The sequence below is a fragment of the Ochotona princeps genome, chromosome 27 (genome assembly GCF_030435755.1).
Source record: "Ochotona princeps isolate mOchPri1 chromosome 27, mOchPri1.hap1, whole genome shotgun sequence".
Lineage (NCBI taxonomy): Eukaryota > Metazoa > Chordata > Mammalia > Lagomorpha > Ochotonidae > Ochotona > Ochotona princeps.
This window is the reverse complement of record NC_080858.1, coordinates 15,505,271-15,739,276: the sequence shown is the minus strand read 5'-3', so window position 1 is coordinate 15,739,276 and position 234,006 is coordinate 15,505,271. Positions and strand designations below refer to the sequence as shown.

Below are 234,006 nucleotides of genomic sequence, written 5' to 3'. Positions count from 1 at the left end.
AAGGCTGTCATCATGAAGACAGCTTCCACGGCGCCTGCTACCTGAAAAACCGCTGCAGCCAGGAGCTGAGGGCCTGGAGAATGGAAAAGCCGGTGTTGTGGTCGGAGAAGGAGCTGCCTGGCTGAACCTGGATTGTCTCGCTGAGTTTTCGGGAAAACTAACTCCATGCACTTCGTGATGAATAATTTATGCCCTCGTCCCACCTCCGCCCCCCCACCCCACATGGATTCAAGTCCCCTTTCAGGTCTCACAGCACCTTGTGAGCTGCCATTGGTTTGCTCTGTGTTCGCTTTTTGAACAAATTATGATTATCCCAACTGTGCATGTGTTTGTGGGGCGGAGTTCAGCAGAATAATTTGATACACGTACCCAAGGTCTGATCAAATCATGCTCGCTGGTATTTCCATCTCCTTAAACCTCTTGCAAATTGTACATCTCCTTAAACCTCTTGCAAATTGTACATATTGAAGAAGTACTGTGTGACATTTTAATAAAAGTGTGCAGTATGAACTAATCCAATGAGCATTTGCATTTCTCAGGCTTCTTTGTTAAGCCTCAAACTCCTGGAAGTCAGAAATGTTTCATATATACAAGATAGTTAAAATATTCGTGGGATGGGGTGGGCACTGAGTTGTTGCAGGTTAAGCTTCTACTTGCAGTACCAGCATCCTGTATGGCCCCTGCTAGTGTCTGCTGCTCCACTTCCTAACTCTCTCCTAATGGCCTGGGAAAGCAGCCAAAGATGGTCCAAGCCTTTAGGCCCTCTGCACCTATGTTGAAGATCCAGAAAAAGTTCTTGGCTCCCAGCTTTGGACCAGTCCAACCCTGGCCATTGGAGCCATCTGGGAAGTGAGCCAACAGATGGAAGATTTTCTCTCTCTCTCTCTCTCTGTGTTTGTGTCCTCTCTATAAATTTGCATTTCAAATAATTTTTGTGGGAAAATGGGTTTATGTTTATACTAATGCAAAAGAAAATAAATATCAGTGAATACAAGGGCTCTTAGAAAAGTTCGGCTATTGGCCAGTCCTCCTCATCCCTAATGGGGAAGCCCTAGCATCACACACACACACACGGGATGGGTCTGCTGCACACACACACACATGGGGTGGGTCTGCTGCACTCAGACACACATGGGGTGGGTCTGTTAAGGCTTGGACCCCATTGCATTCTGTCTTCCGCCTGTGCCCTGCATTCTGTGGGAGGGTTCACTTGTGCCATAAGCAGCAAAAAGGAGCCCTTCTCCTCTATGTCTAAGAAGGGCTGGAGACACTGCACCGGTGGTTCTGTGATCCATGCCTACTGGGCAGGAATGCTCCTGGGAGAGGTTGTGCTACACTCGCATCACTTAGCTCAGCTTCAAGTTTACAGGGAAACTCTTACGCAAAGGCAATAAATGAAGAGTCACTGTAACCCCAAAGCATGCTTAGAAATTGGAACTGTGTGAGTACAACCGTTAATCTTGTTCATTTACATTAATTTAAGCAGAAAAAAATAGAAATATCATACTACTCAGAAATAACCACTGTTTACGTAAGAGAACATTATCAATCTGAATACTATAGAAGCTAGGCATGGAGGTAGAGTGATATCTCAAATGGTATACAGATATGTCAGTGTTGTCCTCCTATAAATGCTATTTTAATCGTCAAATACAATTAAGCAGAAGATACAGAAATTAAAGGATGGCAGAACTTTAGATGTTTATTCATCTCATATTTCAACTTGATTATTCCTTTAAAGTTAAAATTATTACATAATACCAGAGCTGAATTCATTATGTTTAGGGATCTATTTTTGTTCTTCAGCATCAATAGGGCTCCTTGCTGTTTACAAAAAGAAAATTAGCTTTCCTATGGGAGTGCTTTAAAAGGTTTATGCATAGTGATTTTGTAATATACACTTCCACAGAGTTTTTGAAGACCTTTCCAATTCATGGATTTTGGTATTTTTATTTATGTGAAAGACACAAAGACACAAACACACACAAGGGAGGGGAGAAAGGAGAGAGATAGTTATGGAGAGAAACTTCCCTTTTCTTCCCATCTTCCAAATGCTCCCAACAGCTAAAGATGAGCCTGCCTGAAGTTGGGAGCTTGCAATCCAATGCACTTGTCCCATGTGGGCAACAAGGACTCAAGTACTGGAGCCATCACTTGGTGCCATGGAGGCTATTCATCAGCAAGGATCCAAAGTAGAGCTGGAATTCAAACCCAGATGTTCTGATGTGGGATGCAGGAATCTACTGTGCCAAAAGCCAGCTTTCAATATCCTTTTTTGCACCAAGCCTATCTTCTAATACAGTACAGTCATAATCTCTGTCATGTCCTTCTCTCCTGTATTTTCATGTGGATCCTCTTCATCGTCAAGAGCTAGAGTTACAACTCTCATTTCCAAAGTGGTCTGAATTTTGTTCTATATTTAAATGAATTAATGTAGCTAATTATGTTACTGTGACATTTTCATTGTTGGTTTTTTATTTTTGATTCATCTCCTTGATTTCTTTATTAAGTAGTGTTCCTAAGGGCTTTGCAGATACTGTACTGTGTAATTGAAATATCTGTCTCTTCCTTTCTTTTGCTGTTTTTCATTTGTATTATTAGACTACTTTTAATATAGTGATCCAGTCCTCTTTTGTCCCTGCATAGCATATTATCATATTTATTAAGAAAAAAATCATAGGTGCCAGGCGTCTATTAAGGGGATTCTAATTGATTCCATTCCTTCTATATCTAAGATCTGTTCCTTTCCTCTGTGCAGCCATGGCTTGAAAGTAAGCACTGCATTTTGCCTCCTATTCCAAGATTGGAAGATAAAGGAAAGGAGAGGTCATCTGAGTCTCATGGCAGGTGCCTCTTCTGCTTTTGTTCCGAGGTTTTACTGAAGTCTCTAACCCAGGCCTTAGGGCAGGCCGTCAGGATCAGTTACTGCTGCAAAGAAAAGCTTCTCTCACATTTGAGATCACTTCCCCTTTTCATGCCTGGAGCCCTTTCCTCTCTCTCTCCAGTAAACCATTTCCACAGCACCTACTCATGCTGTCTCCTCCCCCTGCCCCATCAGAAAAGGATAAGGATAATTGCTCAGCTCATTTTACTCCCCATCTGAAGCTTTTCTTAACTGTTGAAAAGGAACCACAACATCTGAAGTCTTGTTTGTGGAAAGCCCCAACTACCAATACCGTGAACTTTTGTTTCCTTAGTTTCCAATTTCATGCTGAGGAGCTGTACCCCTTTTTCTTGCTTTCTGCCTGCTAAATGATTATTTGTTTTTGGGAGGATGGCTATGATATTATTTGTATTATTTATTGCAGTTAGGCAAAGGTGAATCTTCAGGTAGCCAAGATTAGAATTCTCTGCTTACTGATGGTATAAAGTTAGCTAGGGGCCCGGCATGATAGCATAGTGGCTAAAATCCTTGCCGTGAATGGGCCAGGATCCCGTATGGACGCCAGTTCTAATCCCAGCAGCCCCACTTCCCATCCAGTTCCCTGCTGGCCTGGGAAAGCAGTCAAGAATTGCCCAAAGCCTTGGGACCCTGCACCCATGTGAGAAACTTGGAAGAGTCTCTGGGATCCCGGCTTTGGATGGGCTCAGCTCCAGCCATTGCGGCTGCTTGGGGGGTGAACCATCAGACAGAAGATCTTGCTCTCTGTCTCTCCTCTTCTCTGTATATCTGCCTTTGTAATAAAAATAAATAAATCTTTTTTTAAAAAGTTACCAAAATATACCAAAAAAGCTATTGGAAAGTAGGGATTATAACAAAGGGCTGGAAACCCTGAAATAGGTAATGTCTTTGAGTTCAGCGCCACATTGAGGTTTCTTCTTAGAGACATTTTATGGGTCCTTCTCTGTGACAGTGGAGCCCACACAACATTAAAGTTAGGACACTACATTTAGAACTACTAAGGCAACTGAGTCCAGAAAGTCAAAGGATTGTCAAGGCTAGCTGTAGGAGTACATGGCCCTGGGACCGTGGCTTAGTCCTAGACTGCACATTTGGTGTTGGGTCTCTTGGGAACCTGGTCAAAGAGTAGCAGCCTAGAGTTTGATCCCTGGGTGGGTATGCTAGGCCTCAGAATGCTGGGAAGACATTGGGTTTGAGCTGCACCGAGGGAGGTTGTAGCCATGTCCAGCCCAACCTGCTGCCCTCAACCCGGCTCTTGCTCTCACCCAGTGGGAACCCCAACCCAGCCAAGGCATCCCCTTTGGTCCCCAACGAGTCCTGTTCCCATCCACATTCCTTAGGCGTGTCAATGGAGATTGCAGTTCACTGGGTTGAGCCCACATATCCCCCACAAATTCTACCACCAGATCTGAGTCTCTCACATGTTAGTTATTGTCATGGCCCATCCTAACTTCATCCTTCCCCTGTTCTGACTCTTACTGGTGGGCACTGTCAAGTAGGCCCCAGCCTTAGCTTTAGTGTGTGCAGTGAGTGGTGCTTAGTGATAGTCAATGCTACCCTAGCTCAGGTCTCCCATATGTGCTGGTGCTTCAGACTAACCTTTAAAGGTCTTCCCGTTCCCCTCTCCAAACTGCTTGGTCTCAGCACCCTTGCTTACCTGCAAGTAGAATGGTCTTGTCCATGGATATTCCTCGGTAGTCAGTCCTCTCTTATACATGAACCCTGAGGTCCCCGCTGAGCTTCCCTTGTGCCATAGCCTTTACCCACATGCCCGAATCTCTGGAATGTGTCGCCACCCAGTGGCCAAATCTAGAATTACCTCTGCCAAGGCTGGATGAGTGGAGACTTGCGCCATAGCCTTTACCCACATGCCCGAGTATCTGGAATGTGTCGCCACCCAGTGGTCAAATCTAGAATTACCTCTGCCAAGGCTGGGTGAGTGGAGACTTGCGCCATAGCCTTTACCCACAGGCCCGAGTATCTGGAATGTGTCGCCACCCAGTGGCCAAATCTAGAATTACCTCTGCCAAGGCTGGATGAGTGGAGACTTGCGCCATAGCCTTTACCCACAGGCCCGAGTATCTGGAATGTGTCGCCACCCAGTGGCCAAATCTAGAATTACCTCTGCCAAGGCTGGATGAGTGGAGACTTGCGCCATAGCCTTTACCCACAGGCCCGAGTATCTCTGGAATGTGTCGCCACCCAGTGGCCAAATCTAGAATTACCTCTGCCAAGGCTGGGTGAGTGGAGACTTGCGCCATAGCCTTTACCCACATGCCCGAGTATCTGGAATGTGTCGCCACCCAGTGGCCAAATCTAGAATTACCTCTGCCAAGGCTGGGTGAGTGGAGACTTGCGCCATAGCCTTTACCCACAGGCCCAAGTATCTGGAATGTGTCGCCACCCAGTGGCCAAATCTAGAATTACCTCTGCCAAGGCTGGGTGAGTGGAGACTTGCGCCATAGCCTTTACCCACATGCCCGAATCTCTGGAATGTGTCGCCACCCAGTGGCCAAATCTAGAATTACCTCTGCCAAGGCTGGATGAGTGGAGACTTGCGCCATAGCCTTTACCCACATGCCCGAGTATCTGGAATGTGTCGCCACCCAGTGGCCAAATCTAGAATTACCTCTGCCAAGGCTGGATGAGTGGAGACTTGCGCCATAGCCTTTACCCACATGCCCGAGTATCTGGAATGTGTCGCCACCCAGTGGCCAAATCTAGAATTACCTCTGCCAAGGCTGGATGAGTGGAGACTTGCGCCATAGCCTTTACCCACATGCCCGAGTATCTGGAATGTGTCGCCACCCAGTGGCCAAATCTAGAATTACCTCTGCCACGGCTGGATGAGTGGAGGCAGCAGGACCCCATGCGTGCATGCTCCCTGAAATTTCCCACTGAGAGAGAGAACATCTTTATCATTTATTGGACAGGTCTGGAAGAGGTGAATTCTTTGAACTTTATTTTCTGTGGAATAATTTTATTTAATTTCCAATTACAAAAGAAAAAGTTGCTGTGTACGTTACTCTGGGCTGACAATTTTTTCTTTTTTAGAAAATATATCATTCTGTTCTCTTCTGGCCTGTAGAGTTTTCTCTGAGAGGTCATCTGTGAGTGATTGCCATTCCTCTGTATGTCAATAGATTTTTTTCACGTGCACATTTAAGGATCTTTATCTTATTTCAACTGAAGAGAGCTTGATTATCATGTGTTGTGGTAAAAGATTGCTTTTGGTCCAATCTTCTGGGAATTCTGTGTCCCTCCTGTGTGTTGTTTCCCAATTCTTTCTCTCTTTTAGGAAAGTTTTCATTTATTATTTCATTGAATGCTGCTTTAAACCCAGCTTCTCTTTCTGTGCCTTTTGGAACTCCCGTAACTCTTCTATTTGGCCTCTTAATAGTGTCTCTTAACTCTTAAATACTTTTTATCTTTAGCTTGACCTAGCTCCATTTTCAGTTTCTTGATTGTCTCCCTCTTTTGACAAGAAATATCTGCCAATTCTGAGGTTCCTTTTTTCTGCTTCATTCTTCGATTTTTGAGACTTTCCACTGAATTTTTAATTTGCTCCATTGTGTCCTTCATTTCTAATCATTCTGCTTGATTTTGTTTCAGTATTGTTATTTCCTGTGTGATATATTCCTTAAATTCCTTGAGCTCCTGTAGGTGCTTCTCATTGTTGATAAGAAACTTTATAACAAGTTTTTTGAATGCTTCCCTCCCCCCCCATTTCCTCAATGTCTTCCTCAATTAACTCTGGGGTTGGCAGAGGCTTTTGCTCCTTTGCAGGGGAGTCTTCAGTGATATTCATCGCGCCTCTGTCTCTTCTTTTGCTCTTAGTCATTGCACTTCTGGTTAGCAGATTCTTCTCCTTAGGGCAGGTTTCTAAGCTGTGTCACCCACAGGTCTACAGGCCAATTTTATTGATCGAGTCTGGTACCCGGTTCTTTGTAATCACTTGTGTCACTTCTTCTAGTGAGTTTCAGGCCTGGGCTCTTATGCTAGGCTTCCACCATCTACTGCTCCTATTTTCCCAGCTCCTGGGTCATCACTTTCTATCCTGTGATTCTGTGCTGTGGTGACACCATTGCCTCTACAGCCTTTCTCCCATTTCTGGTTTGAGCAGTTCCCATCTCACTCCTTGTTTAGCACATGCACAGTTTACTGTTGTCCCTCCAGTCCAACAGCCTTTGCCATGCTACACAAAACAGTGCCTGACATGGCACTGATGAGGCTCTGATCTGATGGCTGCCGGGTCTGTTGGTCACGCAGACCCACCTTGGGTGGAACCTGCAGGATGCAAAGTTGGCACTGCTCTCCCTTGGGATCAGTGCAATGTACTGAGTCTGAAATGAACCTGCTACCAGTCCAGTGCATGAGGGGCTCACCACCATCCTTCCAGTCCTACAACCTTTGCCCCACTACACAGAATGGCTCCTGATGTGGCACTGGTGGGGGTCCTGATGTGGCACTGGTGGGGGTCCTGATGTGGCACTGGTGGGGGTCTGTTCCTGTGCCGCCCACTGGAGTCTGCTACTCTATGTCTGCTTGTGGTTAGATCAAAGAAATCAACAGGACAAGCAGTTCTTTGCCTGTGTTCACCGCCTGAGTTCCTGGTGAACTCCCTTGCCCACCTGGCTGCCGGTGGAGCTCAGACACTGCTTGCTAACTGCTGCTGGATTATCTGGCCACTGCAACACTGCTGCATCCTCATGTCCGACAGTCCTCAGGTGCACCTCTGCTGTCAGCCTGTCCTCTATTATTTCCTGGAAACTGACCTCTGTGCTTCACCCTGACTAATGATTCTCTCTCAGTTTAAATCAGTCCATGTTCTATACTTTCATCTTGCCTTCCCTAGATTGGATTTTATTTCTATCTTTTAAAAATGTTTATTTATTAATTTTATTGGAAAGGCAGATATATATAGAGGAGGAGAGACAGAGAAGAAGATCTTCCGTCTGATGGTTCACTCCCCAAGTGGTCACAAAGGCTAGAGCTGCGCCAATCTAAAACCAGGATCCCAGAGACTCTTCTGGGTCTCCCACGTGGGTGCAAGGTCCCAAGGCTTTGGGCTATCCTCTACTGCTTTTCCAGGTCATAAGTAGGAAGCTGGATAGGAAGTGCAGCAGCTGGGACACAAACTAGTGCCCATATGGGATCCCAGCATTTGCAAGGGAAGGATTTAACCATTGAGCCATTGTACCAGGCTCACTTTTACTGATTCTTTAAAGTGAGCGGTAGAGCTACTTTGAGATTACATGCATGTGTGTGTGTGAAGAGAGAAACAGAGAGGCTATCTGTTGGCAAATTTTCATCACCATTATAGTTGTATAAGCACCATAGTTATGTAAGCTGGAATCTTGAAACAGTCAATTCAAATGGAATAGAAGATTTTATTTGAAGGTCAATATGATTTAGATAATATCAGAGGGCATTTACCTAATAAGCTGTCAGGAAATTGGAAACATATTTTCAAAGTTCTAAGAATTTGTGGGACCTGAAATAACCTCTTAGAAATCAAACTCAGCCTTCCACAGGGTTAATGTAAAAAGCTACACTTGCTTACATAGGAAAAGCCATGTGATTTTCTAGTTCCTTCATTACTTTCATGATACATAAAAAAATATTCTAAGCTGGAAAAATTGTTTAAGCCTCAGAAAATCTAACTTACAATTCATGGTTTTAAAAGGTTAAGAAATCATAAGGACTAGGGGGAAATTTCCATGTGTTTTGTCTCCTCTCTAAGGTTGAAAGAAACTATTGCTACATGAAATGGTAATTCAATAAACTCAGTGGTATTTTAGCTGTGGAATGGAATGGGAGTGCAGGAAACTAGGCAAAGAGTGGGTGGGCTGGCATGGATCACTTAAAATGTTAAAATCCTGATGTATACTAATAGTCCCCAACTGATGCTAGTAATAAGGTAACAGGGAAAGTTACAGAATCTAGAAATATTATAGATTCACTCATCCTTCATTCACATTTTCATCATAGTGCCTCACACAAAAAGGGAAGCTCAGTTTACTTTCACTGATTTTGAATAAAATTAAATTAAATTAAATTAAAATACACATTATATGTGGATCACCAGCATAAAATTAATGTAATAGAGTTAAGCTGGCCACATCAATCATCAGAATGAAGGCAGCAGAAGTCATTAAAAGGAATAAATAAGCTCCATTTATACTGATAAGGAATGAACTCAAAGATACAATTTTAAATAGAAAAGGAGTAATCCAGTATGATTCAAATTTTGTATTCAAAAATTAAAGAAGCAAGTATTCAACTTGGCCATTAAAATGCCCATGTCTGACATTGGCATGCCAGGTTCAGTGTTTGCCTTTCACTACCAACTACTGCTTTCTGTCATTGCAGACCTTGGGATACAGCAGGTGATGGCTGAGTCATTGAGGCTGAGTTACTGGGAGCTGGTTTCAGTCCAGTCCTAGGCCAACTGTAATAAGCATTTGGGAGCGAACCATAAGATGGGAGATGTCGATTTCTTTATCTCTCAAATAAATAAAAAATTCTTGAAAGAGTGCTTTGGTGCATATATGCGTGCTCTCACAAGCATAAACTATCTCCACAGCTGCTCCTACAGTGGTTTCTTCTAAGAAAGAGAACTGGGGGCTTGGAAAAGGACTTCCCATTCATTACACATGTGTGCATACCTTTTGAATGCTTTATTGTGTGTATGCATTCAACCACAAGTTTAGAAATGTAAGAAAAACAATAAAGAATGACTAAGACCATTGCTCTTCCTCTGAGTCAAAGATAATGCTTTTTTATAAGGCTTTATTTATTTGAAAGGGAGAGAGAAGAGAGAGAAAGAGAGACCTTCTATCTATCCACTAATTGATTCCCAAGATGCCTGGCACAATCAGAGTTTTACCCAGGTTTTAGTGCCAGGGAACATGTAGGTCTCACTCCTGGGTGACAGGAACACAAGTATTTGAGCCATCACCTTTTGACTTCTAGGATATGTATTAGCAGGGAGCCAACAGTGAGGACTTTAATACAAGTTAAATATGGGATATGGGCAAACCAAGTCATTTCTTTACCACTGGCTCAAGCACTTGCCCCCGAAGAGAACTCTTCTGTGCTGTCCTTCACTTCCACAAACTTTTGACTGCCGTGTAGCCAACGAGAAAGTAATTCCTAACTCTTGTGAACTGGAAACATGCACTTGGAAAATTCTGGGAACGTTGCTCTGGTACTATTGTCAATAAGCTACTATTTGACCAGTTTGTACCTCCCATTTCTTGGCAATTGAGACATTCAGGTTGATTAAGCACTAATAACACCCCCCTGCACACTGGCCACCTGTGCATGGATCTGCTCTGTGAGACTGAAAGTCTAGCCAGACTTTCTGGGTGACTGGTTGCAATGCAGCACACATGTAGAAAATCTGTAGAACTAAAATAAACCAAGATGTATGGTATTGGCAAATGACTGGTTTGAAAACAAAAGAAAATGAAGTTTCATATGTGAATTCCTACAATTAAGGAATTGAAAGAAAACAAGAATCTCTTTCGTCTGTTCTTATTTACTGAAGCAAATCATTTGTGATTTGTATGCCAACTCTTTAGTAAGGTCAAACTTCAGAGTGGCCAGAACTGATTCTTCACAAACATGAAGATAGGTGAAAACAACTTAAAAATAGCCTTGAATGGAAATAATTTCTACTTTATATGATCAAGAAAACATATCTTTGTGGCAGAAAGTTCTTTCCAACTTGGCAAAGTCCTAAATACCATTGCTAACAAAAACAGAGTTGATATAGTTGAAGTTTTTAGAGTGTAATGTTTAAGGTTGTTTACTAGAGTTTTGAAGATGCAGAAAATAATACTTTATTACAAAATAGCCTCACAGATGGTAATTGTTTTTCCAGTGATGCACAGAATATTGCTCAAGTCCTTTTGTTTGACTTTTGAGTCTTATTTAAGGAACAGAACACACTAAACAAATAAAGAAGTTATTGCTTGATCCTAACAGCTGAATCTCCCTTGAAGATTATGTACACCAGAGCTGCCTCTACTTGGAGTTAAATAATCTTAACAACTAGAGAGCCAAAATAGAATTTATAATTAAGGAGTTTTTTGGACATAGGATATATTAGACTGTGTTACACGGCATTTATCAACTAAAATAGAATGCCTCATTAGAATGAAAAAGGAAAAAAAGGCTGTTCATATGTTTTCAAATTTTTCATGTTGTTTGGGATATAGACATAATCGCATTCATTTATTAATTCATTGATACGTATACTAATGCCAGACAAACACTTCTGAAATTATTCATTTTAAACTTATTTGGACAGTGAGAAATGTCAGTATAGAATATGCTTATTGTACTTCTGTCTAGATGTTTCAGCTCAGATGTCAACTTGTTAAATCAAATAAAGGCATCAGCAATGTTCCAGCATTTATATAAGAGAACGAAAATAAACACTCTCCCAATAGTTCTCTGTTTTTGTTTTCATCTTAATTCTTCTTGTTCTGCAAAACTTCAAGACTTCAATGTGGTGATTTTCAAATATAAGGCTTATAGGTCCATTGAAAAACAAATAAATATATTTATCTTTGAAAGAATGGTACATGATATTTTGTTATTGAATATTTCCAATTCTATTATAAAATCACAGTATTTCTCAAAGTTAATGTATGGATTCCTATCTGTCACAGAGCTTTGGTGAGAGACGTAAACTCTCTGATCTGCAGGGATTCAACATGGGATAGCTTTACCTTTTGCTTTCATCTCTGTGGCCATCCTCTTAAATTCCTTTGTGACATTCCTCTTTGTTTCTTACCTCTGAATACTGAAGCTCTGAAGTTAAATTCTACATGTGGGATTCCTTCTTTCATCTCTTTCTAAATCTTACGCACTCCTGTCATTTAAGCGCTAGCTTCATGCAAATGAAACTTACATTCATACAACACTGTGATACTTACAAACCTACCTAGGTCTGGGGCACAGGCACATAAGACTGAAAGCATACACCTCAAAGACTCTTCAAAAACTTCATGGGAAATGCATATGATAAAAATGGGTATAATGAAAAAAGAATGTGTAGATTCCACATTTTTTGCAATCTGATGTGCAATAGGGAGAGGGCTTGTTGTTAGATGGCTGTTAATTGATTTAAAATTTGCATCAACATAAATTCATGTGTTAATTTTTTCCACAACTTTTTTTTCAGTTTTTCCACAACATTTGAAGTGCGATTGTACTTTCATTTCCTAGAGAAGATGCTAAAACACATGTGGTGGTCTCATTAAGGGATTGTGAAATATGACCAGAATTAACCTGACACCTGCCCTTTGCGTTCTTAAAGGAAGACAAATAACCCTTTGCAGGTTGAAGCAACCACTAGGTTAGGAATTTCTTAGGAGAGAGGCTGGTGCAATGGCTCACATGGCTAATCTTCCACCTCCAAGTATGGCTTCCTGTATGGGTGCTGGTTTGTGCCCTGGATGCTGCACTTCTAATTCAGCTTCCTGCTTACGGCCTGGGAAAGCAGTGGAAGATGGTCCAAGTCCTTAGGAACCTGTACCCACATGGGAGATACAGAAGAAACTCCTGGCTCTTGGCTCCTGGCTTTGGATTGGCTCAGCTCTGACTGTTGCGATTATCTGGGGAGTGAACCAGCAGATGGAAGATCTTTCTCTCTGTCTCTGCTTTTTGTAAATCTGCCTTTCTAATGAAAATAAACAAATATTTATAAAGAATTTCTTTGGGGAACATTGTCAGTGGGCTATACAAGTGCATTTCTCTTGTGGTTTTCACCTAGCTGTGAAGGAGGGCAAGGAGGGTACTCCTCTCTCACCTTGAACCATACAAGTCAGGATGTGTGAGAACTATTTAGATCTTAGCATGCAAGTTTTGAAGCATACAAGTACTAGTATCAGATTCACCTTGAGGAAGATTGGAGTGCAGTGCTAGAGGAGTAGAGACAATAAGAGATGACTGTCTTGGGTCAATTGCCAAGTTCACAGACTTGACAGCGAAAGTATGATTGCCAGGTGCCAAGTGCAGACCTGAGTTAGAGTGTTTTTTTCTCAGGAAGATTTCTTGCCAGGGAACTAACTAGGGAGTTACCAATTGCTTCTGTTTTCGCATCCCAGGGGTGCTGGCCCTGAATTTCAATTCTAGCAGTTGTTTTTCTCTCCAACTGTCTGCTGAGAATCAACAATTACAGCTACTGGAACACTTAGGACCTGCCGCACTATGGGGTCCAGAGTCCAAGCACAGGACAACATAGAGCCATGAGGCTTTGAACTGGATTAAATCTATAGCTCTAATATGTGGGAATAATAATGTATTTTTATGTTGCTTGATACTGATCTGAATAACTGAAAAGAAGAGAAGATTCAAAAGAAAGGAATTAAAAAAACAGATTGGAGAGGGCACAAACCTGCTTTTCGTTTGCTAAGTGTTGGATGCAGGTCCTTCCAAACAACGTGTGCAGTTTCATACTACGTTATGTCAGACTTAAACTCTGGGCTCTGAAATTGAATGTGCATCGCAGTACTTGACATTTGTGTTTAAGTGACTTTTAGGCTCCTCTAGCCTATGAGATTCAGAACTTGGTCCCAGTCCCTTGACTCTGATATGAGATGTGGGCATCCCAAGCTGCACCTCAATTTCTGCAACAAACACCTGACCTGACAATGAGCTGATTCTCCCTCCAGTTTTTCCCACTTCTTCATAAGACCTTGCCACCCACCTGCTCTCTAAAACCGTGCAACCAGAGTGATTGCTTCTTCCACCTGCCAAATGTGTATTATTTGAACAAATCTTATTGAATCTATCTATCTGCAAAAAACACATAATAAGGCGATTTCATCCAGCCACAGCTGTTATTGTAACTCTTATTTAGGATATAGGCATCTTTTACCCAAATCACGAAACAGTATTCCCTTCATTGGTCTCTCAACATACATAGTTGCTCCCTTTCGATCACTTTACACAGCATTAAGCATGTAGCTGCTGTCGTAAGATGTCTCATTTCATGTGGCATAACATAAAGTGGGTCTTTCTATTTGCGGTGTTTCATGCCGGGTGGTCTCTCCCACAGCAGTGTCTCAGCCTGACTTCTTACTTGTGATCAACTGGTGTCATTCAGTTCCCAAGACTCATTGCTGATATTTTGAATTCTTGAATCTCATGTCCACTACAGTTTCCTTCCCCATTCCCTCGGCTCGGGTGACTCCTGAAGATCATATGGTCTTTGCCCCACTGGGCCCTTGTGTTTGTACATCTGGGGTAGGAGACAGAGGTTGGAGTGGCATAGTGATCTCATTTGTGATCTCCTCTCAAGGTCACGGCCATCTTCTTGTTTCCTTAATAATCACTGTTCTTATGCCTGAGCTGCAGTGAGCTAGTGGTGTAGCATCTTCCTGGACATGGGCAGTCCCATAGTCACATCTTATAGTGGTGCCCCCCCAGTTCCCCTGTCTCATGTTCCTATGGCACATATACCTTTTGTTCTATATCACACTGTTTACATGTTCCAACTCATCCTGCAAAACCTTTCTCCCTTCTGGGAAAAACAAGATAACATGTTGCTCACATCTTAAAAATGGGAGGTTTTTGAGTCTTTGAGTAGGCAGTCAAACCCTCAACCTGCATATATCTCTCATTCTTCATTCCTTTCTGATTTAGCCAGATAAAATGTTGACAAAGCTCCCAAGTTCTACATGAGAGTTTTACCTCTTGCACTTTTTCTCCCTCTTCAAATAGGTCCTAGAGTTTGCTTAGGAAAATTGAGAAAAGAAAATGCAGATAATGTAATGATGACAAATTCCCAGATTCCAGGAATCTCTAAAATCTGCTTTAACTTTTTCTGCAAAGGATTTGTACAAACTAGTGCATCTATAACTTAGATGAATACAGTTAAGTTTCTATCACTCACAAGTCAGAAAATAGTGGCTACTATGACAAGAAAAAGCATGTACGTTTATATAAGTGCGCGCAGAGCCAAGACCCAGTCAAGAGCAAGGTCAGTAGGTGAACTTTCTGTTTTAACTTGTGGTTTTCCAGATTCTGTGGACCATATTTTGTCGACTTGCTGTGTTTCTTTCTTATAATTCATGTTTCAGGAGCACAAGGATACCATAAGCATGGACCATGCATGACAGAATAAGTGCAGAAGGCATAGAGATTTGAGAGCAATTTGATATTGCCATGACATCCATTTATATGACAGTGAGCTCATCTCACTGAAAGCAGGGATATATTGGTTGGAGTGTTCCTTTTGTTGAAATTTTTTTAATACATTCTTATTATTTTTCTAAAACTAGCAGTCTGTGATAGAGTAGTAAATAAGAGAGAGATGTAACTCAAGAAAAAGGAGGGAAGAAAAATTTTAGTGTTTGGTGTAGCAGTTACGATGCCACTGGGCGATGGGCTGGTACTGTGACACAGTAGCTTAAGTTCCCACTTTCAGTGCCAACATCCCAAATGGGCACCAGCTCAAGATCTGGCTGCTCCGCTTACAATCCATTTCTCTGTTAATGTGCTTGGGAAAATAGCAGAAGATGATCTTGGGGCTTGGGCCTCGTCACTCACGTGGAAGATCTAAATAAAGTTCCTGGATTCTGATTCAGCCAAAGTTGTCACAGCCATTTGGGGCATGAGTTAGTGGATGGAAGATTCGTTCTCTCTTTCTTTCCTCTCTGAACTCCCACCTGCTGGTTCAATTCCTGAATGACCACAATGGCTGGGGCTGGGAGCCAGGAACTCAATCCAATTCTCCCGCTTGAGAGGTAGGGATGCACCAACATGTGGGATCCCATGCTGCCTCCTAGGGTATGCATGAGAAGGAAGCAATAGCAGGGAAACATAGCCAGGACATGATTCAGGCACTCTAGTGAGAGAAAGAGGGAGAGAGGGAGAAAGAGAGAAAGAGAGGCAAGAGAGCAGTTTTTAAGATTTTCTGCAGTAATACACATTCTCTGCAAACTCCCTAAAATTTTCTGTGTAATTACACATTCTCTGCAAACTCTCTAAAACTCCCTACAAAATGTGGCAAAGGATACATTCAGTGCCTAAACACTCAGCTCCATAATTTGGGTTCCCCCAGCTAATAATTTACCTTCCCTCCCACTGATGTTCTTTTTCCCACTCCACCCAACTATATTCACCTACTCTGTTTTCCCTCCTACCTGGCCAATTTCCTCATCACCAGACTGCCAACCACCACAGCTTTCTTCAATTATGTTGCTTGAAAGCCTGTTCAAATTACAATGAGTGTATATTATAGTGCCTCCTGAGTACACTCTTGTGGCCCACAAGGGAGTGTGATTCTATGCAACTTTTTCATGCCCTATTGACTTGTCCCTAAATGTCTTTTGAGCATATAATATAAGTGCACTCCGTCATTTTCATGTCAAAGTTTCACAGTTTACCTAAGATCTTTTCCTTTTAAAACGTTCCAAAAGTTTCATAAATGTGCATAAGAAAAGCAAGCATTAAGAGCAGAAATAAAATGTGTTTTTTTTGTGATGTTATTAGACATTCTTTTGCATGCAATCTGTTGGGCACTCTCCTACTAATTTAAAAATAAAGATAAAAGCAGTCAGATTTATCTCAGCTTGATTATTCTGGTTCAGTATATACCGATGAGAAAATGTTTAGTTAAGGATCAGTGGAAAATTTTTATTTTCCTTAATTTCACTTGGATTTTTATCAATGTTAGTTTAAGGCAATTTTTCTCTCCCAGTGGAGTAACCATGCCAATTTATCTGTTTATGAGATAGTAAAACAAAATTAAGAAATTCTGCATCTATATATCCATTCTACTTGGCTGAAGATTTTGTTAAAACAAAAGCCAAGAAAATAGGAATGTATTTGGATTACTACAGGTTATGAAAACATATCTTGCATTTACTGGTTTAATGTTTAAAATACATTATAATACAACTGCACACATTTGGGGTGTGTGTGTGTGTGTGTGTGTGTGTGTGTGCCGAGGGTGGTGTTGGCACAGTGGTTAAAACACTGCTTGAGATGACCACATTCCCTACCAAGTTCCTGGTTTCTGTCCTGGAACTTCCTCAAATGTCATTTCCTCCAATGCACAACCTGAGAGGCAATGGTCATAGCTAAAGCACTTGGATGGAGTTCTGCTTATATGTGATTTTATGGGGTTGGGGAGACAAGACAGTTCCCTTGAGCACACAGCATGTCCGTCTACATCCAGTCTTTACGTCTGGCTTGTCCCTCATGTTGCACGACACTTCAGATTGCCCCAGACTTGTTCTGCACAGGTGCTGTTCGCTGCTGTTGTTTAAATAGCGTGTCAATGTTACACACTACCGCCTTGTCAGGTAGGTCACTTATAGACTACATTGGGATTTTCTGGGCAAGTGCACAGGTTGAGAAAGTCTGGAACAAGATAGTAACAGGTATTTCTTGGTTAGGGTTGGAGGCTTCTTGCTTCTCATTTGAAGATGGAAATGGGCACTGGTGTGGTTGGGAGGGACTTAAATTGGCAAGTCTTACTTCTGTCCTGAGAATTACAAATATTTAGTGCAGTTGAAAGATTCTAGAAATAGAAACATGGAGGAAATATGAGAAGATAGTAACAACTAACAGAACAGTGAGAAGGGAAAGATGTGTGTGTGTGTTGGAGAAGGAGGAGAAACAGGGAGTTTTATTTTATTTCATAGCCTTTATTATTATTATTATTATCATTTTATGATACAGTTTCATAGGCCCTGGGATTTCCCATACCCCCTCCACATTTCTCTTCCCCCTCACCAAGTTCCCATATATTATTACTATAGTATAGTTCTTCATAAACAGTCATATGTCCATCATTGCAGGCATGGACAATGGAAGAGTTCAGCTTCCTACTGTCAAAATAAACAGTTTCCCTGGGAGTCCATCTTTGGTGTGGAAGTAGAGATGCATACTGCATTGTATCTTCACATCTGGATATGACAATCTCCATTACATAGTTACTGTACATCTGAAACAGGGAGATTTAAAAAAAGGAGGAGGAAGAGAACTGGGAGCAACAAGAGGAAGGCTACAGAGATAGCACAAACATGTGTTTTCCCCCCAAAAGATTTAGAGGTTAAATTACTTTTATTTCATAGTCCTGTAATTGTTTTTCAGTTTTCCCCACGTCCACTTTGCTCTTTACACTTAACTCCAGAAAAGTTAATGTTAAAAAAAATAATAGCAGGCTTTCTTTCTAATCTCACTACTATACCTGAGAAGTAGCCTGAGATTTCCAAGGCAGGCCACTGGACAGCAAAACTCCTTACACTCCTTGTAATCTTTTCATGCCTTCTCCATTACTCACAATCTCTTTGGAATTCTTATTTCTGTTTGCCCAAAACCTAAATTAAAAGCTGCTTAAAAGGAAGATACAGTGAAGGTTATTGTGCCATTGTAGATAATGGTATAGGATTCAGGCAAGAGGGGCCCAAGGGCAGAGAAGGAGTTCATTACTTGCCCTTTGAGTTTGTTTTCCAGAGGCTGTTCCAGGCATGGGCTTGTGACTTTGTATTTCAAGGAAATCGCAGTGTCAGTCACTGAAAACAGCTACATTCTTAAATTCATTGGAGTCAGCAGTTGACTGCCCGTAACTGTTATGTCTGAGCTGCATGGATTGCATGAGGAAATAAAGATCCTTGTGGTCAATGACCTTCCTTTTCTTTAAGTGTCACGAACATTACTTCTGGTCAGGAGCTCTTCCCCAACTGAGCTTCTCCACTCAATTCCTCTCTCTCATGTCTGCAGACATGCAGTACCCGGGACCCAGGTTCTCTAACGAATTAAAAACTAGAGAGGTCTTTGGTTCCAGCCTGAACAGTTCAGTTCCATCTAAACAGCATCATCTTTCGTTCAGGAAAGCAGACGGCAAGCTCATCCAACATCTAGAGATGCAGTTCCTCACATCTCAGCAACTGGAAGCCATGGAATACGATGGCAGGCCCTCAACATGTATTTCCCCATAATGTTTTTACTCCTTTCATTTGTTAGTGATCAGTGTGTGCTTGTATGTGTGTGCACCAGAGTAGAAGATAATTCTGTTATTTTTTTCTATAGCATTTTCATTTACCATTTTTGAAACATCCATTCCTATTAACGGCCCTTCCAGAAATACATTGCTGCCTCTGTCTGTAGTGGAGCATAACAACACAAGCACTTAGCCAGCAATTCCACTTGGCTGTCCAATGAACTCCCATAAAAGTCTTTTTACAGTATAAGAACATACTTTCCATAAAAGTACATTGCAGAGGGCCAAGGAAGAGTATTATTTGTTTGAAAAATGTGCTCTGTCTGTTCTGAATGTTAAATTAAATTTATATTCTAATTGTGAACAATAATGGGCCTTTGGATGATTATACATTACAGGCTTCAAGTAAAATGAGGTCCCCAGTTGTCACTGACAACATCAAAATGATCTCAGATTGTGGAGTAAACATGTGATTCTAGTGATTATGTGTGAATTGTGATTATATTCTGCAATAAAGAAAAGATGCTGGGATTTACAACTTTCCTCTGAGGATTAATCAATGAATTAACACATATTGAACACCCACAGGGTTTCTGGAGCTGAACAAACAGATTACTTCATCAACCTGTAAAGCATCACTTGGTGGATTGAGTCGCAAACCCAGCTGAGCAATGCTCCAAACAGAACTGCTAGGCAGGTGGACTTGTTCACTGTGGATAGCACCTCCACGGTACGTTTTACTGCAGTTAGGACTGGAAATCAGAACTGGGTTCTATTTCTAGGTTTTGCACTGTTACCTACAAAGCAGTCTCAAAGATATTTCACCTTCTTGTGTTGTGATTTCTGAATTTAAAATGGAAAAACCCTTGTTTGGTCTTTTGGAGACTTTCAAGGAAAACAAATGGTTTAAAAATTACTTTAAAATTTATTAAATATTCTGTAACCATAGTTCTCCTTATTACTGTATGAACATTATTTCTTTGCATCATTTTTTTTCCTTCCAGAATCCCTCAGAGCTTGTGCTTTTCTTCTAATGCCCTTCAAATGGGTGGGTCAAAGCAATGACCCAGGGAGTCGGTTTTTATCCTAGTGGTTAAGATAATCCCTGTCTCACACTGAAGTACCTGGATTTAATTCCTCGCTCCAGTTCCTGACTGCTTTCTTGTAAAAACAGGTCTCTGAGACAGCAAGAATGACCCAGGCGCTCGGGTGCCTGCCCCCTTATGGGCGATCTGGATTGACTGCCAAGATTCTCTCTCCTCTCTCTCTCTCTCTCTTTCTCTCTCTCTTCTTTCCTTTTTCTTTCTATCTCAACTAAACATTAAAATTGTAGCCAACTCTCAGTGTTTTCCAACTAAGTCTATTTTAGCATTCAGCACAATGCGCAGATTAATTTCTCTTTTGAGTTAAGTTCTAATGATTTCTGCTTTTTTCTCTGTGCATTCATCCAGTGGTAGAAAAATAAATGTTCTTAAAGGGTGGTTCTTTTTTGGTGTAATTTGTAGGTTTTGGTTTTGATTCCATTTATTCTTGCTGAGAATATTTATCATTTCTAGCTTCCTGTTCATTTTTTTTCTTTTTTAACAAGTCCTTGAGATTCATTATTAGCTCATTTACTTGAGACATTTTGATTGTAAGCACCTGATGTTATAAATGCCCCTTTTAATGCTGGTTTTTTTTGCTACATCTCATGGGTTTTGATAGTTTTGTTTTTATTGTCATTTCTTCAAACAAGAATTTTTTCTTGTATTAATTTCTTCGGTGGCACATAGGTCATGCAAAAGCATTGCTTTCTGCAAGATGTTTTTGTTTTAATTTTCATTTCTTCAGTGATACATGTATCATTATGTAGCATGTTATTTAACTTTCTGTTATTGTAGGTTTTCTAACTTTCATCCTGTTGTCAGTTTTGTCTTATAGCTTTTTATTTAAAGGGGTGTATGGTAACTGTGTAGTGGAGACTGTCATGTTCAGATGTGAGGATACAATGCAGTATGCATCTCTACTTCCAAATCAATGATGGACTCCCAATGAAACCATTAAATATATCTTGACAATAGGATGCTGGATTCTCTGCCATTGTCCATACCTACAACATCAGGATACACTTAAATGGTGGAATGATGGACTTACTGTTCATTAATGACTATGCATTATAATAATAAAGGGAAAATCAGTGGGCAAAAGGCAATTGGGGGAAGGGAAAATCCTGGGGGCTATGGAACTGTGTCATAAAATAATAATAATAACAGTAAAGAAAATAAACAAATCTAAGAGAATTTTAAAAAGAGGTATAAATATTATATCTGTTCTGATTATTCCTGCCACAATCCAGACCTCCCCTATAAACTCTTGTCTTTGTCTTATTACAGCTCCAACTGAGATAGCTCATACAATTTTTATTGCAATGTGTTTGACGCTTAACTATCCATGTTCTTCCCTGTATCTACTGTTTCCTCTGCCTTTCCTACGTTCATGGCAACTCTTTCTCTCAACTTGCATTAGCCAGAATTCTAGTCATGCTTGATTACTCTGTTTCTCTTATATTCTGTAACAAATGACTCTGTCTCACACCCCAGGGCAAGTCCTAGTGACGCTGCCTCTTCAAACCATAACCCTGGTGTGAGTCACCATAAGTTTCCTAGATCATTAATCTCCCAATCATTCTTTCCATCTCTTTACAGCTTGTTGTCGATAAAGCAGCTAATTATCCTTAAAACGTACACTCATTCATCACAGATCTCTGATACCTGGTTTGCTGCTGGACCTGAGATTCTGGGATGCAATTTGTATCTCTCACATGGTGGCACACACTAACCAGTTGAGCTATGGCTTTCTACCTTCCACGGTGCTCATTAGCAGGAACCGTGACTTGAAGCTAATACAGGGCGTGAGTGTCCCATGCGGCAGCTTAACAGCTATACCAAGTCCTCAAACTTTGAAAAATCTATAAATAAGTGAAAATTGTTACCACTGAACTTGTCCATAAAATTAATTCTAATAATTTACCACTGCAGTATAAAAGCATTTTGGGAGAAATTAATTGTCTCCTTCAAGAGACATTTGCAAGAATAAGAAAGTGGGTTTTGATTATTTGTGTCTAGACCTTACGAAGCTTCTGGATTCAGGGAGTCTATCGGCTTGGAATCACTGAGGCAGCCAGACGAAAGGGGGCGGAGTCACAAGTTCTGCGTGATTATCTCATGGGTACCCAAAAGGAAGAACATGAAGAGGATGCTTGTCTTGGTGGCCCACTCCTGAGGCCGAGCCCAACATCATCCATCTACTGCCGTGGACGCTTTTCTCCTAGGAAGCACTAGACCTTAGCCTTTGATGTGGTAGCAACTGCTTTCGCCCCAGGAAAAGGGCTTTATGTTCCTACATAATCGCTTTAATATTTTTATGTTTGGATAAGGCAAACACTGTGCTACTAAAAATCCTTTATGCCTATTTCCTTTTCATGAAAGTTGCTTTGTTGTCAGGAATTCTACAGGTAATTTTGCTTTTCATTTGAATTTTTTTAACTCCCTCTCAGATATTAAATTCCACGAACATCGCAGAGGCGTCCTACCTCGATCAGAATAAATAAGGATGACAATTTTGTTAAGTTTAAGAAACTCCAGGGATAGGTGCCACACGCCATCAGTTTTGATGCTCAGCAGAGATGGAAGTTATAAGAAATCAAATACAGTGCGTACTTTTTTTTTAATCATGATATCAGAGTTGCCAAAAGCATTAAATAAACCCAAGTCTTAGGAATAAAGGATGTGAACATCTCTATGGAGAATACTTTGGTTGTACTGAGAGATTTAAAACTAAAAGGAAGACATGTAATGTTTATGGATGAAATAATGTGTTGAGGTCAACTTTATCAAAATTGAAATTTCAAAATTTCAGTTTGGAATAACAACTTGATATCATCTAGTGAAGTGCCACAAGCAGGGAGTTGGATAGAAGGCAGGGCTGCTAGGATTAGAACTGGTGCCCATATGGGATCCTGGCACGTGCAAGGTGAGGACTTTAGCCACTAGGCTACCACGCTGGGCCCCCAACAAATATTTTAAAGTATGGCTTACAAGAGTTTGCTTCTTGATTATTCATTAGAGTAAATGCACATATTGTATGTTTTGATGTACTTAATTATTTTTCACAATGAAAAATAATTTTTTTCTTTTAGGGGAATTTCCACATAATGCTTCTAATTGTAAGGTGGAAGTGTATCACTTGAATATCCCTATTTGCACACAAGCTGGAAGGTTTAAACCAACAGCAATAATAATAAATAAATGATAAATAAATGAAATAGAAATATTTGGTAAGAAACTAGTTGTATATGTGCAACATTCAGTTTTTGAGATATTTGAGCAAAATTATACTCTATGAGATACATATTAATTTATATAATTTGAATAATGAAAGCCAACAATTTTCCACTGGTGTTCAAAAAGCAAATCTCCAAAAATGTGAAGTAGAAATTTACAGCACTGAACTTAATAAGAATAAATGTCAGTATTTCACTTATGGCATTTCTAAAGGACTTTCAAGAACCAGTATGTATACTTGAGACCTAATCACCAGATGAGACAAATGTAGACCATTTCCCTTCTGTGGATTTGGCTGCTTTTGCACTTGGCATCGTGTTCTAGGCAATGACAAGCTTCAAACTACTTGCTGGTTCTGTTGAAATCATGAGGCTGGAAGTGGGATTAAGCTTCTCAGCATTTATCACTGACTGTTTATTCCTGGGGTACTGGTTTTCAGATGCTTGAGATCATTCATAGTCTGTGAATTTCCTGGACCAATCCTGCTCACACTCCTGTGTCCTCCCACGATCACTCTAAGGAACCCATGCTGAAGTGGAGAGACATCTGTGGGAGTCTGCAGAGTGTGGCTGGTTGGAGAATGTTGGTGTTCTTGATGTCAAGGTATCTCCCCCTTGTATGAGGATGCTACAGAAATGCTGCAGTGGGCATGCCTTTCAACACCAAGGTAGTGAGCATGAGGACTAAGGGGAACCGACTGCAAGCTGCGATGCAGAAATGTGAGCCAAACATGGACTCAAATCAGCCCTGTTTTGTGGATACCTTCACCCAGAACACCATGTCCTTGAACTTCTTATATCCTACCCCAATAAGTCCAGAGGCTACATCTTGAAATAAGTGAAATAGGACTCTTAGAAGTTTGTGAAAATGGAATTAAAAGTTTTTTTAAGCAAAATATTTAAAATGCTAGCTCATGAAAAATGCATATTATGCATCTTCATAATAATGCATGTGTTTTAGAAAATGCACCCAAACAAGCTCATTTTAAAAATTCCGTTTTCCCAAAAACTCTTTGAATTTTCATGTTTTCAGAAATATTAGAACATAACAGTTATTTCTTACTGTACCCACATGGAAATAATGTTAATAATGAACGGTCTACCAAGTTGAGAGGGAAGAGCACTGCTTTGGTAGAAAGTGTTTCTGAGATTCACTCCTGATCTTTGTTTTTACCCTGAAGATGTTCTTCTTAGATCCAGTTACCTCATCTGTTAAAATTAGTTAATGTTACTTTCCTTATAAGAGTAATATTATATTGCTAGTACATGAAATTTATTCAATGAAGTAGCAGCTATCGGTAAATCTCCTCAACTCCAGGTCACTGGGTTTGTGACCTTGAACTCATTGATTGTTTTTGTACATAGTAAATGGATTAGAAAATGTGATTCAAACATCCTATCGTTACATGAGACAAATTCTGTGGTAAAGCTGCCATCTTCTATAAAAATGTCAAGTGACAGGAAAGGACTGTGGCTTCTGGGGTCTAGTCCTGACTCTGCCACGGTGGCTGAAAGACAATACTTTCTGAATTACATTGTAAAGTTACATGAATTAGATGTCTGATAGTGCCTGATACTCTTAACACCAGATAGAAATCTCTGGTACTTTTGTATGATGGACAGATAATGGGATGAACAGAAAACAATCAATTGCTGAAATTTGGGTATGTGCAACATCCAGTGTGTCTTAACTCCTGTATCTAGCATCAGGAAGCCTACGGGTGACAGGGATGCTTTCCTCATTCTAGAATAAATGGCAAGTTTTAAGATGATCTTAATGAAGTGACCATAAAACTGGAGTGGACGAGGCACATACAGCATGAAGGTAAGAAGACACCTAAGACTTGAGTTTCAAATCCTATTAGCACACACAGGGCCTCAATGAGGTGGTGTCAGAGCACAGAAAAGGGATTATAAGCATTGGGGCTCGGAGATCCGCTTGGCATTTCAGTGGCTGGTTATCTAGTTTTAAGACATCCCTGTTCACTTGGCAGTCAAAATCATGACTGCACAAAAGAGCCTACCCCAACATCTCCATCAGTTCATTGCAGTTAGTGGGAAACCACAAGGCTGTTGTGTGTGTGTGTGGTCCAGCTTTCAAGCCATTTGAAGTTCTTGGAAGATCTTCTGTGTTTACAAGTTGAATTTATCTGATTTACAAGTTCAGTGCTTAGCGAGATATTGTTAGATTAGTATTAGAGCACTTAAAATCTGTGTGTCTTAAGCAATCAAACATTTGAGATAATGCAGATGTTTTAGAAACACATGAGTTTAATACTTCCAAGATAACTTGATTAAACATAGAATGATGCTACTCTGAAAAATAACTTGATCTGATATGTCCAATTTAAGAGGATAATATTTTCTCAAATTATCCAATGTAAAGTAAGATCTATAAGTCTGAGTGATTTAATAATTTTATATTCAACTTGAAAATTTAACAAAAGAAACATGAAGACCCAGTTTTAGACAGAATTCCTCTTCCTGCACAAAATCCCCACCCGTGTTTAATTTATTTACTACTTGTCTTCCTGTGGCTCTGGGTCATCATGGTACTGTGTGGGAGTTTATTTAGGAGGGAGATTGACTTGTTTTTAACTAGGTTTATGCCAATCCCTGCATCTGCAGTGCCACCTAGTGTAAGTGAAGGACAATAACACCATCACTATATTTGTAATCTTTTCTGAAGGGCTTGAGGGCTGGAATCCTGCTGTTGAAAAGCCTTTTCTCTCTCCGCTATTTCATGGAAGTTTGTGTTTACTCTGTTACATTTCTATATACAATCTGTTCATATAATAACGTTTCTTCGGATGCTTCTTGGCTTTGGAGTTAGAAAATTTCTACTTTCATAGAACTTTTGTTCCTGTGTAAACTTTTTTTTTGTTGTGGTGTCCTGCTTAGTTGGTTTTGGTGAATCCTCCCTAGTCTGTGTTGACCATTGATAATCCCTACATGGAAGTTGTTTAGTGCAAAGTAGTACTTCATTACTACAGAGGGTTTTGTATAGAGTTGGTGTTAAGAAATGCCTATGAAATTAAATAGAAATGCAAAGAAATGTGGAGCATAATTTATAAATCAATTATTTTCACAGAGTTAATGTTACTTTCTTCTTCAATTGTTTTGCCAACAATTATCCTCTGTGTATTCTATTTGGAATTCACCTGCTGTTAATTTTATTTTCTGACTAGGATACTAGGTATGATTAAGTGCTTCTAAAAGGGAATTTTCAAACCTATAGGGATTTAAAAATATTTATTTACTTATTTGAAATGCAAAGTTACAGAGAAGGACGAAGGCATTCATGCCCATAGATGACTGTGTAGACCAGGGGAGAGTTAGGCAAAAGCTAAGACTCCCACACAGATGCAGGGGCTCAGGCTCTTGGGCCATCTTCTAGTGGCATCAGAAGGGAAGCAACCGGGACTCAAACTGGTGCTTATATGGGGTGCCAGTATTACAAATTGAAGGTTAAGCTGCTGTGCTAAAATGCCAGTTGCTGCTACACCATTATCTTGCATCAGGACTTTTATCACAATTTGTTGAGTCTATGTGAATTATTTTTAATTACTTCAAGACTGTGAAAACTCTGGAAAAGACTAACGTTTAGCTTCAGGTGTATTTCAGCACGACTGTGGTTAGTTTCCTCAAAGCTATAGCTCTGCCCCAAGTTCTGTTATCTCTACCAGCATCCTGTGTCTCTGTGCAGCCTTTGAAGGCATTGGAAGAGTTACCGAAAGTGCTTCCGGGTGGTGTCAGTTAAGATGCCCGAACTTCAGATTCTTGGTTTTCCTCTTGACTCTGCTATTCACTATCCATGTGAGCTAAAACAAGCTTAGGTGGCCAGCTCTGTTTTCTCCTTGAAGAAATACGTTTGGAGCAAAATACCCAAGTGTCTCATTTCCTCTAAATCTCATGATCCTTATACTTGGTTTCATATAGCTGCTTCTCAAAATGTCTTACATGAATTAGCTTAACAAGAAGCATTGCAGTGTTTATTTAAAATGACACATGCCTGGATTGTGATTGTCAAGTGTGCAATAAGATGCATGGAAATCTTCATTTTCTTAAAAAAGATTTATTTATTTATTTATTTATTTATTTATTTATTTATTTATTTATATTGTAAATGCAGATTTACGGAGTCATAGACAAAGGTCTTCCATACCCTGGTTCACTCCCTATATGATTGCAATGGCTGGAGCTGAGTCAAATTGAAGCCAGTAACCAAGAATCTCTTCTGGGATTCCCCTGTTGGTTCAGGGTCCCCAGATGCAGGGTCTCAAGGCTTTAAGCCACCTTCTGTTACTGCTTTGTCATGCCACAAGCAGGGAGCTGAATGGGAGGTGGAGCAACCAGGACCCAAAACAGTGACCATATGGGATCTTGGTGCTTGCATGGGGAGGATTAGACATTTTTGCGATTGCATAGGTCCCAGAAATCTTCATTTTTAAGAACACACCAAGTGACTCTCATGCACTTCATATTTTGAGAATCATAGGAATGTGGGTCTTCCCTTCCTCACAAGGGAGCAGATTCTAACGTCTGGTCCAGAAGAGATTCGTGATGTACATGAAATACTCCGATTAGTGACAGGTGTATAGTGAATATGGAACAAATACTGATGTTCCATTTCATTGTTGTTGACACAGACTCTCAATTATTTATTCCAACTCTGAAAAATCAGCAGTGTTTTCTAAGAACAGTGAGTCAGATGTCAGCTTGTTTTTCATCGTTGTGACAAAAATCAAAAGACCGTGCTGATGGATGAGTCAGATCTTAGCTTATGCTATACTGCTGCAGCGAAAGTTAAAAGATAGAGTTGGCATTGTGGCACGGCAGTATCATCATCTCATACTGAGGTTCAAGTCCCGGTTACTCCACTTAAAATGGAGGTTCCTTTGGCTTATGTGGTGGCATAGCTGTTATTTTATATATTTCCAAGTCTGAGGCAATTTAAAGATGCACGTTGCCCACTTACTTGATTGATATTGTGCCCTGTCAAAAATAATCACCTTCTGATAACTCTGTCGAGAGAGGATTAATCATTTAGCAATGGTATTAAGGATACATGAGCTGCTATCAATTTTACCATAAACCCAAGTGTGCATTTAAATACATTTACATGTCAGGTGTAGAAAGAGCTTATAAATTCTCTCCACCATCAATAATTAATAAAGTAGAGTCTTGCTAGTGAGTTAAAATGGAAATAAAGTAAGAAGAGAAAATATTGGTAGGATTTATTAACCGATGCCATTATTTAGATATATGATTCTTACTTGAGAGAGTAGAAATTATCAGAACATCTAACATTTTTGCTTCTCCTTTCAGCTACTTAGCAATTATTAAAAGGAAGATTATTGGAAAGCAACTATTTGTAGCTGTGTTTTGCTTTTCTGATGAATGGATCTAATCAGAAAAAGTCATGAACAGGGAAGCAAAAAAACCAAGTGATTACAATATTGCTGATCCCAGCCTCAGCAGATGGTCAAACCTCAGTTCACCGTTTGTCAAGGCAGGGAGGTAAATTTCTCCAGTGGATTGTTGGGATGCTTTGAAAGATAAACAGGCCCCTGCTCCACAGGCCTTTCCACTGGGATGGAGGAGGAGAGCACAGCTGAGGGTGAACTGTGGGAGCATGGGGCTGTTATCCCAGGAGAAGCAGCCAGGGTACCTGGTCTCCATCTGAATCCCCAGGGACCAGTTCAGCTGGATTCATGCATGAGGCAGGGTATCCCAAAAGTTCATCCCAACATCATACCCAAAGGCAGCATTTAGGCTTACGAAACACAAGGCACAGCCAGCCGAGTTAGTTTAGCTGAGTTTTTCCAGACATTTATCATCCACTTTCCCTTCTAACTTAAGAGTAGTCAGAAGCCAAAGGAAAGTTGGGGAAGGAACATGGAAGAGCCAAGATAAATAATGAAAGATGATTCAGCTGCATACATTTGGTACAAGATGTCTGGTTGGAGTCCCAGACAGCAGCTACCATTCAGCCGGCTGTCCCTCCTGACACACCTGCCACGGGATCTAAGACATTGAGACGTCTTCTGTGCTAGCTGTGACCTCAATCACGCCAGTGCTTTCCCACTGTGCATTCCCAAGCCATGAGTCAGGGCTAGGAGGGAAGAGACAAACTACACTGAAGGATTGATGGGGCACTATTTTATGTAGATTTGGCTTGGAATTCCAGCTTCCTGCCAATGTGTACTCTGAGGGGCAGCAGGTGATGGCTTAGGTAGATATCTCCCTGTTACCCACCTGAGAGACCTAAACTGAATTTCCTGCTCCTGACTTAAACCTGGCTCAGTCCCAGCCATTGTCATTTAGGGAATGAATCAGCAGAGGGGAGCATTCTGTGTCCTTATAACAAATAGAATTCTAAGTTTTATACACATAATTATGGTTTTGTATATATATTATACTCATCACTGGGCATAAACCAGGGGGAAAAGTCTCTTGTTTAAAAAATTAAGCAGGGATTCGTAGGCAGGAGGCTGACCCTTTTTGATGTGTGTGTGTGAACTAGGGGGGGGAGGTCACTCGGTCTTCAACCCCCTTAAAGCTCCCAGCTGTCAATCGGCTTACCCTTGCCTAGTAGCTGAGGAAACTGTGCTTCAGGGATGGTGAGAGATTTGGGCCAAGTCAAAGTCATAGTAAAGGGCAGGGAGGGAATATAAATTTAGTTCTATTTTGACAAAATGGTCCTTTCATGTCTAATACCACTTCCTTTTGAAAATTATTATTTATTTAATTTCATTGGAAAGGCAGAATACAGAGAAAAGGAGAGACAGAGAGGAAAATCTTCCATCCACTGGTTCATTCTCCAAGTGGTCACAATGGTTGAAGCTGCTCTGTTCCGAAGCTAGGAGCTGGGAGCTTCTTCTGGGTTTCCCAAGGCCTTCGGCCATGCTCTGCTGCTTTCCCAGGCCACAAGCACGGAGCTTGGTGCGAAGTGGAAGCTTGGTTAGTTGACCCATTGCGCTGGCTCCTAGTATCCTGTTTTGTGAAAGTTATTGCATTTGTAAAGACTGACCCATCTAAATCTGCATGGTCATTCAGTACAAATGTAGAGTCTTCAAACCTTACTCTGCCTGGAATCATGAATAGCCTTGACCCAGGTCAAAGGAAACAAGAAGTGGGAAGGGCGTCATACAGATGGTTTCCAATCCACACAGCTGCAAGGTAGGGAGTGTGCTTGCTTACCGAACCATAAATCACTGAATTTCATAACCATCTCCTTTTAATGTGGAAGCAAAACACTTCTTTCACAGTTGTAGAGAAAAATATTTTTCAGTTGAGTTAATGCATTCACATTCCATCCTCACTTTCTGGGAAATGCTGTTATTCACTTGTGTGTGCCTTCTGCTTTTATCTTTGATCCTTTGCAACAGCTCTCTTTGGCTATTTAAAAATAAATAACTCTCCAACACCATCTTTTTATTTCCCTCCTGCCAGTTAGGTGATATTTTTTCAGAAGACAGGAGCTATATTTCTTCAGAAAATGTTTTTATCTTCTCTTCCAGGCGTTTTACCAAGTTCCCTTAATAATTGGGTCCCAGAATATTTTTCACAGCTCCTAAAATGAAAGTTACTTTCTGGTACTATTTTTACTTGATTTAATAGTTTACTCATTCATTTCTGTTCTTTGTGTCGTATTTGCTCAGAATTAAAGAATAGTAGAAAAAGAATTTTGTATGTCATCTACATTATATGAGTTACTGGATGAAGAAACAAAAAAGTTAGCTACCGTAGTGCATATTAAAATTATTTTATTGAGAGGAAGACAAACAAACTGAAAGAATGAACTCTTCTGTGTTCTTCCCCAGATGTCTGCCACAGTCAGTGCTAGGGTTAAAGCTAGGAGCTGGTCTGTATCCAAGTCCCTTGTTTAAGTGGCAGAAATCATTCCCCCTCCCAGGGTCTGCACTGACGGGAAGCTACAGTCAGGACAGTGAGCAGGAAATTCAACCCAACTCCTCCAATATTGGATACAAGCATACTAACCACTAGATTAAATATTTGTAATGCCATGTCCCAGGTTACATAGTTCCTAAGTGGTTCTACCTGAAGTGTTGTGCCAAGAATGATTCTGATTGTAGACAATGACATAGAGGTGCGAAACTTTACTAGAACATCTGCTGTAAAGGATGGGGAAGTGTGTGCTGCTGTGCTCCCTAAACACTGCATTGGGCTCAAAACAGAGCTTCCCCAACTTCAGTGTATACATACTACAAAACACATAGTTGCTTCACTGAGCCTGGCATGGATCTAAAGATTATGTCTTATATGCACAATCGCTGGTCTGAAAATTCCAGAACGCAAGTCAAATCCAGTACCCTACCTGTTATTGTAACCAAAATACAGGTCACATCTATTTGTTTACATATGACCTCTGGTTGTTTCAGGATGCAGTTACAGAACAGAGACTGTATGGTTTACAATGCCTAAAATGTTTACTGTTTAGACCTTTGTAGGGAAAAAAAAGTGCCGATCCATGTACAGAGTGGACTTGGTGGCATTCCACATTTGCCTGGATGGTCTTAACATTCTAGGTGGGCAAGCCGCATTCCTCATGGTGAACAATTAATCCGGGATCTCTGAGAGGGGTGGGGCTAGGTGTGCTTTTAGCATGGTATCTTAAATGATGGGTATTACCATTCCAGAGCACTGCTTCTCAAGTATTGGTGAGCAGAAGAAGCACTTGAGGTAGCTGTTCCAACATGTGGTCCAGGACTGCATGCCTGGGGTATAACCTGGCAGCAGAAGAAGCCCAGGGCCCAGTCCAAAACAACACAGCCAGGCCCCTGCCATCAAAGGCCAGGACCTCAGCTTTACAGAAAGTTGTTTTTTTAGACATCTGCATCAGCTCAGGTGCTTGCAGAAGGATGATTCACCGGAATGAGTCATGACAAAGAAGTACAACCAATACCAGCAATCAGCTCCTTACCAATAAACATGATCTTACCACCAAATGCTCCCCTCACATCCTGATTCACCTAACCTCCAAGCAGCATGAATGCCATCAATCACGGAGGAATAAAGACAAGCTTCCCCAGAAAAATGCACCATTGCTAAGAATTTTCCTCTTAAAAGCATAGAAAAGTTACACAAACAACTATTACTAAACCATTTGAGGCAAACTGGAAGGTTGTTTTTATTTTCTGACTGTGGTTAGCATTGTCTGAAAGACTGTCAAGATAGATAACTTGATTTCATTCAAATGAAAATTTTAAAATCATCAGGTGGGCTGGGCATTTGATGCCCAGTGGGATATTTGTATCCCATATCTGCGTTTGGATTACAGCTCTATTGTCGTTTCCAGTTTTTTGCTAATGCAGAGGTTGAGCAGTGAGAGACCTGAATTGAACAAAGCTTCTGGCTTTGTTCTAGCCCCACCTGGTGCCACTGCAAACATTTTGATAGTGAATAAGCAGATGGAACACTCTCTCTCTCTCTCTCTCTCTCTCTCTCTCTCTCTGAAAACCAGGTGAACATCAGAGGGAAGAGCTGGAAGGATATGGACAAATTTGCCTCCAGGGTGGTGAAGAAGCCGGATGTTAAACTAGGGGAATCTCATATCAGAGATTCCAAGTGCAATTCCAAGTTTCAGCTTTGGCTCTAGCTCCCCACAATTCGAATTTCCTGCTAATGCATACCCTGTAAGATCTGAATTGCTCAGGTTTCCCAGCCCTCATCTCATGGGAAGGGAACCAACTGTGACACCTGTATTTCCTTTTCTCTTCATTCATTCCATTCTTCTCTGTCTCTCTTTCTCTTCTCTCCCCACTTCGTTTCTCTCTCAGTGACATCATCATCTTCAATTGTCATCATCAAGGAAGCTAGGTAAATTGCTCAGTGTCAAAATTCAGAAAATTTGAATGTTGGCGTCATATCTCTGTTGGCCACAAGATGGCAGGGCTTCAACATATTTCTGCAAAGACCGTACTGGCATCCTCATCCTGTGAGTTAATGGGTGGTAGTAACTTAAGCTTGACTCTTATGAGATTTCAGACTTTCCTAAATGAAATGCATCTGTGCTTCAAGGATTCATATTTTATAGTTTCTAAATATCAAGAGTTAGCCACTCATGTAGTATCGTTGGGAAGACAAAGAGGGAGCCCAGGACACACAGCAGGTCAGACTAACTCTATCCTGCAGCTCTTGGCTAGCACATGCAAGGATGGAAAACCCTTCTAACAAATACTCGTCAACAATGACAAGATCTAGGTTTCAGTACAGACAAGCTAAGAACAGCTCTCCATGCTGCCTTCCCAATAACTAATGTACAACCTCCTTCTTGGTTCCTTGGAGATAACATGGTAATGATGTACAAATACCCTCAGACTGCAAGACCTCAGCAGCTTGGTCTCTAATCCTACTGGCCCCCCTCTTTCATATCCTTTGGCGTTTCCCTTTCTCTCACTTAGATAAAACATTCTTTCTATTCTCACCTTTGAGCACAATCTCATAACCATCAATATCTGGGCAGAAACCCAGACTCATCTGGCCCAGGTTCCACAGTTGTAGGCATCTGTGGGCGGGGGCACAGATAGGAGCTTTCTCTCTCTCTGTTCTTCTGCTTCTTGAGTAAATAAATCAAAATTTAAATAATAGAAATGAAGAAAAACAAGCAATCTCAATGTCAAAGTATATGTAAAACATTGTGGAAAGAAGGTAAGTATTTTCCTCCACATTTTAATGTTTATATGGAGATATATATATATATATAATTAGGCATATAAATATTTTTAGCATAAAATGGGATCATACAATTATACATAGTGTTGTGTGGTCTTCAGTTGTTCTTCAATAATGTCATATTTATCTTTCAAATTGTTACAAGCAATTTACTCTTTTATTTGTTGCATAAAAGTATGGGTGATAAGATAAATTCCTTTATATTCTAATTCTGTTATTGGTAAGATAAAACTTGGGTTAATTTTTCAAAAACAGGTATTAATTTATTTGAAAGACAGAGCAAGAGAGAGAGAATCTTCCATTCAGTGATTCACCTTCCAATTGACTTTGTTAGCCAGGTCTGTGCTAGACCAAGCTAGAAGCCAGGAATTCTATCTAGGTCTTCCATGTAGATGGCATTGAGCCAAGCACTTGGGCCATTATCCATGTCATGTCAACCCCATTACTGGGAAGCTGGATTAGAAGTGGAGCAGACAAGACTTGAGCTGGCATTCCAACATGAGATGTGATTGTCCCACGTGGTGGTTTAACTTATCGTACCGCAACTCTTGTCCCCACATTCAGGGTTAGGATGGGAACTCTATGATACTAGAAGCTGTCATTGACTTAGAGCAGAAGAGCTACATAGACAGTGAGCACTATATCAGTCAAGTAAATGATACTAATAATGAAAATTGCTAATACTTTGTCAACATTTTTCTTGGTGCTGGAAAGTGTTTCCAGTTGTTTATATGTATTCACCCGTATGATCCTTGTCTCAACCTTGTGAAATAGGTACTATTGTAACCACACTCATCTTTCAGATTTTTACTCTGAGCCATGAAAAACCAAGCACATTGCCCAAGGTAAGTGACATTGCCAAAATGTAATGAGCTGACTCCAGAGACTGTGTGTGCTAATCACTGCACTACCTGTCATTATTTCCTGCGGGAGATACTTTGTTTGGACCTGGTTGCCAAGGACCAGGACTGGTTGTCATCGACCTAATTTAATAGAAGTTCCCATTGTATGGCAAACTCCAGCTGATCCTAGCTTCAGCTCTCTGTGCAGCTCTAAATTAAGCAGTCAGGCCAACAGAAGATACAGAGCACTTCTGAGGAACAAAGTGAGGAAAGGTCCACTGGATTGAAAAGAAAAGCAGGGGGAAAAAAAGAAGCTAAAAGGGGGAGAATGAAATAATGAAGAGGAATACTGCCAGGCACCTGGCCCAGCAGAGAGCCCCTGAGGTGAGCGTGCCAAATCCTAGCAGCTCCAAACCCAGCTCCCAGAATAGCTGGAAGGAGGCAAGCTGCCAGGCAGCCACTTATTACAGCCAGAGTTCAGAGCACTTAATGAGAGGCGTCCGGTTTGTATTCGCAAGATAGCAGGTGGAAATATGTGGTCAATTGCAATGAATTGGCATGCCCTAAAGTGGGCCAACCCTTGCCGGAAGTCAGGTCTCTTACAGGTGGAAATCTAATCTTTCTCTCCTCTGAGTGCCTGCTATCTTTCCAATTGATTTTTGTGTATGACATCCCTATGTAATAGATTCTCAAATGAAATGAGAATATTTCTTCTTTGTAATGATTGAGTGGAAATGCAAAAGGGATCAAGCCAGCAGGCTTACATACTGAGTATATGGAACACTCAGGACAGCCACCCATCCACCAAAGGGAGTTCCCCCAGCTATCCTGATGGCATCTGAATAGGGAGCATGCCCATGGAGGCTGGCAGAGGCAACCTGACACTTGTGAGGAGAGGAGCAAGATGACCCTGGGAATTGATGAGCTGTTTTTTTTTTCTTCTGCCAGGAATCTCTATTTTTTGCTGCTAGGTCTCTTCAAGACCTTCCAGGATCATGGGCTGCAAATTGGCTATCTCAATGTGTGGGGGTATTTACCACTGCTTTTTAAAAAGCTAAGTAATGTCACAGGTACTCTCGCTGTCCCCCCAGAATCTCTCAACCTTGCTAGTGCGCCTGACCTCCAGTTGCTGTACCGCAGCTCCTGCCCCGTATTCCCTGGCAAGTCATCTTTATAAAAATCCTGACCTTAGGGTTGGCATTGTGGCATAGTGGGTTAAACTGCTACCTACGATGACATTGGTATCCCTTACAGACATCAGTTTGAGACCCAGGTGCTCCACTTCCAATCCAGCTCCGTGCTAATGCATCTAGGCAGGCAGAGATGACCTGAGTGGTGGGGCCCCTGCATTCAATCAGAAACCCAGAATTTCCTGGCTCCTACCTTCAGCTTGGCACAGGTGCAGCTGTTGCAGCTGTTTGTGGAGTGAACCAGTGGATGGAATATTTTTCTGGCTCTACCTTTCTGTAACTACCTTTCAAATAAGCAAGACAAAATCATTAAAAAAAATCTCTGCCTCCAATTTGGCTTATCAGGATTCTAGCCTAAAACATGTAAGAGAGAAATTATGAAGTGCTTTATCTAAACCTATATGAAAACACAGTTTACTGAGCATGATGATATGCATCTAAATCAAGTTTTTATTTGTATTGGGGTAATTTTAGCTCCTTCCTCTCAGGAGACATCTAGAAAAGTTATCACAATGGTCAGGAGAGAAGATGCCATTGGCTATTAGTGGGCATAAAGCATGAATTAGGGTTTGAATGTGTTCCCCTAAAAGCATGTGTTACAAACTTAATCTTCAATGAAGCCACTTTTTAAGTGGGTCATGAGGTTTCTGTCCACAGGAATGGATTAATACCATTCTTGTAAGTGGAAGTTCATTACTTTAGAGTAGGCTTGTTACTAAAGGAACACTTTTTTTTTTTTAGAAATTCTGATCTCAATCAGTTATTAAGGACAATGCATGTAATGCTAACATCTTTAAAACTACTCAAACAAATTTGTCTTATGATTTAAGAAACTAGAAAAATTTAGGTCTGGGCATTGTGACACAGTGGATCAAAATGCCACTTGGCCTCAAGTCCACATGCCTGCTAAGGCAGATCCATGTAGACAGCAGGTGATGGCTTAAGTAGCTGGGTCATTGCCACTCATCTGAGAGACCTAGATTGAGTTGTAGTCTGATGGCTTCAGCTTGGCCCAGTCCTGGCTATTGTAGGCATTTGGGGAGTGAACCAGCTGATGCAAGCTCTCTTCAGGCAGGTGAATCTGAACTGAGTCCATGACTCAGCTCTGTCTGTCATCAAATCCCTCCTGTAGGGACACAGCCTGTCTCACCAGGTCTCAGTGTTGCCTCATGGGTCAGAGCCCGATGCTGACTCTGCCACTTCTTGGTTGGGCAGACTCACTTGAGTTCCATAATTTTTCTATGTCTCAGTTTTCCTGTCTTGCAAATTGTGTAGAGTAACAAGGTGGGGTAAATTAGAAAATCTTAAAATGTGCATGGGATGGAGGTATGTTGCCATGGAGACGTAGGTCCTGGGATGCTGATACTGGTCCCAAAGGGAAAGATGGATCAAGATCACTCCAGCTGGCTCCTGGCCTAATGCAGGAAACTCTGCACACTGTAAAAGGACAGAAGAAACATGCTGTGCAAGCTCTCTACTATGAACCAAAGATTGTAGTGGGAGGTACAGCAAGTTCCAGCAAGAGAAATGAGTTCTATTATCTCAATAGAAAAAAAAATTGATTCTTGGAATAGTAGAAATGGATGAGTGTAACTATTCAGGGTGAATGCAGTTAGCATGAAAAACTACAAGGTCCAAGGGGTAAATAGCCTATTTGGACACTGAGCAAAACATAGCAATAACTAATTCATCATTGATGTCTGTAGAAACCCAATGAATGGATAACTGCTGCTGCTGCTGCTGCTGCTGCTGGTGTGTGTGTGTGTGTGTGTGTGTGTGTGTAGAGAGAGGAGAGAGAGAGAACAATTTTAGGTATACTAGATTTTAAATTCAGAAACCAATTATGAATTACAGCAAAAGAGCTTTATGTAATCTTGTTAAATTTTGAAACTTTAGTGAGTTCTGTTTCAATTTTTCCAACAAACCTGAGACTAAGCTTTATGAGGAAGAATCCTGAAATGAGTCCCCAGGTATGTTCCATTCATCTCATCCGAAGTCTTTTATACAGAGACATATGGCCACTAATTAGGGCAGCCATGTCATGAGGATGAAAACATACAAGATTTCCAGGAATGACTGGCTAGGGACTCTAAATAGACAGTAATGCTCAGAGACCGATAACGCCACATTAGGCCAACTGTCAGAACTGGGGTTTATAAATGGCAAGATCAAAAGACATAGACTGGCCTAAAGCATGAGCAGGTGTGGAATCTGCAAAACTTCCAATCATCAGATATATGAAATTTCAAGATTTTGTCTTCAATACCTTGTTAAAGTGGATGTTCTCCCATTAGAAATAGTATTGATATGTGGTATACACAATTATAAAGGACCTTAATTTTTTCTCCTTTTAAATGGGAATTAAGCAAAGTAGAATCAGAATTTCAAAATGTGTAGGGCTCAGATAAAAGTATATATGTAAAGCAAACTTGTATAGAAAGTGACTATTTTATATATGTCAAATATTAATAATAAAACACAAATTGTGATCAACCAGGCAGAGAGGAAACTAAGTTATATCTGCACTTCAATTGAAAAATGACATGGCAAGGTAATTTGACTGTTGTGAAACAAAGAGGAAACTGGAATATTCATTAAAAAAACTTCAGAAAAAACTGTAATCAAGATATGGGAAACCAAAATTTTGTGACCACTTGGGGACCAAACCAGTGGATGAAGGACTTCTTTCTGTCTCTGCCTTTCTCTCTCTGTGACTCCAACTTTAAAATAAATGAGTAAATAAAAAAATAAATCTTCTAAGAAGAGAAGCATTTTTATAAAATATGGAAATGGCAAAGTATTTTAAATTATTTCTGCCATTACTTGAGTATGGTTAGAAATGAATAACATTCCTCATAAACTAATAACTCCACTTGTAATGGAATAAATGATCATGTTCTCAGATTTGGAATATCAGAAAGATCAGTGAACAATAACAAAACAGCCCTGAAATAAATTGTGCTGGTTTGAATCAGAAAGAGAAAAGACATTTTATTTCCATATGTTATAGAGTCAAGGTATGTATAGATGTGTGTGTGTGTGTATGTGTGTGTTTGGAGGAAAAAAAATAATACATTTCTTATTTCCCTATGGTAGGTTAATGGAGATATCTTCCTAGCTTCATTATTCCAATATAGATATCACTTACTTCTCTCAGAGATATTTTAATTGGTGTTAGTTTCTAATGAAATTCATAATCCTGAGGGAAAGTTAAACTCATTGAAGGATCCTTCTAGCTCACCACAGAATACTAAGCAACTCAAATGCTTACAATATTACACAGAAGGAAATTCATTTGAAAGGACAGACGAAAAAATAAATGTACTGTGTATTATATGGAACATATTTCCTGCGTCCGGCACAATAGCTTAATCGCTAAATTCTCACCTTGTGAGTGCTGGGATCCCATATGGGTGCCAGTTTGTATTCCAGCTGATCCACTTCCCATCCAGCTCTCTGCTATGGTCTGGGAAAGCAGCAGAGCATGGTCCAAGGCCTTGGGACCCAGCACCCACATGGGAGACCTAGTAGAAACTCCTGGTTCCTGGCTTCAAATTGAAACCTGACATTCAGAAAGAGCACAGTAAATATTTCTCAAATAAATTAACAAGTTACTGAAAACTCATGCCAAGTTAACTTGCTTTATTTTCCAGTAGTCCAGAAAGTATTCAAAGAACAATCAAATGCTACAAATAGGACCCAGAAACACAACTGAAGGGGCTCATATAATCAAAATTGTAACAATTGGAGCATCAAAATAATAGTTCCACTAATGGGTAATGATATGTTGAAGGAAACATGTCAAGGAGATCGTTTAGTAATGGCATTTAAAATAGAATGCCAAAAGCACAATGCGCGAAAAATGACAATATATTAAAACTTTTTCCTGTGGAAAAGCAAATTACAGATTAGGAGGTATTATTGTAAATCACAAATCCAGCAAAGGACTCATTTCTAAAATAAGTTTAAAAATTCTTAAAGCCCAGTAATTAGAAGGCAAATAACTCATTTCAAAATTATGCTTCGACGCTATAAACTGCTAAGTACTAAAATTAAAATAGACATGAGACAGCTGAATAATAATCTATAGCCATTTTAAGGTGTATAGAACCTGGTTGTATATAAACTAATAATTGAAATGTCAGTGAAAAAGTCACAGGATGTGGTTCAGAACTTACATTCTTTTTTTTTTTTTTTTGACATATTGGTTACTCAATACCATGTCAATTAATTCCATAACGTTATAAATTGTTATTGATGTTATGTTGGGGCTTTTAATTGATCGGGATGATACTTTGCTGGCTCTACCTTCACACCAGAGATGGTCTCCCCAAGAAACCGTTGAACTTATCTGGACAATAAGATGCTGGACTTTATGCTTGGTAAATGCTTGCAATGAAAGAATCTCAACTGAATTTGAACTGTGGTTATGCAACAAGGTGGAGGAATCCACCATGGGGGGGAGGGTTTGGGGAGGGGTGGGAAGGAATCCCAGTGCCTATAAAACTGTGTCACATAATGCAATGTAATCAATTTCAAAAAAACCCTCAATTGCCTCCATTTTCTACTTAAAGCAGCAGATGAAGATAAAACTCCAAAGACGTCTGAGGAAAGGGGCTCAGATACATCAATGTTAAGATGAATATACAAGGATTAGTCATCACTGTGGCATGAGACACAGAGAATGGCCACAGACTTGGCATATATTGATCCCTGATTGGATTTCACTCAATGCATCCTGTAAGCATATGGCAAATGTTTACCTTTACATTTTTCCACATTATCAAACAAAACTAGTGGAACTTCCACATTTGATTGGTTTTCTCAAATTGCACCTTTCACAGATATTGCCTGATTCCATTGTCTAGCCTTCTCTTGTCTTTTTATGAGAAGAATGCTTCAGGCTTCCTTTGGTCATTTGAATATTCTAATAAACAGTCGTGGTTTTCTCATTTTTTTCTTGTAGATCTTTCTACAAAGACATTTTTAAACCTTTCCTTATTTTTTTTGAAGAAAAAAAAAAACAATTTAGCATCAGTGGTACTGCCTACATGTCTTCAGACAATGGTTGTTTAGATCCCTTCCTCACAGACTTGGGGATAATATTAGCTTTTAAAACTTAGCATGAAAATTGGTGTGATTGATTTGAAGTATAAATATCAATGCAATACTCTCATACCTCTCAACAGAATGCTTAACAATTGAAGGAGTGCATTTTTGAAGCACGTAATTAATGTTTTAGCACTTTTTACATAACATCTGAAATCATCAGCATCACTAAGTTGTCCGTAATGAAGTATTCATAGCCCCTTTTTAAGTGACACGTATGTGGATGCTATTTGTGACCTGGACACTATTAATGTTGCATTGCTTTTTTTAATGCAAGGGGAAGTATAGGAGGAAGGATAGGAATGATCAGCAGACATCATATCCATTAGTAAACAATATGTCATACTAGCCATAAATTGTGTCAGATTTTGTTCTTTTTTTTTTTTTTTTTGCTAAGCTAAGTGACTCCTCATGAAGGATTAACTACTAATTATAATTGGTTGAGAAACTAGCTCTAAGGAAAAGGTAAGTAAGTAGATAATAACAATACTAGAGATGGTTACAAACAAAAACATTTTAGCAGTTCAATGGCTAAGGCATCACGTATAAACGATTTCATAAATCTCATAATTTAAGGGTTTTATGCCTTTCATTAAAGTTTTAGAAGAATTAAAGAAAACATCTACAGCAAAAAAAACTAGTACACAATATCAAAAAATATCAGAAAGTGATCATGGCCTTTATAATTTAGAATTGTTTATCCTACAGCCTGTATGATAAATACAGAATCATATTTTCTATACATGGTTTCTTATTCCTGAAAGCAGATGACTTTGTTATAAAATGTATATGCTGTAATATAATATTCTTCTTTGATTTACTTAAAATCATGTAAAAAAGTAAAAACAATAGGTATTTTAATAGAAAATTTTTAGGGATACAGGAGGAGTAATGGGGTAAAAGTCTCCAAGCAAAAGCCACACTGACCTTCTGTAAAATATTTCATTGCTTTTCATGTGTGACAAGAATAATAAATCTTGGCAGGTCCCATGCTATTCCCTTGAGGACTATCAGTCATCCTCATTTTTAAAGACACAGAATTTATGAATTTGTCAACATGTCTTTTAGATGAGAAACTAGTATTTATGAAGAGGAAAAAAGGTGAAACAAAACCCCAAGTATCCTGAAAATGAAAATGCTGCCTGCTGTTACCTTAAGAACATATCATATATAATCTGCTGTTCTTACGAGAAGGGAGTATGTGATATACAGGTGACAAGCTGTTTGGTTGTCACTGTGCTTTTTAAATGGAATACAGTCTGGAAATCAATGACTTGAGGTTCCCTTCTGCCTTCTGTATAAAATAAGCTATTTGTTGCTGAGCAGCCCCCACACATTCCACTGTCTTAACAGTGAAATTGCTGACAACCTTGCAGGCTGTGTCAGTGGTAGAAGCCAGGACTAACCCCCTTTGAATTACATTAGAGTTGGTCCCTGCGGGACAGAATTGAGCTTCATTGGTAACAGCGCTATAAGAGTTCCATCTGACTCCTCATTAAACCTCTCACAGGGATTCCAGCTATTTCTCTGTGACTGCTCTTGGTCCCTTTCCCATATAGGAGATAGATGTGAACCACAAAGTGTGGATACATTTTTACATATTTAGGAAATGATGACTTTTCCTGGAAAAAAAAGGCCACTTTCAAATGTCTTAAAAAAATTTCATTTTATGACCACTGATCACTATATTACTGTTTTCAAAGGAAGCAGAGAGCTTCATTTTTATTTATAGGTATTCATTTTTAAATGCTTGTCTTGTGGCATGAAAGAGATTCAGTTTCCTAGGTGTTTAGCTTTTCTGGGGAAAGTAGTTGTCGAAAATGACCTCAGCTTTTGTTCTCTAATAGAATGTTGTGGGAAAAAAAAATCAAAACAGACATGTGGACACAATTTAATCAAGCATAAATTGTTACACGTACTCTGTGTTGCCTGTGCCATTCTTCTTGATTTGGATTCCTTAAAATATCAGAAGAAATACTTTAGGAGTATTGGAAAACCAATCAATAGGTCAAAGAAACATGCAACACAGATTGAGAACTCCCTCTACTAATGAAAAAGCATTTATGATCTTCGTGGGAGTCTCCACTAAGGAAATTCATCAGACTGTAAATGTCTTTAAGTGAAAAAAAAAATCCATTTTATCCAGCACTAGCTATACAAAATTCTCCTCTCCAGCAAAATTCTTCTCTCTAGAGAGGAAATTTTGTGTGATTATGGGATAGAATCTTCAGTCTTGAGGCTGTGAAATCACAATGTTACTAATCAAATATTAGTTATGCTGATTATTAATGCTTTATTGGGTAATGCCTTACTAGTTCGTCTTTAATGGTACCATTCTCCCAAAGTGATCCTTCTGTAGATCTGTATGAGGGCAGAGAGAGCTAGGCAACTCATGATGGAAGTGCTAAAGAAAACCTAAAAGGATATAATGAAATATGATGACTAGATTCATCATTGTGGAAGTTTGTCTTGCATTTACAAGAAGAATCTATGGCCTGAATTACTTTTGAATTTCACACATACAATAGGCAAGCCTATACCCATACATATTCATACACATATGCACGCATACACATGAACATCTTCAGATGAAGGACCTTCAAAAAGTTTATGAAAAATGTATACTATCAAAAACCTGCATGGATTTCAAGCTTTTGGCACCAAAGTAAACATCTTTCTGTTGCATATTTCCCCAAATGCCTGCCACAGTTGGGCTGTGCTTGGCTGCAGCCAGGAGATAGGAATTCTGTCTGTGTCTCCCCCATGAGATGATGAACCCCAACTGCTTGAGCCAATACCTGCTCCCTCCCAGAGTGTACGTTATCAAGAACCTGGTGTCGTGAGCTGAGCTGGGACTCCAGCCCAGAGACTTTGAGATGGGATGAAGATGGCCCACGTGACATCTTAATGCCACACCAAACTAATCTTTTTATTTTCCATGAACTTTCAAATCTATAATTCACAACACAGGCATATCCTCTTTAAAATTTAATGCCATTCAAAAGAAGAATTACTGGCTTCCTATGAGGGTGACTTTGCCATTATCCTCTACTCATTTTTGGAAGTGAGTGGGAATAGAATATTATTTTCAGGAACTTCTAAACTAAAGGCAAATATACCATATCAAAGTATCTACACATGTACTCCTAAGGATATAGTTACCAGGTATTCCATGATCCTGACCCAGAGAAAGGGAAAATGAGCTATTTTCTTTTCCTTTCTTTCATTTTTAAAAAGAGATTTATTTAATCTTTATCTGAAAGGCAGAGACTGAGAGAGACTTCCCATTCACTGGTTCAGTCTGCAAATGGCTTCAATGACCATGGCTGAGAGGATCTGAGGCCAGGAACCAGGAGCTTCCTTCACGTCTCCTCCATAAGTGCAAGGGTCCATGGACTTGTGCTATCCTCTGCTGCTTTCCCAAGCCATAAACACGAGCTGGATCAAAAGTGGAGCAGCCAGGACATGAACCTGTGCTCTTATGAGATACAGGCACCACAGGCAAAGGCTTAGCCCAGTATGCATGGCATCAGCTATTTGCCAAAACATAGGGAAGAAGAAACAGACCAACACAGGAGGACCAACAGCACTGAAGTTTGTGTGTTAGGGAAAAAAAGTGAAAAAAAGAAAAAAAAAAGCTGCTGAGAGATAACACCAAAGGTAAAACTCATAAAAATTCAGGCTACTGTTCTCTACATTATGAATATGAATATTTAGCACACATGCCCAGTCCAAGGCTTTCACAGATGATTAATGTTTGGTCACTGCTTCTCTAGCAAAAGGCTGAGTAAATGTAGCTACGGTTTCATTTTTTTTTTTTTTAAAGATTTGTTTATTTGAAAGGCAATGAGGGAACGTGAGACAGCACATTCCCCTTCATTGGCATCTACTGATTCACTCCTTAAATGCCCCTCACCGGCTGGCAGAAACTCAATCCAGGTCTCCCACTCGGGTGACAGCAGTCCAATCACTTGAGCCATCACTGTTTTTCCACCCCGAGGATCTGAATTAACAAGAGCTTGAGCCAGGAGACTGAGGTGGGAATTGAGCCCAGATGCCTTGCTTTGAGATGCCGGTTTCATCCATGCTAGGCTCAGCATTCACTCCAGCCCTGGGTCTATGAGACAGCAACATACCTGTACCTGGACTCCTACATCCATGACCAAGGTGACCTTTCCTGTCTCCTGGTGCCCACACATGCCTCAGTGGTCAATCAGAAGTTCCATTACTGGCAGGACACAGCAATGGCAACTTACATGATAATAAGAAGTGATTTATACCTGAACAGTGCACCCATAGTTTATTTTGACAGACTTATCTTTGAAAAAAAATGCCCATACCAACAAAAGGAACAGATTTAAGTAGATTTTGGATGCATAGCTTCAAAGTCCTTGCTTAGGGTTCTAAAAAGTCTCAGGTTAATTATCCCCAGACAATTCCAAATTGTTAAAATGTCTATTTTACACATGCATGTCAAATCAGATTTTCTGGTTCTATATTCAGTTTTAGGCTATCTGACAAATATGTATCAGACGGTGTATGAAACATGAAAGCTACTAATCTCAAATAGAAAATGTACAGAATTCTGTTACTTCATTCTAGATAACAGTGGGGTGAGTGTTGGGGTGGAGAGAATGGTCACGGATGTAAGAGGGGCGGGTGGTGGGAAAACCTATCACACACACACAGTGGTATTCACACAGACTCTTACATACATATTCAGTCTCACACCCACCTAAGCTCATACTTTCACACACTCATGCTCCCACATGCTCACAATGTACTCACACACATACGTGTGCGCTCACGCTGACATGCCTGCACACACTCTCATTGCTGTCACACTCACTCACACACATACACTCCAATCAGCATCACCCCAATGTCACTGGTCCTTTATAATAACTTCAGCTGAGGGTAGACTTAGGGAAATCGATGAGGGAATGAAATCTGGCCTCCGGGATACTCTAGAGTTGTTCAGGAAACCCTGCTCAACTCCTGAGCCCCAAGACAGAGGAAGGGGTTGAGGCAGAGCCTGGAGAGGGCTGTCCAGCCAGCCAAGGCTGCGGGCAGACCCTGGCGGGCGGCTCTTAAAGCTGCCGTCACTCTTACGGTCCGCAGACCCACCAAGACTGCATCCCTACTGCCAGGGGGCCGCTGCCTCTTCCTCTGCGCTTGGACCCCGCACCTCCTCCGGCAGGCGTGGTGGCAGTGGCGGCGCTAGAGCCTCGCCCACTCCAATCTCCACCCTCTCCATGCTTAGCCATTAAAGCGCCGCGGAGCCTGGCACGTTCCTGGAGGACTCCCGAGCGTGGAGGAGGACAGGGAGACAGCGCAGGGGAACTGAAAAAGCAGTATGCATCCGCCGGGAGTAGCTTGGTCGCCCACCATCTGAGGCTGCAGCCCCAGTTCGCCTTTGTGAGCAGCCGCCTGGGAAGTCCGCCAGCTCCCGCGGAGCTCCTGGGTCCCAGCTCGCGCTGCGATGGGGCACCTGCCCAAGAGGGCGCACGGCGGTCGTCGCCTTCTGCCTCTGCTCTGGCTCTTTGTGCTACTCAAGGTAGGGGAACGTCTCCACCCCCAGCCTCGAGTCGGGTCTCAGCCGCGCTCTGGTGTCCGGGCTCTGCCTTGCTGAAGCGACGCGCCCCGGGCGCGATGGCCGCGCAGTTGGATGCGCGCTTTGTTGTCCCTGTGTGCGAGGGTTCTGGGGGTCTGGAGGAATGGGAGTGGGAGAATAAGAGAAGTTTGTTGACTCTGGCTTTCGTCCTTTTGTGCTCTTTCACCGAAGCTCAAATCCTCATCAAAGGTGGGCTTGGAGGGTAGCGCTTTTCGGGCAAAATGAGGTCACGTTCCCTTCTGGTCCCTACTGCGCCCCACCGCTACTGCTTCACCTCTCGCCCCCCTCCCCCCGGAGCGTGCTGCTGCTTTGTCTTAATTTACCCTCGGCTGCATTCACACGCTGGGGGCCGAGCCCCCGAGCGGGATTTTTGGTCCTCGGGAGTGGGTGGAGGGCAGGTTTTCATGTAATAGAGTCAGGTGGAGCACGGAGTGGACTTCTCTCCCTGAGTCTTACTTCCATCCCGAGAATCCCTTTTAAAAAGTCTCTGGACTTTCTTCACCATATTTACAGAACATGCTCCCGTTACTGTAGAGATGGGAAAACACAGATATAGAATTCCCTTTTTCTCCTTGGGGTTTTAGTTGAAGACAAATGACAGTTGACTTTGCAAATCCGAGTTCGATGGCCATATCGTCCATACGTTGTTTGAAGACTTTTCAGTTAGATCTTTTCTTGGATCGTGGCGTGGAGTTGTGAAGTGATGGTTTATCCTTCGGATTCTTAGTGGATCCACTTCAAGTCTGTCGTTAATTTGTCCTTCCTCTTCTCTGGAAAGCTTACTCGGGGCTGTCTACAGGTGACTAGGAGCTATCCTTTCAGCACCACGCTGGTATACCTAAACCAGGAGAAAGGTGAAATGGGAAGGATGCAAATGTTTCTTTAGCCAAGAAACACTTCTCGGTTACAAGCCACATTCGTGATGAATGTCTGACAGACTACAGAAGAGCCGCACCAATGGATTAAGGACAGCATGAATTTTAAGTACTCCACATTTGATGGGAAATGGGAGAAACAAGAATAGAGTGCATAAATGAAATTCTATATTTTATTTAGTATCACATCCATCTGAAAATTTAATAGTTGTAGCTTAAATCTGTTAAGTAATGAACTCAGTCGTGTAATTTCATTGCAGGGGTTGTTTGTCCTGCACACCCCAATATGTTAGACTTCCCAGGTTCTCCACTACTCTGTTTTTCGAATTCTGCGATGACTATGCAACACTTCTTACGGACCTGAAATGAGAAATGAAACCTGCATATACTCTACTGATTAACAAAGACTTCTATAGATGTCATCTGCTTTAAAAATAACCATTGTTTGGGCCTGGTGTGATGGGCTAGTGGCTGGATCCTCGCCTTGCTCACGCCAGGATCTCGTGTGGGTGCAGGTTCGTATCCCAGCTGCTCCACTTCCCATCCAGCTCCCTGCTTGTGGTCTGGAAGGGCAATAGATGATTGCTCAGGGCCTTCGGACCCTGCACCCACGTGGAAGACCCTGAGGAGGGGCATAGCTCCTGGCTTCAGATTGACTCTGCTCCGGTGGTTACTGCCACTTGGGGAGTGAGATGGTAGGCATCCTTCTGTTTGCGAATCTGCCTTTCCCATAAAAATAAGTAAATCTTAAAAAAAGAAAAAATACCCTAATCATTGACACAAATTCGGGGTTTTACTTGAGTTCTTCACAATGAATGAAATGAAAGGATGGTTGGTTCTCTTACGGGTGTAAAATGCTGCAGGTAAAATACGTTAAATAAAATGTTTTAAAAAAAGACAATAAAAAGTCACAATGTCCACCCAAAATTCAGTATGAGGTTGAGAAATTGTGGTCAGTGATAGAGTAATGGCAACAATAACGACTATAACCAGAGCTTCATCTTGTTTCACATACTAAGTATATCCTTGAACTCCTGTAGCTAACTGTCAATTATGGTAACTGTATTTAAAGAAGCACTATGGCAACAGGAAGGACAGTTTTATAAAAGACATCATTGCTTTTCATTTTATGTACATGTTGTATCTGTATCACCTGAATATATATGTATATATATGAATGTATGCAAATATGTATAAATATGTACATATATTCAGAAATATATATATACATATATTTATATATATATGTATATATATATTTGTATATATATGTATATGTATATATGTATATGTGTATATGTATATGTATATATATGTATATATGTATATGTATATGTATTTATATATATACTTGTATATATATGTATATATATATGTATATGTATATGTATATATATGTGTGTGTGTGTATATATATATATATATACATTTTCCACTGTGGACCAGGATTCTAATGATTTCACATATGCTATTTTGTGTAATCCTATTTTGTTACAGTTGACAAGAAATGTTCAAAGTGGTATATTAGGTATATTTAAGTGATCCGATATTACATGGTGCTGGGCACATGGTAAACTTCGTTTTACTTTGAAGATGCCTTTGAATGTAAGGTTCTGAATAAGTGCCAGTAAAATAGATATGACTATGCAGGTGATCACAGTACTATAAAAATGAAATTTCACAGTTAAATATCAATTAAATTTCAAGTTTGCAACAGGATCTCAATGATAAAACCTGAAGTGCTGAATCAGAATTAAATCATCCCTCTCTCTCTCTCTTCCCTCCAAATAAACATGCAGTTTTCCTTATGGCCAATGCACTTTTCATGGCCCCATATGAGTATCCTCCGTATCAAAGTGAAATTTTCTAAAGACTAGAAGTCAAATAAACTCAACTTTGTGGATTAATCTGACCCCTGGCTTAGAGATGACCATGTTTGATCAAGCATCTCAGGATATCTAAATTGTCCACTGCACATTATGTTGATAGTATCTGCCCCAGTCCCATGCTGCACAAAAAATGTCTATGTTGTTTATGCTTCATACGTTATTAGTTATGAAAATTTAAATCTAACACCAACATTGATGTATATATAAAATAGGAACAAAATATAACTCTTTTATTGAATGGGAGCCTACAAATCCCAAACTTCTATTAATTGAAGTCAGGTGTTTGCCTGATGTGTCTTTCTCTTGGGCATCATCCAATAATTTCCAGTGAAAGCAGTGCACCTTTAGCTTGTCTGTACTAAACATCTCCTTGAAAGTGGCCTTCTGTATTAGTTCATTGGATATCAAAGCTTTTGATGACTAAGAAGCAAATTGCAGAATATGACAACATAGGAATTTTGAAGTCTTCCTTCCCTGAAATATTATTTATTAAACAATAAACTAAACATCAGTTTGGTGTGTGTCCTTCTTTCCTGTCTTCTCCTTTTTTACTTTCTATTTAAATTTGAAAGGGACATTTTAAAAGATTTATTTATTTTATTTGAAAGTCAGAATTACAGAAAGAAAGAAGACAAACACACAGAGATTCTCTTTGCTGGTCCACTCCCTAAATGGCTGCCATGACCAGAGCTGGCTGGTCTGAAGCTGGGCGCTTGTTACAGGTCTCTTACATGGTTTCAGAGGGCAAGCATTTGGACCATCCTCTGGCACTTTCCCAGGTCTTTAACAGGGAGCTGAATTAGAAGTGGAGCAGCCTGGAAACAAACTGGCCCATGTGGGATGCTGGTGCTGTAGGTGGAAGACTAGCCTCATGTGCCACCATGCTGGTCTTGAAAGGGACTTCACATTTTTTCAAAAGAGGCTTGCATTCAGTCATAAAAAGCATGAATGTTGTGATATGGCTATATTACTGTTATTCATGGGAAATATCCACTTTCCACAGACTGTCGTACTTCCTTGTGGTCCCAGATTTCTGTCTGCACTTGTGTCTCCTAAGAAGGTCTAGTTTCTGGTCGAGGGTTCATCCATATATTATGCAGTTTTGAGAGACAAACTACAATCCTTTTATATTTCTGGAGGAGCCTGGAGTCTCCCACACAGTGACATTTTCTTCCCCTGACTCCTCTGTCAGTTAATTTCCATGATAAGTGATATTGTCAGCGTTTTAGGGAGCCCTTTTTACATGTTGGAGTGGCTCGAGGGGCTGTGTTTCCACAGGTGATTGGGTGATAATGTTCCCACCATGAACATATTTTTGCTTTTCCTCTTTGCTTTATGCAAAAGCACTGTTGTATGAAAGAAGACAAAGTCCACATTATTCCTCCTTGTGACTTTGGCAAGTAGAGAAGGCACATCTGCAGCCTGAGGTGATCAAAAGTAATATGAGTTCCACTGCATTTTAAAATGCAGCCCTGTTTGTAATGTGTAAACAAGCAAACGGAAATTAAACTTGTAATCACATTCGCCCCCAAGTTTTATAAATTTAACTCGAATTTGATTCTTGAGAATTTTTGACATGCTGTTTGATTTGATGCAGTCGGGGCACCTGTAAAAAGCACTCTAATTGGTAGCAGTCAGTACAAGAGAAGACTTAACAGCAATGAACATTGGTGTGCGTTTCTCATTTTCTTCTTAATTTAATACCTTCAGACACAAAGTGGCTGTGCTAATTTTCAGAAGCATAGCCCAGTGCAATGAGGAGCTTCACCATAAAGCACTTAATGCTTCCAATTAATTACCCTGGATATGTTACAATTGTTTTTTAAATAGAAAAGGTCTGCTGTATTTTTATTGTCCGTAACACTAACTATGGATTTAGTGTTAGGCATTTTACAGAAACTTGATAATAAATATCAATTAGATATCAAATATCCAGCACCATATAGTTTCTGAGAATTACGAAATATTGCAAAATTAACTTGTGAGCATTCTTTAAGTAAAACACGAGAAAATTATCATGTGATTAAACAATTATAATTATAGTACACTCACAAAATGTAGTAAAAATTCCACCAATCATGCTTGTTTTAAGATATTACTGGAAGAGAGAAGTTGGCAGGTTCCAAATGCAATAAATAAGCAGAAAAAATTTCCTGACCTATTTATGCTGAAAAATGTACTTTGCCCCATAAAATGAATAAGTATAATATGTTAATAAAATTCTTAGAGAAAAACTGAAATGGTTTTAAAAATCCGTAAGTCAAAATATATGTTATTTTGATCAAAGATGTAATATTCTCAGTTGCTAATTTTTTCATCAGTGTTTAATGACATCAGCTTAAAAAACAGCAGTTGACATAGCATGAGAAATAATATATATATACACACACACACCAATAACCATGCAGACAAATGGTGTTTCTGCTTTCTGGTCCACATCACCTCACTCACATGACTGCTACTATCCAGAGTTAATCAGCATTCTTTGTAATAGAAATGCTACTAATTATTTGACAAACATCCTTAACAGCTGTAAAGTTTTCTAAGCGTTAGTGTTGAATATATCTGTGGCATTTACTTCAGGGTCGGAACTCAGTGAGTTAAAGAATTGTTTTTCGGTGGTCTTAAATATGAGCTCATCTGCTGAAATACATATGGGAGAAGCTTCTTTGTGCCCTAGTGTCATGGAATAAAATGAAAACGAAGTTAATGTGGAGTAAGTGCAGACAGCAGGAACATGGATGGAGTGGGGTGGGGCTGGATATAGCACCGAGTCCTGTCCTCGTCTCTCTGCTGCTTCGGACTCACACAGCTTCCATATGGTTTCTGTCAGCCATTTAGAGGACTGTATGAATAACCTGCTTACACATTTCTCCTAGAATCTGCTACCACTTGTTTTCTCACCAAACTTGTACTACATCTCCAGAGCATCATCCTTAGATTTATTTCCCCTCTGCACATAGTTCTTTCAAATGTATTTCTATGGGTAGAAATATTTCTTATCCTTATATCAGAAAAATCATCTTTAAGTCTCTCAGAATTGAATTCTGCTGCGAAAGATTTCTTCTGTCCTTAGGTATTCGAGTTATTTTAAAACCAGTGCCTTTTTCTTCCATATTGTAAAGCCACCAAACAAGCAGGAAAATATTTCAAACAAGGTTGGAGAGTTTTTGTGATGAAAGGTTTTCCCATGCCTTTTGGTCATAAAATTGAGTTGAGAGAAAAATGATATATATTTAGATTTTTTTCTTCCAGAGAGAACCAGATCTGGATATGGAACTTTAGGCTTGAGAGTTATATTAATATTTAAAATATACCTGGTAATTTCTGTAAGAATATTGGGAAAATAAATATTCCATTGATAAATAGTGAGTGTGTATCTTTACCAAATACTCTCCATTTACCTTTTTTTAAGTCTTCTTATCTTGGAAAGGCAGATACACAGAGAGGAGGAGGGACAGAGAGGAAGGTCTTCCATCCGTTGATTCACTCTTCTAGTGGTCGCAACAACTGGAGCTGAGCCAACCCAAAGCCAGGAGCCAGGAGCGTCTTCCGGGTCTCCCACGCGGGTGCAGAGACCCAAGGCTCTGTGCCATCCTCAACTGCTCTCCCAGGCCACAAGCAGGGATCTGGATGGGAAGCAGGGTTGCTGGGATTAGAACCGGTACCCATATGAGATCCTGGCGTGTTCAAGGCAAGGATTTTAGCCACTAGGCTATCGCACTGGACCCTGTCTCGTATTTAAATTGATAGCATTTCTACATTTACTGGCAAATTAAAGAAGCAAGAATTAAATATCTGTCCATTGTAAAGGTTTAAAAACTGGAGTTACATCTGTTACTGATAAGGCATCAGTCAATGCAATGTGTTTGTGTTACCCCGTTTAACTGTTTTCTAGATTACTGAGACTTCTGTTTGGACTTTGTCTGTATGCCTACTCACTTTTTAAAATGACTAATTTTCATCTAGGTGAGAAAGCATCATGAATTTATTATGTGCTTCATACTGTTTCTTTATTAATCTTCCCTATTGTCCCTGTTAAACACACAGGAATTTCTGTTCTTTGTTCTCTTTAAACTTAATGTGTACAAGTGCTAACACTGGGCCTGTGAACGGACCTACGTGATGAGTTCTTAATTCTGCCCATAGGAGCGTTTAACTGGCCAGAGTGAGTCACACACCAGAGATCCAAAGGATTTGCTGTGCCCTAGGCATCTTTGGCACTCTCTGACGTCTGATTCCTACTTCTTCTGTTTTCTGAATCAAGTTTTTAATTTTATTAGCTCTGACATTAACTCCTGCTTTTGGATCTTGGCTTTAATTTCTGACAAATTTCTCCTTGTTTTTTTAGTTTCCTTGAAAGGCTATACATTTTTGGCTTATTAATCTTTCCTCAATGCTAAAATGACACCATTGAGAAACTACTTTTCTTATCCAATGCTAAGAATGCCTGTTGGATTCCAGGATGTCTTACTGCCCCATTCCAATCAGTGCATCAAACACTTATTGATTCAATGGTATGTTCCAGGAACTGTAGTAAATATTGTAGATACCAGCAATGAATGCCACTTTGTTGAATTCCAGAAAATGACATAGTGGTAACATAAGCTCAGGAAAAACAAAACATCATCTAAATGTGATCAGGGTTTTCAATAAAACCAAACAGGTGATGAGGTTATTTGGGGAACTATCTGGTGGTCTAGGAGATGATTTTTTGCAAGATGAAATTTGTTACATTTAATAGCAGGTACATGGATAAAGAAAACTACATAGGCAAAATTCCAATCCTGTGATAATCGTGGCAGTGTTTAGGAAGATGCAAATGTACAGGATATGAAGCAACAGGACCCAAATCAGGGAGCCTTGAATGTGCTGTGGTTGAAAGTAGGATCTTTATTCTCTAGGTAAAGTGGAATTAGTGAGGGGTTGGATCCAAGGCACATGTGGTATTGAATTTGCATTTTAGGCAGAACTCTTTATGTGTAAGACAGGCTATCCCAAAGGTGAAGCAGGCCTGGAAGCAGTTGCACTATGAGGTTATTACATGACCCAATTAAGACATGATAGTTGAAGGAACTAGAGGAAGAGAGCCAATGTTGGGAAATAATGAAATTGACAAAACTGATTAGATATGGGAAATTGGGAAGAGAGGGGAGTCTAGGGTAATTTCCAGATATCTGACCTTTTTGCATGCAAGAAAAGCATTCTTAGGGTAGCATCTGTACTGGAAACTCACCATTTCCCTCAAGATGAGCTGATTTCATCCTCTTAAGAAGCTTCCCTCTCTGGACAGGCCATTTTGCCCTTCACCAGAAGATAACTGGTAGAGGGAGAAAGCCATGCATTTTCTCAGCTATCCTCCATCCAGGGCAGGTTTTGACAGGCAGTGTCTTCATACTTTCTTTCAGTTCTATACTCAATTCCTCTTAAAAGAGAGACAGTATGATTCCCATTCCCCAAACAGTCCTTTTCTTTTGTCCCTCAGTGTCAGTTGCATCTTAACTGTCTCCCCAAGTGAATACTTTCTTATTCCTGCTTTGTATTGTTATTCCTGCTCCACAGTTTTGCCAAAAATTCCTTCATGACATTCTGTGCTATTTCCCTTCTGAGTGTCCTGTTGAGGCCACAGTGGATAAAGAGCATGGCAGGTTTGGTGTGAGAGTTTTGGTTAGAGGAGATGGCAGGCATGTAGTGTGAAGGAAGTGCTAGAGGAGAAGAGCAGTGAGCCAGGATGGGGTCTTGAGGAGCACCCGCAATTAATGGCTGGTAGAAAACAAACCTGAAAGCAAATCAAGAAAATCCAAAGTCTGGTAAAACATCAAGCAGAAAGGTCCAGTTAGCTTAAGTTTGGGAAACATTTGAATTGTAAAACAGACAAGCTACTGGAGCAGAGGAGCTCTAGGGGCTGAAGAGTAAAAAGGTGGCTGCTTGCTTATTAAGAGTATAGATATCAGGTCAGAGACTTGATTCCAATCTCAGTGCTCTCAGCTGCGACACTTATCAACAGGAGAATATCAAGAAAATGGTTTCACCACACTGGGTATCCTTTTGGTAATCTACTGTCCTTATCTCACAGGATTATTGTCAGGAACAAATGAGATGATGAACATGAAGTACTTGGAACACTGCATAGATTGCACTAAACACCTAACATGTTAGGTACAAAAATCAAGAAAAGGAAAATAGTAGTGCAGCAAAAATAGACTAAAAAAAAAAACATGTGGGAAGCAGAACAGTAAATATATGTTTAGAGCTGCATTTCCCAAAACGTGCCCCACAGAACATTTTAGAGTGAATTGTTATGTCCACAGATGTTATTAACAATAAGTAATTCTATAGTGAGATGAATTAGGGATGTTATCCATTTAACTTTGTTTTCATTGGTGTGTTTATTATTTGTGTGTTTGCTTGCAGCATGGTTTCTGGGAACCTTTAACATGTTACATGGACTGTGTCCTCCAGAGGGGAAACAATGTGTAGCATTTCCTGAATATAATCGATTGAAGTATCCTTTTTCTATAAATGATTTATGGCAACAGTGAATTACTACGAGAAACAACATTCATGCATATACTCCAGATGCCTGTTTTCTTTCTTTTAAAAAATAATAAATGTACTCTTAGCAATAAGGAAAATATAGTAAGAAGATCAACTCTAAATATCAATCAGGAAGAGTTACTTGGAAATCAACCATTCCAACCCTGTTATTAAAGACTGGTGTTCGGGCAAAATCTTAATAGGAAGAAAAATTTGTCCAAATTCTATTTTATACATTATACTAACCCTGGGTTTGGCAATCGTACCTATAAGCTTCTTGGACTTTTAATTTATGGGAGAAACATTCATTTCTTAAAATTAAAGACTTTAGTGGATACATAAAATTGAACACATTTATGAAGTACCCTGTGTATTTCAGTACATGAATAGACTGTGCCATGTTTTCAGACATTCAAACACATCTTTAGGGTGAAAACATTCAAAATCCTATCTTCTAATTTTGTGTTGTTTTTACAGAAAAATATACAGTACATCAGCATTGAGTTATTCCACTGTGTAGTAGAACTCCAAAACTGCTTACTGTTATCTAACTGTAATGTAGTACCCATTAATCAACCTTCCCAATGACCCCTTCCCTTTCCTGCCTCTGCTAATCATTATTATACTTTTATCTTGTATGAGATCATCTTTTAGATTCTGCTTTCAAAAGTGAGATCATGCAGTACTTGCCTGTCTGTGCTTAAATTATTTCACTTAGCATAGTGATCTCCTGTTCCACTTACGTTATTGCAAATGACAATATTCCATCCTTTTTTTTGGTGGCTGAGTATTATCCCATTGTGTATTTTAAACATCTTTTTTCAATGAATGAATGAACACTAAGACTGTTTTCTCTTCTTGGCTATTGTGAATAATTCTACAATAAGAGACAGGACAGACACCTCTTTGACAGATTGATTTCATATTCCTTGGATTTGTGTATACCCAATGGCAGCATTGCTAGATCATATGGTAGTTCTATTCTTGTTTTTTTGAGAACTTTGTTTGCAGCATGACTATGAAATTTACACTACCACTAACTATGTGCAAGGGAAGATATTCTTTAACTCCACAGTGATTAACGTATTGTACAACAGAACAGCATATTTTATTAAAATGTTTCACTGTATCAAAACTTTTCAATAATTGTCTAGTTTGAAATTTAAGGTGATGCTTGCATAGTATGTTTAATATCACTGCTAATTAGCTGGGAATAGTGAACTTACTTACAACTAGGCTGCAGTTTTGTTGATTTTGTTGTTGTTAGCGTTGACTTGCCTTGAGATGCAGTGTTTTAAGTTGTAGCCTTCACACATTCCCTTATTTCCACTTGATTTCGTGAGAGCGCCATGTGGTGACTGTGTTGCTTTCATGAGTGTTACAGATAACTGCTTTTGCTGACAGACCTGACAGCCGATAAAGATAAGAAAGTGAGAAGCGTAGTTCACTGGCTGGTCTTCAGTCACCATCACACCACTTTAAATTGCTTAAACAGTCTCGGTTTTCTGCCTATTACTCTTGTCTTCTCTTCATGGCCACAAAAACCAACTGGGTGGAGGAAGTGGAAGAAGCTTCCATTCTTCCTAAGGAGATCCTATGATGTATGAATCATGGAAATGAGGTGGGAATGCAAGTGGGAGTGATATTAAAATGCAGGCTTGTTTCACTCTAATCTACTCAGTGGTCATTTCCTCAGCATAACTTTCCTGAACAACCAGTCTACAATCACTCCACTACTCTAAAATGTTACCATTGTTACTCAACTTTTTCTTCAAAGAATATATCACTCACTATCTGACATATTTGTATTATTTATTAGGAGAGTTATTAGTGTCATGAGAGCCAGGGTTTTGGACATTTTGTTTTGTTTGTTCTGTCCATTGATCTGTTCAGCCTCCAGAAACATACCTGGGCCATAGGAAATGCCCAATAAACATTCATTAAATGAATGAGTGTTGAAACAATGAACAGATTGTGGTAGATCAAACAAAAGTTGTGGAAAGGACTCAAGACAAGGAGGTATAGGATGCAAGCACACAAGAATAGGGACTGGATAAGATGCAGACAGGGATGAACTGGGAGGGGAGTTAATCAGATAGTGCTGAGCCAAGGACTGGGGAGATAGCAGTCAAGAGGGTCGAAGTTGCAAGGGTCAGAATTTGGTGTGCTGGTGAAGACAATATTTAGAGTAGCTACCACCGTGTTGGAGTGACAGGGTTCAAATCCTGGTTCCACTTCCAATTCCAGCCTTCTGTTGATGTGCACACTGGGAGGTGGTGGTGAGTGCTCAAGTACTTGTTGACCTGGATTGAGCTTCAGATGCTTAACTTCAGTCTGGCTTAGCCCCAGGTATTACAGCCATCTAAGGTGTGAAGCAACAGTTGGTATGTTTCTCTCTCTCTCTCTCTCTTTCTCTCTCCTCCCTCCCCTCTTCCCTCCTTCTTCCCCCTTTTCCCTTCTGTTTCTCAAAAGAATAGCAATTTCAAAAATTAAGTCTGCATGATCAAATCAAACTCATAAAAGAAAAAGAATAGCAATTATGTGGAGATGCTATATTCGTCTTGTGAAAGTAAGAGGTTTATCAGAAATGAAAATAAACTCTAATAAGCATCAATATAATGTTCCTCATACTTTTCTTCTGACATAGTCTTGAGTGAAATTATCAGAAAAAGTTATTTATTGTTGCACAAGTAGTAAACATGTTCCCATGTTTAACGAGTTCTCGTCTGTAATAATAGAGTAAAAGCCTAGCTTTTCTGATAATTTATTCACTATCTTATTCATTGTGTATATCATTCCATTTCTGAACAAATTTTTCTGAGTTTTTGACCTCTAAAAATACGTCTTTTTTTTTTTTTTTTTTTTTTTTGGCCCTACAAGCTCTTGGACTCAGATAAAGGAGAAAGCACTTATATTAAAAAAAAAAAAAAAAAAAAAAAAACTGGCTTTGTGAAGGAAGAGAAAGTCTTGCCTGGAAAAGTTTGCATAGCTAGAGTAGGTTAAGGATGGTATTCATGGGAGAAAATGCTTAGTAGGAGTTTTGAGAAAAGCATAGTAGATGGATTCAGGTCCTGAGGAGACCAATAGTGGGGCATCTCACCTAAGTCAGAATGGCTGGCATCCAAAAGACAAAACATAACCAAAGTAAGGAGGTGGAGAAGAAAGATGAACTTTCTTACACTGTTGGGAAATGTGCATTACTCATTATGGAAAATAGTATGGAGATTTGTTTAAACAACAACAACAACAAAAAGGAAAAAAAACCTAAAAATAAAACAACTGTGTGATCCGTCAATCCTGCTGGTGGGGGTATTGAATTCTTTACCTAGTGGAGCATTACGCTTGAGAATATAAAATAAACTGAAATGTCATTGTGAAACTTAAAAAAAAGAAAGGAAGAAGGAGGGTAGGAGTGTGAATGGGAGGGAGGGCAAAGCAGGAAGTACCACTATGCTCCTAAATCCATAGTATGAGATGCATTAGATCTGCTCACCTTACATAAACAGTTTAAATAGAAAAGAAGTGAAAGCATATGTATGTAAGAGATATCCACACTCCCATTCATAGTAGCTAAGATATGGAATCAATACATGAGAGGGTAAAGCTATCCATTAACACATGCATGGGTGAATATAATGTGGAAAAAGAAAATGATGGGATATTATTTAGCTGTTTTAAAAGGGGATGAAATCCTGTCATATGAAGCAAAATGGTTAGAACTGCAAGACATTTTGTTGAGTGAAATAAGTCAAAGACAGACATGTTATTCCTGATACGCAGCTTATAAAAAAGACAGTATGAACATCAAATAGAGGATGTTAAAGGCTGGAAAGTGTGGGAAGGAAAGAATTTGGAGGCAGGTTGGATGATGGGTACCAAAACATAGCAGGATGTAGGAAATAATTGTTAATGCTCCACAGTGCAGTGTAGAGAGTATAGTTTACAATAATATTTTATGAAGGATGAAAGAAGGGGAATTCAGAGACTTGTAAAGTAGTGATAAGAAATTAGAAATACCAGTTGTCCCGTTTTGATCAGTACACATTGCATGTGGGTGTTGAAATATTGTAGACCACAGGTATGTACATTTTTTACATGTTAAAATAATTAAATAAAAATGATATAAAAAAGTAACAATAATGGTTTTCCCTAACCATGTAGGTCTCTACACCACTTCCTGTTCAAATAGTGCTACACAAACACTGATGGTATGCAGGAAAAAAAATTATCATACCTCATTTTAGCTTTAATTGCTTTTATAATTCTGAATTTGCTGCTAAATGCAAATGCTTAATTCTAAATACGTGTGCTCTGTCTTAATTAGATAAAATAATCCTCTGCTGCTTGGATAGTTCAGTAAATTAGTCCCTAGACTTAAACTCCTTTGGATCATGTTGTTTATGCATTAATCTGTATGTGCTTTTAGAGATAAATGGAAAATAAATGGATTTTCTCAGAGACATGTTGTTACTGTCAGCATGCTTTCAATTTTGTATTCTTTGTAATTGGAGAACTGTTATTATTTACTATAATAATTTTTATTCGTGTTTATATGATGATAGAATTTTTCTATAGGCTTTTATCTTATTTTATACAAGATAAAATTACATTTTTCTAGTCAAAGCTAGAGAATCTAGAGCTTGTTGTTATGTACATTAACATACTGCTAACTCAACAATCAAGATCTTCCAAATATTGCCATATTTGTGAGTAAGGTGTGTGCCGAAAGAACTAATCAGTGCAGAAAGAGGCAGAAATTAGATGACACGTTTTTCCATACATCTGTGCTTCATTTACCTAAGAGAGATAATACTGGTGGTCACTACCATTTACTGAGTGCCTGATAACTGGAAACCTTCCCAGGGACCTCATATACCATCTTTATATGATTCTATACAACCTTATCACCATTCCAATGATGAGAAAATTTGAGTTAAAGAGAGGTGCTGGAGGAGTTAGTAATAAAATGCTTGTCTGTTTCACCATGGAACATGTGTATACTGGTACGTGTGCTTATTGCTTCACTCACTAGCTTAACAACTCTTCCCTTCTAGTTACTATAGAAGTATCTTTAGATATAGGTGAGTGAATAAGTTACCAATTCCTTGGAGTCAGTTGGTTCCTCTCTATTCAAAATCGTTCCTGCAGCTGCTCCTGTCAGTCAGTCAATCCATCGATCATTTTCTCTGACCAAAGCCTACTGTTTGATTCCTATGAATCCACAAGGTTGGGTCTATTCCTTCACTTACCATCTGTAGTTTAATGTATCTGATGCTTTTGTTCTTTGTTAGATAAGTACACAGAACTGAGTGTAAAACAAGCTTACGTGCAGAACACATGCTTTCGATATCTGTAGAGCCAGAATTGTTAAGGTCTGTGATACAAGACTCCAGACAGATACATGCTTTGGTCCTGGAAGTCTATGTGAGATGTTTCCTTCTTACTGGATGTGAGAAGCTTTTACACATCAGATAGGTCTTTTCCTTCAAGGGAGAAGCCACCTGGACAAAACAATTTTAACACTAATTTCTTCCTTTTGATTGCATTAGATTTGCAAATTAAACAGATTAATGGTAGTGTTCTGTGTTCCTCTCAGCTCTTCTGTTTAATAGTCTTATCTGACTAAGTGTAAACAGAAGACATAATTAATTACTCCTGACTTGTAAGTCAAGTTGCATAAAAAATTACATCCCCAGGAGGCCCATTATTACGAATGTGATTGTTCTGCGAAATTGGTTTTTGCAAAGAAAAAATGTACCTGAAGATAAGGGTCTTGATTGTTTTCTCTCTCTCTTTCTCTCTTTCTTTCTTTCTTTCTTTTTCTTAAATGTATTAGGCTACAAGCAATAACATGTGAAAGAAAACAACCTAATTGTTCATATATTTTAAGGAGCTTATTTCATTGGTCTAAGGCGATTTTAATTTTTCATATATGTGTGTATTTATAACATACAAAACTCCAAACTGATAATGGTTTGGCAGAAGACATTCTCAGAATCTGATGATTGCTTCATTACAAGATATTCTAACAGGAGAGTACTGGCCAAGTATGCTCTATTATGCCATTCCCTCTCCAAATGGCCTCCAGCTTAAGATGGGGTGATTGGGGGAAAAATACTTTCCCAGTTGCTCTCTCTGTTTTATCTGTGTGGAGCTGATCTGAGGGAAATGCGGTCTCTGCTGTAACAGCAAAGCACAATGTCTCAGATTTAGGTCTCAGTCTGTTTCATGATAATTTTTGAAGGAACAGACGGCTTATGACAAAGCGGGCTGTGCTATGATAAAAGGCAAACTGCCTGTGTGGATTTCTATCCCTCTGAAGACAGGGAAGGATTTCTGAATGAGCGTATCTTCTGAGTTGTTAACAGCTATTTAATAAAATGTAGTATGTGCCTCAGGTCAGAGAAAATCAAGTACCCAATGGTAAAAGACATTGGAGTCATCAACGAAGCATGACCTCATAAAGGAAAGATTGCTCACCCAAATCACTTAATCACCTCAATCCTCTGTATTTAAAAAAAAAAGAGTTAAATCACTTCTGTCTCACAGTTTTACTGTGAGGTCTAAATGAGATAATTTGTGAAAGAACTTTGTAAAGCAGGATTTTGAGTATCTGATATCACCTCATTTACTCTGGGATGAGCTGTTTTCTCCTTCTGGGTGTGTGTGTGTGTGTGTGTGTGTGTGTGTGTATACTATGTGTATCAGAGAAGGCTATAATCAATACTATAGTGCATTCTGTTTCCTTTTCCAAAAAGTATGATTTTCCACATCCAAATGAAATCTGAGTTCCCTGTAACCACAGCTTAAATGTATGATTGGAATAACAATATGTAGAATTGATGAAACATCTTTGTCTACTGGCAGATATCTTCCTATCTGCTCTGTCACGTAGCTACTGATGAGATCACTCTTGATTTAAAATATCATCCAGTCTTCTGTTTAAACAGAATTCATATGTATGATCACCAATCAGATGCTGAATCAACCATCACTCATTCTTTCTGGGAATACTTATTGACTACTAATTATATGCAAAATCTGTACTGTCTTATCATTTCATTTATTTGTCAGTATTAATGGGTACATGCATACAATAGTTCTAATCTTAGAGCAGTTGGCTACACCAGTACACATCATCTTTTCTCCTATAAAGATTCTGCTTGAGCATTGATAAATACCCAGTGAAGATACGTATCCAGTGAACACTGCTAAGTGTCCACACGGGGACCCTGTCTCTTCTGGGTATAACTTGTGCGCTTCCAAGCTCTGCATTTTCCTATTTAACATCTCTCCACTGCTGCTGGAGCCACCCCCCCCACCTTCCCTGATGCACTCTAAGGAATGCCTTCCATTGGAAATCAGTGTTCTTACTATGTCAAGTTTATATCTTATTTCCCCTCCTTCAAGCCTTTCTGCTGTCAGTCAATGGGTTTCTGGAATTCCCATTCCATCAATTATTCAGATGTGCTTTAATTCCATTTAGACACCAGCTAGGTCCTCCATCCCGCCTCCATCCCATCACAATTGCTGTGATAAAACTCACTTGAGTATGTTATTTGCTTCTCATTCACTTTGTCTGCTTTCTAGTGGTGATAAATAAAACTAGTAGACAGTGAAGTAATCAGATGCCCGATAGTGTACAGGAATTAAAATGCATGAAGAGAAACTGATTTAGACAAAAGCCCATACTAAATACAATTTCTTTTGTGAACTATCCAAAAGTTTCATATCTTGGTTGAATATGAAAGTGAGCATAAGAATATGCTTGTCTGATACTCTGCCTCACATATTTATTTCTAAATTTCACAGTAGTTATGATATTATAAATTATTGAAAGCACTATTGTGCTTCAAATTTATTTGAGTTTTACATGAAAATTTACATGAAATGTTCCAAATTAAGGGACCATTTAATATAAATTCAAAATGAAAACTTAGACAGCAAAGTCCATAATTCATATGCTAAGATGCTGGATAATTTTTATTTGAGTCTTTATAGCTATCATGTTCCAAACAAAATAGCAGATGCATAGAGAAAGTAGGCTTTTTAAAAGCAAAAACAGGAGCTAATAATAAGAAATATACACCAACCTAAAATTCTTATATTAGAACATTGTTATTGAAATTCCAGAATGATAGGAATGTAAGAAGTGTGTCATCCTGCGAGCATCATGCTGGCTAATTATGTCACTTTCAATAAAGAGCAGCATTCAATAATTTTATTATTGAAAAATAAAACTCAAGCACCAGATCATGGTCATATCATGTAATGTATTCCACAAACATGCTAATGATTTTTCAGAGTGCTGTTCTCCAAAGGAATAATTCAGGCTAACTGAATTCCACTAGATCTCCCTGTAAAACCATCCTATGGAACTTAGTCATAGGAAAAGGAATCCCTGAAACGAATGTCACTTTCTTGTTCAACAATTTAAGATTAATGGGGATTTTTTGAAAAGAAGTGATAGGGAACATGGCATATTATATTGAAATTGTTCCACAGAGAAAATTAACACATTCTCAGATGTGATCTTACAGATAACATAGAATTCATGTAAGAGTTGCTTAATGCAGTTTTCAAAATAGTTTATGCAGAAAGGGGGATTTAAGTTTCTGATTTCATAGCTCTTTCTATATGCTGATCTCAGTTCAATATCAAGTCTCTCTCTTTTCACAAACCATCTGGGAGATTGACAAGTTGCCTCTCACCAGATGGCCTCCACATACCAACCTCTTGCTTTCATGGCATGCTTCCTCCAGGATAAATCTTGGAACGTTTTAATGCAATGTTCTGTTTAGGAAGAACTCCATAACCCTTGTAGTATTAAGAACTCATTCATCATTACCTTCCTCATTCTCCAACATTGAAATAGTATAAAGTATCCACTGGTGTTAGATTGTTGGAGGACTAAAAGGAATTGAGTAATTCTAGGTGAAGGTATTCACCAGCCTCCTAACATTTGTCTTTATATAATTCCTCTTCTCATTTTATCTTTTCCTCACCCCTCCTTGGTCTCTACTTCAGTGGAGAGAGAAAGAGTGAGAGAGAGAGAAACCAACTTTTCCTCTCTGTCCTTCCATCAACAATTATTTATAAATAATTGTATTGTATACTTTAAAATACCAAAAAACAACAAAAAATACAAATGGTTTATGACAGACAATACAAATTTTAATTGCCTGTGTCAACTATCTTCTAATCAACTACTTATTTAAAAGTTATTATGGCAGCTTGATATGGCAGATACAAGCGCATCCCATCTGAGTGGCCAGGTTCAAGTTCTGGCTCTGTTCCAGAGCCAGCTTATTGCTAATGTGCACCTGGGACACATAAGTGATGAATCATGTGGTTGGGTCTCTGACACACTCTTGGGAGATCCAGATTGAATTCCTTTAGTCCCCTAGTGTGGAATGGCCAGCATTAGCTGTTTCAGTCATTTGAGAAGTGACTAAACAGATAGGAGTGCTCTCTCTCTCGCTCTCTCTCTCATTCTCTCTCCCGTGTAATTATATGTTGCACCTCTCTCATCTCCCGCTTTTTCAAATAACAGTAACGTAAGTGACTTGCTCTTAAGAGTGTCTTAAGTTACTTCCTTCTCCCTTTGGTCTTTATTGACACTCAGACAGGCATAAAAGAGAAGGACATGAAAAATAGTCTTTTTTGCTCTCTAAATCTAGAGATCCAATCTAGAGATCCTTACTGCCAGTTTCCATTTGTTTCTTACTTCTCTCCTTCGAGCCCCTTCATAGGTTTTATGGTGCTTCCAGCCATTTATTGTTCTTGTGCTATATCTCATGCTTCTAGAGCTTTGAGACTCTTTCTTTTTGTTCTGCAGAATTTGAATTTCAAAGTTTTTGCTGTAATTTATTTTTCCCGAGTTCTAGGTTTTACTACCTCTGTATTCTCTGACAAACATACACACTCCCTGTATTCTCAAACTCCAATTTTAAATACAAATCTAAGTACCTGCCAAGATTTTCTCCCCCCTCAGCTACTAATTGTCTATAGTTAATGTCTATAATTAATAAGAACAAACTTATCACAATGAAATTTGACTATAGGACCTTAAGTTCAAATCTTATTATGTTTTCAAAATGTTACCTTATGTATTATTTTGCTTCTACAATTGCATCCCCAAGTTGAGGATAATAAAAGAAAATATGCATCACTTTCCTGTGTGTGTAGTTCTGTATGCCCTTCCTACTCTACCACATGCAGAGCCACAGGAAACTGTACAACATTTTTTAGGCACAGTAAAAGCTTGAAGGCATGGCATTGGGTCAGTCCAACCTGCCATTGATCTGAGGACAATTAAGGCCTCCCCCATTTTCTTTCTATAAATCCTGCATTGTATGTTTGCTGTGGACTGAAACAGATCAAAGAGGAGCTTTTTGGTACAGGAAAAAATAGATAAATTATCTCATGGAGGTAAGAGGGCCAATTGCTAAAAAGATAGCAGAGGTGTACAAGACGAAAATCTGTTGTCTCTTTTCCTTTCTCAAACGCATACATGCCTTTGAAAGGATATTCAGATAATGTCTATGCTCCTTCAAGACCTTAAAGATCTTGTATGATCTGATCTGGTTTATGAGACAGCTTCTCTGGTGTCACAGCTTCCCCATTTCTCATCGTTTTGCTGTCATCTGGCTGAATTTATTCTCAGGTCCTCAGACTTCATGCTCATACTCATTGTCCCAATCCTTCACCTATAATGTTCTTTGTCCCTGGAGAATTCTTCTCTCCTATACTCTCTCCTTAACCCAACCCACTCCTACTCATCCACTAGTTCAGAGCTAAGATGATAACACTTGCCCCACAGTGAGTTTTTTTTTTTTTTCAGGCTTGGAGAGGTAACTAAATGTTTCCTTCCTCTCCAAATCACTCACCCTTCATCCTTATACAAGGGGACTTCTGAATATTTGTGGAAAATGTAATGAAATGACAGTTTTTTTTTGGTGCAAGATGTGTTTGGAGCCCATGCATATTTTTTTTCACGATGCATTTTTTTGTGTTTTTTTTTTTTGAAGATTCCTCCTATGCTTACCTGGAAAACTCCTATTTATTCTTCTAGTAACAAAATTATTTTCTTCTTTGAAGTAATATCAGTGTCACTTAAAGTGTGATAGAAATTTACTCCTTTATATAGCACTGCAACTTGAGGATATGTCTGTTATTAGTTTGATTATGGCTTAATGGCTATATTTGCACGCAATATTTGTATTTCCAACAGGGCTATAAAATTTAACTCCTTGAATAAAGACAATATCCAAGAGTATAGTATGTCTTTTGTATTTATGAATTCCAAAACATACTTTTTTCCACCTGTTCATCTTACCAAGTTACTTTTGATTACTTATCTCCCTGCTATTCTGTAAACATTGTAAGGGAGATTCCAGTTTATTTACCATTCTACCAACCATCTTCCACAAACTTAACCTGTATTGTTACCCAAATATCTTAAGAATGAAAGTATGAGTTCATACTAACATCAGACAAAAGATACACTTCATACCGCTCCCCTCCTCAAAAAAAAAGAGAGCAAGAGATGTTAAAGATTTGATGCAGTCTTTTGCAGGTTTTATAACTCACGGTAATTCAGAGATTATGAAAAGAATCCACTTGATCTAGTTAGTTTCAATTCACATGCACATCTCTATCAAGTCAAAACTGTAAGGAAAAAAACCCACAATATCTAGGAGTATTGTAAAAAGTGACAACAAATAAAGCAGTTAACAATGTCAAATCAATCTCTTTATTACCCTGAAAAATGATCACATATACTCGAAAGATTGAAATACTTAATTTCAACTGAATACATTTATGCTGTTGTTCAACAACCATTATTTATTAATCACCCATAGTATACTAGGCTTTTTTGGAAGATTATGGTCCCTCAAAGATGTCTAGACTGTGTTCTAAATGTGAGAACACAGAGAATATGTTACCTTAACTGCTAAAAGAAACTTTATTGAGGTGATTCAGATTAGGGACTTTATAATGGCAAGATCATCTTTGATTTTCCAGTTGGGATAAATTGATCACATGAATTCTTAAAACTGGAAGAGAAAAGTGAAAGAGTAAGTCAGGAAAGTGCACTTCCCAAATTGCCACAGTGGCCTGAGCTGAGCCAATCTAAAGCCAGGAGTCAGGAGCATCCTTTGAATCTCACACATGGGCGCAAGGACTCAATGATCTGAACCAGCCTCCACTGCTTTCCCAGGCTATAAGTAGGGAACTAGATGGAAGTGGAGCAGTCAGCATTCTAACCAGTGCTCATATGGAATGTTTAGCCTATTTTGCCATGGTGTCAGTTTCTAATGAAGGGATCTTAAGAACTGCAGCTTCTTATCCATCTTCCACTGCCCTGTGAAGCACATCAGCAGAAAACTGGATCAGAAGCAGAGCATCTGGGAGTCGAACCAGTGTGTCAATGTGGAATGCTAGTGTCATAAGCAGTGAGTTAACCTGATGCTCTGCAATGAAGGATCTAAAGTATATAAAATTTATACTTCACTCAGTAGTTATGGAAATAAGGAAAGCATCAATTCTATTTGGAGTGGGGTCAGAAAAAAATTTCAGAGACGTAACAACATTAATAAGGATCTTTAATTGATAAATGCTAGTTTTCCAATTGGATGTGTGGGAGATACCATTTGAAATGGTAGGCTGTGAGGGAATCCAATTTAACACAGAATTAATAGATGGATAACAGATGTAGGTATTTATTTGCTATATAAAATAATGTTGGATGTATAAAATGGTAGAATTTTGCATCTAGAAAGCTTACTCTAATTTTAGTATGGAGAATAGAGAGGGAGCACATTCATAAAGAGTCTGCTACTATAGCATATGCAAGAAATGGGAGTCTGTTACTATTCACTGACTCCTTCGGATGCCAACAGCTATACAAATATTTGTACGTATTATCTCATTTAATCACTGTAATTCAGGCTTGGGAAGTAGATGAAATTTCTTCACAATTTTCACAGATGAAAAAACAGGTGCTTGGGTAGATACCCTTAAAAATAGGTACTCCCCAGAACTAACACCGAGATTCAAGCCAAAACATTATAGCCTACATTTTCATTTGTTTTGCCAGGGCAGGAGATGGGAGTCAAATTATTAGACGTAATATGCAAGTAAAATCAGCTGGGCTTGTTAGCAGTGGTATACGATAAACAAACAAAAAAAAGAGGAATTGTGGCTTTTTTGGTTGTTTTTTCATTCAGGTTAAAAAATGTGGAGGATTGTTACAAGAAAAAAAAAGGTGGAGGAATTCACTTAGCAGTCATAGTAGAGGAAAACTCCTGGGTTGAGGGTGGAGTGAAGCTTTTTATGTTTACAGTGTGTGGGGGGATACTCAGGTAGTTGTGTCCAGCAGGCAGTTAAACGTGTCTGGAGTTTAGACCTGGGTCATGGACAGAAGCAAAGATGTAAAACCCATTTCCCTACCTCTAACTTTGAGAGCCTAAAACATTTCTTGTTCAAACCTTGGCGACATCTCTTACTTCAAAGAGATTGTCAGAGTCTGTTAACTGTGCTATGAGAGAAACTCATCCGAGGCTGCATGAGAAGATGGCTCAGCAACACCAGTGTGCTGGATGCCAGATGGGGGGCTGCTAGCAGATTGTCAGAGAACTGTGATGGCAAGATTGTTCCCAGTGTGCTGCCTGAAGGGGTCAGAGCCCTGTTCCCATGAAAGGACCACTAACTAGTTCATGCAATACAACTACATCAACAGCTAGCAAGCATGGAAGAACTTTATTTCAGCTGCCTTTTTTTTTTAAAACTGTTAATGGGAGTTTTGATTTCACTGCACCTCCCATTTGGTTGCAAAGCACTCAGACAACTAACAGACTGACAACTTAGCCAAAAAAAGCAGGCAAGGCTAATGCTGCAACAAATTGTTCAATCTAGTTTGAATTTGTTACTGAACACTGAGTGAGATGTAAGGAAAATAGTGTCTGCCCCTCCCCGCCCCCGTCCCTTACTGAAGGAGAAAATAATGGTCATCAGATGTTTTGATTGGCCATTTCTTGAAACTGGTTGCCTTTACTAGAGGGAGAGGCAGTCACTAGCTGCAAAAGACTACCTCTGTTGTACCAGACGCACAAGAAGAGATTTTCACCATTGCAGACCTATTTATACACAGCCAACTTCTGTCCTCAATTCACATGCACACACAACTCCCATTGATGGTAATGGAGGCTGCGGACATGTGGCTGAGAACAGAACTTGGCCCAGGGAGCCGTGAGCCTTGGCATTCTTTTGCTCACTATGACAACTTCAGAGTTGGATCCCTTAGCACAGAAGCTTCTAGAAAAAGAGTTCTTGATTTATTTTCTTTCCAACCACCCCTCCTTTATCTCGGCCATGAAATACAAAATGGAAACTGCAGAAATTACTGGCAACAGTGGGTTTCTTACACAGAATTAGCAGTGCGAGGGACTTGGAGAGGCAGAAAACTCACAAGTTCCTGGATTCAGAAACTCAACAAAATGCTTTCATGTCGGTGTGCTGCAGTTCCCAGGAAATGGATGAACAGCTTGACTTCACAGACATTTTGAAAACAGAAGCAAGAGATGCCTTTAAAATGGATTTTGAATGCATAAAATTCTTAAATCCAGTTTATAATTTAAAAATGTAATGTTCCAGGGAGTAATTGAGAAATAAGCATATTTAATCCTCTGGATGCAATAGACCCAGTAGTGGGGAAATGAACCAAGGAGAGACAATTGACTGGCACGTGCATTTCAAACATTATTGGGGACTTTTTAAATTTCCTTTTCTGAGATCTCATAAAAGCATGCACAATCTTTTTTTAAGTCCATTTGGGTTCGTTTTTCTACCACATGGGGAGAATTGACAAATAATAAAGCCAATAGGCACTAAAAAAAAAGGAGGAAAAAGAGGAAAGATGTTTTTTACAACAATATATAAGTGCCTGGATCCAGCCATGTCTCACTCGACTTCCCCATTATGAAAGACATTTTTGTTTTCATTTTAAAATTGTCTTGAATTGAATCTCCATTAACCCAGGTCCTAGTGATTTAACGAAAAACTTCACTCCTTCAAGCAATCTGTAGTTTTGCTCCTCAAAAGTTTTTCTTTCTCATGCAAACATTCATATTCCATCAGTCTTATATACACAGACTTTCCTAAATAAACAACCTTGGGAAAAATATATCATTTGCAGTTATTTAGATTCTCTGTACACTGAAAAAAGTAGCTGAAAGGACTGCAATGTGTGTGTGATGTCTCCACATCTCTACCCTGGGGAGGAGGAAGGGCCTGTGGAAGACCTTGTTTGTGCATGTTTTGTTGGGGGAAATTCCACTTATTTTAGTAATTGACTATTGCCTAGAAAGGAATCCCGATGAGGATCCAAGCACAGCACATGGCCCAAGACATGGATCTGGTGTCAGGTAGAGTCTATTACAGCTGTCATTCCACAAGATCAGCCACCAATACCACCTCAGTTTTCATACCATTTCAGGGACAGTTTAAGAAAAAGTTCAAAATTGTTCAAGGCTGGTAGCTCCAGAAGTCAACATTTTCAGAGAAGTAAGCACTAGGAGTGAGATAGGTGGGATGGACTGTTCAGAACTGGCAAAGCACAGAGAGATTCTTCTGCAATTATGGTGTTATATTGCTCGGGCCAAAGTAAAGATAGAAGAACATGGGGCTGGCACAATGGCGTAGCAAACTAATCCTCTTACAGAAACAGATTTAATTACATTTATTTAGTTTAGTGACAGATTGTATGGAGCTTTGATATTTTCGCTGTGTAATAGATTTCCATCAGTTGTCTAAAAATAGGTGGGTTAGGAATAAGTATCCATTACCCACTTCCTGGAGCAGTTGATTGTCAAAGAAGTTGTTTGCTCTTGAGATCTTGTGCATGCTGTGTGGAAGTCGCGGGTGGCCTCAGCAGCCCTGCTAAGGGGTCCTTTTGCACCACCATCACCCCCACCCAGATGGCACCAGCAGGGTGCCAATAGCACTGGCACTCGGGCCTGCCCGTGGCACACTGTAGGAACTTGGGCTTCAGGAATGCAGGGAGATTGGGGGATTGCACAGGTGAGGGAGACCGATGACCTGTGGATTCATGCCCACGTGAGGAATTACTACTGAGGGATGTCCCTGGAAAAAGCCACCATAAATGTGGGCGAGAAATGACTCCAGAAGCACTCCTAACAACAAATTCTTGTACTTGCAGGTAAAGTGAAAGCACTGAGGCCTGGTGGTTTGAAGGGGAGACACCACTTTATGGGTCAGATTGATGCTCCAGCCCACATGGGAGTTTTGAGTTGGGCTTGTAGGCACAGGACATCATTGACCACCATACGCCAGCCCACATGAAAGCTAAGGCTGGGATCCTGTCTGGCAGGGCTGGATCCCAGTACATGACAGTGAGTGTCGGAACAGTGCTGGTTTGCAAGAACCAGGTTTGCAAACCTGATGGTTTGCAAGAACCAGGGATGGGAGCAGACTGAGCAGGTCCAGCTTTCAGCACCCATCAGAGAGAGCTGGGATTGGGAGCTGGCTGGAGAAGGCCAGGCTACAGCATCCAAAGGCAAAAGCCAAAACAGGTGGGGGGCTATGCGAAGTTGGGTCAGAGCAACCACTGGCACGCATGAGATCTGAGGCTGGGAACAGGCCTGGTTGGGGAGCTAAAGGTATGCCCTGACTGGATTGAAGCTCTCACTGATGAGTGCGAGGGCGAGTGAGGGCTGCAGTCTGGTCTAGACATGACTGCAGTCTCTCTTGGCTTGGGTGTGGACTGAGTCTGGGGTATGCAAGATTGGGCTAGACTCCAGCACCCACTGGAGTTCATGAGAACCAGGATGGGTGTAGGATGGGCTGAGCTAGATGTCTGTCCCTACTGAGGTGTGTGTGAGCTATGTCTGAGTGTGGACTAGGCTTGGCTGGGTTGTAGTACCCAATAGTAAGAACCAGAAAGGGAAAGGGCCAGTCAGGAAAGACCACTGTTCCTGCTAGGATGAAAGGTAGACTAAGTAGGGCTGGCTGATGGACCCACTAATGGGCGTGAGATCTGGTACTGGGAGAGAGGTTCTGATAGAGGAGTTTGGCAACCCCTCTATTGGAACACAGTCCCTGCAGGTGAGTGCAAGAACCAAGACAGGGAGCAGCCTAGACCAGACCAGGTAATGGTACCCACTGGCATTCATTTGGCTGAGATCTGGGGCGAGCCAGGCTAGGCCAGTTCATATCACCCGCTGGCAAATCCGAGAACCAGAATGGTGTGTGGGTCAGGCTGGGTCAGGCCACAGTAGCAGCCAGTTTACATTAGGGCTGGAATGGGGGTGCTGCCTGGGCTGGGCTGGGTTAGGCTGAAGCCTCCACCAGCATGAGCTGGAACTGGGGGCGGTGCCAGGCTGGGCCAGGCTACAGTACCCACTGGCAAATGCTGAGGTGAGGCGGACCATGCCAGAATGGGCTGCAGTGCTCGACCAGCACACATGAGACCTGGGAGGTAGGGAATGAACACAGTAAGGAGGCTGCATGGGGCTCCCCTGCTGGACCACTACTGCTACTGGTGAGCATGAGAGCTGGGATTGGGGGCATGAGAGCTGGGCAGGGCTACAGCACCTGTTGGCCTTATGTGAACTGGATCAAGGGAAAGCCAGGCTGGGTTTACTGTTTCTAGTAATGCATGCATAAGCCAAACTGGGGTGGATTGGTTGGGCTTTGCTGCAACATTAGCTGCCAGATGCTGGCACCGGGGGCAGATTCTGTCAAATTAAACTGCAGAGCCACCTGGAGAGTACAAGATCTGGGAGTGAGAGTGGGTCCAGTAGGGAAACAGTAGACACCTCCTTCTTGGGTTACCACTCCAACTGGTGAGCATGAGAACCGGGATTGAGGCAGGCGAGATCTTCCATTGGTTGCTACAATCCCTAGATGTCTGCCTGCAGTGGCAAAGGCTAGGCCAGGCTGAAGCCAGGAGCCAGGAGCCTCATCAGGCTCTCCTGCATGGGGCTGGGAACACAACTACTTGGATCATCTGTGGCCTTCTCAAGTTCATTGACAGGAAGTCAGAATGCAAGTGGAGCAGCTGGAAGGAAGATGAACCAGCATCTATATGGGATGGTAGCACTGCAGGCAGCAGCTTATCCCTCTGTGCTACAGTACTGACTCTGCATTTATTTCTTCCCGTGTATCTAAGAGAAATTATTTCTTGAGGTCTTGCTTTATGTTGTAATAAGTGCTTTACCTACATTGTCTTACTCAATGGTCACAAGAGCCCTGTGAGATAAAATAATCTCCAGTTCACAGCAAAGAAAATAAGAGAACTGAAAAACCAACCAGTAACCCAAGGTCATAGCCACTAAGTAAATTTTAGTACATTGTTATACATTCTAGTTGCATTTTATGAAAGGGTCTGTAAACACCCAACTCTTCTCTGTGCTTAGTGACAGGCATTGCCATTCCACCATCTTGCATTAGTCTCTGCTTCTTAATTCTGCTGTTTTAAAAATTCTAAGTAGTAAGAGAATGTGAGGAAGGGCATGGAAGGAGACATAGGGAGAGAGAAGCCCATCAGTGAAAGTGAATTTAGAAGTCAAGGCACTTATGATTCGTATTAATGACATCTCTCTATACTTATTTCCAATGCTCTCATCTAAAATAGACATTTTCAGGTTGGGTTGAATATCTGTGCTGCAGCCTCACTCTCTTTCACAAGGGACTGAAGATGGTGAGTGAAACTCCTCTTTCCCATCACGGGTCACCAGTTACTTCACAACTGATACAATAAATTGTGCTGTGTCTGATCTTCTTCTCCAACTAATTTGCATGTTCATGTGGCTGTGGCCAGATGATTCAGCTGCCAAACTTCTCTCTCTGCCTACAAGCAGCCAAAATAATGTGAAAATAATGCCCAGGAAGACCCTTGTTAAGCATCAGGATTGCCTTGACACACAAAACACAGGACATAGGAACCGACTTGTCATCTCTCATGAATTGCCAGGGTGATCCTAAATCCTATTTCCAATTACATCCCATTTCGAAACATTAAAAAAAAAGCTTGAAATGTTTCACCTGCAAATACAGCATTGTCCCTTCTTTGATCTCTGTGTATCTTCATTAATGTACCAGAGAGTTCATTGCATTGAAGTGTTGGGATTAAGACTCATTGACTGTATAAATAGAAAATTTTCATGGCTAGTGATATTAGAATATAAGAGGAAAATGACCCCAACGTGCTTTTATTCACTTGAGGAGGTAGCTGGTATTTGCTTGCACAGGAGAACTGCCGTATAATTAACTGTGTTAAAATGTTTTCTTTGTTCACAGTTAATCTAACTGCAGCTGCTCTGAGGCAGAATGCATAAATATGACTGTGTACTTTTAATTACAGAAAATGACAGGCGTAAGTTGTGACTGGAGCCTTGCCTGAGATTGTTACAGGCGAGAATGTTGCTCACAGAATCGCTGAATTAATAAATGGCCTTTTATCTTTTCTATGATGTCAAAATTTTGTCCATGTTAATAGCAACCGAAGTAAAATTCAGAATCAGAATTTTACCCAAGAAAAGGCAATGTGAATGAAACTGCGTAATCTATGTAGGAAAGCAATGGCACATAATAACCATTTTATATCTAGCATTATCCAAAAGTAATACTTTGTACTCATGATTGTTAGAGAAAGATATATTCCAGATAAGTTAATTTTCTAGAGCTACCTTTAAACATTCAATTTCTTCTCCCAAAGAAGTTATTCTTAATTTTAATTAGATGTTCTATTAATGACAAAGAGAAAGCAGTTCATATCTGCCTATTTTTCTATTTTTGATTATACCTCGTGGTTGGAGAGCTGGATGTTCCTGGGCCCTGGAGTTCACTTTCCTGCATGTGTTTATGCCTGTGAGATAGAATTAGTGAGAAACAAATGGCCACTTCAATATGTGTCCTCTTCCTTTTCCTGAATGATGGAGCAGAATGCTCCTGAGATTTTAAATGCCGTGTTTTATACTCCTGTGTCACTCAGTGGCGTTTAACCTTTCTCAACAAGAGGGCCAAATTTCCTCTAAGGATGAATTAGAATAATTAATAGTTAAATCTTAAAAATAGTGGGTCTTCAAGCATGTGCACCATTTTTAAAATTCCTTTTTTTTTTTCCAATCATCTATTTTGTAATCACCTACCTTTTCTCTTTCCGTCCATTGTCAGACAGGTAGGCAGTGTGGTTTGGGTTACGAGGGTGGAAGGGGTCATGGTCAACAGAAGAGAGCTGTCCTCAGCTGCCTGTTAGCCTTTATTCTACTGTGATTCCCTCTCCACAGTCACTGTGGGAGTGGTTGTCACCTTGGTGACAGCAGTTTTGTGCAGCGTGTGTAGTGTGAACACCAGCCCAGGGCAGGGCATTTGCAACTCTTTCTGCCTCAAGTCACTGCTGCAAGCAGACAGGCAACTGCTTTTGTTCTCTTCACGGCTCTGTTGTTGCTGAAATTTGCGAGTCATTGAACATGATCGTTGAACTTGTGCCTCTCCATCTCTAATGACTACACACCAACGTGCCTACTACCACTCCTTCCCTACAGCTGATGGCTTTGAGGGATTATTCCAGTGTGTGCCCAAGAGGTTTCTTTCATGCATGCTGCCTTCACCTCCCTGCGGAATGTTTGTGCGTAGCTTGATAGATTCATTTCAATTTGCTGAATGGTTAAAACAAAATAAATATTAATGTCAAGAAAATCTTTTTGGGGGAGGTGCCAGTGAGTTGGTTCAATTAACTAACCCTTCACCTTCAAGCGCAAGCATCCCATCTGGGAACCAGTTCAGGCTGCTCTGCTTCCCATCCAACTCCCTGCTTGTGGCCTGGGAAAGCAGTGGAGGATGACCCAAAGCATAAGGATCCTAAATCCATGTGAGAGACCTGGAAGAGGCTCCTGGCTCCTGGCTTTGAATTAGTTCTGGCTGTTTCAGTCATTTGGGAAGTGTTTCAGCAGATGGAAGATTTTTTTGGTCTCTCCTTCTCTGTAAATCTGTCTTTCTAATAAAAATAAATAAAACTGTAAAAAATATTTTTGGCAACAAGAATTCTGTTTAGTGCTTATGCTGCCTGTTTGGGCATCAGCAGTCCATATGGGAGTTCTTGGGTTTTCTTACTGGCTTCAGCTGCTCATTCCAGCTTCCTGCTAATGTGCACCCTGGAAAGAAGCAATCTGGCTCAAGTAATTGGGTTCCTGCCACCCATGAGGGAGATTTGGACTGAGTTCCTGGCTTCTGACTTCCTATCTGTGGCAGGTATGTGTGGAGTGACTTAGCCATTGAGGTGATTTGTTTTCTCTCCCCTCTAAACAAATAGTTTTTAAAAGATAATATTTTCCAAAGGGAAGTGGAGAAGTCATATATATCATGTAGTGAAAACAATCCATCTGTTCCTGGGTTCAGCTTTACTGATCTTACTGAAGACAAATATGACATTCCACACCTATGCTTACTTCTCTCAAGTCTGCATACATTTTAGATACTGAACTGTGATCCGTGAGGCCTTTTCTGCTAAATAGTCGTCAGCCCTGCTTCATCTGGTTCAGGGTCTTAGGGACTCTCTAATCTACTTCCTAAACTCTACAAATGAGACAACAAAACTTATTGCTAAATGAAATGTCTAAGCTACCACAGTAGTTAAACCAAAGACAGAATGAAAGTTGAGCTTTTTCATTTGTTGATTGTGTTTCCTTTTTGCTTTGCTTTATGGCCTGTATCGTTTGCCCACGAGTTCATGTAACAAACATGGCTGTAAAAATGTGAACAAAAGTTGTCAGTGGCAATTACATACTCCAAGCCAACATGGAAAGTTTGCCACTGCCAGAACTCCTGTTCAGCTTTAGCTGCATCTGTCAGAAATTGCAAGCTCAGTGTCTTCCAAAAGACACTGGATACTTTGATATAACTTTTGTTTCCTCCTGCCTAGTAGATTGTAAGGAATGGGATCAAAATGATCAAGGCATGTACAGTTTATATATCTGTGTTTTCCAAGTTGAATTTCAGGTGCATCCAGAATTTGTACTAATTCTGCGATATAAAATCTCAGTTTGATACAAGTGCAAGACGACTGTGTCTTTTCCAGGTGATGCAAATCTCTGTATTTGAATAGGTGCATTCGTTCCTAGACCTCTAACAGCAAATGCCAATTTAATGCATCAACTTGGAGAAAGAACAGTAATTAACATTTATAATACCAAACCATGCATTAATAAGGGTGCATTTTTCCATTCAGGAATGCTTTCAGGTTTTCCTTGATTTTTAATGATTTTTAATGACTGTTCAATTTATTCTCAGAAACTATAAAACTTGTTTTTGTTGACATACTGCCAAACTGGGCAGAGGTTTTGTTGTTGTTGTTTATTTGTTTTGTTTTGTTTGTTTTTTAATGCTGATTCTTTATCCAACATCACTGCAGAATTTTTTAGTTCCTAGTTTCTCCCGCTACCTTTTGAATCTCATCTTTTTTGTGAAATTTATTTTATTTTTGTTGGTAACTCAGGTTTACAGAGAGGAGGAGAGACAGGAAGATCTTCTGCCTGCTGATTCACTCTCCAAAAGCAGCCATAATGGCTGGAGCTATGCCGACCCGAAGCCAAAAGCCAGGATCCTCCTCTGGGTCTCCCACATGGGTGCAGGGTCCTAAGGCTTTGGGCTGTCCTTGACTACCTTCCTAGGCCACAGGCAGGGAGCTGGATGGGAAGCAGGGTTGCCGGGATTAGAACCGGTGCCCATATGGGATCCCGGCATGTTCAGGGCGAGGACTTTAGCCACTGCGTTAGGCTACTGTGCCGGACCCTCAATCTCTGATAAAATAACGCCTCCACTATCACTGCTTCAACCACATATCACTTCAAAGAGTTTCTAGAATTTCCCCAAGCAGGTTCATTATTCAGATCCTTTGCTTCTGCCTGCCTGTCAAGTTTAAATGATCAACTCTTTAGGTATTTTGTTCTTTTTTCCTTGCATCAAAAATAAAAGAAGGTATTCTCAATCATACTCTCAAACATTGGCTTTCCATCCAACTCACTTTATCAAGTTTATCAAAATGCTTTTAAAATATATTTCTATAAGCTATTAGAGAGAGTGACAGAGAGGAAAAATTCACCTATATAAGGGTTCTCTTACCAGATATCTTCAACAGAGGCTGGGCCAGGCCAAAACCAGTGAGTGAGATGACTCAATGAGCCAGTTGGGGCGTGGGCAACTCAACTGGTGTCAATCATTTGGCTAAACATCTGTCCACTGACCTATTTATTCAATATCTTTCACCTCTTCTCTTATACTGGTATACACTTTCAACATCTGAGTATATAACACTCTCTTAAAATATTTTGAGTTAGGAGATACTGGAGGAGAAAAAGGATTGTGAAGAAATTGACCAACAGGTGACAGGTTGATAGGAGAAATAAATTCTGGTAGTGTATTCTACATCCTCTAAGGTCTACAGCCCTCTAAAGTCATTAAGGACTGTAATTCAACAACTACAGAGAAAGCAATGTAAACGAATCATAATCCAGGTTGGACGGTAAGCATTGAACTGGGTTTTCAATCTGTTTTTCTGATTCTCGGTTGTAGTCATCAACATTGGATGTTGGCTCTTCTCTAATCGTGTGGAGCTTACTCTTGCTTTCACAAGTGGAATATCCCAGTATTACCAGTTTATCTGTTCTTGAATGATTCTAAATATATTTACATAAATAATTTTTAATATGAAGTTTACTCTGCCACACCAGACAATAAGATAATAGTAAGAAATCAGTAAATAGAGACTTACTAATAATTACAGGATGTTATATTTTAAAAATTATTAAAGGGTTAGCAGACCCAAAATTGTACATATTTATGGAGTACTATGTAATGTTTCATTATGTATAAACACTGCATGATGTTAGTCCAAGGTGAATATATTTATCTTTTCAAACACTTAGCATTTCTTTATAATGAAAACACCCAAAGATCTCATCTTCTAGCTTTTTTAGTAAGGTAAACATTAACTTAACATTATCTACTGTGTGTGCCATAGAGACACAGACTTCTTACTCTTTTCCAGCTATATAACCTCAGACCTGTCAATTAACCTTTTACTCCCCACTTTGCTTGTCAGCATTTGGAAAACATTATTATATTTTTAACTTCTTTGAGATCACATTTTATTTTTCAGACTGTACATATGAAAGAGATTGCATGATATCAGTCTTTCTGTGTTTGAGATGTAACTGGAAGACCTTATTATATTAAAATCATTTCAAGTTATAGTATCTTAGTCTTCAATGGCCTTTGTTATATAATATAGTTTTCCAGATATAAAACTCCATTTGAAAATTAGCTGAGAAGTATCAATTAATTCTAGTAACTATATGAACAAATATGCCAAAAGAAATGATCTAATTTGTAGCGAACTTAAGTTATAATAAAAATTAGTTCTGCAAAGAAAAGGAAATGTGACATGCAGGTTTAATTGTATTAAGACAAAGTACATAAACTCTTGTTTTTTAATTGCAGACCTGAGTTAAATGTTCTCACCATTATAGCTTAATACATATTTACTAATTTCAAATAGAAAAAGCTAAATCTATATAGTAAAATGTTTTTGGTTGAAACATTTAAAATGGTATGTTCCATTATAAGTTGAAGCCTTTGAAGTTAGTAACTCAAACAAATTTTAAAATGCTTGCAAAATGTGATTAGAATGAAACTTGGGAGAAATAGCTATAAATTCAAGATGACAGAAATTTAATTTCTTTGTCAACCTTGATTATGTCTGGGGAGGAAAATTGACACCCTCTTAACAAAATAAACCAGAGCTTAGTTTCTGCATGGAATGAAGTTTAAAATGACTATGGAATGAAAGTAAATATTTAGAAGATTAATTCCTTGAACTTCCCCAAGATCTTAGTTTTGCAAGACTTTGAAACCATCTTCTCCAGGGACAAAAGAGTATAATTACCTCTCCTCCACATGGTGCTTAATCATCCCCTATTTTTCAAAGAACAGCTGTGCAACACTGGCTGGGCTACAAATTAAACACACCTCCTTCAACTTGCCTAGATTTAAAAGATAATGAATATGTTGGTTGACAGAATCTGAATTGGAAAGATTTTAATAGGGCAGAGCTACAGGCTGAAAGCAAGATGAAAGTAATCAAGAACAAATGAGTGTTCTTATAGTTGGGATTCAGAAACCAAAGGAGCAAAGACAGGGTGGGGGAAGATGTGTCTTAAGAGCAACAGAGGAAATCAAATACCACACAATTTAGAAGCCTTATTAATAACAAGCTAATATGAGGTGATGAGGTGCTCATGCTACCTAGTGGAAGCATTCCATTTAACACCTGACCTATGGCCACACACTGTTAAGTAATTTTGAAGGACTGAAGACTATCGGAAAAAAAAAATGTTACCACCAAACAAATACTATTTGTTTTATAGTTTGTTTAGGCAGAACTCTAAGAATCCACACAAACTTAATGTTCATTTTCTTTTTTATTTTGTTTTTTATATAATTAGTTTATTTTATTTTTGATGATGTGTACATAGTTGAGAAGGATGTATGCCTATGTGGACCACTGATCTGGGTGGGAAGGGTCGAGGAATGGGGAAAAGTGGATAAGACAATTGCTTCCATTTATTTTTCTTCCTGTATCTGGGGGAAAGAGGGTTGGAAGAAAAGGTAAGGACTGCTCCTAGCAACCTAACCACATTAGTACATTTGTTGTGCAATACAAAGGAAAATATTACAAAAATCTGGGGATCTGGGAATGATATTTAAGACACTGAAGGCTTCTATCTAGAGCATAAACTGTGCAGCATTATTCATTAACCAGGAAATAAAATAAACCTCTAAACATATGTAAAAGAGAAAAGTCACAATTATTTCTGTGAATGTTTGTCATTATGTCACTCAGTACATTTCCTGGGAAGAAACACTGCTTTGTTGGTTTTCTTTCTATAAGAAATCACTGTTTTAAAGCCAGGTAAGTTTTCTGGAAATAGTTACTGTGGTTTATTTTGGTGAGTTTCTAAATGCTTTAGTCCAAGACTTCATTTATCCATATTCTGTCTGGTTCATTATAATGACATCCTATGCCAAGAGCAGAGCAGGTCCAAGTGATGCTGTGTCAGAAGAGAAGCATGTATCACACCAGCTCAGCATTCCAGGTTCCTGACTGTAATTAAATTCCCAAGGGAGTTACTCTTGTTTGATAAGGAACGAGGTGGAGAGCGTAGGATTTTGTAAGTAGAACAACAGTGCTAGATACCTGCCTCTGAATTTTTTGCAAGATCTGTACACATCTGTTAAATTAGGGAAGACTGCATAATCTGTACTCCAAGAGAGTAGAATAGATACTCATAAAACTCAGCCACACTCCGGGTCCTAGAATCACTGGTCCCATTCATTGCACACACAAATATGCTTCTTGAAAAACTGATACACCAAGTGTTGGTATTCCACTATCAGTGGGTTGCAGTCAGTGATTTTTGGCTGAGAATCTACTAACAATGCAATTTTAATGGATTGTCTGCTGTATTCCCAACTTTCTTCATTTTGATCCATGATTTGTCATTTCTCCTACTGAACTTAATTCCTTTTTCTTTCCATGAGTTAACTATATCTCTGCTCTGTATCACTTTTCCAGCTTTGGGCATTTTTTCTCCTATTGTTGGTGAATACTCAAAATTTCACTTTCTTTTTTTTTTTTTTTTTAAAGATTTATTCATTTTATTACAGCCAGATATACACAGAGGAGGAGAGACAGAGAGGAAGATCACTCCCCAAGTGAGCCGCAACGGGCCGATGCGCGCCAGTCCGAAGCCGGGAACCTGGAACCTCTTCCGGGTCTCCCAAGTGGGTGCAGTGTCCCAAGGCATTGGGCCGTCCTCAACTGCTTTCCCAGGCCACAAGCAGGGAGCTGGATGGGAAGTGGAGCTGCCGGGATTAGAACCGGCGCCCATATGGGATCCCGGGGCTTTCAAGGCGAGGACTTTAGCCGCTAGACCACGCCGCCGGGCCCAAATTTCACTTTCAATACACTGGTTTGGCTGTGTTGTGTGTATTGCCTAACCATTCAGTTAGGAGGAAGTTAGGATGGTCTGTTCTTTTTCTTCTTCTTCCCAGTCTCTGCTTCGTCCACCTTTCTCCTGTTGAGCCAATCCATGGAGTCATCCAATTATAGTAAGTGAAATTCAAACAAAAGCATACAAAACTTGGCTTTCAGAAAGGAAAAGTCAAGTCTGAGTTAATTAAAAAGAAAGGTCCTTGGTGTTACACAGTATAATTTTGTTAGTTAATATAAAAAGGAGAATAATTCAATGGAAAAATAGGCAAATGAATTAATAAGTGACTCCAAAAGAGCAAATACAAATGGTTAAAACCTGTGAAAATTTATTACTATTTTTGAAATGCATAGATTTTTGAAGATGTATGAATTTAAGATGTATGCAGGAGTTTTGCCTTTAAGAACCACAAATGGAAATAAATTGTAATTCTCTTTGTTGGCAATGATGCAATAAAACTTCTATACTGCTTCTCAAGAACAAATGGCATTAAAAATCATCTTGAAAATATTCATATGTTTAATCCAATATTTCCACTTAAGAGACTATCATAGAAAATTCAGCAAAGATGGTACAAAGCTCTTATTAAAGGTGTACACACCACTGTATGTGAAGAATGCTAATCTAAACACTGCTTAGAAATTTTTAAAATTGAAGCAACCTAAATTTCCAACAACCAGAAGTTGTACATTGTAGTGTATTCTTATTTCACAAGCCTAAACTATAATATTTCACAAGACACACACCATAAAAATGCTCAATATATGTTGCTGAATTAAAAAAAATTGGCTATAATATACTATAGTACAGGTTATAATTTGGATTGCCACCAGACTATTCATGTTAGCTTTTTTGTTTTAATTGATAACAAGATTTTCAAGCTTTCTGCAATGATAAAGTATCATGTTTACGATTAGAAAAAGTTGGTATCTCATGAAATTTATAGTATGTCACAACCAGAAACAAACTCCTTAATGTTAAAGAAGTAGGCAACATTCAAATTCACTTCTTGATTTTATTCATTAAAGTCTAATCATCCTTAGGCATTCACTAAACCTGACATACTTTGTGTATGTGTGATTTTATCACACATAATGTGTAATCTTTTTAATTGGTGTATTTTTGTATGTTAAAATGGTCTTTTAAAATGAGCTCACTTTGCAAAATTCTTTAAAAGGATGGGCTTCCCTAAAAGACAATTCTGTTTTCAAAACATTGCTCAATAATTCTTAACATGTGCCATTTGTGGTATACTAATGGTCTTACATATTCCTAATGAATTACTTGTTCATATCTGCCAAGAATATCTTCTCACCTCTTAGTCTGTTGCAATGCAATTTAAAGCTTGAGATATTTGCTTAAGATGAATCTTGGCGGTTAAAGAGAATAAAGTAGGAAACGCTTTTATCTGGCAGGAACCATCTGTGCGACCCTTGCCACTGTCTAGTTCTGTAATACCTTTCATCATAAAGACCATGAAGCACATTACAAGACTGATTTTAAAAACATTTGCCTATTTTTAAAAGCCAAATCCCTCTGATTTGACCACAGTTACTACATGGTAGTAGAAATGAAATTAAATAGCTCCTGTTTGCTCTAAGTGAGGAAGTAAGGAATAACTTCGCTAATTAAAACCAGAATGCAGTGATGGACTTTTTTTTTTTTTTTTTAAAGAGGGAGGATAGTGTAATTACATAGATTGGAATGCAGCCAAAACTGTAGGGGGAAAAAAAAGGAAAGAACAAAATAAATCCAACTGCTTGAAAGTGAAAGGCCAGGCAAGGACTTGTTACTCTATTGACAGTGGGGTATACAAGGTTACACTCTCTCTTGGCTTCTGAATTGACCCTGCCGCTAAAGATAAACTATGGCATTGAAATATAATTCTCTGCATTTCTGTATAATTTAGCCTGAGCAACATTGCTCTTATTTAGGGACCAGAATTTTCATTCAAGCTACAGAGGCTATTATTTTGGGCTGAATTCAGACTGCAAGTGCTGCAAGCAGGTAGACCATCTGTGTTCGTCCATTGATTAATGGGAAGTTGGTTTTGAAAAAAAAATGATGTGACTGTCACACGAGCAAGCTGGAGAGTGAGTTTATAGGACAGACAGTTACTGGTGTCTCCTGATGTTTTACCTGCAATGTACTAAAAGCACATGGAAAGAATAGAAGTAATTGCAATATGCACAGGATGCTCTTGCCTTATTCAGAATTATATCTAGAATGCTAAGTAAAGTGGTTTTGGGGGCTTGATAGAAATCAAGACAATTATGGAATCATGAAGTTGAATGTAGGCTTTGCTGCCTTGGGTTGTTAATGCTAACATGGTGAAGGCAAATTGTGCTCTGAGAGGCTCACAATAGGCTAAGAAAGCAGAGTGGATGTTGAGTTTAGGCTTTGAGAACATATGTCAGACTATTTCAATTGTTTATGAAGGGATAATGTTTATTGTCAAAAGCTGAGGAACAGGAAGGTAGAAATATTATACATAAAATAGCATTTATTCAAAATGTCAACGTGAAATTATTTAAATGTTAGTGCAAATTATTTTTATGTCATATGGGTTTGAAATTCAAGCAGCCTTCAATAAAAACCATTTCCCTCTTTGTGCTTACTAGCAAGGATGCCTTTTCTCAGGTAGGGAGAAAACCTAGCCACAAATGGGAACCCAGTGTGATAGCCTAGTGGCTAAATCCTTGCCTTGCATTCACTGGGATCCCATATCCCACTAGTTCATATCCCAGCTCTCCACTTTTCATCCAGTTTCCTTCTTGTGACCCAGGAAATTAGTAGAGAGCAGCCCAAAGCCATAGGACCCTGCACATGCAAGCTCCTGGTCCCTGCCTTTGGATCATCTCAGCTCCAGTGTTTGTGCCCATTTGGGAGTGAACCAGTGGATGGAAGATATGTTTCTCTGTCTCTTTGTAGATCTGCCTTTCCAATAAATCTTTTTTTTAAAGATTAGAATATTTAGCAAGACTATTTAGAGAACATGCTGATTGGCATAGACATTGCTAATAACTGCATCTTCAAAATATTTGAACATAATATACTGTTTACCCAGTTTGGCTATGACACAAAGGCAGGAGGGATATCCTTGGGAGAAGCTTTTTTTTCCCATATGGGAACTGGATCACTGAAATATGTGCATGGGAGGAACGGAAAAAGAACAGTCCATAAGGGTCTTGTAATCTCTGGAATTTCAGTGAGATGAACTCCATAAAACACTGGGAAAATTATCTAAGTCACCTTTTCTGAAACAAACCAGAGTCTTATAACATCTGTGGAATACTTGCTCAAGAAACTCCACTGAACCTAAATAAGATCCACAAAGTTTGTGCTTTGTTACTTTAGCTTAGTCTCATCCCTTATTCTTCAGGTCAGAAACCATGAAAACCAACAGTCTTGCAGCAGCAGAAGGGCACAGATTAAATTGTGTTTTCAAATAGCTCCATCCACAGAGTGTCCTCACGATTTATTTTGTCTTGAAACTCTCTGGAAAAGTTCTGGGGACAAACTACTGCCACAATGTGGGCCTGATTCAGAGCACAAAGGCCCAGACTCTAGGGAATGTATTGGAGATAATCAACATCAATTGGGAAAGGTGCTTTGGTGTAGTGGGTTAAGTCATCGCTTTGAAAGCCCACATCTCATAAGGGATTGTTGCTAGTTTGAGTCCCAGCTTTTCTGCTTCTGATCCAGCTTCTTGCTAATGCATCCCGGGAAGCAGTATATGATAGGTCAAGTCCTTGGGTCTGTCCTACTGGCACATGGAGTTCCCAGCTCCTGACTTCATTCTGGCCCAGACCAGCTATTGTATATATTAGGGGAGTGAATTGCTAGATGGAAAATCTTTTTCTCCCTGTCTCTCTCTGTGTCTCCCTTTCGTGTAAATGAGACATAAATAAATAATTTTTTTACATATAGCAATGAAAAATTCTGGAGAAGCGATACACATTCCAAATTTTCCAATTTTCAACAAAAAATTTATGACTAACACATGGAAATAAAAGTTGCCGGTATAAAAACTGGTTCTTAAGAGGACTCAGATTTTAGACCTACTAGATAATAATGTCAAACAAGCTATAACAAGGTAGAAATTGAGACACTGTTTTGCAAACCAAAACTGAGAATGTCATTAGCAAACCTGCTCTACAAGATTTACCAGAGTCTTTCAAGTTGAAATGAAAATACCCTGCAGAGCAACTCAAATCCACCTGATGAAACAGAATAAAGACAACTAGAACATTGGCTTAATCCAAACAGGATGTTGTAAGATAATTATCATGCTATTTTGAAAGATGCTCTTTTGCTGGTAGTAAGTAATCCTGTTTCTGTAATTGATTTATGCTGTATCTTTCCGGCTCACACAAACTAAACACTTCTGGAATGTATTTTTTCAAGGTTACTGTTTTATCTACATCACAAACTTGACCATTTACATTATGCAATTCCACTTACATCATTTCTGCTTAAAACCATTTACTTATTTCAAAAGTCAGAGTTACAGAAAGAGGAAAGACAGAGGCAGAAGCAAGGAGAGATCTCTTCACTCCACAGATGGCCACAAAGGGCAATACCGTGCCAGGATCAAGCCAAGGAACAGGGGCTTTGTCTGTGTTTCCAACATAGGTGGCAGGGACTCAAGCACTTGGGCCATCATCCACTATTTTCCCCAGATCAGTATCGGGGGCTGGATCAAAAGAGAAACAGCTAAAACATGATTTGATGCACTTATGGGATGCTGGCTTAGCAGGTGACAGGTTGACTCAATGTGCCACAACGCTGGCTCCTTACGTGATTTAAGTATGGGATAGATAAAATATTTTAATAATTGTTGCTGTTACCTATTTTCACTTGAAGTCTGTCCATGCCTCCCTCAGAACATTGTAGGTAGGACTACAGCTACCAGAAATCTATCTCTGTAACTGTTTCTATATTCCTGGTCATCAGGGATGATGAATATACCGTCCTCTTTTGCGCAGCAATGGGCAGGTGACATTTCTAAAGCTAAACATCAGTACTTCTTTCTCATTAATATCATTTGACTATTCTAAGTTTCACTGATGTACAGATAATGCACAAGGAAACAATGTTAACTATTTTCTTTCTGAATTCTCATGTAAAATCAGGTAACAAATACAATCTTCTTTGTGAATGACAAAAATATATTAGAATTGTTCAATACCATCTCTCTTTTCCCTAAGTAGAAAACATTCCATTTGAGGAGATAACTAGAGAAAATCCAATCAGATAGTTCCCATCTCCTTAAAAGCGTGATTCAACCTGAGCCGACCCTTCCAGATAGTGAGTGTCTGGTATTTCACATCTTTACATTTATTCTAATTCTTGTTCACTGGCTCATTGTCTTAGCCAAGGCTTTCGTACACTGAGGATGGAGGTTGGAAAGTCAACGACCAAAATAGTTATCTTCTCAGTGTGTTTTTGCAGCATCAATCGCTCTTTTTTGTTTTTCTCTCATTTTTTTCTTTAATTAGGCCACAAATCCGAGGGAATTAGCCCTGCACCTTTATACATTTATTGACTGTACTTGCCTCCTAGAAATTTTATCCCCAAATACAGTCACATTGTGGATAACAGCTTAAATATAAGAACTTTGAAGGACTACAACTAAGTTCATCATATTCACATATCATAACAAGTAAATTCACCAAAATGTTATTATGACATAGAATTTGATCAAGAAAACTTGCAATTTTAGAAAGTATTTCTGTTGTTAACAATTTTGTTTTGCCTGTACATGGCAACATTTTCTTCTGTAAAAAACAAAAAGCTGAAGAAATAGAAACTATCACTATCACAACTAGTGTGGTATGAACAGGGTTGGAGAAGGGGCAACATGCAATTTAGAAAATAAGAGACAGACACATGATAAAGGCTATGAAAGTGCTCTGCCAGAAGGAAGCCCTCTTCTCTGAGGAAGGCTTACTGCCTCAATCTTTTATTGAACTACTTGGGGAGAAAAATGGCACAAATGTTGATAATCACATCCCATATTGACATTAACCAGCCAATACTGGATGATTAGGTTGCAACAGTGTGACCCCAGTACAGAAGTCAGTGTATTACTGGTCTCAAGGATATCCTAAAGCACACAGCTGTGTGGCCATGGATTGTTGCCCAGTTGCAAATCCTTGCCCACAGGGCTTGACCTTGGTCTTGGACTTTTGTTCACTCACAGACCATTGCCTACAGAGTTTGACCTTGGTCTCCAGCAGCAGCAGTTTGTGGACTTAAGATTCTAGACACTGTATGTCCTGCTGTTCTTTATCAAGTCACACCGTTGTTGTTGTTTACAAACTGCCTGCGGCAGTTAGTGACTCTAACACCGTTGTTATGTTTATTATGGGATATGCAGGTGGCAATTTAAACTAACTCAAGGAGATAATTAGCTTTAGATATGTCATGAGATTAGTGTCCTTGGAAGAGACTAATGGATTTGCACTCTCTCTTACCATGTGAAGCTGGCTTTCTGAAAACCAAAAGAGATGCTTAGCTGGTACTAAATTGTGCAGTGCCTTGATTTTGCACCTTATGAGCAGTAGTTCTGAGACTATGGTAGTTTACTTCAGTGTCAAGTAGGGCAAAACAAGCTCTGTCAGGCCCTCATAGGTCCCCACTCCATCTCTTTTCCCAGCCACTGCTGTACCAATGGGTTTGTTCAAAGCTTCAGCCACGTTTGCCAGGGTTTAGCCTCACTTTGGGCCCAGAGCAAGCAGTTCTCAACTTCTGGCAGTGGGAGTTTCTCTAGTCTCATGGAACACCCATGAGCTTCCATTTGACTCTTATTCATGCGCAAATAAAAGTGTATTACTTAAGTGCCAAAACTTTCATGGTATAGATTGGGACTAACTGATAAACACCTTCCCCCGTGGAAGCAGTTCTCAGATAAATTTCAGAATTTCCCCCTCCAAAATGCAGTGGAGCTAAGCAGTGATTGGTTGTTTTGTGGTCAAATCCATGCCTCTACTGTGCTACAATTTTATTTGCAGGTATACTGCTTTATGTCTTGGCCTCTGGCTCTACTTTTGAGGGGAATCTAGGTAAATTTGAGAAACATTTTGAGGGAAACTTGGATTTACAAACTTCCTAGAACCATGGAGGGTGGAAACTGCTAAGTCCAATCTTACCTTCATTTTCTTTTCAACTTGGGTAACTGGCTAGTTGTGATAAAAAAAAATAGATGATATTGAAAAGGAAGATATTGGGTTGATTAAAATTCAATCTCTGATTGTAGAATTGAATACCCAAAGAGTTCATCCAGAAAGTGTTTGGTATTAAATGATTGGATTTAAAGTGACAGGGTAGAATTGGGTGACATCTATTGCCATGCAAAGGGGAGAGCTTATCATATAAAATAGGTAAGAGCAATTTGCTATATGTGACAGCAATATTTGGGGGACATGCTGTGACAAAAATCTTTTCATTAATAAGCTCAGCTCCCTGAATGTGAAACAGAAAGCTGTTGTCCTGAATGTCACTGTACTCTTTCACATTTGCTGTGCCATTTCCTCTGAGAATTCTTGTCACTTGACTGGAGTCCCTAAAGGGAAAAAAAAAATCTGTCAAAGTAGATCTTCGTTCAAGAAGACAGAAAGAATCATCCATTTTCTATTATTCAGTCACTTCGGATAAGGAAAGAGGTCAGTGGGGGTAGATGTCTTTCTAGAATGCAGAAAAGAACAAACACTTCATTTGGTTTTTGTAAAGCAAAGTACATTTACTATTTGATTAGTAAATATGAAAACCCTCCATCTAGTGATGGCAGCTGTTTCAGAGAATACATTTATTGAAAGGAGCTTTGCTGGTAATATTTACGAATAAGCTCTCTCAAAAAGAATTTTTTTAATTTCTCTAAAATTAATCAGAATATTTTACAATAATACACTCAAACTGCCACTAAATTTACATCAAAATTGAACATGCTCTTATCTAGTTACTTATGAAAAAAAAGTGTGTGCTATATGTCTCTTAATCACTACTTAATACTGAATGTTAATACATGAACTTTTCCCTATTAAAGGTCTATTGAACTCAGGTACTTGCACCTTATCATCTTAGGAGTTTCATTATTCTTTTAACATTCAGTAATGGTAAGACTCCTCTCTGACTATTCACAAAGGCCTTTCCAGTCTTACAATTTCAGACCATTTTAAAACATGGGAAGAAATAAAGTGGCAATGTGATTTAAATTCAAAAACAGATTTCTGTAATAATACTGGAGGTGATGGGAGCTTATTACTTTTATAATCTCGCAATGCCGTATATAACATTTCTATGCAATATTTATTACTAATTTCCATAATTTTTCTTGAATTTGTTGTGTAATTTAAATTTTCATGGATAATTCATGCTCTTAGATTAGTTTCTAACATGATGGAAATTAATCATTCTTTCACAAGAAAGGCCATCCTGCAGACTGCATTTAATAGTGTAAAGATAATTTGTGCTTGTACAGAAAACAATTCACTGTCTCTTCTGCTCCTCCCTGGGGCTGTCTCTATTGACCCAGCCCTGGAGGTTGTTCTGTAGAGGTCGTTGTTAACAGCTAATTGGATCTGCTCTTGCTTTCCTTATAGAGTGTCATGATTCACATTAATCAAATTGTGAGTTCAGGAGAATAATTAGCCTTGTAGATGTACAGCTGTAGTTTCCATGAGCAAGGAGAAAAATGATTTCTGGCGTGACAGAGCATAGAGTTTGTTCTTCTAAGGCTGGCATTATCAGAGAGACGCAGTTTTGAGTCTGGGAAATCATAGCTTAATGTTTTTTCTAGCTTTTTACGAAGTAAAATATTAGTGCTTCAACATTATGCTTCATGCTTAAGGCACAAGACCTGCCTTTCAGTCATTTTTTAGTTTATTCGTTTAGTCAGAAGAAATATAGCTGCTAGTTAAGAATCCTGCATCCCACATTGGAGTGCCTGGGTTTAGTATTTGGCTCTGATTCCTGCCTCTGGCTTCCTGCTGATACAAAACCTGGAAAGCAGTGGTGATGGCTTAAGTAGTTGGGTCCCTGCCAATCACATTGGAGACCTGGGTTGTATTTGTGGCTTCTGACTTCAGCTCGCCCCAGTCTTAGCAAACATGGGCATTTGGGAATTGAGCAGTTTCTCTGTATGTGTGTGTGTTTACCTTGCAAAAAAGTTTGAAGACTTTTTTTAAAAAATTTATTTGAAAGGCAGAGTCACAGAAAGAAAGGGATTTCAGAGAAGGGGGGTAGGTGGGAAGGAGAGAAAGAGAGAGAGAGAGATTGCTTCTCCATCTGTTGACTCTTTCTCAAAATGGTAGCAACAGCCAGGGCTATGGCCAGGTCAAAGTCAGGATCGGGAGCTTCATCTGAATCTCTGATATGGATATAGGGGCTCAACCACCTAAGCTGTCTTCTGCTGCTTTCCCAGGCACATAAGCAGGGAGCTATATCTGAAGTGGAGCAGCCCAGAACTTGAAACTAGCACTTATGAGGTATTCTGACATTGCACGTGACAGCTTAATCCATTGAGTCATGATGCCAACCCTCCAAAAAAGCTTTTATATACTAAGGGAAGAGAAAGGTAGGTGCATTCATTTATTTTGAGGACATCGAGGAAGTCTTTACTAAATTTGTCTGCATTTGAAGAACACAGGTAAGTATCGCTGGGGACAAGAATAGCTTCCGTTCAGGGAAGCAGCATGAGGAAAGACTAGAGGTCCTGGAAAAAGACCTAGCCTCCCTTGTCTGGGAAGCTAGTTATGCGGGAAAAGGATGCTCATATTTCACTCAGCCATACCTGCTTTTTATAAACAACATGGTAAGGAATTTGGATTTTTCTGGGGACAATAACATTTTTAACTAGAGAAAACTAAACACCTAGGTTGTTTCAGAGGTAAAGCTACGGAGAGGCAAGATTGGATGTGAGTGTTGGAGGCCAATTTCAAAAGATTCTGAAGGAACATAGTTTGTACCATGGAAGTGATGAAGATGTTGAAAGCATTTGAGCACAGAATGAGGCAGTGATGTCATTGATATATGTGCATATATGGAGTGGTTTTCTTTTCCTCATGTTATTTTAATTCTGAGACAGATTTAGTTTGTGGCAGTCTTTATGCATTTTATAGTTTGAAAATGTAAAGCCTTCTCAGCTAGTGTTTCAAGGCAGTTTCTAATATTTATTTTAGGAGAATCTGACATCAGGCATTACTAGTCAGTGGTGGTCTAGATAAAGGTAAAAGAGGGTATAAGTATTTCTGTTAGGTTGTTTTTTTTTTTTTAAGAAATAAAAGCCTTGTATCTAAATCCTCTCTAATAGGGAGGAAGATGGGAAGATAAAGACAGGTGGCTAACAGAGCCTGTAACGTACTTACCATTGTTACCATAAGCAGAGTTGAGCTAGAAAACTTTGTGAGTTTTCTCAATCATTCTGTCCAAACAACAATTACTGTTGGGCTGGAGAGATTATTTTATTTGAGAAGCTTCGTGACAGAGAGGGGCAGGAACAGAAAGAGAAAAATCTTCCAACTATTGATTCACTCTCCAAATGGCCACAACAGTTAAGAATGGGCTTGGCCAAAGCTAGGAGCCAGGGAGACAGTCTGGATCTCTCCGTTGGTTGCAGGAATCCAAACACTAGGACCTTCATCCACAGGATGTGGCTTTTGATCAGTGGTAAGGGGTAGGCATTTGACCTAGCAGTTAAGATGCTGGTGAAGATTCCCATATCCCACTTCAGAGTGCCTAGGTTCAGTACTTGCTGGCAGCTCCTGCTTCCAGTTTCCTGCTAAAGCAGAGACTCTCTTTCTGTCTCCCTGTCTGTCTCTTTCTCTCAAAAAAACAAATAAATACATATTTAAAGACAATTTTAAAATACTATTGACACATAGGCTACTGGCTATTTGATAGAACTAAAAGATTCCTTAAAGGAAAGGTGTATTTTTTGCCTTTATATGCAAAATCACACCTTCTATCCTGTATCTCTGTGTGTACATATATACAAGTTTAGCTGTGTGAAGTTGCCTTTATGGTACTTTTTGACACACAACATGGAAATTTCATAATGCATGATGCCTAGATGCATACATGTAAGTTCATTCACATATATCTATATCAAGTCACAAATACATTTCAAGTCATCATATTATAGATGAGATGTGCTTTGCTGTAACAGTTGATGCACAAAAGCATTAACATAGCATTGAGAAGTGCCTGGACCCTGGGGAAATGTTAGCAGAGCCTTCTGGCTAATTTAATACATTGGCCATTGAGAAGATCAGAAGCGAGGGGACAGGAACGACAATGACTCAAATGGGAAGAAGAAGCAGAGCAAGGCTGTGGGGGTGTTGGGTGCTGTTATGCAGCACTGAGGCAGTCTGAATAATTTTTAGTTAGATGAGAGATTAATCTGAATTAAGAAATCTTTTTAAAGAAGAATCTTTTCCCCTTCCCAAAACTTCCATTCTTCTTATTTTTATGTGAATAATTAGAAATCTTCCCATAGTCCTCAGAATAGAAGTTTTGGTCTCTTATTCTGGCTAAGATTACGATCAACATGTTCATATTTTTTCTTATTGCTAGTAGCTGATTGCAGTAAGATTTGCCAAGCTACTAAATACAAGGTCTTGAGATGAGAGATGAAATATTTCCACAGCTACTTTCTCAAAATTAAACTGTCCAAATTTGAATTACTATTGCTTTTGACAAGATAACAACCTATTTCATTTTATTGTGACTCAATATGTGACAGCACGATAGAATTAAAATCACACACACATACACTGAAGATGAAAGCTCTTGTATTGTAAATGGGATATGCTCATGTGCCTTGAAAGATTGATTAAGCAATGAACCCCAGACAAGTGTGTGATTGTTTCAAAATAATCAGACTCTTGGGAATACTTAAAGATATAAACAGAAGCAGGTGTCTAATTTCTCATGAGTGAATTGACTATGGAGAACACAAATCGCTTGTATATGTGTGTATAATGTAATGTCTTGAGAAGGACCTCTATTGTGTAGAAGTTAATTTTCTTTCTTTATTTCCAATAGTGTGCCTCTTTGGATGTGCTTTCATGAAAATATGTCTAGGAATATGTGATATGTGGTGGGCATGGGGGGTCAAAATGTTTACAGAAACCACTGAACTCAATTGGATCACACCGTGTCTCCAACATAGTAGAAAGTTTTCTTCAAAGCGTGGGAAAGCCATTCAGTTGGCCATGATCAACTTTTGGAATGCTACAGTACTCTAATACTAAAGTCCTAAATATTATTGAATTCTATTTTAAAGAAAAGTTAATTATTGGAAAGTAGTGTCATTGTATCAGCACTATTTTACAGTGTAGGTTTAATTACCAAACATTTGAAAGCAAAATGTGATTTTTTATGCAACAATAATAAGTGATTAGGGAAAAGGCAAAAGGAAATTCATTATTGAATGAAGATTACATAGAGATGCAGCAGGTCTCCACAGGCTGATGTACTCCTTGCATTTTCATCCTTCAACTTACATGTGGGTTTTCATGATTCTGTAGAGGTAGAAACAAAATGTAAATCAAGAAGGCATTTATAGTAGGCCAATTACTCCTCTTAACAGAGTGGTCCTTTTAAGAGTTTACAATTAAGTGAACTTAACTCTTTGCCTTCTTACCAAAGTTTTAACCCTGCCCTCCAAAATGAAGTTGTAGAATAATCACCATTAACACAGTATTTTTAGAATTGCATGCCCAGAAACTGAGTTAGTTCTTTGGCTGGTATGATTAAGTTATTTTCAGGAGTGTCACCATCTTTTGGCTACCCAGATTCTTGGTTTTGGCATGACTCATTGGATATTTTTTTTGCTTCAGAATATATCCCTAAATTCTGAATAGTTCAATATTTGTCCTCCTCAGAAAGATACATTGAAATAAGATAATACTGTAGCCAATTGTCTACCACAAAAATGTATAACTCGATGATTGTATTTCTTTCTAAATAGATTGTCTTTCCCTAGACACTGAGAACTAAGCAACTGATAGTATTTATATCTCTAACAACTGTGTTTTATTTGTACAAAGGAAGAACAGTATTAAGCTTTCATTAAGTAACAACTATGTGCCAGTCACTATGAAATATGTTTTCACATGTGTTGTTTACTCCCTACAGTAATCTTAAAAGATTAATATCATTAGGTCCATTTTGCATGCAGTATAGTCAAGAGGTCATTTTGAGCCAGAGCTTTCTGAATAAAAAGCCCACACCTTGCTGTGTCAGAGAATTGGCTTCCATTTATCTAGTATTCTTCAAAATAGCCACACTACAAGGATAGCTCAGTTTACCTCTGACTAAGTGAGAACATAGTCTTGCACAGTCATCAGTGCCAGAACTCGGGAAGATGAAATGGCCCATGGGGAACAGACTGTGTGGACTTCGTCCTCGTTCATTTATGTATCAATCAACTTTATTGATCACATGCAAATGATCTGTTATTTTAGGGGCTGAGAACAAATTATATATATATAAAAAGTTCTAGGGCCCGCTGGCGTGGCCTAGTGGCTAAAGTCCTCACCTTGAACGCCCCAGGATCCCATATGGGCGCCAGTTCTAATCCTGGCAGCTCCACTTCCCATCCACCTCCCTACTTGTGGCCTGGGAAGGCAGTCGAGGACGTCCCAACGCATTGGGACCCTGCACCCGCGTGGGAGACCCGGAAGAGGTTCCTGGTTCCCGGCATCGGATCGGCGCGCACCGGCCCGTTGCGGCTCACTTGGGGAGTGAATCATCGGATGGAAGATCTTCCTCTCTGTCTCTCCTCTCTGTATATCTGACTTTGTAATAAAATAAATAAATCTTTTTTAAAAAAAGTTCTAACCCTTGTGAATCTTACATTTCATTAAGGTCTGTGTGATCATGAGAGAAGGAGAATACAGAGGAATGCACAAGCTCTAAACACTGGCCAATATAAATAAATATAACCCTGTTTGAGAACCATACTTTTCCTGTTACTTTTAGCCTTTGATACTTTCGGTATAGTGTAGAAAACATAAAATGGGTTCCAATTCAAGGGCTGCTATGTATAAACTAACTAGAAATGTATTTTCTCAGAAAAATTACTCTTTGAATGTTGGTTTCTTAGCTACTTCATCTTTGTGATAAGAACGATTGAGTACTGTGAGACTCAAAATTTAAATTGCTTCAATTCATAAGTAGGCGTTTAGTGAATGTAGTTAAATTCATGGCATGCCTGTTCTGTTTCAATGCCACATGAATGTAACACTTTGTGTAAGCTTTCTCTGTTTTTTAAATGTGTTTTTGTTGTAATGGACTATAATGATTGAACATGTTTATGGGATACATGATGCTATTTCAATGCACCTATGCAATACCCATCATTTGTACCATTTATCATTTCGTTAGTCTGGGAACATTCAAAATCCTTTCTTCCAGCTATACTGAAACTGCTACTACAGTATATGAATTAGGTAGGTTTCCTGCCTAATGTTCAGGAAGCCTGTTCTGTTCTTTTGGGACGAGAGGCACGATTTGAATGACTGGCTAGCACAAGAGGTAGGAGGTATGGCTCAGTTCAACTCTATTATATGGAGGATCATTTTATTTCAAAGATTCATTTATTTTTTTTTAATTGAAGGATTTACAGAGAGAAGGGGGACTGGAGAGAAAAGGTCTTCCATCTATTGCTTCACTCCTCAAATAACTGCAACAGTTAGAACTGAGCAGATTCAAAGTCGGGAGCCAGGAGCCTTTTCCAGTTCTCCCAAATGTATTTAGGGGCCCAAAGGCTTGGGCCATTCACTCTTGCCCTGCCAGGCAATAAGCACGCAGGTGGATTGGAAGTGGAGCAGTGGGACATGAACTGGCACCCATATGGGATGTTGGTACCACAGAGTGGAACTTTAGCCTGTTAAGTCATGGAACAGGCCACAGAGGGTCAAGAGATAAAAACGTGTGTTTGCAGGATTTGGGTAGCTCGTTCTGTATCAAACCTCATATGGCATGCAAAGCATTTGACACGAGATCTAACTGATAATCGGACATTTAACTTCTGAAATGATTCTGACATTCAGGTTATAGTTATGTCCTGGTGGCCTTATTCCTTAGGGAGGAACTTTGACCAGGTTTCCCGCAGACCCATGTTCAGGAAGTAGGCTGTAAAATGCTGCCTCAGTAAAAGGGCTCGATAGCTTAGCTTCAGAATGAAAGGGTCCAGCACCTAATTTTCTAGAGTCTGAACAAATTTTGAGTTGATTCTATCTATCTATCTATCTATCTATCTATCTATCTATCTATCTATCTATGTAGTCAGATACCGAAACAGAGACACAGAGCTGTCATCATTGGCTCCCCAAAAGCCTGCAATGGCCCCTAGATGGGACTGAAGAGCTCTCCTGTTGGTGGCAGGGACCTAGTCACTTGAGCCATCACTGCTCCATTGGCAAGATAATCAGGAGTGCATTGGCAAGATAATCAGGAGCCAGAGGTTAGTAGCAAACACTGGCCCTTCAGTAAGGAATTTTTTGGCATCCTGCCTCCTCTTTAGAGTTTAATCTTTATATATAACCATCCTGCTGACCGAAATTTCTTCCCATCTTGTCACAGTTGTTGAGGCACAGCAGTGGTTTCAACTTTTGCTAGACACGTGTGTGTGTGTGTGTGAGATAGAGAGAGAGAGAGAGAACGCAAATTGCGTATATTTTTAGCAAGAAGTCAAATATTACATATGGAAGACACTTTCACGTACAAACCACTGACCCAAACTGGTGACTTCCCCATATTCAATTACAAATGACCAAAAAGAACCTCAATTATTTGAGAGGTGGCTACTGACTTTGGCAGGCAGAGGCTTATAACGATATAGGGAAAAGTGACTGAATCACAGAGAAGAGTACTTGTGACACAGATTTTAAAAATATTTCTTCCTCTATAAAGTATGTGTATTTGTATGATACACATAGTATATCTGTATTAGGCTGTTGGAAACTTTAGTATGATTTTACAAAACTGTCTATAGATGATTAAATTTAATCAGGGATGACAATTTTGATTTTCATGAAATACGAAGTAAATATCCTACAGGAAAATAACTGATAATTTACTATGTATTAAAAATTGGTTCTTCAAATGAACTATAGAATATCTCCTATGCTGGGTTTCATTAGATTTAGTCACAATTCACCTAACTGTTCACACTTAAACATATTCTACTGAGTTGACTGGAAAATAAGATATAGTGCACATTTCGTTTTCCTGGCTGACTGTAATTTTGTTTTTGCGTGAACATTCAATTTTCTGTATTTAATTAAAAATTAATTAAAATTCATTAAAGTATAAATTGCATCTCATCATTTCATTGAATCCTAACTGTGAGTCATGCTTCTTAAGCACAGAAATGGCCTGGCATTTTATTTCAATTTGAAGTGGAAAAATTGTGGGGATTATTTTGGTATCCAGATGGGGACTTGGCATTTGTTTGACTAAATTCTTTTAATTTTGAGATGAATAGAGCCTTTGGGACTTAAATTAGAAGGCTCAGCCAAAGTGATAAGAAATCCCAATAGGAATGTCTCCTTATAAGGCTTTTGTGAAATTTGTTTGCCTCTGCTTAGTGGAATTAACTATAAAATTCCAATGGTTGTGAGACCCTGTGATGGAACAGTGCTTATGCCTTAGAACAGTGTTTCCCACTTGGGATTAAGGAACATTTCTTAGGTGCCTGAGAGATCTCTGTGTAAAATGTTAAATGGTTTGTTTCTATTAACTAGCAATCCAAATCTATATCTATATATCGGTTTCTATTTTGTTATCTGTCTATATTGCCTAACCATCTTTCATCTAGCTATTGTCTATCAATTCTACACAATCATGGTGACAAATGCCAGCACCAAGAAGTGTCACTTTAGTTATTAAAACTCTTGACTCTTTAGGGTGAAAAGAAAAGAGTGGATTCAATCCTACTAACACGTATGAGTAAAATAATTTTTAAAATTTTTTAAAAAACGCAAAAAAATCCAGAGACAGACAATATTTCCAGATATACCAGAATATTATTCAGTGTTTGAATGTTCTTACTAAAGCTGTGCTTATGCTCGGGTTAGGTGATTTGCTGCTGTATGTATTATACAAAGGGACATCCTGTTGAGAAAGGCAAGTTAGGTAAGTGTTAGCATCAAATTTACCAAAATGAGATATGTGTATCTGTGTTAATATATGTAACTAAACAGAACCTTCACTGTGATAGTAAGTGCTAAATAGAACATCAACTACAATGTGGTGTGTCAGAAAACAACTACTCGTCTTGTTATATTGATGTTGCCAATTGAAATGGTTGACAGCTACAATTTTGTGATTTTTATTTGATTGGTGAATTTTATATTCTATTCTCTATACACAGTAAACATATGATATTATGTTCATTTGAGAGCTTATAGCCAATTTGACTTCAGAAAAGAAAAAAATCCAAATTCCTTACTGAGATATGTAGAACTCTGAATGAACTGGCAATTTGACACCTGGCCCACTGTCATATTGCTGCTCTACCTTTCAACCACTGTGCTCCTATCAACCTCCACGGTCATTTCTGGTGGCTCCTCTTTGTACTTGATGTGTCCTCTGGTTGCATACGTTTTCCAGCTCTTAACAAAGCTACCCAGGACTGCAGGCAGCCAGTGCGGTCTTTTTCAAGTGGCATTTTCCTACTTCCCTGTATCAAACCGAGTTACTTTCCAGCAGAGTTCCCTGTTCATTTTCTCTTGGATACTTACCTCAATTTATATTTTGGTTTATTTTGTTTACCTGGTTATTGCATCACGCACATACGCGCACACCTCAACCCCAGACACATCCAAGAACATAACATCATGGACATAGTGATCTCATCATCTTACTCTCCCTTTTATCCCCATTTTGTGAAAGTGTGCTTGGTAAACACACAACAAACAAGATTTGACTAAACAACAAAATGCAACTCTTGAGAACTGCTTCTCAAGGACTTTGCCAGTTTCATCAGCAGAAAGTGACGTATTCTTGTTTTAATTTCCTTCTGTGTATACTCACAGCACCAGGCATTTGTCTATGTTTATTGGCCACATACACATATTTTTGTAATGAATTCCATCTACCGCAATTTGTTTAATTTTCTGTTGGGAAAATCTTTTCTTTTTATTTATTTGTGTTATTTATAAAATCAGGACATTAACTTTTAAGCAATTGGTGTGTTAGAAAGGCATCACCAGTTTGCTCTTCGGCTTTCAATATTTTATGATTTTTGTATTCAATGATATCTTTTCCCTGTGGATATTGTTAGTCATTTCTCAGAAATGAATGACTTGCATCTAAGAAAAATTTTGCAAATAGCTAATGATTGATAAAATCTATCTAGCTCCCAAATCTTAATTCTTAATGACCTAATTGTGTTCATGTTTAGAATGCACTATATCTTACGTTTTGGTAGGAGATTGTTACCTTAGTTTGATTTGCTTTACTGAAATACCATAGACATGGGCTTGAATGGCTTAAACAACAGAAATTTATTTCACATTTGTGGTGGCTGGGAAGTCCGAGATTAAGATGTTGGTGAATTCAATTTGGGTTGAGAGCTCTTGTCCTTGTTTGTGAGTCGATGTCTTCCCGCTGTTTCCTCACAGGTAAGAGTGGTTTCACCTGTCTCATGTTTCATCTAAGAGCACTAATCCACTCACAGTTTAAAAAAATTCTGCATTTCTCTCTAAATTTTAAGGGTGAAAAACAGTCTTATTGGTCATTGCACATTCACATGAATCTGTTGTGAATATCATTTTTTGGGAATTCAGAGCCTCTGAATTTTGGAAAGCCTGCCTTCGTGTCTCTAATGGAATCACTTGTTGGCGGATTTATGATTGTGTGGGCCAGGGGTTAATCCTCTGCCTGCAGCATCAGCATCCCATGTGCGTGCTGGTTTGTATCTTGGCTGCTCCACTTCTGATACAGGTTTCTACTTGTGGCCTTGGGAGGTATCTGAGGATGAGTGGAGGCCTTAGGCCCTGCAAGGACATTTTTAATGATAGTAGATATGATTGCCGTCTCTTTCTCTCTCTCTTTTTTTTCCCATTGTCTCATTTTTCCATAAGAGAAAAGAGAAATGTGGTCATTTTGACTTTACCATTCCATGGAGAGCTCCGTTATCTAGACTTTCTCCCTGAAGAAGATCAGTGATACCCTATTTTGTTCAAATGCCTGTGGTGTTGGAGATTAGATCAGTCATGGGAATGCAGGCTTCTCTATTTGCGTCATCTTGACAGTTTTTTCACCGAGGTGGAAATCAGTTTCCATGCAAGTTTTTTTAACAGTATTATCTCTGAGATGCAGAATAGAAATGTAAGCATTGTGATAGAAGATAGAATAGTTAGAGGATTGAAATATCAGATAGTGTCTTATTTTCCTTTTCAGAGGTGTTGTAGAACACTGTTAGTTTCTCTTGGTCTAATATATGCCTCCTTGTGCTGTTTAACTTGCACTGTTTGGCAATATGGATTCAATAAGTGTTGTTACTATATACATATATATATATTTAAAATGTATTTATTTTTATTAGAAAGACAGATTCACAGAGAGAAGAAGAGTGAGAAAGAAAGATCTTCCATTCACTGACTTGCTCTCAAGATGACTGCAGTGGTCAGAGCTTAGCTGATCCAAAGCTAGGAGCCTGGACTTCTTCCAAGTCCTCCACATAGGTGCAGGGTCCCAAGGATGTGGGCCGTCCTCTATTGCTTTCTCAGGTCATAAGCAGGGAGCTGGAAGCTGGGTTCCTGGTGCTTGAAAGGAGAGGATTAACTATTTGGCCCAATGTGCCAGCCCCCTGATTAAGCTCTTATATCTACTTCCCTTTCAAGGTTGAATTCAAGCCCTGATATCTTGCGCAAAGAACCCTGTCTTTTGTGACTATTTACTACTCTATGCTTTTCTTTATTTATCAATTATTTTGGAGGCGTGTGTATGTATGCACGTATACACACTGCTAGGTATATAGCAAGTTCAGAAAAGTGCAGCAGGTGAACCTGATGGTAGTGATTGCTTGATTAATAAATATCAGTGAAAGAATAATGAAAATGGATAGAGATTTATATATGTAAGTAAAAGAAACATAAATTCATGTAACAATGACATATAAAGTATCAAATAAGCACAACCTATGAGATATGCATGCCATTGTTATTTTTTTTAACATTTTCATTTAATTTGTTGGAAAGGCTGTGAAAGAGAAGAGGAGAAAGAGAAGTTAGGGCAAGCACTTAGATGTGCTTACTCACTCTTCAAATGAGTGATCTTCCATCCTTTGGTTCACTGCCAAGTGGCTGCAAAGGTTAGGGCTAGTTCAAGACAAAGCCAGGACCCAGAAGTCTTTCTCTAGGTCTCCCATATTGGTGGCAGGGGTCCATTATCCCCTGCCTTTCAAGAGCAATAGCAGGGAACTGGAGCAGAAACAGAGCAGTCAAGACTCAAACAGGTACCCTTCTATGGAATGCTGGCACTGCAAGGAGGTGTGCAGCCCTGAAATTAAACTTAAACTACTTTTTTTTATTCTGCTTTTTGGAAGAGATTTTGAAATATGTAACATTTACCTCCTAACAGAAATGTAAATGTGACAGAGACTCCTCTGGTCAGGGAATTGAAATTCTGAATAGCTGATGATGAGGAAATCATAACTTCCTTAATGAAGGGTGATTTATTATTGACTTCTACCACTAATGTTGGTCCTCGTTGTTGACAACAAAATGGAAAAGATAATCGTTTAAACCAGGGCACATAGAAATTATGTGTCCCTGACAGCTAATTTACCAAGCCGACTTCAGTATGCTCTGCAATTAGTTTCCTAGAGGAATCGCAGGGACAATGATGTAGTATCTTTGGTAACGAGAAAATGTTAGCTCACAAAATTGCAATCTGAGGACATCAATTGCCATGAGAAATATGAAATTTCTTATTATCAAAAGATGCTTGAACTGTATGTCAAAAATAATGAATGTTGCTAACCTCAGCCAGTAATTGTCAAATTACTTCATTAAAAATCAAAAGAATGTTTGGTCATTTAAGATGCAGCTTTACTTCCAGTTGATTTTTTTTAAAGATTTATTTATTTTTATTACAAAGTCAGATATACAGAGAGGAGGAGAGACAGAGAGGAAGATCTTCCGTCCGATGATTCACTCCCCAAGTGACCTCAACGGCCGGTGCTGCGCCGATCCAAAGCCAGGAGCCAGGAACTTCTTTCCAGGTCTCTATGCGGGTGCAGGGTCCCAAAGCTTTGGGCCATCCTCGACTGCTTTCCTAGGCCACAAGCAGGGAGCTGGATGGGAAGTGCAGCTGCCGGAATTAGAGCTGGTGCCCATATGGGGTTCCGGCACGTTCAAGGCGAGGACTTTAGCCACTAGACCATGCCGCCGGGCCCTACCTCCATTTGATTAAAGTCAGCATACAGATGGCTCTCCCAGTGTCCCCTATGTTGTTACGACCAGACAACTGAATATTGTCCATGTTAATTATTTGCCTGACTTCTGAATGATGGGTACCCAGAAAGTTAGGCTTCTCTTTTCTGTGAAAGTGGAATAAAGAGGCATGGGTAAGTTGTTTTCCTGGTGAGGAAATCAAGCTTGCTTCACAGGAAGCAGTCTTATTTTTCACTTTGTGGATAATCTGCTTTCCTAGCTCCTCCTAGGCAAATACTTGACTCTTACAAAGGGAACAAGAAAGATAAAAGCAGAGCAGAGGGGCTGCGGGAACTCAACCTTACCAACTGAACTGAATGGTCAACAGAAGCCTGAAGTTGGAACCCTCCCCTGAGAGCTCTGAAATGAAGAGCCTGAAGGGCAACACTAAGTGCTACCTTGAAGTGAAATTAAGCAAAGTTGATGTAATCAGCAAGAAAGCAGCTATATATCACTTACTAAAAATGCTAATTAATGAATTAGTTCATTTGAAAGGCAGAGAAATTCAGCTGGGCTGCCTACCAGGGTTCACATTAGCAGGAAACTGGATTCCTGAGCAGAACCAGGGCTTGAACCCAGGGACTTGGATATGGGATGTGTGCATCCCAAACAGCATTTTAACAGCTGCACCAATTTTGAAAGTTTAATCCTCACCTTGTCTGTGATTCAACCACCAAGACACAGCATATTGTCTCCCTTGACGGAGTCTAGTCATCCTACAGATTGTAGGAGAATGAGTTGTGCTGGCCAAGCAACGTGCTCTACACAATGTAAAAATGATTCAGTTATTTTTCCTGAAGGAGAAAGAGCAGCACCTGAAGCTCCAGTGAGCGGGCTTGGTGCAAAGGCTGCCGGATGAGCCGTGGCCACGGCTTGCAGCCGCATCAGACCTGTGTGTCAGAGAATTACAACTTGTTCCTCAAGTCATTTTCATAAAGCTGAAACTTCACAATCTTTATTCTAGAAATGCCTAAATAGTTTGGAGGAAAGCACTGAAAAATGACATACAGTGTTTCTTAAGGTATTATATTTATGTTTTCTATATTTTAGGATACCAGTTTTTAAAAATTAAACGTATCCCAGTATTGTGTAGGTATTTACATCAACATACAATGTCAGCTCCAGTATCTTATATAAATCTTAAATATTTTATGTAAACCACTTTTTTCAAGTATCCTAAATGTGATTCTTAAAGTACTGACAAAGTAAGTACTTCCCTGGAAAAGACTGTCATTGAAAAAACTGTCATTGAATATACCCCTCCAAAATATTTTTTTCTGTTTGTTAAGACTTTTTTTTATGTATCTCTTTTTTGGTGTGTGTGTGTGTGTGTGTGTGAGTGTGTATGTGTTTATTCCTCAAAATATCTTTATGTGTAACATACTGAGCATGTCTGTTAAGACTTTTTAAACTTAGACTGTAGTCAACAGTCTTTTGCTAGTTTTTATTCTATTTATAATTAGTGAGTCATTACAAGATTGCTCCAATAAATATCTCAGTTATTTTTAGATAACATTTCATTTAGCATGTTCTCATAAGTGAACATTTGGCGATCTTTACATTTTCTTGAAAAATTGACAGCTTCAAATATGAGCTGTTAGTTTGTGAAAACAGTAAAGCATTTTACAAAACACCTTTATCACTGAAGGAAAAAGCATGCCAATGGATGCAGTTCTTGGTAGAAAAACACATGTTGGTTGGTTTAGAAGTTTACATTGTGAAACAGAGAGTTTAGCTGCTGCTTGTGATACTGTAATCTCAATGTATGGGTCTCTGTCACTCAGGTAAGGAGGCCAGGATGGATTTCCTGGCCCTTGCCTTTGGTCTGACCTACATCTGGCTGCTGTGTCCATTTGGGGGTTGAACCGATGGGCAGAATCTCTCCCTTTCCTTCTCTGTCACTCTGCCTTTAGGATAGATAAACAGATCCTTTAAAAATACATTTACGTATTTTAAAGTCAAGTTCATTTTGATATTTGAAATTTTAAAAAACACTGAAATATTTTAAATGAAAAAAATACATCATTTGTGCAAAGATTTTCATAGCTAAAAGATAAACTTGAGAACTCCTGACTTCAGATGAAACAGAGAAAATTAACATGAAGTTTCACTCTGCTAAACAAACATTTCTATTTACCTAAAAAGCAAAAAACAAAAATAGAAGTTACTAGGTTATTAGCAGGGAAATAACAATCTTCACAAATCTGATTTGGACAGATAGTTATAAAGTTCAGTGTTTAGCAGGTTTGTCTATTCGTAAGAATCTCCTGGGTCCCTTAAGAAAATAGTGATTTCCTTAAGCAATTTAATATGTAATGACATTTATATAGGACACATTTGTCTGTTTGCATTAGACGAGTGTTTAAAGCATACGTGAAAGATGTTCCAAACATTTGAGGAAATTGTTGAAATGAAGATTTAAATTCGTTTTGCACAAACTCCCTCGGTTACGTAGATCAAATCTTGAGTAGCAAAGGATTTTGGAAGCCTGAGTTCTCCCAGCACAGAGCCCTCATCCAGCAGATCCTCAACTGATGCTATTGCTCAGTCAGAATCCAGGGTTGTACCTTGGCTTAAAACATCTTTCTCCTTCATTCTTTTGTCCTTAGTTCTGTGCATAAAGTCGGCTTCATTTGATGTTTGTTAAATTAAGCACTTCCATATCTATCTGTTCTGTGGGGGTGTGCCCTTCCTGTTGAATGTCCTTGTATGAGTCATCACGGTTTGATTATCTTTCTGACCATATTTATTTCCAATTTTCATTTAGCTGCTTCAGTCACAATTACAAGTTGCCGTGTGCATAGCATCTCTCCTTCACACTTACTTTGGCCTGAAAACCTAGTTGTCTGAATAGCTGTTATAAAACCAAGAAAGCATCGATTAGCATCTTATTTTAAAAAGCACAAAGGCAGAAAAAAATGCATGGGATCTCTTTTTCATTGGAAAAGGAAGTATAATCACTTAATATCATTACTGAGCAATCTGCCATTCCCAGCTTTATACTTGATTTTGAAGATTAAAGTGATCTGAATTTACCTGAATTTTTTTTCAAACCCACAATGTTTCTGCAGAAAGTGGGAGACCACTACTGTCCATTAGTTTCTTTAGGAGTAAGCCTCAAATCTACCAAGCTCAAAATTCCACTGACTGGCATCTAGAAAGTGTGTCGTGCATGTTTATCCTACTGAGGGAAATGATGAGGGGCCAGTCTAATTAAGAAGGAGAGGATAAGAAAGAATCCTGAGAGATGGAATTCAGGGAGAACCTCCATGCATCCTTCAGGTGAAAACAGTGTTTTTGGAAAATATTAATAAACCGGGTTGTTTTCTTTTCTGGTCCATCCAGCTGCCCTAAGGCAAAATGCCCTAACTACATCTTTGCTCTGTTCCAGCTAATCTGCATTTCCTTCAAGAAAGTTGAAATAGCGGCAGGTGTTCAGTGCAGCAGGTAAATTGCCGCCTGGGACACCTGCATCCCATATCCAAGTGCCTGCTTTGAGTCTTGTCTACTATGAATTTGATCCATGATTTTATGATGTTACTCTGTACCCTGGAAACTGCAGATGATGGGCTAAGTACTTGAATCCCTGCCGCCCACATGGGAGATCCAGATGGAATTCCTCACTCCCAGCTTTGGTCTGACTCAGTCCTGGCTGTTCTGGGCATTAGGGCGTTAACCAGCAAATGGGAGACACCAGCCTGTCTGTTTCTGTCTCTCTGCCTTAAAACAAAATGATAATAAATGACCCCAAAAAGGTAAGCCAAATTCATAGGCAAATTGTCACTGTCAAATTTATCTCCTCTGCCTTACTCTGTATATCAAGTAGGATTTCTGTGAGGTGGGATAAATTTAGTATTCTTTCTGTTGACTATATATGTAAACAAATTTGCAAAGAATTAGCTGTTTTTTGAATGTTGTTTGGAAATGGAAGTATTACGTTTGAAGAAATATCTATGCATAATTGTGGCAAACTGTCTGAACAGTCCAGCTGCATCCACATGTACTGAGTACTAATAATAAAATTAATGGTATTTGTGGAAGCAGCAGATGTTGTGGTGCAGTGGGTTAAGCTGTTATTCGCAGTCCTCTCAGAGGACTGATTCTGGTCCTGGGATTTCTGCACTCAGCCTGGCCCAGTCCTAGCTTTTGCAGTCATTTGAGGGTTCTGAACTATGAATGAAAGGTCTCTGTCTTCTCTCTCTTTTTCTCTTTGTTGCTCTGTTTTTCAAATATGTAAATAAATTTTAAGTATATTTCACAAATACTTATGCAAATATAAGACTGTAACAGAAATAAGGATGAAATCTGCCAATGTTACCTATGAACTTCTGATATGTTGATACAGGAATGTTAAACCCAAGAATTAGAAGGACTAGAAGCTTGCTAGAAATGTAGAAACTGGGAACTACACAAGACTTACTATGTAAGAATCTGAATTTAAGAAAAAAAGAAATTTTATTTATTTTTATTGGAAAGTCAGATATACAGAGAGGAGGAGACACAGAGAAGAAAATCTTCCATCTGTTGATTCATTCCCCAAGCAGCTACAATGGCTGGAGCTGCGCCGATCCAAAGTCAGGAGCCTAGAGCCTCTTCCAGGTCTCCTGCACGGGTGCAGGGTCCCCAGGCTTTGGCGCATCCTTGACTGCTTTCTCAGGCCACAATCAGAGAGCTGGATAGGAAGTGGGGTTGGTGGGATTAGAACCGGTGCCCATATGGGATCCCAGTGAGTGCAAGGCGAGGACTTTAGCTGCTAAGCTACTGCGCCGGGCCCCAGAATCTGAATTTTTAATAATGAGTTCTGCAACGGCTCTTATGCATGTTATGTCTGAGAAGCTACGTGATGAATACACAGTACATTTGATCACACTGCAGTTCCTTGTCACAAAGAAACTATTGATAGAGTTTAACCATAGGATTGCAGGAAGATCTCAGTGTGGGTCTGTTCTAAATTCTCATGACTGCACCCGAAGTCTACTCAGAGTCTTTAACACCACCATAGCTTTCAATACTAAGATTGAGTGTTTTCTTACACCTAGGTTCAAATTACAGACTTGGTGACGCAAGACAGGATGGCCGAATCGGTGCAGTGTCTCCCCTGTGTGTTGTTTGTAATGAGTCTGCAGCAAGACAAGGACCTAGTTTAGAATATGTGTGATGAGATAAGGAGCTTGTGTCAAAATATAAATCACCTGCATCCTTACAGTCATTCTCAATTTCAGTTGCTATGTTCTAATAAAGCTTGTTCATTGAACAAAGAAGGACACTGATATTCATTAAGGCAACACTGCTTACTTTGTATACATAAAATGTAAGGAGCACACACATAGATTAAAGGTAGAGAGTATCTCTGTTTGTATGGTGTGACTGCTTTAATCACTCCAGTGGCGTGTATGTAGCACTGATTGGGATGCCTGCATTCCATGCTGGAGAGCTGAGTTTAACATCAGCTCTGCTTCTGATTCCAGCTTTCTGATACCTTTGGAGGTTCAGTTGGGGGCCCTGCCACCCACACAGGAGATCCGATTGAGCGCTTGGCTCCCGATCTCAGCCTGGCCCTTCTTTAGCTATTGCAGCCATTTGGGAAGTGAGGCAGCAAATAAAAGTTCTGTTTCTTGCCCTTCCAATAAAATAAAAAAAAATAGTCATTGCACACTCTTCATTAATCATTATTAATTACCTACTCTGTAAACTCCACGATGTCTATTGTGTTCACTGCTAGATCCCCCTTACAAGATACAGAGATGACCTTCAATGTGTGTAGAATGAATGGACTTCCTTGATCAACTCCTCTCCCTCTTATTGGTTGGCTTTCTTCTGACTTAGATTCATGAGCTTCCTGAGGAATTGATATAATTGGTTATTCCTGCAAGGGTTTTTTGCAGAAATAGTTTTGGAAAATCAGTTACACATGCATTACAAACGATGAGGAAGGTTCTAAGGAGATCAAATTGACCTGAAATTCGGAGGGGGTAGATGCAGTTTGGAAAGAACAATGGTAAGTCTTAAGGAGAAAAGGAACAGGCCCAGATTAGCTGTAGTTTTTAGCAAATATTCATGTACTTGTTGGGAGAATTCTGTTACCTTCAGTCATGCCAGCAAATTCCTGGATCCTCTTTAAGATATTCCAGTAATGGTGGGGAAGAGAAGTTAATTGATGTGAGCTAATTTTTCAAACTCAGAGGTTCTGGGGGAAGGTCAGTTTAGTGGTCAATCTACCCATTAAAACCATCATTTAAAAAGTGTCAGAAGAAAGTACATACCAGAGGATGAAGCTCTACACATTCCTCCTTTCCAGGGTACTGGAAATAAGTATTTTCTTTAAGTAACAGAAGTGTAGCTAAATACCTAGGTGATGTTAAAACCAAGTTATTTTTCCCAATAATTCAGATTCACACTCGAAGCCATTTCTACCACAAAACAGTGGTAATCTCAAAATCTGACCTGTGTAAAATATTTAATTAATAAACAGATTACAGTAAGAAATTCATCCGATGAATGACATGCAAAAAAAATGCCCTATGTGATCATAGCATTGAAGTAGACACTCTGTCCAGAAGAGAGAAAAAGTAGAAGAAAGCAAAAGCTGTTCTATTTCATAGAAAAGGTAATTCGAACACGGAGTGCAATTCATCAAAATCAATAGAGAGGCACGCAAATCTTGCATGCAACAAAGAAATTGAATCAGTGATGCAAAGGTTATTTTCTACTCTGACTTCAACTCTTCATGACCACTTTGATGTCTAATATTGTCACTTTCGTATTTATAACAAGATAATGATTGCTTCATAATGTTTGTAACAGGACCCCAGGTCCATAGCTTGTCCTCACCACCTCCTGCATGATAGAGTCTTGTTCTGCCCTCATACTTACCACTTCACAACTAATCCACTCTCATTGTAACCACCGGTGTTGGATTGCAGCACCGAACTTTGCATTATGGACGAGCCTCTTCCACTCTGCTAGAATGGGATTCCACTGGACAATACCCATTAACTTATGGAAATTCAGCTCAGACATCACCTTGTTCCCACTTGATCATGTTTCTTGACCAGTTCATGTCTGTGTTGATGGATCCTTAAGATTTAAATCCTGGGGAAAGCATTTGGCAAAGGAGTAAAAATGTCTGTTGGGATGCCATATCTTGTTAGAGTGCTTAGATTTCACACCCCGAACAGTGGCATTCTCATTTTTTTCAGGGAGCAACTTGTGGCTTAGAAATGTTATGGAACTTGTGTAAAACACAGGGTTGCAATGGAATAATATTGTAATGAGGCAAGTGCAGGTTTTCAGGCTCATCTCATTAGTGAATAATTCCAACAAGCTCTGCCTGTTTCCTGTTTATGTACATAATATAATAAATAAGAAATATTTGGGCCTGGAGCCGTGGCCTAGCAGCTAAAGTCCTCACTTTGAACACGAAGGAATCTCAAATGGGTGCCAGTTCTAATCCTGGCAGCTCCACTTCCCATCCAGCCCCCTGATTGTGGCCTGGGAAAGCAGTCAAGGACAGTCCAAAGCCTTGGGACTCTGCACCTATGTGGGAGACATGGAAGAAGTTCCTGGCTCCTGGCTTCGGATTGGTGCAGTACCGGCCATTGTGGTCAGTTGGGGAGTGAATCATTGGACGGAAGATATTCCTCTCTGTCTCTGCTCCTCTCTATATATTTGACTTTCAAATAAAAATGAAATAAATCTTAAAAAAATAGTTGCTACTATAAGTTAAGAGACTGGGCATTAATATGTTAAATATTTAAAGATGATAAATATTTAGTGATTATAATCAAAGGCAACAAAAAGTATCCACATTATTTGGGGAGATGTGCATTGCAGATGTGAATCCCACATCTCATAAGAGCAGAGAGTTTTCTTCTCCATATAACAAAGATTTATTCATCAAGTCTTAACTATTGTCCATTCCGTTGGACTTTCTGTCTCCTGACATTCCAGTAAATTGTTCATATTAGTATGCAGAGAGCATTTATTTAACTTTTTAAGAGGAAGACGAGAAAGAGAAAATACTACATGCTCCACAAGAGAATGTGTTTTAGAAGAACTGACGCAAAGAAGAGGGAAAACAGGGTCACAGTAGAAAGCGTCCCAGGCTAGGAGACAGCAGGGCTGAGCCCTTGACTCAGGTCTTGGCTGACTGCTTACTCTGTCTGGGCTTCAGATTCCTCTTGTTTAAGCAAAGTTGGCTGGACTAATGACTCTCTGAGATTACCTAGAAATTTCTTTTTAAGTACATTTATTATTGTTCTTGTGCGCTATATTTTTAAAGAATTAGTTTTGTTTATTTAAACAGGAGAGAAACCATCAATATTCTGTGCTGCACAAGATCAAATCCAGCAGTTAGAAACAATCCAGGTCGCCCAGATGGGTGGTAGGACCCAACAGCTTGAGCTGTACCTGCTGCCTCTGCAGTGTGCATTGGCAGCAAGCAGAGTAAGAACAGAAATCCAGGCATCCCCAGGAGTGACTAAGCTGCATGCCAACGCCCACTCCCAGTAATAATCCTTTAAATGTATTTTTTCATAGTCTTGATGGAAGAAATAAACTAGTAAAACATGAAATAGCTTATAATAGCAAATGTCTTCCATGTTTGATAAGACATTGTTACAGAAATAAAAACCCAAGTGGGGAAAAAGCCTCTTTTATGACAGAGTGTATAACGGACAACAAAAAGTTAGACATTATTCATGACTTACACATTTTCCAGCAATTAGCTGTTGTTTAATATTCTATATATAAATCTAATTTTACTCATTGGTCAAGCATTAAAATAAATAGGTATGTACTAATCCAATCAGATCTATATCAGAATTTGGGAAGCCTAGATTTTTGTTTCTATGTTGGTGTGATGCCATTTCAGGCTTACTCAGCTTCAGAGTTGCTTCTTCATTTTCAACATCATGCTGAGAGCATCAAGTAGGATTATCACAGGCTCATCATAGATTCACCTCCAACTATTGCTTCTGCCTGTCAATAGTCCATGACTTCCCTGATCCATTTGAATGACTCAGAATCTGTCACAAATACTGATGGTGAGAGATGATGTCATGGTTCATTCTGTCTTTTTGCTTTCACATTTCTGAAGCTGAGTATTTAAAGGGCACACTTAAAAGAAGAGTCTAGCCATCCAAAGAGAATTCATTAACCTCTTAAAATGAGCTTTTAAGCTTGCTGGACAGCATCTCCAATCACCATCATTTTTCCAGACCTTCACATTTACAATGGAATAGTCTCAAATACATGTTGCTAAAATACGAAGTGCAGCACATGAATTAGCTTTTCAGCAACATGTATTAAGTTTATTTATATGCAATACATACCAATTTAAACCTTGCATTCATAGAATACTCAAAACTCAACACGTTAGACAAGGTAGTTTTTTGAAAAGGCTTTGCACAGGAGCAGGGAAATTGAAATATTTTAAGTGATAATTTCCCGTTGGCATTAATGTTAAGAAAAGATCTGTAGGGTTAGGAGTGTGATTCCTGGCCATAATAAAAGATGATCAGAGCTCACACCTCTAAAACAAAATCCAGGTCAACAATACCAACAGGAACTCAGGTGCAGGTCAGAGAGCATTCTGTGTCTATTGCCTGTTTGGACTCCACCTTGGGCATCGTTTTCTGAGCTCTGATAGAATTGCTAATGACTGGAGTCAGTGAAAATCAACAGGTTGTATTTCAAAATATTCAGCGTTCACAAAGATTAATTGTGCCTCTACCACATGCTGGTCTTAGAGAAATAAAATGATGTCCTTGATCCTAAATGCACTTAAAGTCTTTTGAAAAAGATACTATGCACAGAGGATGATAACCCAAATCAGGAGATGGCAAGTGCCATGAAACAAAACCTAGCTGTATGATTAAAAAAAAAAGGTCTTTATCTGTTCTGAGAGGGTAAGGAAGATATCGAGGGATCAAAAGGGCATTCCTAGGTGAAGAAGAGAGGATCGTAGCAGACGTTAAGGAGTGCTCAGGGGCTGGATGTGAGAACAAGAGGACTCAGTGGTGAGCTAGGCCTTACTGTGCAGGCCTTTGAGTGAGATGTGAAGATGGCCTCCACCTGGAGACTCAACAGGTGTTATCTCCTCCCTCATGCATCAGATTCTTGCTTCTTTTATATATCTATATCTATATTTATCTATCTATCTACATATATATTTTTTAAATTTCATTTTTGATGTTGTTTACCTACTTGACAAGAATGCAGGTCCATGAAGACCAGTGAATAAGGTGGGGAGAGTGAGGGTATGGAGGAAGGTGGGCGGGTCAAATGATTCCAGTTATCGCTTTCTTTCCTTTTCTCTTGTATCTGGGGGTGATGGGTGAGGGGAAGGTAGAGGGCTGCCCCCAGCTGCCAAACTACATCAGCACCTGGGGATGGAGGATGCCACTTGATGTCATCTTAGAAACCAGAATGTGGAGAAGACTGTGCTGAGGATATTGCTTGAATGGTTTTGATAGATTGTTTTGTCTGAGAAGCTGTTGGTTTTGCTGCTCCAGGGTTGAGGAAACCCTTCCAAGGTCCGTTGGCTGACAGAGTCCACTCTAGTTTATCCACTCACCCAGACACTTGCTGCCACAGCTCAGGCTCTTCCTGCTTAAAGCTGACTTCTATTTCTGTTGTTTCTGACATATCTCACTTAACAGTATCCTCCAGTCAGTTCATGTTATCACTTCATGCTTTTTTTCTGGCTGAATTAGCTTGTGCTATGTATTTGTACCATGTTTTTTTCTACCCATCTATTACATATCAAAAAACAAAATAAATAAATGTCTTTACAACACTGGAATTAATTCATGGCTGCTTAAATTTATGTTTTCTCAATTGTTGGGCAGTGATGCTGAGCAGCTTGGATTTCTGTGTTCTATGATTTATCAACTTATACCTCCAATCCATTTTTCTTATATTTTGCTTTCTGAATTTTAGGAGTTCTTTGCAAACACAAGTAGTCATTCTTTGTTATTTTTGTATGTGTTTTTATTATGCATCTATAGTGTTTGGTTGGTTTTATTTTAAATTTTACTTATGTATGTTTTCTGAGTGCTTTATAAATATTAACACGTCAACCTTTGTAGACATCTTATGGGAAAAGTATCATTCTCTAAAATTTGAGTGAGGAAATTGAGGTTTGCTCATATGTTGGGTGTTACACAGCTTGCCCTGCTCCACCTGGTTAGTTGACGAGAACCCAGGAAATTCCACACAGCCCTGCTTTGAGTCTGCTGATTAGTTTCCTTTGGAGCTTCACTGCTGTTTCCTTACAGTGTCTGTGTCTTATACCTGTTTAAAGCCAAGTCTTGCCCAGTTCAGAGATTGCAAAAAATAGCCTCCAAGACGTTCTTTTAAAAATTTGTAGTTCTGTAACTATTTAGAACTTTAAGCAATCTACAGTTTCTTCTTCTGCATGATTTCATTTAGGAATGTATTTCCTCTCAAAGATTGTATCATTTATTATATTAAACATTGCTTCCCTCATTGATTTGAAATTATAAATTTGTTCTAAACAAGGTCTCCACATACATATGACTTCCTTTGTACTTTTGATTGTGTTTCATTATTCAGTTTGTCCTTCGTTTCACTAATACATTGATTGTTCTAACTGCTGTTGCTTTATAGCATTAATGCTGGTAAATATTAAAGTGCTTCTGTTTTTCAAATATTTATCACTGTTCTCATTTGCTTATATATTGCAAAAACGTTTGGAATATGCTTATTAAGCTATAAAACATTTTTAGGGGACGTGTGAATTCGACTTAGAATTATAAGTCAAATTAATTTGAAGAAAGCCAATGTCAACAAAATTTTTATATTTTCCATACCAGAATAGGATACTTTTCTATTTATTAAGGTCTTCGTGTATGTTACTCTGTTTTTATGAAAGCATAATGAAAAACTATGGCTGTTAATATCCCTAATTTTCTAATTCTTGCATTTAATTAAACTGCTTTCTATGTTTCATCATTTAAATTGATCTTGCACGGGAGTGTGGTTTGTATTTACACAGTAGCTGTTTCACTCTCACATTTAAATGATACTTGTCAGTGATTTCAGTTTTCAATCCTTTGTTCTCAGAACATTCAAACGTCTTTGCCACCATAGAGTGCTGTGTTTCATAAAAGGCTGGTTAAGATCCTTCCTTTCTTGTCAGGTCTTTCTTTCTTTCTTTCTTTCTTTCTTTCTTTCTTTCTTTCTTTCTTTCTTCCTTTCTTTTCGTTCTTTTCTTCTTTCTTTCTTTCTTTTCTTTCTTTCTGTATCCAGCCTCGCCCTTGTCAGCTTTTACAATACTCATTCTTTTTGAAGTTTCTACATTTCATTCACATTTGCTTTAAATGTATGTGGACTCGAAGTTACGACCGCTAACACCCTGTTTAATTGCAGATAAACAACAAAACCTGTATCCTAATTGTACATATTTTATTTGCTAACTCTGATTTTCTGAATGGAGTATTCTTATTATAATATTTTCATTGTTAGAGATTTATTTTATTTTCATTTGAAAGGCAGAATTGCAGAGACAAGGAGAGATAGTGAAAAAGAGAGGAAGAGGGGAAAAGATCTGCAATCCACTGCTTCATTCCCCAAATGGCTGCAAAGGCCAGAGCTGAGTTGATCAAAGGCTAGGAGCCTGCAGCTTCTTCCAGGTCTCCCACATGGGTGGATGGCTCCCAGGACTTAAGCTAACCATTGTTGCTTTCTCAGGCTATAAGCAGGGAGCTGGATCAGAGGTGATCATGCTCACATGATAAAACAACAACAACAACAACAAAATAAGGCCAGTGGTGGGGTGCTATGAGTTAAGCTGCTGGTATCATGTCAGCATCCCATATGTGTGCCAGTTCAACTCCTGTCTGCTCCATTTCCAATCCAGCTTCCTGCTAGTGTGCCTGGGATGATGATGCAATTCGGGTTCCAGCCACCCTCATGGGAGACCTAGATGCAGCTCCTGGCTCCTGACTTTGGCCTGGCCTAATCCTGATCACTGTGACTACCTGGGAATTACACCAGTGATTGGAAGATCTCTTTTCTTATCTTTCCCTCTATAACACTGCTTTTCAAATAAACAAATCCTTATGAAAACTAGAAAAAAAAGTTATAGTCCTTTTTCCCTTGTTTTCCTGGAAATTCAAATGTTGTACATTCTGAATCCCACATTTTATAACTTTTCCATTGAAAATGCTTCTGAATTGAAAATGCTGTCAAGGTTAAAATTATGTGGGATAGGGCCTGGCATGGTGGTCTAGCAACACACCAGGATCCCATATGGGCGCCATTTCTATTCCTGGAGGCCCCACTTCCCATCCAGCTCCCTGCTTGTGGCCTGGGAAGGCAGTCAAGGATAACCCAAAGCCTTGGAACCCTGCACCCACGTGGGAGACCTGGAAAGAAGTTCCTGGCACCTGGCTTCGGATCAGCACAGTACCAATAATTGAGGACACTTGGGGGGTGAATCATCGGATGGAAGATCTTCCTCTCTGTCTCTCCTCCTCTCTATATATCTGACTTTGCAATAAAAAATAAATAAAATAAATCTTTTAAAAATGATATGGGATGTAAGACAGGATACATGAAGATTGCAAGTCATTCATCTTCAGTGTAATAGGAATGTATCAAAGAATTTTACTCCAAAACCTTCTCATGTTTTGGTAAATATATACTTGCTCTCTGAGTGACATGAAGGCAAATTTAGATCCATGTCAAATATTTGAGGTTCAAACTAATTACTTTTCCATTTCACCTCAAATTTTAAGATACATGCCGGTACCTATTCAGTAATTTACATTTGATCGATACACAACAAAATACTAACAAAAATAAATTCAGTTTGATGATGTCTTACTCACATAAGTATAGATAAACTAAAACCAAGCAAATGTTTTATAAATTTTTTTTGAAGGTGAATGGCAAAGTAGTAAACATCGGTATTTGCTGAAAGAGACAAAAAATCTACAAGTCAAATTAATCTACAAATCAATTTGAGCATGCAACATGATTTGAAGATGATATAATGGATTTCCCCCACATTTTTGCATGTATTGCTTATATTTAGTGAAACAGCAAGCCACTTTAGAAAATTACTCATCTGCAGACTGGCATTGTGACATGGAGTATTAAGTTGTTCCTCAGACATCACCATCCCATATGGTTCAAGTCCTGGCTGTTTTACACTTTTTTTGAAAGATTTATTTATTTTTATTAGGAAGGCAGATTTACAGAGAAAAGGAGACACAAAAAGATCTTCCATTTGCTGGTTCCCTCCTCAAATACCTGGAGCCAGAAGCTTCTTCCTGATCTGCCACACAGAAAGAGGAGCCCAAGATTTTGGGCTATCCTTTGCTGCTTTCCCAGGCCTTAAGCAGAGAGCTGGATGGGAAGTGGAATAGCTAGGATGTGAACCATTGCCCATATAGAATGCTGGTGCATAAGGCAGAGAACTAGCCAATTGAGGCATTACACTGGCCACATTCCTCCACTTTGATCCTGTTCCCTGTCAATAGCCTAGGCAAAGCAGTAGAAGATGGGCCAGGTGTTCAGACCCCTGGAACCAACATGGGAGATTTGGATGAAGCTGTCTGACCCAGACTGGGACACTGTGTTCAAGTGCTCATTTAAGAAATGAGCAAGTAAATGAAAGATCTCTCTCTGTCTCTCCCCTCTCTCTCATCTTTCTCTCTGTCTCTGTAATTCTGGCTTTAAATCAGTAAACCTTTTCTCAAAACTCACTCACCTCAGAGGCAGCTTTTTGAGAAAGTTTGACCACAATTGGTGTGACTCTTTGCAGCAACTTCCAGTCAAAGTAAATGTCTGTGAAACACTTTGAAACTTAAAATAACCTGAACATGTGAAAATATTTAGCTGTGGCATGTTCAATGTATCACTGATTTTAGCAGTGAAAATATGACAATATCTATAGAAGTTTGATTTAAATTGATGGTAGTATGGCAAAGAAATTTGGCCCTTTGAGGTTGCAAGAATCATAAGGAAAGCTGCACAATTAAAATACTGGCGGTTGGTATGAGAAAACATGAGCAGCTGTACTCTAAGACACTTCTGCCAGGTGTCACTGTGGGTACTGTTGCCAAAGACAACAGTGTCTCAGTTTCTCTGTCCCTCAACTGCTGTGCATGAAGAGACCAGATCATCTTGTCGAGTCACTGTAGGTTCTGAGGCAGCTCTGTAATGATGATCTGTAGGCAGAAGATGGGAATGGGATGTCAGGCTTTCCGAACTACCACAGGGTAGGAATAGTTGCAACTATGAAAAACATGATAGAACTTGCAGTAATATGTGAAATTATTAATTTAAATAATAGTCACGACATGCTGCTATTTAAATAGTTTCATAAAACAAAATTTTCATGCATATTGAGAACTATAACTACACACAATTTTTGCATGACTAACAGACATGATGCATCATTCATGAGCTGTCTGGTTAGCATTTTGTCATTCTTCTAAATAGAAGTTATTTATTAGTGTCAACGCTGATGCTATTTTACATGCTGTATGGAATATTAATCTGTTGTCCTTTGGCATGTGGCTGAAGCTGGATGTAGTTTCTTCATAAATAAGTTGCCAGTGTATCAATCTCTGCTTAAAATGCTTCTTTAGGTGCATCCATTTTTCTTGTTTCCTAATATTTCCCAAGTCAATAGTCACATCGTTTTTGTTCTTCCCCTGATTCACAATTTCTGAGAGGAGTTGATCTGGAGTAACCAGATTCTTGTGTGTTTATAAATTAACCATTTTTTAAAAGTTCTTGTTTATTTTTATTTTCCATATATTAGAAAGGCAAGATTAAAAAGAGACAGAGAAAGCAAAGCTTCCATCCAGTGGTTCTCTCCCAAAATGCATGCAACAGCCAAGACTGGGGCAGCCCAACCACAGGAGCCAGACTTCATCTGTATGCCCCACATGGATAGCACTGGCCCAAGCACTTGAGCCATTTTCAGCTGCCTCAAAGGATGCATTATAAGGAATGTGAATTGGAAGTGAAGTAACCACAGATCAACCTGACACTCCAGTTCGAGATGCAGATATTTCAAGTGACAGCTAAAACCAAGTATGCTACAATGTGCTCTTCTATAAATTATTTCTTATCAACCTAGTACACTATGTTTTTAAATAGTGAATTCCCGAGGGCTTCAATAGTTCATTAACACAAAATCAGTCTTTCTAGAACAGTACAGAACAGCAATGTGCTTCCCAGTAATTTTTTTCTATTATTCTTCAGTCTGAAAAGGAATAAGTAATTCCAAATCCTTTACTTAAGTTGTTGGGGATTATATTTCAAGTTACGTAAGTTTGATTATATTTGTGGTCTCAGTTTTGCTAGTATAGTTGCCCATCTGGGACTAAAGACTCACATCAAGCTAAAGGATATTATTTTTATAAGAAACAGAAAAAATATATCTCTTAACATCTTCTGGCTTCTTTCCTGTCTACTAAGAAAAATAAAGAGGTATCAGTGAAGAACCCATAGCAGCCCCTGCTGCAGGATTTAAGATGATGAGAGTCAGTCATCCTTTATTTCCTCAGGAAAAGTAGGAGAAGATCCACGGATACTTCAAATACCATTGAAATAGAGCCCACAGGGCAGGAAGTGTGGGAGAAGAGGGCTACTTTCAGTAGCTCTGAAAAGCCAGCCAAGTTGCACTTCCCATCACTAAAAGAAAAAAAAATAAATAAATCAAGACGGTAACACCTGCAAAACGCCTACATTACTCATGTCTGAGATAATTACCACATGTCATTTAGCACCCCCTTAACTGCATGTTGGCACACAAGGAGCACTCCCACCTTCCAAGGCTGCTTTGTGAATCATCCTTGAGCAGAAGGGACCCTTAGGGAGACCAGGATTTTAGTTAGAGGTCCAGCCTCATGGTTAGAAAGCTCACCAGTAACTGTGGTTTGCTCTTACTGATAGATTTCAGAGCTAAGGGAGTTAACAGAAACATAATGAGCATTCATTTCCAAAATTGTACTTAAGAAAATCTACATGGGTGGTTTTGGGAGTGAGGGGTTGGGGAGACCACAGCAAGCTCTTATTGTTCAATACCAGCCCATTTGCAGGGAACAAAATGGAAAAATAATGTGGGTAAAAAGTAATATATCTAGCTCAACAAGTGCTTGCCACCTTGGTTTTAAATGTTGCTGTGTTTTGTGAATTTAACTGTTTTGTCACCTACTCTCACTCATCTCACTTGATTGAGACAGAGGCTGTTTTGATGAGCAGGATAGCAAAAATAAAGATGACTTTAATGAAAAAGGCAACACAAGCATAAAATCAATCTAGGAATAAGAAAACACACTTTATAACACAAAGAAGTGTGAGACCTAAAGACAGAAAATGAGTTCTTGGTAAGGTCTGCTAGGTCTATCTAAGATTCTCAAGTTTGCCACAAACTTTTGCACCGTACAATTTCCCTGCACCAAAATGGAAAGTGGTGATACCCAGTATCTTCAGTTTCTTGATTGTGTTGCATTTTTTTTCCTTCAAACAACAGATACAGAGTTATATCAAATGGCTTGTGCTATTGAAATGAATAGTTTCATTCTCCACTGTTTTGCGGTTCAGTATCTTACATTAGGTTCATTTTAAAAAGACTTTCCTTTCTAGGAGAAGTCATGAATCTCATGCCAGTCTTATCAGAAAATGTTATGATGCTTTGTAATGTAATTGCAGTTGAACTGCCTAGCAGAAAAAAGTTAAAATAGCTCAGTTGTTATTCAGATTAAATGATATCAGTTTCAAAAATTCAAGTTGTGCTTACTTATGGTGACTGTGACCTCACAGCAGTAAATTTGCAGCAATATTATATCAATATAGAAGTTTTATGAAACATATGCTGTATGTCTCATTTTTTAGTCTACAACATATTTAAATGCCAAGCATTGCATATGTGTGCACCTCCCCTACTTAGCACGTCCAAATGTATATCAATCACAGTGTTTAAAGCAAATTCGTTTTAATAGTAGGGGTTTGCCCTATGGAATCTTACTCAAAAGAACCCACTCAGCATTACAATTTTGACATCTTTTCTTGTCTGTCCTCCTCTGCCTAATAAAAACCTTTGAATGTCAATGGAGAGGGTGACAAGTGGAAAATGTGTTAATGCTTACACTAACAGAAAGCCCTTACACAGTAGGCACCCATCAAGCATTGGTTGACTACTTTCTGTATCACCTTGCCCTGTGCAGATGGCTACTACCAAAAAAATCAAGAAATAATAGGCTTTGCCAAAGGTGTGAAAAACAGAGTCCTTGCAAGTTGGTGTTGGCAATGTAAATTGGTATAGCCATATGGAAAACGGTATGGAGAGTTGTCAAAAAAACTCAGAAACAAAACTAGCATATGATTTAAAAATTCCTCATATGGATGTCTACCCAATGAAGATGAAATGAGTTACTCACAGAGCCATGCACTCTCATTTGTTGCAACATTGCTCACAGCAGTCAAGCTATGAAAACAACCTACACATCTGTCCATGGGTATTTGCAAAGGAATGTTGTCTAATCCTAAAGAAAAGGAGGTCCAGGTATTTATGATTCTGTGGATGAATCCAGAAGATGTTTTACCAAGTGAAATAAGACAGACATAGGAGGACAATTACTACATAAATTAACTCATATGGAAATAAAAAAAATGTTGAATACATCAAGAGTGTAATTGTGGTTACCAAGGTGTAGAGAGGGGAGCATAGGTCAAAAGATACTAACTTGCAGTTCTATGAATAGATAAATTTAGAGAGTTAATGGGCAGCAGGACTAATGAACTATGTAATGGATGTCATTAATAATGCTGAAATTTGCCATGAAAGCATGTTATTACTACAAAAAAAGTAATTAGGAGAGGTAACAGATATGTAAAGTTACTTAATCTGATAATTCTACTATACATTTGTATATCAAAGCATCATATTTTATACCTTAATTTTGCACAGTAGAAATAGCATTGTATGAAGCCAATTTCTTGGTTTTGGTAAATACGCCATGAAAAACTGACATGGTACAATAGGGGAAATTGAGTAAAGTATGAAGGAAGCCCCCATGCTGTTTGTGTCACTCTTCTTTAAACTTCTTGCTGCCTGGCAAGGATCTTGGGGCAGGTGTTGGGAGTATCACCTGAGACATTTGGGGTGCCTGCGTCACATATTAGAGGGCCTGGATTCAAATCCCTGCTTGGCTCCATATTTCAATTTCCTCCTAACATATGCATGCAGAAGCAGCAGGGGGATGAATCAAGTATTTGTTTTCCTGTTACCTGTGTGGGAGGCCTTGATTTCCTGACTCCTCAGTTCAGCCTGGTCCTTCTATTGGCAGATATTTTGGTTGTGAAACTGGAGAAAGGCACAGCCCCTCCCTCTCTATTGCTTCCCTTTTCTCTCTCTTGCTCTCAACTTCTTCCCCATTCCCTTGCCAAATAAATAAGTAGGTCCTACTTAATGTTATCTATCTGCAACAAAGTTTCTCCAGTTTCCAGCACTCCAGTCAGATTCAATTGCTTCCAAAATTGCTCTAATTTTAAATTTGATGATGTATGTTTCTAGGAGGTATCACTACTTATGTGGAACCTTCTTTCATTGACTCAGGTAAGTGCAATCTTTCTCTTTAGTTTCCCTCTCTGTATCTCTCTTATGATGTTGTGTAAATTTGCTTGTGCATCTATCTTGTTCTTTTATGTCTACAAATTCGCTGACTGTTGCTGTGGATTGGAGTCAGTGTCTCCTATGACAATGTCTTGCACTCCGAAAATCCTTTAATTGCTGGATTGCAATGAATTATGTAAGCCATATTTCTGCCAACACTTGTGTATTATACTATGGCTATTTATCAGATTTTCCTCTCCTGAGTAATGGGGACATTTTGCCAGAAGTAGCTTAAGGAAATGACTCCTTGTCTTCATCAAGATCATCATCTTCCTTTACTTATCTGTGTTCTCCCTGTGTGAGTCATAATGATTTGATTGTTTTACAGAAACCTCTTGTCTTACCAAGTGAGCAAGCTTTCTTTAAAAAAAATTATTTTTTACAATGTTTACATAGGTGATTAGGTTGGGAGGGGTCAAGAGTCAGAGGAAAATGGGTAAGATCATCATTTCCACATTTCCTTTTTCTTCTTCCTGTATCTGGGAGAATGGGAGAGATAAGTGGAGAAGCCACACCCAGCCTCCCAACCACCTCAGTACACAGGGATGGGGAACAGCCACCCAGTGTCATCCCGTGGTCACTGATGTGGAGCATGTTTTGAAGGCTCTGTTCAAGTGGTTTCAATAGTTCTGAAATGCTGTTGCTCTCACAGATCTAAGGATGACGAATTTCTTCCCAAATCCATTGGCTGACACAGTCCACCCCAGAGTCTTCATTCGCCCATAAATTTGCTGTCAAGCTTCACTGGGGGTAATTAACATATTTGTTCTGCCCTCCTTCCTCTGACTATGGTACCGGATGTCCTGCACAGGCTCCAATGGTCTACTGGCCACTGCACTGTTCTCAGCAACTGAGGAAGCCCAGTTCTGACACATGCACTCCACTCTTAGATAATAGGTCCTTCCACTCTTCCCATGGTTGGAGTTCCGAGTCCAGCAGTTTAGTTGAGGGGACGCTCAAACAAATCTCTGAGGTGATTCTAGACCTGGTTCCTGTGTACACCTGCCAGTACAGGGTCTGGCTCATTCTGTCACCCACTTCAGCCTATACACACACTGATAATTGCAATTGTTAGGTCAGATTTATCTCCAGCCTCGATTCTTGTACAAACCAGTGGATACTGTGGCCCACCCAACCCTGCCCACAACACAATCAGCCCTCATGTACAACATGTGGAGCCGTGGCCAATTGGAGCAATAATCAATAACCTCCATTGGGCTTGCCCCCAACCCTGGTTCCTGTGCCTTCCAGCATGTTCAGTGGAGTGGTCCAATCTGCCCCACATCCCATTCAGTTCTTGTACACATAATTGGGTATTAGAATCTAACTCAACCTAACTGATTCCATCCCTCCAGCCCACAGTCATGCCAGTGGGTGCCACCGCCTGTCTAGCAAGGCTTCCCTCAAGTGCTGGTCTCCATGCTCACCAGTCAGAGTTGCAACCCATCAGAGAAGTACCCACATTTTGCCTACTGGTCCCACTCCCTACCCAAGATCTTGCACTCTGTAGGTAATTCTGCAGACTTGCTTTGAGTCCTAGTGCTTGCCAACTGAAGTTATGGCAAACCCAACAAGCCTGCCCTTACTCTGGCTCATGCATGCACCAGTGAATACAATCATTTAGCCCAGCCTGGCTCTCCCTTTAACTCAGTTCACATGTAGGCCATCAGGAGTTATAGCCTTGCCTGGCCTTGTCTGACCCCTGTCCTAGTTCTCACACTCACCAGCAGGAGCAGTGGCCTAGCAGGGGAGTCACCACAACTCCCCTACTGAGCTTGCATCCCCTGCCCCAGGTTTCACATGTGCTTGTGGGTGCTGTGGCCCAGTCTAGTATGATGTCTGCCCCCAATTCCAGCTCACACTGGTAAGTGCTGCCACCCAACCCAGCCCAGTCAGCCCCCTGTCCTTGCCCTAATAAGAACTGGCTGGTGTGGTGGCCTAACTTGGACTGTTCTGCACCCCATTCTGGTTCTCAGTGCACAAATGTTAGCACTTTTTTGTCTGTACTTGTCCCATGTAATTTTCTTAAATATGTATTTACTTATTTGAAAAGTAAAGTTAGAGAAAAAAAGATCTTCCATCTGTTGATTCACCTCAGAAGTGGCAGCAATAGCCCCAACTGTAACACACTAAAGCCAGGAGCCTAGAAATCCTTTCAGGTCTATCTTGAATAGATGCTGGAGAAGCCAGGACTCAAACCAGTGTTCGTATGGGATCCTGGCATCAGAGAAAATGGCATAGCCTGATGCCTCACAATGCTAGCCTCTCGGTACAAGCCATAAAGTTCAGGCTTGCTTTCTGCATTACCTGTAGTTGAACAACTATCTCCTTCGGTTTATGTATCTGAATCTGATTCATAGTTGTTTGAACCCAGAAACCATAGCAGGGCAATACCCATCACTAAATTTTTCATGGAACATTTCCATTTCAGAAGAACCACATTTAACTGTCTGAAATGGAAGTAGCTTTGAATTTTCTAGATCTAGGGTGAGAGAAAGAATATTCCATACAAGGCTTAGATGTGTCATTCAAGCAGTTTTCTTACATGCATTTGTCTAATTTGTGTGCGTGCATGTCTAAGAGTGAAACTTTTATCTGCCAAAAAACTGTCACAAAGAGCAATTTTAGTTTTCTATGTCTGTCCCCAGCAAGAATGGATCTAAATTTAGAAAATCTGGACTATACTCTTAGACAGCTCCTAATTGGCCAGGATTTAATTAGTGGCTATACATATCAACTATGTAACAGGAAGGTTGTAGGCGGTGGTTTAATTTCCTCAATGCTAGTGATCAAATTCAATTTCCTGTGACAAATATAGGCAATAACTTCATCAGATAACATAATAGAGCAGCTTACTCCTAGTGAATAGCACATGTTCATAGCAAGCACAATCTAGCAAGTACTACTCTTTATCCATTTATTGTGGTAAGAACTCAACATGAGATCTATTATCTTAAAAACGAAGTGTACGATGCAATCATTGTAGCACAGTGCTGTACAGAAGACCCATTAAACTTAATGTCTTTCATAATTGAATCTTTATGCCAATTAAGTGGCAACTCCTCATTTTCCTTCCCCTCTTCTCCCAGTGTCTGGCAAACAGTCTTATGTTCTTTGCTATGGGTTTGGTTAATTTAGATACGTCATATTAGGGGAATCGTACAGTCCTTCTGTGGTAAACTTATGTCATTTACCATGATATTCAGAAGATTTCGCCATGAACCTTGCCTATGACCAAACTTTCTGTTTGTCTAAAGCCAAATGGTTTGTCTTTATGTTTCACCTTTGCTTTACACATTCAGCTATCTGTGAACAATTCAGTTGTTTCTACGTCTTTGCTACTGATAACAATGCTACATTAAATGTGATAGTATTTTCAACAGGGAGATGCTTGGCACAGCAGTTAAGATGATGCTTGGAGGAAGCTGCCTGTGGTATACCTGATTAAGCCTCTTCCTACAGTGCTCGAATCTGATACAGGTACAGGTTCAAGTCCCAGGACTCCACTTCCCACCCAGCTTCCTACTGCTGACCTGGAAAAACAGAAGAGGATGGTCTAAGTTCTTGTGCCCCTGCTCCCGCGTGGGGGACCTGGAAGAAGCTCCTGGCTTTGGTCTTGCTCAGATCTGTCTATTGTTCTTTTCTGTCTGTCACTCTGCCTTTCAATTAAATACAGATAAATCTCATTAAGATATGCTGTGTGGGGTGCTGGCATTTCATAACTGAGCCCCTAGGCTCAAGTCTGATTGCAGCTTCCTGCTGATGTACAAGCTGAGAAGCAACAGATGATGACTCAAATAAATGAGTCCCCATCACTTGTTTGGGACACATGGACTGAATTCTGGGCTCCTGGCTGCATTCTGGCTGAGCCCCCGCTGCTCTGGGCATTCAGAAAGTATACCAAGTGATGGACGATCTAGTTGGGTATCTCTCTTTCTCTCTGTTCTTATCAAATAAAATGAAAATAGATGAATAGAACTCAATTAAAATTCTCTGCAAGATCTTGGCTTCAGTTCATTTATACAATAAATGTATGATTGTTGGGGCCTTTGGTATTCTGTTTTTAAATGTGTAGGCACCTGTGCACTATTTTCCATTGCAACAGCATCACTTCCTATTCTCAATAGTAGAAAAATGTTCTGCTTTCTCCATAGCTTTATAAACTTCTGTTATCTTTTGTGTATTGATATAATTACTGTCCTGTACTCTGAGACAAGATCCACTCCTTCCACTAGCAGCTCCTGGAAAACTTAGAACATTGTAATCACAGCCTAGCTTTCTACCTTTCAGCTGACATCTAGGGCTTTTTCTCCCACTTTCTCTGTGTTGTGTCAGAAAAAGGAACTGCACTGAGTTTATTATACCTATTTAACCTGCCATGTTTACTCTCTCAGATATTCAGCTCTCTGGAGTATACAAGTTGCCTCAGCACTTAAAGATTCTAGAGACAAAAAGCAAGTGCCTCATGCAGTCCCCCCCAAATCAGAATGGTGAACATAGAGTCCAATTCTTTTCTCCTCTTCTCAGAAAGGAGATAGGGGCTGAGGATTTTCTCCAGATATATGACACTATATCCAGAAAGGTTAACATATTTACATAATGAAATGTTAAGACCATGAATGCAAGGTGAAATGAAAGTACACCATTATAAAAACTAGGGGGAGAAAGGGAAAAAGGAAGAAGGAGGGAACATGGGGATATGGGCAGGAGGGAAGGTAGGACTGGAGTATCGCTATTCTACTAAATTTGTATCATGACATATGTGAAATTTCTTCACTTTATATGAATAAAAAATCCATTTACTGCTTTAAAAATAGGTTGCATTATGGTGAGAAGATACATCAAATGTTCTATCTGCTTTAGTGTGGCTGATTTTGTGCTCATGCAGAATCTTGGAGTCTCTCTTGACAGATAGACTAACTATTACTCTTATTATTGATCTTTTCGTTTAAATCATAGCAGTCAGGATTAATTGTAATTACTTAATAACCAAAATTTTTTCCCTATTTTGAATGCTTCATAGAGTACACAAGAAGTAGACACATTAACCTACTGAACAGATTCACCAAGTTAATAACATTTCTCATCCAAGTGAAATAGAGAATCACATTTCTATGTACTAAATACATACAATGAATCATATTTATTATACATTATGCACCAGTACATTGGGGATTCTTGAATTATCATAAAGTATTATTAAATTCTGCCAGATAATGATCTGTGATTAATTTGCCTGAAGCGTAAGCTAATGGAAAGCTTTGGGGGAAGTTGTCATTTTGAAGAAAACATCCTGTGTACTTAACGGCATAAAAGGAAATTTGGCATGCTCCTCTTAGGTATTCTTAGATGTTACTCATAGGTTCAGCTTTTATTAATTCATAAATCTTCAAAGTTATTAATTGAAAATGATCCTAAAGTCTAACCTTCCATCCAATATTGGATTGCCAAGTGAGTGGATAGCTACTGCATGGGTAGTTGGATGATTCAATCTGTATTCATTTCCATAGCAACATATGATTTATTAATGGTTTGTCTGCAAGTTTTTAAGGATATATCTTCTGTAAGTAAAAAATAAGCTGTAACACAGTCATAGGAAAAGTGAAACAGAAGGTGGATATTGAATAGGGAAATAAATGAGACATTCATTAACATTTTGCTAGATGTTTCTCTGTCAAGTAGTAAATAGTAATAACACACGCAGGGGTCATGATCAGCTAAGACACAAAGTACTGGTTTTATTCCGTCACTGTTTTATTGTTTGCTATTACTTTTACTCCGATTTTGAAAGATTTTTGTTGTTGTCTCAACTACTGCTGATGTCTTATTGGTCTTTTCATCTGACTCCCTTTTCCTTCACACTTAGTTCTGTGTCTCTTTCCCCAGGGTATTTCTCTATTCCTCTCTCTCTCTCTCTCTCTCTCTCTGGCTGAGTACACTCACATTTTCAACAAGGATACAGTTTTGTCTAAGTAATCCATAAATTAAGATATAATTATAAAGATTCTGAAAAGCAATCACTGAGTCTAGTCAATCACTAGATGCTGATATTCCACACCACAGAATGCCTGGGTTCCATTCCCAGCTCCAACTTATGATACCACTTTCTTGCAAATGTAGTTTCTGGGAGGCAACAGTGTCAGCTTAAGTAATTGGGTTCCTGCCCACCGACGTGGGTGTCGTGCATTGAGTTATGGCTTGGGTCTTCAGCCACCATTCACTGTTGCAGATATTTTAAATAAGTAAATATTTTGATACATGAACAGAAGACAGTAGATTGGACAGCTGCTGAAAGAATTTGTGGTTAAAGTTTCAATAAATGTAGGGATACAATAAAAATAAAGTAAGTTGGATTTGATTTGACAAATACCTATGCAGTATCAGTAGAAAAACCTCATGTTAGATTCTGTGATAAACTTTCTCTATTTTCTTGAGAAGGCTAAAATCTACCAGGAAACTTGGGTGAAGAACTAGCCAAACATGGTCCAAAGCAAACGATGAGAAGCAATACAAAAGAAGAAGAAATGGAACAAAAGGATCCACTGAAGAGAGAAGGGAATATTACGCAGAGAAAATACAGATGGCATCGTTAACAAGTGGAAACTCAGCACTCATTCTAAGTATGATGTTTCAGAACTTGTAAGAAAGGAAAAAAGGCATGCTTAGAAATCAGGGATATTAACATTGGCTTTAAAATCATATGAACCCCACATGTATGATTCCTCATTATAAATTGAATGAACATTTTAAAATAGAGACACCTTGTTTCGTGTGAACAGTGATGATAATTGTAAATTGTCTGGTGAAATTCTGGCAGACCACCCAAAATAGATGTCTTTATCAACAGAGGTTTTGAAACAATGCACAAAAATTGTGAAAAAAGGAGTGAATATTTCTGTAAAGAATCCTATAGCAAAAATGTGTCATCAAATTGTGTATCATCGAAATGTTCTTCCTATAAAACCAACTTTAAAATCATTTCTATGATATAAAACATCTTCAGCTGTTAAAAATGTATCATAATGGACAGTAATAAAATATTTAATGGTGAAATCCAATGGGCACAAGGTTTAGTATATCAAGTAAAATTAGTGATACTTCCTTAATCCAAATACCACAGCATGATTTATATAAAAGCTCGGCCTTCCAAAGAATGAATTCCTTTCACTTGCCGCAATAAACTGCATACTGTTTTTCTACAGCTGCTCCCAAAGACAAAGATATTTTTGAGCTTCATTTATGAAATATAAATATCAGATTGTTGCCCCAGCCTTCTTGTAATTCATAATAGCATCAGTGCTCACTGAACATATTACTCATGCAATGGAAAGTTAAGAAACTGTGACAATTTAAAGTTAGCAATGTGGAATGAAAATGAATGTGCAAAGGGTTCTAGTTTTATTCTGCTTTATATGAAAAATCTGGACATATTTCTGGCTGCTCCATTGGTTTAAATAGATGCTGTGAAAACCCAGCTTGAAGGTAGAAGCAGTTTGATAAAGAAGAAAGACATGGATCCTCTGCTGCTTACTCTAGGAGCAATCCGAGGTTGAAGGACTGTGTGAACCTCTATACACAGTGATGTTTCTTGAGGGAAAGACTACAGGAAGAAAGAGGTTTGTTCTTCCAGGGGTGATCTTACAGCCCTCCCAAAGAGGGTGATGCGTGGGCAGCATTACAGACCGGAGTTGGATGTGGATGAAGGGTTGTTTCAGCCAGAGTGAACCACGAGAAGTGGACGATCTTGGAGTGCTGTGGAGACTGGTGAGGGTGGCTGATTGATAGAGTTTGTAACAAAAACAACAACAAAAAACCACTTTCAGATACAATCAGGTGGCAAATTGAGGTCAAATTGGGGAGGGTTTTGAAAGACAGCCTGAAGAATGTAATTTGTCTTTGGTAATGAACCCAAAGTTCAATGATGTCTTTTCTTCCCATTTTTACGCGTTGAACATTGACATGATCAGAATTGGAAAGTTACTGCACACTTTGCAGCCTGCCATATAATTTAAAAGGATTATCCATTGCAGCTGTCTTCATCTGTTTTTTTCTTGTCCTGTAACAGAATACTTGAGACTGTGTAATTTACAATAAAAGAAAAAGAAGTTCTGGCTCATGGTTGCAGAAGCTGGAGGTATAAACATCTTATGAGAGCTACATGCTGCAGCACACCAGGAAGGTATAGAGTAAGAAGGCATGGGAGGAAGAGACATAGAACAGCACTAAGTCTCAGAGAGGCTACATAATTTGCCAATGTTCAAATAGGTTTTTATAAAATGGTATGCCACATTATGTATACTTATCCTACTGTGCAATAGCACTCAAGAATGTATTTTGTATTTTTATTAACAGTAATTTTCAAAATTGTGAACTTCACAGTATACAGACAAGTACTGATCAAAACAGGATGATCAGTATGTTACCTTATTTGGCAATACTTTATGATTGGAGGGCTGACGCTTCTCTCTTTTGTTTGTGTATCCTATATATGCTAGGTTTTTGTGAACTATGTCTCCCCACTGTGCAGTGTGACATCAGGAACTTACCGTTTCTATATATTCTAATTTGATATCATAGCTAACTATAAACTAATAGCCTCCAGGTAACTTTGGTTGTATCCCTGTCCCCCTCCACTTCACTTCCCCACCTCTTGAAACCACCATATACTGTTTTCTTTAACCACCACTTTTAACTTCCATGAGATCATCTCTTTCTGGGTTGCACATATGCATATTTATGTAATGTTAATATACTGCACATTTTTCTATAAAAATAACCTTTTAATGTTTTTACCATAAAAACATCAAATGATTTGAGAACATAGATATATTTACCATGACTGAACATTATACAATGTGTACATGTATTGAAATAGCATACATACATATGTGCAATTTTATTTTTACATTAAACATGTCTAAATAAAACAATTTCATCACACTAGAAAAGTAAAGTTAACATATTTGTGATTACTATAAACCATTTGGGTGGTATAAGCTATTGATTGGGGTATTAAAGAATAACCAAATGCTTAAGCCAGAGTTGTGACATTGTGGCTCAAGCCGCTGCCTGTTTTCCTATGGCAACTCATATGGATTCCAGTTCATGTCCCTGCTATTCTATTTCTTATCCTGCTGCCTTTTGTTGTGCCTGAGAGAGGAGTGGATGATGACCCATATGCCTGGGCCCTTGATGCCACGTGCGAGACCCAGATAAAGCTTCTGGTTTCTGAATTTGGCCTGGTCCTTCCCCGGCCATTGCAGCCATTTAGGGAGTTCAAACAATAGCAGAAGGAAGATTCTCTCTCTTTCCCTCAGCCTCTCTCTCTCTCTCTCTCTTTTTTTTTTCTAGCTCTGCCTTACAAATAAAGAGATACTTTTAAAAAAGTGATCAAATGCCAAATTCCAAAAGAAAAATGTGATAACATCTAAGAGTACTCTTAAATGCATCATTTTGTTTTAATAATATTGTTTTACCAAGATCCTGTCTCATACTCATGTTATTCATCACAAACTACTATTCTGAAGAAAGAGAAATCAAAGAGTCAGGACTAGTTGAGACCATTTTACTGGGATGACAAGAAGCAGTATTTGTGACTGAATCTGTTTAGCACTTTTCCAATAACAGCAAATCAGCTGTTCCTGAAAATCGCACACAGAAAAACTATAATTGCAGTTTTAGAATTTTGTTGTGATGTCAAATGTTCTTTGGTAAGTGAAAATCTTAATTTCTCTTATTGTATATTGGGATTCTCATGTTATTCAGAGAGCTCTACAGCAACTCTAACAAGCACGTCCCTAGCAAAGCCGATTATGTGTAATTTTCATGTTTTTAAAAACATCAAACCTTAGTAAATGTAAGGCATGACATAGAGCCGACACCTTAATTACATTATTTTCATTTTCATCGCACAGCAAACTTGTAAGGAAGCTTTCTTTCCTCCACTTTAGAGGGGAAAACTGAAACTATATAACCATTCAACTCCAACTCTATTGCTTTTCAAGTCATTACTCTTTCCACTACAACTGAATGCCATGTAAATTCTCTTGTAATGAAGATGAGTGATCTTGAGTGATGTTTTTGTCTTATGATTGCAAAGGAATAAGGTCGATGACAGTGTGTGGCACCAACATGAAATATGTGTGTACATTGTCAGAGTCAATGCACAGACTTTGGAATCACAGAACCATAAGGTTAACTATATCTTTTATACTTTTTAAAATTCATTTACTTTCTTTTTCTTTTTAAAGATTTATTTATTTTATTGGAAAAGCAGATGTACAGAGAGGAGGAGAGACAGAGAGGAAGATCTTCTGTTCCATGGTTCACTCCCCAAGCGGCTGCAACGGCCGGTGCTGTGTCAATCCGAAGCCAGGAGCCAGGAGCCAGGAACTTCTTTCCAGGTCTCCCACACAGGTGCAGGGTCCCAAAGCTTTGGGCCATCCTTGACTGCTTTCCCAGGCCACAAGCAGGGAGCTGGATGGGAAGTGAGGCTGCCGGATTAGAACCGGAGCCCATATGGGATCCCGGGTGTGCAAGGCTAGGACCTTAACCATTATGCTATCATTCTGGGCCCATTTACTTTCATAGATTTGACAAGCAGGGGTGTAGAGTCAGAGAGAGCTTCCTCAAAATGCCTGCAACAGCTTGAGTTTGCCCAGGTCAAAGCCAGGAGCCCAGAACCGAATCTGGGTCTCACACATAAGTAGCGGAAGTTCAACTACTTGCGTCATCTCCTTTTGCCTCCCCACATGTGCATTGGCAGGAAGCTAGAACTGAAAGCAGAGCTGGGATTCCAACTCAGGTACTCTGACATGGAATGGAAAGCCCCAAAATTGTACTTAATAAAAGTAACCTCCAGTTGCATAACTCAGTGTGATGTCTCTGATCGCTATGGCTGTAGCTGCTGTGTCTGACCAGTCCAGATCTGTCTTCTGATTTTTAAATCCATTTGACCCATGACTATTTTAGCATTTGCATTTGGATACCAAATTGAACTAAACTAATGACATGTGTCACTTTTGCATCTTTCCTGCCAAAATCTGCCTGCCTTCAGTCAGTCTTTCTTCCATGTGGTGGTGAGGGGTGTGTGTGTGTGTGTGTATGTGTGTGCCTATGTAAAATCCACACCAAAGCCAAGCCATTCTGAGGATTATTCTTCACGCCTTTCTTCTGACACAACTGTTGATCTAGCTATCATCATTTTTCTAAGATTCCTTCAACCACATCTCCTTTCTATATATCCTCAACAACCAGTCTTCCACACAATAATTAGGAGCATCTTCCTGTCCTTGGAGACCCTAATAAAACTAGCATTAAATGCCATTCCATTTGATGGATGTTCAAACATCCTGTGAAAGTTTCACCTATTTGGTGACGATTTTTGTTCTCATGAATTCCTTTCTCTCAGGTAACAACTTCCATGAATACTACTTCTGTGCCCTAATGCAATGATACAATCATTGCCTCATCACACTTTTGCAAATGATTCCCTCCTATATATTCTTTGTGAACCTAACAGACTCTAGTAAAAGATCTGAGTTTGATGAGCCCGACATGATAGCCTATTGGCTGCAGTCCTTGCCTTATATGTGCTAGGATCCCATATGGGCACCGGTTTGAATCTCGGCTGTTCCACTTCCCTTCCAGCTTCCTGCTTGTGACCTGAGAAAGCAGTAGAGGACAGTCCAAGGTTTTGGGACCCTGAATCCTCATGGGAGACCTGTAAGAAGCTCCTGGCTCCTGGTTTCAGATTGCCTCAGCTCCGGCCATTGTGGCCTCAGAGTGAATCAGCAGTTGGAAGATCTTTCTCTCTGTCTCTCTTCTCTGTAAATCTGACTTTCTAATACAAAGAAATAAATCTTTTAAAAAATTGGGATTTGAGGACTGGAGGATTGTTTACTTTTGAAAATATTAATGGCAAATGGAACGTTTGTCAATTTCAGTTTCAAAATGCCACTTGGTTTCCAGTCTGGAGATTTCCCTTGGCTGAGGTCCGTTCACACCAGCATCCTGCTGGCTCGTTTCCTGATGTTTTCCCTGCCCCTTCACTCCTGATTCCTCCCTTATCCCCACACTTGCTGGAAGAAAGCCATTCTTTCTGAGAGCTACTTTGGCTCACTGGCTTTTGTTGTTTGTTGTTTCATTTTTCACTTGTTGCTTAGGTTTATATACACACCTTGCAAGGAATGTTCTCTTCCACTTGTCCAATCAAAATTTGCCACACTAGGAATTCGTATCATTTTCCTCCGCTCCTTAAAATATGTGGCATTCCATTGTTTTTAGCATTAATGGTGAACAGTTCCAGATTTTGTGTGGTGAGCGTTCTGCTACTAGCCACACTGCTATTATTTTGATTTCTCAGATACAGTGTACCTTTCTCCAGTCCCAGGTATTCACATACTCTGTCCTTAAAATGAGTTGGAAAAAAAATAAGATACAACTGCCAGCCTGGAGAGGGTGACAGTCCAAGCGTACAACCGCTGTTCTGAATTGTCTTCTGCTGGCCAAGAACCTCAATGGCCTTCTTTTGGACAAACCTTGGAAATGTTTATTTTTAAAAAAAACAATGATTAAGGAAAACAGAGAGAGAAAATATTGGAGATGTTCAGAATTTCAATAGGGTACATGCCATTAGGACTTTTTGCCCTAAAGGATGAACATGACTGATTTATGTGAACAAACCATTATACCACCAGACTGCAATGCCAGTTTCCTCTACTGCAAACAGTGTTCTGTGGCAAAAAAGGAAAACAATATATCCGGTTTATTGTTCCAGTTCATTATCAATCCCACTGTTTTTAGGCTTTCAGCATCAGTTAAGTAGCTCTTACCTTGGTTAGATCCTCCTACTACGAGCTCTATGGTCATGTACTCTGTGATTCTTCCATTTGTAATTATTTAGTTACTTAGTTTGTTTCCTCTTTTTCATTGTATGCTACAAAGACACTAAAGTAGTAACCAGATTTCTTAACCATTAGAACATCTGCACCAAGTATACAGTAGTTAATCAATTTCCAATGTCTATCTGAAAGGAAGCATTGAGCAAAGACTGTGCATAACATATTGTGTTTCATGCACACTTCACTTCTGCACTGTAGTTTATCCTGTATAGGAATTAGTCATTTTGGAGAGCCATGCAACCTCATGATAGCAGAGGGCATGGGAAACTATTTGCTTGGAAGGCCTGGCACTTCTGTTGTTACTGATGTTAGCAACTCTTCAAGGAGTGCTGCTGTACATCAATTCTTACCAAAGGCCACCAGTCTTGCCTAAAGCTGCTGTGAACTGGGTAAATAGGCAGTGCTCTGCTAGTTCTCTTCAAGATTTAATTAAATGGTGTCACTGTTGCAGAGACACTCCTTGCCTGTGGGAAATTTGGATGAACTCATCCTAAAATAGGTGATTGGCACCACTGTCACATTTTCTTTCAATAAGTGGGACAGCCGTGTATCACAAGCATCTTTCTGAAGTAAAACTGTCTTCATCCTATAAATACTGGTAAGGAAAGAAAAAGGAGGATGGTGAATAAAAAAAAATTCAGACAAAATCGTGTTTGTCACTACCTCATTATATGCAAATGACACTTGCACAGGCAAAATTAACCTGTCTCCAATAAATTGTGCTTTCTGGAACCTTTTGTATGAAGCACACACTAATGTGTTTTTTAAATAACCCATTAATGCAGAATGTTGCATATTTTTGGAATCTGTCTGATCATTGAACTGTTGAAAACAAGTGTGTTTTGTGGCTTGCTGGGTTGCAGGCACATCTCCGCTTTAGTCACTCATCAGCCGAGCACATCTTCTAGTTCTCTGGATTTCTCAGCAAGTGGGCTTAAAACTGTTCCCATGGTAACTGTCAGTCAAACAGGTTAGCTCATGCTGTCACACCCAGAATCAATGAAAAAGAAAAGTACTGGCTGCTGTTGCTCCTGATGCCACAGAGAAGTAATACAGATGACTACATCAGTTGGAATAGCTTTTGAAACATAGTTTTGAAAACAGTTAATTGCCTACATTTGCAAGTCCCTAATAAAATCAAGGAGAAATGTCAGAAATGTTATAATAATAATAATTACCTATTGCTTTGGGGAACTGTTCCAAGTGTTGGATGCCGAGGTAGGTAAATTTCATCTGTCTTTTTGCAGAAAATGATTTGCAATAAATGTTAGCATTCATATAATTCACCTGAGGGCCAAAAAACTAAAATGAGAGATTTTCAGTGAAGTGGAATTTTTGCTTGGGTCTTTTTCTAAAACTTCTGGTCGCCTATTAAGAATCAAATAATCTAGAGGAATAAATCATGGTTTATGCTAGGGGAATTAGCCATCGATTAAGTACAAAAATGAACAGTAGCTTTTGGTAAATCATTTCTGCCCCAGGATCTTACATCTTGAGACTGCAATATAATAGACTCACAAAATTTGTAGTTAGAATCAGGTGCTAGCTCTTGATTCCAGTAGAGTATCCCTGAGATATTCATTTGATTTCTCTGATTCTCAGTATCTTTTCCATGAATTAAGACAATAGTGAGATCTTTTCAGGATTAAAAGCAAAAATGTGCTTAAAAGGGCTTTAAAAATGTAAGAGTCATTACATCTCATTATTATTCTATCTATCACTTTAAGAGTGTAGTACATCTCTTCAGCATGATTTTTTTGCATTAAAATACTAGGCTGAAGACAGGAAAATGATCTTCCAGTTGAGACACAGGAAGCCCACATTCCAGGTTGGAATGCTTGGGTTGGGTCCCAATTTCAGTTCTCTGTTAGTGTAACCCCTTGGTTGCAATGGGTAATGATACATATTGTTGATTCTCTGCCACAGGTGTTCAAGACCTGGATTGAGTTGCCAACTCCTGACTTTATCCTGGCCTGGTCCTATCTGTTGTAGCCATGTGGGGAGAGAGCAAGCTAATGGGAACCCTACTTAATTCTTTCTTTCAAATTGTAAAATAAGCAACAAAATATCCAGAGTGAATACTTTCCTCAAATAAATTTTAATTCAATTTTAATTGTCGTGCAGAGCTTTCACTTTCAGACATACTGCAAATCAGGAAATAATTCCTGCATCACTTTATGGTATATATTACCCAAAAATGTGTGAAAAAGTAACTAAAGATAAGTTTCTTTTGATGCGGATGCTATTTTGGATTTTTAAATTTTTTATTAGAATGACAGATTTACAGAGAGAAGGAGAGACAGAGAGGAAGATCCTCTGTCCTCTAGTTCAGTTCCCCAAGTGGCCATTTTTGTAGCTGGAACTGAGCCAATCTGAAGCCAGGAGCCAGCAGCTTCGTTTGGGTCTCCCACACAAGTGTAGGGTCCCAAGGCTTTGAGCCACCCTCTGCTGCTTTCCCAGACTGCAAACAAGAGGCTGGATGGGAAATGGAGTAGCCGGGACACAAACCGTTGCCAATATGGGATCACTGTATATGCAAGGTAAAGATTTAGCCACTGAGCCATTGTGCAGGGCCTGTACATGTTATTTTGAACTCCATTCAATTGTGAAATATTCAGAAATTCATGGAAAATGCATGTTGTGAGAAAACTATGCATGAATTTTAATGTGTATTTTTCACACCAAAATAATCTTACCTTTTCATGATGTGCTTCTGCAAACCTTTTGGAGTACCCGCCTGTTATAACAAATTGCCTTTTTACATGTACATAAACACATCTGGCAAACTGACAGGAAATGCCATTTACTGCATTCTGAATGAATGTTTAGTGGGTAAATGAGGATAGTTACTATTTTTCACCTTGTTGGGCAAAGCAGATAGAGAAGGATTGGAAGTCGAAGAAGCAAAGAAGAACAATTCAGAAGGAAAGAACAGTGTAATAAATTCAAGCATAGGAACATGGCAGTGGCCTGTAAATGTGTCTTCTTAGGCCAGCAAAGCTTCATTTTGTTTAATGGTGCTTTTAAAGAGTGCATGTACTCTGTAATTTATCCCATCACTCATATCCTCTTTGAGGGCTCTTTGAAAAGCTCATGGAAAATGTTTTCTCAGGCCTGGCGTGATAGCGTAATGGTTAAAGTCCTTGCCTTGCATACGCCCGTGATCCCATATGGGCTCCGGTTCTAATCCAGCAGCCTCACTTCCCATCCAGCTCCCTGCTTGTGGCGTCGGAAAGCAGTCGAGGATGGCCCAAAGCCTTGGGACCCTACACCTGTGTGGGAGACCTGGAAGAGCTCCTGACTCCTGGCTTCGGATTGGCTCAGCTCCAGCCGTTGCAGTTGCTTGGGGAGTGAATCATCGGACGGAAGATCTTCCTCTCTGTCTCTTCTCTCTGTGTATCTGCCTTTCCAATAAAAATAAATAAATCCTAAAAAATGTTTTATGACAAAACTATATATGCCTTTAAAACTTGTACTACAGTCATTTATATTATTTTAATTTTTGAAGACCCTTGTGTTACTTTGTAACATTTTGAGTTTGGAGTTCCATTACTAGATAAAGGGCATATGAGATGAGGTCTTTGCATTCTGAAATCCCAGGGATAGAAGTGAATGCATCTGAGCATGTCAGATGATAAGACAACCGTGTGAATATGAGCTTCAGCATCAAAGTCCATTTGCAAAGAGAACTGACATACCCCTGCTGAGAATATATAATTAGGACAAAGATGATACACAAAGGGTTGTAAATACTTAGCAAACTTTTGTCAAGAACCCACAGAATGAGTTAGATTCAGAACAGTTCATTCCATAATAAGCGTTATGGAAGTTAACATTCTCTATGATGTCATCAAACTTACTATTATTATCATTGATCAGACCAAGGCTTGGAAGAAGAAAGGCCCAGAAGATTTACATTCCCTTTGCTCCCAATATAAAGTATTCCTAGTTTCCTGCTTGGTTCCAGATGCATGGTTGTTGCTCAAAATTCAGCTGAATGATTAAGTAACTAAATATAATAGGGTAGCCATCCTTTACCTTTGAGAATCACAACCAAATAGTGCCATGACATTCTCTAAGTAATTCTGGCAAAGTGTTGGGAAGAACCCTTGTAGGGTAGCCATGAGACTTGATCTTCCTGCAGACACTCAAAGAAAGGCATATCTAGCTGGGAAAGGACAGGGGATGAAGCAAATGAAATTACATAATATCTTCACATTATCAGGATATTGACGCTTTATAAGCAGTGCCAGACATCATTACAATTATCAGTTAACCTAGCAGTTAAAGTCCTCACCTTGAATATGCTGGGATCCCGTATGGGCACCGGTTCTAATCCTAGTGGTCCCGCTCCCCATCCAGCTCACTGTCTTGGCCTGGCAAAGCAGTTAAGGATGGCCCAAAGCTTTGGGACCCTGCATTCGCATGGGAGACCCGGAAGAAGCTCCTGGCTCCTGGCTTCAAATTGGCTCAGCTCCAGCCATTGTGGCCGCTTGAGGGATGAAACATCGGATGGAAGATTTTCCTCTCTGTCTCTTCTCCTTTCTGTATATCTGCCTTTCCAATATAAATAAATAAATCTTTTTTTAAAATATCCATTAAAAGAGCTGAGCATACTATTGCCTTCTTATGGGAACTTTAGCACAAAAGAATTAGTATGTTAGGTGTTCCCTTTAAAAAGCTTTCTAATAAATCATGTCATTGATGGAGTTTCCATTTGGCGCACCAATGACGTCTTGTATGCTTGCCTCACAGGCAGATTTGGCACAGCTGGCCCTTGCTGGGATTCCATTTTGGCTCACCTGAACTGCTGCCCAGCTTCCATCCTGAGCCTTGGGTCAGTACAGGTGCCAGATATTCTCCCATACTCTATACTTGCTTTACTAAATCATGTCATTTTTCTGCATTTAAAAAACTCATGGTTTCCCCAGTGCCTATAAAACTGTGTCACATAATGCAATGTAAACAATAAAAAGAAAAGAAAAGAAAAACTCCTGTTTTCCTCTGACTTGAAAAAAATCCAAACTGTGTGGCAAGGAGCATCTTGGAGTCAGGCTACAGCCCTCACCTCTGAGTATGCTCTCACCATCCATCACCCCCAGGCCAGCTCCTGTCTTTATCCTTCAACAAAAGACTTTTCTGATCTGTGTTTCCATGGTAACACATGGCATTTTTCAAACACTACTTCCTCCTTTAAATGACTCATCGGTAAAAGCTCCTGATCGTCCAAACATTAATGGAAAATGTGCTTTAGCTTCTAATTCTAAGATTCTACAAACTTTTTAAAGTCCTCTTGTATACGTCAATTGCACTGAGAAATTCTCGTGTGTTAGCCAAAATCTTGGGCTACATTTTCTGAAAGTTTAGCTTAAACAACTGAAATAATGAGGCCACTGCAATGATTCAACAGGCTAATCCTCCACCTTTAAGCGTTGGCATCCCATGTGGATGCCGATTCTAGTCCCTGCTCCACTTCTGACCCAGCTCCTTGCTTAAAGCCTGTCAAAGCAGTATAGGATGGCTCAAGTGCCTGGGATGTTGTACTCACATGGAGTATCCTAAAAAATCTTCTGGCCTCTGGCTTTGGATCAGCACAGCTCCAGCCATTGCAGTCATTTGGGAAGTGAATGAGCATATGCAAGATTCTCTCTGTCTGTGTCTCCTCCTTCCCCTCCCTCTCTCCTTCTATCTGTGATAGTGTCTTTTAAATTAAAAAAAAAATCTTTAAGTAAGCTAAACTAAAGTGGTGGACCTGTTCGTTTGCATCAAGAGTATCAAATGAGGGACTCCACGTCCAAGAACTGTATTTGCAGGGCAGAAATCACAACATGGACTTGTCCCTCTGCTTTGTATCTACACATAGTTGGAAGGAGAGTAGGGAAAAGCTCCTTCCCACTAACTCTAGGCCTAGTGCACCTGTACCCTGAGGAGAAGTGACAGGAAATTATAACCATATCGACTGAGTTTAGTTATCTTCTGAAACCTCCAAGTAGGCACAAAACTTGGCATCCCTCATGAGGACTTTATTGATACATAATGGAAAAGAAGCAAAAAGTCAAAAGAAAGGAATATGCAATCTAAGAATGGATTCTGCAGTAGCAATGGACTATTTTGCAGCACCTGTAACTAATAGCTCTTCAGACCGTGTCATGACTATGTATTTGTGTCTCTCTCATTAGAATTTGAGCTCCTGGAGTTCAAGTGCCTTGTCTTACGCTTTTATCTATTGGTAACACCTAGCATGATACCTGCTGCCAAGGTGGCACTTAGCTGATGTTTGTTTGTTATTGAATTAATCAATGGATCGCACTCCAGCACCCTGAATATCTGGCATCATGTGAACATAATTACAGTGTTTTGAAGTTGGTTGAGCAAATGTTTATAGCAGTCCTGAACTTAAAGATCGTTACATCACTCAAAACTGAACTCAGGAGCAATAACTTTTACGATATAACCAATATTTTTTAGTCTAGTTTTAGTGTTTTTACAAAAGACATGTTGTTCGCACAAAACTACATGAGTGACAGGATGATCTGTAATGTATAAATGAAGAAGATGAAGGTAAAACACCCTTGGTAATGGGCTACAGAGCAGGAATGAAAATTCAGACTCTGAGATCTTTAGGTAATTATTTAACCTCTCTAGATAAAATAAGGATAAGACTTCTAAGGATTATTGTAAAGAATAAAAAAAATATACACAAAGCATTCAGCACAAATGCTGTCCCAATTATGGGACCACTGGGAAACAGCTTCTGTGTTCGTTAGGCACGGCTGATGACCTTCTGGGGTTCATAATGAGTATACATCTCAGACCAGTCTTCCTGCTTGTCTCACAGTCTACTTTTTACCTGAACTATGAAATTGCATTGTAACCCCTGTGCTCACTTCACAGATCCACATAGACCATAAGCAACACAGAAAGGCTCACATTCTATATTTGGTTGCAGAAATGCAGTACTGAGTGTTAGAAACATACCCACACGTCTGAGAATGACAGACGCTGTGGGTAAAGGGACATTTTCAAAGTCCATTTATAGTGAACCATTCAAATTAAAGAAATCTTTCCAGCGCCAACATCAAGCAGCACCTGGCAATTGCCAGACACTGATCCTGAAGATGGAGATGCAACTAGAAATAGCATATTGTTCCTGATGGCAGAGAATTTCAGTCTGGGCTGTAGTAAATAGCATTACAAATTCTGTTTTTAAACTTGTATTTATTGTGTGATATAGTTTTATGATACAGTTTCATATGATATAATTTCTACAACCCCCATCCACAAGTTCTTTCCTCCCACTGATTTTCCTTATGTTATTACAATAGTAGTGTCCTTCAAAAAACAGTCCATCATTCTGCTAGTTAAGTGTATCCTGACATTGTAGGTGTGGACAATGGGAGAGAGTCCAGCATCCTATTGTCAAGATATACTTAAATGTCAAATATTCACAAACACTTGAAGCCATAAAAACTAAATTTCTCAAAAAGTATCATCAAAGTTTTAGACAAATTGAGCATTTTTAACATATAAATGTGTATTATGTGTTTAGCTGTATGTAAATTATCAGTCAATAAATGCACTAATTCTTAAGAAGCTAATACCTACATTTAATTAATGCAATTAGCAGTTGTTTCAATCATTTAACAGAGATATATCAGTCGGCTCTGTGTGGCAATGTTAGGAAAGTAAATCTAGAGCAGAATAAAGAACTCATCTGGGGAACTTGGAAGGAGGTGCAAATGACTTAATCATTCTAAATTCTAGTTTTAAAAAATGAGATTGAAAATAATACTACTTAATTCATGAGTAAGTGAAACAATTACTGTGGCATGCCTGCCAAGATCCTTGAGTCCTCATAGATCCTTAACTAATTTCATTGATTTACCTAATCCCATTACTGCAGATAAGAAATTTGATGCTTAGAGCAGACACAGAATATCTGCCTAGGACAGCACGTTCCTAAGAGATAAATTGAAAACAAATTAGCTCGTAGTACCAAGTGCAAAAGTTTTGTTTGACAGTAGAGTGTAGTGTTAATTCTGTCTGAGGAGTCCAGGAAAAAAAAAAAAATCAGAAAGGAAGATGTAATGCCGTTTCACAAATATTCATTTAAATGTTGTCCATAAATATTTATCTAGAGATCTGAAGCCAAGTTGTCAGCTGACTTTCCAAAAGACATGTGTAGATTCTCAATCTGATTACTTTTTTCCCCTATGATTTATTTCATTATTTGAAAGGCTGAGTTAACAGGACAGAGACAGAGATCTTCCATTCGTTGGTTCACTTCTCAAATGGCCACAATGGCCTGAGCGGGGCTGGGTCAGGTCAAAGCCAGGACGCAGGAACTCCCTTTGTGCCTCCCACGTGGATGTCAGGGGCCCAACTCCCTGAACGATCTTCTGCTACTTTCTTGGATGCGTTAGTAGGAATTTGGGCTGGAAATGGAGTAGCTCAGATCTTATGGTGCTGTTGCATGAGGGTTTCTTAATCTGCTGTGGTACAAAGCCAGCCACTTGCTACTTCTTCGCCATCTTACCTTCTTTGGTTAAAGGCGGGTTTTTTTATCCTGACTTTTTTATTTTTCAGAACTGACAATGATAAATGAGAAAGGAAGTAGCTGCTATGATATCTTCTCCCTGGGTTTTTCTGGCTTCACCAAGTATTGCTTTTGCAAATACAGAAAGAGCATGTATTCAAACCTTGTAACTCCTCCAAGACATTTGAGTTCAAGGAATTCCCTGGAACCTGAGTGTCAGTATGAATTTCTTGCATCCATTGTCCACTTACTCACATGATGTTTCCTTTATGTTTATTATTTGCGACAGTCCATGAACTGGAAGCAGCCATTCAACAAAGAAAAAAAAATCTTCAAAATAAAAGCTCTCAGATCCTTTGTCACAAGAGAGATAATCTTGTGTCTTTCTGATTTTCTTTGTGTAACCAAAATACTTAGGAAAGTCTATTATGAAGAAATGCCACTTAATGGTTAGTGTTAGAAGCAAATAACCTCATTATAATTTTCTGGCTAATGACCTGTATTTGATTTCTTTCTCCCTTTTGTCTCTTGGACAGAATGCTGCCACCTTCCAGGTAATAGTCCGAGATGACAACAGCATCGCTGTGTCTCTAGAAGCTTCTGATGTCATCAGCCCAGCCTCTCTGTATGTTGTGAAGATTACTGGCGAATCCAAAAATTACTTCTTTGAGTTTGAGGAATTCAACAACACTTTGCCTCCTCCTGTGATATTTAAGGCCAATTATCATGGCCTTTATTACATTATCACCCTGGTGGTGGTAAATGGAAATGTGGTAACCAAGCCATCCAGATCTGTCACTGTGTTAACAAGTAAGCATTGTGTGGGAATTCATACTCGGGTATTTTTTTGTTTGTTTGTTTTTTACTGATGTGGTCTTATTCAGTTGGTGCTGAAAGAGAATCAGCCTGCATTGGCAAGAATGCTGATCTGGAAGTCAAGTGATGTGGATTCAAACTTCTGCATTTTATTAAGAATACAACTTCTGGCCAAATTCTGACAACACTTGCCTGTTTGCTTTTTGTAAGCAGAAGTCTGTTTTAAGTTAAAAATAGCAAGCCTCACTTACATAGTATGCTTTTGATTTTTATTATTTAATTTGAAAAGCAGAGAGGAAGGGGGAGAGAGAGAAGCAAACTGAAGCAGAGAGGTTTTCCATCTGTTAGTTCATTCTTCAAATGCTTGCAGCAACCACAGCTGGGCCAGGTCAAAGCCAGGAACCAGGGAGCTTTCCAGGTCTCCGGTGTGGGTGAATGGGTGGTAAGGACCCAATCACTTGATCCATTACTTGCTGCCCTTTAAGCTCTGCATTAGTTGAGAGTTAGAATCAAGAGCAGGCCAGGTTTCAAACTACTATATTGGACTGTGGGCACCTTAAGCAGTTGCCTGACGACTGTGCTAAATGGCCACCCTGGAATGATAATTTTATTATTAGTAGTAGTATTTTTTTATTGCAAAGTCAGACATTCAGAGAGGAGGAGAGACAGAGAGGAAGATCTTCCATCTGATGGTTTACTACTTAAATGGCTGCAACAGCTGGAGCTGAGCCAGTCCAAAACCAGGAGCCAGGAGCTTCTTCTGGGTCACTCACACGGGTGCAGGGTCCCAAGGCTTTGAGCCATCTTTGACTGCTTTGCCAGGCCACAAGCAGGGAGCTGGAAAGGAAGTGGAGCACCGGCATTAGAACTGGTGCACATATGGAATCCCGGCACATTCAAGGCGAGGACTTTAACAGCTATGCTATCGCACTGGGCCCTGGAGTGATAATTTTTAAATCATGATTGGCCCCATGAAATGTTGCTATACTACTTAATAATATAATCACAAATTATCTGATTTTTTTCCCAGAACATATATATTCCTACAGTATGAAGTTTGATTTTTGACAACAGTGAATTAAGTCATGTTTACCCTACTCAGATGGGATGATTGCCTTTGACCTGAGAGAAAAAGATGCCGTTATCACCCTCAAAATAGCCTTGGTGTGCAGTGTGCAAGAAAACTGCCTGGGAAACATATCATTGGCATTTTAACCTTCAGTAGTCTGTGTAATAAAGAATCAACACCAAAGGCTAGCATTGTAAAATGTCCCATATGGGTTCAGATCCTGAGTCCAGGCTGCTCTACTTCAAATCTAGCTCCCTGTTAATGTTCCTGGGAAAGCAGCAAAAGCTGGACCACGTGCTCTGATCCTTTCACCTGTGTGAGAATCTTGGGAGAAGCTCCAGATTCTTGTCCTTGGTCTGTTCCAGCCTGGTCATTGTAGCCATTTGAGGAGCACACAAAGACATGGAAGATCTTTCTCACTCTTGCTCACTCTGCTTCTTTTTCTCTGTAACTCTGACTTTCACATTAAGAAAAAGGTACTAATAGTAGTTAAGACTGGTCTTATCAAGTTTTGAAAAGTGATTTTTGCATTATTCTCACATTTGTATCTGATCTCAAGAAAGAGATAACACAGTGCATATGTTAAGGTTTGGGAGAAAAAAATTCTATTTTGAAGACAGTAGAATTTATAATTAGAGTCATCTAATGACTCTGGAGTTCTGGTTTTTCGCCATGCTCTTCAGTGCAAGCTCTCCCATGGCTGCTATTTTTAAGATGTGGGCCAAGAAGGATCCTTATGATCACAGTTAAGGAAAAGTTTGTAGTGATGCAGTCTGCTATGATGAGCGAGAAGCAGGAACTCAGAACAAAGCTGGAGGATGTTATTTTAACTCTGTCTCTCAAACTTCATTAAAATCTCCATGGCAGAGTCCTAGAATCGGGATGGAGTCCTAAAATTTAGAAGTGGCACAGATCCAGGGCCTTCAAGGTTTATAAACATAATGAGCAAATCTAGCAATTAGAGGCATGCAAAAAAAAAAAAAAATCTTACCTGGAAGACCACAGTCATAAACAAGTTCCAGAAAAAAAAAAATGAAGAAGAGATGCAGTAAATTGTAGGCATTCCAATGACTACCAAACTCCAATGAAAATGCAGATAATGAAAAAAAAACTGAATTTGAAATTATTTGCAATGGAATCATCTTTTAATTTAGTTTTTTTCTAAAACCTTTTTGAGGTATTCGCTGACAGTGTTTACAATATAAAATCAGAAATGCTGCCTTGCTCATTCTCATGGATTCTTTAACATATAGCCTAAACCGTAATGCTTGCTGGGAAATCAATAAATATTAGCTCTAGTTGGTTGAGCAAATAGCAGGAGGAAGCTAGGGAAAAATTTTAAGGCAAAAAGCAAGACAGGATATAGGACTGCCACGACTGTTGCCAACTTAACATTTATTAGCATGCACTTGACCATCGTTAACTAGACAAAAGCTGGAGGTTTCAGCTGTTTAATATTGTTTTATGAAGAAATATAACAAGCAAATCCAAAAAGCCTTGTGGAATACTTCATTACTATTTCAGCACTGGCAGTGAATTCTATTAAAAATACATTCTGCTTGCGCTGGGAGTTCATCTTTGACCTGTGTGCAAATGTCCAACAGCTTGAACATTTTAGAGAATCCATTCTTGGCATTAATTTCTAGGTAGTGGTGTGATCAAAGAATCTATTTTGCAGGTTTTCAACTACTTGAAAGTGTGGAGATTCGCATGGGGTCTACTTTTCTGTGTATTATGTGAATATTTGTTGGATGACGTTTCAGTGAATGTTACGTTGATTTAATAATTCTTCCATACCTTTGATGACATCTGGTTGCTTGTTGTAATGACTGACGGAAAGTATGAAAGTCGCCACCTATGGCAATGGACTCATCAAGCGTCACTTCATTTAGGTTGTGCAAATGTTTTAGCGTTTTGCATTTATGTTGTTGGATGAAAATATTTTTAGGATTGCTGTGCTTTCTTGATGAGCTGATCCTTTTATAATGCCCCTCTTGACTCCATGTTTTTTGCATATTCTTGAAATCTGTTCTGTAACCATTAATATAGCTATTTTAAGGGTTTTATTTGGTAAATATTTCCATGGCATATTTTCACTTTTAACTTATTTGTGTCCTTATGGTGTAAATGGTTTTTCTGTGGTCAGCACTGCATTGGTCTGACTTTATCTCCAGTCAAAAAAGCCTTCTGCCTTTCCAGGGGCTTGTCTAGACCATTACTATTCAGTAACAGTGGAAATGTTAGCTATATATGTAATGTAAAGTTTTCCAGTAGACACACAAAAAAGATTGAAATTCGTGTTAATAATATTTACTAATTTATAGCGCTCAATCCCCTATTATTTCTACATATGAACAATATAAATATTTGCAGACATACTTACCCTTGAACATAAATTAATGAAGGTTAAATCAGGTTTAGAATTCAGTTCCTCGGCTGCATTAGCCTCATGATTATTTCTCAAGAGCCTTATGGGCCAGTGCCTGCTTGTCTGATAGTACAGCTCTTAACCATCATTGTGTAATGTCATTACAGTCGTACACAGCATTGACAACATGTGCTCCACAGTAGTGTTCTCACAAAATTCTAGCAGAGCTAAGAATGTGTACATCCCAGTAATGTCACAGTCATTGTAACACCCTAATATTTGTGGTGATTCTAATACAGACTGTAGATTTTTTTAAAATTACACAAACATTATTGTGTTACAAGAGACAACTATATTCAGTACACTCCCATGCTGTGCAGGTTTGTGGCCTGGGATCATAAAAATATGGCATATAGCATGGGTGTGCAATATTTGTGTAGTTGTACTCTGTGATGTTCCCAACTATCTAATCAGCCGGCGATGCATTAAATAACACGTGACTGTATTCATCAGGCTAATTTTAAACTTACTATATTTTTAGGCTATTAATGGGTAGTGGATGGTGAGGATAAGTCAATCTAGTGAGTATTTCAAAGGCTGAAAGTGTTAGACATGTTTGGTTCACCACAGATTTGAAATCCTTCCGATGGTAGAATGTCAGCAGTAGTGGAGAGTATTTCTGTGTCCTGGTTCTGCCTGGAGCTTTCAGCACATCTGGAACACCTGTTCTGCAGGAGGGCTTCCCAGCAATGGTTTGCTGTTTCTTTTCACTTAGTGGTGCCAAAATATTTTTGGGTCTCTCAATTCAGCTTTAAGAGTTTTTTTGTGCAGCCTTCTCAACAGTCCTAACTTCACTTATAAAAACAGCCAAATTCTACCCAAAATCTAAGCATCAGGATAGTGCCTGCCTCTTTTTCAGTAGCAGCAGAACTCCATTTAGTATCAGCTCAGGATCCTGAGCTTAGCAAAGCTTCTGCCTCTCTTTTGAGAGTGGGAAAATTTTTTCTACCAACCCCACAAAAGGGTAGGGTCTTTCCCAAGGCCCTTTGAGGGAAAGAGTTTTATTTCTTTTCGCAGTACCTTACAGCTTCTGCTTTGTGCTCAAGAAAGAAAAGTATCTTCCAACTGATCTGTTTTGAACTACAGTTATCATTTGCTTGTCTGGTTCCAAAAGGAAGGAACTCCCCAGTCCAGAGCCTTACTCCTGGTAGTTGTTTTTTTTTACAATTTATTTTATTTTATTTTATTTTGGAAAGCCAGATATACAGAGAGGAGGAGAGACAGAGAGAAAGATCTTCCATCCACTGATTCACTCCCAACGTGGCCACAATGGCCAGAACTGAGCTGATCTGAAACCAGGAACCTTGAGCCTTTTTAGGGTCTCCCACATGGGTGCAGGATCCCAATGCTTTGGTCCATCCTCAACTGCTTTCCTAGGTCACAAGCAGGGAGCTGGATGGAAAGTGGGGCTGCCAGGATTAGAACCAACACCCATATGGGATCCCAGCGCCTGAAAGGCAAGGACTTTAGCCACTAGGCTACCGCACCAGGCCCCATCCCAGTAGTTCTTAGGAACACTAGAAGGAGATTCAGGAAGGAAACTGAAGAGAGAGCATGGACCCCACTAGTGTGTGGGCCATCCCCGTATTCTAAACTACAATCTAAAACTTTTAGATTACGGTAATGCCCTGTAGCTCTCTCTTGCTCAACACAGTAGTCAACTCATTTTTATTTCATTTCATTTTAATTCATTTTATCATAAATAGCTGAATGTGGACAAAGCTGTCCTTTCCTATCATTTAAACCACATTCATTTGACCTTACAAATTTATTCAAAATCTTTATTATTTTCTTCTTATGTGCCTCCTCCTTTCCTATTGTTCTTTTTTATTATTAATTAATTTATTTTATGATACAGCTCTAAGGCTCTGAGATATTCCCTCCCTGTTCTCCCCACTGGTTTCCCCTTTTTTATTACAATAGTATAGTCCTTCAGAAGACAGTCATAAGCCCATTGTTCTGCCATGTAGGTGTATCCTGACATTGAAGATAAAAGAGTATTAGGGTCCAACATCTTATTGTCAAGATATATTTACCGGTTTATTGGGAGTCCATCTTTGATTTGGAAGTAGAGATGCATACTGCATTGTATCTTCACATCTCAATATGATAGTCTCTATAATACAGACCTTTAGGTTACTATATGTGCATGCATCTTTACCTATTTATCTATTATTTTTGTATTTTGTGTGAAGGTTACCTCATATCAAAGAAAACACATGATATGTATCCTTTGGGGATTGACTTGTTTCACTGAGCATAATAGTATCCACTCCGGGCCATCTAGTTGCAAAAGGTATAATTTCACTCTTTTTTTTTTAAGATTTATTATTCATTTCTATTGGAAAGTCAGATATACACAGAAGAGGAGAGACAGAGAGGAAGATCTTCCGTCTGATGATTCACTCCCCAAGTGACCGCAACAGCCAGGGCTGCGTTTCACTGCCTCAAAATCAGCGAATTAGCACTACTTAATGAAGGAATGGTAGTACATATTTAATGCAGTGGATATAGCTCTGGGGTGCCCAGATCACATATCAGAGAGCCCATGTTCAAATCCCTGCTCTGCTTCTGATTTAGCTTCCTGCAGATGTTCGCCCTCAGAGGCAGCTGACGATGGCTCCAGTACTTGGATTCCTGGTCTGTCACAAAGAGACCAACATTCAATGTCAGCCTGGCACAGCTCCAGGCATTGCAGGCACTTAGAGAATAAATCAATAGATAGAAGATCCCTCCCTTTTCAAATAAGCAGAGAAAAGTTTTCAAAAGAAATGGCAGAATAATAAGGAATGAAGTGAGCCTATAGCACACTTTTAAACATGCCAGAAGAAACCTTTTTTAAAAAACAGTATGTTTCAAAACAACTGCAGCATTTCAAATGATAGCTCACGTGGAAATTTCACACACAAAAAATTATAGTATGATTTTGAAGTTCAAAGGCATATGTGTAAGAATCACATCTATTTTGAAAGGTCAGGGAATAAGGAAAGAGAAGCTGGCAGAAATAAAATAAAAATGTACACAACTAAACTTTCAGAATTGAAAAACAACATTCTTAAGTTCATTAGATTTTAAATCAATGAAGATAGTTAAAACTTATTTAGCTGGCTGAATTTAAAATTAATTGCAAACAGCAATAGATGTAACAGATTCTATGTGAGTAACAATTAAAGAAAGCTAGTAAGTGAGACGGTGATAGTGTACAGTCACCCCACAGTTTACCAAGTGAGACAATTCATAGGTGTGGGAGTGGGAAAGACAACAGATCGGGAAATGTGAGAGTCCAAGGAAAGGGGAACTGAGGAATTGAGCATAGCATTAGAAGACACGGCTATAAGAATATCTGAGACTCCAAACATTGGCAGAGAAAGCCAAGTACCTGGCATAGGGTAATTGAAAGTAACATCAGATTATCAAGACTAAATAAAAGCAAGTAAACAAACTGAAAAGGAAAGGAGAAAGATACTATCTACAAGGGAATGTCTACTAGTCTTTTCTTCTGCATGATTTGGGGCAAGATAACAGCAACAACAACAAAAGCAGTATTTTCAAAATACTAAAGGAGAATCTGTATACCTGCTCTGTCAGGAATGAACAAGTTACACCAAGGATACAGGTGAAAACAAAGCCTACACTTTGAAGATCCAAGTCCAACTTAAAGCACCGTTAACAGGTGCATTTCAGTGGTAGGAGAAAGGTGGGGTATAGTAGGTTTAAACTCTTATCATGCTTTTCTTTTCTGAAAGTCTAAGACCAGCAGACAAGAAAATGACTAATAAACAATGATGATAAATTATTCATATTGTCTTACAACGCCCTTTTTCTATTCAGTACAGCCTGGTTGCTAAAGCAAAGAAAAAAAAGTGAAAGTACAGTGGAATGACTGGCAGGGAAAGTATTAAGTTAGTCTAGTTTTTAACCTTGTCATCACCGAAATTTGTGTGAGTAATTACAGCTCTGGTTCACACAACACCACTTAATTTCAAAAAGGAAAAGTAATGAGACAAGAAGCTGGAGACAGAGGGAAATATTTTTAGACTGTGTTTTTTAGTTCCACTGAAATGGTAATCCTTGATTGAATATGCGTGGATAATGTCTGGATAAGGACTTTGGAACTGACAGCTGACCTTAGTGTTGAAGCTGAAGGAAATAAATAAAGCAAACATGTGAAGAGTTATTAAGGAAATGCTTTTAGTTTGACGTTTAAGTAGCTTGCAGCAGTGCTCCCTCCAAAAGAAGAAGAAGAAGAAGAAGAAGAAGAAGAAGAAGAAGAAGAGGAAGAAGAAGAAGAAGAAGAAGAGGAAGAAGAGGAAGAAGCAGCAGCAATAAATAAATCCTCAGGAACGTCTTGAGTTTCAAAGACCGACTGTGGCTTTGATGTGCAGATGTCATGCTGGAGGGCATGAAAGATTGTGTGGTCCTCTAACTCCTTCCAACACATAGAACTTTGGTGAGGACCAGAAGTGGGATGAGGCATGGAAGAGCAGAGCTCAGTGACTGCTTATTGCTTGATGTTAAATTTTATTCCGGTTCTCCCAGAATCTGAGTCAATAACTTGGGTCAGTAGAATCCTTGAATCGTTATTAGGTTGAGTTGAAAGAAAAACTTTGAGATGGTTCAAAATTGCTTTGAAGGAGGTGGGTGTTTCATCTGGTGGTTGTAATGCTCACAAACTGTTGGAGTCTCTAGGTTTGCTACCTGCCCCAGCTCCTAGTTCCAGCCTCCTGCTGAGAGGCAGCAGTAAGGGCTCAAGTAATTGGGTTGTGACTTCAGTCTGTCTTTGGGGGCCTGGATTGACTCCCTGGCTCCAGACCTGGTCTTTGTGAGCTACTAATGGGATCTCCTCTCTCAGTTGAATTTCTCTCTCCTTCTCTCTCTCTCTCTCTCTCTGTCTCTCTCTCTCTGTCTCTCTCTCTCTGTCTCACTTTCTCTGCCCCTCAAATAAACATGGCCCCATAAGTGAGTGTTATGTTGGGGTAGGAATGGCAAGAGTCATAAAAAATAAAATACAAAGTTTTCAAGAAAACAATTTAATGATACTTCAAAATATTCATGAAAAAAATAGAATTGGAAGATGTTTGATGCAAAATGAAAATTAAAATCTGTTTTTTCCCCGCAATTCTTTAACATATCTCATAGAGAACATTATCTAAAGAGACCAAATAAAAAATATACTGCTATGTGAAGGCCTTCTCAACTTTTACATAGATGTTGGCTTGAATTTCCAGGCAAACATCATGCTTTAACATGTGTCTTTAATTCTCTTTGGATCTCTGCAATCCAAAACAAACAAAAAAACTGTTTAACAGCATGAGTAACAGAATTTATTTCACTGCAGATTTAGAAAAAAAAAAATACTAGATTCTCAAGAAATATTTGTTAAATGACCAAAGTAAAATTTCTGTTGCTTATGAAACTGAGATTTTATCTGTTTCTATTTTTATTTTTGAAGCGGAAGAAACAGAGCTCCTGTCTGCTGATTCACTACCCAAAAGTTTGCAATGGCCAGAACTGGGCCAGAAGTAACAGCCAGGACTTAATCCAGGTCGCCAAGTGAAGGACAGGTGCATAATCACTTGGGTATCTCTGTTGCCTCCTAGGGCGTAGGCCAATGTAGATTGGCAGGAAGCTGGGATTAGCAGCCCAAACCCAGTATTAACACAGGCACTCCAATGCAGGGTGTGGGCATCATAACCAGAGGGCTCATTGCTGGGCTTCACAACCACTTCAAATTTGATTCTTTATTAGAAAGTTATGTATGCATGTATGGATTAGAAAGACAGATGGGGTGGGGAGAAAAGGACTCTTCCATCTACTTGTTCACTTCAGAAATGTTTGTTACTGCTGGGGCTAGACCAGGCTGAAGCCAAAGGCCAGAGGGATTTTGTTGTGGTCAGCAATGTGTGTGGCAGGGTCATCTTTCTGGCTTGCTCCATCGTCCACTGCTTTCTTAGGCACATTGTGATGCTAGGATCGCTGACTGGTAGGGACATAACCTACAGTGTTGTCTCATTCTTTCTGAAACTGAAATTTTAGAAGTGTGAAACTTCAGCCAAGGATATCGGTTTGGTTTAGGATTTGGAGGATTTTAAGTATCCTCTTAAATCTAAAACTTGGATTGAACATCATTTTTAGATAATATAATAGCTGACTCTAAATTATTAAAAATGTTTTCTGAATAAAATGACTGTAGCTTAAAACTTACTCAACAGTTTCTTCAAACCTATTATTTTATAAGAGTGTTGAGCCAGACTGAGATGTGAAAGAGATGTAAACATTTATCAATCATAATCTTGAAGTATTTTTAAAGCTTTGTGATGAATTAACAACTCAATCAAGATAGAATTTCTGTAAAAAGAGTGGCTTGATACATAGCATAAACTATAATTTTCAAATCACCGGAAGCTTTTCAATTTTATACTTAATGTAGAAAATATGATCTAGGTTCATATGAAAAAAAAGTGATCACAATAATATTTATCATGTTCAAAGTCAAAATGTGTTTTGTGTTACTGGTCTGTCATTAGCACCACATTTTCCTGGCATGGGTAGAAATGGGTGAGAAGTGTGGAGACATAGTTTTTATCAGATATTTGTTGAATTCCCTGTGACAGGCAATTTACAGTGCCTAACTTATCATTGTATTTATCCGTCGAATAGAGATAATCTTTTTTTTTTCTTTTTAAAGCCCATGGTTGTTGCAAAAGGTAAATGAACAAATGGATATGAATGCTTTTGAAAAAGCAGAAAATTCCATATAAAATTTACTGTATCAATTACTGCTAGGAAAAACACTCATCCCACATGAAGTAAGAGAGTAAAATGACATGAGCAGTTCTAGTGTGAACCTTGACCCTTCCAAGTGTTAATGATGCCCTTTCTGTTTCTCTTCTGCCCTTTCCCCATTGCCCTTCCTGCCCTTGTAGAACCTCTACCAGTAACCAGTGTTTCAATATATGATTATAAGCCTTCTCCTGAAACAGGAGTCTTGTTTGAAATTCATTATCCAGAAAAATATAATGTTTTCACAAGAGTGAACATAAGCTACTGGGAAGGGAAAGCCTTCCGGACAATGCTGTATAAAGGTAAATACCAAAGAGAGTGCAGAATGAGTGATAACTGTTACTACCTACGTGACTTTTCCCTAATGATTTCTTATTCTAAGGGGTTTTAAAACTCACCATGTAATCTGTAAGTAAATCATAAAAATAGTATTCTTTCACAAAATATTGTATTGAGGAATTATAAAATGTTTTGTTTATGAATAATCATCAGTCACATGTACACCACGAGGAATACTCCAATTACAATCACTTACATGTTCTTGCCAAAGGTAATGAGCCTGGTGCAGGAAACAAATTACAAGCAGTCTTACCTGTTTCCTTCTTACTTAGATAGAAAAATACTTCTAACACTGGCAGTTACAGAGCTGCTTTCCCCAAAGTTGGAGCTACTACAAGAATAGTCTCAAATGCGAAGACAATACATTTTTTAACCACTTCATATATATTTATACACATACCATGTTAAATTATTACATTAATATGCAAAAACTAATTCTGCATTTTGCTGTCTTCGTGGGATCCTATGAGAAATGAGAAGAGAGACCAGGGAATTAACAATAAAAACCAAATCTGGATGTCTGAGTAGACTTGCAGGGTTAGGGGTGAGGAAGAGCTAGAGAGAGCAGTGCTTCAGCCTCAGTGGGAGTGAATCCAAGTGGAAGGACTTGGATATCCTCCAAACCAGCACCATGACACTTTTTTGTACCGCTGGTACAGAGTGATATCAAAACTTGGCCAGCTGTAACTGGGGACCGTAGCAAGTTGCTGGAGAATGGGTCCAAGTCACATAAGGCATGACATCCAGGAGAATGCCATTCTCTTTACTGCTTTTACAAATTCCTGCCCAATGTGATTTTCTTTTCAAGAGACATTGATTACAATCTGTACAATGGTTACAGAATTTAAAAAAACTTTTTAAAAGTAAAGAGAATCCTACAATTTATTTCATTCTTTATTTTCAAGGGTGAAAATATGTGGAAAAGGACAAATTGGATTTTATTTTCTTATAAATAACATGCAAAAACAAATTCATGAGTGAATGGTGATTACCAAAAATTCCATCGAGTTGAAAACCGGGAGTTTAAAACTAAATGAATATGCTTCCATGTTTAAGTAATTTAAAAATATTTTTAGCTTTTAATTCAATAAGAAGTACTGTTAGCTTCATTTTTATTTTAATTGGATTTTAAAATTTATTATTATGTTATTTAATGTTTTCCAGCTAGAGACTAAATTATTATTTTCTTCTTTTTTGAGTAAGTGCTATCTGCCAAATGGCAGATAAAGCAGTCTGCTTTTCAAACAGGGTGCCTTAGATACGTGAAAACATTGGTCACAAAATTTATATTTACTAACCTCATACAGTAACAAAATGCTTTTTTATCTTAACGTATATGGTTAGTATAGACTCAATCTCCACAATTTTTATTTATCGTCTCCTTCACTTAAAATATGAGATGATCCTCACAATAAAAATCTGGCTCCAGTCATGTTCCTTAGGAATTCTGGCAGAAAAAAAAAAATCTCAATGTTGACTCCTAAAATTCAAAGTTTTAAGCCGAGCCTTCGCTAATTCTTCATAAGTTACCTTGCCAGAAGTTTAGAAAATATTACAGGAAATATTATTTTATGCATACTTAGAAGTAATTAGTTGATATTTTATAGAAACATGTGATGTTTTAGAGGACAATCTCTTTAATGTCATTAACTGTTCTTCTCCCAGATTTCTTTAAGGGAAAAACAGTATTTAATCACTGGCTGCCAGGAATGTGTTACAGTAATATCACCTTTCAGCTGGTCTCTGAGGCCACATTTAATAAAAGTACTCTCGTAGAGTACAGCGGCGTCAGTCATGAGCCCAAACAGCACCGAACTGGTAAGTCTTCTGAAGAATCAATGTTAGTGAATAAACACATAACTTAGATGGTATTTATTATTACCTTCTAAGAAGTACAAGGATATATCAAAACATTGTGAAAATGGAACTTAAAAATAAGTCTATTTTGGCACAGGAAAATTTTAATATATGTTTATGAGGGATCATGAGAAGATTCATGAAAATATATATGATGAAACAAGCAGTCCTCAAGTTCAAACCTTTTTGCACCAAGATAAAATTTCCTTTTAAGTCTATGCTCCCAATAAGTACTTGAAGTGTTCTTGAAATCTGTTTCCTAGGCTAATAAAGTAAGCAAACACTTTTAATAACCAAAAGCATTTTCTACCAATGGAGAATGAAGTGAGCAAATTAGTCAACCAGAAGCATTTGAAATGTGTCAAGCTTCTCTTTAATTGGGCCAAAACAAGGAAAGTATTTCTCCTAAAGAACTGCTTACCACTTTCAACTTGAAGGTTCTATTTGCATTTTTCATTGTGTAATTCAAATAAAGAAACATTATTGAGCAACTTTTAGTTGGTGAAGATAAGGTCCTTGTCCTCCAGTTGGCAGCACAGATGGCAATAATACAAGGCAGAGTGCAAAGCAGGTTATAATAGAGACATAAACTCGTTTATCAGCATGGGAGAAGAGATTAATTTTTAGTAGCAACTCATGGGAGAGGTCTTGGTTGCGCTGCTATTTGACAGACAGGTGCAGACAGAGACCACACCGTGTGTCTTCATTGTCTTCCACCTGTGGAAAAGCCAGTTTCAATAATCCATAAGCTCATTTTGTGCTCATATGTCTCATTTTGACACATAGGGAGTGAAGACATCTTTCCAACAAGGCATTGTGTGTTCGCAACTCTCTATGTCACATGGAATTTTTTTTATCTTGGCACCAGTTATGAATGTACTACAATTGAGGAGCTTAGTTATTTCCTATTTATTCTTATATATATACATGTGTGTGTTTATATATATATACTCTTTACATATATATGTATTTATAGAGAGACCCAGATATAAAGGCACTTCTTCTAAAGTGAGATTATGATAAAATTAAAAAGTATTTTAACAACTTTGGTTTAAAAATGGTTAAATTACTGCTTAGTAAGTATAATATACTTTAGTTGTGCTGGGAATATGCTAGTATATACATATATACATATATTCCACAAAATATTAGATACACATACTTAAAGACTATACTTATTTTCCTACAAGAGTGAAATGACCTCTGTTTAGTACATTTGATTCATCCACTGATTCAGCCATTAGTATAACGGAATTTTCTGAACATGAAAATCCTCTCTTTGACAGCTCCTTATCCACCTCGAAATATTTCTGTTCGTATTGTAAACCTGAACAAAAACAACTGGGAAGAACAGAGTGGCAGTTTCCCAGAGGAATCATTCCTGCCATCACCAGAAACGACAGAAAAAGACAAACTCTTGCATTTTTCAGAGGAAGCTCCTGAACCCTCTGTGAACATTTCTTCGGGTTGGCTTGATGTTAATATCAGTGACTATGAAACCACCTCTCAGCCGTATTGGTGGGACAGTGCATCTGCAACACCTGAGCGTGAAGATGAACTCGTCAGTGTCCTGCCCATGGAATACAGCACCAACAGCTCACTCAGTGAGACAGAGAAGTCAGCATCAAGCTCTGTCTTCCCTGTGCAAATGATACTGAGCTGGTTACCACCAAAACCCCCGACTGCCTTTGATGGGTTCCATATTCACATAGAGAGAGAAGGTAAGGCCATGGGAAATCAGAAGACATCAGCAACGGTACAGAGGAATGCAAACTGAAATGCGGGAATTTTTATTTAACATGTTTGAGAAGCAGCCAGAGTGAGAAACAGAGACAGAACGCTCATGCACTGACTTACTCTTTCCCGTGTTTCCAAAGGCCAGGTCAAATCCAGAGTCAAGAACTCAATCCAGATCTCCCATGTGGGTGGCAGGGACCCCAATACTTGAACCGCCACTTGCTGCCTCATAGGATACACTTCAGCAGGAAGCAAGAATCATACACAAGAGGTGCCAGGACTTAAATCCTTCCACTCGCATGTAACATGTGGGCATCCCAACTGGAAAGAGGCTTAACCCACAGTCCAAACTCCCAGCTTTAAATTTGAGATTAGAAAATCATGACTGGTAACCAGATCATGTCTTTTAAAAATTATTGAAGACGAGTTTAAACGTTCCTTGTAGACTGAGAGCTGAAAAGGGTTGATTAAAATCAGTTTTGTGTTATCGATTTGCTACATTCACTAATAACTGTATAACTACCCAACATTTTACACACTTTCTGTTACTCAAGAAAATCTTACATCTGGAAATACTTTTGAATGCTATTGCTCTCCACTGCAAGTATTAGAGAACTCTTGGGAGAAACTAGGAGAAATTTTGTTTTCTCCTTTGCAAATGTGTGAAACATGCAGATAAGAATTTTTCTGACAAGATGTGTGTATCACCAAGAATGTGAGAACTGTGTCCTGCTTCGCTGGCTGCTCTGAATTCCCTTAGGCTAAGTTCCTCTGAAAGTTATATCCACATTTTCCCAAAGAGGAGCTGATAGTCAAACTGAAAATACCCAGCAACTACTACTTCTATTATGTCTACTCTTTGGGACTTTTAAAAGTTTGTGGGAAAATAGGATTAAAAAGCAGGCAGATTTAATGGATCTTTTGAGGCACTCGCAAACATCTTGTCTGTATTTATGCAGCATTTGCAATTCATTCCTTCTATTTTAGTACACCAGTTTATGAAAGCAGCGCCGTGACACTCGGCAAATGTGGGTTGTGTGTCCTATCTCAGTGGCAAATGTGGGTTGTGTGTCCTATCTCAGTTGTTGCTTGATATATTAGAAAGTTTGTGTTGTCTATTTTTACTATAACATACTTCATTTTCTGTTTTCCAGTTTAGTAGCTTGGGCCATAAATCATACAGCAATTATTGTTTAGAAGATTTTTTTGTAGTCACTTTTTTCTTTTGTTTTTACAATAACTGTTTTCTGCTTTCCAGTGTAATAGTTTGGGTGGCAAGAGTTGTCAAAAATTGTCAAAATTTGGAATTCTGCTGACAGCCTTACTGTTAGGATAACGTTTTAGGATCATGTAGTCTTACTTACAACATTCTTGTTTATTCTTATTTTATTTAACAAGACAAATACAATGCTTGTTGATTCCTCTATGCTAGGTCATCGAGCAATCAACCATAGCAAAATATTATATAAAACTGAACCTCTTTGTCATTTCCATTTATTTGAGTCAAATGTTGTTTGCCTAGATTTCTTTCTAAATTAAAAACAAAAAGAAATTTCATTGGTCTTTTAGTTTTCTATTCCTCAGTATATTCTGTGGAAAATAGGAGGTTGAATCTCAGAACATTTTTTGCTATTTCTGCAATAGCTACATCATGCTTTTATCTGACTGCAGTGTGTTCTTTCAATCACCATTGTGGCCACCGACTGATGATAATGACTTCAGATGGAAGTATCAGCAGCAGGAGATGGGCTCTGAAGTCATGTCAAACTTAGAATTTTGACAGCAAGTAGGTGGAGGAAGCATAATGTAAATGTCAGAAAATACACTCAGAATAATTTTTCTAATGAGCAATAATTTAATGCATTTTAAAGCATTTCTGGATATTTGATGCTGCCACAAAGAACTCACGAAAGATTTTCTGCTAAGTCTTTTTCTCCCATTCCATTTAGGTGAGAAAGCCAATGAAAGGGGTCTTGTCAGAACATTTACGTTTTTATGCACCTGCTGGTGAAGAATAGATAAGCATATAAAGTCTATACTAATTCCTAGTTTTATTGGTTTGAGATCCCTAGTTTAGTTTTGTTACTTAAAAATTATGTGAAGTTTGAACTCTCATTCTTCTGTCTTGATTGCTTGCTTCATTTATACACACATATGTATTCTCTTTTTTATGTACGATTTAGAGAACTTCACTGAATATTTGACAGTGGGTGAAGAAGCACATGAATTTGTTGCTGAGTTGAAGGAGCCTGGGAAATACAAATTATCTGTAACAACCTTTAGCGCCTCAGGATCTTGTGAAGCTCGAAAGAGTCAGTCAGCAAAATCGCTCAGCTTTTATATCAGTAAGTAGCAAAGAAATTATTTTGTACTTACAGGGGAAACTAATACATTGAAACTGGTGAGATTAATCATGGTTGGAGGTCAATTATTCATGAACCCTTGGGATCGTGATAAGTCTTCAAGGGCAGGAGAGGCAGGGTTCCATGAGTGTTTGACAGCAGAGGAAAGAATAATAATAAATAATAATTTTATGTATATATATATATATACTTATATATATTAATAATGGTAGCAACCCTACCCATTACTTCAAGGATTTAACTTCAGGATGTTTTTACTGTTGCGATAATTGAACATTTATTAGACTAACCTTCTATACTAGCCATAACAAAGTCTCCAAGGACATGGACACATGGTGTGGGAAATCTGACTTTGGTTTGAGGGCATTAGGAAATTTGATACAACAGGGGTGTGTGGGAAAAAAATTCTCATTAGAGTATTGGGCCTGTGAACCTCAAAGCAAAGTCAAGGATTAAAGGATTGTCATACCTGGGTGAAATCCAGAAAATTCTCACAAGGCAAAAACAGGACATCCTAAAAACTCCATGTTAAATTGTTTTTAAAGATTTATTTATTTTTATTCAAAAGGCAGATTCACAGTGAAAAGGAGAAATAGAGATTTTCCCATCCAGTGGTTCACTGCCCAAATAGCTGCAATATCTGGAACTGAGCCCATTTGAACTCAGGCGCCAGGGGCCTCATGAGAATCTTCCATGTAGGTACAGGGACACAAGGATTTGAGCCATCCTCTGATGCCTTCCCAGGCCATAAACAGGAAGTTGGATTGGAAACAGAACCCCTGGGACTCAAACAGGCACTCACATGGAATACCACCACAAATCAGAGGATTAGCCTATTGAGGTGCTTCATTCCATAAAGGAGAATAGCAGAGAGAAACCAAGTGTTTACAGTCTGTATAAAGAGTGCATACCCCCATACTGGTTTTTGCTAAAATACATTTACCAAAAGTATAGAGGCTAAAAATCATTTTACTTGTCTATTGAGAGTTATAGCTATGCCTTCATCAGCAGAAGGAAATGCAAATGACCATGGCCAAAGATTACTGTCAGGAAAGAATGATCACTGTCTATCCTATCACCCTCTTTCAAGAGTAAAATACAGACAAACATTAGTCAAATAACCTCTGGAGGTGGGCTGGAGTCAGGGATGTGAACACAGGCCAGACAGATGAGATCAGTTATGTAAAAGTGTAAAAATGCTCCTAGTGCCCCCAGACAACATTCTTACTGAAGAAACTGAAAAGTGTCACCATGAGTGAAAGTCCTTAAAGGACCCGTCTACCTGGCGTCCTGTCTACCTAAGGACCCATCTACCTGGCGTGTTGTCTACCTAAGGACCCATCTACCTGACGTCCTGTCTACTTAAGGACCCATCTACCTGGCGTCCTGTCTATCTAAGGATCCATCTACCTGGTGTGACTTTTCAGTGCAGGAGACCTTTGACTAGAGATGAAGACTTGAGAACGGGAAGTTAAGTATTCAGGTCTTCCCAGGAAGTTGAAACTGATTTCCTGGTGTAACATGGCAAATCCACTGCTCGTGTGGACAGTTCCTATGGAAACTCTCTCCATGATTCCTGACATACTGGATTTTCCTTTCCTGTGAGTTTCAGGTGTGTTTCAGAATTTATTAGTGTGAAGTATTTTTTTATTAGTTGTGTACATCTTGCTACTTGTACAAAATAATAAAAACTCTGAAGGGGGTTATTCATTCATTCTCTTAAAAACCTGTTATTTTTAAAATATTTTCACAAGTATTCTTGGGAGCACATTTATCTATAGGCACCCTTCTCTGAAGTGCAAAAATTACTAGAGCCATCCAGAATGTTACAATTGTTCAAAGATACAATTATATCAAAGATATAGATTCTAATTCTCATCTCTGAAAACATTTTGAGACATTTTTCTATTCTGACAAAAGAATGATATGTGTAAATGCTTAGAGTACTATATTTTATAATAAGCAGTTACTCATGTGCACTGTGCATAGACCCTTGGTTATATATACCCCGCAGATTGAATACTTAAGTAAATAAGTGAGTAACAAATAAAATATACTACTTTCATTCAACAGAGTGTTCACACATCAGCCAAATTATATTTGCAGCCCATTTTCCCACAAATAGAATTATCTGTTGTTTCAGATATTCTGATACTTGAAATATCACTGAATCACCTTCAGATTGATCACCTAATGATTTATTTTATTGCTTATGCACTATGATTTGTGTTTAGCATAATGCAATAGGTTTCCCCCAGAGATAAAAACTTAGCTATTTACATTAGGCACCCAATAGCCTTAAGAAGAGAACAAACTTTTTTAAAACTAAGATTAATTCTTCTTTTACATTTGTATGTGTTTATTTTGTTTATTTGACCGGCAGTTAGACATGGAAAGAGACACATAGAGATGCCTCAGCAAGAGTTAAGAGCACGGATTTGGGAATCACACTTGCTGCGTTTGAATCCCAGCTCTCCTTGTTCCATTCCTGCCTCCATAGCTTCATGTGCAAAAGAAGACTTAGTAAAAATATGTGTCATAGATTTGTCATGAAAATTAAAGAATTCAAATATGTAGGCACTTTATAAACTTAGAACAGTGGCAAGTCATTACTGGCTCCTGCCCATTATTAGTCTTTTTTATGACTAGTATTTTCCTTGCATCACTCACAATGAGCATGGTGTCCCCTCCCCCATTCCCATTCCCCCAACCCAGCAAAGTCACCTGACTCTCCCTCTCTTCTCCCAGGATCCAGCCCAGGAGTGGAACTTCTGTGAAGGCACTCAAAAATGCCTTCTAAGCAAATGCAAGCAAGCAAGTTGCAGGTTTGCATTTCAGCAAGAATTTCTGTAGATAATAATCACCTTAGTTCTCAGGCACTGTGCTTGAAGCCACCCAAGTGAATGAGGCCAATAGTGGGCCCTCATACAGAGATGGTTTATAAGACCACAAGCCCTCATGTTCATCCAATCATTACCCAGGTTCAGCTGGTACCTTGATTGAGCCAGTCTGGCGTCTGTTTCTTCTCAAATATTCCCAGCCCACCTCTTTGTTCACACTACTGCCAAATTCACTTTTGCCACAGGTGGTAGTAGATGCAAATTTGCATCTCAATGTCATTATTTCTAGACACCAAAGGTCCTAGCAGCAAAGGAACCAGAAACTACAATGCCTACTCATTTGCTAAAAATAAACAATAATAATTCAGACAGAATTCCTACAAACTGTACTCCCAAACCCAGACTGCTGAGATGGACCTGTAATCTCTTGGTGGACTGGTTTTGTTTGTTTGTTTGTTTTATGGATGGGCTGCTGTTTAGATCAGTAGGATGGTCCTGGAACTGTACCTGGTCAGAGATTCTGTGGAGTTATCTGTTTGGCTTCCTGTGTTGTTTTAATTATTTTTTTTAGAGCCAATAAAAATGACATAAATTTTTGAAACCAGAATATTTCTTCTGCAACCTTCCTTGTATTCTGATTTGAAACATCCAGGCCCTACAGGAGAGTGGATTGAAGAGTTGACCGAGAAGCCCCAGCATGTGAGCGTCCATGTTTTAAGCTCGACCACGGCATTGATGACCTGGACATCGTCCCAGGAGAACTACAACAGCACCATTGTGTCTGTGGTGTCGCTGACCTGCCAAAAACAAAAGGAGAGCCAGAGACTCGAAAAGCAGTACTGCACCCAGGTGAAACCCCAAGCGCATGCATGGCCACTGCCCTACTGCGGCCCAGCCTCACGAGGCAATACAAGGAGGGTATTGCTAGAAGCCCTGTGGAGTCTCTTCCAGGCAGGCATGGTACAAGCAACATATGTAGGAGGCAGGAGCAAGGCCAGGAAGTGTTGCAAATGCCGCTTCAGTGACGCCATTTCCCTTTGTCTTCATGAGAGGACCATATATGCACCCTTTATCTTCATCAAATTCAGGAGAATTTGCTAAGCACTGACAGTGCACCAAGTAGCAGGGCAGATATTGGAGATCTAGATAATTTATAAACATCCTACTCTTGGCAGATCTTGCAATCTAAGGGGAACAGTGGAGGCATGATCATCTAATGACCACCCCATTCAACGTAAGACCTAGGAGAGCAAAGTAAATGACAGAGACTATGTCCAAGTTCACAAAAGCCAAGAGCCAGGAGTGTTACAGCTTACGAGAAAGAAGGTACAGAAACTAGGACGATAACAAAAACTTGCCAGAAGAGGAGACAAGCAAGCTGACTTTGAGAGAACTCTTTTCTATTTGAATGTTTTCTCATAGAGGTAATGCATGCTTGCTGGCACAATTCAAAAGCTCAAGGTATCTAAACCAAACAAAACTGCTCATCAGTGTCTTCAGTCACAACTGAGGAGGGTAGGGAAGGATCAACAGGAGGGAGCTGAGCCAGGAGGTGAGCAGAGCAGAGGGCAGGCGGAGGCAGCATGTGATCTGTCATTTCAAGTGGCTGCCGAGTGTGTACAAACACCTTAAAAGGAGACAACGGGTGTTTTATGAAGTGTCTTGGGTGTTGAAGGGGATCCCTGACCCCTCATCTGGGCAGGATTGCTCTGATGGCTGCCCCCCCCACCCCGGGTGGGTCTGAACAAGACCGCTATCATTGGTTGTCTGTAGTTATGAAGTCGCTGGACAATTCCTGAGCTGCACACTGGATGGTGCTGTTCTCCTAGCCATTCTGCAAGGGACAAAGGATTAGGTAACTGACCTGTGCTGAGTTTTCCTTCTCACTGAGGTGTCAGGTGTCTCAGAACTTAAACACTATCCTATTTGCCAATACTGCCCATACTCACCAATTTATGCAAACATCGGTCAGTGAGGTGGTAGCCCAGGGAGAATGCCCTCACATGGCTTGTCCCTGGACCTAACCTGAGATTTTTGGCAGTCTTGAACAGTTATATCATCTAGTGTACATGTTGAGTATTGGTCCTATAGAAGCCAAAGGCTAAAGGCGCATGAAGTATTAGCCATAACAGCCAGAAAGGCATGGTCTAAGTACACCTTAGTGATGCCTTCTCAAAATGCAGGATGAAATTAATGAGACCCACAGGCAAGGAGACCTACCTTTGAAGTGGAGGAGAGCCCAACGAGCCCCGCACAACAGCTGTCATCTGTTACTGCATGCATACATTCATTCTTCATGATTTAGATTTTTTCTTCATTTCTTTTAATCATATTTGAAAGAAAGAGAGATCTTCTATCTGCCGGTTCACTCCTCAAATGCTGGCACCAGCTAGGGTTCGGTCAGTGCGCGTCAGGAGCCGAGAACTAAATCCAGGTCTCCCACAAGGTGGCATGAACAGAAGTACTTTAGCCCTGACTGGCTGCCTCTCAGAGCATGCATTAAAAGGAGGCTAGGATTGGAAATGGCATTCCAGCATGAGATGCAGGTATCTGAAGCAACATTTCAGCCACTGTACCAACAGCCCATCTACACACACTTATGCACACATACTTTTCAGATGAGGGAACATGGTTCTGAAAGTCTCAAGACCCAGTGAAGAACCACACAGCCATTAATCAAAGAAATATATGACGTTCTCATCAGATGAGTCCGACTTGGGTTTTAGCCCTATTTGCTGGGACAATCATTTCTTTCAGAAAAACATGATATTTGTTTAGTTCTATATCCAGCGGCACTCTGTTTATATGAGATGGAAACATTGTGGCTGTAAAATAAGAACAATTGTAAAACCAAACACAAACTAGGAAAGGGAAGAAATGAAAGGGAAAGCAAAAGAGGGTAGAAAAGGAGAGGGCAGGAGAGAGAAGGATGGAGGGGGAGTATTTGTGCAGCAAGCAAGAGGATGGAAAATCTGTCTCTCATACACACACACACACACACACACACACTCACACACACTTGCTCCCTGCCTCATTCCACACCCCTATTTCTAGGTTTCTGTGTGTGTGCCTCTCCCTGTCATTCTTCCTTTCAAATCAATGTTTTGAAAAAATGTACAGCAAGGTGAACTGTCAACCACATTGTCCTACACGGACTGTGTTCTTCCTTCAACAATTTTGCAATTCGATGTATCCTAAATGACAAAATCTGACAACAGTAAAACTCAACATTTATGCACAATCTGCTTGACACATTCTTAGGACTAGGTGAGGTATATATTATTATTATTTTATTAGTAACAAAGAGACACAGCTTTGAATTTCAAATAAAACTTAAGCAAATCCTTATGCTTACATAGAGTCAGGGTTTGATTAAAGTGGTCTCAATAGAGAACCCATGTTTTTCTAAAATAAGTAAGACTGTCTTACATGTTAGAGACACTAAATATCAAAGAAGCACACTTCTTAACCTGTTAGTTGAATCATCAACACCTCTATGTGCCAGCTTTAATAAGTGCATCTTATTCCTGTATAGGTTCACTTTATCTTTAAAGAATTCAGTGATTACAGAAGAGCTCATCTGAATTAGAAATGTTCTATATAATATATTTTATAGCATAACAATAGCCTTGCAAAGTGCTAATTATTTTTTCTTGATGCTTAGCCCAATGTTTGCACATACTAGATTAGAGGTTACACTGCTAGATTTTTAATCCCACCGCTGAATCTAAGGATGTGACCTGAGCCATTTTAAGCTTTATTTCCTTAATCTGCCAAAGGTGAGATTTGTGCTAGACAATCTCCGAGGTCATTTTTCTCTCTGTAACTGCACATTATATGCTTCTAAGTCATGAGAGACAAGACACTCCTGTACTGATCTTTGGGCATAATCAGCTGACACTACAATTTAGGATGTCGGACAACCCAGTGCTGTTACTGATTTGATTGCGTTAGAGGTTGATGTGTCACCCCTGTGTATGCTTACAAATGACATTGATGGGTACAAAGCAGATCACAGCAGATCTTATTAAATCCAGCCATAGAATTAGAATGTTCTGGTTTCCTTTCAGTGTTCACATAAACTGTGAAGCGTCCTACATTTCAAATCTGACCTTCCCCAGAGTAAAGGATTCTGAATTTCAAAGTCTTGGACACTGTTGTAGCCATGTTGTCACACTCTTCAAGCCCAGCTTCAAATATATTTTATTGGGTGTTTCATTTAAAGGTGAACTCAAGCAAACGCATTATTGAAAACCTGGTTCCTGGTGCTCAGTACCAAGTTGTGATGTATCTGAGAAAAGGCCCTCTGATTGGACCACCTTCAGATCCTGTGACATTTGCCATTGGTAAGTCCCTTTCCTTAAGAATGATGACTTGTATTTGTCAGATATAGTTTGAAGGAAGCAATGTGCAAGCTCAAATCATTATCATTGTATATCAAAGCTCTGGCTAGACTAGTTTACTCAATATCCCACCAATGAATTTCAACCATGCCTTATTGTCCATGGAAGGTTTGTTTCAGAACCAAGACACACACACACACACACACGTATATATAAAGATAGACATATATATAACTCTTATACAAAATGGCATATTTGTGTATAACTAACTCCCCTCTATTAATACTTCTTCCATAATTAATACTTGAATCACTTCTAGATTACTTATAACATGTAATATAATATAAATCATATAAATAGCTGTTATGCTATATTGTTTAGAGGGTGATGACCTGAAGCAAAAAGCCTGTATGTGTTCATCATGGATGCAGTTGTTTGTTTGGGTTTTTTGTTTGTTTGTCTGTTTTGTTTTTTATTTTTGATCTCTAGTTGGTTAAGTCCTGACATGGAAATCTGGAGACAGCCGTAGCGTTACTGTGTAGCGGAAAAGTCAGAGGCAAATGCATTTACTTTGGTTTTCAATGATAGATAAGTAATAGTTTAACAGCATTTCTAAGATACTAAACATTCCTTCTTGACTTTCTTTTTTTTTTATATCAATGTCTCTTCTTTTTAGTTCCCACTGGAATCAAGGACTTAATGCTTTATCCCTTGGGTCCTACCGCGGTGGTTCTGAGCTGGACTAGACCTTACCTAGGAGTATTCCGAAAATACGTGGTTGAAATGTTTTATTTCAACCCGTCAACCATGACATCGGAGTGGACCACCTACTATGAAATAGCTGCCACTGTCTCCTTAACTGCCTCCGTGGTAATCTTCTTTAGCCAGCCGCATGTGTTCCGGTGTTGCTCTGCCAAAAGTGTCAGAAAAGTTACTATTGTGTAGCTCTACATAGGTGATTTGCTGCATGCAAAGTTTCTTAGTTGTCTTTCTATTAGGTGGTTTGATTTTTTGTTTTATTTTGAGCATTTAGAGTGTCATTTTCCCCCTGAGAGGAAGAGAGAGTTCATTGTGGGAAAGTGGTAGAAAGAGAAAGAGCTGGTTATCTAAAGGTAGCTTCCACTACTAATTGAATTCGTTTGTTAGCCAACGTTTTTGTCTGAAGGAATCTACTGAAAGCTGAAGAGAGCTGTCAATTGCTCATTATCGCTTTGTGATCCTGAGGTTTGCCTCTGGCACTCTGCAGCTGTGCGATGGTGCCTAACTCCACAGACCACTCTCCTTGACAGCTGCAAATCAGTTAACCTCAGGCCATTAGACACTGGGTTTTAGAACAGGTAATAAAGGCTACCTCACAGACTGGGTTCTTTTTTATTTATTTTTAAGTATGGGTCCCCCATAGGTGCACATGGAGTACACAATTACCCTCTATCCAGCTGTATTCTTGGAGTTGCCACCCACAAGGATGCCTGTTCATGGTCCACCTTGGAAGAGTGAGACCTGCGAGAGGTCACTGTCTTCAAAATAGGGGGCAGGTTCTTCCAGTCCTTTCTCAATAAGCATTATTTCACTTGCATAATATAACAGAAAATTGCCATATGGAACCAAAAATGAAAATATTGAGATCTGCATTTTGAATGAAATGTGCTCATTTTTTTTGCGTTTTTCTATTTTCATTTAAGTTTTAATTAACAGTCAATGTGCATTGGACAATTCTAAGAACATGGTATTCTCTTCCTCCCTACTTCTCACACTCTTCTTCCTTTTCCCTTCTTTTATGTTTATTTTTAGTTTTTGAGATAACATGTTTTAAATTTACAATGCAGTAAAATGGTTTAATACTTTACCTAATAATAAGCTTAAGTTACAAGTAAGAACCAAAAAGATCTTAGTCTGATGGGAGTACAGACAATGGCTATGAATGATTGAACAGAAAAATGACTGTGTCACCCATGCAGAACAAATTTTAAAGTAATCACAGATCATGGATGGGCTCTGTATTTTGAATCACCTTTTTAAAAAAATTTTACTTTGTATTTCATTTTATGTATGTCTCACTTTGCTTTAAAACAAATTTTTTTAATGGAAAACTAGGTAGATCTAGAAAGGCACCCCCCACCAAAAAAGAAAACAGAAAAATTACTATAATATTGGCCTAATGGAAACCATCAAAAATACAGTTTCCCTTTGCTCCTTGTCTCTCTCTCTCTCTTTTTTTTATTTCCTCACTCAGAGAATAGCTAACCTGTTGCCAGCATGGTACTACAACTTTCGGGTAACCATGGTGACATGGGGAGATCCAGAACTGAGCTGTTGTGACAGTTCCACCATAAGCTTCATCACCGGTGAGTAGCATGTGGAAAACGATGTCCCGTTTCCAGAAAGCTCCAGGCATTCACCTAACAGTGACTGACTGTCAACATCATGAAAAAAAATGTGCTTTTTTTTTTTCATCATTCTCTGCCTAGTTGATCATCTTTAACAGTTAAAATATCATTTGTACTCTTAGTTACTTCCCTGGGCTCATTCTGAGTCACGGCCCTTGACTTGTGTGTTCCCAGTTGGAATTGATTGGAAAAGAGCTGTGGCAGGCAGAGCCATCAGCTTCACACTGCACATACAATTGATTTCACTGATGTGATGATTATGTTTGTTAGAATGCCTTTTTTCTTCACTAATTAAAGCCTTTTTTTTTTTAAATGGTCACAAGCTTACTGTATCAGAGCCCATTTACTAGTAATAATAGGTTATGGCAGGCATTTGGCTTTGCCCTTGAGACACCAATTAGAATACCTATGTCCCAGGTCAGATTCCAGTTTCTAATGCACCATTTAGCAGGCAGTAGGAATTAGTCCCTTGCCTCCCACGTGGGAAACACAAATTGCATTCCTGGAGGCTTTGAGCTTCAGCCCCAGTAAATCCCAACTGTTGTGAGCATTTGGGTAGCAAACCAGTGGATTGGAAGCTTGATGTCTGCCTGTCTTTTTCCCTCTCTTTATCTAGCTATCTATCTCTGTGTCTCTCATAAATGGATAAATAGGAGCCCAGAGCAGTGGGCTCAATTGGCTGATCCTCCTCCTTCAAACTCTGGGAACCCACAGGGTTGCCAGTTTGTGGCCCAGCAGTTCCACTTCCCATCCCACTCTCTGCTTGTAGCCTGGGGAAGGCAGTGGAGAATGGTCCAAAGCCTTCAGAACCTGCACCCACATGGGAAACCCAGAGGAGGTTCCTAGCTCCTGGCTTTGGATTGGTTCAGTTTTGGTTGTTGTGGCCATTTGGGGAGTGAGCAGTGAATGGAAAATCTTTCTCTCTGTCTCTCCTTAAATTTAATATGCCTTTTCAGAATAAATAAATAAATAAATGGACAAATAAATAAATATTTATAGAAAGTAAATAAACAAATATCATGTTTTAAAAATCATGTCTTAAGGCAGGCCTGGATTACACCGTTGCTCTGCCATGTACCACATGTAACCTTGGGGCTTAGTTTTTTTGGTATGTAAAATGGGGATGATAATAATATCAATCATCTATTATTATTTTACAAAGAATATTTCACTATTACTTACCTAGTAAAATACATGGCACAATGCTTATATGTTTAAAGAGGGCAGTCTTGGAGCCCCGGGGGCCACACATTTTGTTGTATTTATCAGTCATCAGAGAGAGCAATGAGAGGGGAAGCTCATTGAACGAACACTAATCCTTGTTATTAGAAATACGGTTTTCTGAGGATTTCTTGTTGCTGTAGTTAGACTTGCGCTGAGAAGTCAGCAGAAAAATATAGTTAGATGAAGAATAATTTTGACAAAATAACTGCCTTATTGATCTAGTTTTGTTGAAACTTATCCATGAGAAACATAGGAAGAAATATGAATCATGCAGATTTCTTGGAAAATTGAGATGGCATGCCATAATCCTCTCTATCCCAGTTTTCAGAAAACTCTCTGTTCTAGCCAGTAATATTAGAGAGAGAAAACTTCAAATTCTCACAAAGAAGACTGGTTATTCAACAAGCAATGTTATAAGTTCTGACCATATTAAAAATCAAATCTTTAATTATGATTAGATGTCACTGTATTAGGAAGCTTTGCAGTTTATCATTACTGAGATTAGCTCTCTGAGAACAAATGCCACTCCCAGACAGGTATCTGAGAGTGACCAGGCACAGCAATGCACCTGCATCTGCTCACTGCTTGCAGTGGTACGCCCGGGGCTTCTGTTTTCCTCTGTGCATGGGTAGAAGTTCCTGAAATGCCATCTGACAGCTGACTAATGGAGAACAGACCTCAAAACACCATCCTGACAGTCTTTGCCTCAGCACGACTTCAGAAATTGAAGAAGAGAATTTGGAGCTCTGGTTTTTAGTTGAAGGTGTGCTAGGTAAGGTGGGGAACTGACTGTCTAAAGTTTGAAGCAGTGTAGGTGGGCACAGCAAATCTGTATAAATAAACTGTGATTTATAAATGATCGAATTGCCTTGGGAAGTGGTATATCGTTTCCAGTGAACTGATCTTTACAATTTTCTCATCTTTTCCTGAGACAATTAAATCATGCTGACCCCAGTAGTCTACTGTCTAATCTAAGCACAGCGACGCAAATGATCTCAAGTCTCACATCTGTAATATTGAGTATATTATCTCTCAGAAGAGCATCAGAATCAAACAATATAACATATATTAGTACTCATATGTAACTTTATTACTTTAAAAAAGAAGTTGGGATTTTAATGTGTGGGATTTTTTTTTCATTTTGCTTTGTTTAGAGTGGAGGTTTTTTCTTTTTTTCCCATGACTCCATTTCAAATAAGAGTATTATTTAAAACAAACTTATTGTTATACGTTGGATATTAATCCAGATTGCCAAATTTTGTGGTATAAAAAGATATAGGGACAAAAAATTATGCATTATTTATGAAGATTTCACTCTCTTTGTTAGCTTATTTAGCAAATCAAATTCTTAATACTTATGCTAATGTAGCAAATGGTGACTAATAAACAAATAGTGACATCTTGTGGCCTTTTAGTAATAGACCACAATATTTAGAAATATTAACTTCTCAAGACCCAGTGTTTATCACAGAAAAATGAGCATTCTGAGTCTGTAATTTTAAAATATTTCTTGTCCTATCTACCACACATGAAAAAACTCTTTGAAGAAATAAATGTGTATGTATTTGTATATAATGAAACAAATTAGGCCATATTAAGAGGTTGTAAAGAAGATAAGTCTATCTTCCTGTAATAAAACAATCTGAAATGTGATGTAAATTTGTTATTTTTCAGAGGTATTGTTGGTATTTCAAGATTTTATTGTTGAACATTATAGAAATGCTACTCCTATTTTAGCTGAAACAAGTATGGTTTTTATTCTCTTTATATATATGTTTATATACATTCTCCAGTGGAAAATTGTTTGAAATCATACTTTTTGAATATTACAAGTATTAGCAGAATATAAAAGAAAATAATTTTGATTATTTGTAGAAATTCACCTCCAAATATTTATATGACTTTGGGCTAGATGGCAGAATGAAACCTTTTCTTATCTTCAACCCAATTTATATAGAGAATTTAAACTCAACTTTGTACTGTATCAATGTTCTTAAACTTTCAGGATTATCATTAACTTAAGAATAATTTAAATTTGCTTTCAGAGATCATCTACTATAAAGGTTGTGATGAACTCCGCTCCCCAAGTAGCAGTTTTTAAATTTTAAATGTACAAGAAGATAAAATAAGGTGATAATTCCCATGTTAGAATTAAGCTTTCTGGCCTGATTAAAAAAAAATAAAAAATCAATTGCTTCCTTGCCCTATATTCAACAATGTTCATGACGGACCTGACCTCACAGTGTGTCAGACCAGACAATGTCAATGTCTTCTAACCTTCTGTTCATTGTTCTTTGCTCCTATACTTTTCTTCTTTGCCCCTCAATGAAAGATCACATATTTTCCAATACTAGATAGATAATAACTTGTTTATCATCATTTAGCTAACACAACATTTTGCTCAATCCAGAGAATAAACAGTATGGGAATCTTGTAACTGTGAAATGACCAGGACATACCCTCAAACTCAGATGGGTCTGGCTGTTGTGTCTGAGATATGCGAGGTGAGATCACCATGAATAATAGTCCCCCAGTACCACCCAGTTTCTTCATATGATGTGAATTTTAATCTCTAGTATAACTGTATCTGGGAGCTCAGGGTCCACTGATGAGAATTGTGATCATTAGTATGTTGCACACTGAATCATGCCTATGTCCTCCCTTCTAGCACCAGTAGCTCCAGAAATCACGTCTGTGGAATATTTCAACAGCCTGCTGTATGTCAGCTGGACATACGGGGATGACACTACAGACCTGTCCCATTCCAGAATGTTGCACTGGATGGTTGTAGCAGAAGGAAAGAAGAAAATTAAAAAGAGTGTATGTTTCTTTGAATTCCAGTTATAGGTATCTGAATAATTAATTGTGCAATAAAAATTAAGTAAATATTTATGGAGATATCAAACAAATACTTGTATGGTACTGCTTTAAGCTCAGAACTGGGACAGTGAAAGTTAGATTTTTCCTTGTCTAAAGCTTACCTTGTAATCTCTAACAATGGGCTGAGATATTTATAACTACTGCCTTCATTTACCTTTAAAGCTCTGATTAGAGTTTTCTCAAAAGAATAACAATTATTTATTCAAATGTGTTCTCCCTGTATCATCAACACCTAAATATTTGTTTTTGTTAGAAATATTGAATACTTTCCTCCTGGTTCACTGAGATTTTGGGCATAATATTAATTAGAGTTCGCACTGAACTATCATATACAACAAACAAAAGAACATGAATAAAACAAAATATAGGTATGGTTTTTCTTACACTATCCCAGGATGACTAGGGCCTTTCTACCATAAGTGGTGACCCAACTTCTCTGTTTTGTTCCTCCATCTGCTTGTGTGCAAGTCAGTAACAATACAGCAACCCTCTTTTCTTTAAATGTATTTTGTTTAATGTATTTTATTTTTTCTGTATTTTCTTTATTTTTTTCTGTATTTTGTTTAATGTATCTTATTGTTTTGAAAGGCAGAGATAGAGGAGAGACAGACAAAGATCTTTCTTCTGCTGGTTCACTTTCAGACAGCCATAATGTCTAGGGCTGGGCCAACCAGAAGCCAGGAACCAGGAGCCAGGAACTTCTTTCAGGTCTCTCATGTGGATGGCAGACGCACAAGAACTTGGGCCTTCCATTGCTTTCCAGGGACATTAGCAGAGAGTTGTATAGCAAGTGAAACAGCCAAGACAAGAACTGGCACACATCTGGGTTGCTGGCACTGCTGGGAACAGCTTAACCTGATGTACCACCATGTTGTCTCCAGCAAGCCCTTTTGCTAAAATCTGCTGTGCATAGCAGCAGATTTTTCTAAATAAGAAAATTTGGCACCAAATCCTTCTATTAAATTAAGGACTGTCTCACCATTAGCCCAATTAAATTTACAGGAACTGCCATTGTGGTGCAGCAAGTAAAGCTACTGCGTGCAACACTGAGATCCTATATGGACAACAGTTTGTGTCCTGGCTGCTTCACTGCTGTTCCAACACGATGCTGATGGCCTAGGAAAGCAGCAGGGATGGCTCAAGTGGTTGGGTGCCTGCCCACACAGGAGCTCCTGATTCCCTGCTTTGGTCTGGCCCAATGCTGACCTTTGCAAGTAAGGAGCAGACCAGTAGATGAAAGATTCTCTCTCTCTCTCTCTCTCTCTCTCTCTCTCTCTCTCTCTCTCTCACTTACTTGCTTTCTCTCCCTCTCTGTGTAACTCTGGCATTCAAAACAAACAAGTAAACCTTTCAAAAAATAAATGTATATAGTTGAAAGGATATAATGTATTCATAATATAATCAATTACAGATGGCAGCATATAACAGAGGACATATCTGCTATGGCTCTGTATTTGGCAAGGAGAGGAGTGGGTGGTGGTGGTGATGGTTCATTCAGTAAAAGGAAGACTAAACTCTGGATTTCCCCATTGTTGCAGGTAACACGCAATGTCATGACCGCAATTCTCAGCTTGCCTCCAGGAGACATCTACAACCTTTCAGTAACTGCTTGCACTGAAAGAGGAAGTAACACCTCCATGCTCCGCCTCATCAAGCTAGGTAACGAGTAAACAGGTGTGCTGGGAGAACCAGCCTTTGTATAGTGCTGGGGTTCCTGCCACGCAAGTGGGAGACCCAGATGAAGATGCTGGTTCCTGGCTTTGGTATGACTCAAATTTGATTGTTGTGAGCATCTGGGGAGTCAAACAGTAGGTGGAAAAAAATCTCTCTTCTTTTCAAATAATAAATAAATCTTTTAAAAATAAAGGGATCAACAAGTTACTAGAAATTCATTAACAAATAATAAATAATTGTGCAAGTGTAAATTATAAGAAAATCCTTATATGAAAACAAGAATCCAAATAAGTAATAAATTAGTAGAAGTACTGGAAATATTTTTACATGAGAACAGGACAAATGGCCTTAATTAAAATAGGGATAGTGTGTCAAGGAAAATAATGGGCTGTAGATGAGGGAAAATTAGTAAACTGCAATATTCTGGCAAATGATATGGAACTTACTATGTTGGGTAGTGTCACAACAGTTCTTTATATTACGACGAGTTGGAAAGGGACACTATGTAATGTGTGTATCACAAAACACATCCTCATTCATAGATCTGCCGTGTATGGCAATATTTGGTTTCCAATACTGAACTGAAATTTGCTATGATCAACAGTAAGCAATGGAGGGAGAATGGATTGGCAAAAAAAAAATGTGGGCAGTATCAGTGCTAAAAATCACAACCCAAAAGTAAATGCATAATTTCAACATGTAATTTTCCTAGCGAATGTCTCTCAATTTTTATATATCAAAAATTTAAAAATATAGGTAATGTTAGGAGCAAAAATATTTTGCAAATAGCTAATGCAATATAGCATAATGTTGCAAATGTCTGTGATGTATCTGAATTTGTTCACAAAATCTCAAATCATCTGTTAGTGCACATGTTCTATATGTAGCTATAAGTAAAAAAGCCACCCAGGTGGCTTAAATATCACTAGGCTATAGTTGTCAGTGATGCACTTTTAGAAAATGCTTTGAAATTTCAAACAAACCAAAACACAATCTTTCTTCAGTTCAGCCAGTAATTTGTATATCTCCATAACTCAATACTCAATATTAGACACTCGAGTCCTAATTTATTCTCTCTCTCCTTTCTCTCTCTCTCTCTCTCTCTCTCTGTCTCTGTCTCCCATGGCAAAAAGCAATTTTTACACTGTAACCCTTTAAAATTATTTAGATAGTTTAAAAATATGATATCAAGTAGACACAATGGGAAGAAAAAGTATACTGACTAATTTTAAATCCCATCTTAATTGCACTCGAAAATGCTCTTCATGACAACCTGATTCTAAATTAGTTAATTTCCAGTGTAACTTTGAGATAGAGCACAATTTGCATTAATGATGTATTCTTTTCTGGTGTGAGCTTTGAAAGGCACGAGGGACAATTTTTAGTTTGGAATCTTCACTATTATGACAGATCAGCGAGCATTTGTTAGTCCATACTAGAAACATTTCAACGATTTTGTAAATGCCCTCAAGGGTGCGGTGGTACTCCTCCTGCTGAGACTTGCACTGTGGATGATCTTTTCTTCGTTAGCAGCCTGTAGCACTTGAATTCTGGGAATGTAACAAGCACCAACTTCAAACACTGCATGATATTTCCATTAAGAAAAAAAATCCACCTTCCTGTCAGTTTCAACCATTAGCTCTCATATTTTTTCTCCACAAATTTGACACTTTCGTCCAGGTACCTGGAATTACTTTAAAGTTAATCTGATGTTCCCCATGCCTTTTTTCCCCCAATCTTCATTTTTACAGATAGTTGCAGCATTTCTCAGGTACCAGCTACTTTCTCTGAGTCATTTGCTTTTTCAGTTTTCCTTTAAAATTTATGTTGAGAAGTGGTCTGACCAAGGTTATATTCCAGTGGGCCTATTGCACAACTCACTGTCATTTTTAGGTGACATTATGGATGATCCATCGAGCCTCAGGAATATGTGCTGAAGTTATGAACTAGAACAATTTTAGCTATATAGGAATATAACTCAAGAATCCTGACAGTGGGTGGACATTTGTCCTACTGAATAAGATGGCAGTCAGGATTCAATGTCCAGTGTTGGAATAGCTTGGTTCATTCTATGCCTCTGGCTCCTTACTCCAGCTTCCTGCTCTTACAGACCACAGGAGGTGGCAGCTATGGTGGAAGTAATTACATTCCTGACAACCTTGTAGCAGAGCTAGATTTGAGTTCCTGGCTCCTAGCTTTGGTTCAGCAGCCATTGAAGACATTCGAAGTATGAATCAGCAAATACATGGATATAAAACACTCCTCTATCCCTCTCAAATAAAGACAAACAATTAAGTGAGTTTTCTACATTTTTCATGAGGTTCTGTGCCTTCATGACTTCCTGATAGCAAACAAATCCAAGTTAGGCAAGGAAAATCTCTTGATTCTTCCAAGCAGGAAGGGCAAGTTGCAAAGAAATCATTTCTACTGAATTAGAGCACAAGGAATCAGTTAACTTCTCTTGACCAGTAGCTTACTATCTGATGGACTATCACCTCTATATTTTCCCTTTTGATAACATGAAACTCTATATTAACTGCCACTGTTTTTACATTTTTTCCTTAATAACTAAATCTAACTTTTCACCCTTTTGCCAAAAGGTCTGTTTTCTAGTCTCCTACCTTGTTTTGGTGTTTTATCAGCTTTTCAACTTTCTCTAACACAATGCATTGCCACCTGTTTAACTACTCATAGATTCTGTTAAACAGAATTGAAATTGCAGGTGTCAAAGTGGAAAATATTCTTCCAGTGCATACATAACCAAAGTAAGTTTCACCTTTCAGAAAAGTGAAATAACATTTTGTTTTAGTAGTAACTAAATTGCAGAGGGTTTTTTCATGTAATTTCAGCATTTACATTCTAGTCACTTTATGTTCCCTCACAGAATTCAGTTTAATATACATAGAAGTCATATTGAATCTACTTTGCAGAAAGAAAATAAAATGTTGGCACACAGATTTTTCAAAGCTTGTTTCAATCACAATGACATCGTTAGGGCTGTCACCAAAATCGACTGGGTTAACTTGCTTTTCAGTATCTCTACGACAAAGGCCTCTTGAGGTCTCCAACTGCTGTCACGGAGGGCAGGATACAACTCTACAGAGAAAAACAAAAGCACCAACAGTGCAGTGTAACGAAAAGTAAACTTGATGGCTTGTGCAAGAGCAGAGAGCCCTCAAAACAGTCACCAAGAATTTTCAAATACTATATCATTAATAAATATCCACAAGGAGATGCCTACCAATGATGGCACTGTTTGCAGGATATTTTGCCAATCACCCTGCTAGGAATTTTAGATTGCAAGCAATCTCATGGTACTATGATCATACAGGACGTTGGATGTCTGTGACAGCAATGACTGATGTTGACCAAATCTGCATTTGTAATTTTGTAAGAATTCATTGGTCTACCTGTAAATATGACTTCACTCACCAGTCCCACCTCCTAGCCTTGGTAACCGTAGCTGCAATTATGGGCCAGTGGCAAGCAATCAGTTTTCATACCTCAAAGTAGGGAATGAAAAACAGAAAGGAAAAACACTGAATATAGCACAAAAACCGTTCTATGGTAGGGGTGGTAAAAAAATGTTTATTTTTTTCTGCCAAGAACACTTGAATAATTATAATATAATTCATGGGCCATACAAAATTGTCAACTTAAAAATTAGTCTACGGGGCCTGGCACATTGGCTCAATAGCTAAATTTTCACCTATGAGCACCAGGATTCCATATGGGTGTCAGCTCATGTCCTGGCTGCTCTATTTCCCATTCAGCTCCATGCTGTCCCCTAGGAAAGCAGTGGAGGATGGCCCAAAGCCTTGGCACCTTGCACCCACATGAGAGGCCTGGAGGAACTTCCTGGTTCCCAGCTTCAGATTAGCTAAGTTCTGGCCATTACAGCCATTTGGGAAGTGCAGCAGGACCCGGCACAATAGTCCAGTGGCTAAAGTCCTTACCTTGCATGTGCTGGGATCCCATATGGGGCACCTGTTCTAATTCTAGCTGCCCTGCTTCCCATCCAGCCCCCTGTTTGTGGCATGGGAAAACAGTCAAGGATGATCCAAAGCCTTGGGACCCTGCACCCACATGGAGGTCCTAGAAGAAGCTCCTGGCTCCTGGCTTCGGATCGGCTCCAGCTGTTGCAGTCACTTGGGGAGTGAACCATAAGATGGAAGATCTTCCTTTCTGTCTCTCCTCCTCTCTGTATATCTGCCTTTCCAATAAAAATAATAAATCTTTATAAAAAGGAAGAGAAAGTAGAGCAGCTGGGACATGAACCACACCCATATGGGATTCCAGTACTTGTAAGGGGAGGATTTAATCAATTGAGCCATTGCATGGGCCAGGAATTTTATTTTTAGAGCAAGGAAAAGCCCCTTAGAGAATTGAAATAAACTGAGGATGATTTAAATAAAGAGAGGATGATTGGGTCAACCAAGAAAGCAGGGGACCAATTAAAAGCTATTTGGCCTAGTTTTAAACATCTTTTTAATTCAAACAAGTCTCACGAGAAATGATGGCAATTTTGACTACAGTGGTTATCATGGATATGAAAAGAAATGCGTAATGGGTATTTTGGTGTTGTCTGAGGGATTCTTTGATGGGGAAAAAATGGGATATGCGAGATAGGGAAATGCAAAGTGGTTGGCAGGCTTAGCTCATGAACAGTTAGAATGGGAAGTGTGATTCATCAGTTCACTGCCCTAAGCAGGCAAAAGTCAGGCAAAGCTGGGCAGCCGTTGCTGGAGTTCATCATCTTGCGTTCCAGGCTGCAGAGGTCTCTGGGGAGCCAGCACTGCCTTCTCCAGGACAGTTCGGGGGCCAGGCTGGGCGCTTATGGCTTAGTGAACACACAAGGAGCGGGAGCTGACGCTGAGGCCAGGCCCAAGGCCTGCCCCCACCTGCTGGGATGCTCAGTCTAAACTGGCCATAAGCAGGTGTAGCTCTCAGAAGGCACTGCCATGGCGATCACTCAGGCCTGACTTGCTCTTGACGAGACCTTGAGCTGGTTACAGCACAGCCGGCGCTTGTGCAGCCTCTCCTCCCCTTGTCAGGTGGCCTCCATAAACAGACATAAGTTTAGCAAGCCTGAGACAAATCATGTTAGCAGTGATTTTTGATGTATTTCTTAGTTCTGGACAAGGCCATGAATGGTGTAATCTAGAAAAATAGATCTTGATCTTCCGGCACAAAGACATATACCTGTCAAGGAGATAAAATGGTTTATAAACTTTTTCAAGCACCATTGAAAAATCCAGGCTACTCTTGAGAAACGGGCAGAAAATAGAAAACAATGCATAGTAACTAGCAGTAGGAGATCCATAATAGTGGGGAGGTATCATATGGAGGCAGGGTGGGCAGAATAGACAGTTCTATCAGGCCCACACCACGATACATGTCCAGACAAATGAGGTCAAGGAGGTCTGGTAGCAGGACTGAGGCTGAAGACTTGAGTTGAGGTGTAGTAGTTAACATACTAAAGGTGCCAAGGGAAAAAACAACTTCCACAAGATGCTGTCAAAGGAGAAAATCCGAAGAAATTTAGGAAAGAAAGAACAAGACAGCAGACCCCTTACAAGACTAAAGGAACAAGCATAGGTTGGTCCTAAGCCAACAAAACCAATAATCTAACTACTGGAAATGAATGTGAAAAGGTACAAGTGCATGGCGCGTGGCTTCCATGACTAATGGAGGAATTCATTGATTAATAAAATACCTAAGACATAGAATCCCTCCAAAGATTTTTAGCATTGTCTATGTATTTTTAAAATATTTATTATTTTTATTGGAAAGACAGAGAGGAGGAGAGACAGAGAGGAAGATCTTTTGCCTGTTGGTTCACTCCCCAAGCAGCCACAATGGCCAGAGCTGAACCAATCCGAAGCCAGGAGCTCCTTCTGCGTCTCCCACATGGGTGCAGAGTTTCAAAGCTTTGGGCTGTCCTTGACTTTTCCTAGGCCACAAGCAGAGAGCTGGATGAGGAGTGGGGCTGCTGAGATTAGAACCAGTGCCCGCATGGGACCCCGGCGCGTTCAAGGGGCCATAATACTGGGCTCTTAATTTTGTATATTTTTAAAAGGTATGTTGTCTATTCAGCTTTCAGTTTTGAGTGAATTTTCAAGACTTTTCACTGCCCAAGTTATGCCAAGTATTCTCTAGAGAGAGGCCAAATCCTAAGCTGAATCGCTCCAGCCAAAGGGAGAGCACTGCTTTTCTTTTTCTCAGTCATTTTTAAGTACAGCTTTTGTTTCCCAGTCAGAAAGTTCTGTAATACCAGAGCAATGCTAGCTCCCGTGCGAATGACATAAAAACTATTAATAGAACGCATCTATCGTAAAGCTGAAGCAGAAAACGGAAGTGTCCCAAAAGGAGAAGTACCAAATGGAAGAGGGAAAAAGGCACACTGTTCTGCCTTCCTGTTCAGATGGGCATTCACCTTATGAAAGGATTTCTCCCCAAAGCAATGGAAAACTTCGCAATGCTCTTGAGCATCTGTATTTGTATTTTTTGTGTTTACTCCAATTTCTAGTGATATGAAAAAGAATATATCTAATGAGATTTTTCAAAAATATTCTCAGAGCCAGCTCCTCCCAAATCACTCTTCGCGGTGAACAAAACTCAGACTTCCGTGACTTTGCTGTGGGTGGAAGAGGGCGTAGCTGATTTCTTCGAAGTCTTCTGTCAACAAGTTGGCTCTGGTCAAGAAACCAAGCTCCAGGTATTGTGTGTTTTTATTTCTTTTAAGAATTAATTTTGATGGAGACGAATTATCTGAGTAAAATGAAAGCCTTCTTGATTTTGAAACTATAGAAAGTGAAAGTGTCCATTTGCTTTTTGGTGTGTGTTTCAGTAACAAAAATGAGCAATGTACTTTGAACAAGTCCATGTGATATTGCAAAAATGTGTATCTTTGTTTCTGATCTTTTTGCTTCTGACATTTAGCTACTCCAGAATATGTGACCAGATCAAGGAAGTGGTTCATTTTTCCCGTTGATCATTAAATTGTCTGAAGGGATGAAGACTTTGCTACATATAATTTAACAAGTATAAATCAATATTAAATGCAATGCACAGAACATAAATGGTCTCCTATAAGAATGTCTAGTTGCAGATATTAGATAAGCTAAAAATTAGCAAAGCAAAATTTAAATGCCACTGGAGAGATCCATACAAGCAAAAAATTTATTTTAAAATAACATTCTTGTTAAACATATTTATTTATTTGTTTATTTATTTATAGTAGAAAGGCAGGGATACAGAGAGAAGGATAGAGAGAAAGGTCTTCTGTCTGCTGGTTCACTCCCCAAGTAGCTGTAAGGTCAGAGCTAAACCAATCTGAAGCCAGGACTTCTTCCAGGTCTTCAGACCTGGTATAGAGTCCCAAGGCTTTGGGCCATCCTCGACAGCTTTCCCAGGCCACAAACAGGGAACTATGTAGGAATTGTAGCATCCAGGATGTGAACTGGTGCCCAATTAGGATCCTGGCAGTTGGAAGTCAAGCACTTAGCCACTAGGCCACCACTCTGGGCCCTAAAATAATATTCTTATCTAGTTGGTAAAGAGAGAAATTTTGTTGGAGAGCCAGCTGAAAAGCTATTGTTAGCCTTCAGCATAAAAAAAATTATAGAAATGATCAATTCTGACTTGTTCACCGGGTTGTACTGAGTGGAAGGAAAGAGATGAATCAGCATGTGTAGGACTAATGAAGTCATAAGAGAGAGAAAAAAAACATTTTACATCCAGAGGTGGAAAGAAAAAGTCAGGCTTGGAAGGCCCTTCCCGCCATAATGGCATATGGATTAATACTGCGAACATGAATAATTGATGCCTTTTAAATGACTAAGTCCATGAGATTGAAAGAAAGGAAGGATTGCCAAGAACTCAAACCTTTTCATACTGACTGCTAAGATAATTTGCTTTGATTCCTTTTCCCTTTGGATTTTGCCCTCTACAAGCTTATCTCTTTTTAATCTGTCCTGAACAGCTGAGTCTTTTCTCTATTCTAAGAATCTTTTTTCAGGAATTACTGTTCTGCCAGTAATGGATTTTTTTTCTTTGCAACTACAGTGATGGTTCTTTTAAGATCACAATGGTTGGTGAGTTGCTTTTTACAGCTGAGTTCTGTTAGCAAAAGCCTTTCTTTCCTCAGGATCGTTCTTTTATAGGCAGTGAAAGAAGGGCTGTCATCTCCATAGGGATGGTTCAGATGTTTGTTCTGAAAGAGTGTTATGCTGACTCATCTTTTTCTATTGTACTTGCCTGGCCATTGGGTCACCAAATTAGCAACATGTCCTACTCAAGAGTGAGTTACTGTTAGGTGTTTCTGGGCACACAATCCCTTCATACTTTTGGTGGACCATGTACAATAAAAGCTGAGAATTAAAAAAAAAAAAGCAAGTAACATTCTTAGAGTATAAAGAACCGTGACAAGTCAAAAAAGATAGACAAGGGCTGGCAGTGGGTTAAGCCCAAGCCCTCTACTTATGCTGGAGTCCCATGGAAAGAGTATGTGTTGGAGTCCCAGCTACTCTCTGCTCCAATCCAGCTCCTTGATAATGGTCTGAGAACACAGCAGAACGTGGCCTAAGAATTTGAACCCCTACCACACATATGGGATACCTGAATGGAGTTCCAGAATCCTAGCTGTGATCTGACGCAGCCCCAGCTCCAGCTTTTGTGGATATTTGGGAAATGAATCAGTAAATGGAAGATCCTCTCTCCCCTTGCGTCCCCCCTTTGCCTTTCTTTCATTCTGTGTCATTTTGATTTTCAAATAAATAAATATCCTTAGAAAGGAATAAAACAGCTTAATCTGTAGTGATGTAGAAAGAGGAACCAAACATACCGATAACTAAGGGGAAAACAATCTAAGGTAATGAAGTAAACACGGAAGTGCAAAGTATATCATCACTTACTTTTGAAACTATGTCATATCTTTATGCCATGAGAAAATAGATTTGGGAAGAAAAAATACATAATAATGATTCTTTCTTCCGTGGAGAATTGGGTAGATGAGAAAAAAGGAGAAAGCAGCTTTCCCTACTGACCCCTCTCACCTTGTCATTTTTCTACTCTGTTCATAGATGACTTTTACTGTGAAAGAATGACTTTTAATGTAAAGTTGCAAAGTGAAATCAATGAAGATAATGTAAGATTTACCCTCTTTTCTGTGTCTGTAGGAGCCGGTTGCTGTGTCTTCTCATGTTGTGACCATCTCCAGCCTCCTTCCAGCCACTGCCTACAACTGCAGCGTTACCAGCTTCAGCCACGACAGCCCCAGTGTTCCCACATTTATAGCTGTCTCAACAATGGGTAATTATCTGACCTGTGCAAGTCATTTTTATGTATTGTCTTTTCTGCTAAACATATATGACTTAGAAAGATCCTTGGCCTTGCATTGCAGAAGTTAATTTCATTCAACCCCACATGCATTTAGCATCACGTGGTCATGATTGTCTCTGAGCTTTTGTTCTGTATTCACCTGCAGTTGGATTCATAAAACAAAGTTTTCTAGATTGTTTTAAAGTTTGCAAATACAGTCTATAAACCTTAGCATCCAGTGTATAAAGGCTATTTGCTGACATCAACTTCCTCATCATGGCCACCAAATAGTTTCCAAATAATAGCTTCCAATCCAGCAGAAACAATAGCAGAAAAATTGGAAACTAAATAAAGTTCCGCAAACATTTTGTCCATCCTCCTGAAAACTGGTTCAGTTGTGTGAAAGAACAAGCTCACAGAAACTGATTGAAGTCATGTCTATTTTGGTACAAAATTTTGAAATCCATGTATAGTAAGAATCTTTGAAAAAATTCATAGAAAAATCTATGCACAGACTCCAGATTTTTTTGAAACTGAATACTCTCATCTCAATACCGCTTTTCATGAGTTTTTGAGGTTGGCCATACACATTGTCCCTTGGTCGGTTACAGTCTGACTCTGCATTCTGAGACATTCTCTGGAGCCAGCTGTAATAAAGTTATTTCTACTCTCACATTCACTTATGAGCTTCATTTATGTTTTTGTAATTCTGTGATCTGCTGCATTCACTGATGACAAGGATGGCCTTTTTGGTGTTTTTGTTCTTTCGATTTGTTAGCGTTGGTTTTCACCTTTTAATTTTTATATTTTCAATAAGTACAAAATACATCTGAAAGGTATTTTAGTGTTCTTTCATATATGCTTCCATTTACACTTTTTTAAGACTACTCTAATGTCCCTTATTTCAAGAGCAGTAGGCAATAGTTAAACTTACTGGTAAGTGAGGAACATAAGCCCAAGAGAGTAGAAAAATGACTTCTGCAAAGATAACAGTCAAGTGAACTGAATAAACCCTTCCAACAATGAACCTACTCTTTCTGTACAAGAATTCCGTACACTGACACCAACCTGGGCCAAATGGGAATGGAACAATACTGAAGGCCACAAGGATGCTACACAGTGGCTGATTCTGTGAATTCATGATCAATGTGACAGACGGTCCACTTTTAGGAGTCTTTTTAAGAGTATTTAACATACATATATTTAATATGCTGCTTTTCACGTCTTGGTCTTGCATGGTGTGTGAAGAACTAGGCAATGTGTAAATTTCATAGTATTGTGTCATTACGTGAAGTGTGTGAAAACAGCACAACCCCTGCTCTTAAGAGTCTACAACTTATTAATAGGTTTAATCTCTGGAGTTGTGCAGATGGAAAAACCTCTAAACATATGGTCACAGATCATTGGAATGCCTGTTTCTAGCGATGTGTTAAGTGATGCGGCAGATGGTGACTTGCTAATGCCTTTTTCATATACATTATTAGTTGTGAGCAAAGTGTACAGTTGTGCTTTCTGAGTCTAGAGTCATAGGCATAAAATGAGAGCCTGCCACCTTTGAAGATGCTTAAAATGCTAGGCAATGATAATACGTGATGATTTTAAATTTTTGTCTTTCTCAAATAGATTTAAACTATGGCACTGGCATCCCCCCTATTTCACAGTTTCTCATTACAAAAACATCCTGATAAGCCTTGAAACTGGACTCACTGCTTCTAGATTCCTGAATGACAGGGACCAGTGTACGTTACAGTTAGAGCTGTAACCAGGAAGCAGTCCAAGTTGACCTGGGAAACATTGCTATTGTTGACATCATAAACTCACTGCAGTGAAGATAAGATGGAAAACGAGTTATGCTTCTGTCAGTTGTGACATAGTGGGATCTGATAACAATGAATGTCTGGCTGCTCTTCTCAGTTACAGAGATGAATCCCAACGTGGTGGTCATCTCGGTGCTGGCAATCCTTAGCACACTTCTGATTGGTCTGTTGCTTGTTACCCTCATTATTCTTAGGAAAAAGCACCAACAGATGGCTAGGTAAGTTAACTTCTGTTCATCTTTTATCTATGAACTTTAAAATAGTTTTGGTTATTATACATGTATGGCTTTGTGGACCTAATTTGAATAAGTAGACTTTAGTGTTTTTTAAAAGATTTGTTTAGTTTTATTTGAAAGGCAAAATTTACAGAGATATAAGACGAGACAGAGAGAGACACAGAGAGAGAGAGAGATCTTACATTTACTGTTTCACACCCAAAATGGCCACAGTCTGGGACAGTCTGAGACAGCGAGCCTGGTGCTGCTTCTGGGTCTCCCACATGGGTTCATGGGACCAAGTACTTGGGCCAACTTTTATTGCTTTCCCAGACACAGTAGTAAGGTGCTAGATTGGAAGCAGAGCAGCTGAGACTTGAATTGGCAACCAAATGGGATGTGAGTACCATAGGCAGAGGCTTAACCTACTGTGTCACGGTGCTGGTCCCAGAATTCAATTTTTAATGTCATTTCTATTTTATGTGTTTGCTAAGCAGGCTTTTTTTAGTACTGTTTTAGAAAATATTTTCATTGACATAATAAACCAAAGATTGTTTATACAAAGCTATTGATCTTGACACAGAAAGCCTTCACATTTGAGTATTTTCAGACGTATGTATAATAAGGAAAGGAGATATAGTTCTGTTAGGAAAGATGATAAAATGAGTCGGTTAAATCAGAGACCATAACAAAAAAGGGGCAAGGGAAAGATAACCTCTCATTACTTCTAGTAAACTATTATCAGAAAGTATGTATAGAATTTATTATTAGGTTCCTTAGAGGTCCCTGTTAGTTTTGTTCCCATTGTTCAAAGTTGCAACCAGTTCAGTTTTTCTTGCGGTTAAAACAGCATTTTGATTTGTTACTTCAGTGCTTCCATATTTCCTTGACCACTTTCATCATCAGAGCATATTCCAAAAGTACCTTATGTGGTCCCCTAAATGCCATAAGAATATTGTATCAGTTTCCTTAAGAAAGCATTTTGGAGCCTATGTTGTGGCATAGTGAGTTATACCACAGCCTCTAACACCAGCATTGACAGGGCACTGACTCATGTCCTGGCTGCTCCACTTCAAAATTCAGTTCCTGGGAAGAGCAATAGAAGATGGCCATCTATGTGGGAGACTTGGAAGGAGCTCCTGGCTCCTGGCTTCAGGATAGCACTTGTGGACCAGCAGATTGACCATCTCTCTCTCTGAAAGTCTACCTTTCAAATAAATAAACAAATATTTTTAAAAATGAAGGAAGAGTTCTTGCTTGGGCAGTATCAAGTTTGGGAGATTTGGCTTAAATATTTATTTATCCAAAGTTAGCGTCTTAAATTTTTAGCATCCTTAACTTTTAACATCCTTCTCTGATTTACACATTCTACCACTTAAATAGTTGTAATGTTACTGGACATTAATTTAATCAGTGGTTTATACAGTATAACAACAACAGCAAAAGACATTGAAATTATCCATTGGAACATACAGCCTAGCTGGAGATAAGTACTAAAAGGATATATTTGAAAGTATACGGCTGGCCTGTATTATAACCAAAATAAAATTGAGATGCCATAAGAGAAAGAAGATTAAATCTCCATATGAAAATCAGCTTTGTGAAGATTAGCATTTGAATTTTGTCATTTGAATAAATTTCAGATGGAAAAAAAGGGAGTGAAATTACACCATTGTACAGTATTGAACTCTGAAATTACGTTCTATGAAGTCAGATGTTAATTTATAACCTGCATGAATGTGTGCAGGTAATTGAAACTCCATTCATCTCATAAGTACAAAAGTACTTCCTAAAGTTGATGCAATGGAATTTAAAGCTAAGGCTATTTGGCTGTAAAATATAATATCTGTATGTAATTTTTCATCATATACATTTTTCCCTGAAGTTTTGAAGACCTCTTATATTATTAGACAACAAACAATAAAAGATTTAAATAAATGGTCACAAGATACATTAGCAAACTATGAGGAAAGTATTAGAGTAGATTAAGAGCAATTAGCAGGAGCAGTGTGGGAGAGGACCTCTGGGAGTTGTGTAGGCTTTATTGAGGTGGTGGCATCCTTCAGCAACAATTTGAAGTGTGAGAGAATTAGTCTTGTGTTATTATTCATGGAAAGAATGTGTGCAGTACTTAGAACAACCAGTGTAGAGACCCTGGGCCAGGTGCATGGCAAGTATGTTCAAAGAATAGCACAGTCAAGTAGAGGAAGTGAAGGGAAGGGTGTCAGGCTATGTTAGATCCCAAGGGTTGCATAAGCTATTGTAAAGACTCTGACTTTTACCCAATAAGGAGAGACGACATGGAGTGTAAGGCAAAAGGTTAGCGATGTCTGGGAGTTTGAATCTCTCATTTTATCTTTTATGCAAAAAACAGGCAAGGACAATAGAAAGTGTATCTGGGTAGTCATAACAATTATTTCAGGCTAGAGATGCTAATACTTTAGTCCAGGGTAATAGTGAGGGGAAGTGTCTCATTTTGGATAAATTGTGAAAATAGAATAGCAGTATTTGCTAATAAGCCAGATGAGGACTGAAATAAATAAAAGAAACAAAGAAGACTACTAGGTTTGGGCCCTAGCAACCAAAAGGGTTGAGTTGCCACCAACAGGGGCAGGATTCCAGGTGGACAGAGTTAGGAGAACATCACAACTTCAGCTTCACAAATAATAAATTTGAGAAGAGTTCTAAGTGCAGGTGTGGAGGAGGCAACTAAACATAAAAACCTGGTGTTTAGAAGGAAAGGATTGGTTCAAGATCGAAACTGAGAGGTGTTAGCATACAAATGTTATTAAAGCCAAGCCTGGATGAAATCCAAGGCATACAAGTAAGGAGTAGAAAAAATGGTTCTGAATTAATCACAAGAACAATCTAATACTGAGATTTTTGTCAAGAGACTGATAAGAAGCAGTGAGAGTCATAACTTCCTGAGACTGAAGGAAAGAGAGAGCTAGAGCCAACAGCCTCGCATCCGTGGGTAATTAGGGGCCATAGCGTGCAAGGATGGCAGTCTTCAAAAGTTCACAGAATGTGTGTTATGGAAAAAAACTATTCATGGATTTCCACTTTTTGTTTTGCCAAACTAGCTGTTTAATCGCATTTTCCATGCACTTTCTGAAGAACCCTTATACCCATCTCATGAGTTTTTATTGTTTTGTATGTATGTGTGTGTTTGTCTTTTGTTTTGTCGGATTTTGCTTTAAAATGCTTTGATTTGCTTTCTAAATTGAGAATGGTTCAAGCTGGAATATTAACTACCTTCGAATTCATTTTCTTTGTGTTTTGATTTGTATTGAGATAGTTGGCTCCTGCCATACTCCTATGCACAATGCTGTCCCTTAATCTGTTGGCAACAACACTGCTGATGTTTTATTTTTCCCAGAATTGGATTGGAGAAAAACATGAACATACTTTCAATGTTTTGCATAGCTAGCCTGGGTTTACACATTTTACTTTTTTTTTCTTAAATGATGCAATGCTCAACCTAACGTGCTCTTATCAGTCCAGGGGAAAGTGCTTTGATTGGCACGCATCTTGACTTTGTGGTTCTTTCAGAGAATGTGGAGCAGGAACATTTGTCAATTTTGCATCCTTAGAGAGGGATGGAAAGCTTCCCTACAACTGGTGAGTCCTGGGGACTTTTAACTTAAAAATCGTTTCTTTGCTTTATTTCTTTTTATAACTGCTTGATACATGAATGCCAATCCAACATAACTTTCTAAGGAGGAACAAAGTTAAAAGCGGAAATGGAAAGACAATGTTTTAAAAGACAAATCAAACAATTGGGGTCTCTGGTTGGGTGTTATGGGCCCTCTGAAGGAGTTTATGCACTGTCAAGTAACTAGCTCACAGAGAGCTCAGTTATGCTATGAGTATATCAAACTGGATTTTACTGTCTTGTGAGAATAAATGGTTGTGTCTGCCTTTCCTTTAATGCTTTCAGTGACAGTACACTTTCAAAGACTAGTTCTTCACAATTTCAAAGTAAAGGAACTATCAGTGCTCAATATTTGTGTTATTAAACAAAGTATTCAAGCAAACATGCTAGCGACCCAAAACATGCTGAAAAGGGCATAAATGTAGACACCACATTGAACCACCACATAGAGGAGGCGCAAGAAGAGAGATTTCCTAGAAGCTGGGCAAGGTAAGAAACATCCACTTAAAATTCACATTGTAATATGGCAGCCAAATCTTCTTCCACAATAAAGTGGAAGCATACCAACTCAGGGCCCTCAACTCTATTTACATGTATAAATGTAAAAGCCAGGGAAATTTTATCACAAAACATGGTCTCACTTGTCTTTGAACATGCTTATTAAGCACCTAATGGGAGACGTTTTGGCAGTTAGAAGTCAAGAGATTAAATTGGTTGATATTTTATCAAGAGATTAAACTGCCTGATATTTTATCTAGTATTGTTACAAGAGAAAGAATAATCCCATCTAGTTCAATCAATATCCAAGAAAATTACCAATTAAGTATATATTGAACACAAAGCCAGCACAACTTACACCGTCTAGTTTGATTCTGTTGCAAGTAACCATAAAAAGGTTATTTTAATAGGTATATTTCACTATCATTTTTGAAAAATGATTTATTGTTGATTTCCAGTCTCCTGAAAAGAAGCCAAGGAAGTAGGCTTATCAGACTGGAAAATTTTCCCTACAGAATCAAAGAGAGTATTATTTAAACAGTTGTTTTACTTCGCTGAATATAACTCTAGCTATACTTCAGTGAAGATCTGGCCAGAACAGGATTATTTTGAAAAGGATAGTATACTCTGTGTCACTTCTGAATTTCAGCATGAATAGAACTTTGCTATAAAATCAACGCACTGTGAAGAAATGAAATCCACATATTTCTGATGAAAATTTAGAAAACATGCATAGGATTGTTCAACTGTATTAGCATCATTTCCAACAGGAAGCGATTGATCAGGCCCACCCTTCCCAAAGGCATAATCCAGGAGCCATGATGGAACTGACCCCATGGTATTCATGACTCAGAACTGCTGTGCCTGTATCAACTCCGTAGTCAGCCATAGTTTGGAGAATTTATGGGAAATCAGTTGTGCAGGATCTGGGGCAAAGAGAGTGCACTTTACAGCCTTTCCATAAAATCAAGCCGTCTCCTAGAGCTCTTGGCAGGGATAGTTTTGCTGCAATTGCATTTTCGTTGCTGACTGAGAATAGATTTCTCAGTGGGAGTTTATAATAACGAAAGTGGCAAGGTGACAGAATTTTTCTCTGATTCTCAGAATAATTATAGATACAGACACTGACATATTTTAACTCTACATTAATGGTGGTTCTATTTTATAAATGTTTTTGAATATCTTGAAACTGGAGCCAATCCAGGTCTTTTAAATCAACTGGCTGAATTAGAATACCAGTGAAATGAAATAAATTTTCTCCCACTCAGCTGAGAACCCAGGAGAGTCAGAATGGGCAGTTGATAAGCCACTTCTCTTCAATGAATGAGACCCAAGTATCATACCGTATTTCTGTTTTAAAGGCTATGTTTAGACATCACATGACAATTTCAACCAAAAATAAGAAAGCCCCCTCTAGAAGAGAAGCTTTATGAGAATGTATTACTGAAACATTTCTCAAAAGAATCAGTGCACACAAAGCAGTAAGTCTAGCCCCTCACCTAACCTCTTGTTCAGCTGTCAAAGGATCTTAGCCGAGATTTTTTAAAATAGGCGTGAGTGCAGCAAGAGCACACGCTGAGAAGGTGTTGTAAGATAACTAATGAGGCACCTAAGAACCTTGTTGAAGTGAATACAAAATGGACACAGAGTAAATTGGAAGAAATATGTCTGATTATAGTAAAGATTGTGAAGAAAGCTGATGTTGTCAATACTTGAACATGTAAGCCCTCACATTTAAATTTCACAGAATGGAATATTTAATTGCGAATCAAGTGCTTGTAATAGTCATTGATCCCATTAGAGAATTTACTGATATTTGTTCAGAGTTTATATTACTAACTCTTGCCACTTTTTCATCTTTGCATCTATTGTCTATCAATGCTCACAGGCGTAGGAGTATATTTGCTTTCCTAACCCTGCTACCTTCATGTCTTTGGACTGATTATCTTTTGGCATTTTATATTAATCCTTGGTAAGTGATTTATTTTACCGTTGATCTAACACAAACTCTTTAGAAGTTATCTTTAAAGAAGTAACTCGCCCCCAAAAAAGGAAATTTCTCTTTGTTCATATTATGTGTTTGGCAGCATCTAAATGTATGCATCACATATTGAAATGGATTAAAGTAGTTAACGGTATCAAAAGGTTAACTAGGCTTTCCCAATGAAATGTTCTTGTTGTGCATTTCTTCCACTTAATGCTGGTCATTGTTGGCACTCAGCAAATCCACTGGCCTTGCATCTTTGTAAAGTGATATTTTCCTTTTCCTTTCCTTCTCCAGCCGGTAGAGTCCCATAGTTCCAAGAAGGCTGACATTGCGGCAGAGGACAAAGAGTCTATGCTCTTTCTTCAGGGGCTTCTGGCTTTTATAATGGTGCTAATTCAGTGAATGTTGAGTAGCTGGCTATGTGCTTTTTGTGTAATTACTTAATACTCCCAACCACCCCCCCAACAATATTGCAGAATATGATTAGCTCCGTTTTAGCTGTGTGGAAATAGAGACTGCTGAAGAGTAAATGTCTTAACATAAAAAACTATTAAATAGTAAACCAAATTTGCCAGCCCAGGTGTCACTGAATTTCTATTCTTCTTTTCTGTAAATAAGCAGTTAGCTTAGGCACTGTCACGGTGGTGTCATAAGCCAATCCTCTGTCAGTCGGCACTGGTGTCTCCTATGGGTGCCAGTTCATGTCCTGCTGTTCCATGTCTGATCCAGCTATCTGATACTGACCTGAGAAAGCAACAGAGGATGGCCCAAGTCCTTGGACGCCTGCACCCAGGTGGGAGACCTGGAAGAAGCTCCTGGCTCGTACCTTCAGACAGGCCCAACTCTGACTGTTGTAGCAATTTTCGGGAGTGAACCAACAGATCAAAGTTCTCTCTCTGTTTCTGTCTGTCTTCTTCTGTCTCTGTAATTCTAACTTTCAAGTGAAATAAATAAATCTTCAAAAACTAAAGCAAGTAGCTTAATTTTTTTATTTTCTTGATTTCTAAATAATTTTAATGACCACATCTTTAAAACTTTTTTTTCTAATAAATACTTATAAGAATAACAACCTTGGCTTCTGACCTAAGGAATGCAGATAGACATCTTTTCCTGAGATGTAAGAAAAATATGGCAGTTTTCTAGGAAACTGACAAAAACGTCCTTAGAGATCAATATGTGATGTTTAGGTACCAAGTTCTCTAGAGACATGTTCAGAAATGTGAACAACTTGAGGAAGATACAGGGGAAAGCAATAAAAATAGCTCATAAATGGAAAAAAAAGATTCTCAGGGAGTAAAATGATGAATAGCAATCTGGAGAGTTATTTATTCCGAAAGACAATTGATCACATGTTCTTCAGCTCCTTCAAGGACAGAATAAATACAGCTGGCCCAACTTGGGATTTCAAGTTGCAATGATGGAAATACTTTAAAAGTTTTTTTTTTCCAGATAGAGGTTAACTAAGATCCAAATTTGTACTTCAAAAATTTATTTAGTTGAAAGTCAAGAATTATGGCAAGAGAGGGAGAGGAAAGGAGAGATTTTCCGTATGTAATTCATTTCTCCAGATGGCTGCAATGGCTAGGGCGAAGCCAGGTCAAAGCCAGGAGCTTCTTCAAGATCTCTCACGTAGGTAACAGAGGCACAGTTGGACCATGTTCTGCTATTTTTCCCAAACCATTGAGAGGGAGCTGTTATCAGAAGTGGATCATCTAAGGCTTGAGCTGGTACCCATATGGGATCCTGGTGATAACTTTATCCACTGTGCCACAATACCAGCCCTGAGGAACACTTTTGAGGTAAGGTAGACCATGATGTATAACTAATAAAGCCAGAGGAGTATAATGACTAACGAATTCCCATTTGCTGTTTTAAGTTTGTGCTTGTTAAAGTGCTCACCTCATCATTTTATTATAATCCTCATGCTATTTTCAATATTAAACATCCTGCAGTTTTCAAGCATGAGTAACAAACATAAATTCCATTTTGACCTTGACAAAATCTTTATTTCTAATGCAGTGCCTTCTACTCATCCTTAAGTACTCTACCTATATTTAGAATACTTGCAGCAAATACTGTCAAGTGTCCTCCACAGATTTAAATTAAGACTAAAGGAAGATTCTTATTTAATTTCCTATTCAATATTATAGGCTTTCTTATTTCCCATACTCTTCTTTAAAGCTTCTATTGAGTGGGCATCTGCTTATTTGCATGTTTCTTAATAGATCCCACCGATAAACATGTCTTCAAATTAAAACACCCTCAAGGCTTGCTCTCTGCAAAACTAGCCTGAGACTCAAGTTGGGGTGGGGAATATAAATAGTTTTATCTATCTATCTATCTATCTATCTATCTATCTATCTATCTATCTATCTATCTATCAATCATGTATCTATCCATCTATGTAAAAGCAGAGTGAGAGATACCAACGGAGCATGCAGCCCTCTATATCTCACCAATGCATACAGTTGCTAGGAGATGTCTGGGCCAGTTAAGGAGCCAGTAACTCAGTCCAGGTTGGTCACAGGCATGATGACTTCTTGAATCATCACTCCCACCTCCCAGGGTTTGCTATAGCTTGAGGCAGGAGCAGAACCCAGGTACTGTAATGTAGGACACACACTAGGCTAAATACATGCCTTCCTTGTTGCAGGTTTTTAAAAGAATCAGCCTGAAATTGCAAATGATTATCCCCAGGAGAGAAGATAAAACATGTTTTTCTGTCACTTTAGGTAAATTTTATACTTGCCCACCAATGTAAATATACTGAGTATAAAGGTTGGCTTCTTCTTTAGGCTGTGCTGTGTGGGCTGCAAAAGGAAGGAAGATGTATAGGTGTACCCCTTCAAGTGCAGTTCAGCATTCAGAGCAACCACTCAGATTCTGCACTTGGCCTCACCTAATAACTTGCGGATATTCCCTTGTAAATAGTTCTTTCAAATTCTCCTTCAGGGTTCACTTACCCTATTATTAACAGACACAAGTAACACAGCCATCCCCCAAGACGCCACACCCTTCCAAAAAACAAATTTAAAGAGAAAAATGTTAACACACTGTCTACCTTTTTTTCAGAGAGCTCTCAGTTTCTTGGGATATGTTTTTTAAACTTTCCTGGAGTAGACATTTAGCACAGTGGTTAAGCCCTTATCCCACATTAGAGTGCCTGGGTTCATCTCTAAGCTATTACTTCTGCCTTTATCTTCCCACCAGTGCAGACCCTGGGATGGCCCAGGAATTGGTTTCCTGCTAACCATATAAAGACCTTCCTTGTTAAGTTTCAGCTCCAAGCTTCAGTTCTGGCCCAGTATCAACCTTTTTGGAAATTTGGAGAGTGAACTAGCAAATGGGAATTTTCTCTCTCTCTCACTTTTTCTCTCCCTCTCAAACAAAAGTTGGTTAAACAAAAAGCTCTTCCTGATGCTGGAGTGGTTGCTGTGGAAACCAAAAGATCTTTCCCAGGGTAGTAGTTGAATCAGTGTGTAACAGCAAAATATCTCAATTTTTGAATTCTACGAGAATTTCTGACTTTAATGAGCTTAGAGTACATTCCCTGTTGGAAAAAAAAAGTTTGCAATTTGAACTAGCTGTATCTAGTCATTGCAAGAAACACCATAGCCTGAAGAGTTGGAGTGTACGCATGAAACAGCATTTAAAATTCTCACCTTCACTCCCAATCATTGCATGTATTAAGTGGAGAATAATATAAGGATTTTTTAAGCTTCTGTTTACCTCATGAAAGAATGCATAGCATTTATGGAATTGAGGCTTTAAAGCTCTATTCTGTTGAAAAATTACACATTCTGTCATTGCTTCACATCGTTTGGGATGAATTCTCGTGTGCCCAGATGCTAAGGCCTCCAGAGGTAAGAAGAATCTATGAAGACTTGCACAAAACTTTTTGGAGCCGTTGGAGTGTTCACTTATTTAATATAGATGAGAGAAACAAATTGAAAGAAGTTCATGATCCGTGTGCATGTTTGGATCTGCATTTGGATAGGCGTTAATTACCAGCCATTTAGAAAATCTTCTTCAATGAAAAAGTGACAACCGAACACTGCCCAAAATGTGAACAGTAATAGTCAGCTGAAGTTAAAATTACAAGCAGCACCCTAACCCACATGTTTCCAACAGAATTTTCCCCCAGGTGTCTAAGAATCAGTCTAACTGTGAAAAATGTAGGAAATCCTTTCAGTGTTGCTAGGAAGTCTTCTAATTCAATTCTGTCACTACCTTTGAATTTAGGATACAGGAACTCCTAGGAATCATCAAAAATTCAGCTAACGCTAAGAAAGAATTATGAGAGTTGTACACAGACCATGAAAAGATACACTGTACAACAATACATCATAGAAAATGTGCGGTGAAATTTCATCAGATACTGAAAGTTCATTCAATAATGAATCAGACTGAAAGAAAAAAAATGTACCTCTTCCCCATGAATCAGGCCTCCACACAGCTTCTGAGTCGTAGCAGCTTAATATTTCAGCGCTGAATTTATTCAGTGTCATCCTCTCACAAACATTTTTTTGGGTCCCCCTCACAGTCTGTTTGGGCAGGAAAGTGTTTTTTTTTTTTTTGCTCACTCCTAATTACTAAGTCTGTTGGCAACATCCTGGCTTAACCAGAGCTGTGAGCCATCTATGCTGACATGCTGCTTTCATAAAGTGCTCAAGTCATCAGCTCCTACTACCCTAAGTAAATGTGGGATGTTCAAGGGCAACCAAATTGTTAATACAGTAGCTGAGCAGAAAGTGATTAAAAGATATCCCTTTGCTGTCCAAGTGACTAAATAAGATACTACTGGTGTCACTGTGGCCGGAGGGGTGGGGGTCAGAAAGATATATAGAGAGAAGCGCTTCTAATTGCTGTTCACTCCCTAAACACTCATAATGTCCCGGAGTGGGGACCAAATCTGTGAGCAAGGAGCTCCTCTTAGGTGTCCTTCATGGGATGCATAAACTTGATGACTTGTGCCAAGAGCTGCACTAGCAGGAAGCTGGAGTTGGGACTGGAGCTGGGCATCAAATGCCCACCTGCCAATGTGAGGTATGGGCATTTGTGTCCAACATTACAGCAAGTTCTGTAAGTCCAAATGTGGAAAACAAAACACATGAGGGAGAAAAAAATAGGACAGAAAGTGTTGAACATTTTGTCTTAGAATTGGGAGGAAATGACAACCATAAGTACTATTTGTCCCCATAAATATTCCATTACTTGTGTGGTCTACACGACTTCCTCTCCATCCATACGTCCCATTTTCTCCCTGGAACCTCACAGGTCAAGGATCAGCTTTTTAACTGTTAAGTAAAAATTTTGAGGAAACATGATACAAATGTTTTTGCTTCAATTAAACAAATATTTAATATTTAAATAATTCAATAAGTTAAATATTTAACGGCCACCCATTAACTGTGCTCAACTTCAGAGAAAATCCACAGTCTAGCAAAGGGGTTGATGTATAACCAATGGCCACACAATGAGGGCAATCCTTCATTTTCGTAACACTCTGAAAATATGGCAAAACCAGAGCTTCACTCTACTAAAGGTGTTTAGGAAGTTGCAGCACCCAGACACTCATAATTGTAAATATAGATATATTTAAGAACTATTTTGCTGCCTGGAAGTACTCAGACCCCAGCTGGTTATTTACGACAGACTGTTTATTTTCTGAAAACATGGGAGCCTCCATCAAAAATTTGCAAGGACCTTTAAGAACTACTGATAAAGAAAATACTATTATGTCACTCAATTGTGTTTAAAAAGTTTTCATTGATACAAGACAGTAAAAAAAAAAAAAATTAACAAGGGGCGTATGGAAGATTCCCCTAACTGAAGGCAACTAACCACAGTCTGCATTAGCATTTTTTATGTTTGAACTTATGAATCTGCAATGAATTAAGCAGCAGCAAGGGCAGGGGAGGAGGCTGTGGGAAGGGGCTGGCATTCTGCACATTGTGGGATGCCTGCCTCCTGTATCAGAAAACCTGGTTTGAGCCTCAGCTCCCCTGCTTCTGATCCAGCTTCCTGCTAATGTAGACCCTTGGAGGCAGCAAGTGATGACTCAGAACTTAGGTTTCTGTCCAAATATTTTTAATTGGATTCTGGAATACCAGTGTTGATGAATTTCAGCCCTGGCTGCTCTGGGCCCTCTTGCGGCGTTAACTAGAAAATGTAGGGTCTCTCTGTCTCTCTCTCTGCTCTGGGCCCTCTTGTGGCATTAACTAGAAAATATAGGGTCTCTCTCTCTCTCTCTCTCTCTCTCTCTCTCTCTCTCTCTCTCTCTCCAGATAATATGAAAATAAATCCTATGATAAATTTTTAAAGAGAACAAGCATCAATGGATCCAATTTCTCACATGACATAAGAACTAACGAGTGAAAACCAAGCCATAGTAGAAATGTGTAAGATACATACCCATTCTGATAACACAAATTTGTGTCTCTAATGAAAATGTCAGAAAAGGTTTTAGCTTTTAATTAAGAAACCAACAATGCAATTTCTCATCTTTACTTCTCCCTTTTATCCTCCAATTCTTCTTTCTTGTTTATAGAACTGGGATACTCAAGCAGTAGGTATTTCTGCATACTTACAAAATGCTTCAGCTACTCTATCACCATGAACCAAAAACTATATTTCTAGAAGTTAATCTTTGCCAAAATGAATCATAAAGCATAATTGTTTCCCTCTAATCTGTAGAGTTTTTAAAAATGAATCTGAAATTATTATTCTTATCTTCTTATTTAAATAAAAGTAATTAAACAACCTGGAGATATGCTGAATGAAAATTAAATAAAATTGGAGATAATTCATATAATTACTTAAGACTCTTCAAGTTTAATCATTACATTAATCAATTCTTTTGCCTGGATAAATTTGTCATTTTTTTTTAATTCTCAGGAGTAAAAATGGCTTAAAGAAGAGGAAACTGACTAAGTAAGTTGTTCTTACAATTTCATTTTAAAATATGTTCACTATCATGATCCTAATCTTCCAAATTAAAAATAACTCTTTTCTTCTAATGCAAGGAATGTTTTAAAAACAGGCCAATAATGTAAACTTTGATAGCTAAATGCAGCACATGCTGATGTGTTTACATTTTATGAATGGTGGAGATTACTGGAAAAGTGCTGTCCCAGAAGCCAAGTCAAGAATAGGGACAATTCTCTTTGTACGCAATCCGAGAAAGAATGGCTTGCTAAGTATTCTGAAAGTCTTGCAAGAATTCCAAATATTTGCAACTCTTATTTGAGCTACATCAAAAATCCACAAAAATGATGTCATTTTGTATTTAGAAATTCTGTACTTCTTTCAAGAAAAGTCTTCTACTGTATTTAATGTTATAGCATGCACTTTAATAATGCTGTCTCTGGAAATCCTTATAAAAAGTGGAAAAGATAATTACTCTAGCTAGCCTGTGGCTGTACTTACCTGCTGAACTGGTAAGTCATAAGAATTATGATTCTGGTGGGTGAAAATGACCCATCAGTTGATTTCAAAACCTTATTAGAGTTTATCACCTCCAGGCCTTTCCTTAGTTAAAACTCTACAGAAACAGAGTGGAACGTTTTTTATAAATAGAGTTCATTCTTGATACTTGCCTCGAGGAGAGCATTGGTGAGTTAGCACAAGGAGGCAATTAGCAGAGCCAGCTGGGTCTGTGGTATTCATACCTATGGGGAAAAAAAAAAGAAATCACAGAGGTATCTATGATGTAACCTAAAAGAAAAGTAAATGCAAAGTGTATTTCTCAATTTTATGGCACATTTAGGTACAGAATAATCTTACCAAAGTCAGTGTACCTTCCATTGACACAGCAACCAACATGGAGGAGACAAGATCAGCCAGAACAGAAGGAAGGCTCTGTCTTTTAGAAGGGTGATTTGAAAGAATGTTGCCTCAAACTGTTGGGTAGGGTTGTTAAGTGCACTAGTGCGTATACTAGGAGTATTTAGTGTTTCTTCTTCACTCCAAATCTAGCCCCAACCACCACCCTTGCTCTATTCTATCCCATCACTCCTTGCCTTCACTTTCTCTCTTTCCATGTCCCTTTCAATCTTTGTCCTGTTGTTCTGTGCTTCCTCTCAGCTTTCTTTCTCTCCTTTTCTTCTCCCTCTCCCTTTCACTTCTTCAATTTCACATGCTTCCTACTTTTGCTTTTTCTAATCCATGTTTTCTTTGGTTTGCTTGCTTATGCATGCTTCCTTTTTCCTAGTAACAAGAAGGAAACTACGATGGCTAGCTGCAACATGGTCAATGCACAGCCCAACGATGATAGCTGTGGATACAACCCTGACAAAGTTCACCCAAGGACAGGAGACCCACCTTAGTTGTTCTTTGGGAAGGATAATGAGTTTGAAGTGGGCCAAGCTTCGAGCCAGGGCTCATTCTCTTTGAGTTCTAGTCTGTGTTCTACCTGTCTGTAACTCTGTGATGGTGGAACATTCACTTACCTCTTTAGCTCTTGGCTTTCTCATCCGGAGCATGTGGCTGAAGCAGCCAATAATGATAACCTAAGTGATTACATATTCATTGCAGTGCATTTACATGGATGAGTCAGTGTTATTAATATTGAGTAAAACGTTCAAGTTTTATGTTTTTCTCCAGAAAATATGAGAATACTTCAAAAAGTTCATGGGCAATTGTTTCATGATATATATGACATACATGCAGACTCCATGACCCCAGTAAAAGGAGTTCATTGAGTCTTAAGATAGCACATTTCATCCCTTCCATCACATTAGTGAGCCTTTATCTTTATGCCGCAAATGAGCTTATCTTTTAATTTACTTATGGACTTGTTGAAGTACTTTCCTATACTGTCCCTTAACACCTACTAAACTGTAAGAATAATCATCAGATTAACTAATCGGCAACTTAAACAAGTACCTAGGAAACAGCATGCATCTTGTAACAGGACAGAAGATCTCAGTCTTATAGATGATATAAGCTGAATTACATCCACATGACAGGGAAATTTCAATGACACAGGCTCTGCCAAGGTAGAAAGGCTTGACTTCAATAAGAGAATGACATCCTGCAGAGGTCATGAACAGTGTGCAGATGCAGGTTGATGTAGGTAGCTACCAGGAGAGAGAAGTGACTTTTGAAAAGTTAGATGCAATTCTCATATATCCAAAATAGAAGACCTCTTCAATAGGTACAGGAACATAAATTCATACATGCCATTTACATGCCTCACCAACCATTCTGATGTCTTTACTTCTGTGCAGACTTCTCAATGTGACTCTCAAACCCAGGGGCTTCCTTAAGAAGGGATTCATCCGTTTGACTCAAGGAAGACTATAGCTAGCAGCATGATCCCTTACACAGGCATGGCTATTTAAACTTAAAAAGTTATGAACACACTAATTGTCAGCTTTGTGTGGTGATATTGTGAGATACTCGACTAAACCTGGGGATCTAGGACTACAGTAATTTTATGGGGAAGAACACTGAATCTCAGAAAAGTTAAGTGACCTTCCAAGATAATACTATAATGGAAGTAAAACTAGCTCATTTTTTAAAATTTTATTTTCAATACATGTGCCAGAGTTTTCTAGAAATGACACATATGCATATGTGTATGAGGATGCATGCAAGTCATGTATTCCAGTTAGAATAAAAGCTAAGTAGAAATCTGGAAATTTCCCCCAGCTCCGAGTGTTTTGAGACAGAAGTCTTCATTTTAACTACAACGTGTTGAGTGAGAATCTTTGAAAAGTACAATTTTTGTCCCAAGAAAACTGCCCATGTTTGAGAATTTTCATGTGCAATTGCATTCAGCCAAGTTTGTAAAACATGCATCTTTTTGTTTGTTGGCAAAGCCCTGTTCAACTGGATGACTTTGATGCATACATCAAGGATATGGCCAAAGACTCTGACTACAAATTTTCCCTTCAATTTGAGGTGAGTTGCCTTTTCCCTCCTTGCCAGGTTTGTGTTGGGACCATTTCTCTACTCTCCAGGCAGAACTTCAGACGTGTTTTAGCTCCTAAGTGGGAGGCATACGTAGTTGTTAGCATGTCTTAATCTGTTGGTTCGCACCCAGGATCATCAACCCTTCATTAGTCAGCTGGGATTTGGTGATGAACATTAAGATGTAGCCATATCTTCAACCTTATTGAAGCTACATTTTCTTAATTTCCTGAAGATTATATTCCCTTTGGTGGTGCGACCAAAACTATTATTCCTTCTGGACATTCTCAATTTATACCATCAGGCCCAAGTGTAACTATTAATGGGTGTCTGGACATTGAGTCATTATGAAATAAATTCAGTATGCCATTTTATGATAGAAAGAAGATTCTTTTCATTTGAATTTATTTATTTGAAAGGCAGAGAGATAAAGACAGAGATCTCCTCTCCATTGGTTTCCTTCCCATGTGCCCACAACTGAGGCTATGCCAGGCTGGAGCTAAGAGACGTAACTCATTACAGGGACCCAAGCCATTGAACCACCAGTTGCTGGCTCCCAGTATGTGCATGAACAGGACAGTGGAACTGGAGGCAGATTCAGTACTAAAAGCAGGTGCTTCAGTATGGGTGGAGCATCCAAAGCAGGGTCTTAACTGCTATTGCAAAGACCCAGCCCCAAAGGATTCTTTAATTGTGGGTGACAGAAATGTAACTCAATCTAGTTTAGACCAAAGGTAACCAAAGGTAGTGAGAGTCTATTCAACACATGCTAAGAAGGCTAATAAATTCATTGAAAAGGAAGCGTTGAGAAGTTGCACCCAGTAGAAGGGAGGAATGACAGAAATCATTGCAGAGCCCTCTGGGCTCCCTCTTACGGTGCTTGGGTTAAGTGTCCTTTAAAAATCCCATATAAGAGGCCAGCAAGGAGACATAGCAAGCTAATCTTCCGCATGCAACACGGGCATACCATATGGGCAGTTTATGTCCTCGCTGCTCCACTTCTGATCAAGCTCCCTTCTTTCGATCTGGGAAATCAATGGAAGACTGCTCAAGTCCTTGGGCCCCTGCACACATGTGGCAGACATGGAGGTGGCTTCTGGTTTCTGGCTTCAGGTTGGCTCAGCTCTGGCCATGGAGGCAATTTAGGAATTGTAACAGCAAATGGGAGATGTTTTTGTTGTTGTTGTTGTTGTTGTTGTTGTTGTTGTTGTCTCTCCTTTTCTCTCTGTAAAATCTGCCTTTCAAATTAAAATAAAAATAAATCTTAAAAAAGGGAGCAGCCAGGATCCCCTGGACTCCTGCTCCTCCCACCCATGCAAACCAAAAGAATGAAGATTCTTCTTCGTGGAAGCCCAAGTAGATGAACAGAGTTTGTGCACTGGTGCTTTGCTTCTCATGACCTATAGGATTCAAATGTAGCCAGTGAGCTTGGATGACTAGATGAAGTCCTTGAGCTGCTGTAACAAGTTACCGCAATCCTGTTGGCTTAAAACAGCAGGAATGCATTCTCCTCACTGCAGGAGCCAGAGACTGAGTTCAGGGTGTTAGCAGGACCCCTCTGCCTCCGAAGGCAGGGCAGAACATGGCATTGCTTTCTCCAGCCTTCGCTAGCTCCAGGAATACCCTGGCTGGCAGCTGCCTTGCCCCAATCTGCGTGTGTGTGTGAGTGTAACCATCTCATCTTCTCTAGAATAATCCCATCCTTGGACCTCTCTTCCATGTGAGGTCACCAGCGACTCTGGGGTGTCAGGAAGTAGAAGTTTCTCCTTAGGGACCACCATGCTGCTCGGTCCAAGTAATTGTGTAGCTTATGAAACAACAGACAATAAATCACACTGAAATAAAAAGTGGCAAAAGGAAATTAAAAAATGATTTATGTTGGTTGTAGTCCATCACCTCGTACTTTGCCTCTAGGAAGATTTAAGCCTCTGGGTTTCCATATGGTTGGACAGAAAATAGCTGCAAGACTACTGAGCTGGAAACTGGTGTTTGATTTTCTACTCAGTGACAGGCTAAATTACAAAGAGTGCAGAGCGTTTTGTGAATACAGGCAGTCCTGGATCTACCACATTCGACTCTGGCAATTTACATTTACAGTGTTCAGCCAATTAAACCTCCCTTATTAACTTAGGGTGTTTACAGTGGGGAGGCCAACACACAGAGTCCTTTCAGCTTCCGTGCGTGCATGCCAGTTCTCAGCCTCAATCTGCTTGCACAGTTTATTTGGTACACAAGGCCTTTTCCTGTGGTGTATCAGTCTGTCCCCCAGGTAGGGAGACCAGGGAGGTAGCTGTTGGTGTGCCAGCACAGTTGGTAATGCAGGGGAGAAATCATGGAGCAGGGCAAAGCCAAACCAGCAAGGAATCATGGGAGAAGCACTTCACAATCATTCATAGCACTTTGTTGGTGTTTGTGGAGTTTAATTAGTACAGTTGATAGTCACGTTAAATCAGTGAAGTATGGATATGATAATGAAACTGACTTTTAGGATGATACAGTTTATAAGTGGTATAGCAACATAAGTGAGATATTTGGGTAAACACACCTTCAAGGTACTGTCGAAAGACGGTCAATGGCTCAGATACTGCAAATAAGGAAAGCATCAGCTGAATATGCCTATAGCACCAAAAGGAAGGGATCTAAAAATTACACTACTTTGCTGCAACTCTGCTGCAAATAAGGTTTGTTTCTTACAAGAACAATGTAGTTATACTGAAAACTCTGAAAAGCAGAAAGGAGGTGTATCTATTGGTAATCCCATTGCAGATGCTTACAAGTGCTGTTTATTAATGTTTCACTAAAATGTGTATAGGGACATAATTACATCCATGCCTGGGTTAGGCACTGCCCAACTCCAGTGAGCACCATTCACCAGGCACACAGGGGGGTGACATGCCCCAAGGAAATCCAGAAGGCCCACACTACAGCTCTCTCATTTCCTGTAAGACACAAGGCAAGCATCTTAGAAACTCCCTTTACCCCAAATGTGACGATTGTTTATCTAAATAGAAATTTTCTTGTCAGTGCATTTTCTGATAATGACTCATGTAAGAAGAGTACTAATAAATATATGTGGGCAGATATTTGGGTCTTCTTAAGAGTCATGTATTTATTTGGGCCCAGCGCGGTGGCCTAGCAGCCAAAGTCCTTGCCTTGAATGCTCCAGGATCCTATATGGGGGCCTGTTCTAATCCCGGCAGCTCCACTTCCCATCCAGCTCCCTGCTTGTGATATGGAAAAGCAGTCGAGGACAGTCCAAAGCCTTGGGACCCTGCACCCGTATGGGAGACCTGGAAGAAGTTCCTAGCTCCTGGCTTTGATCGGCGCAGCACCGGCTATTGCGCTCACTTGGGGAGTGAATCATTGGATGGAAGATCTTCCTCTCTGTCTCTCCTTCTCTCTGTATATCTGAGTTTGCAATAAAAATAAATAAATATTTTTTTAAAAAAAGAGTCGTGTGTTTATTTATTTTAAGGCAAGGCAGTGGAAAAAGAGAGAGAGAGAGATCTTCCATCTACTGGTTCATTCCCAAAATGGCTATTATGCCAGAACTGGTCCAGGCTAAAACCAGAAGCCAGGAATCTGTCTGGTTCTTCTGTATGGGTGGAAGGATCTCAAATATTTGGTCTGTCTGCCACTGCTGTTCCAAGCATTGGTAGGATGCTGGATCAATAATGAAGCTGCCATGACCCAGATCATCACTGCATTATAGAGCTTTGTGTTGCTAGCAGGTTAACGTGTTGTGCCACAACATCAGCCTCATCAGGCAGCTATTTGGAAGTTCTGATTTGCGGTGAACAGCTTACCTAAGCAACACTAACTCATCTTCAGTTTTGAGGTTTCATTACGAGATACCTAGTGTCTGTTTAGCATATATTTTGCAACATGGAGATTAATGCCTATGCATTGCTTCTGATATTCCTCTACTCTATTTTCTAAGACCCAGTGCGTCCAGGAAAAAATTTTTCTCATAAAATAGAAAATATTTTATGTAAACTTCATAAATTTCAAGCACCCTCTTTCTTTCAAACTTTTCACACTCTGAGTATGGCACTCCTAGTTTTTGCTTCTCCAAGTGGTCACCAAGTTATCTGAGATAGGGTGAGTTTTATTGGATGGTGGTTTCTGCAATAATACTGTGGGAGAGAACTGTAAAACCTCGTGGTTAACAACAACCTCTGTCTTGCCCACGTGTCTGTGGGACAGCTGGGGCAGCACTGCCTCAGGCTGGGCACTCAGAATCAGGTCTGCCCCATGTGTATCTTCACACGCTGATTAGCAGGTCCCTCGGGCATGTTCTTATAATGGGAAATAGCAAATGGCAAATGCACAAGAGGGCAAGCCTAGCCAATCAAGTACACACACACACACACACACACACACACACACAAGATTCAGTTCCATGGGCTCGTGGATTTACCCTTCCCTCCCATTGACCCTCCCCCACTGATTTCTCCTGTAATATTATAATAGTGTCGTCATTCAAAAACAGTCACAAGTCCATCATTCTGCTATTTAAGCATATCCTGATATTGTAGGGGTAGACAATGGTAGAAAGTCCAGCATCCTATGGTCAAGGTATATTAGACAGTTTCATTAGAAGTCCATCTTTGATTTGGGAATAGAGATGCATTGCTTCAATGTATCTTCACTTCTCAGTATGTTAGTCTCCAATATACAGTACCTCTAGATGAATACGTGTACATGCGTATTTACATATATATATTTGTGGTTTTGCATATCATATGTTCTCTCTTATATAAAACAATTTTCATGCAAAATACAAACAAATATATTTAAAGTTTTTGATGAGATGTGAGTTCTTCAGCGGAAGTTCAGCCAACAGTTGAGCAGGAGAATTAAATTCTGCCGCCAGAGGGAGCCATTGCAGCATCACACTGTATAGAGCTTGTTAGAGTTTTATCACAAGTGAAAAGATTCTTAGAATCCGTGTGAGCAACCAGCCATTGTAAACAGTAAGCCAGCCCGAAATATTTATGCAAATCTCAAATCCATTCTGTGTCTTCTGCAGGAGTTGAAACTGATCGGATTGGATATTCCACACTTTGCTGCAGATCTTCCACTGAACCGATGTAAAAACCGTTACACAAACATCTTGCCATGTAAGACGGGGATCCAACCCCATGACTTGTAGGGGCTGAGAGACAAAAAAAACTGTTATCACAGATTTATCAATGTCATTGATCTCTGGCCAGAGCCAGCTGTGATGTGCAGATCTCAAAAGCATCTCTGAGATTGTATTAATCCCATTTGAGCTTTGATGTTGTTAGATCCTGTGCTTTTGGGGAAGATTTAATTATACAAAATGGAAATCATATATTTAAGTTATTTACTATAGCTTTCCATGCACTCTGCCAGATGTTTTTTGCTTGCTGTAAATATTATTACTCAAATTCAGTAAAAGAGAACTGAGTCGTCCATTGATCTAAGGGCAAGCTATCTGGTGAGTAGAAAGTAATATAATATATAAAATATATCATATATATTATATATAAGACATATTATATACAACATATTATAATAATATAAAATAAATAGTATTTATTTTAACAAGAAACTGTCTATTGCTTATGCCATTCACTGCCTTCATATTGTACAGAGTAGAGGTGATCTTGCAGCTATGCTGGTTTTAATGTTTCCTTCCTCTTTTTTCTTTCCAGATGACTTTAGCCGAGTGAGATTGGTCTCCATGAATGAAGAGGAAGGTGCAGACTATATTAACGCCAACTATATTCCTGTAAGTAACGTAAAACATCAGGTATCCAAAAGCCAACCTGCCCAGGAAAAGTCTATTAGGACATAAGGGTGAGTGAGACAGTTATAAATAAGGGTTCCTCTTCTCCAACAAACAATGGCTTGATGGAATGATGTTTTTAAGAAAAAGCCAGTAAGTTAGTAATGGCTGGATGGCCTTGTTAAAAGGCTAGAGAGAAAGCAAAAGGAGATAGTCTCGTGAAGGATCACATCAGTATGGTATTTAAATTTCAGCATCAGCAACCAACTCCAAGCACTGCTCTTCCACACCTGTGCTTCTAAAATAGCTACAAAATAGTGATTGTTGTCACAAAGGAGTGTGGATGTGATTTTATAAGCAACGCATATACAGTCTGTTTCTGATTACTTCTTGATGAAAAGAAGAATATGCTGAATAGCTGTGCGATCCTTTACCAGTTTTACCGCCAGTAAACTCTCACCTTCCCCTCCCTCACTTTCCTTTCCTTCCTCGCTCCCTAACCCCCAGGGGTGTGGAACAACAGCCTTTGGTATTGATGGTGGCTTAGAAACTGACCTCACGTATCTTTCAGGGGTACAACTCCCCCCATGAGTACATTGCTACGCAGGGGCCACTGCCTGAGACCAGAAATGACTTCTGGAAAATGGTCCTACAACAAAAGTCGCAGATGATTGTCATGCTCACTCAGTGTAACGAGAAAAGAAGGGTACGTACCTAATAGGGCTCTTCCCGTGTGAGAGCAGCGCTTGTCCCAGCCACGGTCAACCAGGACCACCAAGTACAGAAACCACTGTGCTTGCTTTTTTTTTCATCCTATGCAGTTCACCAGAGATGAGTATCTGGCTTTGCTGAGCCAAGCACAGCCTTCATTTCTTCCCTGGCCTGTTTTGAAAGACTGTGTTATCTCCACTTCAGGTGAAATGTGACCATTACTGGCCATTCACGGAAGAACCCATAGCTTATGGGGACATCACTGTGGAGATGATCTCGGAGGAAGAACAGGACGACTGGGCCTGTAGACACTTCCGCATCAACTACGTGAGTCACACAGCTGACACCTGCACCCCACCCCACCGAAACCAAGTGTCAACAGATCATGCCACCAAGGCAGAAGACAATGAGCCCTTCCAGCTTCTATACATACACATCTTCTTCAAAGGGAAGAGCCCCTAGAGTACAGTTACATTGTAATGTCACTTTTTTCCCATGGACTGGGAACCTTTGGAGATGAAAGTAAAGAGGAAACAATACAATCTGTGCTGGTCTATCTCCAAGAGGCTCAGGGCAATAGAAGTCAGACAGCGTTATTCACTACCTTGTGAGGCCAGATTGAAGAGGGAAATATCCTCATTGTTTATATGAACCAGATATGGGTATAATTAAGATGTGCAAGGCTCACTAATATTTGAAATTAAACACCAAAATTGTGCTTTAGTAATTCCAGGCTTTGTGATTTTGTTTGCTTACCTTTATTTTGTTCTCATTATTTAAAAGTATTTCTGGCTCTAATTCGTTCTGGCTTCCATGCATTTCTTGAAGTCCTTTCAGTTTGTTAGAATGTCAGAAAGTCTATTTTTCTAGCAAAGTTCTGCCCTTGCTCTTAGGGCAAGATTTCGAGCATACATGGGATTTTTCTGTGAGGCTTAGGAGCCCATATTGACCAAAATTACCTTGTTGCTTCCTGCCTAGAGAAACACCATAGGCTAGGGAGAAGAAATCTCCCAGTTTTTTTCACTTGACAATGTCCTCTACTGAAGACTGGACAGCCCTGCACGTGGCCTCCGAGACTAATGGTTGCTTTTGCCTTTCTCCCTAAGGCTGATGAGATGCAGGACGTGACGCATTTTAATTATACGGCCTGGCCTGATCACGGGGTACCCACAGCAAACGCTGCTGAAAGCGTCCTGCAGTTTGTGCACATGGTCCGACAGCAAGCCACCAAGAGCAGAGGCCCCGTGATCATTCACTGTAGGTAAGGACGTACAGCGCATCTGAATGGGCAGCTAGGTGACATAAATCTGTGATTGACTGATGTCTTAGTATATCCATTCTTTACTTACAATGTGGCTATTTTGTTATTTCCATTTCAAATGAAGAAACTGAGAGGTTAAGTTATTTACACAATGCAATTAGGAAGTGAAGGAATTAAGACTCACATCTAGGCTTGCCAGTCCCCAAAGGCCATTCTTTTAAGGACTGGGCACCATATCCTGTGCCATGAATGGTGTAAGATATGATTATGATTCTGAATAGTTGGTTGTAACACGAAAAAATGTACAGTCACATTACAGTATCTCACCACACCTTGAAATAATGTAAACCAACATAAAATCAAGAAGAGGAATTTTTTAAAACAGAAAATATTCTGGATATCCAAACAAACAAATTTCATGTAGATAGTCTTAAAATTTTCTATGAATTTCCAGGCAGCAAGAAAAAAGTGAGACCTAAAAATCTATTACTTTATTTTTTAAAAAATCAAGGACTATATTGAAAGAAAGAAAGAAAGAAAGAAAGAGAGAAAGAAAGAAAGAAAGAAAGAAAGAAAGAGAAAGAAAAGCCATATTGGGTCTGATGCCATAGCATAGCACGCTAAGCCTCCATCTGCTGTGCTAGCATCCATTATGGGTACCAGCTGCTTATGGCCTGGGAAAGCATCGCAGGATAGCCAAAGTCCTTGGGCCACTGCATCCATGTGGGAAACTTGGAAGAAGCTCCTGACTCCTGGCTTTGAACTGGTGCAGCTCCAGACACGGTGACCATTTAGGGAGTGAACCAGTGGATGGGCTCTCTCTCTCTACCCACCCCCGTGACTCTACCTTTCAAATAAAAATGAATGATTCTTTTTTAAAAGGGAATTTGTTTATTTGCAAGACAAAGCAAGAAAGAGAGAGAGAGAGAGAGAGAGAGAGAGATCTTTTATCTACTAAGTTTTTCCTCAAATGGCTGCACCAATCAGATCTGGAGCAGCTGAAGCCAGGAGCCTGGAACTCCATCCAGATCTCCCACATGTGTAAACGGGCTCTAGGACTTGGGCCGTCATCTGCTGTTTCCCAAGTACATTAGCAGGGAGCTGAACTGGAAATGAGGCAGCTAGGGCTGACCTGGAACTCTCATGGGATGCTGGCTTACCCCACTGCACCACAGTGATGGCCTCAGGCACATATTAGTTTTTACTGTCATAGTTATCTTTGAATCCTATCTTTTCTTCTCATTAGATGAACAAAGTTCCATGAAAATGCATCCTTGTGATCCAATGTAAGTGCTGTGTGCAGCTTCAGAAGAGCAGGGGACATAAGGCTGTGAAGGGAAGCACTGGCAGCCAGACCAATGTCAGCAAATAGTTGTATCATCCCAAGTTGGCATCTTGGCCTTTGTGAGCTAGAATGCCGTGTGTGTGTGTGTGTGTGTGTGTGTGTGTACTCCTGCAGGCATGAGTGCATCTCTCTTCACAAGCTACTAAGCTTCTCTGTTGGGAGGATGCCATTGCTGCCAACTCACATTAGCATTCCTAGGTTAAAACCTGTGCTTTGTTCAATGAGATTATTCTCAAAACGATTCTTTCCAAGAATAGAAAACAAAGCTTCTCAACCCTGGGGTCAGACCCAGGGATTCTTTCTCCCATGGAGAGCAGGTGCAATTCTGAATATAACTTCACAGGTGATCACCCAGTAGCAGGCCACTTTATCTGAGAACTCTGGAGACAAAGGAAGAAAGTCAGCCGAGCAGGCCAGCCGAGCACTCGACAGCAAGCTCTTAGTGCTGGATTCTTCTCTCCACACATTCATCAGATAATGTAACTCCAGTTTTCTGTGTTCCCCTAATTTTACCATCATTCAGAATTTGAAACCACTGGGCCCTTACATCTGTGGGTGACTGGAAGGAATCAAGACATGGCTTTAGTATGGAGAGTTAGGGAGTGTGGGCAGTTAGCCAGCCTGTTTCAGTCCTCTCTTGCCAATTTTCATAGTGTTAGGATTTGGAGACAGGTTGAGATTGGATCTAAATATTCAATCAGGTTTTAAGGAAACTCTCTGAAATCCGTGGGTGAATAAAGCAGGCCCTCAGCCCACTGGGAAGGTAAGTATGTTACAAAGAGGCTCTGGGGTGGCTGTGACCCCAAAACTAGATTTGGGCTGGAGCTGGATGTGAGGGCTTTACTCTGGGAGCATTCAGAACACAGGGCATTGTGTGCATGGTCCAGCTCCCTAGGCTAGGAACCTCTTCCCCTGGGTGCTCAATAATCAGTATGTTTCTCAGAAAGTAGAAAGCCTGGAGGAGGACATGGCTAGGGCAACACAAACCCGTATCTCCTTAAGGAGAGCAGAAGCAGTTGGCAGTTGTAACTTCAGGAGTACCAACTTCACCTGCAAGCTTAGCAGTTGGCTCAGTGAGGTGGGCGCTTGCCACAGCAGGTAAACTGCTACACAGGACATCCCAATCTAAGAGTTCCTGGGTTCGAGTCCTGGGTCAGCTTCCAATTCCAGCTTCCTGCTAATGTATCTTTTGGGAGGCATCAGGTGACAGTTCAATTCATTAGGTCCCTGCCAGCCACGTGGGAGGCCCTCGTGGAGTTGCAGGCTCCAAGCTTAGACCTGGCTTTTGCAGGTATTTGAAGAGTGAACCAGAAGGTAGAAGATCTCTCTGTGTCTTTGTGTCTGTCTCTGTATGTCTCTGTGCCTTTCAAATAAAAGGAAAACAACAGACAGACCAATAAACACCTGGTAAATTTCAGCAGGGTAGAGATGTTCTTGGGAGTTGAGCCTTTTGTCACAGTGGCGCTGTCCATGTGGTTCGGTCATAGACTGTTTATTTTCCACAGTGAGGAAGGCCGGCTGAGTAATGCCCTCTCTGAAACTTCTTTTGCAGTGCTGGAGTGGGTCGGACAGGAACCTTCATTGCCCTGGACAGGCTGTTACAGCACATTCGGGACCATGAGTTTGTCGACATCCTAGGGCTGGTGTCAGAAATGAGATCATACCGGATGTCTATGGTGCAGACAGAGGTAGGACCAGAATCCACATGCACTTTCACGATTTGTCCCTGACGGAGAAACTCACCATGCATCAAACGCATGCTTCAAAACAAGCATTTTAATGACTTGTGCATTTGCCTTTCCCGTCTTCTTATTGTATACGTTCAGATTGTCTCAAGGTACTGCCTGTAGACATGCTCAGTGTGTAGATTACACTTCTGTTAGTGTGTCTTCCCTTTCCATTACACACAACATGAGGATGTGTCTCCCACGACAGACTGCAGGTGAGTCACAGGTAACAGCCACTCTGGAGCTGTTGAGATTTAATTTACATGTGGAATGTTGGAGTTGAGTCAATACTTGTCTTATTAGTTTGTCCTCCATGTGACTCTCAGTTCCAATTCAATTTACATAATGATGCAAGCTGGGTTTTTGCTGTTTTCCACAATCTTAGTGGTTTCAGCCCCTAACCTACTAGTATTGTCCATTGCCTTGACTAAATGAATGAATCTAAAGAGAAAAATTGTTATAGGACTGGTGACAAGGCAGAGCAAGCATAGCCGCTTAAACCACTTCCTGTAGTACTGGCATCACCTGTGGGCTCTGCTTCATGTCCCAGCTTCTCCACTTCTGATCCAGCTCCCTGCTTATGACCTGGGAAGGCAGCAAAGGATGACCCAAGGCATGGGGCACCTACACTCACATGGGAGACCCGGGAGATGCTCCTGAATCCTGGCTTTGGGCCTTCCCAGCTCTGGTCATTATAGTCATTTAGTGAGTAAGCACAGAGAACAGGGTATAAGATTCATTCTCTCTCTCTCTCTCTCTCTCTCTCTCTCTCTCTCTCTTTGTTTTTATGACAAAGGCTTCAAGGTTAGTTCAGACTGAGTCCAGGAGTCTGGAACTCAGGCCATCTCTCCCGTGTGGGTGAGAGTGACCCTGACTGCTGCATGTAAGAGTCTGCATAAGCAGGAAGCTGGAATCAGCAGCCAGGAAGTGGAACCAGTGGCACGAGAACACCCTAACAAGAGTCTGAAAGGCTAGGATAGATGTCCCCCCTGGGTTTATTATTTTAGTAACATGGGAGCACCCCCGAATATCAGGCAGCATATGTACCCTTCCTGCTCCTCCCCAACTCCTCTTTTCCTCTGAAGCCTGGAGATGCAGTCTGAAGGGGCAGCGCAGAACAGTTCCCTGACTCAGAGCAGAAGTGGGTGCGCACCTGTGTGGGCACGAGACCAGGTACAATCGCTTGTTCATAATTGCACTCATCCAGATGTCCTTGCAACTTCTTAGCTGAAGGCGTAATGTCCTTTTCCTGAGCGTGTGTGTGGGAGAGAACTGCCTGCAGAGCCAAGACCACAACCTGGCTTAACCACTTAAGAGATGGAAAAAACAAAACAAAAGAACAAAAAAAAACCCTTCTTGATCCTCCTCATGCGTTTCCTGCATACCACCACTGGATGGCAGCCTAACCCAAAAGATGAACAGTAAGGGTGGCATCTGTTTAGCCCTGGATGCTTGGAAATTTCTCTTCACTCAGTTTTTACTTTTCTTTCCTCCTACTTCCTGGAGGTCTATTCCCACCTGAAAGAAGCATGGCACGACCATTCCGATGGATTTGCTGGCGAGTTGGAGCGGGATCGTTATTATTCAGTTGTGTTGTTGATTATTAGGAAGCACTTCCTTGAGTCTCCTCCCGTTTCGTTTCGCCTGCCTTCTAATTTACTGTCATGGGGGACATGCACATTACCTTGTTATTGTAGGTGTAAGATGTCTGGTTTCTCAGAGAAGCCCTGCTAACTAGTGATTAACCTATGCTTTATTCATCGGTTCTGATTTTTGGCTTTCACTTCTATAAATTTCCATCCTAATGTGTGATTAAAATGCCATGTGATGAGTATTAATCCCAAGCTTCAAAGGGCCACTCCTTTTGTCAAATATTTTGCACTTGAAGGAGTATTTGCCTTCATGTTTACCTTTTCAAACTGAATAGACTTTGATGCTAGCCAGTTTGCTTTTGATTTTTCTCAAGGACCAAGCCTTAATCCCTTTTTAAAAATTGCCTTCACCTGGTGGGCCCTGCATTCCATTCCCAGCCACATCCTTTTTTCTGGGTGACCACACAGAACTAGAGGCAGTCTGCAAAGGGAAAGGAAGGGGCAGGATGGGGGACGGCTGCCTTTCCTCCCTCCCTTCTCTCGGATTTTGGTTGTTTGCCTTCTGGGGTCATGGCAGCATCTCGGGTTTACACTGTCAAGGAAATGGTCTTTTTGAAGTTTTATCACCTTTCTCTAAGCAGTGGCCACCCAGGTTCCTGGCTTTTCCATGTTGTAGTCAGTGTTCCAAGATGATTTTTTTGTCTGCTTGGTTAGTTCCTTCTGGAACTAACATTAAGGTAAACATTAAGGCAAATACTTCAAGCACAAACATTTAACCTTATTTTCTTTCATGCCTCTGTTTTCCATGATTCAACCTGTGCTTCACATGCAGTTTGTTGTACTAAACATTTACTAATGTACGTAAGGAAAAAAAGTCAAGAAAATGCTATAATATTTATCTTTTCAGAGAATCCCTTTGATGCGAATGATTTTCTAAAGGATAGAGTGATCCAACAGCACAGTCCTGTCTCTGTGTAGACAGTCAGTGAATGGCATACCACATTCTCTTCCGAGTGAGGGTTTCCAGTTTTCTAGCCCTTCCTACATTGCACACTCCATCCCGCTCAGAAGAGAGCAGAACTGTTAAGTCAGTCACATCCTCAGAAACGTGGTCCAGCATTTCTGCAACATGCTGCAGAGGCCGCATTATTTGTTTAAAAGGAAGTCAGGCTCTGCTAGCTAATCTTCCACCTCTAAGCACCAATATCCCATATGGGCATCATTTCATGTCCCAGCTGCCCCTCTTTCAGCTCCCTGTTTGTGGCCTTGAAGAACTGGAAAATGACCCAAAGCCTTGGGACCCTGCACCCAAGTGGGAGACCAGGAGGAAGCTCCTGGCTTTGGATTGCCTTAGCTCCAAACATTGTGGTCATTTGTGGGAGTGAACCAGTGGATGGAAGATCTTTCTGTCTCTTCTTCTCTCTGCTAATCTACCTTTCAATAAATAAATCTTTTAAAAAGGCGGGGGGGGGGGGAAGGAGTCAAATAGACATAAACTCACAGAGAAAGAGAGTTCCTATCCGCTATTAACTTCCCAATGTCAACAATGGCCAAGACACTGCCAGAAGTTAGAATTTTTATCCAGGGGCTAGCACCAGGGCACAGTGAGTTAAGCCTTCGCCTTTGGCACTGGCATCCCTCATTGGTGCTGGTTTGAATCCCAGCTGCCCTACTTCCAAATCAGCTCCCTGCTTGTAATCCTTCACAAAAATTCACCAATGTCATCACTGACATGGTACAGGTGCGAATTTAGGATGTGGAGGAGTGATGCGAATTGTGCAGTGGCAAAGCTGTGACCCAGATTCTGTCTTAGGCACCTGTCCTCTAACTTCCCTTCTACTTGTGTAAGAAGCTCCTGAAGTATGCTTCATCAAGTGGAACAGATCAGCCAGGCCCAAAGTGTTGCTTCTGTTTGGGGTGGAAGTTTGGAGTAGTAGTTATGGTGCTCACATTCTCTATCAAATGTGGGGTTCAGGTCTAGGCTTCTCCCTCATGAGTTCAGCAGGTAATGACTCAAAGTACTTGGGTCCCAGCCATAAACATCTTAGACCCAGACTGAACATTTTAAAAAATATTTATTTATTTTTATTTGAAAGGCAGAGAGATAGAAAGAAGTAAGAGGCACAAAGATACTGTTGGTTTTCTATCCAAGCAGCCACAATGGCCAGAGCTGAGTTAATCCAAAGCCTGGACTCAGGAGCTTCTTTCAGGTCTCCCAGGTGGATGTAGGGGTCCATGGACTTGAAGCATCCTCTGCTGCTTTCCCAGATTACAAGCAGGGAGCTGATTTGGAAGTAGGGCAGCTGGGATTCAAACCTGTTCCTTCTGGACTAAGGAGTTGGATCAGTGTATTATTCAAGGAATAACCCTGGGAAATACAGGAAAAAGAGAAAGGCCACAAAATTACCCCGGTACCATCGCAAGAAAATTAACATTTCATATTTAATGCTTACATATATATTTCACTTAACATTTTTTCTATTTTCACAAATTGCCTGAAATTCTATGAATTTTATTGTAAGGCCCAATGTTTTATTACAGATACACCATTGCTTAGTCAAAACATTCTCCTTGTTAGGAACTACTGAATTAGATTCTTTCAAACTCTGTATTTAGACCTGTGCCCACCTCCTTTAGTAGCTCTGTATTAATTATAGCCCCACTGGATAGTTGACTGCCTCACCAAACTCAAATCATCATCAAACGTTAATTTCCCCCCCAAGTTTTGCTGGTCTTCTACAAAATATGTTTGTTTTACTTTACATTTATTTATATTTCATCTGCATCATGGCATTAATATTGCCCCAATTTGCTCTAAAAACCATTTAATAGGGACAAAATAACTGATAGATATTAAGAATAAAAGCATTGGCCCTACTTTCCAGTGATATTTGGTCTATTGTTTGACATTCATTAGCTGTCTGTGTGTGTTACTGAGAAATGTGTGATTTTTAAACAAAAGATATTAAAATTTTGTCATCATCTCATGAAATATTTTCCCTTCCAGTCCTTGATTTGCTCCTCATTTTTCTTATCATTTATATAAACCATTGTTTGAAATTTTTGTTTATCCCATTACTTTACATTTTAGAAATGACCTCTCAAAAGTAATTATTCATCCCATATTTTCCTCTGTATTTCTATGACTTACTTTACCAAACTTCATAGAATTTACTCCAGTATATGATGTGCTGCATGCTACTTTTCCCAAACCAGCCTCGTGATTTATGGGTTGAACAATTATTGCCTTCAGAATTAAGTAATCATGATCTATTATAAAGCAGAGTTGTTATATTTGCTAATACCGCATTGGATATGGATCTGTGCTGAGAGGGTAGATCTTAAATGTTCTGTCCCCATACACGGAGGGTGATAGATGTGTTAATTAACTTAGTTATAATAATCATTTCACACTATACATCAGATCGTATTATACATGGTAAGTACATAGACCGTAAAGAAATGTAAATATGTATGGTGTTTACTATGTTTAACAAATCTTTAACAACATTCCATTGCAAAAATAAATCCGTGGTGTTCTATTATTTATCAAAGCACTTTACTGATTCTCTTGAATGTTCCAGTTACAAAAACAATGCCTTTACCAAAAAAAAAAAAAAAAAAGATATCATTAACAGATGATGGAAATGGCTTTTTGGTCTACCAGTCCTTAATCGTTAAAACTGTCCTAGAAGTAAGTGCTGTGTTTTTGCTTGTGTCTGGCTCTGAAACACCCCTTGTCTCTTGTTCCAGGAACAGTACATTTTTATCCATCAGTGTGTGCAGCTGATGTGGATGAAGAAGAAGCAGCAGTTCTGCATCAGTGATGTCATATATGAAAACGTTAGCAAGTCCTAGTTCAGGAATCGGAGCAGTGAGTAGAGTCCAGCTTGGAGGCTGTGCCCTGGACGAATAGGAGGGGAGCAGATGGGATGTGAGGGGAGGAGGCGGTAGCTGTGGGGATTGACTCTGGCTTCATATTAGATCTCCTCTCGCCCCAATTTCTGCAGACATGAGGTTGGTCCTAGCAAAGGACAAATACCATGGCAGACCCCGAGCTTCAGTGCACGGGGGCTGATGACAGGAAGAAGCAGGGGTCTCTACAACTCATGATGACTGTACTCAGCAGTCTAGAACCTTGTGTGATTTTAAGATTGTCACTCTGCCTGCATGATTAGCAAACTATCTTCCAAATGTATCTAGATGTTTTGTGCTGATGAGTTAGTGATTACAGGAGTTACATAGGAGCTCTGATTGATAGCCCAGGGAAGAAAAGCAACACTGATTTTTAGAGTTCTCAGGGTTGCAGCATCTAAAAATGTCTTATGTATTCCTTGGTGAGCACTCATTTGACAGCCTCGAGAAAGCCTTGGTAACCTCTTCAGCACTTAGTGCTCCAGGAAGATCTGATTTGGGATGTTGAAGTGCTATTGGCTGAGATAATAACAAAGAAGCCCAGTAGACAGAGTGTGGAATATCTGAGGATGGTGGGGTGGAGGGGGGCATTGACAGGTTGCAGAGAGGATTATGGTACGTTATGAGAGACATGCAAGGAGAGAAAGCAAAGACCCGTGGTGTGGTAGGATAGGGCTATCGCTGTATTTTTTACCTACCAAGATAGTGAAACACAGAGTATGGGGGATGAAGAGATAAAAGATAAGGACAGAGAAAAAGAGGAGACATTTGCTGGTCACAAGCATGGTATTCAGAGCCACAGTAAAAGAAGGTCCTAAAGCAAAAAGCGCACAGATCCCCACAGCTGCGTGGGTGCTGGTGTTGTGGATGTGAGGGTGGGTGGTAAAGACAGGAGGATGTCTGCTGGCATATCCCAGGCCACTGACCAGCTTTCTCTTTCTCATTTGCAGGCAAGGACGTGACGTGCACCCACCCTCCTTTGCTTCCGGATATTTTGGGGAGCCCTGCTAGTCATTTTGCTAACAGGAGCTCTGGCTTTGTAGTGTGTGGCCAAGGAGATACTTGTATGTTGTACAAGCACTGGAAAGACTTAGCCTTAAAGAGCCTACAGTGTCTTTTGGACTCCTTCATTTCTGGACATTGAACAATGGACAAAATTAACAGAACACCAGAAAGAGCAAGACGCTCTGCAAGGGGCAGCAAGCACACCACTTATCAGGAGTTTTAGGCCCTTTTGCTGGCTGGGCTGAGTTTTTTTTTCTTTGTGTGTGTGTGTTTGTTTTAAGTGCAATAATTTTTGTATGTGTGTGATTTTATCAAATTGTTTTCTGCCCACAACACTGATCCAACCCCTTAGTCCAGGAAGGAACAGGTGTGGTTAGCATCGAATTATACCTCATTGTTTAAGTGCATCATGAACACACATGAAGAAATGGTAGTTGTACACAAGGCAATGAATCCAACAATGTCTGCGCAGCAAACCGAAGCTACTAGATTAGAAGCGGGGAGGATGGATGGATAAGAGAGAGGCGTTCTATCCATAGATCAACTGCAAATTTTTTCCTATTTCAAATATAGAAAGTTGTAATTTAACTTCAATGTAGAGTAGAAAGAACTATTTGTCTTAAGTGTTCTAGTTCTTGCTGGTTTTCTTCCTTATTAACAGATGGGTGTTTTCCACCTTGGCCTCTTTAGACTAACGTCACTGTCCAAACCTTCTGTTTCAGAAGAGCTTCATGTCTCATTGTTTAAACTCTGTTGCTGTTTGAGCAATCTTGGTGCCTACCATTTGCATTCCTTTCTGTGTCACTTACACACCTATGAGAGCTATTTGTTGTGAACTACAGGCTGTGAAAATGCACTTTTTCCCCTTCCTGGAGCTTGGAATTTATGAAAGTATGGCAAAGAACCGCAGCATGCGAAGACAATTCTTTGGCTACATTTTGTGTGTGTGTGTGTGTGTTTGAGAGAGAGAGAGAGAGAGAGAGAGAGAGAGAGAGAGAGAGAGAGAAATACTGTCAAGTATCTCCATGGATTCCTAAGGTGATTTCCTTTTGTTATTTTCTTTTTGGTTGTGAGTATCATTTTAAGCAATGTAAGCAGTAACATTTCATCTTTGGATTTTGTATAATTGCGGTACATTATTGTGTATTATGACATGAATGCTGTCAAAACGGACCTTGAGGGTATTGTGAGGCCTGCTCCTTTGTGTTACTTGCTGAGTAACAGGGGATGGTATAGCTATACCAAGAAAAACACTTGGAGTGGAAAGTCAACACTGGCCGACTGCTTCCCAGTGGCTGTCAGGGCAAGCTTGCCCCTCTGTGTGTCCAATCACTACCCTCACCCTGGCTTCCTGCTGTTGCTGATCATCTTCCTGAAGTCAGGTACCCAGCTTCATGCTTTATCAGAGATGTTAGTGATGGTCAATGGTGCCAAGTAAACAACTCTACACCCCACTGTCTCTTGTCCTGAGAAATCCTGTCCACAGTAGACCTGCCAAATATCCCTGGCAAGCCCCGGTCAGTGAGTCCCGGTGTCACCTTGGAGCGTGATTGGCAGTGATGTCTACATCCTGCAGGTGAACAGCTTGGGCTCCTTGGGATTGTCAGATATTACTCCCCTCCCGTCCTCTCCTTCTCTGCTGCCTCCTCTTTCTCTTTGTGTCCCCCCAACTCCTTCATTTTCCTTCTTGGACATTTTAATCATCTATCTATCACACTATACAAAACAACAGACAAATTTAAGAGGGTGACAAATGGATGTGTGACATTTTTCTATTGTCACACATGGATAGGCCAAGAGCAGAGTTTGTGACCTTGGAAAGGCCGATGCAATGTGTGGGTGAGCAGAAATGCAGTTCCAGGATGCCCACCAAGGAGCTAACCTGGAACATTGCCTACTGTGAAATAAAGCACTTGATAAATATTTCATGTTTTCCTTGAGCCCCCATACAAGATAGGGATCAAATTGTGCCAGATCAACTTTCCCAAAATAAAAAAAAGTGTGCAGAGTTCGGACTGAAGACTGAGAGTTGAGACTACAGGAAAGTCACAATAAAGCACTGTCCAGATCTTTTCTTCAGGGGTTTTTGTGTTTGTCATCTGTTCGCTGGGACACTGCTCACCTTTGGTTGCAAAACTTGCAGTGGGAAAAACATTCATCTAAGACAAGACATGGGTTATCACCCCCCACAAGTGATTTTGGAACTTGTCTTTAGAGTCCCAGTAAACCACTGCAGAAGAGTCTAACCATCATTTTATATTTTTGCAGGTCTAGGGAATAACCAACATGAAAATTCTCCCAAAGGTGCCTTGATCTTGTTTGCTCATATACCGAAGGTTACTCTCACCAGTGGTGCTCCCATTCCAAGACCCAACCCAACTTTACACATTCAAAGGAAAAGTGTCTAAGGCCTTTGCGTTATTCAGTAGATTTGTCCTTAATCATCTGCAGAGTGCTCTGTTCTGAACGAATGAAGGCAGAGGCACTCACACATTGTAGTCTGAATAGTACATTGGAAGAGTTAAATACTTTAGAATTACAAAATATTTAACTCGATGTTATTGAGATCAGATTCTTTGGTCATAAAAGGTAAATGTATAAAGTTATTTGAGAAACTATCATTAGGATCTAATTTCACATTTAATAAACTCAATATATTCACCACTACACTTTATGTGACTTTATTTAACTGGAAAAGGAAAAAGAGTGATATATGACCATTCATCAGTTATTTGGACAACACTGTAACTCAGAGATTACAGTTTCCAAGGTAGCAGACAACATCACCCATAATTTAATTTAATTTTTAATGTCAGATCAAATAGAATGCCTTTTTCCTCTCTCCAAAAAGGGATACATCTTTCAAACTAGACTGTGGTGTCAGCATAGAAATTAGAAGCCACAGGCTTTGGATCTGATTTTTTTTTTTTTTGTAGGCCACTTGAGAGCTGCTTGATAGAAGATTGGTTCTTAGCCAAGGAGTTAGAGTCACTGCCTTTAATCTCTCAGAGCCAAATTCTCCCTGCTTTCTAGCAAAGAGGGCTTCCTTTACACCTCAGGAAATGTCTGATGCAATGTGCTTCAAAGGGCTGGCTGGCTTCCTAGCTCACAGATCTCTAGTCTGGTAGTTGGCACAGGGCTAGATACCAGGAGCCATGCCATGTTTGAGTATAAAATTCTCTTTGGCCAAAGGGGTTATAAAGCAACAAAAACATAGCACGCAAAGGCTGCAAACTTCTACCCTTGGCTTTCAAGAGCGCCATTTAGATGCATTTGCAGGAAATTTCAGCTGGGAACATTTCTGACCCCTTGGTCCTCGAAAACAGTGGGATTTTTGTTTTCAGTTTCAGCTGCTGCTTACCACAAGGCCTCACGAGTTGGTGGATCACTTGATTAAAGACAGTATAAGTGGTTAGCTGTAGGAGCTGCATTATAAAAGAAGCATTAAAAGACTAAGGGCTGTCCTGGGCAAGGTCACAAGAACCATTAGGAATGTGGAAAAACATAGGCCATGGAACGAAATCTGGGAAGACTGGGGTCATAAAACCTGGAGTAAGGAAGCGTCATTCATTCCTTCCACAATGCTTGCCTTTCTCATCTAGAAGGAATCAATCAATGAAAATAGTTGCTGACGGCTTGCGATATGCTAGGCTCTAAGATGAGTACAACTGCAGCAATGTTCAGGTTCTTCAAAATGTATTAAAACAAAGCTTTCCTGTTGTAGGAAATACCAAGAAAGTACTCGTCAAGTTTTGTTCAACATTTTCTACTATCTCCCAGCCACGCAGTACATAATGTTAGTCTAGGACTCTCAAGTCTATTCCTGCTGGATAACTTCTTTGTTTTTATGGAGTGTGAGAAGTTTCTACCTTGCAGAACAACCTCCATTTTTCAGGAAATATTTTTGCCTTAGACTTTAATGTATAAGGACCTTATTGAAACTGAAAATGTCTGAGTTTATTCTATCATGGATTTCGGCTTGAATGTTAGAGATACATTCCTATCTTGGTAATACAGCAGGTACTGTGTGCACACTATTGCCTATGACTGTGGTGAACAGAGACTTCTCTTTTAGATAACAAAAGGCACAGCATTTTACATTGAGTTCCAAGGAAAGCAATGGTGGCTTTTTCTAATATTCTAAGTCCTTTATTACATCATTATGACATAAGAACAGCCAGAGTTGAGAGGCATTTAGAATAGAAACACAGGTTACAAATCAAAACTCCTGGGTTACAAAAAGGCAGAAGAGAGACCACAATGAAGTTCTGCCCAGCCCCAAACCTTCCCTGCTCCAACACTTCGTCCTGCTCTCATTCAGATTTATCACTGGTAAAATATAACAGAATGGAATCAAAAAGCTTCATTTCCAGATAATAGGTTTAATGTCAAGGATAACCTTTCAATTTCAGAAATATTAAATCTCCAATCCCATAAGAAAAGAATCCATTTACTGAGCATCTCATGCTAGGCACTATGGAAAGGCTCTGACTGTGAAAACAGAGGCAACAAGGTCCTGATTCCAAGCAGCTTATACCATATTTAAGAAAGTCAGAAAGGATCATAAGGACAATAGAGTATTACAGATATGACAGAACACATGAAACATCCCAGTATATCTAAGGAAAGGATGGGCTATTTTTTTCCTGGAAAGTCAGAAAAGAGCAACCTACCAATTGTTTAAAAGAAACTGGGTCCTCATTACACAGTACAATGGATTGATATCCATTTCTGCAATCAGGAAACATTCGTAAAATTCCACTGCACATTGGTCACTGCAGCTCACAGCCCCACCCTGTCTTCAGCACCTTTTCCCCTTGACCCACGCCAAATTACACCTTTATTTACAGGTCTCAGCAGGAAACTCCCATGTCTGGGCAAAATCCAACAGAGTGCCAATCTGCCAGCACACACTGTAGCTCCAGTTTCCAGCCCATCTGCAGTTAGGGTTGGGCTGTGTGACTGAGTTCTGAGCAATAAAAAATGGAATTCCTGGCTGCCAGCAATTAAAAGCCCTCAGATGCAACCTTCTAACCCTTTCTCTCTCCATACACCTTCTCCTTTCCTCCCAGCAAGCCGGGAAGACAGTACCAAAAAGTGAAGAGGATTGGTTGCTTGGAGGGACACCTATCTGTACTGGCCATATTGCACAAAGCAATTTCTCTTCTGTTGCCACTCAGGCTCTAGCATTGTCCCATTACAGGAGTCAACTCACCCTTAGTTAGTATGGCAGCATGAGAACACAGCCATCATATTTCAGTTAAACTGGGAGTTTTCTGGAGTAGTGGTGTAGGATTGTGTAATGAAACTCCCAGAAGACAGGTTAAAGAAGAAATAAAGCAGAAAAAGATTAGCCACCGAGAAATACAAGGATGCAGGAAAAGGACACAGAAGCAATGATTCTTCCAACAATTAAACTTTCTTACAAAAATATGTGTGTTCCTCTGCAGTGTTGATCTCGCTCCAAACCAGATTGTGCCCTAGCTTTGTCACTGATTTTCAAACCCCATAATGAGGTTATTATTTAGGAAACTTATTAGAACTTTTAGTCTTACTCTAGGCTAATAGGACTCAGAATGCTGGATACCAATTACAGTCAGTAGACCCTATGGTTATTTCACGTCCAGAAAAGCCCGAACTGCCAGGAGGCCTTGGAACGACACATGAGGCCCTAGCACATGGCATGGTGCTGGACACCCAAATGCTTGCCATATGTGTGTGCTGATGGGTTTCAGGGCTGTGGACATGAATTGAAAATTGCCTGAAGAAACTCTTTTTATTCACTTCTATTTTTAAGAAAAAAAAAGATTTATTTTTATTTGAAAGGCAGATAAGATTTAGAGAGAGAAGAAAAAACAGAGAGATCTTCTAACTGTGTGGTCACTGATCAAATGTCTGCAACAGTCAGAGCTGAGCTAATCCCAAACCAAGAGCTTTTTCCATGTCTCCATGTGGATGCATGATCCCAAGATTTTGGGCTATCTTCTACTGCTTTCCCAGGCCACAATAAGAGAGTTAGACGGGAAGTGGAGCACCGAGAACATGGGCTGGCATCCATATGGGATTGAGGTGTTTCCAAGGTGAGTATTTAGCCTTTGAGCCTTTGCATCAATCCCTGTTCAGTTCTAAGAATACCAAAATGCCCAAAGGGCTGCTGGGAAAGTTAAGTGCAAGCATGGCTTCTTTCACAAATGCTAAACAGGATAGCCTTGGAAGGATTCCTTCATGTCCAAAACCAAAACAGATTATGTGATTCTTTAATCTTGAAAAGCAGCAGAACATAGAGTTCAACAATATGATAGAGCAGAACAGTTAGTACGAGGGCCTGTAGATGGAGAGACCTAAGAAAGACTGCCTCTGACCATGACTCTAACCATGACTCAGTTGTCTCTTCTATGAGGTGGATGTGCTGATGGTAGCTTTGTTGCTAAGAACATTGGCTAAGTTCAGCTTAAAAGGCTCAGTCCAATCAGGCAGTCCCTGGTTTGGCAAGTGAGGAGGTCAAAGGTTGGCTATCAGGGAATGTGCGTGGAGGAAGGACCAAATGCCAAGCAGGGACTCAGAAATAGCAGCTGGACTGCAGTCAGGTCTTCTTAACCAACCCTCAGAGTTCAAGTACATGCTTTCAATGGCCAAGGGCAGCCTTGGTAACACCACATCTAAATGCCCCTACCTTCTCAGCATCATTGGCTTGTGACTCTGCAGTTAAAACATGAGAGTAGGAGCCATATCCTATTTAAACCACAGATCTATGGCGGTATTTGAATGAAAGAAATGGATTGTTTCTTGCCATTGTAGGAGCTGGAATTCTAGGGGCAATTTCTCGCTAGGCTGGTTCTGGGGAGGGTCTCCGCCATGCTGCAGACTGAGGACTTGTACTGTGTCTGCTCCTGGAAGCAAGAGGGTGAGAGAGCTTTCCGGCATCTATAGACTCTGATTTCAGTCTCATCACTTCGTCACATCCCAAGGTTCCATCTGTTCCCCATCTCTGATACTGTGCCCTTGGCAGTTAGTAATTCAGAGAGAAGCAGTTGGTCCGTGAATAGGACTCCCAGAAGAAAAAGAACATGAAAAGTGTAAGGGTATGAAAGCAATACAGAATCTATCTCAGTATATACTACGTGACTCCATAGCTCAAGCCAATTTCCTGTCTCAGAACCAGCCTGTAATATGCACTGAATGGGCAAGAGCATCGGAAGGTCCCAGGCTGGGCTGGCTTAGTTTCCCCGGGTGACACCTGGGCCCTATCCTCCAATCTCACAGTCACAGACCTTGGGTTGCAAAAGAAGCACCATGTGTTACCACGTGTGGACACTTGTGTGATTGATACACAGTGCCGAAGCAGGAAACATCCATCCATGTGAGAGTCCTGGATTGGTGCTTCAGTGTGCTACTACCAAATGCATCTGCCTGGGGTGTGTGTGTGTGTGTGTGTGTGTGCGTGTGTTCCAGGCACACAGCCCATACAAGAGGGTTTCCTAGCAAAGCACTGCCAGGACCTGACTGATAATCAATGCAAATCTCTGCAGTTGTGCTTATATCTATGCAAATTCACTGCTTCAAAAAACTATGTTTAAGAAACCAATTTCTGAGATGCAGAGCCCAGTTTGCACAAACCCTAACAGTTGAGAACAGGAGCACGGAGTGAGCAGGCACCCTTTGTGAATGCCACTTAGCTACTCTGTGAGCTGATTTCCTTGTTTATTGATGGGAATAATCAGAGCTTCCTCCTCAGGGCTGCAACGAGGATGAAGTGTGAATTTCCCGGCACAGAGCGTGCTTGTTTGCACAGGCAGACTGGCACAAAAAAAATCAAGTGTAATCTTCAGATTCACAGAACCCTGCACTCCAATGCTTAACTACAGTGGGACCTTGAGAAGGGACCAACTATTTCTGAACATGTTTCCCCACAAAAAGTGTAAAGGTTACTGTTTGGAGGTACGCTAAAATCTAAGAACGAGTTGTTCCTTGTCTTGGGTGATCTTTTGTAAGCTATTTAATTTATATGATTTTCAGAGAATTTTCAGCACCCATGAATTCGGTTCCTGCTTCCTTTTTCTTGAGAATAACTGGAAGGGTCAAATTGTTAGCACATGACACCAGCTGGGATTAAGAAAATACGAAGCACTATTGTAAAAGAACCACAGAGTATAATTTGCATGTCTATGCTTGGGTGTGTGTCCATGTTATCAGTTTTTCTATGGACTGAAAGACCTTGCATATTCATTTTCAGAGCTAACAAGAATGACTGATGTTTTTGGCAATTCTGTCCCCTCCACAGCCAGGCTTCAGGGAAGATATTCATTCCAGGCTTTCCCATGAAGGGTAGCCCAGGAAAATAACAGGCTGGTTTTTCCAAATTGTGCCTCCTGTGCATTTGCTCCATACCCTAATGATGGAAAAGAGGCACTTAATGCTTCCCACGAATGAGGGCTGACTGCACATCTGAAATAATGAGAGCAAAATAGTGAAAGCAAAAGGTAATGTTTACTGTTTGGTAAAACTAAGAACCAGCTGTGTAGAGCACAATGGCTCAACTAACTAATCCTACATCTCCAAATGCTGGGATCCCTTAAGGGTACTGGTTCATATCCTGATTGCTTCACTTTCTGTACAGTTCCCTGACTGTGAACTGGATAAATAACAAAGGATGGCCCAAGTCCTTGGGACACTGTGCCTGATTGGGAGACCCAGAAGAAGCCCCTGACTCATGCTTTCAGATCAGCTTGAGTCAGACAGTTGCAGCCACTTGGGGAGTGAACCAGCAGATGGAAAATCCTACCCTCTGTCTCTCCTCTCTGTAAAAAATCTGCCCTTCCAATGAAAATAAATAAATCTTAAAAAGAAATGAGAGAAAAGACAGCAGAAGTGTATTTTTAAAAAAAGATTTATTTATTTTTATTGGAAAGGCGGATATACAGAGAGGAGGAAAGACAGAGAGGAAGATCTTCCATCCGATGGATGGATGGTTCACTCCCCAAGTGACCACAACGGCTGCAGCTGAGCCAATCTGAAGCCAGGAGCCAGGAGCTTCTTCCAGGTCTCCCATACAGGTGCAGGGTCCCAAAGCTTTGGGCCATCCTCGAATGCTTTCCCAAGCCACAAGCAGGGAGCTGGATGGGAAGCAGGACTGCTGGGATTAGAATTGGTGTCCATATTGGATCCTGGCGTGTTCAAGGTGAGGACTTTAGCCAGTAGGCTATCGTGCTGGGTCCCGTATTGTTAAACTTCTGCCCTGTGTTTTCAGATCTTTAAGCTGCATATTTAGATCATGAACTTACCCAAATTAATTTTTTTTCTTTTTCATTTTTTTATTAATTATTATGCATTATGTGACAGTTTCATAGGCTCTGGGAATCCCCCCACCCCTCCCCACGCCCCTCCCCCCTGGTGGATTCCTCCACCTTGGTGCAGTATTACAGTTCAAATTCAATCAAGATTCTTTCCTTGCAAACATATACCAAGCATAGAGTCCAGCTACTTATTGTCCAGATGGGTTGAACAGTTTCTTGGGGAGACCATTTCTGGTCTGAAGTTAGAGCTGGTAGAATATCATGACAGTCAATTAAGAGTCCCAATATAACATTAACAGCAATTTGTAACATTATGGAATTGACATGGTTTTGCGCAACCAGTATGTTAAAAAAAAAAAAAAAAAAACAAGTTCTTAACCACAACCTATGATTTGCTCATTGACATTTGAATTTTAGTTTGTACACAGGACCGGCTGCTATATACCTTAAAATGGCTATAAGGTACCATTCAGCTGTCTTGTGTCTATTTCATTTTAGTATTTAGCCATTTGTTGTGTTGAAGTATAATTTTACTGATCTTGGCAGATTTTAGGATAATCTAGACTGGCTTGTAACTCTAACAAGACATTTGTCAACAACTAAGGTGCAGAACATTTTTTTTTGGGGGGGGGTGCAGGAAAGTCCCCAACACCACGGTGAAGAGTAACAAATCTTCGTGTCCCACCCAGCGAGGCATGAGCAAATCCATGCCAGCTCTTTCCTGTCAGATTCCAAGCTCTACTTTTTGCTGTTTGTCTATTTATTTTAGGTTTTTTTAGTTTGTATGATTGTTTGTTTGCTATGAGGGGTTTTCGGAGCCATCCTGATGGTCCTTGCAAGGGAGGGTGGGGATCCAGAGGTGGAGCCAGGCTCGGACCAGAGAAAGCTCTCCTCCCTGGTCCCGAAGGACGTTTATTGTTCTTCTGTTTCTGCGGACCGTTCAGGGCTTCTGGTTGTCTTTCCGATGATGTTGGTTTCTGCACGGTAGTGTTTGGACTTCTTCCATCCCCAGCGGAAGCTCTGGTTGGGGGTGGGTGACCTCAGAGTACTCGGCCTCCGAGGGCATCCAATTCCCTGTGGCCTCCTTGGCAGTTGGGATATAGTCCTTGTTGCTCGTATTAATAGTTTGTGGTGAAGGTCTGGGAGTCTTCATGGTTGGGATCCAGGCTTTCTCCTTGCCACCTGCTCCACCCTGGAGTGCCCCCCTGCTCCACGCACATGAGCTCCTGTTAAGAGGTTGTCAGGATCACAACCCAAATTAATTTTTAAGTGTGTGCTTAAGATTTATGGCTAATCAGAAGATCCTAGAACTATTTTGTTGAAAATGCTCTTTTCCATTTGAATGGTCTTAATACTATTCTAAGAAAAAATGCACTATATATGCAAGTGTTTGTTTCTGACCACTATTCTATTCTATTCTATTCTATTCTATTCTATTCTATTCTATTCTATTCTATTCTATTCTATTCCATTCCATTCCATTCCATTCCATTCTATTCCACTCGTCTTAATGTATGTCATTGCCATGCCATTTGTAGCACTAAATCTAGAGTGTGTGAGTCTTCAGTTTTTCCTTCTTTTTTCAGGGATTTCTTTTTAATATTTGGCTTTGCAGAGACTGCATGAATACTAGGATGGATTTGCTTATTTCTACAAAAAATGTCAAATGTAGGTAGTATTTAC

At 39.5% G+C, this 234,006-nt stretch overlaps 1 protein-coding gene across 2 annotated transcripts; it reads left to right on the top strand.

The window, feature by feature from the left end:
• The first annotated feature begins 45,535 nt into the window (after window positions 1-45,535).
• Window positions 45,536-224,008, top strand: PTPRO (protein tyrosine phosphatase receptor type O). Of its 2 annotated transcripts, XM_004592590.2 has the most exons (28): window positions 45,536-45,645; window positions 46,296-46,589; window positions 146,108-146,381; window positions 156,811-156,969; window positions 158,672-158,824; window positions 160,150-160,584; window positions 162,784-162,945; window positions 166,456-166,652; window positions 170,029-170,149; window positions 170,823-171,016; window positions 172,380-172,491; window positions 176,426-176,577; window positions 178,176-178,296; window positions 184,890-185,029; window positions 187,491-187,623; window positions 189,547-189,667; window positions 193,217-193,285; window positions 195,706-195,789; window positions 202,702-202,737; window positions 205,629-205,710; window positions 210,752-210,842; window positions 211,401-211,477; window positions 212,046-212,180; window positions 212,390-212,512; window positions 213,292-213,446; window positions 216,344-216,479; window positions 221,864-221,984; window positions 222,976-224,008. In XM_004592590.2, exons 2-27 carry the CDS (start codon window positions 46,515-46,517, stop codon window positions 221,966-221,968), a joined length of 3,642 nt encoding a protein of 1,213 aa, XP_004592647.2. In that variant the 5' UTR covers window positions 45,536-45,645; window positions 46,296-46,514; the 3' UTR covers window positions 221,969-221,984; window positions 222,976-224,008. The 2 variants fall into 2 exon arrangements, with proteins under 2 accessions (XP_004592647.2, XP_058511906.1); XM_058655923.1 differs by lacking the exon at window positions 195,706-195,789.
• Window positions 224,009-234,006: the final 9,998 nt, after the last annotated feature.

Coding starts and splice junctions, on each gene's coding strand:
- PTPRO (XM_004592590.2), top strand. CDS start 46,515: ATGGGGCACCTGCCCAAGAGGGCGCACGGCGGTCGTCGCCTTCTGCCT. Junction 166,653..170,028: donor AAAAGCAGTACTGCACCCAG/GTGAAACCCCAA, acceptor TTTCATTTAAAG/GTGAACTCAAGCAAACGCAT. Junction 212,513..213,291: donor GACACTTCCGCATCAACTAC/GTGAGTCACACA, acceptor TTTCTCCCTAAG/GCTGATGAGATGCAGGACGT.